This window comes from Lepidochelys kempii, chromosome 3, assembly GCF_965140285.1.
Source record: "Lepidochelys kempii isolate rLepKem1 chromosome 3, rLepKem1.hap1, whole genome shotgun sequence".
NCBI classification, from domain to species: domain Eukaryota; kingdom Metazoa; phylum Chordata; order Testudines; family Cheloniidae; genus Lepidochelys; species Lepidochelys kempii.
Genome location: NC_136382.1, coordinates 127,729,387 through 128,017,744, shown reverse-complemented (window position 1 = coordinate 128,017,744; position 288,358 = coordinate 127,729,387). Strand labels below are relative to the sequence as shown.

Below are 288,358 nucleotides of genomic sequence, written 5' to 3'. Positions count from 1 at the left end.
AGATGGGGAAATTATGCTTCCTCATATTTCTAGCTGCCTTCCTGTTCTGGCAAGGTAACTTCTCTTTTGTAGTTACCCTTAATATGTCTGTCAAGGACACATTTGTTCTGAAACTTTAAAAGGCAAGTGGCTCTTTGCTTCAGACAGGTTTTTTTCCTTCTTTTTCTTTTCATGAATTAATCTCCAATACAGGCAGACTTTCCCATTGTGTGTGTGTGTCCCAGTGCCATTGCAAATGATTGCTTTTTAGGCTATGTTTGTTTTTCAATTTGTGCTGCCACATATCAATCCTGACAGAAGAAGCTTTTGTACAGATAAAAACTTTTTTCCCCCAAAGCCCAGGATTAATTGTAAAATAATACACATTTGAGACATATGGCGTGTGGCGTGTAAAGCATCTCGCATATAGAATAGAAAATGCCAAGTCCTTCAGATTGCTTCCCTTTCTAAAAGAACTGAGGAAATTAGGGTGGTAATGAGCATAGGGTCTTGATTTTCCCTTCCACTGTGTCAGCCCTCCATCTTCCCACATAGAAACCTCACATGCATGCACTGTATAGTCACTCCCAGATATACCCAGCAATTATGAAGATCACTCCCTAGAATACACTGACACTGAAAGGACATATTTGGGCATTTATTTTTCCTCTCTCCTTTCCTCCCTCTCTTCTGTTTAAAGCCGCTTCTCGTCCCACTCCCCAACAAAAGCAATAAAGAGTCACTCCTCCTAGACTCCCTTTGACAGCAACCCTGGGTGGGCGTAAATTAAGTGATTACACTGCTAGAGAAGTCTCCTGAGGAGGGGATTAAGGCAGCTTTGAGATCCAGGCAAGGTCAGGAAAAGGTGGCCACGTGTGAACTAAAAACGCAAGCTGCCCTTTCAAATGCCTAGAATTATCAGTCAAGCAGCACTTACATTTCATGGCAGCATGCACTTGTGCTCAGCCACCATTCAGGGAAAGGCAAGGACATTTTCCTCCTCTTTGTCCAATTTTCCCCCTCTGAAGTCTGCAGTTCATGCTATATCAATGACCAACAGGGTAAAATCACTACAATCCTGTACATTATTACTGTATGCACCTACATGCAGCAGCATTAGAGACGAACCCCAGGTTTGAATGCTCATACAGGACCAAATCCATAGACTAATGGACAGGCCAGATCATTTGGATCTAAACTTTCCAACTTAGAGCTCTCTCTATAAGCAGGCTGAGCAAGACCCAGAATTCAAACAACCCCTTGGGGGAGCATTCAGATTTGGATCCAGTTTCACATCTGATTATTACCATTCCCCTCCCTAATTAGTATCTTTGGCCCGGATCCACAAAGGCATTTAGGCACGTAAGTCCCATTTTTAGGCTCTATTGTGATCCACAAAACTCTCACTTGGCAGCTGCCTAACCCTGTAGGTGCCTAAACTCACTTGATGCCTACGTTTTCAGTAAAAATTCCCTAAGCGCCTCTGTTTCTGCTCCCCGCTAGGAGTCCGGATGCCTGTCTCTGACCTAACCCCCACTGCAATCCACACACTGGGAGAAGATGGGCGTTCCTCCACCTAACCTGCTCATGGGGACTGATCTGGTAGGTTTTCTCAGGGGCCACCTAGATGTGCACAAAACAGCTGTGGGGGAGGGGAGGAAAGGAGAAGGAAGAGAACGATGACTGTAGAGTCACTGGTGCTCTTTCTCTGGCCCAATTAACATTTAATTATTTAATTAAAGTGGAACAACTTCAATAGGAGAGATTGAGGGAATCCAGCGTGAGAATATCCTATAGTCCAGTGTACTCACCCGAGAGATGGTAGATCTCTATTCTAAACCCTTCTCATCAGGCAGAAAGTAGACTTGAACCAGGGGTCTCCCACATCCCAGATGAGTATCTTAACCACTGGGCTAAAGGTTATAAGGGAGGTGTGCCTCCTTGGCTGTTTTATGTAGATCTAAACAGTCTCTGCACAAGCCTACCTGTTCAGGCCCCACAGAGTGCTCATCTTCCCCAGGGTCTGTGGATTGCAAGCAAGATAGGTGTCTCCTTGCAGCCGAGATTTAGGCACTTATCTTCATAAGAGGGGTGATTATTTGGGTACATCCCTCTCATTGAAATTTCCCATTGTCTAGTGTAGGTAGCTCCTCCTTCCAGGGCTGGCTTTCTGGATCCCATTCTAAGGCATCTCTGTCTCTCTATTCCTTGCATAGGGAGCTTAACTCATAGACTTTAAGGCCAGAAGGGACCATCATGATCATCTAGTCTGACCTTCTGAAGATTGCAGGCCACAGAACCTCACCCACCCACTCTTGTAATAGACCCCTAACCTCTGGCTGAGTTACTGACATCCTCAAATTATGGTTTAAAGACTTAAGTTACAGAGAATCCACCATTTATATTCATTTTAAACCTGCAAGTGATTCGTATTTCATGCTGCAGAGGAAGGCAAAACCCTCACCCCCTCACAGTCTCTACCAGTCTGACCCAGGGAAAATTCCTTCCCAACCCCAAATATGGTGATCAGTTGGACCCTGAGCATTCTGGCATGACCTGATAGCTAGACACCTGGGAAAGAATCCTCTGTAGTAACTCAGAGCTCTCCCCATATCATGTCCCATCACTGGCCATTGGGGGTATCTGCTGCTAGCAGTTGCAGATTGGCTACACGCCATTGTAGGCAGTCACATCATACCATTCCCGCCATAAACTTGTCAAGCTCAGTCTTGAAGCCAGTTAGGTTTTTTGCTCCCACTGCTCCCCTTGGAAGGTCTATTCCAGAACTTCACCCCTCTGATGGTTAGAAACCTTCCTCTAATTTCAAGCCTAAACTTGTTGATGGCCAGTTTATATCCATTTGTTCTTGTATCAACTTTAGCACTTAACTTAAATAACTCCTCTCCCTCCCTGGTATTTATACCTCTGATGTATTTATAGAGAGCAATCTTATCTCCCCTCAGCCTTCATCTGGTTAGGCTAAACAAATGTTTGAGTCTCTTCTCATAAGTTAGGTTTTCCATTCCTCAGATCATCCTAGTAGCCCTTCTGTGCACCTGTGTGAGTTTGAATTCATCTTTCTTAAACACGGGAGACCAGAACTGCACACAGTATTCCAGATGAAGTCTCACCAGTGCCTTGGATAATAGTACTAACACTAACTTGTCTCTACTGGAAATACCTCACCCGATGCATCCTAGCACTACATTAGCCTTTTTCACAGCCACATCACATTGACGACTCATAGTCATCCTGTGATCTACCAATACACCCAGGTCTTTCTCCTCTGTTGCTTCCAACTGATAAGTCCCCAGCTTATAGCAAAAATTTGTGTTGTTAGTCCCTAAGTGCATGACCTTGCACTTTGCACTATTAAATTTCATCCCACTTCTATTACTCCAGATTTCAAGGTCATCCAGATCTTCTTGTAGGATATTCCAGTCCTCTTCCGTATTGGCAATACCTCCTAACTTTGTGTCATCCACAAATTTTATTAGCATACTCCCACTTTTTGTGTCAAGATCATTAATAAAAACATTTAAGACTGATCCCTGAGGAACTCCACCAGGAACCTCCCTCCAGCCTGAGAGTTCACCTTTCCTCATGACCCATTTTAGTTTCTCCTGTAACCAGTTCCTTCTCCACCTTTCAATTCTCATATTAATCCCCATCTTCTTCAGTGTAACTAATAATTTCCCATGTGGAACTCTATCAAATGCCTTAATGACATCCAACTGCATTTCCTTTGTCTAAACAAATCAGTTATCTTCTCAAAAAAGGCCAGATTGGTCTGGCAGAATCTACCTTTTGTAACATCATGTTGTATTTTATCCCAAATACAGTTTACCGCCGTCTCCTTAACTACTTTCTCTTTCAAAGTTTGTTCCAAGACCTTGCATGCAATTGAGATCAAACTAACAGGCTTGTAGTTTCCCCAGTCCCATTTTTCCCCTTCTTCAATTAGCTACTATTTTTGCAATTCTCCAGACACAGGGTATGACCTCCCCGAGTTTATAGATTCATTCGAAATTCTTGCTACTGGGATTTCAATTTCATGTGCCAGTGCCTTTAATATTCTTGGATGGAGATTATCTGGGCCCTTTAATTTAGTCCCATGAAGCTGTTTGAGTTTGACTTCAACCTTGTTGATCATGTCACTGTTCCTGTGATTTTCTAGGTGATTTTCAGCGTCGTCAACGCCTAAGTCCCCTTGTGGATGCTGTGCTTTCTATTTATTTCCCTCATGTTTCAGTACAGGGAGAAAGGTGACAGAGATCCTGGTAGCTTCAATGCATTCAAGTTAATTACAGATGCAATAAACATTCACCATATTTTGCAGAGGTGTCTTTTAAAGTGCAGCTATTTGACACAGGCACATAAAGGAACATGGGTAATAGGGAAAGTAGGGATTCAGGCATTGTGAGTTTTATTCCTCATTCTGTTAATGACTTCCTGTGCATCTTGGACAAGTTACTTAATGTCTCTGGGCTAATCCTGACTGCCTTGTACCTTGTGTAGACACTTACATAGGCGCTAGCGTAAAAGAACCCACAACCATTCTGACTGGATACCATTTTACATCCACTTTGTGCTGGTGTAAGTGACAACACATTGGAAAATCAGGCCCAGCCATTCTGATTCAGTGGTGTTTTGACCTCAATTCACACAGCTGAAAAGGCTACACGAATTGCAAGATATTGGTGTATAGAGCCTTCTGTGCTTCATTTCGAGGGAAGCACAGATCGGGGGAAGAGAGTATTCCCCTCTATTCGGCACTGGTGAGGCCACATCTGGAGTACTGCATTCAGTTTTGGGGCCGCCACGACAGAAAGGATGTGGACAAATTGGAGAGAGTCCAACGGAGGTCAATGAAAATTATCAGGGGGCTGGGGCACATGACTTACGAGGAGAGGCTGAGGGAATTGGGCTTGTTTAGTCTGCAGAAGAGAAGAGTGAGGGGGGCTTTGATAGCAGTCTTCAACTACCTGAAGGGGGGCTCCAAAGAGGATGGAGCTTGGCTGTTCTCAGTGGTGGCAGACGACAGAACAAGGAGCAATGGTCTCAAGTTGCAGTGGGGGATGTCTAGGTTGGATATTAGGAAACACTATTTCACTAGGAGGGTGGTGAAGCACTAGAATGGGTTACCTAGGGAGGTGGTGGAATCTCCATCCTTAGAGGTTTTTAAGGTCAGGCTTGACAAAGCCCTGGCTGGGATGATTTACTTGGTGTTCGTCCTGCCTTGAGCAGGGGGTTGGACTAGATCAGTGGTTCCCAAACTTAAAATCCCCTGAACCGCTTTCATTAAAATGTGAAATCTCATGAACCCCCTCCTAAAAATGAATATTTCCAGGAATTTAAGTTTAAATCTCCTCAGTGTGATGCTAACAACCAACAAACTAGAAAATGAGAAGATTAACTCACCTCTCACTGAAGCAAAACAGCATTCCAGAGAAAATGACTTAGTATCGAATTACTGAGGCACCTTAACACTGCTACATTGACTACAACGTGGTTCTGGCTGGTTTGGCACGCAAACACCTTTTCTTCCGCCACCAGGGCCAACCCTAGGGGGTGCCCTGAGAGGGAAAAATTAGCCTGGACCAACCCCAATGTACAGCGTGGCCCCCCCGCTCATTCTGCCCCTCATGCCACCCAACTTCCCCTGTCTGCCAAGGACAGCGGTCCAAGCTGCCGCCTGCGCACCTGGGGTCCCAGCTGCCTCCCTGCCAGCCCCTGCTGAGGCTCGGGCTGCCGGCCCCAACTGCCCGGCCCCACTCTCCATGGGGCTCGGGCTGCCAGCCCAACTGCCGTGGGCTCAGGCTGCTGGCCCCTCTGCCAAATGGGGCTCGGCTGCACGTTCCACAGCGCTCGGGCTGCCGGCCCCAACTGCCCGGCTCTGCGCTGCTCGGGCTGCTGGCACCTCCGCTGACCAGGGCTCAGCTGCCCGCTCAGCACTCCACAGGGCTCGGGCTGTCTGCTCCGCAACCAGGTCCCACCTGCTGCCTCCCCTGCCTGGGGTCCTCTGGCCGCCATTAAAGACATTTTTCTGGCGACCCCCCTGTAACATTGTGCGAACCCCTAGGGGTTCGCGAACCCCAGTTTGGGAACCACTGCACTAGATGACCTCCTGAGGTCTCTTCCAACCCTAATCTTCTATGATTATATGATTTTCCTCATTGGTTAAAAAGAAAGGAAATGCTACCTATCCTTATCTTCTTGTTTTACCAGGACACTATCAGTGTAGAAGTTAACCCTTTATGAACAGCATTTTCTTCCTACTCAAAATAGAATTAACCAGGATTATACTAGATTAATATATGAGCACTCAGATCCAACTGCACAACTCAAACTTACTTTGTACCCTTCTCCATGTTAATAAAAAAGAGAGAGAGAGAGAAGTTAATTTCATAAAAGAAAAGCATAGCTCTGGGAATTAGTAAGGGGTAGGCAATTGACTTTAAACAGAAAATAAAATTTTTAAAAAGGGGATGGGTGGGAAAGGGTTGTCTTATCTGTGACATCTTGAATTGGTTCTGATCTTCTAGGTGAAAGACTTTTTTTTATTTTAAAAACAGGTAATTCTGCTTATTCCAGTGAAGTGAAGATGTATTATTTTCACTTGTGGGTTATCATCTATCATTTTACAGCTGGCCTCAGGTGAAATTTGTAAGGCCCTTGTGCCAAAACAATTCACGTTCTCCTTGACCATAAATAGGAGTAATTTATGTCTTTAGCAGAGTTTGAAGCAGACCTAGTCTTTACTGTCACGAAAGTGTTTGTAGAAAATCATATTCCCTATAGGGGAATTGTTTAAAAAAACCCATCATACTGAAGCCCATAAAATTAACAGTGTAAATATAAATTTTGAAGAAAGATTTTTCTTCTTCTACTCAACTGTATAGAAATTACATATGCTGTATAAACTAGGTATGTGTGTTAGACATGGGCTTCAGCTGCCTAGGTCTGATCCATATTTGAATCTGAACAATCCAAAGTTCAGGGGTATTTGAAACTGTATTTTGATTTGAACCCAACTCAAAATATTTTCCGCAGAATCTGAAATCACTCACATCATCTCTTATGCTGGAATGGTTAGCACAGGCCTCCTCAAATTTATCCACCTAAAGGTAGCATTTAGTTGCACCTTGTGGTCCATGTGTAATTTCAGAACGTAGCTGAATTTTACTGCCTGCACCATCTGACACTTGGCGTTACATGTCTGTCTTTCTAGGTGCTTCTAAGCTGCTTTTTATCCCTTCCAGAAAGGCTGCCTCTGTCTACCTTTCCTGTAGTAATACACTGGCTGTTTGTATATAAGCAAGCCATATTACCCTATAGTGCCTGATCACAGAGAAGATCAGAGACTTACTACTAGTGTGTGCTTTATGATTTCTCCTTCAGTTTACCTGGTAGAGATCCGCAGCTTTTTGGAGCTGAAGGCTCAGGGTTTCAGTTTCAGTCCCAGTTTCCTCTGTACATGTGTAAGTTGCATAATAATTTCATCTGTCTGCATCATATGGTTACACCATTGACTGTAAGCACGTAGTCATGTTCCAAATATCTAGCATGACAACCTGGCCAAGCTAGGACAGGTGAAAAAAATAGCAACTCCTATTCATCTTTGTGAAACAGTGCCACACCTTTTGAATAACTTGTATGGCGACACTGTTTCTTTGCCATCAGCAGATTACCTTCCATTGTGGGACATCAGTTTATTATCGTAGTTCCAAATCTTCATGTGATGGGTTTGGGAGGTGCTATAGCTGCATGATCTCTCTCTATTGTTGCTACATTTAACAAAACGATAAGGCTGTATTTGCTCCTAAGCTAATTTAGGGGGCAAGTTATTATCAACTGTGATCTAGGCTACATTTAATGAGTGCAAGTCTCGTGCATTAGTCTGTGTAACTGGGGAGAAAGGCATCAAACAACGCTCAGTAGCCAAGGAGCTTTGAAAAAGTGCTGCTGTCTCTATGTCCTTGCAAGTGTGAGGGACTCGCCCCTGGGGCTCCTCCTGCTGGTGTCCTGGGAATTAGCTCTACTTCCAGCCTTGGAGCGCCCTCTGCAGGCCGGTGTCCCGCTTATGCCAGGCCCCCGTGTCCCTTCCGGATCCGGTGCCCCTTGTACACCGGGGTGCTGCCCCCCCATAGTAACCCCTCACTTGCAAGGTCTCCCCACCCAGGGTTCCCCCACCCCCTAGCCCCACCTCACCTCACCTCAGTCTTTGGCTACTGCCCAGTCACTATCTAGCCCCCGTTCACTGGGGCTGACTGCAGTATATAAGCCACTCATCACAGGCAAGGGGGGTTTGGACCGGCTGCCTCTACCTACCCGCAGGCTGCCCCCTACAACCCCAGTACCTAACTGGCCTTTGACTAGGCCGCAGCCTAGGGGGTTTCCATGCTGGAGCTCCCTAGCTCCCTTGGCCTTCCCCCAACCCTGCTCCACTCTAGGCACTTGGTTAGGCTCCCCAGCAGCCAGGACCTACTCTCTCTACAGGCAGAGAGAGTCTGTTTGGACTCCTGGCTCGCAGCCTCTTATAGGGGCCAGCTGGGCCTGATTGGGGTGTGGCCCCAGCTGTTGCTGCCTTTCCCAAATCAGCCCAGGCTTCTTGTCCCCAGCCACAGCCCTCTCCGGGGCTGTTCTAAGCCCCTCAGGGCAGGAACGGTGTCTACCCCACTACAGTCCCTTATACAGGTGATACAAGGATAAACCTTACAGAGAGATAGAGAAAATAAGGCTGAGATAGGTGACTTGCCCAAGGTCACAAATTTAGTCTGGGGCAGAGCTGACGCTAGAATGCAGAGCCCCAATCCCTAGTGCCATGGTCTGGATATACTGGGTCACATTCTGCTCTCCGTTACACCAGGGTAAATCTCGAATAACTTCACTGTCTTCTGCTTTGCATTGTGTTGGCCTCCATGACCAACATAGGTTTTTTAATGAGGTTTTCCACTGGTAGCAGGTTCCTGTAAGCTTCCTGGATGTACACGTACTGTCAGATATTGACTCAGTTGACTCTGGGACAAAAAAACCAAACCAAACAAACAAAAAACTGTTGCAAGCCAAGCCCTCACTTACTACAGGCTGTTCCACCCAGGCAGGCCCAGGGTGTCATCTTTATTTTATGCCCTGGTAGTGGAGTATGTTGGTGCTGCTTTTCAGATAGAGAGCTGGGTCACAATGATAGGGAAGTGAGCTATCGAGTCTTTACTGGCAGTGTTAGAAGTATGCTATATAAAACTCACTGATAGCTTTGCCATTCATGAGTAATGCAGCCATCCTTAACTCATGCTAAGAAAGCCATTGTACAACACCATCACCTAACGCATGTATAAAAATTCTAACAATGGCTGGATCTGTACTTCTCCAAAGTTCCAGGAAAGAGGTTGAATGTGGTACTCATATCGAGGCCCATCTCTGGTACATACAAATTATGCCCCCACAGCAATTCTTTCCTTCCTAACCCATTCCACCTGTGCAGTTCCATATCCTCGTTCACTCCCACCAATATCTGCTCCATTCATTTTACTGAGATTCCCCTCCCACGTGCACCTGCAAATCCCTTGGATCGCCTCTCCCAATTGTCTCCATGCCTTTCAGTTGTTTTCTTTTACTTACCATGACTTTTAAAGAGCTTCCCATCTAGCCTCACCATAGGCAGAGAATTCACCAGCAAGACTCTCCTGCTCTGTCAGCATTCTGTGAGGTAAGAATTCAATTGACTCGGGGCCAGAAACCATATGTGAGCCCAGCCCTTGCTTGTGTGCTTCCACCCACACTGTCATCGCTGCTGTTTCATGCTCTGCTACGAGTTGCCTTAGTGTTGATCACCAGAAAATACACCAGGCCTTCATTTAATATCTATTCTTATCTGATCTAGATGATGTTGGACTGTGCAGATATAGGTCTCTTTTTGTCATCCCCTCGGAATTAGATTCTATTCATGCCAATGAAAGAGATGGTTAGCTACACAAGTCACTGACAACAGTGGGGATATGATGAGGATACACCTGGCTTTGAGACCCTTTTTCCTGGGCCCTCACAGCATGTGGATCCTCAGTCCATCACTAGGAGACTCTCTCCTCCTTTAGTGATCCATCAGGTAGCTCTCCTTCAGCCAACTCTCCTTAAATGGCTCCTTTTTTCTGTGAAGTCTCCCCCAGACATGGGGGATGCCGCCCATTTGACTCTAAGCCGAGGTGCCATACTTTCAGCACACCACCAGCAGGACAGACTCAAGGTGGCAGTATCCATTCAAAGACATTCAACCCTTTTGGTAGCAGAATTTCCTCCATTCTGTCCCAACAGCACATTCTTCCTTCTTGTTCTTCACCCCCATTTCCCATTCTCCATTGACAGGGTTTCCCCATGAGTTCATGCACTTTCACAGGCTGCATTAGCTGGTTGAACACATGGCCAACCAAGGTTGGGTGGACACCATTTGAATATATCCTCCTCTGCCAAATCCTTAACACAACCACCACCACCCTTTTTACAAGAAAGACTAATAAACTAAACTGCTTTATTTTATGGGGAAGGAGAGAGGAACTTTGCTCCTCTTCCTTGTGGGAACTGAGGTACTGTAAGTTTAAATTCAGAAAAATGAATGCAGGCACAAATACCTTAGAAGTATTATTAATACATACTTATTATACAAACACATGGCAAGAGGACATGAGGAAGGACTTGGGTGTGTTTGCAGGCAACTCTATAAAAATAAAACAAAATTATCATTGTTTGACAATGTTCCTGTTAGTGACAGGTGAACTTACAAAGCAAAGGTTCGTATAAACATGAAAAGGTTGATCTAGAAAGTCTACAAAACTCTGATGGAAGATTCTTGACACCTGACTTTCTTAACAAAATTTCAGGCACTTCTTGCTTCCAGCTGTGTTGCAAACAGGAAATACCATCACCATGTAAAGAAAGGAAAAAGCAATGAAACAAAACTTTGAGACACTAGAGAAGCTTGAGAGTCTGGTTTTTGGATGAATGCTTAGGCCAGTCTCCTGAAGTTGCCCACTCATATTTAGTTTCTATAGCCATCACACTTACACAACACCATCAGCAAGTTCCAGTACTCCCATAGCCCAGCGTTAATTCTCTTTTTCATGGAGCACACAGTTATAAATCCCTTCCCTCTACTTAAACAAGCCTGTATATCTACCGAGTTGAGAATGGCCCTGTAGAATAGCTGAAGGACTCCTAACACACAGCACTCCCGTGGGAAATAATTGTTCACATTTACAATTTCTAGATGCTTTACACAAAGATTAACTAGTTGATCTTTTCAACACTTTTGGAAAGCAAGTAGATATTATGAACCCTGCTTACAGATTTGAGGAAGAATCAAAGTTATTTACTCAAGACTGTCGAGCAAGGATATGAATCCTGTGATCAGTCCACTAAGGTGCACCTTTCACATAGCCACATGTTACTTTTCCCCCAACTACATATCATTTTGAAATATTCATCACTATGGACAAAAAAAAAATTGTACTCCATACATCTGTGGTCCAAAATGACCAGAGCAGTTATCAGGGCCCTCTGGACTCTGAATATCACCAATGCTTCATTACTGATCTGGACACTGAATGAAATCAGTCATCCTAAGAAAGACACATTTTCAAACTGCATCTGTTTGCCTAGAAGAAAAAAAATATGAAATATTCTGTGTAATCATTCTCCTGAAAACACAGCTCCTGTCAGCTTATATTATATGTGAGTTACAAGCCAAACTTAGACCCACAGATTTTAAAAGAGACCAAAACCCCATGAAGCCTATAGAACGTTAGCAGAATGGAACCCAAAATACTAAGCAATCTAGCTAGGGGAAAAACAACGCTTGTCCTCAAGAGTTGCATTCTATACGAACAAGAAAGAAAATATAGATCACTTACAATGCTAAATGAAAGCAACACAATCCCCAATGCAGAAAGCAAAGAGCATATTAGAGTAAATCTCAAAGGAAAAACAGCAGACGTCAGTCAAGAAGTCACAGAAATATGAACAACAATTAGCATTTTCCCCACTTGTCACCATTCTTCACATATACTTGGTTTCTTTGATTGCATCCATGCTGAAAATGTTAGGCATTTCTAGCACCAGTGCAGCTCCACCACTGCTAACAATGGTAAGAGTGCTAACATAGGAAAACCATAGAACATAGCTCATCTAACCATGTTCAGAACAGATCTCGACAACGATAGTATAAAGTTGCCTGCAGCCAGTCTACACTAACAATCCCATTGTTGCTAGCCCTGGTTTTAGGACAAATGCCTAATTTTCTGGGGACTGGACTCTCCAATCTGTTCTGCCACTTTGAGCTGACCAGGTGGCACAGAATGGGTGGATTTTGGCTGTAGCTGGCCAGAGCAGAATTCCCTTTCACACAATCAAAATATCAGGGTTGGAAGGGACCTGAGGAGGTCATCTAGTCCAACCCCCTGCTCAAAGCAGGACCAATCCCCAACTAAATCATCCCAGCCAGGGCTTTGTCAAGCCTGACCTTAAAAACCTTTCCAACATAGGAACTTTCCACTGGCATAACTGGTGCCGGGTCCTGTGCCAGCTGCCCCTCCTCCCCATAACATAGGGGGAAAGAGGGGCAAATGGTATAGCAGAGCTCCCCTACATCTATCCTTCACCTGCATAAGGTCCCGTAGAGGCCTTTCACCAGTGGCACAAGTTACAGCAGCTAGGGGTGTGCTCTAAGTTTTGCCAGGCTTGGTTGGCACAGGATCAAGGGCTGCAATCGCTCCTTGTGGCCACCACTCTCCACTTTTCCTGAGCTCCCCTTGGATGCAGTTGTCCTCACCATTGAGGCCTCACCACAGACAATGCCATTCTTGCCTAAAACCAAAGTATGTTGGGCAGAAAGTTCTAAGTGTCTTGAATGGTCACTAAGAGGCTGGCTATTTTACTTCCACTCCTTCGCTTTGCTGGTTGGAATCAGACATACCCAGATGTTTGTGCCTTTGCCACCATTTAGTGGATGACCTAGAAAGTAGATAAGCACCTTTATGTGACTCCCAACTAATGGGAACACGTGTTAGCATAAAATGCAGAGACTTGTGGTTCTGGAGAGGAAGGGTCACATGTTTTGTTTCACATGCTACAAGTAAGCAATTTAACTGGTGACCATGGCATCTGTGTTTGTTATACAACTAAATAAAATGTGAATTCCATGCGCACCGATGTCATTTGTGTCTTCAGATTGAGCCATCATCAGTGTTAGCTAAGGGAGTGAAACTGGGTTCTAATCAGGTTTAGATAGGTGCTCTTGAAAATTTTACCCTCTAACTGAAAATCAGTGGAACGTAGCTGGCTCTGTGCCCGTTGCTCTTGAAAATGGGACAAAGGTACTTTTGAACGTTTTACCTAGAAAGATTTTCTTCAGCTTTGAAAAACAGACTCAGCTGCTCTACAGGCAAGTTTTAAAAAAAGCAACGGTTGTTGTCTTTCTTCACTGAAGAACGATTTGAGTAGAAGGATTATGTAGCTGGGGCTACTTAGATTGAAAGGGCAGAGACTTTGTTTTCATATAAGTCCCCAACATACGACATTTCCTTGTTTCCTGAGACTGGCATTTCAAGGATTAACAGTCACGCTTAAACTCTTGGATGACCCAGTGTAGCCAACCATGGAGCTTGCTTCTCTTTCCCTTCTCCCACCCCATCTCAAGGAAAGGATGGATTTTTACTTGTTTAATATTTAATGACGCCTCTCTAAAGAAGTTTCAGCCCAACAGAAATACAAGCCTTAAGCACAGAACAACACTGCAGTGTTTGGACTATTTCGTCTGACCAATTAATCTTATTTTGTGAGAGATTGGGCAGCTTCGGCAGGGTGTTGAGCATCATCAAGTCCCACTGAAGCCCAAGGGAATAGAGGATATTCAGCACCTTGCAGGAAACGCTGAGCAGCTTGCAAGATTAGACCCTAACGTAGTACAAAAAGAAGGGATGATCGAAGATAACGATTCTTGGTAATCAGTATCCCACAGCTGATCTATTTTACAAGAGTTCCCCCCCTCTACCCTCATTGTATTATGGACTTTTCTCTTTTAGGATAGAAGGCACCGTAGACATGTACAGTATTTTCCCGGGACGTCTGGAGTTGTTGATTCAGCATGGAAGGGATGGGTGGTAATGTGTCAGGAAGCTGTCTGGCAGACGCGTGTATAGACCTTTGTTTTGTAATTTAGACAAGCTGCCTGGTGGGTCTGCCATATGTAGCAGTCTCCCCGTCAGCCTGGAATGTGATGTGTTAATGTCTGACACTGACTTGTTCTTTGCTTTCACCAGAAGCAAGAAAGCTCTGGCCAGGCCAGAGCCCTTTAAAGGGAATTTTCCACTCCTCCAGTTCTTTCCTCAGCTGTGCCTTGGCCTACCATACAGCCACTAGAAGCCTCAGAGGAGAATAGAATTGTTCTTTATCAAACTCAAGTCTTCTCTTCTCCCTAGATTTGTTAGAAATATTTGGAATATGACAGGCTTTTCCACATTCAAAGTACTGAAGGTTTTCTTTCTATCACCAATGCTTCCATTGTAATAAACAAGCCAGCTGATGACTCTGCTAAAGAATCAGAACCCACATGCCATTTGTATATGTTAAATTAATGTTTGATTTACTAGTAATCATTTGAAAAGAAATAGAAAACACTACATATTTGCCTAAGCCAGCACATACATCTCATAATAGGTGTTGTAACCTTTATGCAGCATACACACATTACAGAACCTAGTCTATATTTCTTCATCTGTCTCACCCAGCATTGTACAACAGTTAACTTTCATGATGATCAAAATCTTTTTTCCCCCCAATAAAGCATTCCAGATTAAAATTGGCAGGGAAACCCCCATTCTCCCAAACCTACAAATCAAAACAACCTCAGTGGTCTTAAATTTGTGATGTTCTAAATTGATTAAGATCTCATGGGTTTGAATCAGTTTTTCAGGACTCGCCACACAGATCTGTGCTCCCTCAGATCTGTCTGCTATAAAATGTATCATTATTATTTGTATTGCAGTATTGCAGCATCACCCCAGTCAAGGGTCAGGGCCTCAATTTGTTAGGCACCGTACACACATAACAAAAAGACGGTCCCTGCCCCAGAGAACTTACAGCCTTTGCATACTGGAGGGTGAAATGGATCACCTCTGATCAATCTTTCAGAAAGGTCCCCAGAAAACAGACTTCATAGCTGTCTCAAACCCTGAGAGCTTCCCGAATGGCAGATCTAGCCCATTTCTATAGAACAGGAGAAAGTACGTTGAGCAGGAGTGTGTATGTATGTATGTGCGGGGGGTGGTTACACAAATTTCACAAGAGCAATTCTGTGGCAGGGTGAGATTTGATTTATTCTTTGGCCTTCTGTACAGTACAGGATAAGAGTGTGTTTAAACATGCATGTGAACAACCAAGTTAGATGTTACAATGTTGACCACAAGTTAATGGTCAGGGTAGACCAGGACAAATCATGTTCAGCATCATGTTAATTAATTGTAATCAAAGCCTGTTGGAACCAAGGTTTATTCCTGATTGGCTGACCTGATGCTGACTGTTATGGGGTCTACCCTGACGATGTATGGCTTCCTACGTTACATGACCCTTCCCCAGAAGGAATGATTCACAAGAGGATATATGGTATGTATGGTAGGAGAAAGGACCGACCTTATTTGCTCTTTGCAATTTCCTCTCTCAGAAGTGGTTCTGTTGGCGGCGCTTATCAGTGGAGATGCTGTCAGAGGCTGTGAGGCTTTATTAGAACATCAGAGTGATCATTATTTTTACTCCTTCTTCAAAGACCTCTTTACAATGAAACCCTGTGAAGTTTTCCCCTTTTGAAGATCTTTCCTGTCAGGAGGTTCACATCCAATGTTCTCTCAAACCACAAAACCCTTTCCCCATGACACAATGTTAGGCTGCATAGACTCCATGTGATAAACATGTTGCATATTGCAGAACTATGAGTCAAATGGATGCAGTGGAAGAGAGGAGAAATGTGGGGGTAAGAGATCTACTCTTCTCTCCTTTGTTTCTTGGGGGTGGAGGTGGGGACTCCCTGTAAACATTCACAAAGCTGCCTCATTATCCTCCTTCAAATCCCTCCTTAAAACTCTCCTTTGACATGCTGCCTAAAAAAAACTCGACAATGGTTAGGCTGCTGGTGTGCCAGCCATGTTGGCCAAAATTATCTCATTATTCCCTCGCACGTCCCTGTCTGTCTGTATCCATCTCTTGTCTCTTATCTTCTTCTTCAATTGTAAGCTCTTTGGGGGCAGGGACAATCTTTTGTTCTGTTTTTGTACAGCACCTAGCACAATGGGTCCTGGTCCTCGACTGGGGCTCATAGGCCCTATGGTAATACAATTAATTAATAATACAGTACAATCCACAGATCAATCAGATGCTCCCAATTTGGTTTTAACTCATAGAATCATAGAAATGTAGGACTGGAAGGGACCTTGAGAGGTCATCTAGTCCAGTCTCTGCACTAAGCCAGGACTAAGTATTAACTAGACCATCCCTGACAGTCTAACCTGTTCTTAAAAGCCTCCAATGATGAAGATTGCACAACCTCTCTAGGTAATTTGTTCCAGTGCTTAACAACCCTGACAGTTAGGCAGTTTTTCCTAATGCCCAACCTAAACCTCCCTTGCTGCAATTTAAACCCATTACTTCTTGTCCTGTCCTCAGTGATTAAGGAGAATATTTTATCACCCTCCTCTTTATAACATTTCTCCAGTTTGTCAAGAACATTTTGAATTCTAACTCTGACCTCCAAAGTGCTGGCAAACTGAATATTGTCCACAAACTTTATAACCATACTTTCCATGCCAATATCCAAATCATTTATGAAGATATTAAATAGAACTGGACCCACGACAGATTCCTGTGGGAATACACTTGATATGCCTGCCAGCTTGTGAACCATTGATAAACGCCCTTTGAATATTATTTTCCAATCAGATGTGCACTCATCTTATAGTAGGTTCGTCTAGGCTATTTTCCCTAGTTTGCTTCTGAGAAGGTCATGTGAGACAGTATCAAAAGCCCTACTAGAGTTGAGATATTTCACATCTACTACTTCTCCCCACCCACAACACTTGTTACCCTATCAAACAAGGATGTTAAGTTGGATTGACATGATTTGTTCTTGACAAAGCCATGTTCACTGTTACATCTCACCTTATTTTCTAGGCAGGTGCTTGCACATTGGTTGCTTATTTGCTCCAATATCTTTCCAGGTACCGAAGTTAAGCTTACTGGTCTATAGTTCCCTGGGTTGTGCTTATTTCCCTTTTAATAGATAGGTACTATATTTGCCCCTCTCCAGTCCTCTGGGATTTTTTCTGTCCTCCTCAAGTTCTCAAAGATAATTGGTAATGGCTCAAAGCTCTCTTCAACCAGTTCCTTAAGTACTCTAGGATGGATTTTATCAGGCCCTGTGCCTTGAAGATATCTAATTTGTCTAGTTGTCTAGAAGATATCTAACTTGTTTTTTCCCTGTTTTAGTCCCAGGTCCTACCCCATTTACACTGATGTTCACTATGTTAGTCATCCAATCACTGCTAACCTTTTTGGTGAAAACTGGGGGATAAACAAACAAACAAACAAAACATTAACACTGGCCATTGCTGCATTTTCTGTTATTGTCTTTCCCTCCTCATTGAGTAATGGGCCTACTCGGTCCTTGGTTTTTCTCTTGCTTATGTATTTGTAAAATGTTTTCTTGTTACTCTTTATGTCCCTAACTAGTTTAATCTCATTTTGTATGTTGGCCTTTCTAACTTTGTCCCTACATGCTTGTGTTGGTTTTTTATATTCATCCTTCATAATTTGACAAGTTTCTATTTTTATATGACTCCGTTTTGAGTTTCAGGTTGTTTAACATCTCCTGGCTAAGCTGGGGTGGCCTCTTACCATACTTTCTATCTTTCCTGCATATTGGGATAGTTTGCTCTTGTGCCCTTAATAATGTCTCTTTAAAAAACTGCCAACTCTCCTGGACTCTTTTTTGTCCTCTTAGGCTTGATTCCCATAGGATCCTACAGACCAATTCTTTGAGTTTGCTAAAGTCTGCCTTCATGAAGTCCATTGTCTTTATTCTTCCTTTTTCCCTCCTACCATTCTGTAGTCCTGAATGCTATCATTTCATGATCACTTACACCCAAGTTGCTTCCTACCTTCAAATCTCAACCAGTTCCTCCCTGTTCGTCAGAATCAAAGCTAGAATAGTCTCCCCCTTAGTTGCTTTTCCATCTTCTGTAATAAAAAGTTGTCTCCAATGCATTCCAAGAACTTGTTGGATAATCCGTGCCCCACTGTAATTTTCCCAATAGATGTCTGGGTAGTTGAAATCCCCCCCACCAAGTCTTTTGTGCTTTGGATGAGTTTGTTAGATGTTTCAAAAAAAGCCTGATCCAACTCTCCTTCCTGGTTTGGTGTTCTATAGTAAACCCCGCACCATGACATCACCTCTCCTCACCCCCCCCCCCTTTAACCCCTTTTATTCTTACCCAGAGACTTTGAATTTTTCCAATATCTTTCCAAGTATCAAAGTTAAGCTGACTGGTCTATAATTCCCTGGGTTGTACTTATTTCCCTTTTCATAGATAGGTACTATATTTTCCCTTTTCTAGTCCTCTGGATTGCCTCCCACTTCTACCTTGACTTCTGTGCAAGTGTATATATTTTTGATATACCAGGTAACACCTCCTCCCTTTTTCATTGCCTGTCCTTCCTGAACGAACTGTACCCTTCTTTACCAATATTTGCAGTCATCTGAATTATCCCACCAATCAGTGATGCCAGTTATGTCATAATTCACTAGTATTTCTAGTTCTTCCTGTTTGTTCCCTATAGTTCTTGTATAGTATACAGACATCTAAGATGTTCATTAGCCTTCCCTTCTATATTCCCCATTGTCTCTTCTTTGTCCTTGCTATGATTACACATGTTCCCCCCAGATTCTGACCCTTCACCCTGGTCTCCAGGTTCCGGACTTACCTGTGGGCTTTTGTCTCCTGTCCCTGTTGAACCTAGTTTAAAGCCCACCTCGCTAGTTTAGCAGTCTGAATCCAAAGATAGTGTTCCCCTTCCCTGATAGGTGGACCCCATCTCTGCTCAACAGCAACCCATGGTCGAGGAAGCTGAAGCCCTCCTAGCAACATTAGGATGCGCAGCCATGGAGTTACCTCCAGGATGTGTCTGTCTCTGCCTGGCCCCTTACCCTTCACTGGACGTGTAGACATTACAATTCACCATTGTATTACACCTTGTGTAGCCACTTACATCAGTACAAAATGAGTATAGAGTAGGTATAAAATGATCCCTGCATTTTGTTGCCAGTAAAGATGGTTTAGCAACAAAACCTGATTCCAAACACCTCCAAAGTTCAAGAAAGATCAAATTCAAACTTCATGGTTGGCCCATATTTCAATAGTGAGACAAACAAATGTGCCAGCTCCATACAGCCCTGAAGTCTGAGGCATCTTGGATCCAGATCTGAACCCAAATTCTGCTGCTTAGGGTGTGTGTGTGTATCTCCAAGGTTTTCCACATCTGTAAGCCAATGGTTATGTTATTTCTACTGGGTGTTAGCTATAGATTTATGATGCAAACTATGCGTTTTGGTTTCCAAATTTATCTGGAGTAGACATATTTACAGTACATTTTATATGGCAACATTTAAGGATATATCCAATGCTATTCTGGGAAAAAGTCCTTAAGACTGACTCTAGCTGGCTGTGCTAGGGTGTAGAATGGTAAACAGAGAAGGAGACAGAAAAGGGAGCACCATTACTCAGACTCAGGCTGTAAACTGAGATCAACAGCAAGGGCATGCAAGGTTGGTCAGATTTGCACACAGCAGGAGGTGCTGCTGCTGATGTCAGTAAGAATTAGGATAGAGGCTTCAGCCAAGGGACAGAAAGATACCATAGATATTAAACACAAAATAGATAGTGTAAACAAAGCCTCAAGGAAAACACTCAGAGAAGTAGATTTTTCAGTTACTCAGTGCACAGGCAATGCATTGGGGTGAGGGTGGGGGGGGAAGAATAGGGGGTCACGTGCCAGATTTCTGCCTTCCCTTTAGTACAGAGTTTCCCAAAGTGTTTGAAAACCAACACCTCCTGCCAGAAGCCAGCTGATCGGAAGCTGGTGGGAGCCACTTGCCCCCCTCGGGCCCCTGGCTCTCCATGCTGTGGGAGCCAGGGTGCTGGCTGGCTGCCTGGCAGCCCTCCTTGCCAGGCTGCCTCTGCGCGACCAGATGCTCCTCAGCTGGGTGGGCAGTACAGCTCCGAACTGCACCCCTGATGCGCTCTTGCCTCTCTGCCCAAGAAGCCCGGCTGCCATGAGCTGCTCCCCAAGGCGCTCACTCACTACTGCCCTGGCACTCCTGGCTCTGCTGCTGCTCCTCACGAGGGAAATGCACTTCAAGTTAAGATGTTTCAATTCTTGAGCTAAAATTAATTCTTTAAGCAAAAAATATTTGCAAGTGATTCATACTGTGGAAAGTTACAGTATTGAAACTGGAAAATCTATTTCACAGTGAAAAATAATTGTCTATTTAAACAGATATCATTATTTCAGTGTTATAATGAAAGCCGTAGATGCTTACAGTCATTAATATGTCTTGATCAAACATAAACGTCTTGATTTTTCAGCTCAAATGACCCGTGATGAGCTATTAATGTGAAGTTCTATAATGAGCATTGAGCTTCTCCTCAAGGTAATTGCTATTTCTTGTTTAATTGCTGAGTGTAAGGTCATACAAGTCACCTCATAATCAGAAGTGGTCATGTGTCCCGTCCCCACATTTAGATTGTGCTCCCTCCCACTAGCAAGAGTTAACCATTGCTTCTGATTCAGTGTAAAGGTGGGGGGACACCACTGACTTCAAACAAGTTACTCCAAATTTACACCAGTGTAACTAAGAATAGAATTTGGCCCTTTGCTTCCACTCTCCCAGTTAATGCACTAGGATTTGGATTGGCGTTTCCTGTTAAGAGTAAAAGGAGTCACCCCAATAAATTACCCTCATCTGCACATCGGTAGGAGACTGAGAGCCCCTTGTCAACTAACAAAGTGCGCCATATACAAAATAAATGTAGCATGCTAATTATTCTCTACAATTGTCATTGATTTTTGTGTTCGTTTTGCACATTCTGTAACTAGGAAAGCTAATTTACTAATTTTTATAGTAAACATTAAAGCCTAAAATGGCTATTCAGGTCTATGCCCAAATGACATATTTGTCAATTCTGCAGGCAGATTCTACAGCATTCAAAGCTGGTTGCAACCTGGATGCTGTTTATTTCAGGCAATGTACAAATTTGTCTCCATAAACTGTATCCAAATGTGAGCTCTCTGGGTTACTGTAGCTGATAGAATTGTAAGCTTAGTGAATGCTCATGGAAATCTGATGGGTTATTTATAAGGACCTCCAATATAAATATTGATGAGCCACCTGCTCATCAAATTTGGACAGCATAGACACACTGTACCTGTGAACCAGAAATGTAAGAAGCTTAGCCAACAATTAAGCTCTTTGTATAATGAAAGGCAGTCTTTGGGACCTGCAAAGTCTGAAATCCTGGTTCCCTGATAAGTATAAGTGCCAAGGGGGGATGTAAAAGCTCAGCATGCTCTTCTTTTGCTCATTTACAAGTTTATTTCTGGCCTGTTTCCTGACAAAGACAGTTTACATTTGCAAGGCTGATTGCTAGGCTTGATTCCCCTGCCCCCCCAAATAAGTCATTGATTTTGGATGGTTTTCACCTACGGCCACCTAGGGATGGTCTTTGGAGTCTAAAAACCACAGGTCTCTAGCTGGATCAGTTAGCCTGCAGTCATATGAGACTGTGCCATCCAGACTGCTGGTGGTGGTGGCGGCATTAGAACCACTGGCAAGCTACCTCCCAGCCATCTGCATGTAGGCTCCAGTTTTCACCTTTTGAAGAGCAAAGAGATCATAGCAGAGGAATTTGGATTGTGCAGCTCTTGAAGCTGGAAGGCGGGAACTTGAAGCTGAGAAAAGTGTTAATTGTGCAAATAAACAAGTGAGAAATGAAGGCCCAAATGAGATCTCCCTTACAGCAATATACTCCTATTGGCTTTGACTGTGTTTCTTCTGATTTACACCAGCATGAGATAGTTCAGAATCCACCTGCTATTGAGTTGGAAGAAATACATTAGCCCTCACAGGTAGGTGTTTGTAAAAACCCTTCGTAGCTGCAGTTTGCTAGCACGAAATGAAGAACTCTGGAGCAAAATGTTGTGCATTCTTTTTATCTGTATAAAAGATAAAGATACTAGATATAGTAACTATCTATATTCAGAAGGGACTGTTAATCCTAGATTTCGATGCCAGACCCAATCTTGCACCCGTAATCCCATTGATTTCCATCAATGGGAGATTGTTCTGAGTAGGGCTTGCAGGATTTTAAGAAGAGAGTAGCTTTACATTCCCAAGAGCCTGATTCTATTCTCTGTTGTACCAAGTTCTACCAAAAGTAACTACAGTGAAGTTGATGGAATTACACTGATATTAGCGAGAGGTGAACAGCTTAATTGTGGGGCCCAATTGTCTAGGAAGAAATACTGGTTTAAAATGTAATACTAGAGCTAGCTGGAAAAAATCCAATGAAAAAATATTTCATTGGTATTTGCCAGGTCATCAAAACTGAAATGTTCTGCGGAGATGGTTCGAGTTGAATGAAGTTCTGATGGAACCCAGGGCAGGGATTTGATAGAACTCTGCATATCAGGCACGTTTGGAAATCTGCCTGGCTCCAGTCTGGTCCATTCGCTGGACTGCCTTAGAATCTGGGATCTCAGGGCTTCCAGAGACCAGAGCTCTGGGGCAGCCAGCCAGATCGACTGCCCTGGAACTGGGGCTCCCTTCCCTTTTGCAGGGAATTTCAAAAATTTTGGAATCAGAACAAAAGCAATTTTTGACATATCGAAATCCTTTTCAAAGCTGTTACCTCTCTCCACATGGCTCTATTTAATGCACATTACGGACTCAGTTTTCATCTGTGTTGTATCCAGTGCAGTCATTTACCCCTGTGTAATGTGTGTATAAGGTGCTACCCAGTCAGGTTTCTCAAATTCCTTAGCTATAATTTCTCTCCCTAAAAGCCCTCAGTCAGGCTGGGTTTACGAGCAGAGGGATATAAAAATGTATACCGTCCTGGCTACATTTGTTTTAAAATTCAAAACTATTATTAAAATTATCCCCCCTCCTTCCTCACCACATCTGTGGCATGTCACTAAACAAACAGATATTGGGGGCTATGACTTCTTATTGGTATGAATTTGGGACGGTCTACTTGATACTAATGTGGTTATCCCAAACACATGCCAATTAAACATCCATCTTTCCCACACACAGACTACTTTTTCTTCCTCCTTGCCCTCCTCATGTTCCCTCACCACTAGTTTATCCTCATACTTGGGCCCGTAGTGGCCTACTTGTAAGCTGTATCTGTGTTTTCTCTATGAGGCACCTTTTTGTTACTGATTCAGCAGAGGATGTTGAGGATCTACCATTTACATAGTCTTTTTGGTAGGGCACAGGATTTCATATACCAGCTATGTGACAGTCCGCTGGAATGTTACCCATTGGAACAAGGTACCAAGGGTTGTGGTAGATTTTCCAGCACTGGCCATTTTAACATCAAGATTAGATGTTTTTCTGAGAGGCTCTAATTCAAACAGGAATTATTTCAGAGAAGTTCCAGGCCTGTGCAGGAGGTCATAGTAGATAATCACAGAGATCCCTTTTGGATTTAGATGCATAGATTTTATTCCTAATTGCATTACTTGAATAAACCTCTTTTGTAAAGCTTCACTAAGCTGTTATGTTCAGTTTTACTCAAAAACTTAGGTCTGGTCTACACTACAGAGGTAGGCTGATGCAAGACAGCTTCCATCGATCTAACTACAGAAGTGTCTACACTTAAATTTTGCTCCCGCCAATGCAACCGCCCTGCTTCACCAGTTTAAGAATCACCTCCACGAGTGGCAGGTTGACACAGTGTCAGTATAGTAACTATGTTGCTGACATCGACTGCTACTGAGTTGCAGGAGCCATTTCATAATGCCCTACACCGACAGTACAATCGATTCAAGTGCTCCTGGTGGGGAAACGCACTGCCGACACCAGGAGCAAAACAATGCAATTACTGCGGTGGCTGTATGCTGACATAAGTTAGGGCAACATGATTTGGTAGGGTAGACATTCCCTGCAGTGAAGGCGTTGGCTTATCACAACAAAGACAACTCTTCTGGGTCTCATTGCATTAGACCTGCTAGCTAGAGCTAAGAACTAAAATCCCAAACAGTTTAATACATTGCAGGCTGGCATTGCCACGTTCTGAAAGGCTAACCATTTTGTAACTCTATTACTGAGACAGAGATTTTCTCTCTTCCTTACAACTTAATTCTGAGGACCTTTCCATAAAAATCACATTAAGTGTAGAGAGCAACTGGCAGTGGTTTTAGCCCTAAAGATGAGACTGTCAAAAGACTTAATAGTGGTTTTAATCTTTTTTATCTGCCCTAGGATTCAAAGGAAGAAAGTCATTTATCAAAAAATACATGTGAAAGGCCTACAGTCTGTATATTTTAGATCAGCTTAGTCTCACTGATCCTTGCTTAACTCTTTTTTTTCTGATTATAAATCCAATTCTCCACTTGTTCTCCCTTGTCTGACATTTTCTATTGAGAAGTATAATATTTACCTTTATATGTCAGAGCAATCTCAGCAAAATATCTGTAAGACTCTATCCAAATAAACACAAGACCAGTGGGATCAAAACCTCAGACCTGAAGTACCAGCCAATACCATTACAGCTAAAGTAGTAACTCCATCAGCTGCCAATAAGTAGCAGACACTTACCTTTGCTAGGATTGGCCACTGGAGAGACCAAGACTTTGTCTTCACTGGAAAAAAAAAGTGCATTTTTTTAACCATGAAATAATTAACATGCAGTAATTAGCATGCTGTGAAATCCTAGTGGAGACAAAGTACCTATAGTTTTTACCATGAGATTGCTAACTGAGGTCAACACTCAGTCCACTTCCACCCATGGCTGACCTCTCCTAGTTTACGTTATGGTAATACTAGTCAGTGTCCTTTATGCACTAGGATATTACCGTGGGATAGATAACACACAGTAGTTATCCTGCAGTGAAAACATACCTTTTTGTCAGTGACGACAAGACCTAAGTAAAAAAATGACAATAGCATAGAAAATTCGAGCTAAATTCTGTCTCATTACACTGATACCATCTCTTTGATTTCACCTCACAGACACTGATTGGTTTATATGGATTGCAGACTCCAAGCAGAGTTTTGCCCATTATCTGTAGATTTTATTCCAGTGCTGTACTCCCTTCTTTATTCGCCCCATGTTTACCAACTGCCAGAGCAGAGTTCTCCTGGTACCCTAGATATATGCAGTAAAATTCTAGTTTCCTATGTCTAGGGCATAGGATATTGTCCCATGGTTTCATGATGCTACTACATAAATGGCAAGGCAAAGCCAAACTGTTTATTTTCAAAAGTAGCGTGGAAGACCTTTCAGAAACAGCGATCTGTTGCATGGATTTCATCCCTCTTATGCCAAATTTCAGAGTAGCCGCTGCATTCTGATTTGCTTGGGGAACAAAGCTAGTGTGTGCTTTAGCCAACCAAAGCCGAGAATTCCTGGGTTTTTAAAATCCAGAATCTTGCATTATTATGAACAAACAGGTTTCTGAATGGCTGAGTTAGAAGCTGGTTTTAAATACATATACCACTAAGTTTTACAAGTCAGCTAATAAAAAAAAGCTGATTGTCTGGGACAGACTCCTGTTGCTATAATGCAGTACTTATTCAAGTGGTCACTGATGTAAGTGAGATTCAGTCAAACCCTAAGGGAGCAGCCTCTGTTTCCTTGCAACTCTGGCAGTGGAATCTCTCTACAGAGAAAGTTGCTTGTAAAGAGCAAAACAGCTTCCCTGCATACACTCCCCTCCCCCGTCTACTTTTTATTCCTTCTGTGGTCCCACTCTCCCTCCTCCTGCTGCACACACAGCTAACTCCCAGATCAGAAGCAGCTCTCCACTAAAGACAGGAAGCAATTCATTTGTCTTGAACCTCAACACCACACTAATCCGAAACATGCTGGAATCATTCTTCTTTGAAATAGTTTTCTAGCCCATTAGCTGTAGTTATGGAGCATGGAGCAGTGCTACTTATGTTACAACACAGGGATCCAGAGCTGGAAATGAGGATCATTGTCTCAAACCAACAGCAGAGAGGTAGGACAAAAGATTCTCTCAGTCAGCCTGCAGCCGCCTGTCCTAGGGGGAGCATAGAAGTAGTGTATACCTCCTTCTTGAAACCCCTATACATTTCAGCAGGCTGTTGGCTAGCTTTGAAATTCACAGAGGGGAAGGAATACCGAATCCCTTCCAATCTCCACCATGCCAGAAATTCCCCTGGAAGCTTAAGATTTCATGTCAGATGAGAAGTTTCACATCCAAAACATTTTTTTAAAATGAAATGATAAATACAAGGAACCCAGGTAGAGTGAAAGTGGGTTCAGTGCAACTCCTTTAGTGAAGTAGATTCAAATGGTCCCACATTTTTGCAGCATATTGTGATGCCAATGAGCCTATTCTTTAACTGAAAGGGGGTTTTTTTGGTTTGTTTTTGTAAGGGAGAGAAATGAGTTCATAATCAAAGGGCATGATTATAAAATATCAGTCTGGGCCATTCCAGTCCATCCTAATACTCTACATTTTGAAAGTAACTTTCTTTCTTCATGAGAGGGCATAGGTGAGAGAGAGAGAATAGTCACATCTTGAAAATAAGAAGTAGAGAAAGTCAGTGACTTGTGTCTGACAGAAATTCCTTCAGCAACATGGAGAGACTCATTAGAATTTTCCCATGACACACCACAAAAGATAGCTGGGGAAAACAAAGTAAGGTGCTGGAGCTCAGTATATTCCTTTGTCCTTGAGAATCCTGGCCTTGCTGAATCTCACGGGCTGGTGCATGCATAATTTGGGGCAGCTAATTAAGTGCTCTTGCCAAAATAAAGGGGGTTGAAAGGGGTGGGGGAAAGATATAAAGTTGGCTTTAATTAAAACCATGTGATTGTCTTTAATATTTACATAACGTGCTATCATAATTGCCCCTGATTGGAGACTTAAAACTGGGAGGAGGAAATGGCAGGCTGGAATTTCCCAGCTGTGAAAACCAAACACAAGCCCCTTCAACCAAACTGACCCAAAAAGCCACAGCAGAGGAAATGCATTTGAGCAATTTTAAACCCAAGAGTTACGAGCTGGGCTCAGATCAGCATATTTGTTATCATGCATTAATATGCTTTCAACAAATTGCAACACTCATGCAGGTGGTCCTATGAGCACCATTATTCTGGTTTATGGCTGCACACTTCATTAGTGCAGACAGGTTGCACGATATCAGATGGCAGTGGATTGGGGGGGGGGGGGCTGTTAAGTAAAGCGTGTCTTGTTTGGTGCTGGTCTCCTGCCTCTCAGATTTGAGAGTCAGCAACTTGTTATACCAATAAAATAAAAACCAGCAGGATCTTATTAAAGAGGAAAAGGCAAAATGCCACATTTATTGTGAATACAGAAAGAATCATAGTAAGCAGTTAGTTATAGCTATAACATTCCATTCAATTTCATATTTATTCACACACACACACACACAGGTTCTGCAAGGTTATCATAGTTATCAGCCTTAGAGTTGCTCATGGCAAGCCTCTGGCCAGGTGGCCTGGACATGAGGAGGGAGCAGGGCCTCGTCTGATGCTCCTGGAAGTTGGTTTGCAGAATCAGACCCCAAAGTTCTCACTTTCTAGAGTCCATTTTTATAGGAATTTCTTCCTATGCCAGTCTACGGGAATTGCTTCATCATGCTGTTGCTGATGGCACATTCCTGACGGCTCCGTGCTGCCAGATGTTATCTTGTTCTTTGGTTCTCCCATTCTTGAGGCTGTTGGGTGGATTCCAGTCTGCCCGTGTGTGTGTGCGCGCGCGTGTGTGTGTGTGTCCGTCCCTCTGGTTATTTCCACTTGACACCTTCTTCAGCCGATGGACACTGCATTCTTAAGCTGACACCTCCTTGATCATTCAGTTATTATCCACACCAAGCATCCATCCACATACATCCTCTATCTCTATTTTAATCACAATTGTTAACAAAGTGAGATGAATACAACAAAAGGGCGGGGAGTCTCTGGGTGCTGTTTCTGTTGTTACAGAGTATTGCTTTGAGAGTCTCTGTGTGTGAGTAGTTGTTGTTACAAAGAATTGCTTTGAGAACAGACTCTGTCTTAGAATGTACTAGCACAATTAGCAGCTTGCAAGTTTCACACAGAGGGAGAGAAACAGTACCAAAAACCAAGAGACCTCTTAATTAGTAATACCCTGGAATTTAAACTCTGGGGAATCAAACTCATTTGTGATTTTATACAGAACTTCTTTAATATGATCCAACAAACTAACTGCTAGGGAAGGAGGAGAGTCTGATAAGAGTCTACATAAAAGAAAGCGCAATACTTTCTTTTGGTCTTCATTGTATTAATGTAATGTTAATCATGATGACCTTTTTAGATGCAGATTGAATGTATAATTTTGTATGAATTTAATATGGCTATAACTCAATACATAACAGGAAACAGATGGGCCCTGTACCTGAACCCTCTGAAAATTGACATCTGGATCCAAATATTGCAGTTCAGAACCATCTCTATAAAAGGCCTTAACCTGAACCCAAGCATGCTTGAACTTAATCACTTGTGGAGATAGCTATAAAACTGATGCCGTGTGTGTGTGTGTGTGTAGGGTATTTTTAAGTTTAAAGACAGCAACCATTTTGGCTGCTATGATGTGCAAAAGCAGAAACCATTTTGTGCTCAGAGATCCTGTTATGGAGGAGAGACAGTCACTGTGCTCTCCCTCATGGAAACTTTATTTTGTTATCTCATTGGTAACCTTGATCTACAAAAATGTATAGAGTTGCTCTTTGTGTATGGAAAGACATGAGAATTGTGGTGATCTGGAACTATTAGAACAAAAATAAAATTTCCATGAGAGAACGCCCAGTGTGTGTTTGTGCAACCCGCACTGTGTACGGCTGCAGCATCTCTGATGAAAATATGGCAGCTGTCTCTACATACATTCAAAGTTCTTGGAAATTTAAAGGTGCGGTATTCAGAAAACAAAGGCATACTGTTTCATAGCTACTTACAACAAGGGATTATAGGTAATGAGAACCAAGTACAAAGAGAAACGCAATTGTATTGCTCTGTGAAACATTCTCTAGGCTCATATAATGAGAAATTGTTAAATTTCTATCCTTTTCCTTGCAAAGATACCCTTAAAAATGCATGCTAACGTACTGCTAGGATTGAAAGTTTGGCACTGATTTTTCCTAAAAGTCATGGAATAATTGCTATTTCTCACACTTACAACTCCTACAGCCCAACTTTAAGGAACTTGAAAACCAGGGACACGAGTCCTTTCTATTTTTGAGAGGACCCCAGATCATTTCACAGCTATTGAGTGTAATTCCACACAACTTGCCATGAGTAGCACCACTGAAGGTTCTCTCCTAGCCAGTTCCTTCCAAATGAGCTGGCTCTGCTCAGCAACCAGCACAACCTCTGACCACAGGAAGATGCACCTGAGTAGTATGAGGCACCATGTGGACTAACCATGGAGTGAAAAGGGGACTCCTGGGCTCTAATGACAGCTCCACCACCGGCTCTCTTTGTAACCTTATTCAAGACACTTAGGCCATGACCATCAGGCATATCTATTAATTCAGGGTCCGTAGGGGCGCTGAGCACCCACATTGACTTCAACTGGAATTATGGGTGCTCAGCATCTGTGAACATCAGGCACGAAGGCTCAGATGGCAGTTAGGAGCCTAAATACTTTTGTGGTTCTCGGCTAACTGTCAGACCTTGAGCACTCAAAGACCAAAATTTATGGACGCAGGAAACTGTTGCTCTTAACTTCACTGCCTTAGTTTTTCCTAATATAAAATGGAGATAATTATAGCCTTTTTGATGGATGGGTGGTTTGATTACTGGTTAATCTCTCAGACTGCATTGGTTCAAGATTCTGTCTTCCGAGGGCTACAGCACCACTTGCCCCCAGCACGTGGGCCGGGCAATATACTGGTACTTCCCTACCTCACAGGGATGCTACAGCCATTAGTGTGTGTAAAGTGCTAAGAGTCACTGGAACACACACACAAAACCCTCCAGTGGCTGAGGGCTTAGTGGCCCTCACATTCCCTTATACACTGACACCATTGCAAGCAGCTGGTCTCCATTTCTCCTGAACAGCTGAGAGGGACCAGAAGGTTTGTTGTTTTAGTGCTACAGCCATAATGCTAATTGCCTATACGTTATATCTAGCTTCACATGTTGTGTTAGTGAGCATACTGAGAGCAATGCTCTTTACCGTAGACGGGCCACGCAAGACCCTCTGCATGGTGGGTTGTCTGCCGGGAGCCCCTGGCAGAGTGGATGGCAATGGGGATGGACCAGAGTAGTGGTGTCACAAATTCCACCGATCTCATGGCTCACGTGCAACGGATGCAGAAGAGCTACAGCTTCTATTCTGACCCAGTGTTGGACTAGTGGCCACAATGGGGCAGTATGTACTGCAGCCCTACATCCTCTACGCCCATTTTATTGATTAATACCACTCAGCATCAAGGTTTTGACTGTGAAATGCTGCTGTTCACTCGCCATCTTTGTACAAGCAAACTTCAGAAAGTTTCAGTGATGAACTTAGTTTCTGTCCCTTCCATCAGAGAGAAGCTAGTGACCTGATGAATCTACAAAGACATTTGGAAATGCACTTTGGTATTGCTGTGTCATTTGATCATTTCACAGCAACGACAATAAGAAGAAACTACTCTGCCACAGTCAGGTCCCCAATAACCACATTTGCCAGCTGTACCCAGATACAGTAGATTTAGTCGCATACACATTGCTGCTCTGACTAGTTTCTGGCCACTTCCAAAAGATAACCTGATAGTGGTGCTCAAAACGTTCTAACAAACTCTTTAAAGGCATACTACCTCATTGCTATACACTACACATGCCTCTCCCCTTAATGTAAAAAGAACAAAGTCACAACTGCATTACTATCATTAAATATCAACATGCTACAGATTAAGTCTGAGAAGTGGTTTACAACCTCTCTCCGGATAACATTTCGTAAGCATCGCAAAAACAGCTAGAACAGTGTTTGTACATTACCAGCAACATCTTCCTGCTCTATATTGGTAAGGTTTCAGAGTAACAGCCGGGTTAGTCTGTATTCGCAAAAAGAAAAGGAGTACTTGTGGCACCTTAGAGACTAACCAATTTATTTGAGCATGAGCTTTCGTGAGCTACAGCTCACTTCATCGGATGCATACCGTGGAGTAAGGTAATTTGTGGTATACTACTCTGTTCCTATTGGTACATCACAAGTGCCAAATATTCCTTTTCAGTACTCGAAAGAATCAACCTCAATGAGAGAAATCCATCTGTGTGACCTAACTCTCTTGGTTAAGGAAATCATCTGCACAAGAAACTACATTTCAGTGCCGTCAGTGAGCTCGCAACAGAAAAGTCAAGAAGCCTATATTCCATCCCATAAAACTCACTGAATAAAGAGGCATGACGTATGTGCAACCTTGGACATAGCTCAAACTCGTTGTTGAACTTTGGGCTCACAACATATGTGGCCTCTCAGACTCTGGGCTTGTCCATACAAACACTTAGTTCACAGCAAATTGGGGTGTAAATCTACCCTGCGCTAGCCAACTGCACACTAATCGTCCATGTGGACCTTGCTGCTGTGCAGTGAAAGTTCCCTAGTGCACTTTGCTCTACTCCAGCACCACTCTAGCAGGTGAGGGAATTTACAGTACTAAGCAGCGGAATCCACACGGACAGCGAGAGTGGAGCAGGCTAATGCTGGGTAGATTTACACTACAGCTTGCCATGAATAAGTAAGTGCTTGTATAGACAAGCCCTTACTTTACCCATCTACAAAATGGATACATTAGAATGGGGAAACACAATGGATACACACTAGACTGAAAGTTATGAGACCTGGGTTCCCTTCCCACTCCTTCCATTGATTCCCTACTAAACTGCAAAGTCTCTTAACCTCTGTGCCTCAGTTTCCCCCTCCCCCAGACCTGTAAGAATGGGGAGAAACAATGCTTACTAACTTTTGTAAAGCATTTGGAGAAATACATAGGCAAGTCACTATCCAACTGCAAAGCAATTTCCTTTTTAATACTTAACAAAGGAATGTTCTAAGGGTTAATACTGGAAAGGGACTCCGTCATGGTAGGTGTAAATTATTATTTCTGTGAAGTTGATTTTTGTCAGAGTAAAGGCATCTGAATGTTTGTCTTTGCCAGGAGAAAGCAAAAATGTGACCAGTTCAATAGCACTGTTGTGGAAAATTCAGACAACCTTCAGACAGGAGAGTGCTCCCCACAGCAATATTAATCGCATAGTTTACAGTTGTAAACAACTAGACAAGAAGCTATTTAGAATATAATAGGCTCTCAAACATATGTTTTGAATGTCATGCATTTCTAAACACCGCTTCAATACCTTGCTTTTCTGGACATTTCAGTCACGGACTAGGTGTTAAACGGGTCATAATGTATTGTAACTGCTCCAGATTAACAAATCATATTAGCAAATAGCTTGGGTAGCACAGAGCTACAATATTTTCTGCATTCCTGCTATCCCCTTCATGCATTTCTACTAGGGTTACCCTTACTGGCCCGTATTTGACTGGCCTGGTCAGTTTTTCTATGGATTTGCCAGTTACCATAAAAATAAATTAATCTGCTGGGGTTTCTTTTACATGGGTCTAAAGATTTCTATTATCACCACAATACACTGGGATATCTAATGTTAAACGTTTCTGTGCCCAGCTAAAGATGCTGCAGTGTTCCCACTGCTGCAGTTTAAGCAATAACTAGGGCCCTACCAAATTTACAGCCATGAAAAACACGTCACAGACTGTGAAATCTGGTCTCCACCCGTGAAATCTGTATAGCATAAGGTAAAAGCATACAAAAGACCAGATTTCACGGGGGAGACCAGCGTTTCTCAAATTGGGGGTCCTGACCCAAATGGGAGATGCGGGGGGGGGGGTCACAAGGTTATTTTAGTGGGGTTACAGTATTGCTACCCTTACTTCTGCACTGCTGCTGGTGGGACACTGCCTTCAGAGCTGGGTGGCCAGAGAATAGAATCATAGAATCTCATGATTCAGAGCTGGGCAAGCAGAGAGTGGCGGCTGCTGACCGAGGACCCAGCTCTGCAGGCAGCAGCGCAGAAGTAGGGGTGGCAATGTCATACCAGGCCAACCTTACTTTTGCACTGCTGCTGGCGCTTCAGAGCTGGGCTCCCAGCCAGCAGCCGCCGCTCTCCAGCTGCCCAGCTCTGAAAGCAGCACGGCCACCAGCAGCTGCACAGAAGTAAGGGTAGCAGTACCGCAACCCCCCCTACAATAACCTTATGACCTCCCCACAACTCCTTTTTGGGTCAGGACCCCTACAATTACAACACCATGAAATTTCAGTTTTAAATAGCTGAAATCATGAAATTTACAATTTTTTAAATCCTATGACCATGAAATTGACCAAAATGGACCCTGAATGTGTGTGAGAGAGGGTTTGAGTCACATGAGAGTGAGGAGACATGCTATGTTATCAATCTTATCTATGTGTGTTATCTCTCTAGATCAGGGGTCAGCAACCTATGGCACGAGTGCCAAAGATGGCACGCAAGCCAATTTTAGATGGCACGCAAGCCAATTTTTAATGGCACGCTTCTGTCTGCCGGACCCCGGCAGACAGCAGCATGCCATTAAAAATCCTACCCGGCCCGCTCTTTTCTGCCCCCCACCCACCGCTCTCTCCTTGCAGGGCAGGCAAGCTTCCCCCTCCCCCGGCCTCTTCCCCCAGCGTGCTGGGTTCCTGCCCCTCCTTCTCTCCCTCCCTATGGCCGATCAGCTGACAGCCCTTGCTACAGAGCGGGAGGGGGAGAGGGAAAAGCGGAGCCACAGAGCGCTCTGTGCTCCGGGGACCTTGGGGAAGGGGGTGGAATCAGGGCATATCCCCTCCAACCCCCTTCCCTGAGCTGCTCAGGGCAGGGGGCTGGGAGAACCCCCACAGCCCCAGCCCTCACTTCCAGCCCTCTGCCCTTACCCCTGAACCCCCCCCACCCCAGCCCCATGCCCTGACCTCGGAGCCCCCCAGCCCCGTACCCTGACTCCGGCACCCCCCACACATACCCAGCCGCCCCACACCCCATGCCCTGACTCTTGCACCCCCCACACATACCCAGCCGCCCCACACCCCATGCCCTGACTCTTGCACCCCCCACATCTCCACCCCCACCCTGAGCACTGAACAGGAGCTCCTGCACCCCCCCCCCACATTCCCACCTGCACCCCTCATACCAAATGGGAGCTGACCAGGAAAGCGCTCCACACCCATACCTCCTGCCCCAACCTGAGCCCCCTCAGTCATTTTAGTTCCTGGCCAGACCCTGCACCCCAATCCCCAGCCTGCTCCTTCACCCCCAGCCCTGTTCTCAGCGCACTCCCACCCTCATCTCAGTGCAGAGAGAGGAAGAGAATGGCTAGAACCAGGGAGAAGGTAGGTACCCACTCTATGTGGACAGGGCCGGGACCCCAGACCAGCAGTGGGCTGAATGGGGCCGGCAGCCGGGACCCTGGCTGGCAGGAGCCGGCAGACAGAACCCCAGACCGGCAGCGGGCTGAGCTGCTCAGCCCATTGCTGGTCTGGGGTCCCAGCCGCCGGCCCGCTCAGCCCACTGCCGGTCTGGGGTTCTGGCTGCCGGCCCCTTGCCAGCCAGGGTCCCGGCCGCAGGCCCCGCTCAGCCCGCTGCTGGCCTAGGTGAATGGAACCCTCAGGCTGGCAATGGGCTGAGCGGGCCGGCAGTGTAAGATCAGCATTTTAATTTAATATGAAGCTTCTTAAACATTTTGAAAACCTTGTTTACATATGACAATAGTTCAGTTATAATAATATATAGACTTATCGAGCGAGACCTTCTAAAAAACGTTAAAATGTATTACTGGCACACGAAACCTTAAAGTGAATAAATGAAGACTCAGCCCACCACTTCTAAAAGGTTGCCGACCCCTGCTCTAGATACTGTAAGTGGCTGTTAAAGGGGGGGGAGGTTCAGAGTTGCCTTGTAGTTGTGGGATGGAGTTGAGGTGGGCTTGCCTGCCTTGTGTGTGGGGGGCGTGCTGGTTTTTTTGCATTTCAAAGGTGGTAACCCCCTAGTTTCTACAATGAGAGTAGAATAGAACCTCAGTTACAAAAACTTCGGGAATGGAGGTGGTTCATAACTCTGAAATGTTCGTAACTCTGAATAAAACTTTATGGTTGTTTTCAAAAGCTTACAACTGAACATTGACTTAATACAGCTTTGAAACTTTACTATACAGAAGGAAAATGCTGCTTTTAACCATCTTAACCAGCTACCCTGGGAAACTACATGAACCTTAAGAGCCCCCAAACAGTCATAGGCCAGAACTGCTCACACCTGGACTCTGTAGGCAAGAAATAGGTAGAATGCTTTCCTTCCCACTTTAACAAGCACACCTCCTCTCTTTAAAAGTCTAGTCATTGATCTTCCACTGGTGTAGTCATAGCTCCATTGACTTCAAAGGATTTATGACAGTTTACAGCAGATGAGATTTGGCTTCTCATCTTTGAGGCCCAGCTGTCAGCCTCTCCCTCCAGGACTAACAGGCTGTACTAGTTTTTCAGGGTGTGGCAGGTACTTTCCTCCCTCTAAGGAATCTGATTAACCTCAACCTCCCTTTGCTATGGCCAATGAGTACAGGCACTCTAAGACATGCAGCAAAGACCATATTTTAGAGACTAATTAAGATTCTAAAATTGACAGGAGCCCTGTTCACAGATGTTACGTAACACGAGTCCTTTGCTCACTCTAGGATGCCTGGAGTATGGAGCTGCATTCTATTCTGTACTTGCACATTTTAATACCATCTCTTCTCCACCTGTATTCTCTGAAATGCCTCCAAAGATTTATTGTTTTATCCTCTCAGCTTTGAACTGGATACAGGCAACAAAACCTACATTTTATTAAACTGATTTACACAGGCATATAAGGTCAAGCTTAATCCCTGTGTTTTGTGTTACATAATGAAACCTATCACAGCAGGCTTTCAAGTTATTAAGCTTTTTTATGTTACTCAATTTTTTTGTTTATTGCTGCATTCCTCCCCAAGGATTTGTTGCTTTATTGTTTTTGGTTATGTGGCAATAGTGAAACTCATTTTAATTCATTTGCTTTTGCATACCATGCCCCAGCACTTATGGATGAGTAGCTTTGCATATGTGAGTAGTCCCATTGACCTCTCAAAGAAGTAAAGTTACTTGTGAGTGAAAGTCTTTGCAGTACCAGGGCCCATGCTTTTAACAACCACTGTATACTGTTCTTAAATATTTTGGGTCTGCCCCCGGGTAATGCCACTGAAATAAATGGAATTACACCAATGCGAAGGTGGTGTCAGGATTAGAATCAAGTCTACTGACTGGAGTAAATAATTAACAAAGCTATTTCTCCAGCTAGCCTAAGAAATCTAACTCTTTGTAGGTTAGTAGTAGTATCTGTTTTTATTAGTTTTGAAAAGTAATTTTCTAATATAGAAGTTCCCTCTTCCTGGTGATAAACAGCTTCAGGCTCCCCCCTGCTTTTCTCCCAATCCTTGCTGTCTCTAATTATAATATATTTTTCACTTCTACAGTGTCTCATCTGAAGATCTCAAATTACTTTCCAAACCTTAATTCATTAATCTTCAAATCATCCCTTTGACGTAGGTGCTTATTAATAGACCCATGTTATGGGTGGGCAAATTCAGGCAGAGTGAAATTAAGCCGTTTGCCCAAAGTCACAAAGCAAGTCAGCAGAAGGATAAGAATGGATTCCTATGAGAAGCCATTGGAAACACTCCTGCTCAATGAGGATTCCACATTTACAGTTAAATTTTGAGACCCATCAGCTAGCCAGTTTTCAATCCATTTAAAGGTGCCATGATAATTTTATATCATTCTAGTTTTTTAATCAAAATGTCATGCTCAGTACCTCTGAAGATCAGATCCAAATTGGCTGCTACCCATTTCTGCAGTAGCTTATCCACTCTAATGAGACTCACAGTACTTTCATGGCTGCATTAATTCTTTTCCTTTTTACTGAATGCTCTTCTGAATTAAAATAATCTATCCCCCAACCCACCCGCTCCAGCCCCCCTTTTTCTTATTTTCCTCCTAAATGCTACAGAAATTGCTTTCCTGGGACTCAGAAACTAATTTATGCAAATTGTTACAGAGCATCACCACTGCCATGGTGCCACTACATTGGTGAGATGGTTAATTATCAGGATAATACAATTTGTCTGCTCTCAATACCCTTGTGCTGCTCTTAAAAGGAAACAAATGAAGCAGCATCAGTGAGACCAAAAAAAGAGGGATACTTCAGTACTCTATTAATAACAGCCATAAAGGAAATAAAAGATTAAAGGCCATTCCCAGTACAAATGGCATGCAGCTTTATGCAGCACAAAAGCTGAGGGGCTAGGACCTCAGTGGCATACCTGGCCTCGTCATTCATGAGGAGATAAATCCAAAGGTCCTTTCTTAATTGTTATTTAATTACTTTTACCTCACTAGGAATTTCAGAGAAGAAAGAACTGAGTAAAGCTGAGGACCTGTGGTGAGAGATTGGACTTGGATTCAGAAGACATACATTTTCTTCTCAGCTTTGCCACTGACGTGCTGTTTGACCTTGGGCAAGTCATATAAATTCTCTGTACCTCAATTTCCCTATCCATAAAATGGGGATAACTATGATTATTCATGGTTGTGTTGGGAAAAGTGACAGTAAAATTTATATCAGCTTACTCAACCTTTATGCTCTGTGGGTGTCTTCAAGTTATAGCTGCTTACTTTCATAACAGAAACAAGAGTGTCTTCTGTTAGGGCCAGTACAGCTATAGGAGAGCAAGCTGGGAACTGTTTTGGCTCCCACATGAACAGATTTGTCAGCTAAGTCCTGCCACCAGTTCTTTACTACTGGTGATGCTGTAAGATGCAGAAAGAACCAGCTTGACTTTCAGATCCCAGGCTGCATCTGCAGAGCTGCAGCTCTGAAGAAAACAACTTTTGCTAACTGAATAAATTTGATGAGAAGCCCATGAGAGAATAATAATGAGCGGGGATAGCACACAGTGAGCCTGATCCCATACTCACAGGGACCAATCACGGAACTCTTCCTTATGCAGCGGGAGCAGGAACAGACCGGATACCATTTTCCAGTCACTTTCCTGACTGCATCTGCAGCTTAAACTGGATTAACTGCCCTTTATGCTTGCGCATTACTATCCAGATAATTGCCCTTGGCTGAACATTTTTAAGTGCTTATTTTTCCGCTAGAAAAACTCTCTCTCCCTTCAATCAAGCGCAGTTACCTCAACCTCCATTTCTAATTGTTGATTTTCCACACATGCACAAAATTCCCTTGGGGGTTTTCTGCCACTGTCAGTAGATACTTTATTAGCAGAATCCACTGAAGCTATTGGAGCTGGCAGCCATCTTTCATCTGTGGCTGGCAGGTACTAAACCACCATGTATGGGGATGCCCTGAGTGGCTAGTGGCATGAAGGGGAGGAGGGAGAGATAGAGACCTAGAAATACACATGTGAATAACAGTTGTGTGTCTTGAATTAGAGCCAAAACTCCACAGATGCCCAGCTGGCAGAGCCCATATGGAGCCTCTGAGGCCAGGAACTATGGAGACGCAATATATTTCCTAGATGTCTTCCCATTTTAATTGCTGAAGTAGTCTCTTTTCTTTATCTCAACAGGAGCTGCAGTAGGAGAACAGAGATACATATCTTGGCTGCTCTTCTATTGTAAAACCATCCTGACAAGGGCAGTGGGAAATTAAAATCAGCTGCCAGACACTTTACGCAACTCTCGGCTTCAGGCCAATCAAGAAGAAACAAAAGAGGCAACAGGAACACATTCCCTATTCCCAGTGTCTCTGAGTCAGACCAGTCCCAGGCATGTGCCGTTACTGCAGACTGTACACTGAAAACAGTCCGGTGGGATGAATAGAGCCAATATAGATTTTAAAAGAAAATCTATTGTTGGGGTCGGTCTGTCCCCTCTGTTTAAGGGGCGAAGACATGTTGGCTTTGTACAGCACTATAAGTGGGGCAGGGAGGGCGGCAGAGACCTCAAATGCAGGAGACAAGAGCTTTATACAGGATAAAAGAAAAATTACTTCTGTTCCATTACCCTTGAAAAATGATTTAGAACCTCCCTCCCCTAGCTTTTATTGAATCTAAATTATAGCAGGGTTTTCATCATCTGTGTCATCTCTGCCTTTTCTGTAGCAGGCTTGATTAAATAAGTCATCATTGGACAGTTTTTCCCCCACTCAAAAAAAAAAAAAAGGCAATTTGGACAGGTTTTTTCCTGTTAGTCTTTTGCAAAATGGTGCAAACGTGGCATTTGGGATGTAATCGTAGCATTTATCCTACCACTTCTTCACTGGGTAATGCTGTAGGGATGTGCACAAATATGAACAGGATGCTTTTCGGAACTTTTTTGGGATCTAACTATCAGAGAGTACAAATCTGTAACATATTTGTCCATCCACTTCCGGTGGCCATGATGAGACAGGCGCAACTCAGGACGGAGTGGCAAAAATGGAATCACACCAGTTTTGCATCTGCAGGATTCTGGGGCTTCCAGGGACAGGTTCAGGGGGCTCCTCAAACAAGTCTGAGGCGCAATGGTCTGTGAGAAACCACCAGTTAGGTCAGAACAGCTGCCGTGCAGAGCAGAGTAGAAACATCCTCTTCTCCCCCTAATATGCTCCCTGCTTCCCCCATCCTTACACCAGGTGTGGATTCTCTCTCCTGTGGGTAGATCAGCTGCTTGTCAGCCCACTCAAGCTGCAGAAGCAGCATAAGAGAGTCAGAACAGAACCCCAAACTGGGGCCTAAAAATCAGCCTCCTGTGATTTCAGGCATGTTTCCAATCCCTACACTGTGACCAAACCACAGGCCTCTGGTGACCTCTTTTCTTCTCTGTGACCCTGGCTTCCAGGTCTCTTCCTCCCAGTAACCCCTTTATCTCCCTGAAACTTCCATTTTCTTTCCATCCAGGACACTACTTGCAAGGACCCCCTATCTTTGATCCCATGGAGGCAGCTTTCTTCTCTGATACATCTACTCTCTCAGCCAGGCCAGCTCCTCCTTCTTGCTTCCAACTGATTTAAAGAAAATGGGCCTAAACAGGAGAATTTGGATATCCGTTCAAATTCTGAACCCTTCCCATGTTCTGGGATTTTGGATCTGAGGAGTTGGTTCACCTCATTATGGAGATAAGGCCAGACACTACATTTTGATCCAGACTTACATTCAGATTTTAAGTCCTACCCAAAATGCCAGGATATTCAGATTTACAATTCTGGTTTGGGCCCGTGTCTAATTTACATCTTGCAGCTCAAGAGCGTTCCCTGACCTGGAGAGCTCCTAAGAAACTGAAATAGAGACGCCCAAATTCTTGTGCGTGGAGCACTTGCTGGTGATCTACAGAATGTTCAAGCACATAGTGATGGAGTTTGTTGTTTTTTCCCCCTGTCCAGCTGCTTCTACAGGTGCCCAAGTTCCTCACTGCAAAAATGCTGTAAAAGCTGCTAGGGGCTGCTTCTACAAGAAGAGGAAGAGAAAAAACAGAAGTCTGGAACCACCAGGTTCCGGGGGAGCAGGGAACAGTACAGCTAGGCAGGATGTTCAAAGGAGTGGGAGGGGTCAGGAGAGGAGAAGAGATTCAGATGTCCGGCAGAAGGAAATCGTGTGGCAGGGATTTACAAGCAAGGCAAAAGAAGCATGTGCAGGGAGAGAGGAGGAGATGGGAACCGGGCCTGACTAAGCCGAGGAAAGAGGAACGGTGGCGGGTACAGAGAAAATGGGGGGGACAATGGGCCGATTCTCAAAGGTATTTAGGCACCTAACTCCCATTGAAATCAATGGGAATTAGGTGCCTAAATACCTTTGAGGATTTGAGCCAATGTGATTAACTTTCTGAAAGAAAAACACTTAGGCACAGATTTTAAGTGACAAATGATTTTGTTTGCCTCAATTTCTGGGCAACCGACTCGAGATACCTTAAAGAAACCAGATTTTCAAAAGTGCTGAGCACTCCCCTTCTGAAAATCCAGGTCCCTTTAAAGGTGTCTCAGGCTGGGAACTAAAAATGGAGGCACCCAGAATCGCTAGTCACTGTTGAAAGTCTGGGCCTCATTGTATTAAAAGAGTTATCATGCATAAATAATGCCCTCACTACTTCTGCCTGGGAGCAACAGCTCTTCTTGCCACTGAAAATGGGAAGGCAGGGGAGTCCACAAGACAGGCTCTCAAACCGGGAGCACTGTTATGAAAGAGCTTCAGGACACCTGAAAAAAAGATCCTATGTAATACCAGGGCAAGAGGCTCGTGCAGAGCCGTGAGCATTTCCAGAGATGGGCCTTCCCCAGTGGGATCAACAAATGTAGGGAGGCGTCATGAGTCTTCTCGGGTGGGAAGAAGGAAGACTGAAATCTCTGCTGTTTGTAAGAAGGGAGTATAGAATAAAGCCACAGACAAGGAAAGCGGCTGAAGAGTCATAGCAGGGGCGATGAGCCAACACAGCCTGGACAAAAATCCAGATCCCAGGTTCTATGGCACCTCTGTAATATCCATAATTTTTCATGGATGACATTAAGACACAGGACAATTCAAACATTTAAGCTTTCTAGCTGTATCTCACGAAAGCTTATGCTCAAATAAATTGGTTAGTCTCTAAGGTGCCACAAGTCCTCCTTTTCTTTTAGCTAGAGTAGTTTTCCCTCATTTAATAGGACTTCTTTTGCTACCCAAGTGCATATTTTATCTCTCTCCACCCCTGCCTGCCCCAGCTTCCAAGTGCTGATTTAAATGCAACTCTTCAGAATCGGCTCATTAATGTTAAGCTCCATATCTCCATTTTCCTTGGCAAAATAATCTAACTACTGGTATCCTTTGCTCTGCCACTGCAGAGATGATTCCTGCATCCTTGAAAGACAGGGAGAGAAAGCTAAAAGAAAAGTTAACAAGCAGTCAGGGGAATGTAGGTTACTACAAACAAACAGAAACTGGAGGGCTGTAATGAGATACAAATTGAAAATGAGACAAAGCATTGCCATGCTATCCTTCTACGCACAGAGACAACATCATTCACCTTGACTAATGAGAGCTGTGGAACAAAATGGGCAAAGAGGGGGACTTGGCTGCACTGAATAATATTCTAGTGCAAGTTGAACTAATAGGTAAATTTCATCTGGTGATGAATGAACACGTTTGGCATGCATGGCAGAAAGAGCCCATGATTATGTCATGAGGGGGAAATGCATTTATCGAAGGGGATACTGGCAAGGTATTTAAAAAAAATTGTAATAGTTTTTTCCACTCACTGTGTTTATAATGAATCACCTCTTGGAATCTTGAGACTGAAATTGGTTTTCCTAAGGAATCCCTGTAGCAGGGCGAGCACCCCGGTCTGGAAAGAAAAGGGTTAATACCAGCTCTGGGAAAGGACTGCCCTGAGGAGCCGATCAGGTGAAGGCAGGTAGCAGCCAGCCAGGCCTGGTAGGGCTGGTATAAAAAGGGCTGTGAGCTAGGAGGCAGGCAGTCTCACTCTAGCCTTGGGGTGGGAAGGACTGGGCTGCCTGGGAGCACAGGGTACCTTCAACAGAGCAGTGGAGTGGGAGGGCAGGCTGAGCTGGGAAGCTCAGGCCTGGTGACCTCCCAGGCTGAGGCCTGACAGGAAGGCGTAAAGAGGTACTGGGGCTGCAGGGAAAGGCAACAGGTCCAACGCTCTAGCCAATGATGAGTGGCCACTTCAGACTGCAGTTTGCCTCTGAGGGACAGGGCTAGATGAAGACTGGCAGTGGGTCACTGAGGCGAGGTGGGCTCAGTGGAGTGGGGTTCCCTGCGTGAGGGGCAGCACCCCAAGGTAAGGGGCACTGTGGTCTGGGAGGAATGTGGGGCCTATACGGGGTGGAAACAAAGAGACTGCAGAGGGGTAGGTAAGGGCAGGAAGAAACTGGCCAGAGGAGGGCACTCCTGAGCTGAATAAGCTAATTCCCAGACTGACCAGCAGGAGGTGCTGCTCTGGTGAGTCAGCACCTTGCCACAATCCCCTTCCCCCACTTTGTGTTGTATGACTGAACTCACATTGATTATTTTAATGATGTATCAATATTTTGTAATTAGTACTAAAAGGGAATACTTTTTCCACATAAAATACAATTAGCTGGTGGAACTCATGGCCACTAGATATCACTGAGGCCAAGAGGTTTGGTCACTTCTGCATATTCCTCTGATTTGTATTATTAGAATAGTAAATATTTTACAAGTAAACAAGAGTTTTGGAAGGAATATAAACCCTTATGCTTCAGAGTAGTAGTAGGGTTTCTTGCACTTTCTTTTGAAGCACCTGGTGCTGGCCACTGTTGGATACAGGATACTGGACTAGATGGACATTGGTCTCATGCAGTGTGATTATTCCTAGGTTCCTACTTATATACCATCAAGAGGTGCATCTAGAGCACCTATAATTCCAGAATCTCAAAGTGCTTTACAGGCACTAAGGGTATGTCTACACTGCAATTAAAAACCTGCAGGTAGCTTGTGCCAACTGACCCACCTTGCAGGGTCCTAGAGCTTGGGCTCCAGCCAAGGGCTGTCTCTAGCTATTCTGGGGTCCTATACAACACCCAATTTGGTGCCCCAAATTTCCTGGTGCCCTACGCAGCTGCATTCTTTGCGTATGGGTAGGGACGGCCCTGGTCCAGCCCAATCCCGAACACCTACACTGTAATTAAACAGCCCCTTAAAGCCCCAGACACCAGAGCAATGCTAAGGAGTAGCCAAACTGGGGGGAAGCTCCCTGAGCTTAAGGTTCACTTGGACAGTTTCGAAGGACAAGGTGGAGGGAAGAGAACGGTTAGAAGACAGTAGGAATGGTTTCAAGATCCAGAATGAATTCCTAACTACATTTAAACTCAAACAGGTTTCTCCTCATTTATACTGTCAGACCATTAGTGAGTTTTAAGGTATGTTTATCAGTCTGAGGTAATGCGAAAAGAGGACCCTTTTAATTCTTCTGGCCCTCTCCATGAGGTACTTATGTTTCCTTCCCCCTCCTACTTCCATCTTTGTGGCCATCAGCACATTCCTTCAGACTAGAAGAGAAATGTCCCCAAACCCCACAGTTGCACTGTCTGGGATATGCTAAAAGGAGGCTCCTGATGGCTTCAGGAAGTCCCTTGCTAAAATTCTCTCACCCCTTTGAAGGCAGGGAGTTGAGGTGATTTCCCACAGCAGGATGGGCCCCTCTCAGAGAAATACCCACAGAAGTCAAACCTCAGGGAAGAGTTTGCTGGGATCGCTAAGAGTGGGGGCAGAGCTTTTGCTTCCCTGCAGAACAGGCAGCAGAAATTGCCAGAGGTTTACCACAAACACCCAAGTAGGCTGAGTAGTACATGCACAATGCCTTGCAACTGTTCCCTCCCGTGGCCCATGCATGCACCTCTGGGGTCCCTGGATGTGTAGGACTCCAATAGCTTGCCATAATGAATGTTGCTCAGACTGGCTGGTAATTGTAAAGAATCCCTTTGTGTTTTTAGGGTTAAATACGAGAATAATATTCCCAAATCCAATGTCAAAACTACGGTTAATCATTGGCGGCGGCGGGGTGGTAGTAGGGGTGCAAGTGTCCTATGCAGACATCTGCACTTTTATGTGGGCAGCCTCCTGACAATGCTGTCCAGTCAGAAAGCCATTAGTTTAATTTTTTTCCTAACATCTAGCTCACAGCCAGCTTGCAAGTAAAAGGTTTTCAAATGGCCATCAAACAAAGGAGCTGCCTGAGCCCTTTCTGCTGCCAAAGTCCCTCTACCTCATGTGGTATAGAAATCTTGTTTACGAAGTTGGAGTGTGACTGTCACGGTTCCTCCCCCACTCTGAACTCTAGGGTACAGATGTGGGGACCTGCATGAAAAACCTCCTAAGCTTATCTTTACCAGCTTAGGTCAAACTTCCCCAAGGTACAAAATATTACCCCCGTTATCCTTGGACTGGCCGCTACCACCACCAAACTAATACTGGTTACTGGGGAAGAGCTGTTTGGACGCGTCCTTCCCCCCAAAATACTTCCCAAAACCTTGCACCCCACTTCCTGGACAAGGTTTGGTAAAAAGCCTCACCAATTTGCATAGGTGACCACAGACCCAGACCCTTGGATCTGAGAACAATGAAAAAGCATTCAGTGTTTTACAAGAAGACTTTTAATAAAAAATAGAAGTAAATAGAAATAAAGAAATCCCCCCTGTAAAATCAGGATGGTAGATATCTTATAGGGTAATTAGATTCAAAAACATAGAGAACCCCTCTAGGCAAAACCTTAAGTTACAAAAAAGATACACAGACAGAAATAGTTATTCTATTCAGCACAATTCTTTTCTCAGCCATTTAAAGAAATCATAATCTAACACATACCTAGCTAGATTACTTACTAAAAGTTCTAGGACTCCATTCCTGTTCTGTCCCTGGCCAAGACGACTACAGACAGACACAGACCCTTTGTTTCTCTCCCTCCTCCCAGCTTTTGAAAGTATCTTGTCTCCTCATTGGTCATTTTGGTCAGGTGCCAGCGAGGTTACCTTTAGCTTCTTAACCCTTTACAGGTGAGAGGAGCTTTCCCCTGGCCAGGAGGGATTTCAAAGGGGTTTACCCTTCCCTTTATATTTATGACACGCCCCTCAAATCTCAGCTAGGGTGAAACACTGGCTGGGATTTCTTCCTGGAGCTCTAGGAAAACAGAGTTAATAAGACACATGCATCTCTAAATATACTACCAAGTACATAAAGACTAACAATATTTTCCACATCTCAAGGACGATTTTAACCAGTTGATTCTGGGAAACTTTCACGGGAGAGTGCATCAGCCACTTTGTTAGAAGCTCCTGAGATGTGTTGGATGTCGAAATTAAAATCTTGGAGAGCTAAACTCCACCGAAGAAGTTTTTTGTTAGTTTCTTTGACGGTGTGAAGCCACTTTAGTGCAGCATGGTCGGGTTGCAGGTGGAAACGCCGTCCCCAAACATATGGGCGTAGCTTTTCCAGAGCGTAGACAATGGCATAACATTCTTTTTCAGTGACTGACCAGTTGCTTTCCCTCTCAGACAGTTTTTTGCTGAGAAACACTACAGGGTGGAATTCTTGATCAGGTCCTTTCTGCATTAAAACTGCTCCCACACCACGCTCGGATGCATCTGTGGTTACTAGGAACGGTTTGTCAAAGTCTGGGGCCCTTAGTACAGGGTCAGACATGAGTGTCGCTTTAAGCTTGTTAAAGGCCTTCTGACACTTTCCGGTCCACTGAACAGCATTTGGCTGTTTCTTTTTGGTTAGGTCTGTCAGTGGGGCAGCGATTTGGCTGTAGTGCGGTACAAATCGTCTGTAATAACCGGCCAAGCCTAAGAAGGATTGAACCTGTTTCTTTGACTTTGGGACAGGCCACTTTTGGATAGCATCCACTTTGGCCTGTAGGGGGCTGATAGTTCCTTGACCCACCTGGTGTCCAAGGTAAGTCACTCTGTTTAGGCCTATTTGACACTTCTTAGCCTTAACAGTTAGTCCTGCCTCCCTTATGCGCTCAAGGACTTTTTGTAGATGTTCCAGGTGGTCTGCCCAGGAATCCGAAAATATGGCCACATCGTCAAGGTAGGCAACTGCATATTCTCCTAATCCCGCTAGGAGACCATCTACAAGTCTTTGGAAAGTGGCGGGTGCATTTCGCAGCCCGAAAGGGAGTACATTAAATTCATACAGCCCGAGATGTGTGATGAAGGCTGACCTTTCCTTGGCAGATTCATCTAGCGGTACCTGCCAGTACCCCTTGGTTAAGTCCAAGGTAGAGATGAACTGGGCCCGTCCCAGTTTCTCTAATAGTTCATCAGTGCGTGGCATTGGATAGTTGTCTGGGCGAGTTACAGCATTTAGCTTACGGTAGTCCACGCAAAAACGTATTTCCCCATCTGGTTTGGGAACTAGAACCACTGGAGATGCCCATGCACTTTCAGAGGGGCGGATTACACCCATCTGTAACATATCCTGGATCTCCCGTTCTATAGCAGTTTTAGCTTGAGGAGACACCCGGTAAGGGTGGACCCTAATTGGGTGAGCTTTACCTGTGTCAATGGAGTGGTATGCCCGTTCAGTCAGTCCTGGGGTGGCTGAGAACGTTGGCGCGTAGCTAGTGCACAGCTCCTGGATCTGCTGTCGCTGCATACGCCCAAGGGTCATGGAGAGGTTCACCTCTTCCACACCACCAGCACATTTCCCTTCGTAATAGACACCTTCAGGCCACTCAGCGTCGTCTCCTCCCTGGGCTGTAAACTGACAAACCTTTAATTCTCTGGAATAAAAGGGCTTTAGAGAATTAATATGATACACCTTAGGCTTTCGGTTGGAGGTGGGGAATGCTATGAGATAATTAACAGCTCCCAGGCGCTCCTGGACCACGAATGGCCCTTCCCACGATGCTTCCATTTTATGGGCCTGGAGCGCCTTTAAGACCATGACCTGGTCTCCTACTTTGAAGGAACGCTCTCTGGCATGTTTATCATACCAGGCTTTTTGCTCTTTTTGAGCATCCTGTAAGTTTTCTCTAGCAAGGGCTAAAGAGGTTCGGAGGGTGTTTTGTAGGTTGGTTACAAAGTCCAGAATGTTAGTTCCTGGAGAAGGTGTAAATCCCTCCCATTGCTGCTTCACCAACTGCAATGGCCCCTTAACCTCACGGCCATATACAAGTTCAAATGGGGAAAACCCTAAACTGGGATGTGGTACAGCTCTGTAGGCAAAGAGCAACTGCTGCAATACTAGGTCCCAATCATTGGAGTGCTCATTTACGAATTTACGTATCATGGCCCCCAAAGTTCCATTAAACTTCTCCACCATGCCATTTGTTTGATGTTGGTAAGGAGTGGCAACCAAGTGATTTACCCCATGAGCTTCCCAAAGGTTTTTCATAGTTCCTGCCAGGAAATTAGTCCCTGCATCTGTGAGGATGTCGGAGGGCCAACCTACCCTGGCAAAAATGTCTGCTAGTGCCTGGCACACACTTTTAGCCCTGGTGTTGCTTAGAGCTACTGCTTCCGGCCATCGGGTGGCAAAATCCATGAAAGTCAGTATGTACTGCTTTCCTCTGGGTGTCTTTTTCGGAAAAGGACCCAGAATATCCACAGCTACTCGCTGAAATGGAACTTCAATGATGGGGAGTGGCTGGAGAGGAGCTTTGACCTGGTCTTGGGGTTTTCCCACTCCTTGGCACACCTCACAAGACTGGACATAGGTAGAAACATCCTTGCCCATTCCCTCCCAGTGGAATGACCCCCCCAAACGGTCTTTGGTCCTGTTCACCCCAGCATGGCTACTAGGGTGATCATGGGCTAAGCTCAAGAGCTTGGCCCGGTATTTAGTTGGAACTACCAACTGTCTCTGAGGATGCCAGTCTTCCTGGTGTCCCCCAGAAAGAGTTTCCTTGTATAAAAGTCCTCTTTCTACAACAAACCTGGATCGATTAGAAGAGCTGAGAGGCGGTGGGTTGCTCCGTGCCGCCGTCCAAGCTCTCTGGAGGCTTTCATCTGCTTCCTGTTCGGTCTGGAACTGTTCCCTTGATGCTGGAGACATCAGTTCCTCATGGGATTGTGGACCTAGGCTTGGGCCCTCTGGAAGCGATATAGGGGATGGAGCTGTTTCTGTTGACTGTGAACCGCTCTCCGCTGGTGCACTATGTTGGGATTCAGGCTCCGGCTGAGCCTCTTGTGTAGGGTTATCGGCTGCTGCCAGTTCAGGTTCGGTGGGGCCCTCTGGTGTTGAGGTTGCAAGTACTGGATTCAGTGCTGGCACGGGGTCTGGTGTTGGTTGTTTGGCTGGTTCCGGTTCTGGGACTGGTTCCGTCTGGGTCTCTGGGACTGGATCCACTACTGCTGTTGCAGACATTGGCCTGGGGTCCGGGTCCATCACCTCTGACCGGGTCCTGATAGAAGTTTCCGGAACAGAGCTAGGCCTCACGGCTTGTTTAGCCTGGCTGCGGGTGACCGTTCCCACCCTCTTGGCCTGCTTCACGTGATTGGCCAAGTCTTCCCCCAACAGCATGGGGATGGGATAATCATCATAGACTGCAAAAGTCCACATTCCTGACCAGCCCTTGTACTGGACAGGCAACTTGGCTGTAGGCAAATTGAAAGAGTTGGACTTGAAGGGTTGAATCGTCACTTGGATCTCTGGGTTGATTAAATTGGGGTCCACTAAGGAAGCATGGATAGCTGACACTTGTGCTCCGGTGTCCCTCCACGCGGTGACCTTCTTCCCGCCCACACTCACAGTTTCCCTCCGCTCCAAGGGTATCTGGGAGGTATCTGGGCCTGTGGACCTCTGGTGTGATTCCGGTGCAATGAACTGTAATCTGTTGGGGTTCTTGGGGCAGTTGGCCTTTACATGCCCCAGCTCGTTACATTTAAAACATCGTCCAGCTGATGGGTCACCGGGGCGAGGTGGGTTGCTGGAGAACGGGGTGGTGGGACGGTAAGGGGTCTGGAGGGTTCTTTGGGAGGTAGGTGGGGCTTTGGGCGGCCCCCGGTAATAGGGTGTGGTCTGGGGTGGTCCCTTCTGGTCTCCGCTCCAACTGCGACCAGTTTTCTTCTTCTCTGCCACCTCCACCCATCTGGCTCCAATCTCTCCTGCCTCGATTACAGTTTTGGGTTTCCCATCTAGGATGTATCTTTCTATTTCCTCAGGAACACCCTCTAAGAATTGTTCCATTTGCATTAGGAAGGGCAAATTTACTGGAGATTCAACACTTGCTCCTGATATCCAGGCATCCCAATGTTTCACAATGTGGTAGGCATGTCGGGTAAATGACATGTCTGGTTTCCACCTTAGGGCTCGGAACCTCCGACGAGACTGCTCGGGTGTTATCCCCATTCTGACTCTCGCCTTGGATTTAAACAGTTCATACTTGTTCATATGTTCTTTAGGCATTTCAGCTGCCACCTCAGCTAAGGGTCCACTGAGCTGCGGCCTCAGCTCTACCATGTATTGGTCAGTAGAGATGTTGTACCCAAGGCAGGCCCTTTCGAAGTTTTCTAAGAAGGCCTCAGTATCATCACCTGCCTTGTAGGTGGGGAACTTTCTGGGATGGGAAGTGGTACCTGGAGAAGGATTGCTAGGGTTTGTTGGTATATTCTGCTGGGCCTTTATCCTCTCCATCTCCTCCACATGCTTCCTTGCCTCCATTTCCCTTTTGTGGGCAGCCTCCTGTACCTCCTTCTCCAGCCGCATGAGTTCTATCTGTCTTTCATGTTCCCTTTGTTTTTCCTCAGCCTGAAATTTGGCTAATTCCAGCTGTAGTCGAGCCGAGGATTTGGCCATTCTAACCTCTCTGTTTTTAACTAACTTTACACCCGAGGTTTAGAAATAAACAAACAAAACTTGGCTGTAAAATTTTGCTGTGCTGGAATAGAATACCTATTCTCTGATAGTGATTGTCAGCCTACAGAAAAAGACAATTCCCTTGTCTCTGCTCTGGGCCCAAATTAAAGCAAAAAACCTCCAACTACTTGGAAACCTGCTTACCCAGCCCAAAGGAAAAAAAAAATTCTTTTCAAACCTGTGCTCCTTGTAAAACAAAAAAAAATCAAAATCCTAAAAAAAACCCTGCCACTTTTGTCTCCAGGCAAATGGGTAGAGCACACACCCCCTATTTACTTTTAGGAAGAAAAGAAAAAAAAACCTCTGGGTTGGAAGACTGTGAATTTCCCTGCAGGAGTTAAGTACCCTGCCTCCAGGCAAAGAAAACCTGCAATTCACAAGATAATCCCCTTTTGTCTCTGCTTGGCCACAAAGTAGAGAGAAACCAAGCTGCTTTCAGCTTCAAAGCTGCTTTCTGGACTTCCTAAAAATTCCTTTTTAAAATCTGTATTTCTAGTTCAAAAAATCTCAACTGGATCTCAAAATGATTTCAGGTTAATCCCACCTCTGTGCCACCATGTCACGGTTCCTCCCCCACTCTGAACTCTAGGGTACAGATGTGGGGACCTGCATGAAAAACCTCCTAAGCTTATCTTTACCAGCTTAGGTCAAACTTCCCCAAGGTACAAAATATTACCCCCGTTATCCTTGGACTGGCCGCTACCACCACCAAACTAATACTGGTTACTGGGGAAGAGCTGTTTGGACGCGTCCTTCCCCCCAAAATACTTCCCAAAACCTTGCACCCCACTTCCTGGACAAGGTTTGGTAAAAAGCCTCACCAATTTGCATAGGTGACCACAGACCCAGACCCTTGGATCTTAAGAACAATGAACAATCCTCCCAACACTTGCACCCCCCCTTTCCTGGGAAATGTTGGATAAAAAGCCTCACCAATTTGCATAGGTGACCACAGACCCAAACCCTTGGATCTGAGAACAATGAAAAAGCATTCAGTGTTTTACAAGAAGACTTTTAATAAAAAATAGAAGTAAATAGAAATAAAGAAATCCCCCCTGTAAAATCAGGATGGTAGATATTTTATAGGGTAATTAGATTCAAAAACATAGAGAACCCCTCTAGGCAAAACCTTAAGTTACAAAAAAGATACACAGACAGAAATAGTTATTCTATTCAGCACAATTCTTTTCTCAGCCATTTAAAGAAATCATAATCTAACACATACCTAGCTAGATTACTTACTAAAAGTTCTAGGACTCCATTCCTGTTCTGTCCCTGGCCAAGACGACTACAGACAGACACAGACCCTTTGTTTCTCTCCCTCCTCCCAGCTTTTGAAAGTATCTTGTCTCCTCATTGGTCATTTTGGTCAGGTGCCAGCGAGGTTACCTTTAGCTTCTTAACCCTTTACAGGTGAGAGGAGCTTTCCCCTGGCCAGGAGGGATTTCAAAGGGGTTTACCCTTCCCTTTATATTTATGACAGTGACGAAAGCAGCATTCCAGCATGGTCATAGTCAATGCCACTGATGATGCATGCCAGCTCTTTACGCGTTAGAAATGCACCTTAATTGTCGTTTGTTAGCTCCTTGAAGAAGTTACAAACTTCTACAGAAAGTCATTAACTTTGACATGAAACCTAGGTGGAAAACCCCACCCAGTTTTTATTCTGATAGTAGGATTTTACTATTACTTGATTTCACCTTTAAGAAAAACACCTCAAATTAAACAAAATATAAAATCTGAAACTCAGGCTGGCCCACCTTTGTTCCATTTCATCTGAATCTGGAATGTTCTTTGGCAGCTCCTCTAACTGGTACTCAAAAGCAAGGTACAATAGTGTGACAAGTTCAGTTTTAATAACCTAAAATTCTACAGGCACATATTTCTGCCAGCCAGAGCCATACATAGTCGCACCTTTGTGAGCGACAGGGCGTTAGAGGGAGGTCGATGTGGATTCTGTGCGCTGATAGTGCAATGTAATATAAATGACCAGCTAGGTAATATGCTGTCAGTCATTTGCAGACCCCAACCACTTTGTAATTGCATGTGGGTTCATGTTGTGTACAGATACTGCAGTGATATCACCAAAATACCAACCAGATTACCTGTCAGAGAATAGATTTCAATTGAAATCCCTGTTTACACACCACTGGGACACTGAACTACCTATAATGGAAATTTAGGTTTTTCCTAAATACCACTGTCTACTTGCACCCACCCAAGTGATGTAACTTGCACAGACTAGTCAGACTGATACCAGTGCTTTTGACTCTGGCTCTTTAACTGTTGTGCTGCACTGCTCTTGTTTTGTTGAGCTTGAGCCAATGCCTAGTGAACTCAATGGGTCTTTCCATTGGGGTGCTGGATTGGACCCAAAATGCAGTGAATGCTTAAAGTACAAAACAATAGAATCACAGAAGAAAAGAAATATTTCTTGAAAAACATATTTGAATGGGAAATACAACTTGGAATTCCCCTAACCGTATGACAATCATAGAATCAGAGCAGTATAGGGCTGGAAGGGACCTTGAGAAGCATAGGCACCGAGTTTCTAATCTGCCTGGGGATGCTCCCCCCGGCTCCGCCCAGGCCCTGTCCCCACTCCACCCCTTCCCCAATGCCTCACCCCCACCCACCTCTTCCCACCCCTGCTCCGGCCTGCCTCTTCCCTGCCCAGTTCCGCCAAGCATGCTGCACCCTCCCTCCTCCCCCACCCCAATGCCTCCAGATGCTGCAAAACAGCTGATCCACAGGAGGCAGTAGGTGCTGGGAGGGAGGGGGAGGCACTGATCAGCAGGCAGGAGGCACTGGGGGGAGGGAGAGGCATTGATAAAGGGGCTGCTGGTGGGTGATGAGCATCCGCCATTTTTTACCCATGGGTGCTCCAGAGGTCATCAAGTCCAGCCCCTTGTGCTGTGGCAGGACCAAGTAAACCTAGACCAATCAGAGCAACAGAAACTGACCATCACCAGAAAGCTTTGCAATGTAATACCCCAGCATCTCCTGGCCTCAGTCTTGGGGCTGCTCCAGAATTTAGTCTTACCCACATGATACTGGACAACTCAGTCAGGAACTTATTCAACAGCAGAGGAAAGCAGAGACTCATGCCTGACTGTGTGCGCCCTGTAGTACTACTTTATATCATTTTTAGGTAGAGAGAGTGGCTCCTGCTTGTTTCATAGCCATTAACAAACACATGGCTTGTGACTCTTGGGGAAAATAACATCAAAAGAATAAATAGGATTCCATTTTCCAGGTACATTTTTCTCAGCCCGACAAGAACAATAAAGGTCTGGCTGCGTTGCGTTCCTTGAAAGCTGTGAGCCATGGAATAAGGCCACTGCAGCGGGAGTGCTCTTTCACTGCTCTGCTGTGTGACCTCAAGCAAAGCACTGCACCTCTCTGTACCTCTTTCCCCCTCCATCTGTTACATGGGGATGATACTTACCTGCCTTCGTAAAGCACTTTGAAAGCAAAGGATGAAAAGTGCTATATAAAAACTAAGTATGAATAAATACATTTTTCAAAAAAAAGAAAAATCAACATGAACAGAAGAAAAAGAAAAAGAAAAAGAGCCAGTACAGAGTGTAGTCATGATGAATAAAGTTGTTATATAAAGTTATTTAATAAAAAATAACCTGTACAAAAAGAAAAGAAAGAAAGAAAAGTAGGATTATAGCCTGCTATTGTTCCCAGAATGTAACTGGCTCTGTAACACTGTACAAAAATCTGCTACAATTTGTTATTTCCCTGTGCCTAGGTTCCAGAGGATAATGTAACAACCATTTCCTCTGCACAAATTCCTTAGCCATAATAAACTCAGAACAAATACAAGTAAATAAACATTTGTCTGCAGGTCTCGTCTGTTACGATCACTATTTATTATTTGTATGGCTGTTTAACCTACAAAGTTCTAGGTGTTTTCCAAGCAGAGAGGAAGATAGTGCTTTTGCCAAAGAGGTCAAAGTCTCAGGTCCTGCTGGTCTGATACCCATCAAAGCCAATGGGTAGGGCCTGATCCTTAAGTAAACAAGGCAGAAAAACAATAGGGGCCTGATACAAAGTCTCAATGAAGTCAATGGAAATACTCCCACCGATTACAAAAGGCTTTGAATGAGGCCCTGTATGAATAACAAAGCAGCAAAGTGTGAAGGAGGATGGTATGTATTGTGTTTGTTTTTTTCCTTTTCAGGACCTTCATCCCCAACCACTACACATCTGGCCATCAAGCCCCTCCCTCAGCCATATTCCTACCCTTTTCTTTCATCCAGATTACTCTCCCATGCCAAAGCACCAGCCTACCCATGACTCCCCTGTAATATTCCCCAAGACATTGAGTCCCCCAGCCTTTCCCAAGCCTCCCTGTCAAGCAGTCCACAGAAATGAGGAGCCCCCAGAATGGCGAAAGGTGTACTCTCTCCCCCTCCTCCCACACCATTGTAACTGCTCCAACCACTGCCAGAAAATCTCTGGCCTCCACAGAGACTGATGATGAGATTTCCTGCCCCATGTAGGTGTCTCCTTTTAATTTTTTGTCCAAACATTGGGTTTGCAGCCCAGATTTATGATAACACTTGGTATTCAGCCATAGATCTGAAACATTTTACAAAGGTGGCTAAAATATTATTGTCTCCATTTTACAGGAGAAGAATTCAGATCTTTTTAATCCCAGGCCAGTTCCTTAACTGCAAGGCCAGACCATCCTTCCTCTCTTCACAGCCCTTATTGGGTTAGAACCTGACTAACGCAGAAACTGCTCCACTCTTCATAAAAAGAAAAGGAGTACTTGTGGCCACAAGTACTCCTTTTCTTTTTGCGAATACAGACTAACACGGCTGCTACTCTGAATCCACTCTTCATGACTCTCACCTACCACACAGCTACAGAGTTCAGGAATATAGGAGATTACTATGTTTAGGGTGAAACTCTAATGGCTGGGTGTTTTCTCGCCTTCCCAGTTGCAGGACCATGGTAATGGAGTTCCCTTCCAGCAGATACCAGAAGATCCCAAATCCCACTATCTTTGGAAAATAATGTAGGTGCTCTCTCTCTCAAATTTCTGGAAGATGCCAAATAATAGCAATGAAAAGAAACCACAAATTCATCCTTGGTGCCTCATAAATTCAACAGGGAAAGTAGTCTGTCAGACTGATTGGTTTTTGCAACTTTGGTTGTGCTGATTGGCCAGGAGAGGTCCATGTGCTAGATTAGATAAAATACTTAGACTTTCAGGGCAAGGAGTGTCCATATTTTGGAGAAAGGATGGTTTTGTGTTTAAGGCACTTGACTATAACTCAGGATCTCTGGGTTTCAAATCCCAGCTCTGCCAGAGGCTTCCTGTATGACCTCAGCAACTCATTTAATCTCTGAATCTCTAAAATGGGTGTAATACGAGGGTCTGCGGGAAGAGGGCAGTGTTAGGCTAAATCAATACATGCTCAAAAGGAGATTAGAATCCACACTGTTCCTATTGGGATCCAGAAAGTGGGCAGGCGGAAGCCCGCCCACTGCTAAAGGGTCCTCTCCCAGCCTAAGGGGGGATCCACAGGACCTGGAAGACAAGTGATTTCAGGGGACAACTAATAAAAGAACAGGAGTGTGGTCAAAGGGTCAAACAAAGGGAACTTGATGGGGACACTGAGCAGAGAACCCCGAACAGCGCCCACTGCTCCTCAAAGGCATTAAGAGAGTCAGTGGGCACCGCCCAGAGGAATTCTGCCCAGATGCGTGAACAGACAGAGGATTGGAAATAGGCCCCACAGTCACAGGAGTCTCCATCGGCCAACCTCTTCTCCCTGGTTTTATAGATGGCCATTTTAGACAGGGCCAGGAGGAGGTTGACCAGGAGGTCCTGTGGCTTTGTGGGGCCATGGATAGGGAGTGCATAGATAAGGCAGTGAGGGGAAAAGTGTAGCCAGAAACGTAACAAAATATTTGTGAGAAGCCGGAATAGGGGATGCAACCTGGTGCACTCCAAGTAAATGTGTGCCAGGGTCTCCCTCACGCCACAGAAAGGGCAGGTGTCCAGGCTATATAAATAGACACATCGTGGGTTGGATCCTGGTCTTTCTTCTGACAGTGCAAAGGGACCATGAAGTTGTCTGGGCAATTGGGAATTTCCCTGGTGTGGGGAAACTCCTAGATGGTGTTAGTAAGGAGAAAGTGTCACCACCTCTTGGCCCTCTTGCACAGGGTACATGCCAGGGTGCCATGGGGCACGGCCACAGCATGCTACACTCCAGCCATCCTAGAACAGTAGAATGGCCCCTGGGAGACTGATCCAAACCAGCAGGAAGCGAGACTGCACAGAGTTATGATAGAAACCAAACTGACCACCTTTGCCCACCCCAACCTCTGTTTTACTGTGCAGAAGTCTGGGATAGCTGAGGATCTGGCCCCCTGTACCTTAGTCAATGCTGAGCACCATGTTGCTGCTTAACAAATATAAAACAACAACAACAACAGACAAAGTATCTATCATAACTGTTCTCTGCTACAATGTAAGAGTTGAGCTAAAGGAGACTTGTTCCAGAACAAACAATGTAATCTTTTATTTCAGGAATTACTGTGCTATGACTCATTATATGTCAGATCACACAGACTAGAGCCACTTGTATAGCCCAGTAACTGTTATCGATACTCATGCTAATGTAATTAATGTACACTACCTGTATATCTCTTTTAAAAACAGCGTAACTCTGTGTGTGTGTGTACGCGCATGTGTATACCTGCGCCAGGATTTCAAGGGATTATGTACCAGCTGTTTCAGCATGTGGCATATGATGCTGAGCAAATGATAACAAAACTTGTAACATGAAGGGCAGAATCTCTGACTGGAAGCTATCTCAAAGGACTGGAGAATCCAAGAAATTCCAGGTTTTTCTAAAGCACTTTGAATGCTCAGAGCTCTGTAAACAAAACGGTGGCTTGGAAAAGGCACTCCCTTCGTTAGCATAAAATTAGTGCAGTGTTGATGGCAGGTGCCCGAATGACAGGCTTGAGGACCAAAGTCCTCTCTTTACACAGCAATGCTGCAAACCTCATTACAGTCCCTTGCCAAACTACTTGACCCTTGCCCTGAAGGAAATTATAGGTGTGAACTATCCTGCAGTCTCCAAGCCTGTTTGCTGGAGCATGAACAAAGCGGCTTTACTAGTTGTAATGTGGGTTTCTGTTAAATAAATAGGATTGTCCATTAGGAACTGTACTGAAACCCCCAACCCATTTCAGATATGGATCTAACGGTCTTTGATTTTTCTATAGCACCTATCAACCTGGCATCTGGATAACCACCATACTCTGCTATATCCTCTATCAGCCTGGACCACACTGGAACCTGTGACCTGGATCACATTTTCAACCAATGTGCAAAATGTTCCCTATCCTGCTAGTAATTTTCTTAGCCATCAAGAATGTTAATAACAAATTATTCTCTCTCTAGTCACATTTATTTACTGAGCTCATTAAACCAACTAAAGCAGTGCAGATTAAATGTCGTTTCCAGGCACATGGCGGGTAGGGTACCAGAGCTGGGTTACAATGGCCTCCCACCAAATACAGTCACTAAAAACTGATAAAATAATCTTAATACACAAGTGAATTTCCTTAGCATAAACCTACATATTGTTCAGTAAAGGAATGGATTTCTTTTTTAAAAAATAGTAAAACTTATATTCTTTTTAGTAAAAAGAAAAGGAGGACTTGTGGCACCTTAGAGACTAACCAATTTATTAGTTAATAAACCAATAAATAAATAAATTGGTTAGTCTCTAAGGTGCCACAAGTCCTCCTTTTCTTTTTGCGAATACAGACTAACACGGCTGTTACTCTGAAACCATTCTTTTTAGTATCACTCGGAATCCTGTTCATGTTCATTTGTTCTTTATCGGCAGATCTTCAGCTGATTTAAATTGGCATAGCTCCACTGAAGTCAATCCATAGACCTATGCCAATGTACACAAGCTGAGGATACGGCCCTTATTTTCCATCACCTTTGGATGGCAGTGTATCAGAGGATCTGAATCCACATTCAGAAAGATATTGCTAAAGTATCTTTCCCAGAGTAAAACTTTAGCTATCTATACATGCACTTCATAAAGTCACTTTGGCTCAAGGGGTAAATCCATCTGATTTTGATCAAATGATTATGGTGATGTGAGGTGATAAAGAATGCCAAACAGCAAATCTAATTAAGCAGGGGTGTAATATGTATAATTTGTGCAAAGTTGTGGCTGAGCAGCTATAAATTATATCACCATATTCAATTACAGGAAACAATATTTCCTGTGCCAAACAACCTTTAAAGTCTGCAAGGAGATTTCCCCATTTCATATGTACATTTTTAATCACTGCTTCAATTTTTCACTTGAAAGAAAAGAATAGAATCAACACACACCAGGAAGGTCAAAAAGTTCTTACATTCTAGACTTCTAAAAGCATCTTAGTTTGAGAACTTTGGGTTCATAACAACAGATACACACACAGTATATAAACAAAAAATCTTAAAGGGACAGATACCTGACACATGAGATCCTTCACACCTTCATTTTGTGGTGCATCTATAGCAGAAACTAATAGTATGAGACACAAACACACCACAGGGAGGGGGCTGTGAGCAGGGATGGGGGAAGAGGGGTGCCAAATCTTGCCTTCATCTGGGGTATCTAGGCATCCAGGGGCCAATTTTGGAGTGTCCAAGGGTCAATACATTGCATCAGGCCACCTAGTCACCTGGCACTGAGAGGACACTATTTGCTGACATGAAAGCCCCTATTATCTGCCTAGCTTTATTACATGGGATGACCCTGTTTGGAATCCACCTCCCTCAACTCAAACAAAGCTACAGTTCCCATTTTGTCTCCTTGCACTTACTTGGCATCCAAGGTGGTAAAAGTGGTAAGAAGCCAATGGCCAAGGAGTTAGAGCAAAGGGCTTGTGAGCTTGGAAGTCCTGGTCCTGATTCTCCTCTGACTTGCACTGTGTTTGCAGCACTGTAGCCCCATTGAGTTAAATGGTGTTACTCTGAAACGATGCCAGTGTAACAGCAGAGGGAAATTGGAACCTCTGAGTTTAAACCCCAGCTGAGTCACTTGTCTTCACTAGATTTATTTTCCTAAAACTTCCCAGCATTGCAGCTCCACCAGCAGTAGCAGTAGTGTAGAAAAGGCACTGACCTGCTGCAGGTGTTTTAACCACGGTTAAAGTAGCCGAGACGAAACAATGGTTAAAATGCTGTTGTTGGTCTTCACTTGGGCTTCCATCACTGCTAACACTGGAGGAGTATTAAATCCACTGCTCTGGGATCACTGGGATTCCACTTCACACCTGCAAACGCTGAAGGAAACTGCTGCTAATGCACCACCAAGGCTTAAAGAGAGTGTCCAGGGACTGGAAGGGGCAGCAGAGGTAGATTGCTGTTTCCTGTAGATTTTCTCTCTTGTAGATTTTGCAACCTTTCAACTGGTATCTGGCTCATTATGCACATAAGCATCCCAGACCTTAAGAACATATCTTTTCACTTTAGATACATAATTCCTTAAATATTATCCATACATATATTTCACAATGATTATGATGACCCCAGTTGGCTCACGGTTCTTGGTAGAGACCTCACATACCAGCCTTTGGAGAACTATTATGCATATATCTGACCCAGGGGATCCACGTAAAACCCTACACATCCCTTGTGTCTGCCAGTTGACACTGACAGGTCCCTGGGTCACAAACCCCACATCAGAATATCTCATAGCTCAGTGGTTAGGGCTCTCTCCTGATTGAGGAAGGCACTTAGCTCATGGTTGCACGAAACAGTTTAGGCACTTAAGCTGCCTGACTCCCTGAGAGGGGTTCCTGACTGGGGATCAGAAGGAGAGATAGGGGCCTTTCTCCAGCTCGGAGTTAGGTGCCTAAATCTGTGAGGGGGTGGGGCCTAGGACACACCCCTCTCACTGGCATCTCCCAGTAGCTAGTTTAGGCAGTTCCCTTCCTAATTTGCTGGCTTTTGGGGCTCCCATTCATAGGTGCCTTTCTCTCCCCATTCATTGTATAGGAAACCGAGGCACCTAATTCAATTTTGTGGATCCTGCTGATGTTCCAGTGATTTCCAAGGTGCCTAAAGGTAGGCATTGCAATACATAAGTCCCTTTGTGGATCCAGGCCATTGTGCTTTAGAAGCACTGAGTAGGTATACTGACTTTTTGGAGTCATGGTGAAAAGCATGAGAGCAGAATCAGGCACTAATGCCAAAATGTTTAAAGTTGAGTTCCAAATTAGAGACTTAATAAAACTGGCCTCTGGTGCTGAGCACCCACAGTCCCCTGGGAGTCAGTAGAAGCTGCCGGTGCTCCACAGACAACTAATTTGCAGGGATAGTGAATAGTGGAAGCTCCTACTGACCCTTCCATCTACCAGCATTTTTCAGGCATTTATGACACTGGTGTCTGAGCACTCTGGGTCCCAATCTCACTCGTCTTTCTTCCACGCCATTTCAAGACTCCATCTTTATTCTACCCCTTCAGCTAACCTCTCATTCAGGTTCTCAACATATCCCATCTTAACTACTATCACTTCTTCCCCCCTGGACTCCCTGACATCCACACTGACCTCCTTGTGCATACAAAAACCAGCTGCTCAGATCTTCATCCTTGCCTGTTGTTTTGACCATTTCATCTCTCTCTGAAACCCACAGCTGGTTCCCTCTTTCTCCACCAACCTTCTTGTCCTGCTCTTCAAAGCCCTGCAAGGCTTTCCCCCTCTCTCCTTTACTTACCTCATTTCCCCCCTCCTCCAGCCCATCAAATGGTGTTGCCCTTGATATCCCGTTTGTTCACTTCTCCCATCATCATCTCCATGTTGTCTTTCACACTGCTTCCTAGGCATAGATATCCTTCCTTAGCTGCCTCTGAGAGACTTACTTCTGATGGTGTGTCTACAAGAAACTAGCCAACTAATAATGACTAGATAGAGGAACACTTCGGAATCCTATATAAAATGTCTGTATGCTTTAGCTGTTCCCAGACCTAACCCCATTTCTTTTCTTCATAGAACATAGGCTTTTGGACTGTGCATTTCCATGTCTGTCCAGCATTTAGCACACTGTGGATGCTGTAATTCATAATAACAGACATAGTTCTCTAGTGTGAACACCTGTCGTAAGTGTGTAGAAAGTAGTTCCCATGTTGATTTTTCATTAACGATATATATTGTCGAGTTTGCCAAAGCTGTAAAGCTTTGGAGAACGGCATAATAATGGAAACCAGTATTGTGGCCAATGCACATACTTTAAGCCAGACATGTACATCCATAATTGAGCACTAACGTAAATAAGTGACCTGATTTTCAGAGGCGTCAGTGGGCATTTGTGGCTTCTCAGCCACTGTGAAAATAAACCAGGCCACTTTTGTTTATGTTCCTAACACCCAAGTTTGAAAATGTCAGCTTATGATTCATGATTTAAAGAGAGAGAAAGAGATTAAACTGTGTGTGGTGGACTTGCAGGGAGTTTTGCACAAATTGGAATGTTGCCATGACAGACAGTTGATCAATGTAGGATTTCATCATATCATACAATTGCTTTACAATGATTTTCCCTGTACAGAGTATTGGCACTGTCCTTTTCAGTCCATTTGGAGTGTGGTGGAAGGTTAATGGGAGGTTTCCATAAGGTATCCAGATGGCTGAGGCTGCCTCTGAGATACACGGGGGGTTTAAAGAAACTTTTGACCAATAATGAAAAACAGAAGCCATGACTGGTGTTGGCTTCCAAGTTACTCATTTTCCTGTGAAATCCTTGACTGACACGCAAGCTGATTGGGGAGTCGGATTTGTAACAACCTGCTGCCATTAGAGCTACGCTGTTGCGCTAAGGCTGTGAGAAGTCAGGTGCGTCAGCCATTAGCCATAGATGTACAGTAGAAGGTTATAGCAGTTGTCCTGAAAACTGGGACGGGCTCATTCTTGTGAGCGAGTTAAAGAACTGAGAGTTAACAAATCAAATACCCTTGAAGGCCAGCACTTGTCCCTGAGCATTACCTTTGTACTAGTAGCTAAGGATTCTCTTGTATTCATAGCCTGTCTAGCATATTTTTTTCCAAACCCACATGCTAGTTTCTAACTCACTCTCTTTCCTTTGAGCTTAGCTGTTCTTTATTTAAGGCTCCCCTCCCGGGACTCAGTAAAGATTTTTACATCCACTAGGTTATTTTACAGCAGGTTTAACCCATTTTCCAAGTATGGCTTCAAACACTTGGCCCAAAGAATTAACCATAAGGGCCAGATCCTCAGCTGGCATAAAGCTCCATAAAGACCTTTAAAGGAAAATTGTCCATAAAAAGGCTACAAAGTGAGAACTCTTCTGAAGGGGAGAGGAGAGTCCAGAGAGTGAAGTTCTGTACAGCTACAGGACTCTTTTCCTGATAACTCTGCCATTTATCCTGTCAGAAACAGACCCATGGCTCTGGCTGATGGAGTCAAGTCTGAAATTAAGCCTCTTGCTGAACAAAGGAGTAATTGACAATAACTGATCCCTCAGGCTGTGAGCATGCACAGTGTTATTTGGGGCTCTCCAGCCACAGTTCAGAAACTTCAAACCATCCTCTCCCCATTTAGATTTCATTAGTCTTGTCTTCAAATGGCACTCTTGGAGTCAACCCTTTGGAAGCTGCAGGCATCCTTCTGAGCATTTGGCTGGTTGGCAGTCTGCAAAATGCCATCGTACAATTTCAATTTCTGAGGGCCAATATATGTTAGCACCTAACAAGGCCTCTGAGTAACATGCTGGCTGGATAATGTGCGGCTTGCTGTACCCGCAGCATTGGTGGTCACATGAAACCAAATTGTTCCCTCCCACAAATGGATGATACACAGAGATCATGAACCTGAGGGTTACCTTCAAATCTTGCCCTCCTGGGGATGGCTTGGGTGGTACCTTCTCTCAGAAACAGGGGATCTTATGGAAAGGAGACATGGAGGATTGGAATCCAATGGGATGTCACACCCAATGCAGCTACACTGCACCGGCACAAAAAGCCGTCCATTTATTGTGTACATTGGCCAAACTGGACAGTCTCTACGTAAAAGAATAAATGGACACAAATCAGTTGTCAAGAATTGTAACATTCAAAAACCAGTAGGAGAACACTTCAATCTCTTTGGTCACTCGACTACAGACCTAAAAGTGACAATTCAACAAAAAACTTCAAAAACAGACTCCAACAAGTGACTGCTGAATTGGAATTAATTTGCAAACTGGATACAATTAACTTAGGCTTGAATACAGACTGGGAGTGGATGGGTCATTACACAAAGTACAACTATTTCCCCATGTTTATTTCCCCTCCTACTGTTCTTCAACTGCTGGAAATGGCCCACCTTGATTATCACTACAAAAGGTTCCAATCCCGCCCCCCCGCCCGGTTCTCCTGCTGGTAATACCTCACCTTTCCTGATCACTCGTTACAGTGTGTATGGTAACACCCATTGGTTTATGTTCTCTGTGTATATAAAATCTCCTCACTGTATTTTCCACTGAATGCATCCAATGAAGTGAGCTGTAGCTCACGAAAGCTTATGCTCTAATTAATGTGTTAGTCTTTAAGGTGCCACAAGTACTCCTTTTCTTTATACTTTACTTTGGACACAAAAAGAGAGCTCAGGTTAGGAAAATCTGGTCCTAAAACTCTATCCCTTAAGGACTCCAGCAATAGACATATTTCCAAACCAACCTTTGCTACAGCATTAAATTAAAAAAACCCACACAACTAAAAAACTCCCCATGGGCCAGATTCTGATACCCTTATGCATACTGAGTATCACCTTACTCCTTGAGCAGTCCCATCAAAATCACAGTATCTTACATCTAAGCAAACTCATGTATGCACCCTATCTGCTTTCACTGCACACATGCAGGAATTTGGAACACATAGCAAGCTGTGGGAGTGAGTTGATTTTTTTTTTAGTAAACTCTGCAAAATAATACTAATTTTAAAATGTTCACAGCTACAATCCTTAAGGTGAGTTCCATGATATGGGACATTTGTTGAGTCACATTGATTTGAAGTCCTACCACAACATTGACAGTGTTCCTCAGAATCCATTATGAATTCACCTTATTACCCTTATTACAATGCTTATCTCAAAGAACAGCCCTATATGAAGGGAGTTCTATACCCATAAAACTAATAGAGCTTTCTGGACATTTGCCCTTCCCGGTTGTGATATTTGTGTTTAGTGCTGCCTGCAGTACACCCAACTGGGTGTTGAGAGGTATGCCAGAAAGCCTCTGAATATGTGAACATTATCAGCTGGGACAGCACCATCAAATGCTGCACAATAAATGCCTGTATCTAGCTGTCCTGCTAAAGCTCTCTCTCTCTTTCTGTTTCTGGTTGAGTCTCACTTGTTTGCAGTCATTTACCTTTCAGGCTGATTTTGCATATCCTCCACACCGCTCCCCCACTGCCCCCCCCACCCCCCCAGATATTTTGGAATGTACGGCTGATCACAGGCAGCTGTAATTGGTCATGAATGGCAATGTGCTCTGGAGAAGAGGAAATACAGTATCTGTCACTCATCTATACTCCAGGCAAATTGTCTGCTTCAAGAGAAAAGATCGCCTTTAAAAAACAGGGGGAAATAAAATTGAAGAGGAAGAGTCAGAAGACATTTTGAATGAAGTCAACTGGCTTTAGAAAACAGCAAACTTCTCACCTACAAGGACATAACAGGCTGAGAAACTAGTTATTCCAGATGTACTGTATATCCTGCGCACACATGAAATACTACACAGAAATGTACAGTGCACTTCAGTTCCTATCTGCGTGGGCCTGCTTCTGATAAACATACAATAAATAAAAAGAAAAGGAGTACTTGTGGCACCTTAGAGACTAACCAATTTATTTGAGCATAAGCTTTTGTGAGCTACAGCTCACTTCATCGGATGCATTCTGTGGAAAATACAGAAGGTGTTCTTATACATACAAACCATGAAAAAAAATGGGTGTTTACCACTACAAAAGGTTTTCTCTCCCAGCAGGAGAGTGGGGTGGGGGGAGAGAAAACCTTTTGTAGTGGTAAACACCCATTTTTTTCATGGTTTGTATGTATAAGAACACCTTCTGTATTTTCCACAGAATGCATCCGATGAAGTGAGCTGTAGCTCACAAAAGCTTATGCTCAAATAAATTGGTTAGTCTCTAAGGTGCCACAAGTACTCCTTTTCTTTTTGCAAATACAGACTAACACAGCTATTACTCTGAAACCTATACAATAAATAGCATCTTACTTCCCATCGACTTAGGTGGTTACCTCTTGTGGAGGAAGGTGCCGCTCAAGGTGAGTAAAGGGTATCAGAATCTGGGAGAAGTCTTTTTGCATGCGACACAACTGTTTCTCTGCACCACGTTTTCCATCTCCTCTTTTGCTGGTGTCCATCATGTTGATTCATTTAAGTCTCATACTGTAGCTTTAAAAGGTTATGAGTTACATGCACAATCAATGGGCCAAGTCTCCATTCAGCTTCTATTGTTGCTCATGCCCATGGCTGTCAGTCCCCTAGCAATGACTCCTATGACACTGCTGCTATGGTTCATACATATCATCCTTTATGCCTTTCAGTCTTCCGTATGATAGTTCAGATGACACACACCTCCCAGAATTCTATGCAGAAGCAGGTCACACTCTCAACCTGTCACTATTTTGGATCATATTAAAGAAGTTCTGTATTAAAATCACAAATGAGTTTGATTCCCCATAGTTTAAATTCCAGGGTATTACTAATTAAGAGGTCTCTTGGTTTTTGGTACTGTTTCTCTCCCTCTATGTGTGAAACTTGCAAGCTGCTAATTGTGCTAGTACATTCTAAGACAGAGTCTGTTCTCAAAGCAATTCTTTGTAACAACAACTACTCACACAGAGAGAGACTCAAAGCAATACTCTGTAACAACAGAAACAGCATCCAGAGACCCCCCCGCCCTTTTGTCGTATTCATCTCGCTTTGTTAACAATTGTTATTAAAATAGAGATAGAGGAGGTATGTGGATGGATGCTTGATGTGGATAATTGAATGATCAGGGAGGTGCCAGACTAAGAATCCAGTGTCCATCAGCTGAAGAAGGCGTCAAGTGGAAATAACCAGAGGACCTCCGGTGGGCAGACTGGAATCCACCCAACAGCCTCAAGAATGGGAGAACCAAAGAACAAGATAACATCTGGCAGCACGGAGCCGTCAGGAATGTGCCATCAGCAACAGCATGATGAAGCAATTCCCGTAGACTGGCATAGGAAGAAATTCCTATAAAAATGGACTCTAGAAAGTGAGAACTTTGGGGTCTGATTCTGCAAACCAACTTCCAGGAGCATCAGATGAGCATCTGACAAGGCCCTGCTCCCTCCTCATGTCCAGGCCACCTGGCCAGTGGCTTGCCATGAGCAACTCTAAGGCTGATAACTATGATAACAACCTTGCAGAACCTGTGTGTGTGTGTGTGTATGAATGAATGTGTGAATAAATATGAGATTGAATGGAATGTTATAGCTATAACTAACTGCTTACTATGATTCTTTCTGTATTCACAATAAATGTGGCATTTTGCCTTTTCCCCTTTAATAAGATCCTGCTGGTTTTTATTTTATTGGTATAACTATGTTTATTTGTGCAGCATTTAGTATTGTTAATAAAGGGCAATTATGGTTAAAATGCATCATTCTGCTCCCTCACTTAGGCTAGTGTAAAACTCAAATAACCCAAGGAATTATTCCAGATTTCCATTGATGTAACAAAAATCAAAATCTGGCCCAGAAGCTCTATGTTAGAAACAACACTTCCTTACTCAGACTGTGTGTACACCAACTTTTCTGACAATAATATATTTTATTCCAATCCTGATAGCTTTGCAGAGCCCAACAGAGAGAGATTGAACTGGATTTTTCTGACTCATGCACCTTACAATGCCTGTAATAGTTATCAGCTTCTTCATAATTAACATTATTGTTAAAGATTCTGCAACAGGAACTTAGCAACTAGTGGCGTGAGAGCAAGAAACACTCCACCTGGACTTTTAGATCTGAGGTGGAGTTTGTGGGCTGGCAGTTAGAAAAAGGCCATCTTTTCACTTGTAGCCAGAGCAAAATTGTTATTGAGCCACTAGCCATGGTAACCCACAATGCCGTTTGTAAAGCCAGGTCATGAAGTATAATTGCATTTTTATCATCATTCTTGTGTTCAGGACTTTACAGAACATAAGGGAAGATCTGGTCCCTGCTTCCAGAAGCTTGCACATCCTCAGAGAGACAATTCAGTTCAAACACATAGCACTTCAATCCTGATTAAATCCCCTTTGCACCACTCTAGCAATATGGAAGGAATTTAAAGCATCCACAGACATCCACAGTTCAGATATATTGTGATGTGGGGAAGGAGGCAGAGCCAGTGTGTGATGCACTCCAGCAGCCCTGGGCCACCACTAGGGGGCCATTGCAGTTGGCATAATTCAGAGCAGCTCCACCGATGCTCTTACTTGCAACCAGTTTGGCTCCCAGGAAGGAGAGAGAAATGAAGGTGGCTGACCCTTTGCCTCCCTCCTCAGCTGTGCTGACTGTAAATTTACAGATGATGGTTGAAACTCAAAGCAGTGCAGATACTTTCTCTTTTAAATTCTGAATCTGTATTCCTGTGATTCATGTTGCAACAGCGGATGGTCTAATGCAGCTGCAGTTGTGGGTGGGCTGGTAGCATTTCCATGGAAGATTGGCTCTGCAACAGAAGCAGAACAGGCAGTTGCCCAGGGCAGCAAAACATTAGGAACAGCAAAGTGACAGTTTGTTGAGTGAGTGACTGCAGGTCCCGAAAGCCTGGATGTTTTCCAACAGAGCAGCAGACCTCAGTGCTGGCTGCTGTATCTCCATGCATCACTGCTCAGACCAAAGGAACAGTGCTGACCATTAGTGATCACAGAAGAGATAAGAACAATAAATATGGGGAAGGGTCTGATTCACTGTCCTTTATAATGTTTAAGGCAGTGCTAGGGTAACAGAAGCATCAACAACGTAGAGAGCTAATCTTATTTTTTCAGCTGCTTAAAAACTAGATCACCCTTCTCCTCCAGCCCCACCATACTCTTTTCTTCCGAATAGCCGCACATATAAGCCTCGGGTGCTATTTAAATAAAGTTACTTTATTTCAGAGAGGTTTCCAAACCTCAAAGTTCAGACCCGGATTTAGATCCAGACTTCTCCTGAGTTCAGATGCAGTTCATTCCGCTCATTAGAGATAGAAGACAAGCAGGGGATTCTGATGTAAACGTTCCCAAAGTTCAGGTATGTTTAGAACTGGATTATTTTATTTAGGCCCATCTCCACTTTATTTATAATGCTGCTGGTGGTTCAGTAGGTGGCACTCTTCCTTCTGAGTCACTGGCTCAGCATAGAGCTAGAGGTTATTAGGCTACAGAAAGTGATGTCTTTGAGATGAGAAACAAAAATCAAGGACCGGACAATTAAGAAGCGTGTTTTAAAGTCTAGGTGAAACTCCAATTTAGCTAATGTAGATGTCCTCTCTGCAGTTCCAAATGGACAGGGTAACCTTGACTTCTCCAAAGCAATTTTGTATTTTTTGGGAGGGGTGGGCTGTATTAAAAAAATGCTTGTCAAAGCCTTATCCAGGGTCCATTGAAGTCAGTGAAAAGACTCCAATTGACTTCAAAGGGCATTGGATTAGGGCCAGACTCCTCCTTATATTCACTGGTAAGAGAGGAGAATCAGGCCCTGAGAGTTTACCTATCTGGCCCAAAAGCAGTGAGATGTGTAATGTTGTAGGGGCGTCTCCTCTGCACTCCCAGACAGGTCTTTGTAACAATTAACAAAGCAACTGCCTCCAGAGAATCCGCTGCAGAGCCCAATGCATGTTAAGAATCATTTTAAGAGATTTTTTCTTCAAGTAACCATAAAATCTGCTTATCTGCACAGGGAGGTTTCCAAAGCAGAGTGCATGCCCCTTGTTACAATCTACCACAGGAGTTAGTGGCGTAAGGGATGCTGTGTCCTTTGGTGCTACAATTTGGAGTAGCAACTGCTATCTGTATTTATTGAGCCTCATTCTCCCCCATCTTGCATCTTGTGTATTCATTTGCATTGGTGCAAAGTGGGTGTAAAATGCTGTCAGAGCAGAATAGTAGCATTTTACCCCACTTTGGACAGGGGTAAATAACTACACAAGGTGCAAGACTAGAGAATCAGGACTCCAGTGTTTATTCATGGAGATATATGAATAAATTGTCTGCAAAGTAAAATCCTTCAGAAAGAGAATATCAATGTAATTGGCTTCTGAGTTTCATGTGTGTAGTGATGCCCGGTGAATTGCGATGGTACTCAAATCAATTGCTGATTTGAAAGGGGTTTTACTGATTATATAACAGTGGAGGAACAGACAACAGCAACAAATGTTGCTCCCAAGGGCAGACATGCTGAATAGCATTCTGGTTATGGTAGAAAAGCTTTGTCAAATAAGGAAGATTGTGCAGCATTTCCTAGAGGTGGTTAGACTCTGCATTTGTATAACCTCCTTGGAAATTCATTCTGCAGCTAGATACCCTCAACTGGCAATACACTGTCCCCAATTCCTCTGGCACTTGGCCATCCAACCAGCTCCACGCATTGTTAGAGGTGCCTCAAGCTGAGGTTTGGGGCACACTAATGGGAGCAGAGTGGTTAATCAATCGCCATGATCCCTTACATATCTGTGCCATGGATAAACTGATGACTTTAAGTCTCAAAGGATGACAAGGCTGCTTCTTTCCTAGCATCAGATTAACTAAGTAAAAACCAAACCAAGTAAATTTAGTGAAATCTGCTTTCTGAAGAGGTCAGCAATTCATATCCTCTTGAGGTACCATACCAAAGTCTGTCACTCACCCGTCTAATTTTAGTTGCTTGGATTTTGTGGCTGCACTAGTGATGCTTCCTGGCTCTAAATACTGCTTAGCCTGCCTCGGGTCTTAGATTTACACTGGAAAGAGACCAGCAAAAATAATTTGCAACTTGCTTCAGAGCCAATAAACACAGTTGGCATTGTTTTGCTGTGCCACTCTGGTTGTAAAACACAGATGGGCTTCCCTTTATTCCTTGGATTCTTTTTTTATTATGACTATTTCAGAAATGTCCAAGAATGTCAGCTAACTTCTCTCAAACTGATACTTCAATGACATCTGGTGGTCTGGTCAATAAATTGTTTTCAGATGCTCTGAACAATCATAGTGGGGAATTGTCTTTTCAAGGGTAGGGTGTATTTCCATTGCAAAAACCTTTTATTGCTTGTAGGTGCTTTATTGATTGACGTTTTCATTAATCCCAACATAAAAAATGTGCTAGATTTTACTTTGAGCAGCAGCGTCAAAGCATATGAGTCAGCACTTGGCTTCCCTCCACCACCATGAACATCTGGGGAAACAGATGTCACCCCATAAAACTGCCAAAGTAATTCATCTCTGTCACCAAGGGGAGTAAGTGGGTTACTTGGGATAGTTGCTGAGTGGTTTCCCATTAGAATTACTGACTTGTTCTGCTGTACCAGGGCAGTCAAGGCTTTAGGGCTATTGTGGACAAAAATTCTGAGTAGTATTACGGAAGGATTCCCAAATTGGCTCTGATGTTGATATATCCTGGAGTAGAATCCAGATCAGCATTCTGATTGTTACTGGAGTGCAGACCTTTTCCCAATTTCCTCTAACATAAAATACAATAAATGTACAACTTTCCTGTTAATAATCTTACCTATAATAATAATAATAAAAAAAACAGTCTAACCTGTGTGTGTGTGCTTCATACTCTGAGTTGTAAGCCTGGCCAGTGAACTGTTGCAAATACCAGCTCAAGAAAGTGAATCAAATGCTGATGAATACACATATTACATACATAAAAGCAATCAAGTTTAAGGCAAAAGCCCAGACTGGGTTAGGCATTAAAGAATAAAAACATTTCATATTTACTGTAAGTGGAAGAATAATGGTTACTGCTGGGAGAGAGAAATGAAATACATTGGAAAACATGTAGTAAGTGCTGAGTCACTTTCCAAAAGCAAAGTTATGCATGAGTGAGATGCATCTGTTAACACGGTAAATGAAAATAGGGAATGCTACACTGGGCTGCTGCGTTCAGATAACTGTTGACATATAACTGGAGATACTGATAAAATATAATTAAGGAAGGTTCAGAACAGACACAGGAAAACAGACTAATGCAATTTCCAGAGGAAAATGCAATAGAAATAAAAAAGAATACACAAGCCACCTGGAGAAAAATAATGACTGTTACTGTCTTTACCAACTGTCCTTGTTCTCAAGGGGCAGTTCCTGTTAGCAGCTTTAAACCCATGCTGCAAAGTGTGGAGTATGAGACCAATGCAAAAGTTAATTTGTAAGGCCAGCCATTTTCAGGAGTTGCGAGAGAACAGTGTGCTGCCCTCAGCCAAAGAGTGGTTTTTCAGGGAAGTTGTCCTTATATGTTAGTTTGCGTTTCACTGGTTGAGTTCACTTAATATCTTGCTGCCAGAGTTGTGAGGCTACTTTCTGGAATAAACCGTCCTTGGTGCAAGTCAGAGCAGAACCTAGCTGAAGGAGCAAAGCATTGGAAAACTGCAGAGTTCTCTATTACTTGTTCTGCTTCATCCCTCCACTTTCCTGCCCAGTTTTGAGAGGTCAAGAGGTCCTTTGAAATGTTGTGTTTGACTAATTGACCACATAACTTTATGTTCAACTTCCTCAATTGTTTAGATATGGGCAGGAGGGGAGATTGACTCTTGTTAACTGGAACATGATGTCTTGAACAGGGAAGCTTCCCACAGGGCTACCTTTAGAGAGACAAGTAGCTTGGAAGTGTCAGACTGGGCTAGCAGCTCTTGAATAACATGACTTTTGAGACACAGCATTACAAGAAAAGACCTGTATAGCACACACGTTTCTTTCATATCACCACAGGGTTGTTTTTCTGTTTTGGTTTGGCTTTGGGGGGGAAAGTGTGTTTATTTTTTAAGCTGTAAAAAGCAGACAAACAATGATAGGGGAGTCTTTTTTGCTAACTCCATGATATTTGGTGTTTTTCTTATGGTTCCAGTTCCTGGAGTCACATGTGACTATGTGAGCATAAGCTTTCGTGAGCTACAGCTCACTTCATCGGATGCATGTAGTTGAAAATACAGTGGGGAGATTTATATACACAGAGAACATGAAACAATGGATGTTACCATACACACTGTAACAAGAGTGATCAGGTAAGGTGAGCTATTACCAGCAGGAGAGCGGGGTGGGGGGGACCTTTTGTAGTGATAATCAAGGTGGGCCATTTCCAGCAGTTGACAAGAACATCTGAGGAACAATGGCAGGGGGGAGGGATAAACATGGGGAAATAGTTTTACTTTGTGTAATGACCCATCCACTCCCAGTCTTTATTCAAGCCTAAATTAATTGTATCCAGTTTGCAAATTAATTCCAATTCAGCAGTCTCTCGTTGGAGTCTGTTTTTGAAGGTTTTTTTGTTGAAGAATTGCCACTTTTAGGTCTGTAATCGAGTGACCAAAGAGATTGAAGTGTTCTCCGACTGGTTTTTGAATGTTACAATTATTGACGTCTGATTTGTGTCCATTTATTCTTTTACGTAGAGACTGTCCAGTTTGGCCAATACATGGCAGAGGGGCATTGTGACCTCATAATTGTGAGGAAAAAGTGAACCACAAAGTTTCAAAAGCCAGAAGGCAAATAAATCCCAGCAATTATTAATGTTAAAAATCTCCATGCTCTGACACAGACTTCTTGTGTGACCTTGGGCAAGTCTCTCTCTTGGGCAAGCTTCTCTGTGCCTCAGTTCCCCATCTATCTCACAGGGGTGTTGTGACGATAAATATAGGAAGACTGTGAAGTGCTTTGAGATCTATGAATGAAAAATGCTATACAAGAGCTAGGTGTGACTATTATTATTTATTGAACCAATCTCATTATTTTTGAATGCTTAGGATTGGTAATACTGTCCGTGTTTTCATGAAGGTGGGTCTAAGCAACTAAAATGCTCGAAGATAGCTTTCATCAGCCAAGGGAATGAAACCACACAAATCTTTGTTCTTTCTGATTAATCGTTAGAAGGGTGCCACCAACTCAGCCAATATTACCACGAACATCTCTGCACTAAACATCCATTAAACCCAAATGGTCTGATTTTTATTTGCACCCAAGGCAAGATAATTCATTATGAAGAATGTTTTTACATGGGCAGCTCAAACCCATTTCTGTGCGAGAAGAAAATAAGTCTACCAGAAAATTTAAAACCTTCAGGTGTGAGGTAAACAGGACGGAGCTAAGATTCCTTAGGGAAAAAACAACAAAGCAACCCAACAGTTAACTACCTTTTAGCAGGAGACTTCAATTTCAAGTAGGCAAAGAAAGCTGGAGATAAGAAGTTATCTGCTTAAGATTTCTAAGTATCCAGCCTTATGAAAGTCAAGAACAAGTTCCACACACTATCTGGTGAAGATTATGCCTGACTAGGCACAGAGTGTGTAAACAAGAACAGCATTGGATTATATATAGTGCCTTTCAAACTCTGGGAGTCTTAAAAGCATTGTTGGTAGTATCACTTTCCAAATGAGCTGCATTTAGTGGATCAGACCTATACTAAGAAAGGACATGAGTTGTGAGAGGTTCCAACTTGCACACACACCAGCAGGATACATTAAGTATGTGGAGCCTACCTGACCTTTCCTATCATATTCCATTGTGAGAGTGGGCAAATCACAATCTCTTTTTGCCTCAGTTTAATGTGAATAAAATGGGGATAATATTTCTTTTCTCCTATCCTTTGTCTGTCTTGTTTATTTAGATTGTAAATTCTTCAGAGCAGATAACGTCTCTTACAATGTGTTTGTTCAGAGTCTATCTCAACATGATCTTGATCTTGGCTAGGGCACCTAACTGCTATCATAACACCCATAAGAAATAGTAACATAGGCTAGAAAGAATGCATATGGCAAAGGATTGTGGGCTCCACTGATGGCACCACAGGCTGAAACTCCATTAAGCAGGGCAATTGGGCACATGAACAGACTGGGGTTTGACATGAGGGGAATTGCAGTTTCAATCCTTCCTCCAGACTCAACTTGTTCAACCTATTTTAGTCAACCTCGCTCTGTGCCCTAGAGTCCATCCCAAAGAAGGGGCAGAGAAGACAGTGGTCCTCCTTTCTCACAGACGGGCAGAGGTACATTGCAGGATGCAGACAGCACCATCCCAAAGAAGGTTGTTGCTCGCACATTCTCTCTGAGACACTGTCCCTCCCAGAGCTTCCCCAGGGGCAGGGCAGCTCCCCAGTGCATGCAACGCAGGCCTGTGGTTAAATACCACAATCTATGCCTACATAAATTACTCCCTCCGTCACAGAACCTTACAGGAGAGTTTAATCTACTGGGCAGCTCCACCATGAGCAGTTAAGTCTCCTTTGTCTTTGACTAACACACATACTGCAAGAGCGGGGGATCATTTACACTGTAAGTAATTCTGGATTGGCTATGACTGCAATTAATGGAAAGGGGGAAAGGCTCTGAAAAAAACAGTAACCCGTTGGACTTACAATATATGCAATCCCACTGACTACATTTGGCTTCTAGGAGGTGTAAATCAGACAGGAAAATTGGAGTACATGTTTATATAGTATGGGCCTGATCCTCAGCTGGTGTCAATCAGCCTTGCCCCATTGACTTCATTGAAACTGTACTAATTGACACCTGGGGGGGATCTGCCCTGTATAGGAAAATAATCCTGAACTTTCCCACTCACAACAGCAAACTTGCCACATCAGTTAAGACTCTCTCAGTCCAGCCAGCAATACAGCTTTCCCCCCCCCCCCCCCGATTACTATTAAAGGGAGTTAGGAACATGCATCAAGTAGAGAATGCAACCTACTGTGTTCAGTGACCTTCATCTCATTTAATCAGAGTACTAACTCACTGGCTCTACCAGACACTGCCTTGCACAGTTTCCCTTGGTGCTTGTGTGTGTTATAGGTAATTCATAACAACACATGACAGGGTGTGCATTGGAGTCTCAAGCACTAGAGATGTATTACACAACATAACGCAATGCGTGACCTGGAGTGCTTGAATGCGTTTACTTGTGCAGTGAGGAGATAACTTGTATTCCAGTTCCCTGCAATCTAGCCTGAAATGTCTGCTTTATGGGAGATTTAGGTCAAGGAAAAAAATATATGGATTTATGTGTGTTTCAATTATTTCTAAAGCAGCGCTGAAGTACTTTGAGTTACCAAGGATTGGCAGAGGTGATGTAATGCATCATCGCCATGAGCACTGTGATTAGGCAAGTAGGTGGTGGTAGAGGATTCTGTTGCCTTGTCTTACCTTTTTTTTTTTAAAAAAAAAGGTATTTTCAGTGTTCCACGGTGACTTTCCCATTAAACAGACGGATTCGAATTCTGGCCAGACGCACACCCAGTACAATCTGCTTTTAGCTGAGAGGGTTGCAGGGGGCCTATTCTTGTCATAAATAAATGATTTCCTGCCTGCCTCACTGACAAACCAATGCTACCCAGGTAAATTCTGCACATCATTAGAGGAGGTAGAACAACCGCGCTGCATAACGATCCCATTTCTCTAGCACAAGATCCCCCTTTTTCCCCAGACCTGAGTTATGCCCAGGAAACTTGGAGTAATAATATTGTACCAATACATAGCACCTTTCATGTAATGTATCTACTTATAGCTCCTCTGAAATGCAGCCACCTCTGGGTGGGAAACCAGCGGACAGTCAACTGTGGCTTTGTGGGGAGTAATGGATGATTCTTTGGTCAAAGTCATGGAGCCTGCTCTTGTCAAAAGTATATCAGGATCTTTCATGTCCATAAAGGACTGACAGGTTTTTAAGAGTTCACCTGAAAGCCCATGACACAGTAAGATGTGTGGTACTGACCAGAGCTCACTGAAAAAATCTGAATTTTGTTTTTTTGATGAAAAAAAGGGATGATTTTTTTCACAATACATTTCCCCATTTTTTCCATTTGTTCTAGTATTGACTTTTATCATCTGACAGGCTTTAACACCATTGGATTCCTGACCCAGGTCAGGTGACTGGAGCCAAGAAACAAACTCATTCTGTCTTTCCAGCACTCATGTGTGTCAGAAGTATGTTATATCACCCTGTCAGGATCTGAGCCTGTTGTTCTAGGGAACCTAAGTATTCCAAATCTCCCTCTGATACTACGAAGTCAGGTTCTTCTAGTGGGCTGTCAACTCTCCTTTCCAGCACAGGGGATCATTTACCAAAAAATGAATTGTTCCACACACATTTTCACCTTTATCTTTCTGACATACAGTTTTCCACTCCCCATCTATATCCCGCTGTTGAAGAGACAGAAAAAGATTTTTAAAACTTCCAAAACTGTTATTCTCTGTTTTGTGCTTTCATCTGACAGCTCATTCCTCACCACTAAATTCTGTTTTTTGAAACTGGGCAAAGTGATATTTTGTGTGACTGAGTAAGCTAATTCCAACACTTGCTGCTGACCTCGCAATAGCCTAGTCAGTGGCCAATCAGATCACTGGATTTATATGGTCCATTTTATAAATGGAGTTGCTGTATTAAAGGATAAGCGTAGGAAGTGTTATTTTGGCTCCAAATATGGAACACTGAGACACAGTAACCACCTGTTACCTTGAGCCATCTTTTGAAGTTTCATGGAACCATATGGATCATCATACTGCTTTTGTAGCTCCTAAGTAACATCTGGCTTTCATTTTCCTTAGCCCTCTTCTGATGCACTTCTAAATCTAAGACTTCTGAGTCTTGGAAAGGAAGCTTTTACATTTTATATGCTTCAGAACACTAAATAGATTTTCACAGAAAGTTTTTAGAGAAAAGGACAAGGTCATATGGACCAGAGATCTCTTTGATAATTCGCCTTGCCTAGTCTTTACTTAAACTGACCCAGATGCTGAATGAGCAGATTTCCAGGTTCCAGTTTGCTTCCTTACCTTGCTGACAAGTTCACTAACCCTGCTATTTGTTATGTTCAGTTTCTATGTTTATCAGCTCTTCACTCAAAGTTTATGAAAAAGATGTTCTGATGAGGGGGATTAAAAAGAAGTAAAAATCCAAGGCCAGATTATCCACACTATTATGCCAGTATTATGCTGGTGTGACTCCTCAAGAATCACCTGTGTAAAACTGATGGAACTTGGATGAGAATCTGGCTTTCAGAATAAGTAGGGAGGAGCCACTTCTCACAAAGGATAATATATGGAATAAATTACCAGGGACATGATTGAAGCAAAGAGCCTAAATGAGTTCAAGAAATACCAAGATCTTTTCTGAAGGAAGGAATCTGTGAGGATAGAGAAAAAGACTTACAACTAAAAATAAATAAATAATAATTAAAAAGGGCTAGTGTGCTAAATGGCATTTTGTATTCCTAAAATCCCTTTACGTTGGACCTTCTTGTAAATGCATTAAAGTGACCCACTGGAAAATTATGCTCGCTTCAACTTTTTGTAATGGAAAGGTTTCTTGGGGAAAAAATACTAGAAATGGGCCTGAATCATACCCCAGATACTAATTTGACATCTGGATCTGAATACAGAATTTGTCAAAGAACTGGATATTCAGATCCAGTGTTTAGATTCAGCCCATTAAATAAGTACAAGCTGTGAACTCAGATCTGAGGTCCAGATCAAGATTTGGGGTCATAACGTGGGTTTTAATATACGTTCATCTCTAAAGCATACTCACTCAATTATTTTTCAACATTTTCAAGATGGATTTCAGAAAACAAGCACTAATCTCTCTATGATGACATCTCTTGCTTTGTAAAATGTCATATTGTGACAGAGTAGTCGATATATATTGTCACTATACAAGCCTCTCCATGTCACACAGCCACTCCATGATTGGAAACCTTGGTAGTCCATGCCCAGGAAAAAAATCACAATAATAGGGTCTCCTGGGTTAGGACGGAGGCTTGTTAGCAGAGCTGTATGGAGGAAGCTTCCACAATGTCCACTATCATTTGGCTCAAACTAAGTGCTATCACTCCCTCAGATACATGAACATTATAATTCACTCCATTCTAAATAATACCATGCCGCTACCTGTTTATCTTACATTTTTATAATACACCAAGCCCTGTGCAATCTAAGTATTGCACAAAACTAAAGCGCACAAATGCCCCCAATTTGATATATTTATTTATGCTGGGAACCACCTTCCTTCAAAAATAGTCACATTGACATGAATGCTACACTACATGAATAAGAGTAGCAGAATCTGACCCAGGGTGTTTTCCTTTTTTGTTCCTCTAGTGCAAAGAAGCATGAGTTAGTCCGCAAAGGATATTTTAAGAGCATTGACAAATATGTTTACAAAACACTTTGAAACAAATAGAGGTTAGCAATAATGAATTATTTCTGTCCCACAAGGTTCTTTTCTTTGTTCTCAGGTCTGCAGCAAATATACAGAATACTGCCGTCTGATTTTTCTTTACTTCCTCCCCCAAAGATCTACAGATTTTCAGTGGTCTCTAAATTGTTCGAGTCAATTTTACAGCCAGAAACCATTTCACGTATTGATTGTCATCTGTTGAGTACAAGCAACTCCACACTGGACTTTCTGCAGGTGACATTCCAAGAGGAGACAATAATGACTCACATTTACAAGAAGGAAATGGGAGAAAGCTACAATCACAGTATTTCTAACCCAATCGGAATGTAGTCTCTGATGCACCCAGCTTTTAGATCAGATTTTCAGAAGAGCTCTGCTCTAATTTAAACACCAAAACCAGATAGATGTCTTTGTCCATTTTTAAACCATAAATTAAATGATCTTTTCCTATTGCAACCTGTGACAGCCGTCGGTCGGTCCTCCGAGCCCCTAGGGGTGATGGAGAGCAATGGTCTCCGTGGCAGGCCTCGGCCCCACCTCCCGGGCGTTGGGGAATTAGCGGGAAGGGGTGCCGGCCAGCGTCAGTCGTGCGCCCCTCGGGCAGGGGAGCGCCGGCCAGCGTCAGTCGCGCGCCCCTCGGGCAGGGGAGCGCCGGGGTAGGGGAACGCAGGCCCACCCAACTCCACTGCGTTCCAGCCCAGGGCCCTGACAGTGGCGGGAGGCAAAGGTCCCACCGCTGGGTCAGCGGGACAATCCGCACCCGCTGACCAAACACACCCACCCCACGGTGTAGTTGGGCCCCTGGGCTACTTCCTACCCGGTCTCTCTCAGGCGGGCCGCTCCGGTCCCTCCACCTCCTCCGGGTAATCCACTGAAGGCAGCTCCGGTTCCTCCGGGTATTCCGCTGCGGGCCACCCCCGCTCTCCCTCGGTATCGGACTCACGCTGGTCCGGGCTGCAGTCAGGCCTCTCCAAGTCCTCTGGGTATTCAGCGCCCGGCAGCCCTGGTTCCCACAGGCCTTCCCCCCGGTCAGGCTCCTCCTTGCTTCGCCTGGGTCAGCAGCAGGATCGCGAGGGAGCAGCCTGTGTCTCCCTCCCTCCCTGGTGCTCTCCTCACTGGGCAGAGGGCCCCGCCCTTTGTACTTCCTGTCCCACCCTTCCCCTTCTGGGGATTGGCGGAAGCTTGGCCTGGCCCCGCTCAGGCTCAGAGGGTGGCTCTTTACCCTCTGGTTCGGAGGGGAGCCACTCTGGCTCCCTACACAACCCATTGCCCCAAGTTGAACTCTGTTTCTCGGTCTTAGGATATATGTGTACTGCCAAAAAACTTATCTTAATAAAAGTCAATCTCCACAGGAATGTTGAACCTAAAATTTGAACTTTTAAAAAATGGAAAAGAACTGAAAAAAAAATAGTTAAAGCTCAGGATCAAGGCCCTGATTCAGCAAAGCTCTTAAATATGTGTTTAACTTAAATACATGCTTAAGTCCCATTGATTTCAATCCCAAACACGGGGTATTTCATACCCTCTGAGTTCAATCCTGAGCTCCACTCCAGGTCCTTTGTGCTGCTCCAACAGCAGTCAAAGGGGCAAGAAAGTCAGTGGTTCTTCCTAAATGGGGATTCTCCTGGTGTGGGGGCATCCTTGGGTGGCACAGAGCTGGTATCTAGTCTACTCCTTTCCAGCTCCCAGCACCCATTGCAGAGGGACATTCTGAGGGTGTGGCCTGAGGATACTGCCCTCCAGCGATCCCCAGTTGGTAGAGCAATCCCTTTTTGCATAGCCAGATAGGAATTGTTTAAAGCAGCCTGAGCTGAGCTTTGAGACCCAGGACTGGTGGATCTCCCAACTCCCACGGGCTGGCCCTGGCATTTACAGAACATGTGGATTTAGGCTTCTATATGCAAATGAGGAGACACTCAGCTGGTGAGTCTGCATGCAAACTGAGCAGTTCCCTTTCAAAACCTCTTTTCAGTTAATGCTGTGGTTTTTTTCTCCTTCAAGTTCCATAGAAGACACTCTCTGTTACACTTATGCTTAAATTATACATGCTTTTAAACAGAGGGAGAGAGAACTAAAATCCAAGCCACTTTAGGTTAACATAGCCATATAAAATAGTTATATCACAAATTTAAAACCACCATATATCAGTTACATTATCCCTAAACCAAAGCAAAACTTCTCTAGCAAGATTATATGTGATATCTAGCCACAGTGAGTGATCTACATTAGACCCCAGCTCCCACAATAATTCTTCTGCAGCTTGTCCATTTCATCATGTGGCCATCAAGTATAGAGCAATTGAATCCCTTGCCCCTTTATTTAAAATGTGGAGGGCTTTGATCAGTTTTGTCCCATGTGATTTGAATCTGTGCACATGTAAGCCCTGCTTGGAAAATGTGGAGCCATTTTCCTTTCTAGTGACTGGTTCATATAAGAGATTAGCGAGCCTGCTACTAAGTGCTTTAGCTCAAGCAGTTGAGGGTCATATTTTAGTTTTGCAGGTTCTGGTTTCAAACCCTCAGTGTTCAAACTTTCTGGAAATTATCAGAACTATTGCTAGAGAAATTTTTAACTAATCTATTGAAATCACATCATGATTTTGCTTGCTGGGAAATATGACCACTTTAAATCTGAAGGGCTAAGAGAATCATGCTTGTATGAAGTGTAAACAATGCTAGTGACTGAAAGAAAGTGTCTCATGCCCACATGGGTTGGCCCATACCCTCTTTCATCTAATATGTGGGCAGAATTCCTATTGAAGACCTTGGTTTATAAGAAGTATCATTGCAAAAGAATGGACAAACAAGTACATACTTGTGGTCTCTGCTTTGGAGATCACTCCCTCAAAGTTACTTGTGTTGGAATTATGGATGACTTCATCTACTGTACAGACTTAGCCTCCCAACATTTTGAAATGCTGCTGTTCTCATATCCACCCACTTAATGATGAATAATAGCACAGAGCTATTTTGATGACTTCAGTACACGTCAGAAGCTATGTTTATATGCAAATTACATCATTTTTGAAAATTCATAACAAAATTTCTTCTTCAAGTAGCCACAACCAAATGTAGCTCTGCTCTGGCTCACTGGCTTTAGAGAATCCAGTAAACATCTCTCTTTTACCAAACAGTGACTGTGAAGGTTAATGAAAGTGGTTTAACTGGGAACTGGCTGCTATTTCATGGTTTCCCTCATGCTGCTGTGACAGTCTTTCCTAGCTGGTTCATGGACTGTTCCCTCCAGAAGTGCTTGGAGGGTCTCTAACCATGTGCCTCTGACACTGCCCCACCACTCGTCCAACGGGGCCTTAATGCTGCTCCAACAATGTTTAGAGTACCACAGGCATTTGTCAGCATAGCAGTCTACTCACTGCAAGATGAGAAAGGAGGCCCTGAGTCAGTTTAAATTCAGGCTATTTATCCAAGTCCTCTCATTGTCTGTTAGTCTCTGAAAAACCCAATTTGAACTATATTATATGCAAGCCTCTCCCATGATACTTCTCCGGAGGTGTTACATCCTGAGTGAATTTGCCTAATTATCCCCCACTGTTCTTAATTCCTGGAGGGCTGTGATTACCCTGCCCCATGGAATTACATGCAATCCCGGGCCTACAATGACACATAAACTTAATACAGTAAGTTCTCCCAAAGAGATTGCATAAAATTGCCATATCTGTCACAGCCTGAGCTTCCAGAAACGCGACATAGTGTTAAAACATGTATACATGGAGTGTTTCAGAGGTGTCATTGAATGAATGAGGGACTGGGAATGGAATGTAGAGTGTTTCATCTTTTAAAAACTCAGTTTATTAGGCTGAGGGTTACTGAAAATCATTACCATCCTGAAATTATTTGGTGACTTATGTGAGGTGTGTTGTAGGCCTTAGACCCTTTCTGACTAGACAAGTGACTATGTCACACATACACAATTGGGTTTCCTACTGACAAACTCACCATTACAACTGGCAGACACCAAGAAAAGAACAGGCATGGAGAACTAATTACCCATTAACCCTCGAGTTGGGTCATCCAGGGTCAGTGCACATGCTCTTCTACTTGGGCATGAAAATTGGGATGTACTTGTATGTCCCCTGGGTCCATTATTTGAGTTTAAGCCCTTAGAATGCTTCCTAATCGCCAAATGTATACCATCTGGAAACATATTTTGAGAGCTGGAAATAAGACTGCAATGGGCACATGCCCAAAGGCAGCAGGAAAGCTCAGCAGTGGAGAAACTGGTCTCCAGTCACCCAGTACTGTTTCCTGGGGATGGGTAAACTGCATTGCAGTGTTTTGACCATTCATAAGAACTAGATAGGCAAGAAAGAATCAATTTTAAAATTGATCTCAAGATTATGCTTTCTTTGGGAAATAAGGATTGCTATTATTTGTCATGATTAGCAAGGGATGAGGTTATGTGGGGGTGACTCCATAAATATTATTTTGTTTTACTAGCTCAGGGCATACACCAGGAACTGACATGACTACAGGAAGGTTTCAAACAGAGAAGGAACAGGAAACAGTTTTGCAATTCTAATGAGCACACTGGGACTGTTTGCTTTTAGATCTGGGTAAGATTAGAACTACACACGTGTGCTAAATGTGTCCATGACAGAATCAAATGAGCTTTCCTGACTGAGGAGCCGAAGATTGTTGTGAAAGTGCTGAAGGCACAAGCGCAGAGTCAGAAATCTCAGTGAATCTCTTTGTATTGTCTGCCTAATAAATGAACATTCAACTTTACAAACAAACAAACAAACACCACGTTTGCCAGCCTCACAGCGCAGAGGGGGAAATCAGGACTGATTCAGATGAACAGGCTGTAAATTGCTGCCACTGCAGTGACAGACTCCAGTGACTGCTTTTGAGAGGTCCCTCATCGATATTGAAATTGCAATTCACAGCAAGCCTCCTGAAAGGTAATTCAATTGAACAAATGGCTAAGGGTTAAAGTCTGACCAGCTTGTGAACATAGCAGGTGTGTGTGTGGACCAGCAAGGAGCTTCCTCCCATTATGCAGCATGTGGAAGGCCAGCCACCACTACAGTCCCTGCACTTAGGTGCTTTGCACCTTGCAGTTATTTATGCCTCTGCAAGATGGGTATAATGATTTTGTTGAACTCTTCCATGGGGGAAAAAAACAAAAACAAAACATTTTTTGACCAGCGCCAATCATCACTCTTTTTTTCTGCAATGTACAATTTACCCTGCAGGAGACCTTTCATTGCACCTCAGGCATATATCAAACTTTTTTTTTCCCCTTTTTTTGCTGTTTTTGTTTCACCAGTTTGCATTCTAAGAGCCCGATTCTGCAACCCTCTCTCACATTCAGTAGTACCTGCTCCCACTGAACTCAGTGAGCCTGTTCACATGAGCAACTGCTACAGAGCATAAACTAGGCTTGTAGCAGAAGGGGCGGAGTCTTGACCGCCTCACACTTTGCATAGTCATTTACACCCGTCAAAGTGGGTATGAAGTGCTTCCCGAATAGCACTCCCTTTGCACTGGTGTAAATGATCACACTAGGTACAAGGCAGGGGAGAATCGGAACCAAAAGCATTTAACAGGTTTCAGAGTAGCAGCCGTGTTAGTCTGTATCCGCAAAAAGAACAGGAGGACTTGTGGCACCTTAAAGACTAACAAATTTGTTAGACCATAAGCTTTCATGGGCTACAGCCCACTTCATCGGATGCATAGAATGGAACATATAGTAAGATTATATATATACGTACAGGTAAGTTGGAAGTTACCATACAAACTGTGAGAGGCTAATTAGTTAAGATGAGCTATTATCAGGCACTCGTCACCAAGAACACTGGGAGACCAAGAGGTTTCTGCACATTACAGCAGTGGTTCTTGGCCTTTTCCATCCCATGAGCCCAATAGAAAATGTTTCAGGCTCCCCCCCTCCTATCTAGCTATAAAGACAGGGAGGAGAAGAGTTGTGACCCCTTAAGGCCTGTTTGTGGGTCTTCTGGGGATCACAAAACCCAGTTTGAAAATCTGTGTGTTACAGCATCTTTTGGGTTAGTTTGGTAATGGGCATTGCTGACATGGGTATATGCCTGGCAAACTATCTATGGCATTTATATGATCCCCCATCACTGTTGTGCCTGAGTGTCTCACAATTTTTAATCCTGTGAAGTAGAGAAATTCCCATTTTACAGATAGGGAACTCAGTCACGGATAGGCAAAGCGACTTGCCCTCAGGTGCAGTGGAATTCTGTGATGTAGTAGTGAATTGAACTCAGAGGTGCTAAACTAGAACCTTAACTGCTGGACCATACTTCCAGTCCAACTGGAATCGGCAAGATGTTGCAAGTTTAGGGACAGCATGGAAGGTGGCTTAGAGATGAGTGCAGGAGGAGTAGTCAGGCTGGTTTCATTAGCACAGAGAGGGGAGGAGTGGTAAGAAATGATGGCAGAGATGTAGGCATGGTGGAGTCGTACATGGCCCTGCAGATAAGAGAAGAAAATTAAGCTTCAGAGCAAAGATGACAGGATGCCACTAGAGGGATTGAAGAGGAGAGTGAGTCATGAGTGCACCAGTAATTTTGAGGCGTGATCATATGAGATGTTAACAAGCAGTTGAGTGAATTTCCTGAGCTGCCAACAAGTGGCGACTGAGTTTTGCAGAGCAGCCGTGGTACAAGCCTCTGTTGTTCACAAACAGGATCTGGCTGCCCCTTTCGTTAGAAAGGGTCCATATCACAACAGGGGCATGTACTTTTTCTTAGCAGTACTCAGTCCTGCTGAGTCAGAGTCACCTTGTACGCAGCCAAGCACAAGCCAGTAAAATGGGCATTAATCAAGTTGTTCTGAGCCATGCAAAAGAGCAGAGGTAAATGCAGATGTGAACTGCTTAGAGGCAGGATATTTTCAGAAGGTAAGACGTGGATGGGCTGAAGCAGAGGAGAGATACTGCAGGTAGAGAAGTGAATGCAATATGCATACTAGAGAAACAGACTACTTCATGTGTGGGGAGCTCCCAGCTGAGTTTAACGTCCTACTGGATCTGTGACACAAAGATTAAGTCTGGCACCCTGACTGAGCAAGCAGGAAATGCTTCTTTGTCCTGGCAATTTGGGATTCAGGGGAGGAGCCCTACTGTGCTGAGAGCACCCTGCCCCAAGCCAGTCCCAGCCTCTACTACAGGACCAGCACAGGTTACCTGAACAACTGGACTCAGCAGAGGTGGCAGCTGCTGTAAGCCTCCTGCAAGTAAGGACCACAGAGCCCCACAGATGTGCAGGTAAGAAGCCACAGCTGAGACTCCCGTCTGCATTCACTCTGCTCTCTTTCTAGCTGGGCACCTCTCCCCACCCTAGCTGCAGAGCAGGGGAAGTTTCTCTTCTTCCCACCTTAGGGGATAGGTAAAGGGAGTAGAGGGGTGTGGACAGTGTGGGAGGGGAGGCGGACGGGGACTGTGGGGAGGACAAGGTGGAACATCAAGGATTGAAGAAAGAAGAGCGTGGCAGGATGTGCAAGGGGTTTGCAGGAGGGGAGCCTGAGAGGGAGAAACTGGGTTGGGGACGTGGGGAAGAGGAGCTGGGGAGGAGAAAGCAGAGAGATGAAGGATGAAGACAAGGAGGAATGGAGAGATGAGACTGGGGAAAAGCAGAGCAAGGAGGGATGATAGGATACATCAAGGGGCAAAGAAAAGCAAGCGGGTGTCACAGAAGGAAGATAGAAAGGGGGACATCACAGGATAAGATTTAGACATACCTAGGGGCAGAGGGATACTGGATGTAGCAAAGGGACTGTAGACACCTTGGAAGAGTGAACAGAAGTGGGATATCTATGAGTAGGTTGCGGAGAGGAGAATGGGTGGTGTTTGAAGGGACAGGATGTAGAGACTGGATCTGTGGGTAGAGGAGAGAGGGATGGAAAGTTGGGTAGAGGCCAGGGAAACGTTTAGAGCTTTAGGTGGAGGTAGGAGAGAACTAATACTGCTGGGAGCTTTGGGCACAGCGTGGCTCCTGGTTCTGTGAGTGTCTTTGTCCTCCCTTCACTTTGTTGACAGAATTACTCCACTGATTGGCAGCTGTCTGCTAGGCCTGATTGATTCCCAGGAGAAAACAGCCTTTGCTACTTGGGGTATTCCACTTAGCCACCCCTCAGCATTTAATAGGTTGTATTCTCCATGGCCACCAGCAGTATGCAGCTGCCCACCTGCATGATGGGTCATCTTTAGTCCTACTTATCAGTCACATCTGAGTGAGGAGGGAACTGACAGTTGAGGGAGGCTGGAGTCAGTGCTAACCTGAACTCCTGCAAATTTGGGAAAGGAGAAGCTATATACCTGCTAGGAAATGAGCAAGTTCAACCTACCCTACCTCCACCCACAGAGAAAGTGGAGACCCTCCAAAAAGCCCATTCCCTAAAACCAAGAAGCAGGTATGCTCCTTCTTGGAGGTGGCCAGCTATTGCATGGGATTCCTGACACATTTCGCCACACTTGCTTGAGCTTAAAAAACAGTGAGGCACCACAGCAGGTGTATGAGGCAGAACCATGCAACCAGGCTTTCACAGTGATAAAAGAACATATTTTTTAAACAGCCTGGGCTAAGCAACCTAGATTTTAACTGGACGCTTACTCTACTGAGCAGATAAATTGGATATTGAATTGGGGGCTGTATGATTCCAGAAATTTCAGGGTGAAGACCACAATATATTATACTGGAGATGTAGACTCATTCCCATTGGGGTGGGGAGTGGGGAAGATCTTTAAGGAGAGAGTGGTTGCTTTAAGACAGTACTGGCTTGGGTACCCTTTTATTTTGTTTACAGGCCATGCTGCCCTGTGTTGGTTACATACTCTGAAAGAGTCTAATCTCCAGATCATCCATTACTACCTGAGGCTCCAGCCTTATGTTTTCCATGTGCAACACCGACCTGCGAGGCAGCATGGGAAGGGTTAACTTCCCATGCACCCTACCCCCAACTTGGTCGCTGGCAAAAACCCCAGTATCCATGCCTCTAATATAATGAGGCCAGTATGGGTTATACATGGGGAGTTTGTTAGACAAGTGGGCCTTGTTAACTTGCCAATATGGGGCATGTAACTTGCTGACTTTGCCTGTGGGGGAAACTCAGAGAACAGTCAGCCCACAAGAAAGGGCTCTAACCCAAGTAACTTGGAAGGGGGTCTCCTTACACAGTGAGCTATTTAAGTTTCTTTTTTTTAAAATTGCTGCTGTTAAAGACAATCCTGGGCCTGCATTCTAGTCCATCGGTGACACTCCAGCTGTGCAAAGGGGCTGCAAAAGAGCCAATGTCTCCAGCTGGTGTGAAACGTTGGCATAGCTACCTTCTGTCATTCCGCCCCCTGTTGTAGCCTGATTCCAGGGTTGGGAACATTCTGGGGGGAAAGCATGGCCAGATGACTTGTGTGCTCTGGCAACCCCCAGGAAGTGGTCACCCCTTGGGGTCCAGCAGCAGCCAGGGATAGTTTAGAGCAGCTTTTGGGCTGCTGTAAACTATGCTGGTGCCAGAAGCAGGGAGTGGATCACTCAATGGCTGCCTGTTCTGCTCATTTCCTCTGAAGTGCCTGGTATTGGTCACTGTTGGAAAACAGGATAGATAGCTGGACCATTGGTCTGACCCAGTATGGCTATTCTTACGTTCTTATGACCCAGGATCTGGGAGCCACAAAATGCTACTCATCCCTCCTTCAGCTGCATCCATTGGCTAGTGGGCATAGCCAGAGATCAAAGCCAATAAAGTAACAGCCAGCCTGTGGCCTGAGATAGAGGGATCTAGGGTGGGTCTTCTGTTTTTATTGGGTTTGTTCAATGAAAGCCTAAAATGAACAGATACCCCAGTAAAAGGTGGATGGCTAGAGGGAGGGGTGAACACTTGAGAAAAAAAAAGTCAACCAGAAGGTCTGTTGTGATTTAAGAGAAGCCAGGGCTCAGTTATAGTCACCTCAGAGAACAAACGTTCTTGACTGTGGGATGGAGTCATTAATTTAATTGGTCCATTCCATTTCCAGTTTCAGTGATCCCTCCATGTGAGAGCTTTTAGCTAGGAGTGTGTCGATCCCCTGCTTGAGACCTGAGATTGCACACATGTTCGGCTCAGATCTTGAGACTCACTTAATCTTAGGTAAACTGACAGAAGGAATGAAAGGGGTGTCGGGTTGATACACAGCAGGCTCACTGGAGACGCTCACAGCTTGGTACAAAATGAAGAACATCTCAACCTTATCAGATTTCATTGGTAAAGAGTCTGCACATTCCTTTGGAGAGACTCATTAGAAGGCAGATAAGCCAAAGGTCTGGATAGGGACATACAGCAGGCCAAAATGTCTCTCAGATCAATCAAAAAACCAAAGAGCCCAAAAATGCTTTCCAGGAACAGGTGTTGCTGGTGGGAAAGACTGTGTGTTGGCTCTCAACTGACAGTCTCTCCAATTGTGCCTTTAAAAAAGAGTGTCATGTTAAAAACTATTTTAAAAAAGCTTCCCTTTCTAAGTGACTACCAACACAGTGAAGTATTACAAAACAAAGGATTTTGAAAATGTAAAGTGCCTTTCACTGTTGCATGTGTGCACTGTTTATTCTTGCATCAGAGTGGGAAGTGAGGTGTTTCAATTTTGTTTAAAGTCAGTATCACTGTCATGTTCTTATGTATTAGTTCAGTTCAGCACTGGTTTGGGTTACAACCACTACAGGAGAAGGCTGGGTATGTAACTATCAATACTTGCGCCTCCAAAACAAAGGCTGGGTTGAGGCTCAGCTGAAAATTAGACTCTATGTATGTGTGCCAAGTGTGATAGTCCTTAACATAAAGAGACAGTATTTCACTGTCTATTTAGAAAGTCTTGCATTTATTTATAAATATCCTATTCTCAAAGGGATAGTAATAACTTCTTCACTCTCACTTGGGGTTGGAAGAATATTTTTCTTCTGCATTTACTTGAATTATAAAACAAGAACTAAAAATATCAGAAAGTGGATGTTCCTCAAAAACAGGAGCTAGCTTTGACTTCTTGGTATGTTAAAATATATTCAGCCTTTTTCTTGTTTTCTTTGTTTTGGTCTTGATTGAATGTGTGTATGGGAAGCAACACTGTGCCATCTAGTACAATCCTGTGAATGATTCCCAGCCATGTATTCCCAAATTCCACTTGGTTTTGCTGGGGGTAGGGTATCTTCCATTAGACAAACAGGCAACACCCTTGCTTTTGTGTGCTGTATCTATGTCAAGATTGAGAAACCCTCCAAGTAACAGTCTCACATTACCCAGTCACATAAACAGGCTGGTTTGTTTGTGTGGTTTGCAACCTTAGTTAAGGAACAGACCTGATATAGATTTCCAAGCAACCTTTTCATCTTTGCCCTGTAAGGTTTAGCTCTAATTGTATTCAAGCCATGCACTTAACTATCTGCATTCTTCTGTTCCAGGAACAGGAGGAAGCCACATACTATACAGATGAAATATGAAATTTTGCCTCATTCTTACAAGCGATTTGTGAACTTGAATATAAAGTACAGAGATCTAATGCAAGCTGATAAGTCCTAATTGTTATTGCTTCACAGCAACTGAATGAGTAACCGGTTCATATGGAGTTTTCAGTATCAGAGAAAGTAAAGTTCACCGGCTGACACACAACTGGCTAACAATTCTTTCTACTATAGATGCAGTGAGAAGTTGATCCTTACCAACAAGCAGATCCTGTTTTTCCCTCCCTAAGTACCAGCTGGGCCACTTTGATCAATACCTTTAACTGTCAGGCCTTTATCTTCTATGAACCAACATGGAAAGCAATCTTAAGAATGTCCTTGTCATTTCTTTTGGATTTTTACTTCTATTTACTGCTTACGGAGGGCTTCAGAGTCTGCAGGTAAATGTAACTAGTTTCATTAGTTGCTATGATATCCGTTCCTGTAGTTTTCAGAGTAACAGCCGTGTTAGTCTGTATTTGCCAAAAGAAAAGGAATATTTGTGGCACCTTAGAGACTAACCAATTTATTTGAGCATAAGCTTTCGTGAGCTACAGCTCACTTCATCGGATGAAGTGAGCTGTAGCTCACGAAAGCTCATGCTCAAATAAATTGGTTAGTCTCTAAGGTGCCACAAGTACTTCTTTTCTTGTTCCTATAGTTGCATCAGTCCAGTCAAGGGGTGTGAAACATAATCTTTTCTTGGTATCTTTGAACAAAAATGTGATTTTCTGGTGTGGGCTGAGATATGGCCTGGCAACAGATGATGTGTTTTACCCAAGTTCCAGAGCTTCTGTTAAGAATTTTATACCTGGAATGCAATGGAAGGGCTCAGAAATAGAGGGGATTTTTAGGAGTAGAAATAGTTCTAGAAATGCCTAGATCTGTAAAAAAATGCCTAAGACGTACGTTGGCCATGAAAAGGTGACACGGTATCTTGTTTGCAGACTTGTGCAATGCCAAACGCAGGATGTACCCTTCCTGCCATATGATCTTAAACTGTGATCTTTTCAGATCTCAATAACATTTTGGAATAAAAGGCTGTCTCGAAAAACCCAGAATGCTGCAGCTAGGGATGTTGGTAATTCAGGAAATGGTTCTCTTCCTTCTGTGGCCCCCTCTTGATGAAGAAAAAAGGTGCATTTTTCAATCATGTAAACGTAACATGATTGGAAAGTCCTGGTAAATATGCAGTCTAATACATCTGAAGCCTGGTTAACTGGTTGCATTGCAGCCTAGCAGGAACCCTTAAAGAATTTCTTTTTAAACTCATGATGTTTAAACCGATCTCATGGTTTTTTGTGTTCTGACTAATAATATTTAAATGCTTGGAGCTGGCAATACTTTAGATATGGATTTTTAAATAAGAATCCCCCGCTGATCTGCAAGCCAAATTTGAATGTCTATTGAACAATGAGTTCCTTACACCTGCACAATGGCAGCCATGGAAGGGAAGTAGCAGAAGCTAATATGGCTTCAGGCAGCATTACTCCCACTGGGATTTCCAAACAGCTCTCAGAGCCAACCAGGGATTATGGGCAGCTGGTCTTCAGCTCCACCTCTGCGGCCCGAACCCTGCAGAGCCAGTTCCCCATGAAACACTGGTGGAGAAGCTGCTGGAGGCTCAGGTGAAGGATGAGATGAGGCCATGCAGGTGGTACCCTGCACCCACTCCCCCAGATCCGAAAGATCTTAACTAGAGCAGGTCAAAAAAATGGCAACACACTAGTTTTAAATCAAAATGCAATTTCATCTAAATCAAAACTTTTTGCAGAAAAGCGTTGATTTCAACAATGTTTTTCAGTGGAAAAAAGCTGAAACCAATCATTTTGACTCTCATTTCAACTTTGTATTATAGTTTAATATTAAAAATATAAAAGTTAAAACAAATCAAAATGAGAAAGTAGAAACAACACATTTTTACCTTATTGAAATGACACATTTTGATGCACCCAAATCAAACTTTTTAGGAATTTTTGTTGTGTGGGAAACTTCAAAATTTTGACTTTTCATTCGGATTGGGAACTTCTTTTGTGTGGGTATGTGAAATGTCAGAATTTCCCATTGGAAAATGGAAATTCCAGTTGCTGACCAGCTCTGATTTTTACCCCTTGTGCTCATGGAAGTGGAGAGCATGATCTGACCCAAGGTTCTTATTTATTAATATGACTGTAGCACGTAGGAGCCCTCATCATGGACCAGGACCCCATTGGTTTAGGTGCTGTGTTTAGCTAGTAAACAGGAAGCACATTTTTGCACTCTTCTAATTACTCTATATACATCCAAGAACTGTAGCCAGCCACTGAAAAGCACCCATCTCTAGAGTGGAAGACAGCAGACAACCAGTTACACACCATGCAATGTGTCATAATAGTGATGGGTAGGGAGGAAATAATTTTGGCCGAGGACCCTGGTGACCGCATGCTCCTACAAAAAAAATGCCCCGGGGCTTACATGGGCACACACAACTTCAATTTTTAAGGTATCCTTTGAAATAACCTTCCCACACAGGGTAAACTGCATGGAACTCAGATCTACCTAGGAAGGGCCAACTAGACCATGCTGGAATTTGAACCTTTGGTTCTGAGATGTATAAGAAGTTTTCAGACCTTGTGCTTAAAGTACTACGGCATTGCCTCGGGCAAAAATCCCCTTGGGATTATGAATCAAGAGACTTTCTTTTCAAAGTAAACAAGAAAGAAAAAGAGAGAAGGAAAACAGATTTTCCTTAAGTCTCATTGGTCTAAAAACCAAACTGTGTTTGTTGCAAACCAAAATCCTGGATCTGAACCCCACTCTGCATCCCAAATGTTTAGACAATTCACAATCCAAACCTGAATCTGGATCAGAATTTTGAAAGTGGCCCCTATCTTTGATGGCTTAAACCAAAATCCTGGAACTTGGACGGGTAGGGGATGTTAAAATACAGAGCCAACTTCTGGCTTCATCCTATCTCTGGCCAAAGCCAGTTTTGAGTATCCTCTTCCCCACTCTCCCTTTTCCATCCTTACCCTTGTGGCTTTGGAAGCACTGATATTTCAGCTACCATATCTCCCCTTCTCACATGGTAAATTCTGGGTCAACTTGTTTTTGTCTCCACAGAGCAGTCTCCACTCTGAAGAAGGTCTTGGTGTTGCCTCACTAAGTGTTATCTATGCAGCTCTCATCCTCTCTTCCATGTTTCTCCCTCCAATCCTCATTAAGAAGCTGGGCTGCAAGTGGACCATTGCAGGCTCCATGTGCTGCTACATCGCATTCTCCCTGGGCAACTTCTATGCCAGCTGGTACTGATGGCCTTTTATACTGTTCTGCCAGAGTTAAACTAGTGAAACGCCATTTATTACATCTGGGTTAGATATGCAAAGGGGCAATTTTTTCTCCTTAGAGGGTTATCCGTGTTTGGAATTTCCTGCCCCCCAGTGGTACTCCCAGAACCAACCAAATGGACAACAACTTGGGCAGAGTCGTCCCTTTGATAGGGCGAATCGAGGTGACTGCCCCGGGCCTTGCGCTTTGCATAAAATCGTGAGGAAGCAATCTTGTCCAATGCTTCTGGGGGTGCTGGGGTATTGTGGAACTGGGCAGCCTCTGCTAGACCTTTTTTCAAGCTGTAGTGTCCTTCATGCCAAACCCAGGTCCACTCTTCATTGGGTAGGGGATGTGAGGCTAGAGGGGAAGGCTACTTGTTTTGTCCCCCTCCACCTCTCTTTACATCCATCCAGGGTAGGCACAATCTAGTCCTTAGATTACAGAAGGAAAGGGTTCGTGAACTCAGACTAGGTGTATGAACTGTACAAGTCCCCCCATGCCCCAAATATAGTTGGCATCATTCTCAAACTTCACAGTGTTCAGTCATTCCTTGTTTAAATTCATTGGGGCAGATTTGACCCTGGAGTAACTCCACTGATTTAAACAAAAGTTGAATATGTTTGGGTTATGGGCGGCGGGTAATGGAGTCTGGGGGAGGCTAAACCTCCCCAAACCTCCACTAATGCTCCCTGTCACAGGCCCAGGGTCAGGCCGCGGCAGAACTCAGAGCTCCTCTGGGTGGCTCAGACTCAGGGCTCGGCCCCAGCTGGCTGGCTGGGGCTCAGGGCTTCTCCGGACTGCTCTGGGGCTGCTCCGGGCGGCAGCAGGCTGGTGGGGGTAGGGCAGCAGGCCAGCCGGGGTTCCGGGCTGCTCCAGGTGCCAGCCAGGGTTCGGGTCTGTGCTGGTGGGCCAGCTGGTGGGGGGGCGGTGGGGGTGGAAGAGCAGGAGTGGGGTCGAGGCCTCGACTGGAAGAGGCAGGGCAAGGAGCTAGCCTCTCCAAATGGGGATGCACAAACTGCCCATGGTTTCAGTGTATTGTGATGTCTGTTATGCATCTGAGACTCTGGGAATAATTTGGCTTATGTATTTTATTTATGGAATGCAGTGTTCAGTGATCTGCCTTGGAGGGGGAATAGATGGACAAACAGATAAAATCTATGCTAAATAAAGTATTCTTTGGCAGGTACACGCTAATCCCTACCTCCATAATCCTGGGATTTGGGGGAGCCCCTCTCTGGTCTGCTAAATGCACCTATCTCACAATAGCTGGCAATTTGTACGCCCAAAAGGCAGGGAAAATTGGAAGAGATGTCATCAATCAGTATTTTGGGCTCTTCTTTCTCATATTCCAGTCTTCTGGAGTCTGGGGAAATCTTATTTCATCTTTGATATTTGGCCAAACTATCACCACAGGTAATATATTATATGTATATGTATATTTAAAGATCTAAAGTATAATATTTCTTTCTTGCACCCTTCCATCATGCCGTGTTTCTGAAAGAAAAGATTTATTGCTTTAAAGTTTATTTTTTAAAACCTTGGTTAAAAAAGGCAGGCAGAATAATGCAGAAGCAATTTCATGGATGTTTTGAGGTGAAAAGTCAAATGTGTTTTACATTTTTAAAAATGCAAGTTTAATCACTGATGATAATTGAACTGATTTTGAGGTTACTTGGATTTAGTGCTTAATCCAGTTGCCAGAGAGAGGCAGAACTGTCTACTGGCTAGAACATGGGACTGGAAGCCAGGACTCTTGTGTTCCAATCCACACTCTGATAGTGAATTGCCATATAGTTTGGACAAGTCAGTTAACTTCTCTGCCTCCATTTCCCATTTATAAAATGGGGATAACAAGAGCTAACAAGGATGTTGTATTTGGTCAATATCTTGAAGAGGGGAAGTATTATAATGTATCATTATTACAATCATCTTGCTGCTTCATTCAAAGGTCAGGATATAATGGAAATGGGAGATTCTTGAGTGGAAAGAAGTTACAGATCACTGGATCAAGCAGGAAAAATGGCTTCTTTTAAAGGAGGTTTTGTCTCCAAGAGTTCAGAGTTCAACTAGAAATTGGGTTTAACCTTATATATTCAGGAAGCTCACATCAGGTTTTATTAACAGTGTAAGTCTAAAAATATTGTCCAATCTGTTGCACCCTGTTTTATGCCAGCGCAGCTTTTGAAGTCAGTGAAGTTACCCTGAGACAGACTTGTATAACAGAGTGGAGAATTTGGTCCCCTGGGTATGAATCTCTACTCCAGTCCTTTGCCCCTGAGCAAGGTGGATATAACACACCACCATATCAGAATAGTGAGTGGAAGCACAAGGTGCAAGGCAATGGATAATCAGGTGCATTCTCGCTAATATTGAACTGTATTGTGGCTCACAGAGATACAGAAGATCCACTTTGAGGGGGTTCCCTCACTCTTACATTTGGGTTTGCACGTCTCCCTTAAAATGCTGAGGCCATCTCTGTGGGCCTCCACTTTTATTTCATTGATTGGCTCCTTTTGATTTTAGTGAATGCTGTACTTGTGAAAGGGGCTAACTTAGCAGCTCTCAAGTCTGAAGCTTTGTTTATCTAAACAGTGACAACATGGGCAGAGCCAGTGTAAGCTTCCCCCCATTGCCTGACCACTGAGCCTCAGCCTTGATGTGGAGGGATCTTCTATGAAGGCAAGACTAAACTCCAGTCTCCAGCTCATTCAGTTCTTAGCCTCTCTTTGGACACTACCAACAAGGGTGTGCTCATGTATTTTTCAGCACCAACAATGTTTGTTTTTGTTGTAGCAAAATGGAAAAAAAGTAAAATATGCTCATTTGGAAGAAAACCTTTACAAAATGTAGACCTGCTTCCCACACTCACGCTTATAAACTCGGCCAAACCCATTACCACAGCTAGCCATCCCCATGAAGGCAGGACGTCCCTGATTTTAATGGGAGACCTTGTAAGAATGAGATGCTTCCGAAATATCTAGGGGCTGGCATGACATGCTGCTTGGCTGCATCACGAGGGAACAACACAGGAGATAAATTTGTAAAGGCAATAGCCACATATAAAATGCAACATTCATTTTCCTCACCCCTTCCTACTAGCACCACTTTGGGCTTGATTTTCAGAGATGCTGAGCACCTATTGACCCCAGTTAGAGCTGTGGGTCCTCTGCACTCCTGGAAACCAGGCCCCATACTACTTAAGTGCCCTGTGTCACCACCAGGATATTGCACGTGAGAAGAAAAAGCACCAGGTTTTGCTTTACATTGTTGAAAACTTAATCAAGTTCTAGATTTATTTTTCACTCCCGAGCCTCAGGACTGCTCTACATTATAGTTTGCTCCCCAGGGGTCTTTGCAGCAGCTGAGAATAGCCAGAATGCAGTGTCAGGCCGTGATGTAAAACTGCTGAGGCAGGTCTCTGTCATCTGGAGAATCCTTTTATACCAGGGTTATTCCCCAGGGGCCATTTACACTCTGTTTAAGCTTCCAGTATGACACAAAGACTGGGACAAAATGAAGAGTTCACCCTTGTTTATTTAACACACTTCCAGAATATAATCACTTTCCTGAAGTTCCACTGGTCTGAAGCTATGCAAATGTGGCCACTGGCCACAGCAAGGCGATCACTTTATCCGCCTTGTTAATTTTTACCTCAGGGCATGTCTACACTGCTGCCTAAGTCGATATAAATTACGACACTGAGGGATGTGAAAAAGTCCCCCCACCCCCTGAGCAACATAAGTTTTGTGCTCTCCACACCAGCGCTATGTTGGCCAGAGATGCTCTACCGCTGACATAGCTTCTGCTTCTTGCATCGGTGCAGCTGTGCCAATGTAGCGCTGTAGTGTAGACTTGCCCTCACGGTAAACTTGAATTGTCTTTGTGGTCAATAAACAGCTTGTGCACGTGGCTGTTGTTTAAAGCTAAAAGCTGTGATGAAAACAAACCAACTGCAACTAATGTTTAAAATAACCATACAATAGACCTAATTAAGTAAGGAATCAACCTAGATAAACTTTATTCCCACTTATTCAAGAACTGACATGCTTTGCAATGAAAGCTGGTGAATTAATTTTAAAGCTCTCTCTTTTCCTCCTGGTACGCCCCGGCCTATTCAGGTTCACAATTTTGATGACTATTTTGAATTCTTACAATGAGTAATGAGTACAGGAGGGAATTAGCATGGTGTGATCACGCTACAGAGGAACTCTGTGTGGTGTGTGTGTGTGGGGGGGGAATATTGTCATATGCTCAGCATAGGATTTAAGGATTAAACAAAGCAAAGCCATGTAGAGTTGCTTTAGTTTCAAATATATTTGCAAATAACAATAAAACCAGGAAGAACTGGTTCTTTTCAGGGATGGATTATGGCTAAATGTCACCTAGATCAATCAAAAATGAGCGTCTCAGAACTGTCCTCCCAGACAGAGTGCTACTGGAATGTGAAATTCCATTACAGAGCAGAGCAAAGAAGGCTGCTGCTCAGAAAAACAAAACAACCGGGGCCTGTGTTTCCTCTTCTGAAGTGTTAGGAGCAAGCAGAAATGTTAGACCATTCTTTAATATTATTTCTTCAGTGTCATTTATCCAGAAGGTTCCCAAAGTTGTTTTTTTTTTTTACAAACTAATTAATAAATACTTTGATCTTTTTCATCCATAGATGTCAAAGTACTCTGTAATGAATGGTAAGCATCATTAACTCCATTTTACCAATTGGAAAACTAAGAGAAGTGACTAAATCAAGGTTACATAGCTAGTGAGCTTCACTGGTGGGACCAGAACTCAAGTAGCCTGTGTTCTAGTTTGGTAACCTTGTCCACTGTCCTCCCTACTACAACAAACATGAATAGAAACTAACCCGCAATGGATCCCAACTGAAGAATTCAGATCTAGATCTGGATTTTGTACACTCCCAAGTTAGGGATATTCCAAACAAGGGGTTTTGGTATGACCTAGGATAACAAATTGGGCCCATTTGAAAAATCTGAGATCCAGATACTTATTTGAACTTCAAACACTCACAAAGTGAGGATGAGCTCAGATCTGGGATTACTGTTTTGGGACCATTTCTACAGATAACCACTTATTTAGTAAGCTAACTGGAGCTCCTGTTGCACTGGAAATACACACTAGGAGGTGGGAGGACCAGTTTGGACAAACTAAGAACCTTACCTATCCAACCTATCACCCAGAACTTGCACTGATTTTTTTGTTGTTGTTGAGGTTCAGGAAAGCTCATTTAACTTGTATTTCATTTTCATGGATGTGCTAAAGTGCAATATTTCAAGGAAAGCAATTCCTGTGGTTTCTGTGTCCCAGATGTTAATCTCCTAGGGAAGGGTCTTCTTCAGATTTCCAGCCCAGTTTTGCAGACCCAAGTAATTCAAATGAGGCTTCAGTAAAAAGTAAAAAAACCTTTTTGAGTGCTGAACTGAACCATCAACCTTTTTGAAGTTTACACAGGGTGACTTCAGGCCTTGGAAAGCATGCCCCTCCCCCACAGGGCTTACTGATAAAGAGTGGCGTGAATCAAAGCCCCAGCTAAAAACAGTTCCAAATTTTGGAGCATCACAACTCAGGATTCAAACTCTGTAGCTGGTGCCTTCTTTATAAATGGCTAAACTAGAATATTGCTGAATTTTGGGGAAGTTTGGATCTATGATCAACCTTTGTTACTTGGATCCATTTCTACTTATTACCTTGAACTCTGCTTATCTGACTTCCCTCATGTTCTGCCTTTGTTTTCATTGTTACTGAAGTAGTGGAAGTCTCAGCAGAAGATCTGATGTGCTGTGGAGCATATGACTGCATGACAAATGCTACAGCTAACACCACTGCATCGAGTGGGCCAACCAAGACCTTAATCTATATCCTGTTGGGTGTCTACACTGGTATGTGCTTCCAGCGGTCTCAACCAAACATCACTTACAGGGAAATTAGATGCAAATGAAATCAAAGATGATCTTGCAGAGTATGTTTCCAGAGTCCTCCAATTTGAGCTGACAAAAAGGAAAGCCCTTTTCTCCTGAGCTGCAACCAGTTCCCTTCTGAGAAGCCCTAGCTGCTTTGTGCAACTCTGTATTTCTTTACTCCTTAAAGGAGCAGGACACCCTTTATATTTACATTTTTACTTAGAATGAAAATTACAATTAAGGTAGAGTTTAGACATTTAGGCAAACACAATCCTCTCCTGCTTGGACCAGTCTTTACTTCAGCTAAGGAAAGCCCCATACAATATGGCTTTCTTCAACGAGTGTCCAAAAGAGGGGTCTAAAATGTGGCTCACTTCAGACAACTCCCACAGAGGAATCCCCAGCCTCTTCCTAGAGATTCTGTCAGAAACTGAGTAGTGGATGGTCTGGTATAGTGGTTGGAACAGCAGCAGTCAAACCTAGTGATTGGGCTGGGGACAGGAGCCAGAATCAAGAACAGGGTTGAAACAAGGCTAAAGCAGAAACGGAACAAGGACAGGCTGGGGCTGGGGCTGGGACTGTAACAGAACAAGAGCAAGCAGAGGCTGGTGCAGGAGCAGTCTGTCAGGGCCACCAAGCGGCAGGTGATACTCCTGGTGGGGGTAGCAATGTTGAGCAGACTGAAGTAGCTGCTCTCAGTGGGACCCTGTATCCCTGGATTTGGGATCACCTGGTGAGACCTGCACCTGTGGATTGGCTGAGCCCTGGTTGAGTGACATGGAAGCTCTGAGAGCAATCATCAGGTTCAAAGATGACTCATTACAGATCCTACCTCCCTGAATCTTAGTGCCAGATTCAGCCTTAACTCCGGACAGAACATCTGTCTTCTTGGATGTGCCTTAACTAGGATAAAAGGAGTTTTCTTAAGTGTTCACTCACTTATTTTAAAACCTAGGGATGTGGTAGACTCTTCATCCCTTGAAGTCTTTAAATTAAGACTGGATGGCTTCCTAAAAGATAAGCTCTAGCTCAGCCACAAGCTATGGGCTTGATGCAGAAGTTATTGCATGGAGTTCATTGGCCTATCTTCTGCAGGAGGTCAGAGTACTTCAATAATACAAATAAATAATAGTAAATAATAATGGTTCCTTTTGGAAAATCTATTAAAACTCTAGTGTAGACAGGACAAGTTGTATCTCTAACACATTTTAGCTGGTTGAAGTGAATCCTAGGAGAGAACCTATAAAATACACTTTGTCCTGTCTACGCTAGTTAAAACATGTTAACTAATACTTTAAATAAATCCTTTTAACATAGTCTAGATACACCCCAGCTGTGCTTAGAGGACATAATTCCTTATAGCTGGTCGAGCCCCACAATACTCAGGGATAGGCATAAATTATTCTTCTTCTAGGCAGAGAATTAACAGCTTCCATTCTACCCTCTGGAACAGACCCCATGGCAGCACCACTATGATACCAGTATATTGGTACCATATGTACGACCCCCTCTTGCACCCCCGCACTGGATGTAGTATGTGAAAACTGCTCATAGGTTCCTTCCTCTGGCCACGCTAGTGGAGTAGAGTTGGGCCCAGAGCTAGTACAGTTGTCCAGTGACTATTTTGTCTGTCTACATGCGGCCAAAAGCCCATTATAAGGAATAAAGAGTGTATTACAATCTGCCCACCTTAGTGTGGCTGGATTTTGCCAATGTAGTGTTTTCCTAGATCTGAAGACAGGATCTAGCTGCTGAGAAGGGGGAAAAAATAATGCAGCACAACATCCTCTGTTCTGAGGTAACACATGAACAGAGTTAGGTATCTCTTTTCACACCCTCTTTTCCCCTCAATGTGCACTTGTAAATTAGAACTAATGTAGCCAATGAAACAACTTTAATTGGAATCCAGTGCTCAAGACAAAGAACACTCATGTCACTCAGTGACATTTTACAGCAGTGAGTAAAGCTTAGAATGCAGCTGACTGCAAACCGCGTAGATAAAATCTTCCCTTCTGGGTAAAGGGGAGAGGTTTTTGACAGCCACATATGTCACCTTTCACCTTTTGACATGGTTTTATGTTTTCTACCGATATATGTAATCTCTGTGTGGAGATATAACACTAAATGTGTAATACACCAATGGAAGGGAGTGTGTCATCTGGCAAAACACCTCAAAGCTGCCATGCTTAATTAATGGGTAAAAGGAGGAAGTAAAAAGCCCCCTCGCACATCCTCCACCTCATCTGGAGTGCATTGGAGCTGCTACCTTTCTGCAGAGTGTGGGTTTGGGTTGTGAGTTTTAGCTCTAAATCTGATTACTAACATGTGCTCCCCTAAGCTTTGCTCATACAAAATGAAAGTAACCCTGCCTTCCACTGACCTCACTCCAACAGTCTCAATTTCTCTTTCACTCTTAATAAGAGATATTACTTTCCTACCTTGAGGGAAACCAAATATCTGAATATTTCATTCAGAGACATTTTTTAAATGTCTCCTCAGTTTTGTGGATGACTATATACTTGGCAGTTCTTGGCTGGAGAGGAGGATAAATAGCTAGGCTATCTTGTAGAGTCTTTTGGGTTATTTTGAAAACCAGAGTGTGGACTTCTCTGTTTAGATTTATAAGCCTCACAACTGTTAATCTCCTGTAATTGCTCTCAGTTCACTACAGGAATTTATAGACTATTCATCCTGCAAGCTTCCCTTGATTTTCCTTGCACTCCTCACTTCCCTGCAATAAGTCCATAACACTGCTATAAACCCTAACAGAATTAAAAATAACTCACATCACTAACGGCTACACTCCAGTGGTAACAGAACACGTGTAATCACTTTATGAGAACATTAATATTAACACTGTCTTAAGGAGACATACCTAAGAAGCAAGTTTAGTGTTTTTGTGCAATTTATTGTAAGTCTGCCCCTGCAATGGGAGGCGATATGAAAAGCACAAAGCACCTGGCTCTGAGTTAATGGATAGGCAGATGCACACCTAAAACTACAGTGTCACAGTGATGAATGGATGGACAGCATGTAAAACATGCAGTGGGCCTGGTTCTCCTCTCACTTTATAACTCCATTTACTTCAATGGAGTGATGCCTGATTTACACCAGTGTAGCAAAAAGATAAAGCAGGCCCTGAGTTTTTAATTAAGGAAACGATCACCTGTTGCTGCTTCAGACCTCTTGGCCCAAAATTCTGTTCTAATTTATACTAATGCGGTCCTATTGACTTCAATGGAATGACACTACAGAGACAGGAGAATTTGACCCTATATGTATATGATCATCTGCACTGACTATCAGTGTACACCGTTATTTGTCATTTTTATATTAGGTGTACAGCCACAGAGTTGATCTATCAAGCTATACACAGTTGCCTCCTAGCATTTTTCATGTCCCATACATTCATTACTGTTCTAAGCACGTCAGCAACCAGCAGTGTTTTGAGATGACAATCAAAATCTCTAGTGGGATCCAGGAAAATAAAAGTTAAAATTCTATCCGTAGCCTGATATTTATTTTTTTCAAGTATTTTGAGAAAGACTATTACTAACCATGAATATCTTGTCATTGAACGTGGATGTTCCCTAGTTGAGCTAGGAACTGTTGATAGGTGCAAAGGGAACTCTTTCATGCCAGCCTCCCTATGACCTCTGACATGACTTGGAAGAGTGAGAGATTGTTCTGATGTAATGGTGCAGCTGACTTTGCGACTGTCATAACATGTATGTCACACCTCAGCAGAGGGAATTTTGTGAGGTGCACAGCGGCATACAGCGGTCTGGAACTTAGATCAGGCATTTTTAATTAGACAGTAATGGCCACTAGGCTGTATTTAAACCAGTCTTTCAGCCACCAAAACATGTGACCCAGAACTAAGCACTAGATCTGAATAATAATAAACCAACTGTCTGTCATTCTCTTGGCTTCCCTCCTGGTTTCATGCATTTGTTTTGTTTTTGCAGGTAGTGGTGTGATAGCGGTGTTGCTGATTGCTCTATTTCTGGATCAAATCAAAGCCAACCAAGCAGAGAGTGAGACAGAAAAGATGCAGACACAGTCCTTTTGGTCCACATTCCTAGCAACTTTCCAGCATCTTAAAGATAAGCGACAGTGTCTCCTAATCCCTCTGACAATGTACAGCGGGTTTGAACAGGCATTCCTTGCTGGTGACTATACAAAGGTGGGACTGAATGTTCCTAGTTATGCTCAATCTTTCTATAATTTACCTCTGCTTAATACTATTTCCTCTACCAGATAATTACTCAGAGTAAAATGATGTATATTCAATGGCAGGGGACAGTCTTGGCAATGCTAAATTACTGCCTAATACTATTTGAATTAACTCCGACTGAGCTGTTCAAATACAAGAGGCTGGCAGTAACCAAATCAAAGCAAAAAAAAAAAATCTGGGAAGAAATTATTTTGAGTTTACAGCAAAAGGTTTTTTAAAAATTTCCTTAGAATTCGGTATAATATTTGTATTTGTTCGGTAATGAATCAATATATTATTGGTTTCAGAGTAGCAGCCGTGGTAGTCTGTATTCGCAAAAAGAAAAGGAGTACTAGTGGCACTTGTGGCATCGGATGCATCCGATGAAGTGAGCTGTAGCTCACGAAAGCTTATGCTCAAATAAATTGGTTAGTCTCTAAGGTGCCACAAGTCCTCCTTTTCTTTTTGCGAATATATTATTGATAATTAAAATGTTATTGACTTCTTTTTAAGTATTGCATGGACATTTTGGTTCCATTTTTGTTTAAGACTATTAAACTATTAGTTGTATTAAGTTGTCTAAAATTATATCGAACATTTCTTTTCCATGTCTATAAATCAATGGCAGTTTTAAAAAGGCAGAAGTCAGAAGGCAGCATAAGATTGGAACAAAAATTAGAAACTTCTAACATGAGATTTGCAAATACAGGACACTCAGCAATTGCTGATTAGCTCATCCTGAGTTCTGGAACAGGTCCAAAAATATCACTAGTTCAAATACAAGTTTTTTCTTCTTTAACACTATGATGCCCTCTTGTCATTCTTCAGGCTTCCTTTTCTCTTGGCACATGCTTTTCACATTTTTGTCATAGTCACTAGTACAGTAAGTTTCAGAAAACTCCAGACCTTCTCAGGGTATATCACGCCACCCTTACTTCTGAGCTGCTGCTGGCATCAGTACTGCCTTCAGAGCTGGGTGCCCAGCCAGCAGCCACTGCTCTCCAGCCGCCCAGCTCTGAAGGCAGAGTGGAGGCTGCTGGCCAGCCGCCCATCTCTGAAGGCAGTGTTGCCATCAGCAGCAGAGCAGAAGTAAGGGTGGCATGGGTTGGTATTTCCTATATGCTTAAATGGCTCTGTTTGAATCAATGCCTTACTGTTTTTAATATTTAGTGAGAGTTGCATGTTGATTTTTTTATCGGTATATGTACTTGTGTGGCAGGCAGGGGGCATAAACTGCTAGACACAAAGAAGGAGGGCGTGAACAAATAATTTGAGAACCACTGGTATAGGGAGCCTAAGTTAGGGCTGTGAAGTGAAGTTGAATCCTGTTGAATCCTACTGAGTGGCTTGATGGCTGATCTATAAGCTGGCTGGCTACAAAACATTATTTTGCACATGTTCAAAAGCCAGAAGTGATAAGGAAGAGTCAGAACCACCCCACCGCACATGCATTCTCAAAAAACAGCACAAAACAGACTTATTCGTCAGCTGTACATTCAGAAAGTCCTCAAGTAATCTGAAATAGGGAAGGAGCTAAACATCTTCTTAGACTGCTCATTTGAAACTTTAGCTTTCAGGCACCATGCACAACCAGAGAGGGAGGATGCACCCATTACTAATCTTGAATGGATCAAGTGACATCCCATAACCATTTAGGAGAATGTTTTTATAGGTAAGATCCATTCCCTTTCTGGGGGTGCACCATGCTCTTTTATGGAGATTAGAGTTCAAATCCCAATCCCAGCCAAGGAAGGGTAGAGAGTTCTTTGTGCCACTATGTAGCAAGAAAGTCTAGTGACCAGATGGCCTAGTGGTTAGCTCATGGCCTTACAGTTTCTACTGGTCTAGTCATCCTGGCTGTGGACTCTGCTATAGACCACCAGACCAGGGGGATGAGGTGGACGGGGCTTTCTTCCGGAAACGAACAGAAGTTACTAGGTCACAGGGCCTGGTTCTCATGAGGGACTTCAATCACCCCAATATCTTTGGGAGAGCAATACAGCAGTGCACAGACAATCCAGGAAGTTTTTGGAAAGTGTAGGGGACAATTTCCTGGTGCAAGTGCTGGAGGAACCAACTAGGGGCAGAGCTCTTCTTGACCAGCTGCTCACAAACAGAGAAGAATTAGCAGGGGAAGCAAAAGTGGATGGGAACCTGGGAGGCAGTGACCATGAGAGGGTCGAGTTCAGGATCCTGACACAAGGAAGATAGGAGCAGCAGAATACGGACCCTGGACTTCAGAAAAGCAGATTTTGACTCCCTCAGGGAACTGATGGGCAGGATCCCCTGGGAGAATAACATGAGAGGGAAAGGAGTCCAGGAGAGCTGGCTGTATTTTAAAGAATCCTTATTGAGGTTACAGGAACAAACAATCCCAATGTGTAGAAAGAATAGTAAATATGGCAGGTGACCAGCTTGGCTTAACAGTGAAATCCTTCCTGATCTTAAACACAAAAAAGCAGCTTACAAGAAGTGGAAGATTGGACAAATGACCAGGGAGGAGTATAAAAATATTGCTCAGGCATGGAGGAGCGAAATCAGGAAGGCCAAATCACACCTGGAGTTGCAGCTAGCAAGAGATGTTAAGAGTAACAAGAAGGGTTTCTTCAGGTATGTTAGCAACAAGAAGAAAGTCAAGGAAAGTGTGGGCCCCTCACTGAATGAGGGAGGCAACCTAGTGAACAGACGATGTGGAAAAAGCTAATGTACTCAATGCTTTTTTTGCCTCTGTCTTCACGAACAAGGTCAGCTCCCAGATTACTGCATTGGGTAACACAGTATGGGGAGAAGGTGACCAGCTCTCTGTGGAGATAGAAGTGGTTCAGGACTATTTAGAAAAGCTGGACATTCACAAGTCCATGGGGCCGGATGCACTGCATCCGAGGGTGCTAAAGGAGTTGGCGGATGTGATTGCAGAGCCATTGGCCATTATCTTTGAAAACTCATGGCGATCGGGGGAGGTCTAGGATGACTGGAAAAAGGCTAATGTAGTGCCCATCTTTAAAAAAGGAAAGGAGGAGGACCTCAGTCCCTGGAAAAACCATGGAGCAGGTCCTCAAGGAATCAATTCTGAAGCACTTAGAGGAGAGGAAAGTGATCAGGAACAGTCAGCGTGGACTCACCAAGGGCAAGTCATGCCTGACTAACCTAATTGCCTTCTATGACGAGATAACTGGCTCTGTGGATGAGGGGAAAGCAGTGGACGTGTTATTCCTTGACTTTAGCAAAGCTTTTGATATGGTCTCCCACAGTATTCTTCCCAGAAAGTTAAATAAGTATGGGCTGGATGAATGGACTATAAGGTGGATAGAAAGTTGGCTAGATTGTCGGGCTCAACAGGTAGTGATCAATGGCTCCATGTCTAGATGGCAGCCGGTATCAAGTGGAGTGCCCCAAGGGTCGGTCCTGGGGCCGGTTTTGTTCAATATCTTCATAAATGATCTGGAGGATGGTGTGGATTGCACTCTCAGCAAATTTGCGGATGATACTAAACTGGGAGGAGAGGTAGATACGCTGAAGGGTAGGGATAGGATACAGAAGGACCTCGACAAATTAGAGGATTGGGCCAAAAGAAATCTGATGAGGTTCAACAAGGACAAGTGCAGAGTCCTGCACTTAGGACGGAAGAATCCCATGCACCGCTACAGACTAGGGACCGAGTGGCTAGGCTGCAGTTCTGCAGAAAAGGAGCTAGGGGTTCCAGTTGATGAGAAGCTGGATATGAGTCAGCAGTTTGCCCTTGTTGCCAAGAAGGCTAACAGAATTTTGGGCTGTATAAGTAGGAGCATTGCCAGTGGATCGAAGGACATCATCATTCCCCTCTATTCGACACTGGTGAGGCCTCATCTGGAGTACTGTGTCCAGTTTTGGGCCCCACACTACAAGAAGAATGTGGAAAAATTGGAAAGAGTCCAGCGGAGGGCAACAAAAATTATTAGGGGGCTGGAGCACATGATTTATGAGGAGAGGCTGAGGGAACTGGGATTATTTAGTCTGCAGAAGAGAAGAATGAGGGGGGGATTTGATAGCTGCTTTCAACTAACCGAAAGGGGGTTCCAAAGAGGATGGAGCTAGGCTGTTCTCAGTGGTGGCAGATAACAGAACGAGGAGTAATGGTCTCAAGTTGCAGTGGGGGAGGTTTAGGTTGGATATTAGGAAAAACTTTTTCACCAGGAGGGTGGTGAAGCACTGGAATGGGTTACCTCAGGGGGTGGTGGAATCTCCTTCCTTAGAGGTTTTTAAGGTCAGGCTTGAGAAAGCTCTGGCTGGGAAGATTTAGTTGGAGATTGGTCCTGCTTTGAGCAGGGGGTCGGACTAGATGACCTCCTGAGGTCCCTTCTAACCCTGATATTCTATGATTATATGATTCAATCACCTCATCATGCTCCAATTGCTCCCCCCAAAGCTCAGTCACTACAAAGGAGGGGGGGCAAGTTAGGGGGACCTGGGCCCACCCACTCCATCAGGTACTAACACAGAGCACTAGGGGTTCTCTCAGTTTCCAGCCCAATTACTGAGCTACCCCAAATTATGTTACCCCCAGGTCACTTTCTACCAGTCTGGAGTTCCTCCGTTTGGAACAGGGTCACTGGTTTAGCAGACTCTCCTCAGTCTCTCAGTGTCCTGTTCAGTCAGTCAATCTCTCACACTTGTGGCTTTCAACTCCCAAGGAGGGTGGGGGAGCCTAAGTCCCTGCTGCTAGCGCAGCTGTCACAAAGCTGTTGTCATTCCTTGCACAGCTCTCAGCATCAACCTTGCTTCCTGGTGCCAGCTCATTCCCCCCTTTTCCTGGGCTACCAGTGTCCTTCTAAACTGTTCCTCCACTGAGAACATGCTCTGCACCTGTTGAGGGGGAGCACCAGTATTGACTACTCGCTGCCCTGGTTCAGCATGGGGCCTGTAGACCCCATCACACGCTACCGTGGGGGCTGATCTGAAGGGGAAATAGGGCTCCAAATGCAGCCCTTGTTCCTTTAAGAGAAACGCTGGTGCTGTGGTGCAGGTCTCACTGGGAACTGGGATGGGAATGTTGCTGGAGGCCAGATACAGCAGCATTCCAGAGACTTGACAGTGGAGATACCGAACTGTGCTTTATTGATCATGTCTACACGGTATGAATATTCACCAGCTCCGAGAATCAGACCCTCTGACTTTAGCCACAAAGATGAGTCGTAGTCTGTGAATAATAATGCCGTGTGTCTGTTCTCTTCTCTTTAGTCATATGTGACCTGTGCCCTGGGGATACATTTTGTTGGTTATGTGATGATCTCCTTTTCAGCTACAAATTCGCTCTGCTCTCTGTTCTTTGGAAAGATTTCCCAGTTAACTGGCAGAAAAGCCCTATTTGCATTAGGTATGTAAAGACTGCTTGGAGGACCAATGATCTCATCTGGTAAGACAAATCCTGTGCTCCCTTCCCACAGCATGGGGCAGGGGGAATCATTACATAGGTTACCAGTTAGAAGAGATATACCTGGAGGCAAACTCTTCATTCATTAGAGGAGCTGGGGAAGAGAGGAGTCGCAATTAAGCTGCATATTCAAGTCATTCCATTGACTCCGTCCAGCAGCTCTCCATTGTTGACAAGCTCAGCTCACCCTGGTTTTGGTGATACTATATACTCAGGTTGAGCTGTTAGTTCTTTGGAACGAATGTGACTGATGCCAGATTGTCTCTCATTATTGGGCCAAATCCTGATCCTGTTGAAGTCCATTGCAGTATTGCTATTTGCTTCAATGAGTTCTGAATTTACCAATAGCTCTGTCAGGACCAAACTCCTGGCCTACTTTTGGTTAAAAACCACAGTGAGTGATGAGCTAACATATTAGCGTGGTCCTTGGGGGAAATGTGAACTTGGGGCTACTAGCCATCAGTCTAATAACTGCAGGATATGTTTTGAACATTAGTCCTGTGTCCTAATTGCCATGTGTTTTGTAGTGCAGAAAAATGAAAATGAAAGCAAGAGAGAGAACTATCTCAGTGCGCCAGTTTAGACTAAATGAAGTGCTGCATATGGACGAGAAGTGTGTAGGGTACTGTGAGGAGAAAAGACTTATGGGATGGATATATTTTAAGGGCTCCTTTCAGTGGACATTGAAAAAAGGCTGTCCCAATAAATAATTTACCAAGGCAGAAAAATATCAAGGAAAGTGTTTCATTTGAAGCCCAGTATCTGAAATGAGATTTCTGTGCCATTTGAAGAAAGTTTAATACAATGAGTTGTCCTGAATTCCATAGCATGGTTCCCTTTATTAATAGAAATTGCATTGCTTGATTCCACGTGCATTGCCCTAGAAATTTTCCCTAAGATAGCTTTAAAGCTAGAGACAAGAGATTCAGAGTTCTTAATATAGAACCGTAGAACTTTGCAGGTTCTAGTTGTTCAGTTTTCCCATACATATTTTTGCTCTTTGTGTATTCCTCCCTCTTGGTGACTCATTTTATCTTAAGGAAAACAAAGAAATTACAGTCTTTATAAGGGTCTGATTCAAAGCCACTGTCCACCCACCCCTCATTCCACTGGGCTTTGAGTCAGGACCTTGGAGTGTGAGATCAAAATGCAGTGATTCACTAACATTCTCCATCTAAGCAGAAAGATAAAATGTCAGCCACCGCTTCAACAGGCAACCTAGATGATCTTAAGGCCAGCTTTCAGAGTAGCAGCCGTGTTAGTCTGTATTCGCAAAAAGAAAAGGAGGACTAGTGGCACCTTACAGACTAACCAAATTATTTGAACATAAGCTTTCGTGAGCTACATTCCACTGAATGCATCCAATGAAGTGAGCTGTAGCTCACGAAAACTTTTGCTCAAATAAATTGGTTAGTCTCTACGGTGCCACTAGTACTCCTTTTCTTTTTAGATTATCTTAATGGTCCCTTAAAAAAAACAAAAATCTCTCTCTAAAGGACAGTATATGGAAAACAGAATGAAACATCCTTTCAGTTATCTACCAGTAGACACCTACATCACATTAGGATTCAAAGTCTTCTGGGGTCCCCTATGCCTACTCAGTGGTACATTGGCTTGGCTATTCCCATTGGTAGGTCTTAACCTCTGGGTTAATATCTCCATTAGCTCAGAATTCCTCTCTATTTAGGACATGGCCTGGGATGACTATATAAAAACAGGCTCTTCCCAATGTTTCATTGTACAATATTAACTGATGATCAAGAGAGGATTGCAGTGTCTTTGTGTAACTTTAAACGGATGAGTACAGATGATGGAACCTTCCTGGTTCACTGACCTTATTTTATTCAATAGCGTTTGAAGAAATCTTGCAGTAGACTCTGAAACACTGTATATCTAATATGAAATTTCCAGTTTATAACAGTAATTATGTTTTCTCCTTCTCTCTCCTAAACATACAGCTGCAATTACAAACCTTGCCTGTATAATAGCACTATTGCTGTGGAAACCTCACCCAAACCAGCTTGCTGTATTCTTCATATTCTCTGCTCTTTGGGGCCTAGCTGATGCCATTTGGCAGACACAAACCAATGGTAAGTCCCAGCGACAGCTAACTGAACCTCACTGAGATATAGTATTCTGTATGTTTTTTATTTATATGCAGTCTGTTTTACTCTACATGGGCATAAAACATGGTGATGGGTTTAAGATGGGCTTCAGGAAATATGCTTACCCTCCTTTCAGTCAGAAAAATGAGAACAAATGCTCAGGAAGGAGAAACTAATTTAAATGCTTATTAGCCTGGCTTTAGCCAAGATGGAGGGAGGGGACATCCTTGAACAAGGTAATGGATGATCAAAATAAATCTTTGAAATGCTCACAAAATTCCAGAAGGAAAGTCAAAATTTGGAGGTAATTAAGTTAATACCCAGGTTGTAATATAGAGCTATCATTGTAGACATGGCCTGCATATATACTGACATCTGAGATAAACAGTTAATGCAAATGTTCTCAAAACTCTAAATATTAATATCTTTCGATACCTCACTCTGCTGAGAATAAAGGAGGCTCTTCTTTTTAGAGACGGGGGCACACACAACCTAAAGATTAAAAACAGGACAAATCAAGAAAGAGTCATGCACTCTGGTGGCCTGCGGGACTGCCTTTGAACACGTAAAGTCTAACAACCACCAATCTTAGCCTTGCTAACTGAATATCCCAGCCTGTGCTGGCAAGATTTTCCATAGCCTGCCACAAGCAAGACACAGTTTAAGTGCTGTAACGAGGCACACCCACCTCTCACGAGCACCCCCTTGGCTGAGTGCATTGCCAGTGACTGCAAAGTCTCTCTCTCAGGGCTAGTCTACACTGCTGCAGCGCTTTAACATGGCTTGTGTAACTTGGCTTGTGTAGTCAAGAGCTCTCTCAGCGCTCTACAAAACCCACCTCCACAAGGGACATAGCTACTGGTGCTGGGAGCCTGGCTCCCAGCGCTGGGGCACTGTCTACACTGGCACTTTACAGCGCTGAAACTTGCTGCGCTCGGGGGGTGGTGTGTTTTTTCACACCCCTAAGCAAGAAAGTTGCAGCGCTGTAAAGTGCCCGTGTAGACAAGCCCTTAGCTTGTCCCTGCTCCAGGATAGTGCCCCAGGGCTCCCTCCCTGGTGACAATGTCTTCGCGCTCTTCTTGGGCCTTCTGGCTGCAGCTGTCCAGCTGGGCCACTATAGGTCAGTTGCCTCTTTAGGGTGCCTCAATGTCCAGGCCGCTTCCCCCCAGTGGCTAATGGAGGGGACCTGAGCCCACCCACTACTCCAGGTCGCAGCCCAGGGACCCTGTAGATAACAGCCCGTCCGCTGTATCCCTTTATCTATGTCACAGGGCTTTTCTAATTCCTCTGGGCCACTTCCCCACAGCCCCCACCATCTTCACCCTTACCTCAGGGCCTTGTCCTAATGGAGTCCAAGCAACCAGCTCAGAGCTCCTTCTCGCGCTCCCTGGCTTCTGTCCACACTGCCCTGTCCAGGGTTCTGTAGGTCAGTCAGTCCATCTGCCAGCCAGCCAGCCAGCCACACTCCTACAGCTCCAGCAAGGAACTGAACTTCATCTGGCCCTGCAGCTCTTCTTATACTAGGCTGCTAGCCCTGATTGGTGGTGTCCCACACAGCTGCTCTAGGCAGCGTGGAGGACCCTCTCCACTGCCCTTTTCTGGGGTGGGGTGTGACAGGGCCTTAGAGGGTCTGGTATACCCCATCACAAGTGCTCTCCTATCTTATCATGTGTTTCTTTTCTCTCCATTTCTTAATTTTTTTCAACTGCAACTATAATTCAGATCTGGCTATTAACATAGTGTTACAGGTGCTGGCTGACCTTCCCGAAGGTGAGATGGGGGAGTATGACATGGCTGGCCTACCAGGTTCTATGTCAGATTGTGTAGCTGGGCCTCCCTTCCCCTGTAGTGCTTCAGCTTCCCTCTGGTTGGTTGGGTAGTTTGGATGAGTTGACCCTCTGGCTAAATACATGCTCTACCCTTTCACGGTTCCAAATAGGCCAAAGGAAACAAAACACAGTTCCTTTGCCCTGCTCAGGCCATAATCCTCTTCCCAAGATCCACAGTCTTCCCCTTAGATACAGGGGAATGAAAGGTGGGGCTTCCTCTCACCCACTCTGGAACATCCCCCCCTGGGGAGCCCTAAATGAGAGCAGGTGCACACAGCAGGATACACACCCACACCTCTTCTCTCATGCCAGGCCACATCCTTCTTCTGCATCCAACATAAGTCTAAATCACCACCTCTCGTATCCAGGTTCACACCTGCTGAGTTAAGGTTGATATCAATAGTTATTTGCCCTCCCTGGTTTAAACAGTTCATTCATAGAATCATAGAATATCAGGGTTGGAAGGGACCCCTGAAGGTCATCTAGTCCAACCCCCTGCTCGAAGCAGGACCAATTCCCAGTTAAATCATCCCAGCCAGGGCTTTGTCAAGCCTGACCTTAAAAACCTCTAAGGAAGGAGATTCTACCACCTCCCTAGGTAACGCATTCCAGTGTTTCACCACCCTCTTAGTGAAAAAGTTTTTCCTAATATCCAATCTAAACCTCCCCCACTGCAACTTGAGACCATTACTCCTCGTTCTGTCATCTGCTACCATTGAGAAAAGTCTAGAGCCATCGTCCATCATCTCCTGCCTTGAACAATATACGGATCCATGGGGGTCCTGCCTCTTCAGCTCACCTTTCCCAGGCTTCTTCCCCAGCTTTCTTAACCATGCAGCAGGTCTTGTTTCATCCCCAGGCTCTCCTTTTACTGAGGAACAGGTTTTGTCTTTTATCCTGCTTCCCTCTTTCCCAGCAAGCCTTGCACGCCGCGACTTGCTCCTTCTGGATAGCACATCCTTCAGAATGCCTGGCCCTAAAGGGGCCATGGCCCAAAAACAGGAGGCTTGGGCTGCATCTCCCTTAAAAGTGGCTGCACGTCCTTACAGCAGAGAGAAAGAAAAAAACAGGAGGGAAGTGCCCACGGTCATAGAAGGAGGTTGAGGAGGGTTGGCAGTTCCTAACCACAGAGTAGACACTGACAACGGATGGTGCTTCATATTGGTGTAGAATGAGCGACTGTGACTAATGAGCCTTGTGGTGCAGCGGCATGGTTCCCCACTGTTATGTACTGTCCGCTAGTACAGGTGCCACCTTCTTTCCTAAGTTCCTGGAAGGTCATCAACCAAGTCCACATTTAGTGTTTGACCAGGAAGCACAATAAGTGTTCTTTATGCATGTACAAACCCCCTATATCTTTTCTTATTATTATTATTATCTTTAGCTATGCTGCAGGACAAAATAATATCACAACAGGACAATAATTTGCATCTTCACATGGTCACATGGCATCACTGATGATAACATTACCCCTTCATGGAGAGATGCAATGTTATTACATCATAATGCTGCATCACACCATGGGATCTCCAGTATTATATGAATCTGTTCAGGAGTCCTATATTGGCCTGATTCTCCTCTCACCTACATCAGTTTTGCACAGGTGTAACACCACTGCCTTCACCAGAATTACTCCTGATTTACAGCAGTCTGAGTCGAGATTCATGCCTTTTACAATAATAGTTTAAAGGACAAATCTTGCATTTCTTACTCTGGCAAACCCCCATTGAAGTCCATTGGGATCTTAAAGGCTGAGTAAAAACTGAGTAAAACTACCAGGTTGTGCTGCACAATTAGGGCTTATGAGATCATCAGAGATTTACTTTGACCTTGTATGGAGATGTACTCTAATACGGATCAAGGGTTCCCCCTACAGGATATTAATTAGAACGGAATGAATCCTTTCACCTATATCCTTATATATATTTTTTAATATTTCTGAGTGGCTGGGTGGTTGTGGTTGTGTGTGTCCCTAGTTATTCTGAATGGAATCTGTTCCATTTTAGAGTATGCAGCACCCTCTCTTATCTAAACTGAACACAGTCCCTTCCTGCTAATAATTGCAGTTCTTCAACAACAATTGTGTAGCACAGGACAACCAAGTAGAGGGTAGCAAAATAAAATTCTTTCCAGCCTCGCCTGCCTCTTTAGAAACGATGTGAATCAGTCTGGAACGCTGACAGCACTGGTGCTCACACTAGGTTCAGCAGCCCCAGTTTGTGCCCATTCCTAGTTGTAAACAGGGGGAAAGGAGGTAAGGGAACTACTGGAAAAATGAGGTCGGGGCTTGTGCTGCTAAAAGCAAGGGGCTGTTCCTGCCCAGTGGAATCAGGCATTTCACCAAGGAAGCACAGCGCTGCCGGGGCACCTCAGACTGACCTGCCAATTTGTGCCAAACTGTGTGCAACAGTTTTATGCTATGGACAACCATTTGTTAGGGCCTAGGATGAGACACCAGCCTCAGGTTCCTGTGTGACCTATGCCCAGCTCTTAGCACATGTTCAACCGAGAAGTTAGAGTTACAGGTCCAGATTTACAAAGGGACATAGTCCCAGACCCTCAGACCTATTCAGGCAGCTCACATCCATTAATCTCTCACAGTAAGGTGCCTAATTACCTTTAAGGATCTGGCCTTAGGCATCGCCATGCTGAGTGTTGCAACACTTAACTTTTAGGCGCCTAGAAAATCATTGGAATCCACAAATTCTGGGTTAGGCATTGTCAAGGTTCCTTCCCCACTCTGAACTCTAGGGTACAGATGTGGGGACCTGCATGAAAAACCCCCTAAGCTTATTTTTACCAGCTTAGGTTAAAACTTCCCCAAGATACAAACTATTTTATCTTTTGCCCTTGGACTTTATTGCTGCAACCACCAAGCGTCTAACAAATATATAATAGGGAAAGAGCCTGCTTGGAAACATCTTTCCCCTCCCAAACCCTACACCCCCTTTCCTGGGGAAGGCTTGATAAAAATCCTCACCAATTTGCATAGGTGAACACAGACCCAAACCCTTGGATCTTAAGAACAATAAAAAAGCAATCAGATTCTTAAAAGAAGAGTTTTAATTAAAGAAAAAGTAAAAGAATCACCTCTGTAAAATCAGGATGGTAAATACCTTACAGGGTAATCAGATTCAAAACATAGAGAATCCCTCTAGGCAAAACCTTAAGTTACAAAAAGACACAAAAACAGGAATATACATTCCATTCAGCACAACTGATTTTATCAGCCATTTAAACAAAACAGAATCTAACGCATATCTAACTAGATTGCTCATTAACTCTTTATAGGAGTTCTGATCTGCATTCCTGCTCTGGTCCCAGCAAAAGCAACACACAGACAGAGAGAACCCTTTGTTTTCTCCCCCCCCCCCCCCAGCTTTGAAAGTATCTTGTCTCCTCACTGGTCATTTTGGTCAGGTGCCAGCAAGGTTATCTTAGCTTCTTAACCCTTTACAGGTGAAAGGGTTTTTCCTCTGGCCAGGAGGGATTTAAAGGTGTTTACCCTTCCCTTTATATGTATGACAGGCATCTAGGCTCCCTATACAATGAATAGGGAGAGATAGGCACCTGAGAATGGGATCTACAAAAGCCAGCATGCTAGGAGGGGCCTACACTAGCCAATGGAAGATGCCAATGAGAGGATTGTGTCCTAAATCCTGCCCCTCTGATGGAGTTAGGCACCTAGCTCTGCTTGCAACAAAACCCACAACCCCCTCCTGCACAAACAAGAAAAAACCCTTCTAAAATCCAAACTTTTTACACTCAGAAATACTATTATATTAGCAAATATTGTTTATACTAATTCTCACTTCCTTAATCCAAGAATCTGATAATTTTCACCCCTTTTCAGAATTAATTACAAAGCATTGTAGCAAGGTCCCTTGTTACTAAAACATCATGACTTTTACAAAATGTAGTTCAGGGCATTTACTTGTATCCTGTGAAGGAAGATCATTAATACTAACCTACACTGATCCAGGTTAATGAAATATACATTTGGTGATGCACTAGCCTTGATTTCTTACCACCCGTGTTCGCTTACTCACTAATTTGTAAAATCCAATAAGTGTCCCCTTGCAATTGGCATGAATTAGCAAGGTTCTACTGCCCAGATGATGAGATGATACCCTTTGGGAGGTTAAACATCTCTCACAGCTCACCCTGACTTTTTGAGAGCAACTTCAGCAGGAAGAGATTTTTGTGACTCTAACACAAGCCAGAAATGCAAATTTACACTGAATGTTCTAACACCCATCAAGACAAAACTGCCCTCTTTGTTGTATGAGACTCTATGGACTGGGCTCAGCCCACGTCATTGATCTTACACTGAAACACTATAGGCCATATAAGTACCTAGATCAAGCTTCTCATTCTACTCCTCATCCTACCTCCTCACTGCATCTAGCACTGTCCTCCTCTCCCTTCTTATGTTCTCATCACTTTATGTAAGAGCCTTCTGCTTCATGGCTCTTGGTGTCTAGAATAAGCTTCCTGCCACCTCATTTCAAACTTCAACAGAAAACATCCTTTCTTCCTTGCCTATAGCTGTCTCCCCCGACCCCCCGCTAGGATATATTCACCAAGTTACCTGTATTATTTAACTTCTTATAACACTATGGGATACAGTTTGCATGACAGAGAAGACTAAATTACAAGCTTGTATTTTCCTGTGATTTGACCACAGGGAAGGAAATATAGCTCATGTTGTAGGAAATATAGAATGTGTTCAGACTTACCATCACAAAGATCATCTCTCTTTCTTTGCAGCACTCTATGGAGTTTTATTTGAGAAACACAAAGAGGCAGCCTTCGCTAATTATCGACTATGGGAGTCATTGGGATTTGTCATCGCTTTTGGATACAGCACCTTCTTTCATGTTTACGTCAAACTGTACATCGTAATGGCTGTGCTGGTGGTGGCCATAGCGACGTATGGGACAGTTGAATACCTGGAAGCAAAGGACTTGCCTGGAAAACCTACCACTGTGAAGGAGGAAATAACAGGATCTGTAGTCCAGCAAACACGTCTTTAAACCCAACAGGATCAGAGCGGTAGAAACAAAGAATTCTGGGCAGCTCAGCACAACTGATTTCTTTAAGGGAGATTCAAAGTGTTCAATCAGATTTTAGAAGAATATAAAGGAACTGTTTTCCTGGTCAGTCTAATATAAAGAAATAGGAATAAATCTCCTTTCATACCTCTGTTTTTTAAAAGGTTATCTGACTTTGTCATTTCACTCAAACTCTTACTAATAATGAAAAATTATTTTTTTAAAAATTGTATTGGATTTTTTTTTCACAAATAACATTTTATTAAACATGATGAAAGACCTTTTTATTAGATAGGATACAAAAGGTTCTGATCCAGTGGTGCAAAATGAATGAGCTACACCTTTCAGTTCCCACTGACATCAATGGGCATAGAGTGTGCTCAGCATTTTTCAAGGGTCACTCATGTGAGTGGACCCCTATTTATAACTACCTCATCATAACAACATCGACTCTCATGAACACAAACCTAAATTATTGCAGTTCCTTCCCACCTAGTTTTGATGAAAGGCTGCTCCATTGCTTGTAGCTTGTGCAGAATGCAGCACTGTGTGCCTAAGAGTATCTGTGATCATACTATTCTCATCCTCTATTTGAATTTTTTTTTTTACACTTGCTGTCTGTAACCACAGAGAACTTGTAGTTGGCCTGGTTGGTCTTTAAAACCTTAATGGTGTAGGCCCTGGCTCTACAATATTTAAGAATTCTATCTGAGCTGTCTTCATGTGTATTTGCACTCCGCAATATCTACTCCATTATGCCTTAGGACAGCAGACAATTGTGTCTGTGCCACTGTGGTCCTTGCATCCTGGTACTCATGCCTTCATCCCTTCTTAGGGGCTAAGATTCGCGATGTGACGGAGAGAATGCCGAGACTCATCAAGCCCTCGGATCGCTACCCCTTCCCGCTTCTCCACGTGGGCACCAATGATACTGCCAAGAATGACCTTGAGCGGATCACTGTGAACTACGTGGCTCTGGGAAGAAGGATAAAGGAGTTTGAGGCGCAGGGGGTGTTCTCGTCCATCCTCCCCGTGGAAGGAAAAGGCCTGGGTAGGGACCGTCGAATCGTGGAAGTCAATGAATGGCTACGCAGGTGGTGTCAGAGAGAAGGCTTTGGATTCTTTGACCATGGGATGGTGTTGCATGAAGGAGAAGTGCTGGGCAGAGACGAAGAGAGAGAAGAGCATCTTTGCGAACAGGCTGGCTAACCTAGTGAGGAGGGCTTTAAACTAGGTTCACCGGGGGAAGGAGACCAAAGCCCTGAGGTAAGTGGGAAAGCGGGATACCGGGAGGAAGCACAGGCAGGAACGTCTGTGAGGGGAGGGCTCCTACCTCATACTAGAATGAGGGGCGATCAGCAGGTTATCTCAAGTACCTATATACAAATGCACAAAGCCTTGGAAACAAGCAGGGAGAACTGGAGGTCCTGGTGATGTCAAGGAATTATGACGTGATTGGAATAACAGAGACTTGGTGGGATAACTCACATGACTGGAGTACTGTCATGGATGGTTATAAACTGTTTAGGAAGGACAGGCAGGGCAGAAAAGGTGGGGGAGTAGCACTGTATGTAAGGGAGCAGTATGACTGCTCAGAGCTCCGGTATGAAACTGCAGAAAAACCTGAGTGCCTCTGGCTTAAGTTTAGAAGTGTGAGCAAGAAGAGTGATGTAGTGGTGGGAGTCTGCTATAGATCACCGGACCAGGGGGATGAGGTGGATGAGGCTTTCTTCCGGCAACTCGCAGAAGCTACTAGATCAAAAGGCCCTGGTTCTCATGGGCGACTTTAATCTTCCTGATATCTGCTGGGAGAGCACTACAGCGGTGCATAGACAATCCAGGAAGTTTTTGGAAAATGTAGGGGACAATTTCCTGGTGCAAGTGCTAGAGGAGCCAACTGCGGGGAGCTTTTCTTGACCTGCTGCTCACAAACCGGGAAGAATTAGTGGGGGAAGCAAAAATGGATGGGAATCTGGGAGGCAGTGACCATGAGTTGGTTGAGTTCAGGACCCTGGCACAGGGAAGAAAGGTAAGCAGCAGAATACGGACCCTGGACTTCAGGAAAGCAGACTTGGACTCCCTCAGGGAACTGATGGGTAGGATCCCCTGGGGGAATAACATGAAGGAGAAAGGAGTCCAGGAGAGCAGGCTGTATTTCAAGGAATCCCTATTGAGGTTACAGGGACAAACCATCCCGATGTGTCAAAAGAATAGTAAATATGGCAGGCGACCAGCTTGCCTTAACGGTGAAATCCTTGCAGATCTTAAACAAAAATAGAAGCTTACAAGAAGTGGAAGATTGGACAAATGACCAGGGAAGAGTATAAAAATATTGCTCGGGCATGCAAGAGTGAAATCAGGAAGGCCAAATCACACCTGGAGCTGCAGCTAGCAAGAGATGTTAAGAGTAACAAAAAGGGTTTCTTCAGGTATGTTGGCAAGAAGAAGAAAGCCAAGGATAGTGTGGGCCCCTTACTGAATGAGGGAGGCAACCTAGTGACAGAGGATGTGGAAAAAGCTAATGTACTCAATGCTTTTTTTGCCTCTGTCTTCACGAACAAGGTCAGCTCCCAGACTGCTGCGCTGGGCATCACAGCATGGGGAGTAGGTGGCCAGCCCTCTGTGGAGAAAGAGGTGGTTAGGGACTATTTAGAAAAGCTGGATGTGCACAAGTCCATGGGGCCGGATGCGTTGCATCAGAGAGTGCTAAAGGAATTGGCGGCTGTGATTGCAGAGCCATTGGCCATTATCTTTGAAAACTCGTGCCGAACGGGGGAAGTCCTGGATGACTGGAAAAAGGCTAATGTAGTGCCAATCTTTAAAAAAGGGAAGAAGGAGGATCCTGGGAACTACAGGCCAGTCAGCCTCACCTCAGTCCCCGGAAAAATCATGGAGCAGGTCCTCAAGGAATCAATCCTGAAGCACTTACACGAGAGGAAAGTGATCAGGAACAGTCAGCATGGATTCACCAAGGGAAGGTCATGCCTGACTAATCTAGTCGCCTTCTACGATGAGATTACTGGTTCTGTGGATGAAGGGAAAGCAGTGGATGTACTGTTTCTTGACTTTAGCAAAGCTTTTGACACGGTCTCCTACAGTATTCTTGTCAGCAAGTTAAAGAAGTATGGGCTGGATGAATGCACTATAAGGTGGGTAGAAAGTTGGCTAGATTGTTGGGCTCAACAGGTAGTGATCAATGGCTCCATGTCTAGATGGCAGCCGGTATCAAGTGGAGTGCCCCAAGGGTCGGTCCTGGGGCCGGTTTTGTTCAATATCTTCATAAATGATCTGGAGGATGGTGTGGATTGCACTCTCAGCAAATTTGCGGATGATACTAAACTAGGAGGAGTGGTAGATACGCTGGAGGGTAGGGATAAGATACAGAGGGACCTAGACAAATTGGAGGATTGGGCCAAAAGAAATCTGATGAGGTTCAACAAGGATAAGTGCAGGGTCCTGCACTTAGGACGGAAGAATCCAATGCACCGCTACAGACTAGGGACCAAATGGCTAGGCAGCAGTTCTGCGGAAAAGGACCTAGGGGTGACAGTGGACGAGAAGCTGGATATGAGTCAACAGTGTGCCCTTGTTGCCAAGAAGGCCAATGGCATTTTGAGATGTATAAGTAGGGGCATAGCCAGCAGATCGAGGGACGTGATCGTTCCCCTCTGTTGGACATTGGTGAGGCCTCATCTGGAGTACTGTGTCCAGTTTTGGGCCCCGCACTATAGGTAGGATGTGGATAAATTGGAGAGAGTCCAGCGAAGGGCAACAAAAATGATTAGGGGTCTGGAACACATGACTTATGAGGAGAGGCTGAGGGAACTGGGATTGTTTAGTCTGCAGAAGAGAAGAATGAGGGGGGATTTGATATCTGCTTTCAAGTACCTGAGAGGTGGTTCCAAAGAGGATGGATCTAGACTATTCTCAGTGGTAGAAGAGGACAGGACAAGGAGTAATGGTCTCAAGTTGCAGTGGGGGAGGTTTAGGTTGGATATTAGGAAAAACTTTTTCACTAAGAGGGTGGTGAAACACTGGAATGCGTTACCTAGGGAGGTGGTAGAATCTCCTTCCTTAGAAGTTTTTAAGGTCAGGCTTGACAAAGCTCTGGCTGGGATGATTTAATTGGGGATTGGTCCTGCTTTGAGCAGGGGGTTGGACTAGATGACCTCCTGAGGTCCCTTCCAACCCTGATATTCTATGATTCTATTGTTCCTTTCTTCACCTCCTCCCTTGCCACTTTAAAACAACCCCCACTCAAAATGTCGGTCATCAACATTTCTAAAAAAAATCATAACCACAGTCACCTTGTCCCTCCTGCTAAGTACCATGCAGGGTTTCCCCAACCCCATTTTATTTTTGTTTGGAATTTTATTACATTGTTGGGATTATTTTGTGCTATCATTAAATTATTGAACAGTGTCCCCAGCACCTTGGCAGGTGGGTATTGTCCAAAATCAATGATTATTATTAGTCGTGTAACAGCAGAAATAATCCTTTTTGTAAAGCAAACAAAATGTAAGAGAAGAAAAATTGAAGACACTGACTACCAATCATCAGGATTAGCACACACCTGGAAACAAATGACATTGTAAGATAAACTGTGTAATACCATGAAATCTAACATTTGAGACTAATAGGTTCAATTATTAACTGCACCATGAGAGTGAGGCATTAATGAAATAAAAACAAATGTGGATGTAACAAGAAGATAGAAAGAAATAATCAGATTAATGTGGGAAACCCCCCCGAAGTATTCCTTTTTACAATTTTTTTCTCACACCACTTTCCTTCCTCAAATAGTATTTTCTAGTACCAGGATTCCTGTCCAGATTTCACTCATGTTCTGTCTAGCGTTCCATATTATACCTTTATTTACCTTCTAGTTTATAATTAAGTATAATTCATTATGTCTAGCAAAAAAACAACAAACAAACAAACAAAAACAGGCGAGCTCCTTTACAGCTCTGCCTCCCTGATGGCTCTGTCAATTCTGAAAAAAGGCTTGTAATTAATCACTTTGTTCATTATATTTGTGACTAAACTATTATAGCAGTGGAATCCTCAGGAATGTTCACCAAACATTCAGTGATTACAGATGGACTTTCAATAACATCTAGTTTACCTCCTGACTCCTTTACCGTTCTGTTGCATATTCTTAACAGGTGTTGCTTCCCCAGAATGCAGAATCTTTATTTCATCTTCAACTTGCCCTTTACGTATCAAACACACTCACTGCAAATACACAGGTGATAACACACTACCCCATTTTGCATGCACAGAGCTTGCATGCTGTCTTAGTGTCCTTCAGCCCAATGTCCATTTGTGTGCATGCAACTTTGCATCTGTTGATACAGCAGGTTTTTTCTATCACCATACTATCGAAATACTTTCAGTTACCTCCTCTCCTTCCTTCCAAAACTATCTGGATATTTTTCATGCTGTGGACATGTCAAGCAATGACACCACAATGGCCTGCCACAGACAACATAGATTCCAACTGAAGTTACAATGAATGAAGCAGGCAGTAAGCAACTGGATGGTGCTGGTATCTGGGAATCTCAGCACAGGTGAGGCAGAGTCAGAACTGGAAGGATGGTCTTGTGGGTCAGGCACTGGACTGGAGATTTGTGTTTAGTTAGTGGCTCTGTCACAGACTTCCAGTGTGACATAGGCAAGTCACATATCTCGGTGCCTCAGCTCCAACTCTGTAAAATGGGGATAATTACACCTCTCCCTCACAGGGGTATTGCGAGAATAAGTTCAGATAGTATGGCAATGGGAGCCATAAACATACCCAGCTTGACAGTTAATTTGAGAAGCCTTAGTCAGGGCAGAGTGAGGTGAAGCATATGATAGCCTCATATGCGAATAACACGGCTGAGCTGTCTGGCAGAGGCAACTATCAGACTTGATCTATGCAGCCTGAACTTTTCAATTAGGCCATAGATGAGCAAACCCCATAAGTGAGTTAGAACTGTGGTGATTTAATATAAAGTTAATAAACCGAGCCTGTGCTGTAGCACGACTCAAGACATCAAAATATTGGTAGGGGGCTGAGCCAGGGAGGCCTCTGTGCTCCAGTGGGAAAACAAAGTGACAGTTGGTATCACTGTGGCACGAAGCTTCTGGCCTTCCAGAGGAACATTCCACAAGCCTTGCTTTGGTTGACCGGGTAGTAAGCAGGCGAATCATGTTTGGATGGAATGAACTGAACCAGAGGCAGGACTCACTTGGAATCACCATCCCCTCTCAACTCACGCTTAGCTGATGGCCAATCTATTATAATGCCACCAGCAATAACTGCGTTCACCCCAGTAGGCTTCTATCACTGACTCCACCTGTATGAGGTTAATGAGTGCCCATTCTGGTCGCATGCTGAGCAACCCCAATATGTACAAGCTGCAGGCTTGAAGGTACTGGAAAGATAACCACTAGTCACCTGGACAGCAAACCGTCTATAAGCAGACTGCCACTAAATGCTGTGCATGATAAATGTTTATACCAGACAAATATTATGCAGGCTCACAGCTTTGCAAGGTGGAGAGCACCCCCTGCAAGCTGCTGAGTGCCTCCTGACAGATGCTGAGTTCCCAGGCTGAGGAGACACTGAAATGGGGAGCAAGGGAGCAGAACTGAATTAGCTGGAGGAGGGAAGCAGAGAATAGATGATGGGGACAAGGGAAGTCACCAGTTTTTCTCCCTCTGGGACCTGGTCTCACACTTTGTGATCCTGTTTTCCCAGTTCAGCGCAGCTGAGATAGAAGTTTGATATGGAGTTGGGGGCAGTGATGAGAGCCCTGGCCCAAGCAGCAGCAGTCACCGGGGGCTAGGGGTGCGGAGGGAGGAGAGGAGGCAGAAGGTGGGGCATCCTAATTTACCAGCTGACTTTCTAAATTAAACTGAATACCATTAATATTAATCATTATCTACATACGTCCAGTGACTGCAGTGAGAGTCCTACACATAAAAACCAAAGCCCATCACAGCGCCGCATGAAACCACAGAGGAGAATGAATTAAAAGCAACATAAGCTAAAGTTTGATATTACTAAGCCAAGGCTTTCATGGACTCCTGTGGGAGTTTTGCCTGAGCAAGGCTGGCTGGCTTTGGCTTATGGAGATTAAAGAAGAGAAAGGAACTTATGGGCTGGTGACAGAAGTTGAAAGGACTCAATAAACCACTTTGCCCACTTCCATGATGCTGTCACTCTTTGCCTTTGTGTACAGGATTGCTACTTTGTGTTGCTAGGCAACAATACTTCAACCCTCTTGGCCTGCCCTTGGAGACATCCAGGCAAGAAAAACCAATCAGACAGCTGTAGCTGCTGAATCAGGCAGCCTGCAAATCCTACTTTGGCATTTGCAAGCATAAAGAGGGGGTTTCCTTCTGTTCGTATTTGAAAATTCAAGTGTATGTTGATGTTTTCTGATTCTCTACCTAGAGCTGGGAGTGTCCCGGCCAGCATGCATTGTTGATGAGGACAATTACCATACAGAGAATGCACCTGTCCAGAAGTGTAGATGTACCAGCGGGAGAGGTATGTGCCCATTTTGAATTGGTGAGTACATTCGTGTGTGTGTTAAGCACTTTCTAGTCCTTGGCCTTTCTTGGGAAAGAAGGAATTTATCCTGGGGGGCGGGGAGGGAAAATCCTGTGAAAAGGATTTCATTCCCAGCTGATGATGGAGGACACACAACAGGGGTTGAGAGCATAAGGGTTGGAAGCCTTCTTTGTTTCATACCAGATTCATAGAGATGTCATGATTTGTAAGATGCTGAATTCAACTGCATTTCAACTGGCAGAGTAAGAAAAGGGAGGGGTTTTTGGTAAGTCTCTCTCTACTATCGTCCTTATGCCAATACATAAATATTTAGTATGCACCTGTCCAATACATCGTTTGTCCATTGTACAATGGCTTTTACAATATTAATTCCAACATAATGCAGCTATTGCTAGATTTGATGTCACAAAAAAGTCTTTTGTTCAAAGAAAATCAGTTATCTGAGCTAGCTTGGATGCATCCTTGGAAGATATGCTTTAGTCAAACACAAGTTGTTGGGACCAATATGGGGTAACAGGGTCAAATTTGATAGCCTCTGATATACAGGATGTCAGACTACTAGATGATCTGATGGTCCCTTATGGTCTTGAAATCAATTAGCCAGGAAAGCTGGGTGAATAATGGATTTTTTGATTCAGTGGCAATTTCAAAAAGTTTAAAAAATTCATTTTGGGTCTCACCAAAATAAAAAAAAATAATAAAAAAATTGGACAAATTGAGAAGTAAAAAGAAAAAAAATTGTTTGGGTCAAATGAAACATTTCATTTGGACCAAACCAAAATATGCTATTTCAATTTTGACCATTTTAAAATGTTTTAGAATTTTAAAAACAACATTAAAGAACTTTTTGAAACAAAACCATTTCCAATTGAAACGTTCAATTTCAAAAATGAAATTTTAAAGCTGGACACCTGCGCAGCGGTGGCCATTGCAATATCATCAGCATCCAGTTATTCGTTACGGCAGCATGAGTACTTTTATTTAAAATACAAGGAAATACATTAGCCTCTCAGAGACCACTGTGTGAGAGCTGTGGGCAGTTGTTAACTTTGAATGGAAACTACTACCAGTGCACTGGGCAACAATGATTGCAAGTAGATGGAGCTTAAAATTATGATGTTTTCATAACTTGCAAAAGAAAATTGGGCAACTCAGGCAAATTCATCTGAATGAAAGGACATTTGTATAGTGATTCACACAGCCATAGGAAAAAAAGTAGTCAAATTTGTGTTCACGCATTTAGGTGATCACTCGATGATAGTTCTCCTCCAGTTGTGCTTAAATTGTGTTCCTTGTATTTGAAATCTTTTTATTGTTTTTGCGCTCCATATACACTAGGTACTGAGTTTCCAAGGTATTTGGTGTTGATATTTATGTTTAGGCTTGCAAAGCACTTGTCTTTCCAGTCAACTTCCCTCTGAGTGTAAATGGCACGAAAGGTTTTCCATTGACGCAACCTGACATGAGCAAGCCACTGTCAACAGCTTTATTGTTTAGGTAGTGTTAGCAGCCAGTAATGAGTAATTTACAATGTGTTAGTTCAGACTCCATTGTGGCAGCATTTACTGTACTCAGTAGTCATATAATACAGTGCCTTTCAATGAAGGGTTGCTAGTTGCACTACTGATCAGTGCATCACACACACACACGCAACTTACTGCAACATTTAAACTATGACTCAGAGATGTCAAGCTTGGTCAATTTAGTTAAATGTTATTTGGAATTTAGTATTCCTTGTCAGGGAAGCTGAGTCAGAGCCTAGAAAATTTGCAGCACAAATGTTTCTTTCCAGGGCTTTTAAAATGGATGATTAATAGGTATCTACCAAGGCGATTTTATAAGAGAGAATGGAACTTTAGGGAAGAAGATGGAGGCAAAGACAATAACTAACATGTACTTACATTACTGGAGGCTGCCATGGCAATGTGTGTTCTGCCTCAGCAGTGTCCACCACACTCCTGGGACCTTAAAGAGAATAGAAAATAGTCACTGGTGGGCTGCTTTTCCATATGCCCAAGTAAATCTACTTACATCACTAGGGTGCTTTAGTACCCACATGGTTCCCCTCAAACCCACCTCCCAAGAGTGGTACATCCCCTGAGGACTCTGCCTTATGTGTGGGAGAGAGATGGGGAGGAGTTACCTGAATCCTCAATCCAAAACTGGACCTGGACCTGGCTGACTTCCATCTCTGGCTCAAACACAAGAGAGAAAGAAGTTATAAGTTCAGCTGCAAAACAACAGAAAAAATATTCATTTATTTATTAACTACTTTGTTTTACTATAAATAGTATTGAGTAATGGATTAGAAATCATGAAATGAAGAAATTCAGCCCTAGTTCATGGGTGCTCAATAGTCTCTGCTCCTGCTGGACAGTGATTCTCCTTGTCCTCTTTCAACAGGGATCACACTATTCTTCACCTTCCCGCCACTTCCCCCAAGTCCCTCCCGCGTGTACACAGCCATTTCCCTCTATGCAGGGTCCAGCCCTTGGGCCCTCCCATGACACACCTGGCTGTCTCAAAGCAGTAAAGTGCTGCTTCGCTGCTTCCCAGGGCCACTTCCTATGATGTCTGTCTCTTGTTAGGCCCTTCTCCTCAGCCTTTTGCCATCAATCCTCTGCTGAAACCCTCCTGGGTTTTGTTCCCAGTTCCCTGTCAGGGGCACCACCTCCAGCCTCGGTTCAGATACCTGGTCACTGGAGAGCACCACTGCTGTCCCCAGATCTCTCCCAGCCACTGCCCTGCCTGTCAGCTTTCTCCCTTGTCTGAACAGCACAATCTGCCTTTTAACCTGGCTCCTTCTTCCCAGCAGGCCTGGCTCCAGTCCCACGGTTTGGGCGGCACGTCAAACCTAGATGGGAACTGGTCCTGAGTTCTTCCTAAAGTCCTAACTTGTCCTGTGCATGTGGCTCATGACTCATGCACCACTGCAGATAGCACCAGACCATTCATACCTGTTTCAAGTGGCAACAATGAAATTTCTCTAAGGTAGATAAGGGTTAAAGCTCACAAAAGAAAGATACTTAGTGTGTTGAGCTGACAGTGCCAGCTGACCACAGCACAAGGCTCAGGGAACCAATACATATACATCAGGCAAGAATGTCACTGAATGCTGGAGTAGGGTGGGAAATGATTTTCCCATCCTGCAGAATTTTTTGAGGTTTTGAAATTTTTTTCCATCCTGAATCAGGACAAAAAGTCAAAATCTTGAATATGTTGGTCGACTGAAAAATCTGAAAAAAATTTCAAATCAGGTCAATTGAAACATTTCATTTCAACTGTGCCTTTTCTTTTCAATTGAAAAAGATAGAACTTTTCAACAATTTAATTTTTTTGTTCAAAAATATTTCAAAAAAGGACATTTGTGAAGCCAACCATTTTCGGTGAAAAGTTTCAGTTTTGACAAATTGCCATGTCCCCATAAATATTCTATCACAGGAAAGGGGGGTGAGGGAATGCTGTGAGGTATACACACATCCTAGGTTTCTATGGAGATTTAGAATGTATGGCATTTACATTCTGGGGATTGTTTCAAAAGTTGGGAGTTTAAACCTCAGGAGGAGAGATTCTCAACCTCAAAAAATATACCAAGATGTCAGTCTGAAAACAGGTTGAGCAGAGGATTGACTGCTGTATCGCGGATGTGCATGTCTTGGGCAATGTCAGACCTGTGCAGATACTAAGGCTTTGTCTACACTGGCAAGTGAACGACGAAACTTTTGTCATTCAAAGGTGTTAAAAAAACCCCACACACCGAAAGACAAAAGTTTTGTCGAAGAAAAGCGCCGGTGTGAACGGTACTTTGTTGGCAGGAGTGCTTTCCTGCCGACAAAGCTACCGCCGCTCTTTGCGGGTGGAAGTTTTTTGTCGGTAGGAGAGAGCTCTCCTGCCAACAAACAGCGGCTATGCGGCACACCTTTTAGTGGCACAGCTGTAGCGGCACAGCTCTGTCACTAAAAGCGGCATAGCGTAGACAAAGCCTAAGGGTTGTGATTAGGAAAATTCCTTTCTTCTTTTATTTTCTAATGTTGTTACATTCCAAGGGTAAAATTTAATGTCCGTCCCTGGAGACCCCATCCTGGGGGATTTCAGAGTGTGGAGTGGTAAAATAGGCAAGTTCATGCTGATCTTAAGGGCATGGATTTCAATGGCAGAGATGATGCCTTGTGGAACTATTCTCCCCCTAACTGCAGTCTTGTCCCCTTTCTAGACATAGAGGAACTTCTGCAGCAGGTTTTGGGGAAGGGCAGAGCACTGACACAGAAGCAGCAATACCCCCCCCTAAGGCAGATATCCGCTGGGATTTTGTGTCCTCCACAGACAGCAGGGGCAACAGAGCCTTCAAGTTGTACCCCATTTCTTTAGATTGAGAATTAATTGGTATGTGTGGGTGTGGTGGGAGGGTGGGAAGTCTTATTTAAAAGTTAATAATTCTGTGTTAAAGCTGCTACTTTCCCCAGGAAACTAGAAGAATTAAAATGCATTTCCAACTCAGAGGAGCTGACATGCACCATCTGCGGTACATATTCTGAAATGGTGCATCATTTAGAGATTACATGAATTCCTATTGGAGATTATTTACAAACCTCAGGGAGTATTAACTCCTCTGCCGGAGGGAAATGGAGAGAAGGAACAGTGTATGGAGCTCTTCAGGAAGGAGGAAAAGTTTCACTGGTAACAGCAAAGTATTAGGTAGACCAGCCAGGTGATACCAGGACTTTAGGCTGAGATCCAAAGCCCACTGAAGCCAATGGAGTCTTTCCAGTGACTTCACTGGGCTTTGGATCAGGTCCTAAGATCTTGTCTACAATGGGGTTTTTCTCAGACAAGGGTTAGATAACATGGTTGTAAAATGTCTGGTCCTTGTCTAAATGGCAACTGTTGGGAATTATGGGTCATAAATTACTAGTGTAGACAAGGTCTAATAGGAGAAGTTATTATCATTGGACTGAACAAAGGCATTGTAAAATAATAGATATCTGTGCATTACAAAAGCATTAGTCTACTACGCCAGCCCAATACCTCTAAGATTGGCCAAGTTAAATTAAAAAGCAAAGCAAAAGAAAATATATGGACATTCAATTTTATAGAGACAGCCATGTGTCATGCTGCCTTAAAGTTTTCTGAAACTAAGATCATTGTACCTGAGGCTCATACAATTGCTCCTTCAGCAGTAAATAAATCTTTGGACTCCATTTTTCAATTGCAATTTGCTCATTCATGGTAGAAAGAACCATGGGAAAGAGAGGAGGCTTTGGGTGTGCCAAGACATATGTGATGCATTTCAGCTCAATTCATGACAGTCATTTATTTACCTTCTGATCATTCTTTTTCAGAAAATAAGGCCCACACAATGGCATATGACCATGATGCAGAAGACATCCTGAAGCCTCTGGTCTTCCGTCTCCATGAGAGCGTTCCTGAAGCAGTCCGTGAGGTCTTACTGGAACGTGGTTGGAGTGAATTTGATGAACAAGAGCAAGATGAAGCAGACTGGAATCTGTACTGGCAGAACTCCTCTTTCCGTATGACTGACCACCGTAGCATTAAACCATGGCAGAGGCTCAATCACTATCCAGAAACAGTCAGGATCACAAGGAAAGACTATCTGGCAAGGCATCTGAAACGCATGAAGGGAATTTATGGACCATCTCTTTACGAGTTTAGTCCAATGGCATTCATCATGCCTAACGACTATGTCAAGTTTATAGCAGAATACACTAAGGAGAGACAGTCACAGGGCAGAAAGCCAAGCTACTGGATTTGCAAGCCTGTGGGTCTATCTCGTGGAAGGGGCATTCTCATTTTCCAGGACATTAAAAACTTTGTATATGATTGCATGGTCATTGTGCAGAAGTACATTAGTAACCCTTTGCTTATTTCTGGGTACAAATGGGATCTCCGCCTCTATGTCTGTGTCACCAGTTTTTGCCCCCTTACCATTTACACTTATGAAGAAGGGCTAGTGAGGTTTGCCACTGAAAAGTTTGACCTTAGTTCTCTGGACAACGTCTATGCCCATCTGACAAACACCAGCATCAATAAATTTGGCGCCTCGTACAAAAAAAATAAAGAAGGGATCGGCCGTGGCTGCAAATGGACATTCAGCAAATTCCGTTCTTACCTACGCAGCCATGAGGTGGACGACCTGCTTCTGTGGCGGAGAATACACAACATTGTAATGCTGACCCTGCTCGCTATAACCCCTTCTGTTCCACTGACGTCCAATTGCTTTGAGCTCTTTGGGTTCGACATTCTGATCGATGACACATTCAAACCATGGCTTTTAGAAGTAAACTACAGCCCAGCCTTGCGCCTAGACTGTTCCATCGACAGAACAGTGAAAAAAAGACTTCTCCATGACATCATTGAATTGCTAAATTATAAGCAAACTGACACCTTGAGAGAAAACAAAGGGGCTAGCACCAAAGCTTCCTATGCTGGTAGAACACACATCCCCTTGACAGCACAGGGTGAAAATGCAACAGATGGTGCTCCTGATTTCCTTGCTTCTAGGCAAGAAAGTGAATGCACTGCCACTTCTGCAGTGCAGTCTCTCTTGGCGGTTACAGGAGGTGCGTTTAAGAAGGAGGCCATAGTGATGGAGAGAATGGCCAGAACACATCCAAGGAAAACACTAACCTCACAGCTCCGGGAAAGGATGAACAGGCCGAAAACATCTTCGCAATCAAAGGCGGTGTCTAAAAGCAACCAGCTCTCAGGAGCTAGACACCCTGCACATGCATCTGTCCAAGTCACCCATCGGTTGCCTACCACTGAGTTATGTAACTACAAATTAACTATTCCTCCATATTTTCTCTCCACTAAAGACAAAAGGCCCTTCCCTCGAGTAGGTGATTTTGTCCTTATATTTCCTTTCAACGATGCTGCACTTGAAGCCTCCAAAAATGGAATAGATGTAAAAAGCATCATACAAGAAATACACAAGTTAATGAACAAACAGTTGCCCCCAGGACAGCAGAGAGTAAAGAAGAGAAAAGATTATTTAACTTTTAGATAACTCAGTAGATGTTAGGATATAAGCTGCCACACAATGAAAGAGGAAGACAATAACCAGATATGAATGGTGCTGGGCTATTGACCCATCTTAGCTGGTGGTTTAGTTTGAAGATGGTGGGTATGTGCGGAAGTCATCTCAGAAATAGGGATCTTGCAAAACCACACACAATTTGAAAATGTCTCTTGTAATTTAACAATGACCCTGGGAAATTATTTTTTTAAATTAAATACTGAATTGCATAATTAATTTATACAGTATTCTTCTGCCTCTGAAATAGTCTCAAAATGAAAATATAAAATTGCATATTCTTTCAAAAGCTTTAACAATGTCAATCTTTGCTTTTGTTTATGAGTCATTTATTAATTCCTACCCTTCATTGTCAATGGCTTTTCTTTTCCTGCCTGGGAGGCTTTATAACTATAAAATGTTGGTTAGTTTACCCCTTGCAGCATGCAACTTGGATATCCATGTCCCATAGTTTACAGTGTTATTAATAGTCATAAAACTATCAAGTCTCTTTAAGAATTCAGTACATGATCTCATACACTGAGCTTCTGGGCAGTCACTGTTGCAACCTGATTACATGCTGCGTGAAGAAATACCATCCAAATAGAATTACATTCATTTGATTGAAAACTGGGTTTCTGCAGAAATTCTTATGAAATGTAATTTCAAAAATATCCTACATGCTGTTCCAGACTGGTTTTCAAACCCACTGCTCAAACACTAAACAAAGAATCCTGAACAGTCTTGGTGAGGTAGAAAATATTATAATTACCAGAGCAACAGAGGAATTTAATATTGGAGCTGCGTTGAGACCTCGAACTGCCATTTTTGAATCACCAGATAAAACCTCTCCCACCGACACAGTACATTATCTGCCTGTTGGGGCCTTACTAATGTTAAACAGTTACTCAGCTTTGTTATGCCATAATTATGGGGCCTTACATCAGATTGCTGGTTTAACACTTTTTGCACAATAAAGTGAGTAGGGAGAAACCCCACCACCAACACTGAATTGAAATATTTGTCTGACTCCCTGTCCAAACCATCTGAGCTCCTCGTGCATCTCTACTGCCACCAATTGTCCGTCTGGCAAAAACTGCATCTGCTATGGTCTACAGAAGTACATTCTCATTTTGTTCCAAACATGAGGCAAAATTCTAATTGCCATGGGCTTAGTCTGATGCCAGAAAATCTGTGGGTAACAAAGAATTGAGGTGTTGCAACTGTATTCTATCTCCCTGCAAAGTCACCCCTTACAGCTTCTATAATAAGAAACACAGAGGGATGTTTTGGGGCCGGCATGGTCTGTGTGTTTAGGGAGGGTAAGACTCTGATCCTGCAGAAGGGAGTATGCAGCCACTCATATATAGGTTATCTGTGTTCTTAGAAAGAATCATCTGTGGCTGGGAAAGGCCATTGTCAGTCAGAATAAAGGGCAGAGGGGTTTTGCAGCATGAAGGATTAGAGAAGAGAGGAGTGTGAGGAAGAGGTAGGGAGCTGTCTTTTTGTATTAAGAATAACCAGATCAGGGCTCATTTTTACTATGTTTTTATTTCCATTGAAGGGGTTCTGGTTACGGCATGAGCTAAATAGCTCTTGTGATTTATGCCATCACCTTCTCCCTCTCTCTGAGAGCAAACTAGTCTTGTGCTATTTGTTTTGATGGCTCCTTTGCTTTTATACTATTCAGCATCTCCTGAGGTTTGCTTTCTAGCATGCCAGGTCCGACAAGGCAACAAAATTACCATTAAATACTCATTACTAATCTCATCTCAAATGGTTATACTATGGGCAAGTGCAGCTGCAAAGGGTTCTACTAGCTAGGCTCTGGTTTGCCACTACCCCAGGCAGTAAGGTGCCAGGCTCCTGGGGGAGCTAGCAAAATGATCTGGGCCGTGGTATCACTAACATGCACAGGGCAGGCCGCTCTAAATCTCATTTTCGTCAGAACCAGATGGTGCAGTGTTCACGTTCCTAGTGCCTGGCCAGGACAGGGACTTAGAGCGAGTTGCCCGAGACTCAATCTAGACGAGACATAGGTGATACTAGTGGGTTGGAACCTAGGGGATACAACAGAAGTAGTTCCTGCCCCTGTGCCTGAAAGAGATTTTGCTCATCTTTTCTCCAAGATGTTTGCAATTTGGGGGTGCTACTGGTGAAGTTGTTGGCCCAGAGAACCTTTTTTACCTGCATATGGTAAGTAGTGCTTAAATTATGTGGAAAAATAGGGGGTGGCTTTAATGTAAACATTAGTGAGAAGTAAGGGGGGGCGGGTCATAAGACAGAAGGGAGGTAACCACTAAAAGTAGTATATGGGGGCCTGCCCCTCCCTCCCCAGCCCCGCCATAATTCAAGCACAGCTGGTAAGACATTTGTGACATTTTACTTTGGATCAAGAGCCTGCCAAGGAAATCCATACTTTTGTAACTTTTAGTTGGGATTACTGCACTGTATTTTGCATCTACATGAACCTATACATGAAGGTCATGTGGAAGGTAATGGACAAGGCAACTATATCACTGTTAGATGGGTATTACTCACAGGAAATATTTTACACCAGTTCTTTGATGACTTTACTGTTCGCACTTTTACTTCTGGGTTCAATTCAAGCTCCCGACTTTGATGTGTAAAGCCCTACAGTACATAGTTTACATTAGAGCCTGGTTACTTGAGAAGTTGCCTCTCCTCCTATACCACAGTGCAAATGTATTTATTTCACTTACAGAATGCACTATCACCCTAGGCACATTTAAACAAGAACAATCTTATAACAGTACAATGCCTCCAGCATCTAATAGTAGCCAACACAAACAATCCCAAAAAACACCCTCAGAGAAAGCCTCGGCAAGCAGCTCTTACAATGTTCCCTGAAAGGCAACTGATTCAGGCTGTCAGACCTCTCCACTGGGAATGCTCTGCAACGCTTCTTATATGGGCCTGCCCAGCCCTGATTGGCTGCTCCTCACAGCCCTTCTCTGATTGGCTGCCTCCTGCACAGCCTCCCTGGGGCTCTATTAACCCCTTAGAGCCCAGTGTGGGGCAGGCACCCCATCACAGGATTATAATTAATGATGTAAACAAGCAGATTTATAGATACTTAATCATGATTTAAGAGTAAAAGTGGCAAACAAAAACCACCAAACATTTCCTGAATACCTGTAAATGAGCACAAACAAGCTGCTTCATTGACAAATAAACTTTTTTAAAAACAGGATGCTTAGGAATTAACTTGATGTTTCTCATTGGCAGATGCAAACACGATGTCTATTTTTTCCTAACCTGATTGAATGCAGTTTTCAATGACAGCTTTGCTGCGATGGTTATTTGGGACAAACCATGTAGCCTTGTTTCAGCCTTTATGTAGCAGCAAGAAGTATTACCCTGTAACAAAGGACATGGAATAGAATGGTCTCTTTCAAAGATCTTTTTGGACTTCTTTAATAAGCTGCCTTTCACAATCTATGTAGAAATAGATTAAAGATTACAATAGTGAAAAGCACACCATTCTAAATAGTTTATTTTACACATAGGGAGTAAAAGGAATAAAAATACAACTATGTTATCACACCCGAATTACATTAAAATGTATTCATCATCAAATGCTTCGAAAAGAGTAATTACATTTATACACACTGTAGTTTGTGATCAATATTAATGGGAAATAACTAGTTTCATACACTTTCTGTCTAGTCAGAATACGTCTCCCAGACTGCACAGTAATTTGTTTCTATTCTGAGTTGCAAGAAACAAAACAGAAAAATGAACAATTGCATAATCTTGCAATTATTTTATACTTGCATGTGAGGAAAGAATAAAGGTAGATTGCTAGGAGAGTCTGCAGGAGTTTACACATGTATTTTGGGTGCTGGAGTCAAAAGAAATTACATAATGCTAGAGAGAGAGAGAGAGAATCAACAAGAAATATTTGTAAAATTAAAGACATCGGTCCGATCTTCATGGAGTGTAAATCAATATGTCTCTATTGAAGACTGAAGAGCTGGACCTGGTCTTTAGATTTTTACTTAATAAACTGCATTCACGTTAATGATTTTGTTTAAGGCAGCATGTCTGAGTGGATCTACCATGCTGAATAATAAAAACAATATTTTTTACATTTATATGGTGTCGTTCCAAAGGATCTCAAAGTGCCTTACAGCTGTGGGGCATACATACAACACCACTGAAGTGCAGCCACTTCTGGGATAGACAGAGGAGCCAACTAGCACCCGAGTAAAGGGAAGGGAAATTTTGGGCAAAGTCACCAGGCAAACACTTGGTGGAAAGGAAAGTACCATGGGTTGGTTAATGTATATTCAGGGCAGACATGAGTGCAGTTTTAGAAGCCTTCTTCAAGAAGCACCCACCCAGAAAGCTGTAGTTTAACTAAAATTCAGTGAATGCAAGTAAAATTCAATCCCACATATCTACTTGGAATGTGAACTTATGGTCCACGGGAACCTAGGCATATCATATCATATGCTTAGTCTCCTAGTCCATCCCCTTCTTCCTTACACCTGGTGTGAAGAAATGAAATGTTCTCCACACAGCAATTTCTGTTTTTTCTGGAGATGCATGGCATTCATTTATGATTTTAGAGAACACAACTCTTTATGAGCCTGATCCTTAATTGACTTTGAGAGGAGTTGTAGGTGCTCAGCACCACTCACAGTCAGGCCCTAATTCTTTCAAGGAACAGAAAGGCAGGCAAAGGGACAAGGAAGAAAACAAATCAGACTTGTGCACTTCCAGGGGATACATATCTACACTGTAAAATAATAACCAATCTCAACCAGAAACTGGCTTGAATGACCTACATACAACATTGCATCTAGAGCAGATGAATCACTTCTTATTGAGGATGATGTTGCCCTCTTCGTCTTTGATTCGAACCCGGCCAGAGGAATACTTTGTTTCCTGTTGGCCACTGGAGTACACAGTCTTTACAGTGCCATCGGGGTACTCCCTTCTCTTGAACTGTGACGTGTGAGTTTCCTTCTGCCCATTACTGAACATCACCATTTTATCGCCATTCCTGAAAAAAAAGACAATTGATAAAGTATTCAACCATGTACAAAAGCCCAGATTCCCCATGGGTGTATAGTATATCCTGACCAGGAGCGGTGGGAGCTCCCTAAAATTGGGCGGGGGGGGCCACTGGCACCTGAACCGTGCCCTGCCCCTCTGTGCCACCCCTCCCCCCCGAGGCCCTGCCCCCATGCCACCCCTTTTCCCTGAGCCTTCACCCTCGCATGGCCCCTTCCCCAAGGCCCTGCTCCTGCACCGCCTCTTCCCACCAAGACACCCCCACCCGTGCTCGCTCCTCTCCACCCCTCCCCCTGTTGCTTGCTCTTACGGTTGGTAAAAAGTGATAGGGCCATGACCCCTTGGTCCCCCATGTTCTGGTGCCCCTGATCCTGACAGACTCCAGCAATGGATAATACACCGTGGGGAGATATACAGTATAATAGATAGCTTCAGAAACCAATGCTGAGGGCCAGGGCTGCCTCCAAAGTGGCCAGCACTCGACAGGGAAGGGGCGTGGATATACTCAATCAACTCACTCCAAGAGCTGCTTCTAACAGTGGAGCTTTGATGGAGTCCCAGCCATAACTTAAAACTGCTCCCTGCAGGGGAAAGCTATGAGGGAGGTGAAGCTACAATTATGCTGCCTGAAATGAATCCTCCCTATGGTGGATGGGCCCAGGCTGGTGCAAGGACACACAAATGACATCTCCTTGTGTCCACATGGGTGAAAGCAGCCCTAATGTTATATACACTGCTGCAGGAGATGGACAGGGTGCACAGAAATGCATCACTGAGACTAAACGTTCTTATGAATATATCTGATTTGCAGCAGTGGGAGTGGAATATAACACATCAGATGGAAGCTTTCCCCTCCAAGTTTCAGCACAGCTCTGATCTTCAACCACCCAAATGTAACAGCGTTTACAGAAGGACTGCAGTTTTCAGCAGTTCTCACAATGTGGCCTTCATCACAGAGATGCATCAGTACATAAAATTAACTCAAATAGTAATGAACAACATAATCTGCACTTACAGTGCACTCTCCATCCAAGGATCTTAAAGCACTTTACAAACAGTGGTTCTCACAATACCTCTGTGAAGTATGCGGTGATAAGTATTATTATTACTCATTTTTTGCTGAGGCACAGGGAGGTGTTACTTGCAGTGACTTGCCCCAGGAGAGAGAGTCGGCAACAGAGGTAAGTATAGAGGCCAGGAGTCCAGATCTTCAGTCCCCTGCTCTATGCACTAACCCAATGCACCTGACCCTCTGGTGCCTTGCCCCTTGCGTAATAAGTTATTACAGCTGAACAAAGTGAGTGTAAAGTGCTACTAAATCAAATCACACCTACTGTATCCAGCTGCAAATGACTACACAAGATGCAAGGCAGTGAAGAATCATCCCCAATGCCTCGCTCTGGTAAAAACTTTCCTCCATTCGTACTCCAAATCCTTTCTCTTTTCAATTCTTCTGAAACCTCTGAACAAACTGGTATGTACTGAAAACAAAACAACCCTCTCGTTTGTAAAAATGAACCTTGTAAGACACAAACTAAAGCTTTAACCTTCTGCCCTCCCACCAGGAGAACCGGTATAGATCTGCTCAGTGCCCCAGCCATGTCACCTCACAGGATACTTACTTTTCTACTTTTACTACTGTGCCATCTGGAAAAACAGTTTCCTCAAGCCCACCATCATAGAAGCGTTTCACTGTCTGATCTGGGAACACAATTTCTTTGGTGCCACCCGGGTGGTGTTTTTCTGTAGAAAACAATATTTTTAAAGTTTATTTAGAAACTCCGTCATGTTGGTTTATATGAAACTACAGCATGTTCTTTCACAAGACATGGGGGTGAGGAACGGACTTGATAGATGGTAACCTACTAAAAATTGTAAAGAATAAATAATGATAAGCATCTAAATGGTGCTTTTACATCTGTAGATCTCAAAGCAAATATCAATTATCCACATTTTATAGATGAGGAATCCAAGGGACAGAGAGGTGAAGTGAAAAGTCCCAGTCTCCCAGAGTTAGAGTCAGGCAATTTTTTATGAGAAGATACTCCTGCAAAAGTAGTTCAAAGTTATGAGCTACCACATACCTATCTGATTGTTAGGGAACTGCAGTAACTCCAAGCCATTTGGATAAGTGGTATGGGTTGTCTGTGCATCTGCATAATAATAAATCTGCAAGGACAGTGAAGAGTTTGTATTTTGTTCCTAACATTTTAATAAAGGGATACAGTTATAACAATGTTTTAAAAAAATCTCTCATAGAAAAATGATTTTGAATTAACTTAAGGTATTTGGATTACAAGTAATTATATTTATATTTCAACTCTCCTCTTTCCCTCACATATAGGATGTGTCCAGATTTTGCTGCTTTCTCCTCTACAACATACAAATAATCAATGCAGTTGCTAAAATTATCTTCCTTGCCCACTGGATCCTTCCTCTTGCTCCCCTTTGCACGCTTAATAAAGTGTAACATTCTCATCCTACCTTCAAGAACCTGCTCATTTCCACCCCAGCTCACATTACATTATTATTTCCTATTTGAAGGAAATAGTACTACACCTAGAGGAAAGGACCCAATTGCATTGGCACCCTGCAAATGTATAATAAAGAGACACTCCCTGCCCCAAGGAGCCATGTCTCACACTTTGCTTTGTATCATGGTTTCCATTTCCACCTGCTCCACCAAAGATGCCAGCATCAGTGCTCCATTTGTTCCATCTTCTACTGCTATCTTGGCTTCTTTTCACTTTTCCACTTGTCTGTGGGGTAGACTCTCTAGCCCAGTTCACCAAGCCACCCTGCTTCTCTTTCAAACCTCAACTAAAGACACTCTTCTTCTACCACGTCCACAAGACGTAGGACCTTGTAGTACTAGTCAATCTGCATAAAATATTGACGTGCTTTTTTTAAACAAAAAGAAAAGACAAGTGTTTACACACCACTCTCTGATCCGGCATGATCTTCTTTACATCTCCATTGAAAAAAGTAACCACTGTCATCCTTTTATCAGCACTGATCTCTTTCTTGGTACCATTGCGGAAAATAATGATTCGACGGCCATCAGTAAGCACCTCTTCTACCTTTAAACACACAAAATACACCTCACAAGAGAACCAAAAATGGGCCAAACACCCCTCTCAGCTCCACCAGTGCAGCCTCAGTGCAGTCAGTAATGTTGCAGTGGTGTAACTGAAATGAGAGTTTGCTGCTAAATATTTCATTAACACAGGGACTTCAGGCTATGCCACAGCCCTTCAAAGCTTATTTCTATAGCATGGGTAAGTAATGCCTACATCACTTGTGTGCCAACAGAGGCCTAAAGATTATTTATCTCTCCCCCTCTCCGCCAAATGCGGGTTTTGGCAGGCTGGCCAGATTGCTATTTCTTCTCATTCAGTCTGAGTTTCAGAGCGCTGGCAAGCACAGTATTTCAATGAAGGACAACAATTCTGCAGCTACACAGTTGGAGTGAGCTAAGACTCCTGATTAAGACAATCTAGTTAGTTTGCACATATGTCCACACAAGTCAGAGCAAACTGAGTTCCCCACCCAAGAAACCTAGGATCTGGGTGGAGGGGACCAAAATGATCTGATCTGATAAGCTGGCATATGGTGGTGACATATGCAGATGGCAATTTTACTTCCAGACAACATGACCCCATTAGAAGCACTTCAGCTCTATGGAGGCTAAATTTGCTGCATGCAGAGAGCCCCTGGGAAATCACCCAAGACCACTTGACAAGCAGACAGTGAACACATCACCAGTGTACTCTTTTGCAGCTGATGTGTTTGTCAGAGGAGACCTGCGGTCTAGCAGAACCTCTAATTAACCCAAGCAGACTTTGCTGGAGTCACTAGGGCAGCTACTTCTGGTCATCAGGTTGCATTGATTTACATAACACAATCCATTTAGTGAAATCCCAGTGGAGGAGGCAGTCAGAAGAGCTGTGCCTTAACTCTACCGTATGGCGCCAGTGTCATAAGCCATTCCTCATGGGAAAGGAAAGTCATGAACAGGAGAGAGGAGGAATACAAAAAATTTTGCAGGGAGGAAGAGAGGAAAGTAGGGCTTCCCAAAACAGGCATCGTAATGGATACTTGGGACAATATTTTTATTTAAATGTAATTGTATTCAAAGATGCCTGGGTAATAACTCAAAATTGTTATGAAGAACACTTTAACACGAAGTATTGTTATTCAGAGGTCCAAGTGCATTAGGGTGGCTGTTAATGTCTTGCTCCACCTTTAATGCCATCACATCCCTCTATCCCATTTCTCTAGCCCTCCCCATCCCCCACAAAAAACAAGCCCAGAACTCTTGACTTTATGAGCTGAAAGAAGTGGTGAAAATGCTTAATCTTTTCATGATTCTTTTCCTTTCCAGATGCAGAACTACAGGTCCTGCATTTGCTACTTCTGTGAGAAGGAACTGTGACAGGTATAGGCTGCCAGAGCCCATCTTAATAATAACTGTGAAGAGTTGGTGGTCTCTGGCCAGTCCCCACCAGCCAGGCAGTATCTACATCACGGAAACTCCCATTAAAACACAACTGGCATTAATTGACACCCTCATTGGTAGCTTTTGCAGAGAGGCCTAGGACTGAATGGACATGAGGAATGAACTAATGTCTCATGCCTTAAGCCCTGGTGTGTGCCAGAAAACTGACCCATACCTGACAATGGATCCCCCCTAAATTAGTGTTGAAAACAGTTTAATAGGACAAGACTGTTTGTAGCAATGTTACACAGGAGTTGGCGGGAGCCTGGGTGCAAGTCTCAACCACACTTCCTGTAATGGCATTGGAAAGAGGGCTGCCCAATCCATGCAAGCAGTTAAACACCACACCTAGGTAGCACTTTTTCATCAGTAGATGGTAGCTGTCATTATCTGCAGTTTACAAATGGGGTATCTGAGGCAGACAGGATAAGTGACTTGCCAAAGGTCACATGGTGAATCAGTGGCGGAGCTGGGAACAAAATCCAGGTGTCTGGATTCCGAGCCCATTAGTTAATCAAATTTCCCATAACATATGGTGTGATCTTTACATTTTTGCTTTCCTGTGGAAAAGGGAAACTTCTCTTACAAAACGTTCTCTAGAGCCTGTGTAACGGTAATTCATAGCCATAGCAGGGATCCTACTGGTCACCTCTTTTCTATCCTGACATCGGTGTAAGGTCCCTTACCTTGCCATCTGCATACTCTATTTTTTCTCGCACCTCCTCATCACTCTTTTTGCTTTCTTCATATAGTGAAGATCTTCTGGATAATGTTGATTTTGGACGAAAATTCTACGGAAACATTACAGTCCCTGTTATATTGTTACATGAACATAGAGTTTTGCTAATATTTTTGCTAATCTTAATCAACTCTGCCAAAAATATGGTAATCAGGAGAGCATTACTATGGGAGACAAGCACGGCACAGAAGGGTAAGACACAGGGCCCTGTTCTCATTTACATGGAGGCCCCTTCAGGCTGCTCTGGCTGCATAAAATGGCCTTAAGTTATATTTACACCCACGGTGTAAAGGGCCCTCAGTGTAAGTGAGAATCAGGCCCACAGTGTCCAGACCCATGCTGAACCAATATTAGCTACAATCAGGGAGTGTGCGTGCTTTGTTTTGGAGGCAGAAATCCAATGGAACAAAAAGTCTTTCTCCTGGCAGGGTAGTAACCCATTCAGGTGAGCAACACAAGAGGGAAACAGTCAACTGAAGACAGTTTAGGGTGTGAGAGTGAGCTAGCACCCAAAATCACAGAGCCTCTCAGTTCCAGCTAGCAAGGGGGTCACAAGAATATCCTGATCTGGTGTGTTCTGGTTCACCAAAGAATGTCACATGAGGTCTTAAATGAAAGCGAGGGTCACATTGGCCATTGATACCTCTGTGAAATGGATGTGAAGATACTACGTAAGGAGTTACATATCTATGCTAAAAATATGTTCTTAGATTCTGTATTACAGCAGAGGTGGAGAAACAGGTGTCCTGTCAGAAAAAAAGATATTTATTCATCTGTTTCTCTGTTGCAGATAAATTAAGCATCATAAGCTAACACAATGGAAGCACATTTACATATGAAATCAACAGGGAGACATGAAATCAACAGGAAAGAGCATACAGAAAAAGCAAGTGATGGGTTATCCCATCTCAGAGTATAGACAATCAACTTTGGAGATATAGGTAGAAGGCAAAAGGTAGCAACCTGCACCTAGGAAGTAAACAGGTAGTGTGTTTACATTCATGAAAATGGGACCTTAATAAGCCTTGACTGAAGACGCTGAAAAAGGCTTTGGGTGAGATAAACTAGACAGGAAGTTAACCCAATAGTTAAGTTTAGTCTCTAGAAAGCATGTCATGATTTTGTTTTATATATCACCCTTTTGTTCCATTATCCTTACTCACTATCTCTTGAACCTTTGTTAATAAACTTCTTGTTCTCACTATACATAAAACTCAGTGATGAGGTATTAAACAAGGTGCTGATTCTGAGTTGAATCATACAAATTGGTGTGTACACTGTTCCCCTGGGGACTGCAGCCCTGATATTTTCGAGAGTGTTCAGTGGAGAAGGGGCTGGATGCTACAGGGCAAATGCTTCAAAGGAGTTCAGGGACTGGGGTGCACCTACTGTTAAGCTGCAAGGCAAAGGAAGGGCTGGCACAGCCCAGAGGAGAGGGCTTGGGTGGCTAACAGGCTGGAGGTATCAGGTTGCTAATACCCAGTTAAGCACAAGGAAGTCTCCCTCTCACTGGAGGCGGGGTGGGGGGTAACAAGGTGACCCACAATCCTGGAGACCCCGAGAACTGTCACAGCATTCCAGAAGCTGTGCACCCTCTCTGCAGCTCCTTAGCAATGCCTCTGCCCTCCCTGCCAAGATAAGGACTTCCCTCACCTTTTGTATTATTCATGCTTCTTCGATGGCATTTTCACCAGTGGTTCCCCTTCTCTCTGAATTTAACTGTCTTCCAAATCCAGATTTCCTAACTGTGGCCCAGAACACTTTGGGGTTTTCTCTGCTGCCTGCCAATGTATGCCAAGATATCTTCAAAGGGCCAGAGTGCTGCTTTTGCAGCAAAGCCTTCTGGGGCACATTAGCAATGTCAGGCAATGACAGAAAACACGTACTCTGAAGACAGCTGTGGCAACAAAACCGTAGGTAAAAAAATATTTAGTTTTGCTTAAGCTTTGCACTGCAGCTATGAGCAGTCCCAAGCCTTGCAGAGAGAACAATCCGGCTTCCTACCCCAACAAGGTCATATGCATTTTCATCAGGCAACAGAAGGCAAGGCCTGAACTAACATTAACCCTGGAAAGAAATGTGATGGTAGGAAAGGAGGCTGCAATGGAGGGTTCTGTTGCCCCAGGTGTATTTTATTTTGCTTGGATTGATGAAACAACATTTCAGCGCACGGTTGCATGGCTGGAGCTACGGGTGTCGAAGATCAGTACGTGAGCCAGTATCTAGAATTAGCTCAAACCTTTGCTTCAGCATCCAGTAAAGCACAAAAACCTTCTGCTGCTGGTTTGCTGCCACTTGGGATTATGCTGTTTCTCCTGGAGAGTGTCACAGAGGCTGTTTGATCCCAAGGTTTAAGTGATTTTTCAGTCCTTTTAAGGCACAGATTTTCTTTCTCCTGTGTCAAGATCAAAATATTAAATTGCAACGTAAACCTCCTTAAGACAAATCGTTATAAAGGGTTATTTTCACAGAGAAACATACCATGGGATTTGTAAGATGTCGCTATATTGTTTTAAGTACAATCAGCACCAACAGACGGGAGGAAAAATGAAGCAGGCTGAATACTTGGCCCCATGAAGACAATGGTAATTTTGCCAATGATTTAAATGGGACTAGGATTTAGCTCAGTGTCTGTGAAAGCTGAAGTATAAATCTTGCTGGATGATTAAATATATCTATATGGATAAATATACCTGTGTTTCCTCATTGTTACTGCAGGATGCAGAGCTACAAACTTCATCGCTCTGGTTGCGAAAGAGGACTGTGTCCTCTGAACTACCTGAGGTGGATGAAAATCTGCCTACAGGGTGTGGAAAGAAAAACAGATTCAAAAGGTCAGTGCAGGCCTAGGAAAGTGCCCAGTCATACAACTGCCCCGGTGTTGTTTCAGAGTCCATTTAAAAAATACTGACTTTCAGATTCATGCAACGCGTTGTTTATTGCCGCAATAATATCATTCTTGTTGACAGCAACACTTGGTGCTGCCTCCTCCTGGAGCAAAAGAAAGAAGCTGTACACTCACCTGCAGACCACTGCTGACAGGTGGAAAGTTCCCACAAATCATAGCCATAAAAACGTAGGGCTTGCGGGAAATCTTACCTTTTATGTAAGAAGATGAGTTGGTTTCCTTAGACACAGTCAAGTGTGAGACGGGAAGTATAGGTGACTTCCTGCCATAGGTTCTTTGTTCATTATGAAATGATTGACGCATAACCTAAAACAAAATTTTAGACAAATATACAGTCCTACCATCTCTGTAACTTGGCAATTCTCAGTGTATGAATGGTCATGTGTGAACTTCTCCTGGGCTGTCAAGAAATGAAGCTTGTACCATAAATAACCAATATGGTATCTACAATTTGTTTCTATTCAACTGTCTACCTCTCCCCAAACATAAGCATATTGCTTGTTATCTTAGATTGTAAACTCTTTGGGGCAGCACGTGTCATAATGGATCCATGATCCCAACCAGCGCCTCTGAGCAATATCATAATATAAACAGTAAATAATCATAACAATCAGAATAGTTGCACTATTAACTAGTTACCTTCTCTGGCTCAAATGGTGTTAATCTTCCTTGATGGGATGTTCTCCTGCCAGTGGGTGTTGTACTTCTGCTATGAAAGTGATTAGATGGTGTCTTTTCTCTGGGTTCCCTGGTTACTGATTTCAAAGACTCGGTCCTTTGCACTCGGTCCTTCATTGCCTGAAATGCATTCAATACTTTTGCATTAAATATACACCGTCATGTTAAAAAAATCACACTGAAGTCATTCTGTAAAAGTAGCAAAAATAATTTGCTTATTTCAAAAATGTTAGATTTTTTTTTAAATTTACTTTTCACTATTTTTGCTGTTTGTTTACTTTTTACGTTTCTCTCTCTGCTTGGAAAATGGAAGTGGACAAGCCACTTTCACTTTTGTTTCTAAGCAGTTTCATTTTCTGGTTCTTGTGAAGCTGGAAAAACCCTGTGAAAGGTTGCAATCACAGCAGCAGGATGTTCACATATTAAGCACTTATAGATTCATAGGGTGAAATCTGGCCCTACTGAAGTGAATGGCAAAACTCCCATTGACATCACTGGGGCCAAGATTTAACTCACAGTTTTTAAGGCCAGACGGAGCCATAACAATTGCCTTGGGTAAAATTTTTCAAAAGCCCTTATGTGACTTTGGAGCCGAAGCCTCATTTTCAAAAATGCCATAGGCATCCAGGAGCTAAAGTCCCACTGACTTTCAGTGTGACTCAGAAGCAGTGCTAGCCCATTGGAGGCCCTAAGCAGGAATATTTTGCCCGCCCCCAACACATAATAAAAAGCGAAAGGGGGCACCCTTGAGCTGCTCGGGCCCTAAACAATTGCTTAGTCTGCTTATGCCTAGCACCAGCTCTGATGTGACTTAGTCTCTTTTGAAAATGGGGATTTAGGATCCCAAGTCTCTTAGGTGCTTCTGAAAATTGAATCCCGACTCTGACCTCATACGTAACACAGACCATAGAATTTCACCCAGTAATTCCTGCATCAGCTCATAGCTTCTAGTTGAACTAGAGCATATTGTTTAGAAAGACACCAAGTCTTGAGGATAAACATCCAATCTAGGCCACCCCATTCAAAAGTGGGAAAATGACAAGCTAATAGTTCACACACGATATAAATGCTGCCCCTCTGTGTCTGTGCACATTACACAATACAGTCGTTATTCACCTGATCACATTTTACTTCACAAATAACATAATACAGAATTTTAAGGGTTTTTTCCTAAAATCTTCCTGACATCTCTATTCACGTTGCACAGTAACCTCATTTCACAAGTAACTGCCTTTTACATGTTTTTAAATTCCAAGTTAGTTCAGTGACTGGGCAGGCAAATGCGGTAATTGCTGCAGCTACTGTGGGAAGTAGCTTCCAGTCCGTCCGTGGATGTTAGAACGTATTTGTGTCTTGAGATCATTAACTGCAGAGACAGGAGGAATCTCAGTTCATCTGACTGACAAGGCACAGATTTAGACTAGATATAAAAAGAAAGGCAGGGGAAGGATTATTATTGGGATGTTCAAATGGAGACAAAACAAAAAAGTTACAACTTGAAGCCAGGAGGAGGAAAATTCTAACTAGATATTTAGGAAAAAGTTCTTAAAAGTGAGACGCATCAGACAATGGTGTAATCCAGCCACAGAAGAGCAGTCAAAGGGCTATCACTATGAGCCCAGTGCTGCACTCATTATGGTCAAATGGGAGTTTTGCCATTGATTTGACGGGAAGTAGGATTAGGTCTGATGTGCACTAAAGAGAAATTGGGTTTCACGCTTCGGGCCAAATTCTGTGTGGTCTCTTTTGTAATTATGCAATGCCTGAAACAGTGAAAATACTGGATTTCAGCTTTAGAGACAAGGCTGCAGAGAGCTCATGAAAGGAGACCTCACAGCCTCCCGTATGCCATGGTGCAATTCTTTAGTCTCTCTCTCTTCAGGGCCAAAGAGTCAGGGAGGGTTTGGGGAAGGGGAAGCTGGAAGAGTGGGTGGGGCAAGACTACTAGATCCTCACACTGTGCAAATTCAAGGGCCAAAACCATGCATTGGGGCAGGGGCACAGTACGCTGTGATAACTACAAAGAGGCAATTCAGTTATGCTTAAAATAGGAGACAGATGATTGTCTCACACCAGTATGGAGTTAGGAAGAGTGCAAGGAAAACTTTACTACTGAGTCATAACAGGGGGCCATGTAGAAAAGGTGACCCCACATATCTGGACACTTTGATTTACATACATTTTGGTCCCAGAAATCATTTTCTAAAATAAGTCTCATGTTAAACTGTGGAAATGTGCCTGTTTGCAATAAGGACCCGAGTTTTGTCCATACTTTCATATTCACATCTCTGGGGGCGTGTTTCTCCACTGGCGTTTTCCTCCCCACCGGAGTGGTGCTGCGACTCTTCTGGCTACCTCGCAATGGCCTTTCTTCTAGGTTAGCCAGAGATGATGTCCCTCTCAAAATAGCTTCTGAAACCTAATGGAGAATTTATGATAAACAAAGCAATGGTTTAGCCGTCACATCTAACACAACCAGTCACTTCATCTTGTACCTGGTGAAAAAACTCAAATCAAACCTTCACATTGGCTGAGGTAACAAGGCAATATGACATAAATACACAGCTAGCGACTATTCAGTCAGCTAGACCACAGGAGGGTGGGCAGGAGTAGGTGGCACCTGTTTCCCCCCAAGCAAAGAGATCAATACGGCATGGAAATCCCTCACTAGGTGCCTGGAGTTGGAAAACTTAATGGCTCTGATAGGAGATAAAACAGAATCACCCTAAGTTTACACTCAAAGGACTAGATCCCCAATCTGGTCAAGTTATGCTTCTCTGAGCCTGGGGCTAGCCAGGGACAGGATGGTCCCCAGCATAAGTTACAGCAGCCTCAGGGTCATGTCCCATATACAGCACCCTTATGCCGCCTGAGGATTCTCCAGCCCAGAGGGAATCTTCAGAGGCTGAAAGCCCAGGCTTTATGGTTTTTTTGCACCACCAGAGCAGGCCAACGCAGGTGGAGTGGGGGCCAGAATCTAGACCAAAATGTCCAGTGTATTTTGCCTTCCCTAGCTCTTGCTTTGTTTGGGATTGTTATACAGTTTTGCTCCGTACCGGTGTCCTTTATGTTGCATACAGCACAGCTGGAATCATCTTTGTGTGTGACCTTCACTATGCATAAGAAGAAGCGTCCTCAGAAGTAACAGGCAGATTTCAGTCAAGTTAAAAATCAAAATTAAATTTGAATATGGGATTACATTTTCTGAAGTAGCCTAAGGGAGTTAGGGGCTTAATTTTCATTAATGCTATATTAAAATTACATTAAAATATATAAAGATTATTTACCATTTCCCTTACTTTTTCAAGTGAAATTGGTGGTTCCAGGCACCTTGTAAAGAAGAATAGAGTTACTGTCATTTACAAACGGAAGGATGGCCCAGTGGTTAGGGTACTAGCCTACGACTGGTTATGTCCCTGAGAATAATTGGCTAAGAGGGAGAGAGGAGTATGCACATGCACTCCTGAATCTGAAGAAATCTCAAAGCTTTGAATTGCTCTGACATTGGTATACCAGACACTTCCACTGCTCAGACAACCACCCACAGACAACAGATCCTTCAGTACCGGGGTTTCTGATTTTCTGCTTATGAAATCCACAGCTCCAGATTTCTTTTCTGCTTCCAGCCTCTGATGCTCTGAAACTCTGAGCTCATCTCGAAGCTCCAGGTTCTGTTTGGTCAGCATCTCAATCTGATTTTTTAGCTTGCCATGGGCAGCCTGCCAGCGGGACTCATTTCTCCTGAACTCCTCCTGGAGCCCTGCAATCTGCTGTTTTAACATCTGTTATTAGAGAAAGGCATATAACATTAGTGCACCAGTCCAGACGAGGAAAGCGCATCTCATGCATTTGGAAAGATGCATGAAATCTATTGTTTTGCTTAAAGCTTTATTGAAAATTTTTATTATGACATAAACGCACACAAAACAAAATCACACAAGATCTACCAAAATACACAGCAATAAACAAAACAGACAACAACAAAAAATCCATGCTGCAGAAGAGCCAGAGAAAAGGAGCCTAAGAAAAAGGAGTAGCTATTAGCCCCCTACAGTATTTAAGGTGTACTGACAAGCATCTACAGCAGTGAGATATTCAGCCAACAACGGATGATTTTAGAAATGCTGAACACCCACTGTAAATGATGTCAGTTGAAGTTGCAGGAGATCAATGCCTTTCAAAATCAGGTCCTAACATTCCAACCATCAAGGAGCATCTCGCTGTGTTTACATAAAAAAAAAAAAAAGAAAGATTTTCTTTAAGTGGCTTGGACTGATGGAACAATCTGACTGATTCAGGTTCTGATCCTAAAGAGTCTAGAACATCCACAACTCTTGCTGACGTCAATGACAACTCAAGCCTGGATGTCTTTCTAAAACACATGCTGAGCTCAAACAGAAGTTATGGGCTTGATGCAGAGATTAGTAGATGACATGAGGTTCTTGGGCCTGTGTTATGCAGGAGGTCAGCCTAAATGATCATAATGGTTCCTTCTGATCCTAAAATAAAAATCTATGAATCTATGACCAAGCCATTTTAGAAATACATTTAAGCATATGTCTCCTTAGACATGCACTGCCCCTTTATTAACCCTGCACCTTTAAATGTAAAGGAGTGGATGAGCAAAGATCTCAAGCCTTTCCTTTGCTCAGGGAGAAGTACACCTAAGGCTTAATTGTAATCTGTCATTTTGACAAATAGGGAGGAACTGATTGAGAATTTGAAAGTGGAAGGCAGCTTGGGTGAAAGTGATCATGAAATGATAGAGTTCATGATTCTAAGGAATGGTAGGAGGGAGAACAGCAAAATAAAGACAATGGATTTCAAGAAGGCAGACTTCAGCAAAATCAGGGAGTTGGTAGGTAAGATCCCATGGGAAGCAAGTCTAAGGGGAAAAACACTAAAAGACAGTTCACAGTTTTTCAAAGAGACATTATTAAGGGCACAAGAGAAAACGATCCCACTGCGTAGGAAAGATAGGAAGTATGGCAATAGATCACCCTGGCTTAACCAGGAGATCTTCAATGTTCTTAAAATAAATAAAGAGCCCTACAAAAATTGGAAACTAGGTCAAATTACAAATGATGAATGTAAAGAAATAACACAAGTATGCAGGGACAAAATTAGAAAGGCCAAAGCACAAAACAAGATCAAACTAGCTGGAGACATAAAGGGTAACAAGAAAATATTCTGCAAATACACTAGAAGGAAGAGGAAGACCAAGGACAGGGTAGGCCTGTTACTCGATTCAGGGTGTGGGGGGGAAATAATAACAGAAAATATGGAAATGGCAGAGGTGCTTAATGTCTTATTTGTTTCAGTTTTCACCAAGAAGGTTGGTGGTGATTGGACATCCAACATAGTGAATGCCAGTGAAAATGAGGTAGGATCAGAAAAGGCTAAAATAGGGAAAGAACAAGTTAAAAATTATTTGGACAAATTAGATGTCCTCAAGTCACCAGGCCCTAATGAAATGCATCCTAAAATACTCAAGGAGCTGACTGAGGAGATATCTGAGCCATTAGCGATTATTTTTGAAAAGTCGTGGAAGACGGGAGAGATTCCAGAAGAATGGAAAAGGGCAAATATAGTGCCAATCTAAAAAAAGGGAAATAAGAACAACCCAGGGAATTACAGACCAGTCATCTTAACTTCTGTACTCAGAAAGATAATGGATCAAATAATTAAGCAAACATCTAGAAGATAATAAGGTGGTAAGTAACGATCAGCATGGATCTGTTAAAAACAAATCATGTCAAACCAACCAGATAGCTTTCTTTGACAGGGTAACAAGCCTTGTGGATGGGGGGAAGCGGTACACATGGTATATCTTGACTTTAGTAAAGCTTTTGATACTGTCTCGCATGACCCTCTCATAAACAAACTAGGGAAATGCAACTTAGATGGAGCTACTATAAGGTGGGTGCAAAACTTGTTGGAAAACTGTTCCCAAAGATTTCAGAGTAACAGCCGTGTTAGTCTGTACTCGCGAAAAGAAAAGGAGTACTTGTGGCACCTTAGAGACTAACCAATTTATTTGAGCATGAGCTTTCGTGAGCTACAGCTCACTTCACCGATGAAGTGAGCTGTAGCTCACGAAAGCTCATGCTCAAATAAATTGGTTAGTCTCTAAGGTGCCACAAGTCCTCCTTTTCTTTTTGTTCCCAAAGAGTAGTTACCCGTGGTTCATAGTCATGCTGGAAGGGTACAATGAGAGGGGACCCACAGGGATCAGTTCTGGGTCCGGTTCTGTTCAATATCTTCATCAATGATTTAGATAATGGCATCCAGAATACACTTATAAAGTTTGTGCACGATAACAAGCTGAGAGGGGTTGCAAGTGCTTTGGAGGCTAGAATTATAATCAGGGGTGAAAGTAAGTCGAGTGATTTACCGTTATGCTGGGGCCAGCTCTGGCCCCCGGAAGGGGCGGGGCCTAGGGCAGAAGGGGTGGGGCCGATGGGGTCAGAGCCAGCCCCAGCCCACCCTGTAAGGTAAGTGCCGCCCGTCCTTCTCCTCCTCCTCCTACACCCCTCCCCCACCAGGGTAGCAGCGGCAGCTTCTGGGGCTATTTAAAGGGCCCGGGGCTCCTCTGCTTCTACCACCCCTTCCTTTAATTAGCCGCCAGACCCCTGGGGAAGCGGTGGGGCTCCAGCGGCTATTTAAAGGACCGGGGCGGCAGAGGCAGCTGGGGCCCTGGCCCTTTAAATAGCCCCTGGACCCCTGGGCTCTGGGGGCTATTTAAAGGGCCTGCGGCTCCCCTGCTTCTACTGCCCCGGTCCTTTAAATAGCCCCTGGAGCCCTGGAGTAGTGGTGGCAGGGCTCCGGTGGCTATTTAAAGGACTGGGGCGGTAGAAGCAGGGGAGCTGCGGGCCCTTTAAATAGCCATCAGAGCCCCGCAGCCGCTACCCCAGGGCTCCGGCAGCGGGGCTCTGGAGGCCATTTAAAGGGCCTGGGGCTCCGGCCACTGCTGGGAGCCCCAGGCCCTTTAAATTGCCCTCTGGGGAAGCTGGGCTGCCCCAGTACGGTGCACCGGCTCTTGCCGGTACACCGTACCGGGGCATTATAGTAGGGGGTTATAGTGTACCACTATAATCTGGGGTTATAGTGGACCACAAACTAAACATGAGTCGACAGTGTCACGCTGTTGCAAAAAAAGCAAACATTGTTCTGGGATGTATTAGCAGGAGTGTTGTAAGCAAGACACGAGAAGTAATTCTTCCCCTCTACTCTGCGCTGATTAGGCCTCAACTGGAGTACTGTGTCCAGTTCTGGGCGCCACATTTCAGGAAGGATGTGCACAAATTGGAGAGAGTCCACAGCTGAGAGGGGTTGCAAGTGCTTTGGAGGCTAGGATTATAATCAGGGGTGAAAGTAGCAACAAAAATGATTAAAGGTCTAGAAAACATGACCTATGAGGGAAGACTGAAAAAAATGGGTTTGTTTAGTCTGGAAAAGAAAAGACTGAGAGGGGACAGTCTTGATAACAGTTTTCAAGTATGTAAAAGGTTGTTACAAGGAGGAAGAAGAAAAATTGTTCTTCTTAACCTCTGAGGATAGGACAAGAAGCAATGGGCTAACAGTGCACCAAGGGAGGTTTAAGTTGGACATTGGGAAAAACTTCCTAACTGTCAGGGTGCTTAAGAAGTGGAATAAATTGCCTAGGCAGGTTGTGGAGTCTCCATCATTGGAGATTTTTAAGAGCAGGTTAGACAAGCTCCTGCCGGGGATGGTCTAGATAATATTTAGTCCTGCCACGAGTGCAGAGGACTGGATTAGATGACCTCTCGAGGACCCTTCCAGTTCTATGATCCTATGATTTTTGCTTGCACGAAGTGGTTTTGCATTCATTCTTCGTGTATTTCCAGACAAACTGAACTGTATATTTTAAATCCTTGACCCTTTAGAACAAAACCCTGCAAACCCCAACCCCCAACATTAGCAAAAGCAATGAGAAAAAGCAGCAGTTTTCCCATCCTCCCTCTCCTGTCTGTTCATCCTCTGCCTCCTTTCTTCCTTCAAGCACATAATTCTTTCTTCTTCTGCAACTTCACCATGAATAGCACATTGTCGGGTAGTGAAATTGTGATTTACCGCTTAATCTGCCAAATGTGGGACACTACTCCAAACTGAGGTGGACATAAGAAAACTATTTATTTATATATTTATGCACCCACCATTATGGCACTGGGGCACTTGATGTACATTGACAGGCTTGATCCTGCCCAAGGGCAGGTGTGTATTGTTGCTTGTATAAAAGCAGAAGGTGAAAAGTGATGAGCAGGCAAAGACAGCAGGGGTACCTGATCTTGCAAGAATGAGTGATGTTGTGTGTCCGCTACGTTACTAATGTAAGGCATTTGACTTAATCTTGCATGCAGTGTTGTTGTGGCCATGCTGGTCCCAGGACAGTGGCGAGACGAGATGGGTGAGGTAATATCTTTAGTAGAGAAGTTGGTCCAATAAAATATATTACCTCAACCACCTTGTGTCTCTTAATCCTGCAGGATCTTGTAATTGAAAAGATAGCACTATATAAAATCAATCTGTAGTCAGTGAGGAAGTGGGTGGGTGTGTGGGTGGGTGGGAGAGATGGGAACAGGGAATGGGGGTAAGAAAATTGGAATCATGTTTTGCTAAAGGGGGAAATGGGAACAGGGAATGGGAGTAAGGAAGTTGGAATCATGTTTGGCTAAGGGTAGGAATGGGAACAGGGACACAGGTGTAAGGCTCTGTGGTGTCAGAGCTGGGAAGGAGGATACTAAGGAAGGAAACTGGAATCATGCTTGCTGGAAGTTCACCCCAATAAACATTGAATTGTTTGCACCTTTGGACTTCGGGTATTGTTGCTCTCTGTTCATGCGAGAAGGACCAGGGAAGTAAGTGGGTGAACGAATAAGCCCCCTAACATCTTGGTGCCGGTGACTCGGATGCATCGCATTGGATAGGTGAGTGGCAGCCTCTAAGTCCCCCTCCCCAACAGTCCGCGCAGCTGCTTGGAGGGGGTATCGCGAACTCTCGTGATGGTAGTTGCGGGTTCTGGCAAGCCAGGGTAAAGGATTTTTTGGATAAATGGATAAGGGAGAACCAGGGCCCATACCAGGTACAGGGGTCAACCTGGGATGGGATTAAAAAGGAAATGGAGGAAGTGATAGGGGACCCAGGGGGATGGGGGGTGGCTGAGGAGCCCACCCTCCTTGGTACATGGGTAGTGGAAGAAGGTCTCTGCCCATGGGGACTGAATGCCTTCCAGGGAAAGGAGGCACTTCAGTCTGCTTGTGAGAGGTTTGAAGTAAGGGCAGCATTATGGGAAGCTGCCAGTCATCTTTCAAGTTTGGTGCTGCTTCAGCAAGGGCTGCTGAAGGGTTGTAAATTAGTTAGGTGTAGTTAAAGATGATTTGGCACAAAAGGGTTTAAAGTCAAAAGCAGAGTTAACAGACTACCTTTAGAGACTGGATCTGAGACTTGGTTCTGGGGGAGTGGAGAAAAAAAAAAGTTTCAAAGTGCAATCTGCATTTCCACACTCTTGTTTTTCTGAAGTTTTATTGGAGGGTACTTTGGATACTTATGTGAGATGTCAAGAAAGAAGTTTTTGTTTAATGATAAAACCCAGTCATATACATGTAACTGTATGTGCAACTCTGTGCAGTCACATTGGATGGAAGCTTGGTAATTAAATTTTCCAAGGGGGTCAGGTAGAGTGGCTACTACCACCACTACGCTTCTGTCCCCAGAAGCCTTTACAGCTATTCTGAGGGAAAATGGGCCCTTTTCCCACAGAAATGGTCTATAAGGGACTGCTGCAGGCAGCAGGCAGAGAGAGAATCTGATCAAAATTATCTGACTTTTGGGTAATGTAATCAAAATCACTAAAGGATGGAAGGGGTTTCTATTGGAACTTAACTTGGCTGCCCCTGGTTGTGTCTAGTTGTACAAGATGGAAGTGTAATCGGGGTACAGTTGTGTAAAAAGAGTAATCACAGTGCAAGGGATGTTAGGCAAAACAGAATTTTGTGTGTGTGCGCACAGGTAAAAGAAAAGGAAAAGGGGAGGAATGATGGGAACACTGAGCCTTGGGATGGCTCTGGGGGATTAGATTGTTGCTTTGGTGGGTGTGCATGAAAACTCTGTAGGCATGGGGGAGGCAATTACACCTAGTGTAAAATTAATATGGCTAATATAATGTATGGAGGTTAAACTATACGGAAGGAATGTGCATTTTCCCAGGACGTGTGCAGTGTATATTGGAGAAGGAGTAAAAGAAATGCAAATAAAACATGGTACTTAATTAAAATCCTAATTGGGCTCCAAAAGGAGCCACAATAGGTTGTGCTTTCTTTTTCAGATCTCTGTGTGTTTTGGAGCAGGAGATGAAAGTAATCAGAACTCTGGTGGAAGTAAAATGCTTCCCTTTTAAGACAGTGTCTGAGCTGCTAACAGCTTTGGATTCAGAAGCAAGCTAGTAAGCCTCTGTGTGTAAATGCAAATTACCTAGCTGATGGGCACAAAGGAGCTGCAAATAACGAATACATCTGGTCAGCAAACAAGCTACTAGAAGACTCAGATTATGGCCCTCCAGTAAAGGGAGGTGAAAAAAACAAGTCAAGCCTGAAAATAAGGGGGACAGGTTAACCTTAAGGTGTGTGTGTACAGTGCTAAAATCTGAAGCTGTGTCTCAGCTATTACCTGAGAATAAACTTAAAGCTTGGTACAGCAGAGAAACTATTGCAGACTTGGTCTGTTGTACAAGAGGGGAAACTGAGGTACACCATCTCATGAATTTCATAAATGACCAGTGAGTGAGGTAATTCACTAGCCTGACTATAGAACAAACTAAGGACAGCCTGGAGGTAATTCTTCTGTTTTTCCTGCAATTAGCAAGGAAATTTGTAAAAGAAAGTGGTATTATTATTAAGCAATAATCTGTCCCCACAGGGGGGTGGAAATTGTTTCTTTTGTTTTTCAGACACTCTACAAGCAAGCTGGCGCCAGCGGAAGAATAACTCAGAATACCATGGATCTATGTTTTGTGTTGTTTGTCTGTGGTGTTTGTCTTGTTGCTAGCATTCTTGGATTTCAATAAACACAAAACCTCATGATGTGGGTGGGGGATGGCTTCAAAAGGCTGACCTTCGGGGGGGGGGGGGGGAAGATGTGTATGGGAATGCGAAATGCTCAACTAGGAGGCCAGCATCTGTGTAATAGCTACCGTGGTACCTGGAAATGGAATGGCAACTAAGGTGGCCCCCACAAGCCCTATGAAAATAATGAAAAGGGGAGGAGCTCACTGGGAATTAATGGAGGGGTGTGTAAAATAGTGTAAATCAATAGAAGATGTTTGGATGTGCCCCTCTCCTATGACTATAGAGGAGCAGGATCAATGGCCTATGCAAGGGGTGGACAATTGGGTGTACTGTGTATAAGGTGTTTTGCTGGGAATGTACATATTACTGGGGGCACAATTACACCAGCATAACTAAACTACACACATTTACATGCTGCTATCTGGACTTTGGTGCACAAATAGATCTGTGAATCTTATTGCTGTGAATAATCAAACCAGGGCATACTGCCTGATTCCATACCAAGTGGTCAAGCTGGTTTGGACAATATCCCATTTCTCTGTGAACATTCAATGGACTTATGATATGGACAAAAGCATGCAAAACTTGCAGGAGCAGCTTGTTGCAACTACCAGCAACTGGACACATAAGATCGTGACCTCGTCGAAGGAGGAGAGGCAGTGTTTTGGTGGTGTCTTGGATGTTGGATCATACTGCAGTGGTCAGGACTTGGTGTTGCTGTGGATTTTGAATTGTTAACGGTACTTGTGTTACGTTGCATAGGGAGATAACCTATAAGTAATGTAATAAGCCCTCCAAACCCTGCAGTGTACTAGACAACCTGGACCTAACCTTCTCGGGCCCACTATAATGGGAAGTCTGGAACACTAATTGGAATAGGTGTGGTATGCCCGTATGAGAGAAGGTGCAGGGCACTATACTACACAAGGGGCAGTGGCACAAATGGAATATCGACACCTTCCACCTTGATGCCTGGCCCTATCAGGAAATGTGTCGCCGTATGTCTTATGCTTTTCCAGGGATACCTGGGCAGGAGGATCCCAAAAGAAAAAAAAGGGGTGGAGTGTGAGGATAAAGATATTCAGGCCTGTCTGCAAAGGCCTGTACTTTAAGAATTTAGGTGTATTCTTATCACTTGGCTAGTTCTAGAGGTATAAAAGAAAGAATCAAAATCACTGTCTGCTGGTGTAAGGGCCTTCTCTTACTGTGACAGTCTGAGGCCCTGTTCTTAGGCTCAGGCCTTTGGCTAAGCAGAAGAGGCAGCCATAAGCTAGGAAGCGAACAGTCACATCCTCACATTCCAAACTAGTCACATTGAAATAAGGTGCTATTGGGCTGTTAGGCACTATCAGGACAGGATTGTATTCCTATCACCTCCAGAGAAAGGGAAGTGCCTAGAAAATGTAAAAGGAAACTTAGTTTGATAGCATCCTGTCTGGCAAGAACTCACTTATCAATAGCTGGGATGTGAAATCCTCACTTCTGTATTGTCTTGTCATTATAGTTCCCACTTTGCTATTGTTTGTCTGTATAATCTCTGTCTGGTTCTGTGATTGTTCCTGTCTGCTGTATAATTAATTTTGCTGGGTGTAAACTAATTAAGGTGGTGGGATATAATTGGGTACATAATCATGTTACAATATGTTAGGATTGGTTAGTTAAATTTCAGGAAAATTATTGGTTAAGGTATAGCTAAGCAGAACTCAAGTTTTCCTATATAATCTGTAGTCAATGAGGAAGTGGGTGGGTGTGGGTGGGAGGGGGTGGGTGTGTGAGTGGGTGGGGGAGATGGGAACAGGGAATGGGGGTAAGAAAATTGGAATCATGTTTTGCTAAAGGGGGAAATGGGAACAGGGAATGGGAGTAAGGAAGTTGGAATCATGTTTGGCTAAGGGTAGGAATGGGAACAGGGACACAGGTGTAAGGCTCTGTGGTGTCAGAGCTGGGAAGGAGGATACTAAGGAAGAAAACTGGAATCATGCTTGCTGGAAGTTCACCCAATAAACATCGAATTGTTTGCACCTTTGGACTTCGGGTATTGTTGCTCTCTGTTCATGCGAGAAGGACCAGGGAAGTAAGTGGGTGAAGGAATAAGCCCCCTAACAGTAGCCCCTATTAAATGGATTAAAAACTGAATTTTTGAGAGGTTTCAGAGGAACAGCCGTGTTAGTCTGTATTCGCAAAAAGAAAAGGAGTACTTGTGGCACCTTAGAGACTAACCAATTTATTTGAGCATGAGCTTTCGTGAGCTACAGCTCACTTCATCAGATGTTTACCGTGGAAACTGCAGCAGACTTTATTGTAAATGGGGAATCACCATCCAGTGAGGTGTTTGTAGTGGATTCCCAGTGGAATTTGTTCTTGGCCCAGTGCTATTCAATATTTTTATAAAAGCATTGCTGGTAAAATTTACAGATGACACCAAAATTGGTGGTGTGGTAAATAATTATAGGAACACGTCAGTTATAGAGAGTGATCTTAGCAAGCTGAACTCATTTGAACAACAAGTATTTTAACTGAGCCAAATGCAAAATCATGCGTTTAGGAACAAAGAATGTAGGTCATACTTCCAAGATAATGGACTGTATCCTGGAATGCACTGGCAAAGAAAAGGACTTGGTAGATAACCAATTAAACATTAGATCCCAGTGCAGTGCTCTAGCTAAAAGGGAAAACGTGATTCTTGGATGTATAAGCAGGGGAATATCAAGTAGGAATAGGCAGCTGGTATTACCTCTGTGTATGGGATTGATGAGACCATTACTGAAATGCTCTGTCAGTTCTGGAGTCCACATTTCAAAAAGGATATTGAAAAATTGAAAAGGATTCAGAAAAGATCCCCAAGAATGATTTGAGGTCTGGAAATCATGTTTTATTGGGAGAGACTTAACTCAGTCTAGTTAGTATATCTAAGAGGAGTTTAAGAGGTGAATTGATTATGGTCTACAAACACTTACGTAGGGAAGTGATTTCTAAATCTAGCAGAAAAAGGCATAATGCTATCCAATAGCTGGAAACAGAAGCTAGACAAATTCAGACTGGAAATAAGTTGTAGGTTTTTAACAGTGAGGGTAATTCACCAGTGGAACAATTTATCTCAAAGCACGGTAGATTCTCCATGATTTGAGCAGCAATTCTCATATCCATTCTACGAGGGACTACAAACTGATCTGTAAAATCACATTTTCTTTTTCCCCTTCTTTATACACTGCTTACTTGTATTTCTTCTGATTTTACTTCCTCTTTAGTGACTCTAGCTGCTGTTGAGTACTTCTTAAATTCAACCTTTTCTTTCTGCGATGTGTGAATGTGGTCTGTCTTATATTCTTCTAAGCGATTAAGTTCTTGAGCCTTGCTGGTCTCAAGCTGATCCATTCGTGTTCTGTTCAAAAGGTAAATTGGGGATTATGAAGCTGATGTAACGAATGTAGGTTGAATCCTGTCTTTGGATGTGTATCCAGGATTCCCAGATTTAGGGCTTGATTTTCAGAGGTCTCGGGCATTCACAGCAGACACTGAAGTCCAGGGGAGCTATAGGTACTCAGCACCTCTGAAAAAATCAGGTCCTTAATCACTGAGAGTCTCAGGTGCGCACAGTTTCAGCTGTAGCCCTCTATGCAGCATGAGGTCACACTGTGCAGAGGACACCAGACAGAATCGTCCTACAGGCCAGATCTGGCCCATGGGCCACCAGTTGGGCCACGTTTTTTAATTCTGGGCCATGCAATGCATGCGTTGCATACTTAGACGGCACACCATCGATCGCAACCTGGAGCAGTTGTGCTTGAGAGGAGAGAGAGGGCACAGGTGTCTTCTTCCTCACACATACCCATGCAGGGTGCACGGTTGGAGACTGAGCTTCCGGAAGCCCTAGCTGCCCCAGAGTGAGAACAGCCGTAGACCTTATGTGCCAGTCAGTGGGCGGGGAGCTGTTGGGAATGCTTGCTACAGGTATGGGAAGTTCAAGTGCCCAGTGTACAATCTTAGCACCTAGGAGACATGTTGCTATTCCATTCCTAAAGCCTCTAGATGCTAGCACTGGTACAGGGCACGTTTTCCCTCACTGGAGCTCCAGGCTCTAAGTCCTTAACTGAGCCCAGAATGTAGCATATTTGTATGAATTGAAATCAGTGTTTGGCACAAACGCTGACCCCATTTTTGGAATATATTATCATATCATTTGTTAGCCTCATGGGCAGGCACATGAGGCAGCCGTGAGGTGGTTAGGAGCATTCACCTCACTAGCTGGGCCTGTCACTGCAGAGGGTTCTCTAATGGGCAAAATGGAAACTAACACTGACATTAAGAGACCCACGGGCCCCCTCCTCCTGCTGCCCGAAGGAAGGTGCCACTGCAGGAGAGATCTTTACGGTTGAGTCATTTGGAGTTAATTCATTGGTTCCTTTTTTAAAATATGAGCCCTTACAGTATTCTGGCTTCATGAACATTAAAAGTAATTCATCACCCCAGTAACCAATTAACACCTCACCCCAACATCTAGTAGGAGTAATAAATTCAACACCCCTGCTTATGCCCGTCCTATCCCTGCCCCTTGTGAGAACAGAAGCGTTACCCAGAAAGTCAACAAAGTTGGACCACAACAGGAAGCAATTTCTAAAGTGGAGGGTCTTTCACTGCAAATGCCCTACTTTCTTGGCTAGACCAGGGAGCAATTAGTTCCAGCATCTCAACTGATTTCATCTGCTGCAGAATCGTCCAAAGAGAACAGAGGTGTTTCAGTTAGGGTTGACCCCAACCTTTTAGAGGCCTTATACAATAGATTAAAACCAAAGGCTTGAATTGCACATGGAAGTGAATTGGCAGCCAGTGCACATCACAGATGTAAAGTGCTCCCTGTAGAATACACTGCCTACAAAGCAGACCTCCATGTTTCAGGCAAACTGAAGTTCTCACAAGGTCTTCAGCTGTAGCCCCATGTAAAGCACATTGCAATGACCCAATTGTGAACTGATAAAGACCCTAGTGTTGGAAGCAAAATCCACAGCCAGGCGAAAACCTCTAAGCTAAACAGAGGGAAAAAGCACTCATGATTGCTGTTGCTACCTGGACATCCAGAAGCTGCTGTAGATCCAACAAGAACTGCAGGTTATATGTCACAAATGGCAGGCAAACTCCCCAGAAATAATTTTCCCTAATCTCCTTATGGCTTCCCATAGCCAACAGGAATTACCTCAGTTCTGTCTGGGTGGAGTCTGAGCCTACTAACTCCCATCTCTGCCCCAGTCTCCCATTAGGCACTGTGTACATGCCAAAGTCTAAACTCAGAGAATTTTCACCCTCCAGTCTGCACTTCTCATGCCTGCAGAGGCCTAAAGTAAAAAATGTGTTTGGAAACCAGAGAATGCACAGAAGCCTGGACAGGTCCAGGCATGCCAGCTGACTCTCTCAACAGGGCTCTTATTGCTTCCACCAGGCAAAAAAGTCAACATGGTATAACGGAAGAGCTATATCACTGTGGTTACCAGCCAGAGCTCCTGATGTGCTCACTAGTTTAAAAATACAGAGCCAGATCCTGAGCTAGTGTAAATCATTGTGAGATCATTGACATCAATGGAGCTAAGCAAGTTTACCCCAGCTGAGGATCTGGCCCACAAACTGGAAAGAAGAAATGAAAAGGTCTACACTACACAGCATGCCATCTATGGATTTGTAGATAAACACCTTTGTGAAAATGGTAGAGTCAACTACAACTAACTCCACGAAAACGCTGTCAACAACACTCTTTTTAGGGCCAACGCTGTTATTAGATGCCAAAGCACTATACTCAGTAAGACAAACCCACCAGAGGGCACTATCTATCTACAGGAGCAGAGTACAGTGCTGTCTGGGAAAGTATTGCATTAACTCTGCATGGAAACATCACTTAGCAACCGAAGGTAACACCAGTACATAACTCTGGAAAAACTGGAGCCTAATTTCTTTGACTGATTTTTTAGATGTTAAACATAAACAGCCCAAATCCACACACAGAACTCCTATTGCAGTCCATTGGAGATCAGCCTGCAGGATGCTTTGGGGATCATACCCAGAAAAAGATCTTTATTGAAGCAATTTTTAATAAATGCAAAGTATTTTGAGCAAGGCTAGCTAAGGAAAAATATAGCACACTGTAATTCTGAAAGGACTTGATCCTAAGCTCTTTGAAATCAATGGGAGTGAAAATACAAAAGTGTAAACTTTTGGTTTGGGGGCGCGTTCAGTTTGCAACATGTATTTTTTTAAAGGAATGCAAAAAAAAAAATCTAAATCAAGAAATTACTCTTACTTTACATAAGAAAAAAAAAATTCTCATACCGAGTAAGAAATAGAAAGAACACAGTAATATAAAAAAAAAGGAGTTTGTATTACAATAGATATACGCAAAAAGAAAAGGAGGACTTGTGGCACCTTAGAGACTAACAAATTTATTTGAGCATAAGCTTTCGTAAGCTACAGCTCACTTCATCGGATGCATATAGATATACGGTAAGTGTAGGTTCTAACAGATTTCAGACATGTTTTAAAAAAATTCACACTGGGTTTGAATTTAACCATGCTATGATTTTATTACAGGCATGCCAATGGCTACCGGGTGCCTACATTTGAGATGGTGCCCTTATTCCAAACCCCTGTTTTCAAACATAATTTTCTTCAAAATATTACATTTTTGACTGAAATTTTTCCTGCTTGATCTCAACCAAGTAGAAAATTGTTTGAATTATGCAAACAAACATTTTATAGCTATGCAATTTTACAGCTGCTTTACTGCACTTTGATTATTTACAAATCAGCTCTTTTGAAACTTTAAGCTTGGCACATCCATAGTTACAAATACATCCTTTGCCTGGTTTGGATAACTACCACGATATAAAGGTGGGTAAATCTAAATGTGACATAGGGATGATAACTAGGTTGGGCCTGATCTTCTGAGCTGGGAAGTGCCCCCAGCTCACAGTGACTTCAGGATGCTCAGCAACTTGTACAGAGTATTCAGCATTTCACAAGATCCAAGCCCTAAAACTCGTCATCTGGCCATAGGTTTCAAATCTGTGTGCCCTCTCGTTAGTCAGCTACATCCATATTTGGACACCCACATAAATGGCCTGATTTTCAGACCACCCACAGATCCCACTGAAATGAGGCCACTTCGGTAGGATTGAACAACCTAGCTTTCGGAATCCAAGGTTGAAAATATTGGCCGTAATGCATGGTCAGCTAGATTCGTTCTGCATGCCATGGGATGGTTTACTTACCTGAGCAAATGACTTGCTTTCTCTTGTTCTTCTTTCATCCTCACTAGAGGAGGGGTTTCTCCATGATATACACCAACCTCCTTTTCCAATTCCTCCAACTTGTCAGTAAGCCTTCTCTGAGCTGCTTCTATGAAGACAATCATATTAGTACATATAACTTACTGTGTGTTCATAAAAATAGTCCACGTATTTAACTACAGTAGAATTGCACAGACCAGGAAAATGTAAATTTCTCTGCTATATCCATCATTAGACATTAACATCTTGGGCCCCAATCCTGAAACTATTCACTATACAGCATAATGCTTACTAGTGCAAATCAAGCACTACACCTGGCAGTAAGTGTGATGGATTGGGGGCTCTCTCTGGGCCAAGGTATAAATTCTATTTTGGTTTTTGTTAATGTCACGCTGTATTTCAACCTCCATTTTGAATGTAACTTTTGAAGTGGCTTTGAGCATCCATTTTGAAGCAGGAACTTGGCAGCTAGTGAAGAGTCTGTGTGATAGAGCAATCAAGGGCCATCAACACTGAATGGCTCTACTCCAGTGGAACAATTAATTATTATTAATTATTTGTATTACTGTAGTTTCTCTACCAGCAGGATCACTGACATTGAACGACTCTCTGCCCAGACATTCCTTATATAAGAAATTCTTTCTCTAAGCCTGTGTTTCCTTGCTTTCCTGCCATGTTGTCCCCAAAGTGTGTAACTAGAAAAACCACAGCTCCTACATCCAAGAATGGAACCAAGTGGGGGAACGTGTATAAGCAACAAGGAGCTCAGGCACTAGTTCCTGGGTCTAGGCAATCAGACTGAGGTTCCACTGCCCAAGAAGAGGGTTAGACACAGGATCTGCAACTGGGAATGTGCCTGAGCTAGGAACAGTGACTATCCACTCCTCATATCCAGATCCCGGGAGCGTATTAGTATGTGGGATTCAGTGATTGGATCCAATCACAACAGACAAGAGTCCATCCAGAGAGTGGGACTGGACCAGGTTGTGACGGTAGGATCAGGCTCTTGGTTACTGTAAATCCAGTTGGAATTCACCCCAGTTAAGTAAAAGGTGCGGCACCAAAAACTTTCTAATTCAGAACAGAGGAGACTCTCAGAACTTTCACTTGGACAGCAAACCGACCCAGAGGGGAAAGGAGACTGAACATGGTGGAAGCACAGTAATAAATAAATAGATAATTAACTTCCACTCAACCTCAGAAAATAAGGAACTAAATTGCATGGGCATGTGGTATTTTTATAATTTTAGGAATTGCAGCCCTCGGCTTCCAAGGGTCCAATGAACCAGAAACCACAGGGCAGGCTCTTTTTCTGCCACTGGAGTTCCACGTATTGTCGTTATCGCTCAAACGGAAATAGAAAAATCCCTCCTGAAAACCCACTTCCTCTGCAAGGCTCTCCCCACATTAAGAAGAAATGTAAGAGGATCAAATAAATTATAAGATTAAATCGAGTTTGTAAGGTAACTCTCCCCTCTGCTTCTTCCAGTGCATCCTGCTTTTTCTTGTGGGGTGAATGTCTCCTATAGTGAAAACTCTTCAGGGCAGAGGCTGTCTTCCTGTCTATGTCTTGCACAGTGCCAAGCACATTTGCCTGTGCTTAATAGCAACACGAATTAATTACAAAATGAGAGATGTGATGTTGGCATCTGAGCACGTGACCAGGAACCAGGATATAACAGGCCATAACTTCACTGATGATTCACCAGGGATGAATTTGACCCCCCCCAGCTTTAATCCCAGATCTCACACCATCTGCCATTCTGGCCTTGCATGTGTCACTTAAACTCTCTCTCAGTTTCTCCATCCCTAAAATGGCAGCAACTCAACTTTGGTGCCAACTTTGAGTGCGGTGAGGATGAATTGACAATTTGTAAAGTGCTGTGAAGATGTGAAGCATTATGCAGGCTAAGCAACCACACCTACACACCCACACCGAAACAGTGTTAAATTATATTCAGTTAGTAGTGGGTGGGCTCAGTCCAGCTCCTAGTGCACAGTTGCCCTCGTCATGAAACCAGTTACAAGTGGCACTGATAGACATCCTTGTTGGCAGTCTCTGCAAAGAGGCCAAGACTAGAATAGGCATATAGATTGAACTATCCCCTCAGCCCCAGTGGGAGCCTGTTTTTTCTAGGTCAGGGCTGAGGAATGTTGGCATGGTGGTTGGCATGGCATGGGATGGGACATGCACTAATGGAACATGTGGTGCAAGTATGGCGGTACGGTCTGGTACGCCGTACCAGTAAGATATTTATAGCCGGTACTCTGTACCAGAAAGACATAGGAGCAGAACATGGAGCTGCTGGGTGGCCCTACACCCACAGCTCCTCCGGCATGGCTGTACCACCTCCATCCTCACCCCCAGCCCTTCCACGCAGCTGCATCTCCTTTCTGAGGACAGGGCTGGGGGCAGTACAGCCGTGCTGGAGGAGCTGCCAGGTGGCCCCACATTCTGCTCCTTTCGCTTGTGGTTCCGGAGAGCCCTGTGGTTCAGAAGTCTCCGGCGCAGCGGGAGGAGGACAGAGGCCCGCCCCCCCCAGGTAACATGGGTTGGATCATGGGGAGGGGAGAGCGCCGGGAAAGCGCAGAGCCCTGGGCTGGGGTGGGACAGGGAGGAGTCACATGGGGGGTCACGTGCCCCCCCTTTAGCTGGTGCCCCTCTTTGTGTCCCTCCCATGAGTGCAGCGTACAGGTAAGAGATGAATTCTACTTGCACCCCTTGTGTAGAATCATTATAAACCAAGAAAAATTCAACTGCTGCTGACATCGGGACAGAAGTTTTGCTTAGCCCTTACCTAGCATACCCAGAACCGGTTTTCTTTGTGTCTTCTCCTCTGCAAAGGTGTCTTTAATTTTGAACGCAGGGAACAGGCTGGCCACCAGATCACATGTTGAGGGTGATGACTGCAGATCTACATTTTTAACATCCCCGACATTACTCTCACTCCTTGTCTCAGGCTCTCTTCCACCTCTCGCAGATCTTGGGGGCCAAAAGGGAAACTTTCGAAGAGAAGAGCAAGACTTGTTTCCTCTCAACCTAGCAACCCCATTACCAGACTCACTGCTGCTTGTGCTGAGAGAGAGACCCTGCTTGCCTTTTATCGCTTGAGCACCCAGTTTCTTTGGAGGTGGCTTGGTGTGCTTTTTCAGGGCCAGCTCTTCTGCTCCACTGGGCTCATCACTAGCATAATCAGCATCAGAGAGATCCAAATTTTTGTCTGTGCAACCTACTTTCTGAGGCACGTGCGTTGTGGGAGTCCGAGAGCAGTAAGATTTGGGGTCATCCTCACTGTCAGTGGACATGCAGCCTGACCCACTGGACAAAGGTTGAGCATTCCACTTGTTGGTAGCACTTCTACTGCTTTGCCACTCTAGCTGGTGGCTGACAGATGTGATGTTCTTTTTCCTGGCCATGCCTTGAGTTGATTTGTGGGTAACTTTCATTATTCTGTCATTAACCATCTTAAACCTAGTGCTGGGTCCTCTTTGGCTCTCTGCGCTTTTGCTCACAGTGTACTCTTCATTGTGGCAACTGCTAATTCCTTTCACACCTGGTGTGAATTTGAGGCCTGTGCTCCAATCCATCTGCTTGGTTTGGCTTCCTTCAAAATTCTGAAGCTTAGAAGCATCTTGAAGGATTTCCAAGGGATTTTCTGCTATCTGAGTTAGATTGCCCTTCCCACACTGATCCACAATATCTAGGTCCTTTTGAACTGTAGACTCCGTGGAATGTTTGTCTGCTTTGTCTGAATGTCCTAGAGAATCAGTACTTTGAGCTTTATTTTTCTCACCTATTTGTAACTTCATTTCAGTAATTTGTTCCTGACACGGCTGCAGGAGTTCAGCCCAGTTCATCTGCAGTGGTACAACAGGATCCTCCTTTGCACACTCTTCTTCACTACCTCCTTCTCCTCTTTCGTCTGGGCATTGCTCAGGATCTCTTGCCTTACTGTCAACCTGAGCCTTTATTTCACTCATGGAGATAGTGCAATCTGTATTCTTTTCATTAGAGACCAACACCGTGGGGCTGCTGACCTGTCGATGTGAACGATTTAAATGTTTCCCCAACTGTAATTTTCCTGCATCCTGTTGGTGAGGCAAAGAGAAGAGATTCTGGCAATCAAAACTAACTCTTTTGGCATGTTTGGCTTGTTCTTTCGCAAGGTTCTCTTTATTTTTTTCAAGTCTTGCAATGCCTTCTCCATGTTTCAGGAAAGATTTCCGAGGGGTCATTTTAGCCTCACAGAAGTTCTGCAAATACCAAAAATTATGTTTAAATTATGAGACATTCTTCAAAAATGGAAAGAGAAATCAGATCCCATTAGGCGGAAGCCATAATAATAAAAACAGTTTCTTTGTTGTATGCCACATTTTTCTATTTTCCTTTATATCAAAACTTTTTAAACACGCACAATGTTAGTTTTCCAGCATTTATACTGCTCAAGTCATACAGCGCAAAATAAATTCTCACAAGGAGCAATATTATATTGAGATAATGTTCAGACAGTGTTATTAATCATTTTTTAGGAAATCTAAAAAACCCTTCCAGAGCGTTTGGTTAACATAGGTTAAAACTCACTTCTGGAATGCCCAGACATTCTTTGTAACCCTGTTAATTCAGTCCTTGTGCACAGCTATCTTAGAATTTTTATTTCCATGTGATCGAAGTGTTTTCCTATTCTGCTTTCGTAACAGTGAAATAGTTTCAATATCTCAGATGAAAGATATAAAAAATGTTCAAAAGTCATTCAGTGACCACTTTGTGGCTAAGGCCCTCCATTTCTTTTCTTTTTTTAAAATAAAAATTACAGACAGATATATAAATTAATCTGCAAATATCGGACTTCATGGTTTTGTGCTCTCTGCAACAGGTGATGACATCAAAGCTAGCACAAAATCATGGCCTCTTTTTCTAAGATCAGGTATATGGACAAACTAACAAACTGCCAACAGAATCTGACCCACAGTCACTGCACTGAAGAGTTTAGTGATGACATCAGATATTGCCAATAAATTCAGATTCCGGCAAGCAAATTATTCTCACTGTTTCTCATAGTTTAACAACTGCAAGGAAATATATTTTGAGTCTGCGCTTAAACCTGAATCCTGCTCAGATTATTCACAAAAGCAGTCCCATTGATTTAGTCCATGTTCTGTTAGGGCAACATGCATCCCTGTGTAGATGGACAGGACCTGGCCTTTCTGTATCCCTTAAATCCCACTAAAACCCTATTTTGAGGCCTCTGGTGGTGCTTAGGCCAAGTGATGGCCCTTTTGCACTGGGGGGAAAAGGACCTTAAACAGGATTTTGTGCTGTATTTTTTTTAAAGGTTTATGGTTTACTTTTAAAGTACATATTGAATTACTATACTCTGGGGAAAACAGACATACAGAGAGATAATGGGTGGAATTTTCAAAAGTGCCTAAATCACTTACGAGCACAGGTACCACTGAAAGTCAATGGGACTTGTGTTCCTAAGTAATTTTGGAACTTTTGAAAATCCCTCTCAATGTGCACAGAATTGAAAGACAGGAAACAAATAAAGGACATCACAGAAGGCAGAATGATAGACAAATGTAATGAATATAACTGTGCATTACATAGCAAATAATTCACTACTTCATTTTATTATTACATTTCCATGTAGAAAGAAATACTGAGATTTCCCAGAATTTCAGATTAAAGTGAACCACGGATGCCTGCTATTGTGCTGATGTGATCTGGCAAAAGCCTCCCAAAAATTCTGATAGGAGTTAGAACTCTCCTTTATTTATTTTCAGGCCAGTGAAGTTTATTAACATAAACACCTTTGCTTTTATGTCACATGGACAGCACTACACGAAGTAGTGAAAAGGTTTATGGTAATAAGTAATTTGAGTTCTGTAAATCCAGATAATCTTTAAAAAAAGTGTTTTCTTAAGTTACTTGTATTTTTATAGTAGTACCTGAATTGATTGCTGTATATTGTATCACCTTGAAGTTTCAAAATGTTATACATTGTACTCTATATCACTAAACCAGAATAGAATGTTCTGGTTTGTGGTGATTATTTTGTCAATTTTAGAGTGCTTACTGATAGATAGATAAATTAATGGATAATATTTAAGAAGAGAAAATTGTTGTTTTAATAATCTGTTTATAAAGATAATTTTCCTTGAATTATATTAAAGTTGACCTTTTTCTGAACTCTCACACACCCAGGTATGAACTCCCGGCAAGTGGTCTCAGATTTTTTCTTCACTTGAGTTTTAATTGTATTTATTTGAACTGGAAAACCTAGCTGTAAACAATAGGTCAGCACTTGACAGTTTGCATAGTTGAAAGTTACCAGGCTCAGGAGCCTTCTGATTAGAGCAGGTCAGGAATTTGGGGTGGGGAGGGATATGGGGCTTTTTGTTGAAAAAAATGCCAATTTGTTGAAACCAAAACTTTAAATGGGAAGTGGTTAGATTCAATGCATTTTTCAATTAAAATTTTTTTTTTTTTAAAAAAAAAGATGTTTCTATTTTGAAAATAAAATATTTCTTGTTTTCTGGTTCAAAACAATTTTTGCATAGAAATTTATGCTAAGTAAAAAAAAAAAAAAAAAGAAATGGTCAAAATCAAAATGACAGGTTTTGATTGACCCAAATAGAATTTGGGTTTTTTTTTGGATTTTCAATTCATAAACATTTTTTGAGTCCAACTTTTTGTCCTGATTCAGACTTGGGAAAAAATGTTGTAATCCTGAAAACTTGAAAAATCATGTCCTGCCCAGCTCTTCTTCTGATGCTCAACCAACCTGAGAGATTTATATGAACCTTCTAGATTCTGTGTTATGCTTACCACTGAACTAAGATAGTTACTCTTTCTGTTTACCTCATGTCACATCTGTTCCAATGTGCATGTGTACCCCATTATTGTTCAGATATCTGAACTGAACAAGAACTACACAACACCATAAAAACTTTCAAACCCAAAACATGTCCTTTATTCTCTAAAAAGGCCAAATACCCTCCATGCCACAGAAGACCCAAAGCTTGGCAGAAACAACACGTTATGATGGGAAGCAAGAAGCAGAAAGCAGAAGCCTCCACATCCCTGTGTGCTGAGGAAGCAAGACTAGAGTTGTTTGTGGGTAGACAGCAGAATGGTAGCATGGACAATAGATCTTCAGACTGCACTGATCCACTGGACCACAAAACTGTGTGTGTACAGAGGAAAAGGGATGCTGTACAGCAAGCTACAGCTGCTACTAGGGCCCATACATTGTACCAGCAGCTATGGCCTGGGTGCAAAGGTGACTCAGACCCATCTCCAGCTCAGAGGACGGAGGAATTCATCCTCCTTTACCTGTGCTTTGCACCCCAAGAGAGATGAGTGAGGTCCAGTGGACTGAGTCTTGGACTAAGAGCCAGAAACTTCTGCGTTCTGGCTGTGATATTGATTCCCGCAGTGACCTTGGGCAGCCGCTTACCTTCTCTATCTGATTGTCCCAATTTGTAAAACACTTAACTCACAAGAGTACTATAGGGATCAATTAATATTTTAGACGTTATCTGGGGGTGGAAACTACCACACAAAAGCTAGAGATACAAGGCAATTGAGGTAATATTCTTTACTGGACCAACTTCTGTTGGTGAGAGAGACAAGCTTTTGAGCTACCTGAAAAAGAGCTCCATGTAGCCCAAAAGCTTGTCTCTCTCATCAACAGAAGTTGGTCCAATAAAAGATATTACCTCATCCACCTTGTCTCTCTAATACCCTGGGACTGACATGGCTACAACTACACTGCAAATGTAAAGACTAAGTATTTTTATTTTTAGGAGTCCTCAGTGCCTGCAGGGAAGTCTTATTCACGTCATTCCTATGAGTGGGAGTGTCATGTGGTTCCAGACAGGATATGGCCCTAAGTGTTCTATTATTCAGAAAGAGCACGTGGCTCCATTGAGTGCAAAGGTTCACATCCAGTAATACAAGCAAAGGGTTCAATAAGAAACGTAACTGGGCCACCAGAAGCCTAGTCTACGGTACTGGCTTTGGGTGATTGAGCAAATGAATCACAACTAGCCCCCAGAGAGGATATGAGAACTACCAGCAGCAGCTACAGAGCTGCTCCTTTAGCTCAAGTGGTAGAGGCCCGTGGGTTCGGAGCTAAAAGAAAGTGGTCTGGTTCAGGCTCCATAGATCTATGTGTTTTCTGTAACAAGTTTTTCTGATGTCCACACTTTTTAATCATATCATGGTAGGCCAACAGTTTCAAACTTGAACGCCTAAAGGTAAAGCACTTAAATCCATTATGAGGCACCTATATTAGTAGTCTGATTTCAGTTGCTGAGGCCTTGGGCTTCTGACTGACTTTGGATTTTTCAGCATCTCTGAAAATCAGCCACTAATTTAGGTGCCTATATATGGATTTAAGCGCCTAATTTTAGGCACCCAAGTTGGAAAATTTTGGCTCTAATTTCAACTACTATTTAACATTTTATTCAGTAGCACCTACATACTAGCTATCCCTTATGCAAATATAAGTACTAAATGACACGCAACAACTTATTTCCTTCTGTGTTATCGCTAGTGTTACTAAATATGATACTAGAAAAAAGAACAGCCCCTAAAGATGAGAAGTTTGCCTGCAGCTAAGGCAAGTATGAGTGTTTTGTGTAATATCATATAGAAAGGAAGATAATGCATCAGTTTGAGTTTGTGCGTTTCTTTGTTGGTGGACAAAGAGGAAACAGGAATCTATTGCTCTGGGTTTCCAAACGTTTGATACTGAACTGTACGTCTTCCAGGTCAGTAAATATAGCAAGGTGGCAGAGCTGGTAGACAGGATTGAAGATAAAATACAGGTCTCAGAACCCCCAATTTCAAGTGGACAAAAGCCACTGCTACATTTGACACTAAGGGCCAGATTTTCAAGAGTGCTCAGCACCCAGTAGCTCCCACTGTGACACTCATCCAGTGTACTGAGCACTGTTGAAAATCTGTCTCTGTCAACATTGTACCCTTGCTCTCAGTCTCAGCAGAAAGGACTTAATGAGCCTTGGAAAATGATATATCTTCTCACCCCCATTCCCACATAGCCCATCCAGATCAGGTTTGGAGTACAACATCAATAAGGCATGTGAGAAGTCTGGACTGTTAGTGTCCAAAATATACCCAGTGGTGAGCTGGAGCCGGTTCGCTAGAACCGGTTGTTAAAATTTAGAAGCCCTTTTAAAACCGGTTGTTCCGCGAGGGAGAACTGGTTCTAAAAGGGCTTCTAAATTTAACCAGCCAAAAGTGGTGCCTTAGGCGCCGACTCCACGGGTGCTCTAGCCCTGGAGCACCAAAGGGGAAAATTTGGTGGGTGCAGAGCACCCACAGGCAGCTCTCCGCCCCACCCCCAGCTCACCTCACCTCCGCCTCCTCCCCTGAACTTGCCGCCCTGCTCTGCTTCCCTCTCCCCCCCTCCCCCTGGCTTCCCACGAATCAGCTGTTTGCGCGGGAAGCTGGGGCGGGCTGAGAAGCAGGCCGCGGCTTCCCGCTCAGGCCCAGGGAGGCAGAGGTGAGCTGGGGGGGGGGGCGCAAGGAGGGCCTCCTGCGCCACAGCAGGTAACCTGGGGGGGGTGCGCAGGGGAACCGCTCCCCGCCCCAGCTCACCTCTGCCACCCTCAGTCTGAGTGGGAAGCCACCACCTGCTTCTCAGCCCTCCCCGGCTTTCCGCTGAACAGCTGATTTACGGGAAGCCAGGGGGGCACGGAGAAGCAGAGCGGGGCGGTGCATTCAGCAGAGGAGGCGGAGCAGAGGTGAGCTGGGACCGGGCGCGGGACAGGAAGCTGCCGGTGGGGGCTCTGCACCCACCAATTTTCCCCATGGGTGCTCCAGCCCCGGAGCACCCAGGGAGTCGGCGCCTAAGGCACCACTTTTGATGTGATCAGTGGGGGGAGCAGCTGCTCCCCCTGCTCCCCCCCAGCTATGCTCCCCCACCCCTAGGAGCCAGAGGGACCTGCCGGATGCTTCCTGGGAGCTGCCCTAGGTAAGCACTGCTGGGACTCCCCACCTCGCCCCCTGGCAGGTGCCTCTGACTCTTAGGGGTGGGGTGGGCACCCACTACGGTGGCCCACGAGACCCTCCTGCCCGGTCCTGGGGGGGACATCAAGGAACGCGGGAGGGTTGGATGGGGCTGCAGTCCCGGGGGGCGGGAGTGGGCAACGACCCCCTCGTGGGGTGAGGAGGGAACCCGTTTAAGATTTTGGCAGCTCATCACTGGCTATACCGGTTCTGTGAATTATTTGAAGATCTGTCTTCAGGGCAGCCAGATCAGAACATGTCACCAGGATTAAGGGTTTGATGCTGCCCAAGGTGCTGAGCACTCTGGCTCCAGTTCAGCAAAGGAGATTCACTTACGCACATGCTGATCTTTAAGCATGTGAGCAATCTCACTGAATAAGCACATGGGATTACTCATGTGCTTAATTTGCAGGATTGGGATGAGCATGCTCAGCACCAGGCAGAATGAAGCACTAAATTCACATTAGAAAAGACAAAAAGAAGAGGGACATGATTATCAAACACCAACAGTTTTAGGATAGGGAATGGTGACAAATGGAATAACAGAGTCATCCTGAGATCTAATTTAGTTTAAATAAACTGGAGGAGGCTAGAATATAGGCCATGAAGTACCTAGATGAGGAGGATACTGTGAACACTAAACAGCTCACAAAATGTCAGCAATATCATAGGCAAACAGCATTTCACAGTGCATTTATGGGGACACAGCTTTAATTTGTGGAAGCTAGTCTAGGCCTCTCTAGCATTAACAACAGGTGAGGGGAGAAATTCACCCTTGTGCAAAGAACCAGAACAAGTCCCATGTACCACTTAAGCCCATAGGGACTTGTAGAAACAAGCTGAACAGTTTCATCAATACAGCCAATAATACAGTACCTGCTCGTGGCTGTCTGTTATTTGAGAATCCACTTTAAGTTGTTCTTCAACAAATTCTTCAAAAGTCTTCTGTCTTACACCAATTCTTGGTCTGATTGGTCAAGGCAAAGAATAAGATGGCATCAAATGTAATAACTTCCCAGCTATTTTTCTTTATAATTATAGTACAGCTGACCTCTAGTTCCAATTTCAAAGGTAATCTGCATTTTTTAAAAGGGGGAAGTGGCCGAGCAATGAATCAAACATAACCTGGCACCTATTAGGGCCAGGACATAGGAACCCATGCTTAGTGCATGGAGCCAGGGCCAAAAGCCAGGAGCCAGAGCCAAGGGTTAGAGCTGGAATCAGGAAAGGGAGCAGGACAGGACTGGAGTAAGGTGTGTCATAATAGTCAACCAGTGATCCACCTACTAGCAGAGACAGCTTCCTGGAATTCTTAAATAGTGCTCCTCCTGGACCAATCAGAGGTCACAGGGATACTGCTAATTGAGGCTTCCATGGATGGCACTTCCTGTGATGCATAGTCTCCCAGGTTTACAGTGCACTGATCATGTCTCTACCATAGCTGCCAGAGAGTGGCAGGGCAGCATTGGTCAGCTGGAGCCCTACAGACCTGGGTTCTGGATCCTTACAGGATCCACTTTTCACCTTGAAAATATCCTGTGTGAGCCTGAATATATGTTTTGCAGACAGACAGACAGCAATTTCTTCTAAAACATTGGAAAATGCCTGAAGGACAAATAAATCTGAGAAGCTGGACTATTTTCCAATCCTGCACAGCCTGCTTATTCCAGGCACTTGTCCCAGACCCGCACCAGCTCCAGCAGAAAATAATGCAGTGAGAGGGAGAAGTCTGCAATATTTGGTGAAAAAAGCGACATATCACAGCATGCCCTTACTTTGGCAAGGGAGAGAAAGAATGTCTGTAATGTATTGGAAGGCCAAATGGAAGTCTCTGAATAACAGACCAGGGTAGTGAAGCAGAGGTAAACCTTTCAGTAGTTTATTCGGGATGTATCTACAAGCTTACTTAAAAGGTCTCTGAAGTCTCAGGGAAAGCAAATCTTGAAAACAATGTAAGATGTGAAAATACTAGCGTGCTGAGGACACATATGGAAATGTTTCTTAATTTGCTTTAGAAAAGCATCTCAGTATTTATCATTACTTCCTCCTTCCAGGTGGATGATCCTTGCTTGCTGATGACATTATTGCCTGATCTGGAGCTCGCTGAAGCTCAATGAAGAGTAAAATTATGACTATAATTGTAGCTAATGCTTAAGAGACGTCTTGAGGCACCAGGTGATTTTTTTATGCATAGGCTTAATCACTTGAGGAAACTAGGGGCTGCATTTTCAAAGGGCCTCAAACTGGCCTTCACTTGTTCGCAGGAAACTTTGCACTTGCAGACACCATTTCAAGCACTAATTCCCACGTGTGAAAGTTGATACCTTCAAAGGCAAGAATGGGTTTTGCCCTTGTACATGCTACCACCTGTGCGTGCAAGTGTTCGCGCTCGAAAAGTGTGTGCGCAGGTGTTTATATATGCAAAAATGGAGGGTGCTTTTCCAAAAATGAGCCCTAGTCTTCTTGCCCACAGGGGTCAGCCTTTTCTTCCTTGTTTTCTGCTGCCCTGCTGCTTTTTAAACTATGCATAGTTGCTAATATTTAAAAGATGTTTCTGGAATAATTAGGGTTGCCCCAGGGAAGAAGGAGTGAGTGAAAGAAAGTGTGTGTGAGAAGTATGTATGTATGTAGTGTGCATCTCAGTGTTGCCAGTATTGGTGTTTTTTCTTAAAGCTTCAGCTCCAGGAGTCCTCTGATTTTGTGAGAATCTCAGCTTTCATTTAAAAAAACAAAACTGTTTTCTAGCCCTCAAGACTGTGGAGAAGAGCTGGAACATTTGAACCTGAAATGCAGAAGGCAAATACAAGAACCACAAAATTATCATTTTAAAAATCTCAATCTGCGGTGTGCAAGGCTGACTCATTATTATTATTTTTAAACACTTGTGGTTGGCAATCCTGAATCTTGGGAAATTCTAGGTTATTTTATTAGGAATGTCTTCCTGTGACAAAGTGTAAGGGTGCTTTGACGTGAAAGGAGTTATGTGGCTCCTCACTATCACATGGCTGATCTAGGCAAGATTATGCAAGAAAAGAGGAAGCTACTGCAAAGGAGGCTGTTTTGTGGGAAGGGTGCATCCTGTTCCCTTTCTCTTTAGTTACAGAAAATCTTATATAGGCAAAACCCATGTGTAACAGTCTTTTAGATGGCATTAACTATGGTCTTAGCGGTCCTTTTTGGGGAGGAAAAGAGAAAAAGTTAGTTGAGATGATCTTGAGCAGTTATTGTAGTTGAAGTCTGGTCCAGTCTCCTTTAAGGCAAACGCACATGAAAGGGGTGGGAAAGGAACAGTAAAGATAGGAAAGGCAGCTTCTGCCTGTGGGGCTGATTTTCACTTACAACCTTGCTGCTAGACGAAACACAGGCGCAGCGCAGTCTGATCAGCCACTTGAATACCTGGCTAACTTTTACCAGCACCAGGCTGTTTAAGGGATTGCTTTTAGCTGCCCTTCCAGTCACAGGATCACAGCAGTGTAGCAAAAGGTGGAGCTGTCCTGGCTGGCCAGTCTTATTAGGTAGAAGGCAAAAGGAGAGAGATAGGAAAGAGGAGAAATGGGGGCTGGGCGGGGGGGGGGAGAGAAAGTAAGACATTCGGGAGGGGTTGACAGCAGGTTCACATCCCAAGTGTTGGTCAGGATTTAGCCAAAGCCAGTGGAAGTGGAAATGCCATCTGGTTCCCTCTCTTTAACTGGGTCTGGCGAGGATGCCTGTGCAGATGAGACTGACAAAGGCCCAGCAGTGTTGTGGTGGACCCCAGGATCCCTAAACCTGACAGGGCGGCAACCCCTGATGGTAGAGCTTGCTTCTTGCAGTCCATGCATCCCGTTGTTCCTTTCAGTGATGCTCAGATGGGCAATATCAGACCATGGATGGCAATGAACATTAACCAATTAAAACACATGTTGGTGATTTCAACTGCAAACATTTCCTTCCATTTCTAGAATCATTCAGCTCAGTGATGCCAGCCAGTGACTTTAGCAGGAGCTTTAAAGACCCTTTATTCCAGTTATTTTAACGTAAACAGTCCAGTTTGTACCAGTCTTGGTCTCCATCTTTTACTTTTACAATCAATTGTATATAACATGCTGAATTGGACTTCGGTTACCTGGGCAACTTAGAATACAGAGCTCTGTACAACATTCTTCTCCCCTCCAAGCTGCCTTAAACTGAAAAGGCCTGGGCCGGGGGTGGTATTAACCAGTAGTTTGAGCTGATCTATTCTGGTGTGTTTGGAAACCCTGTGAAAGGGATGTGAAGAGGCCCGTCACTGGGACTTTATTTCCTTTCTCTGGCTGGTTAGCCTGCATATCCACTTACACTGGTGTGCTCAGGGCGTCTGGCCCCCTCCAACCATACCTCCTCCATTTGGCTTTTTTTCTAGGAGGTGATTGAATGTTGTCATTGGTGTTTCTGCTCTGGAGCTGGCAGTCCTATCAAGGAGCCATGGATCTGTCCCAACTTTGCCCATGCACACAAACTAATCTCATAATCTGTGATACCCCACTGATATGCTAGCATTTGCAATTTACTGTATACAGGGGTGCGGGAACAATTTTTATAGTCGGGGTGCTGAGAGCCATTGAACCAAACTGTAAACCCTGGATATAGAAACTACTTCAAGCCAGGGGGTGTGGCAGTACCCCCAGCACCCCTAGTTCCAGCACCTAGGACTGTATATGTATAAAAGTGAGGAAAAGTAGTGACTGTTCACCGACAGCTTTATTTGTATCATTGTAAATGACAAACTAAACCCTTTCCTCACCTGTCTTCCAGGTTTCTAGTCCTTGCATCCATCTTTATGCCAAAAGAGGAAAGGGGAATCTGTTCATCAGTTTGCTCTCCCTCTTCTTCTTTAATGGCAGGCAAAGTATTCGGACAAGCCTCTACCATTAGTGGGCTTTCATCTAAACAGCAGTAAGGAGGGACATAAGAAGAAAGCCTTGACATTTTTCAAGTTTTCTATAACTTCTAAGATTTTTTTAATATTTGAAAATGCTTCCTGGAATATTTTAAACTTAACGAGATGGAAGAATGAGACTCACAAAAGACCATAAGAATCTCTAATCCCTAAATCTAATGATTACAAAGAGTGAAAAGTGAAAATGAATTGATTTATGCCCATTCAATGTATAAAACTGAAATTAACTGGCTAGTCAGTGTCTAGCAGTCTATCCAGCATTGCTATCTGCAGGATAGAATTAAACCTGCTCAAGTGTGTGCATTTATGTCACCTCCTAGTGGCTAGCCTACTAAATGGTCACAAGAAGAGCTGCATATCGTTTTTGTAATAGGAGGTTTTGTCACAGAAATGTGCCAGTCCCCCCACACTCTACAAACTGAACCGACCGGCAAGACTCCCTACAACTGGCAGGTTGTCACTTTGATAAAAGCCTAATACTAGTGTCAACCAATGGAGAATTACTTCTTTAGTTCAAATCACAGAATTCTGTGGTCTGGGAACAGAAGAGCCTATGTTTGATCCTTCATGTTTCACACACATGACATCGCTGGCAACTTGTGTCCACTCTTTACAGCACAAATACAGCAAGTGCTACTGAAGCCCTGTGAAGACATCTTCGTTTTCCTCTCCAACAGCCATCCCAACCCGCCATGCCAAGCCAAGCTACTCCTGCTTTGTGCAGGGGAGAGTATTTTGCTCCTAGAGAAAAAGCATCTGCAAGTGTTTCATGGAGGTTAAGAACTAGCTCAATTTAGCTTGAATGACTTAATGTAGGTGATTTACCAAGAATGCAGGGAGATGTAAGTTACTCCTCCTTGTGGTCAGCTGTAGTTTAGTTTATGGCTGGCTCTCCAGAGGAAGTAAACAGAGCAGTGCTAATGTACGCCAGATGGAGATACAGCCCAAAGAGTTCAAGTGGCATGTTCAAGGTCCCACAGCAAGTTAAGTAGCAGAACTGGAACTGGAACCAAGCTCTCCTGGCTTCCAAGCCTGCGCCAAATGCACTGGGCCATGCTGTCTCCCTTGCCTTACTACAGTGCCTGCCTAACTTTACAAACAGCTCCGAGATGAGCACTCTAATAACAGGCTGCTCTAGCTCGACAGGTTTCAAAAGGAAAGGAGGAAAAACAATATGCATAATGCGCAGCGTATTGGAGAAAGAAAATACTCTTCATAAACCCTCCCAAAACACACTTAGCATGTTTCATCTTTCTCTTACAGCAATTCAATATATTGCTCAGATCTGTTCCTGTAATTCACCTTTGCTGGATGTGATTTCCTCTTCTTGAGCAACTTGTCTGAAAAGTTTTTTTGTGGGGCTTCCATCACTTCGAGATAATGGCTCGATCTCTTTCCCTATAGTCAGAGAAACACCTTTTTTTTTAGTTTATATACATTTTGATACTTGTTGTTAGTTTTCAACTCTAGGGCCTAACAAAACACACCCATCGTAATTTCCACTAGGCCCCAGTTCAGTGAAGTATTTAAGAATATGCCTAATCAGTCGTGTTTAAAGTCAGGCACCGGCTTAAATACCCTGCTGAATGGGTCCCTTGGTGTCTCCCACTGTAACAGGAAACCATACCATTGTGCTGTAGCTGGTCTTGATATAAAGTAAACTTAAAGGAAGCTAGGACAAAGGTCTGATTTATATTTTCTCCCCTTGGCATCTAATTGCCTTCACCCTTTGCACTTTTTTCATCCCCTCCATAATAAATTCTCCCTGCTTTACCCTAGTTTCTCATTTCTTTTTCTTGCTATCATTTTCTTTGGCCACTTTGGTTTTGCTTCCTTCTCACTCCTCAACGTTTTCTTATAAAGCAGTTTGTCAACTACCAGTCTGTGGACTGGCGCCAGTCCCTGAGATTTCCCTGACACAGTGTCAGAAGGCAGCAAGCCAGTCCCTGTTATCAAAAAGGTTGAGAAATACTGTTAAAGAGGATGAGTACAGCACAGTGTGTTACTGAAAAAAAGCCAGACCAGAGCTTCCATCCCTGCCCTTTTAAGGCAGGACCATGTGCCTCTGTGAAAACAGAGATTGCTAACACAGAGACTTCCTCCTCGGCTAAGCAGACGCATCTATCACCTTCGGAAGCCATATCACTCAGTTCCTTCTTACCGTCCCTCTCCTGGAAACCACCATGTTCCCTACACTCTGTAACTCAACTTTTTTATTTTAATCTAACATTTACTTTCTGTTCCCCCCACATCAACAAGCCTCTGATTACTTGTTTAGCACTGGAAATAGCATGGCCATCATCTCAAACTAGTAGGGAAATGAGTTTAAAACTTTATTTCTAAGCTTTTAAAACAAAAAAACACATCAAAAATCATACGGATTTTAGCTTTCATGATTTGCACAATGTCCTTGGGTGCAAATTTCCAGTGCCTGGGTTAATTCCCCACCTGGACTTGGAGGTTGTGGGTGCTCCCCTAAGGTTTCTGAGCAGCTGTTGTTGGGTGAGGACGCTGGGGAATGTTTCTGAAGGGAAGTCTGCGTTATTGATGGACTGGTTTGTAAATGTCCGCTGTTCTGGACTGGTGAAGAGTTTTCGAAAGGGAGCTGGACAGGAAATAAAGTGGCAGGAAATCTTGGAAGTGTTGGCACCATGGCAACGAGCTGGGAAGGGGTGCCGGGATAGACTGAAAAGCCTGCAATAACAAACAAAGGAGAAAAGTCAGTCTGGTATAGGACGGCAAGCCAGTTCTGACCCAGAATACTCCTGCTAAACAGGCACTGTACTAAAATACTCATTTTTTCATGTTTACTGGTGTTTTCATGTTCAGCCAAAATGCTAAAATATTGAATCTTGTTACAAGATTTATTTGTAATGTTTAAACCAGGCCGACCACAACCAACAGTTATATGCCCATAATTATTAAACATAGATCAAAGCATAACTCAGCAGACACACTGTCATTTAAAGGGTCCTCACAAAGTACCCCCAGGCAAACAAAATCAGGTGCCCTCCATCCCTTCGAGGCCAGCTCATCAGGCAAAAAGGTGACTAAACAGAAAAGCCTTGCAATGGCTCCCAAAGGGGGGAACGAAGCATTCTCAGTGCAGTGCTGGAAGTGAGGAGGCCTTCCCAAAGAGCACCGAGACACGAGAAATACAGAATAGGGACAGTCAGTATGAGCACTTCTAGTGTCAGGGTAGAGCACCTGGAGAGAAGAGGTTTCTAGACCTTCTAGATATAACTTTAATACTGCTCTGAAATATTTAATTTTGAAGCGACTATGCCTCCTAATGAGATACATCAAATAATAAATTAAATCTATTCCATACTGGCTAGCAGCTCCAACTAGGTGACCAGGCCAATCTCATCTTTCCTCACTGAATACTGAATACTGGACTTGAACTCAAGGTTCTGAATTGTTAGACAGTTTTACCTGCAATGCTGTCCTCTGTCACCAGAGAATATAGCTCTGACTACGAGACAGATTCCCCCTGCCAGGAACCTAGCTCCCTGTTCTTTGCCTCTCTGGTTGCACAGCAGGGAAACAAAGGAGCAACAGCTGATAAGGGAGGCAGAGAAAGCAAGCAAGCAGAGGCACCAGGTCACACCTGACTTGTTTTGTAAATCTCTTGGAGATTTAAAATTCATGCCCAGTATGAAGACAGCATATGACAGGCCATCACTAGGGGGATGCGGGGCCCGGGCTGGAAGTGACGAATCTATCACTTCCAGGACCAGCTGCGCCGGCCAATCGCTCTGGCCCGTGGGGCCCCCCAAAGCGTGAGGCCCGGAGCAGTCGCCCCGATTTGCTGTACCCAAGGGACGGCTCTGACTGCAGAATTAGGGTTGCCAACTTTCTAATAGCACAAAACCAAACACCCGTACCCTGCCCCCTTCCCCACCCCTGCCCTGAGGCCCTGACTCTGCCCTGCCCCTTCTCTGAGGCCCCATCCCCACTTGCTCCATCCCCCCCTCTCCATTGCTTGCTCTCCCCCACACTCATCACTTTCACCAGGCTGGGGCAGGGGTTTGGGATCCAGGAGGGGGGTGAGGACTCCAGTTGGGGGTGCAGGCTCTGGGATGGGGCCAGGGATGAGGGGTTTGGGGTATGGGAGAGGACTCCAGGATGGGGTAGGGGGTTGGGGGGGGTATGGGCTCTGGGCTGGGAGTGCGGGCTCCAGGTGAGGCTAGAAATGAGGGGTTCAGGGTGTGGGAGACGGCTCCAGGCTGTGGCACGGGGTTGGGGTGCAGAGTTTGAGGTCCCATTGGCGCTTACCACGGCTCCCGAGAAGCAGCTGCCAGGTCCCTGAAGCCCCTAGACGCATGGGTGGCCAGGGAGGCTCCATGCGCTGCCCTTGCGTCTGCAGGTGCTGCGCCACAGACCGGACTTTTAATGGCCCAGTCAGCAATGTTAACTGGAGCCACCAGGGTCCCTTTTTGACCACGTTTTCTGGTCAAAAACCAGACGCCTGGCAAATCTATGCAGAATGTAGCTGATCTATAGGGTAAAAGGCCTGTCGTGCTGTCCCAATTGTGTCATTTTATACTAACGCGTTAATGGAATCATTCAGAAGATCAATAATTGGTCATGAGACTGAAAATAAAAATGTATTTTAGTATAAAGATAATATATAACATTATGTTAGCTAAGGAGAGGGGTTAAGGACCTTCATCTTACAAGCTATGGCTAGAACTGCCTGTTACCCTCAGAGTCTGGTCCTGCCCCATCTGATTCAGCACACTAGTAATCCCCCTGGATTTAACTGTATTTCACATACAATATAAAGCCAAGTTCCAACCACCCTGAGATTTTTGTCTCACATACACCGATTTCCATATGGAAACTGTTCTTAACAGATGGCTTGGCCTGGCCACACAGACAGCTGCATGCTCTTTGCTCAGACCGTGCTCTGAAAGTCATGACTTAGAATCATAGAAGATTAGGATTGGAAGAGACCTCAGGAGGTCATCTAGTCCAACCCCCTGCTCAAAGCAGGACCAACACCAACTAAATCATCCCAGCCAGGGCTTTGTCAAGCCTGACCTTAAAAACCTCTTACGGATGGAGATTCCACCACCTACCTAGGTAACCCATTCCAGTGCTTCACCACCCTCTTAATGAAATCGTGTTTCCTAATATCCAACCTAGACCTCCCCCACTGCAACTTGAGACCATTGTTCCTTGCCTTGCCATCTGCCACCAATGAAAATAGCCTAGCTCCATCCTCTTTGGAACCCCCCTTCAGGTAGTTGAAGGCTGCTATCAAACCCCCCTCATTCTTCTCTTCTGCAGACTAAACAAGCCCAGTTCCCTCAGCCTCTCCTCATAAGTCGTGTGCCCCAGGCCCCTGATCATTTTTGTTGTTCTCTGCTGGACTCTCTCTAATTTGTCCACATCCTTTCTGTAGTGGGGGACCCAAAACTGGGCGCAATACTCCAGGTCTGGCCTCACCAGTGCCAAATAGAGGGGAATAATTACTTCCCTCGATCTGCTGGCAATGCTCCTACTAATGCAGCCCAATATTCCGTTAGCCTTCTTGGCAACAAGAACACACTGCTGACTCATATCCATCTTTTCATCCACTGTAATCCCCAGGTCCTTTTCTGCAGAACTGCTGCTTAGCCAGTTGGTCCCCAGTCTGTAGCAGTGCATGGGATTCTTCTGTCCTAAGTGCAGGACTCTACACTTGTCCTGCATCAGATTTCTTTTAACCCAACCCTCCAAGCTGAGCAATTCTAGGTCACTCTGGACTGTATCCCTACCCTCCAGTGTATCTACCTCTCCCCCCAGCTTAGTGTCATCCGCAAACTTGCCTAGGGTGCAATCTTTCCCATTGTCCAGATCATTAATAAAGATGTTGAACAAAACCGGCCCCTAGACCGATCCCTGAGGCACTCCGCTTGATGCTGGCTGCCAACTAGACATGGAGCCATTGATCACTACCCATTGAGCCTGACAATCTAGCCAGCTTTCTATCCACCTTATAGTCCATTCATCCAATCCATACTTCTTTAACTTGCTGGCAAGAATACTGAAGACTTGCCTTCCTCTTAGACAGATATAGTGCATCTTTCTGTAAACTGTAACTTCGCAGATTCATTGTCTCTTCTCTGTCATTACCGAAACCTCAGCTAGTTGCCTACTGCAGCCACTGGCACTTAGAATCGTAGAAGACCAGGGTTGGAAGAGACCTCAGGAGGTCATCTAGTCCAACCCCCTGCTCAAAACAGGACCAGCCCCGACTAAATTCTTCCTCTCCTCACCCATCTGTCTCTTCTATCCTGTCACGCCCCTCACAAACTGTCCCTGACAGCTCCACTTAATTCCTGTGCACACTCCCAGCTTGCAGCCTTCTTCTTCAACACTTGGAGCAGACTCTCGGAAGAGGGACACTGCTCACCTACAGCACCTCAAGTGGGTATTGTGAGGCGTGGGGACAGATTCTGCCCTTTTAAGCAACTGCAACAGCATGAAATGTCTGCAATACCCCTCTAAGAAATTATCCCAGCACAGGGCCAAGAGCCCTTCACCACCCTCACACACAGTCCCTGGCGCAGGGACATGGCTAGGAGCAGATCAGGAAGGGGGATGGCTAGAGGACATTGTGCTCCAGATACTCTAGACTGCAGCAAAGCCCACAGCATAGGCCACTCTGGGGCTGCTCTAACTTGTACCTGGGGCTGCACCAGCCTCTGGAGCACCCCAGAATTAAGGAAGACACCTCAGCATCTCCCCACCTGTTCTACATTTTCCAGGAACTCATAGCTTTTCCCTTGGATTTCTGGGTGGCTCCTGGATTCCTAGATAGGAGCTCGCCAATTACAGACTCCTGCTGCACACAGCAGGGGAAAAGAGAGCAGCTGGCATTTGGCTGACTCTCTCCCTCTGAAGCACCAATCAAGTGTGCTTCCCACTGCTACCCTCTGAAAGGCTTGGAGAAAGCAGTCAGTCCTGTGGAGAAAGCTGAGCAATTCTAGGAGAAGCATAGCTTCCAACTTTCCCTGGGGTGCTCAACCCCCACTCAGTCCTAGGCCGCAGCCTGACTCCACCCTTTCCCTCAAGCCTGCACCCCACCTCTTCCCACCCCAGGCCCTGCCCCCACCCTACCCCTTCCCCCAACCTCCCAACCCCACCCCTGCCCTGCCTCTTCCCACCCAGTCCCATCCCTCTCCTGAGCAAGCACCATTCCTGCTCCTCCCCATCCCTCCCAGCGCCTCCTGCACGCCGCAGAACAGCTGATCCATGGTGGGCAGGAGGCGCTGGGAGGGAAAGGAAGGAGTTGATTGGCGGGGCTGCTGGCAGGGAGGAGGCTCTGGGGGAGGGGAGCTTGGCCCTGGAGTTCCCACAGAGTCAGTGCCTATGAGGAGAAGGGTACTGAAGAAGAAAACAAAACAGATAGTGTGTGTATACACACAGAAAAAGTAAAAGGGTCAGAGAGAGAGAGAGAGAGAGAGAAGTGTCATTTGGGTTTTTTTAAAAAAAATGTTCAATGACTTTCAGTTTCAGAAACTGGAGTCATTTTAAGCACACTGGGGAAGAAATCATGTGACATTATGTTACTGCACTTCCAGTATATTCTCTGGGAACGGCAGTATAATTAGTGTCACTTAATCCAGTGCTAATGACTCATTAGTAATGAGACTTGAAGTACCGTTGTTCAGACACACAGAAACGTGCCATCCCCCCCTTTTTTTAGCTGCATAAAAGTGGTAGACATTAAAATGGAATCATCTCTCTTATTGGCATACTGATTTGCTCAGTAAGTCACCGTCTTTTCTTTTCCCTAAAAAAGATGGCAACATAATAGTGACATGTGTGTACCATGGCAGGCTAAATAACACAACACTTTTCTGGGGTTTTACATCTATAAAGCATAAATAGAGCCAGATCATTCAAGGGGCTGAGCACCCTCAACTCACATTGTTTCACTGGGAGTTGTGTGCTCAGTGCTTCACCGGAGGTGCAGGTTCAGGCCAAGATTTCATGTTCAGGAAACTATTCTGTGTGTGGTTTTGTGTACACACATCTATATGTATATATAAATATACACACATATGTAGTACACAGTACATTTTATTTGCTGATGCTTAATAGTAGTTTGCTTTTGACCTCCTGATGTTGATGGTATTGTCAAAGTCAGATTCAGGACTCACATAATTTGTCAGAAGAAAGAAAAGGAGTACTTGTGGCACCTTAGAGACTAACCAATTTATTTGAGCATAAGCTTTCGTAAGCTACAGCTCACTTCACCGGATGCATCCGATGAAGTGAGCTGTAGCTCACGAACGCTTATGCTCAAATAAATTGGTTAGTCTCTAAGGTGCCACAAGTACTCCTTTTCTTTTTGCGAATACAGACTAACACGGCTGTTACTCTGAAACCTATAATTTGTCAGACCACTCTGTTTATTAGCAAAGCGCTTTGCTAATGCACCCAGATGTGAGCCCCTCTCTGAGGCTAAAGATAACTTATTTATACAGCTAAGCCAAAGCCAACTTAACATAAGAAACAAAAGGAAGCAGAAACTGACAAATATACATACATATCTTATTTGCATACTAACGTTTACCATCTCCTAGCTCAGTAGGAGCTCTAAGTTAATTAGTTTGAGGACCCATTGTCTCACACGCCTTAATGTTTCTCTTCCTGACAACTATATTTCCACAAACCCTTCAAGTAGCATTTCTTTAATGAATTATAATTTCATTATAATTCATTCTACTTTCACAGTATACTTCCTTCTCTGAGAAATGCAGAAGTAATTACAGTATTAGGAGGAAAAGAAATCCTTTTTTGGGGGGAGGGGGAGGGGCGCTTTGAAGTGTAACATGATCCTTTTCCGTTTTTCAGTCCTTTTGAGAAGCCAGCAGAAAATGACACGTTCTAACTGCTCTGTTTACAATGAGTCTGTGGAAATAGCCATGAACATCCTTCTAATTTTGGAATTTGGGCTGGGACTCACCAGCAATGCTATTGCTCTGTGGACGTTCTACTTCCGTTTGAAAATTTGGAAGCCACATGCCATCTACTTGCTCAACCTGGTTATTGCAGACGTCTTGCTGAACATTTGCCTGCCGTTTCGACTACTGCTTGCTCTCAGGTTTAGCATTCTAGAGACATGGGATTATAGAGAGCTATTCTGCTCGGTAATACTCTTCATGCTGTCTCTTTCCCAAGCTGTCTCCATCGCATTCCTCACGGCTGTAGCTCTGGATCGCTATTTTCGAGTGGTCCACCCTAACAATAAAACCAGCTCTCTCATAGCCAGGAATGCTAGAGTCACTGCTTGCTTGGTTTGGCTTTTAGCAATCGGATTGACTGTTGAGATCCTGGTTGCTCCTCAACCCAAAACCTTCACTGAGTGCCGCAGTTTCAGCCCACAAGGAGATGCCAACTTCTACAGCATCTGGCATGTCATCGTATTCTTTTTGGAGTTTCTCGTTCCCTTTGGCCTCATTTTGTTTTGCACAGTTGGCATCATCAGGAAGCTGAAGAAGAGCCCCCGGGATTTGAGCAGTCAACCTAAGCTGCAGAAAGCCATGTTGTTAGTGATTGCAGTGGTAGTGGTGTTCGGAGTTTGCTTCCTGCCCAGTGTGTTGGGCAGAGTTCTTGTGTATATTCTCCAAAACTTTGAAAGCTGTGCAGCTTTTCATTTTGCTGTGAATGTATTTGATGTTACTGTCTGCTGGACCTATCTCAACAGTGCTATGGACCCCATCGTGTACTGCTTCTCAAGCCCGACTTTTCGAAGTTCCTATAGAAAGGTCTTGAATTCTCTCAGGGTGAGAAGAAATGAAGTGGAACCCCAGAGCTTAGACATTTCCAAAGATTCTGAAACTTGAAGCAATTGGAAAGATTTTGATAATCTCTAATGTATATGCCAGGTTGGAAAGGAAACTTTTTTCCCTCCATTACCATGTCTTATCCTGAAAATGAAGGGTCTGTCAGAACTCAGCCGTTCTAACCCCTTTCATTCCATTGGGCTGGAATTCTAGTTAAACAAGTCAAAAACCTAGATGTAACGTTAGCTGATGTACATGACTGTAGCTCCATTGACTTAAGTGGAGATATGCCAATTTATGCCAGCAGGGGATCTGACTCTATTTTTTTTTTTTTTTTACAAAATCTACAGTCTAAGGGCCCCGTGCTCCCACTAAAGTCAATAGTAAAACTCCTATTGACTCCAGTGGCAGTAGGGAATGCCATCTTAAATCAGTTTAAAATTGTGATATATACAAAAGCCAAATAGATTCTCCAAAACTTATTATTTTCTTATGTTTAGCTGTACCTAATATAAAGATTAACATTTTAAAAATGAAGCTTTACAAGCAGTTGTTCCTTATATGTTGATTGAAACTTGAATTTAGATTGTAAATAATTCTGTCCAAACTAGCCATGTTCTGTTCCTTCATGTACATGTGAGGCACTATCATTTTATTTTTATAGGGATAGAGCAGGGGTGGGCAAACTATGGCCCGTGGGCCAGATCCGACCCACAAGCCATTTTAAGCCAGCCCTCAAGCTCCCACTGGGGAGCGGGGTCTGGGGCTTGCCTGGCTCTGGCAGTCCGGCCAGGGCGCTGGGTCAGGGGCCGCACCACGTGGCTTGGCCTGGCTCCAGCACTCCAGCTGGGGTGCAGGGTCGCGGGCCATACCACGCAGCTCCTGGAAGCAGCCGCATGGCCCCGCTCCAGCTGCTACGTGCTCAAATTGGAGCTGCAGGGGCGGTGCCTGAGGATGGGGCAGTGAGCAGAGCTGCCTGGCCGCGCCTACGCGTAGGAGCTGGAGAAGGGACATGCCACTGCTTCCGGGAGCCACTTGAGGTAAGCGCCGCTCAGAGCCTGCAGCCCTGAGCCTCTCCCCATGCCCCAACCCCCTGCCCCAGCCCTGATTCCCCTCCCACCCTCCGAACCCCTCAGTCCCAGCCCGGGGCACCCTCCTGCACCCCAAACTCCTCATTCCCAGCCCCACCCCAGAGCCTGCAACCCCTCCCGCACCCCAACCCCAATTTTGTGAGCATTCATGGCCTGCCATACAATTTCTATTCCCCAGTGTGGCCCTCAGGCCAAAAGGTTTGCCCACCCCTTGGATAGAGGGACTTAATTGTCTTTGTCAAGAATGTTTCCTATACATAGTACAGCAGGAGTGGGGGAAGTGAAACTACAAAAGATTTACATCTTTGATTGCAAAATGCTACCTCTGTGAACCCATGAAGCTTTGCAATTCACTCATTCTATCATCTGGTGGAACAATATCTTGGGTCTAGTGAGAAATGCAGAGGTGTGGACAATATTATACCAAGAATCATGAATTGCACGTATTATTTCTTGACGGTCGAATTTTTAAATCAAGTTTTTATTTCTTTACCAATCATTATTTCTGCATTATAGAATTATAAAAAGATAGCAGCATGAAGGTCCATTTAACATCCACTCCCCTACAATCACAGAAGATGGACCATGCAAGAGACATCCACAACATCCTTGAGGATTATTGGTTGCTGCTGAATGCCCTAACCAAGACCTATGCAGTGTAGTTGTAGTTGTTTCGGTCCCAGGATATTTGAGAGACAGGGTGGGTGAGGTAATATCTTTTATTGGACCATTCAAGAGCTCTGCTGAGTCTATGATTTTTAGTGATTAGCAGAGTTATGACCCTGGATGTATGCCTAATTACAAGTCTATAATCCACTAACCCCCTTTTTTTCCCATGACTGCAAAGGTGTTAACAGGCCACTCTACCTTGAATGGTCCCTTAGAATATGAGCTAGCTACTTATGCTAACCACTCTGTTCCACCTTGTATTGAGCTGTAATGCTCTCAGCATCTTTCCCAGAGCTGAAGAAGAGCTCTGTGTGGATTGAAAGCTTGTCTCTCTCACCAACAGAAGTTGGTCTGTAGCAAGGCGATGACTCACAAGCATGGCGCCTCCTGCTGGTCAGCCAGGGAATTAGCTCTTCACCAGCACTGAAGCGCCCTCTGCAGGCCGGTGTCTCACCTGCCACTGGCCCCGTGTCCCTCCCAGACCCCAGTGCCTTATTCCCTAGGGTTCTGCACCAGCAGGATCCCCACTCTGGGTCTCCCCTCCCAGGGAATCCCCAACCCTCTAGGCCCACCTTGCCTCAGTGGCTACTGCCAGTCATCAGCTAGCCACTGTTCACTGGGGCAGACTGCAGTGTAATGGCCACTCATCACTGGCAAGGGGGTAGGACCTGCTGCCTTTGCCTGTCCTCAGGCTGCCCCTCTGCAGCCTCAGTGCCTCTGGAGGCCTTCACCAAAGCCTGCAACCTGGGGGTTTATCAGGCTGGAGCTCCCCAGCTCCCTTTGCCCTTCCCCAGCAGTATTCTGCTCAGGCACCCTGTTCCCAGGCACCTAGTCCTTCCCACTCCAGGGCTAAAGTGGGACTTCTTTAGCTCCTGGGCCCCAGCCCTCTTATAGGGCCAGCTGGACCCTGATTGAGCTGGCCACAGCTGTGGTCAGCAACTCAGTCAGCTTCCCACAGATGTTCTTAATCCCTTTCCCTGCTGAAGCCCTCTCCAGGGCTGCTTTTAACCCCTTTTCTGCAGGAGTGGGGCAGCCACCCCACTACATGGCCCAATAAAAGATATTACCTCACCCTACCCAAGACCTGCCAGTCTGAGTCAGGGCTGCAGGTTGTCCACCGGAATCCAGGTTTCCCTCCATCCCTTACACACACACACACAAATAGTGTGAAAAACCAGTTCTGAGCGATACAAGAGTTAAAAAGTATCAAATGTTGAGTTATATTTCCCCCCTCCATGCACAGAGAGTTTTACAAAACCCTTTTACAATCAAACTCTATCATCATAAGTATGGACTAGTATATTTATAACATTGCCCTGGACAGACAGCAAGAACTAAGGGTTTTAAAGAGTCAAAACCTGTTTGTTCCAGCACTTCCCCACTACCAAAACCACCCTCCCACACCACATTTGAGTCTGAAGCTAGTCCCGTAATTTTACACCCTGACACTCCTACTCAAACACACACCATGGTAACCCACAGTTGCAAAAAAAATTCTGTACTGCTTCACACTATACTATATACGAGGGACACAAATGGAACATGATTTTCTTTACAATGACTCCATGCCCTGTATTTTTTGCAAAGAGAAGGAGGTGGGGGAAGATGGAAGGATAGGCATGCTTGGTGTTGGAAAAAGTCTGTGTCACTAAAAGCATGGAGAAATCATTTAACAACCATTTAACCACATAAAATATGACCCTGTCCTACAACCAAAATTAGTGAAATTCGCATTGTAAGTGCTGGTTGAACAGTTTAAAACTACTTGTGAGCTCTGCCATCCTAAGCATTTTGCCAGACCTATCCAGATTTTGTTTATGGAAAAGCACTGGACCAAATTCCAATCTCATTTGCACCAGTGTAATTCCAGAGTAACTCCACTGCTTCCAAAAGACTTCCTACTGTCTCTGAGCTTGTCAGGCACTGAGGATGCTAAACTGAAACTGTAGAGAATTGTGATAGAAGACGTTTTCTAAGGAATGCAGGTGATCCATGATTACAACATTGCTGGAATCATCGTTCATAGGTTCTTGATGAACTAGAGTTTAGCCTAGCATATGTGATGGCATGTTCTAGAGCTGCAGACCACCAGCAGTAGAAAGTCTGTCCTCAAGGCATCTCAGCAGCACAAGATACTTGCAATCCCCAAATTGGGTAATGTAGCCCAGAAAGTGGAGAGGGGAGGCCAGGATGCCAGAGCAATGTGCAGATGTACATACCGCAGGCAACATCTGCCAGTGGGGCACTGTGGAACCCTGTCCAAAAGGACAAAAACTGTTCCCTCTGGTGAAACACCTCCAGGAGAGCACCAATTCAAAGATCCTCTGGCTTTTCCGTGCCTCGTTCTCTACTTCCCCCTGCTTGCACTCATGCAGAGGGCCCCTGCAAAACCAGATTCTGTGCAGTGGGTGGAGATCCCAGCTGGTCCCTCACATTGCATTGTGGAACTACACCCATTCCAAAGTTGTGGGGTGGGTGGAAAGGGAAATCCCTGCAGAGGGTGGATTCTCCTTTTCTTATTTGCTATGCTGATGGCATTTTCTGGTACTGCTACCATTAAGGAGGAAGCTGTTCCGGAAGTTATATTGTGTTGTGGGGAAGAGACTGAATTACCAGCACGGAAAGTCTATTTCTAGAAGCCCTGTCTGCTGAATTCCTTCCCTTCCCCTTCTCATCTAGTTTTTATAAAGCGAGAAAGATGATATTTTAGGTTTTAGCAGTGCCTCCCACTACACTAAAATTTATTACAACACAAATGAATTTTAATCTAGACTTTAGTCGACACATGTACATGAATGTCTGTTAGTATTAAACAGAAATGCACTTTTACACATGAAATGTCTGTAGGAAATACTTAAGAGTCAAAGAAAAGTTTTCTGGAGTTATCATTTTTGTGGTGTGAATAAAATATTTTAGTACAACTCTCAGGTGAAGAGCCTTCTACTTCCTCCGACCAACCCCACATCATGGCTTGAATTTATTTTGGGAACTACAGTATTTTATTGTAGGAATGTGAACAGCTGCCATTTACAGTACTGAGTTCTTAGGAGGAAATCCTGGTAGTACCTGGGTTATAGTAGGTGATGATTTTCTGTTGTTCAGTTACCAGCCTTTGCAGCTGCTCCATCTGTTCCATCATCACCTGTTCCTGCTGCCCTGGGCTCTGTAAATAGTACCAACGAAATGAATTAAAATATGCTCATCTCTCCCTTTTAACAGGAAGGAGGTTTTAGTTTTGTGGTTTGTTTGTTTTTAAAAGGTGATTCCATTGTTTTATTCCAATAAAAAAAAGAGTGTATTTGTATTTAAACATTCTTTTGCAGAGATAACACTCAAAGAAAACAGCAGTGTGCTAAATAAGAGCCTTGCAGTGGGATTGGGATCTCATGGGTCCTGCAGGACCCACTGCCATAATAGTGGGAGCGGATAAACTGTACTTCATTGCAGGAGGGATTAGGTGGCAAAAAAAAGCAACAAACAAAAAAACACCAAATCTCTCCTAAGTTTGTCATAAATAGAATTTCAGCAATATAAAGCAAGTTTTCCTTTTTTTAAAATAAAGCTTTTAATTCTTAAATTTAAATGGGGGATAGAAAGAGATTTCATGTCCATTATAACAGGAGTTAAAGTATTTTTACATGGTTTAAGCAAGACTTTTTTATTCTTTGAATGGTAAAAATTTTGTCTGAATTCCGCATATATATATATATATAATGTCGACATTATATATAGTATATATATAAACTGACCATTTTATTTTTAGTGGCAAGGGGAAATCTGTCTTTCCTGCGGGATTTGTGGGATCTAAGGGTTTTGTGCGTGAGAGTGGGATAAAAATGCAAGAAACCATGCAGGATCCGGTGGGAGTTGGTACTGCGGAGCTGGAGGAGCAGGATTTTAAAAATAGTCCAGCACAAGGCTCTATGCTTGGGCATGAGAATCAGGAAGTGAAACTGACAATTTTTTCACTGTCCAACTTGAGTGAAATGTAAATTAACCACATAAATGATGAAAAGTAGAGTTTTCAAATTCTTTCACATACAATAGTCTATGATACTGTTAGTAACATATATGGAAAAAAATTAAACACAATTTTAATCCTGACAGTATTCCCACTCTCCCAATCTTTGATGTTTTATGGCAGTTTTTACAGTCAAACCACACATACTTAAAAACATATTCAAGAGTGAATTATTTCATAGTGTTATTCAGTATTATGGCTGATAGGAAAATGCACACATCTTAAAAAAAACAAAAAAATGAAATTTTTCCTGAACATTTTTCTTTGAAAATTTGAAAAATTTAGACCACTCTATAAGCCAGACAAAAAACAATAAAACATTTCTGCAAAACAATTTCCTTGAAATTTCAAGTGTTTTAAACATTTCACCCAGCGCTATTAGAATAAGCTATATCAGTAGAGTGAAACACATTTGCTGGCAGATTTGTGAGCGGCTATGTTAATAATTCATGACCTGATTTGCAGAGGTGCTGAGCACATAGATCTCTCACAAAAGCCAATAGGATTTGCAGGTGTCTCCGTAAACCTGGGTTCTATTCTCCTCAGCTGACCTGCTGAGTGACACTGGCCAAGTCACTTCACTTCTCTGTCCCATTTGCCCTTCTAGTTAGACTCTGAGCTGGTCAGGGCAGAGACTGTCTCTTACTACATATATGCATAATGCTTAGCACAATTAGGCTGTGATTTCACTTAGGGCATCTAAGTGCCACTGTAATATAGATAAATAAATAAATAGCCATGTTCCACTCTTTCCACATGCTGAAAATGCCTTACCTGCTTGGCACTCTGTGAATTTGGGCTGGGTGGGGGTCAAAGAAGAAGAGAGAAGATGGGTAGAAAGGAGAGATTTAAGAGTGCCCCTAAAATTTCAGGACCTACGGCACTCTACAGCTGTTAATGCCACAATCATAGGCACCTCAAGCATTAAACTATTATGGAATAGAACAGGTCAGGTACTATCCTTCTATCTCCAACACAAGCGGGTTAGCTCCCTACCTCCATAGAACTCCTGGTCCAGAGAAACAGAGACCCAAATCTGCCCCAAATTAAAATGCTGCTACTAACCTGCCCACTGCTCCTTCTAGTCAGTCTATCCTTCTTTCTCTCTCCTTCACTCGTGCACTCCCCATTCACCTTGTTTGTCTCCTTCCCATCTCTCCCCTTCTGCTTTTTGGCTGTTCCCCCCCACTGGCCTGCTTCATCTGTCCTCTCTGTTGATCAAAACTTCTAGCCCCTAGCAGTGCAGGAATGAGTTAACACTTGCGGGGTGGAGAGGGAATAGCTCATAACCAAGTAGAGAAAAAGCAACATTCTAGTCTTTGTGCATATCCTCCCTCCATTACTCCGCTCCTGCAATTTGTCTTCCTTGCCTTTCATCTTTGCTTAGGCTGCAAACTCTTTGGGGTAGGGGCCATGTCTTCTTTATGTTCTGTGAAGGCCTATCTCATTTCAGGAATTAAACAAACAGTAATTATGTGACTATATTATTTCTGCATCTTGTATTTCTCCAGCAGCCTGCCTGAGAGCATTATCTTCATTCTCCTGCTGCCCCTTCTGGCCTCACTGGGGAAGCACCATACACAGAAGCCACCCAAACATGTTCTTTCTTTGTAGGAGTCTCTAGGAAAAGCATTTCAAAAAGACAGAGGCAAGGGCCTACAGGAAAATCTAGGATCTCCAGGACCCTATGCCAGATTTTAACTGCCTGACAATAAACTGAAGACAAGTTTACACCTCACAGAAAATGTTGCCGACCCTCTACACGGCAACCTAATCTTAAATAACTAAGCCCCAGCAAACTCCATTTGCCTGCTAGACATGATCTTCAAGTAGGGCCCTGTCTACACTTGCACTTTTACCAACATTGGTCTATTACCAGGCATCTCCCTGGGGTAGCAGTAGTAAAATAAAGTCTGTGCCTCATCAACACTACTGCTTCTGCCATTGCTCTCTCTAGTGGTGCTGCACAACGATGGGAAAAGTGCTGAAGAGTCCCAGTGTAATCGTACCCTACATTTCAGATAAGCTGTTGCCTATTATAGGTGGTGTCCATAGTGCAGTTTTATTTGGTAGTTAGAAACCCAGTGCAGCAGGCTGCTTTGGTGCAGGAGACAGTGCAGAGCTACTCTTGTCCAGCTGTCTGTCTGCCCCTAAAAGAAGAAAAAAGAGAAAAGGGACAGTCAAAAGGGAAGAGAAGGAGGAAAAGGACATAAAAGTTGAGAAAAGAAAAAGAAAAGGGAAAAGGCATAGGAAGAAGACAGACAATAGTGATCATTGAAAAAAAAAATCCCCAACTTTGGTTTCCCATGTCATTGTCACACACATGATGATGTACTACCAAAGTCTGGAATTCTTCCTAAAGGAGGGAAGTGGAGAGGAATAAACATCAAAACGACAGGAACAAGGGGTGAACAAACTGATTTGTTCTTGGAAAAAGGAATTTGTTACTACAGATTATCATAACAAGCAGCATTTTATTGTCTTTAAAACAGCATAATCAGACACAGGGTCACACTCCACATCCTGACATTGCCACTAAAGCCTCTCCGTTGCAGACACAAAAGTTAGCAGACCTGTTCCTTCTTAGGGCAATGCATTAGACGCTATTTGTGCAGTCTTCAAAAACCAGACATGCTCATACTCCACTGAAATGCAATGAACGCTTAAAGCAAACTCACCTGCTCCATGTTTCTGTAGTGTATGGGTTCCTGACTTATCTGAGGATCAGGAGCAGCAGCAGAGGAAGGACTGAGTGTTTCCGAGTCACTACATTTACTGGCCTGGACAATTCCAGTCTGAGTTACGCTGGATGCCAACAAATGAGGAAAAAGAGCAGAGTTGGCCAAATAATTGAATTGCTTTGCATCCTGAAAAGCTTGGCCATGAAACCTGTTATCTGATGAGCTGCCATTACTGCCCATCATACTGCTTTGTGCCGAGTAGCAGAAGGGTGTAAACTGTTCATTGAATGAGCCATTTGTGCTGTTTATCTGGCCCAGGGGCAAAAAGGACATGGCCTTCCCAGCAATTTTGCTAGGAGATGGCACCAGTCTTGCTGGATCATTGGCAGTCCACTCAGCCATATGGTCTTCATCTTTGAGAGTATCTGCTTCCATATCCCGCTTTCTGAACTCCAGCCTATGGACATACAGTGAATGCAGTTGAAAATAAGCATGCAGTGCTAAAGCGATGGTCCGAGTGGATCCTACCAAGTGCCTCCATTTTTTTTTTCAATCCCAGAGCTTTTTTTTCAGGCTGAAGGCAAAGGATCTTCCATCCATAATAGCTGTCAAAAAATAATATTATTCAGTCAGGAAACATGCAATAAAACAAGAAACAAAACCCCACATTTCTACCACTTGGAGTATCCTGCCTGCCAACTGCTCACTATTAAATTCCAAAGTGTCACACAAATGGGAAGCAAATATAAAGGTATGTTGCAAAAAATATACTTTTCAGCACCAAAAACATCCTTCAGAAGTGAGCTGCCTTGTCCCTTAGCTTCACTGTAAGCCTTTAGGATTAGAGAAATCTGCTTTGTGGCCAAACACCACAGAAGAAACATGGAGAACAGAAGATGATTATGCAGAGAATGCACTACTGAAAAACTATCTGATAGGTTTAGGTAACTCAGAAGAAAGCTTAGTTATAAAAAGGAAGGGGAAAATACACTCATAACTTACAGCCCATTCTCTTTGACTCAGGTGATTAAGAAGATTAGGGCATCTGAAAGCTGTGGGACAAAAAAAGCACATTTCCCTGTTTTAAACTTTCTTAACCTCTCAGTCCTCCTCTCTGAGAGAATGGCTGGCTGCTCCATTTTCTACACAGGTGATTTTAAAAATTATTTAATCAGTTGAACTTAGTGGGTCTTCCAGGTTAATTTGATTCATAGGCAGTTTCCCTGCCTTCTATGAAATGCAATATAGGCTCTTCAGTAGATTAAGCTTCGAGATAATTAATGACTTTTTCTCCCCACTTCAATTTAAGTGGTTTGAATATGATATACAGACCCATTTTATCTTGATCACTTATTATTATTAGTTAAGCACTGAAGATGTGCGTGGTGCTGGTACAATACCTAAAATACAGTCTCTGCTTCTAACAGCTTGCAATTGGTGTCTCACTGCTGTTTGCATTACATGTGTAATTTTATTCATGTGAGTAGCCCCACTGAGTTCAATGGGACATGTAATTTGAGTAAAGTTGAGTAAAGTCTAAGTGCTTGCAGGTTAGAGGAGAAGACAGGGAGAAAACAAGATATCCTGGGAAATGAAAGGTGGGAATAATGAACAATTTGAAAAAAATTAAACTAAGATATTAATCAGTCAAAGTTTAACACCTTCTTCCTTGTTTGAAATGCAGGCTTCCAGTTTCAGAAGGTGTCTGGAATACAAAAATTTAAATTACAATAGAAACTCAAAAATCTTAGTCCATCAGAGTACCCATAACATTTCATATATCAGTATGATATGTGAACGTACAGGTGTAGTGCATACGGTTTGCTAGTGCTAGCCGTTCATCTCTGGAGAGCTGGGTTCCAATCCTGGATAAGACCAGAAGTAAATGTGAGTTTGGTGGTCTCATCTTAGTGCCTAGAGCACAAGCGTTTACATTGCATGACTGGCAATTTCTATTTAAATACAGCATGGCAGGGTGGCTTGTGCAGAGTCTGTCAGCACCAAGGAGCCCATCCTCCTCTGAGTGCACGCACATAATTCCAATTTATGTTTCTGGGAGTCAGTTGCACCCCAAGGGAGGCAACTTCAGCTACTAGAGTCATTTAAAAATCAAGTTGAAAGGTTACGTTGGTTAAAAGATATGGATAGTGAATATCGGGCTAAGAATCCAGAAGCCAACACTGCAGAATGAAGAGACAGGAGAAGAAGACAGCCAAGACAGAAATAAAACCTGATTATTAAAATTATCTGGCAGGCATGAAAGTGAAAACATTAGCATAGTAAATAATATTTTATCTTAATTTTCAAGCAGAGTAGACTTCTCTTATTTGAATAATTGCAAGAATATAATATACAGCATTCAACTACTAAATCTACATATTGTATGTTAAAAGACTAGCACTAACAAACTTTATAAATTAGAATACATTAAAATCTATTAGTTATGAGCCCTAAAGAAGATACATTTTGTAGATTACGTTGTACTACTTTTACTTTGAGTGTGGTTTTATTGTAAGAGTTTTCTTTTAATATCCCCTCCTGGCCTCCTTTAAGCTTTCCTTGTGAGCTAGTGCAGTTGACAAGCATGGAGTTGTAGTAATAAAATTACTGTACATGCCAAACACCAAACAATTCATCACTCTGATGTGATTAGTGATTTGGGCTGCTGAGAATGAAGCAAAATGAATATTTTCAGACACTTTGGACATGATATTACATGCTGTTGCTTCCACTCAGTCAGCCAGATTTTATCATGCATGTGCTTAATTCCTTGAATGCCATATATTAATCTCACTCAAGGCCCCAGCCAATTCTATTGCCTGTCACTGATTAGAAATGGAAGAGCCTTGCATCAGCATTGACCTTCTCTCTTCTTCCTCTCCTGAGATCCTCAGTGTTGGGAGAATTCATGATCGCTGATCCAGTGTTTCCAGATCCGCTTATTATGATTAACATCACTTGCCCTGCTCTGTGGTGATCCGGATGCCAAAGTCAGAGTGAGGATAAAAGTATCAGTTATAAGTAGGCTTAGCAGAATTTTATTTTTATTTTTTTATAATTTTGACCAATAATATTGACTTTTATTGTTAAATATTTTCTATTTTTATCTATTTAAATAGTCACAGTTGCACAAAATTACGGGTTTTAAGCTTATTTTTATCTATTTAAATTTTCATTGTTGTGGGAAGTTATGGAGGAGTCAGAGGCTATGGGAAGGTCAGACAATAATTTTTAATGAAGTAGATGTTGAGATTCAAAAACTTGCACTTTATAATGGTTAAACACAAATTGTCAACATCATGTGTTTAAATATACAAAGTAAATATCTTTACATCAAACCCTAATAAGTTCTCAAGCAGCCTTTTTCTTACTTTTCCCATCTGTATTTTTGATTACTGTCAATGGAAATGTTTTTTCAACAGTATGTGTGTGCATTGTGAAATCGATGTTTATTGACATTTGCCCAATAAAAATCTAATCCTTCCAAGTCTAGTTATAAGACGGGGGTGAACTGGCATGAAGATATGCAGGGCTGGTATACACTAAAAGTTAGTTTGACTCAGCTCGGGGATGTGAAAAATCCACCCCCCTGAGCAACGCAGTTAAGCCGATCCAAACCCTGGAGGAGACAATGCTAGGTCAACGGAAAAATTCGTGGGGAGGTAGATTAACTACAGCAATTGGAGAATCCCTCCTGGTCGCGTAGGTAGTGTCTGCACTGAAGTAATACAGCAGCACAGCTGCAGCCGTCAACTACAAAACCCTCAGCTACAAACGCGCTGACTGGAGGAGATATCCACTATAAGCAGGCACTTAATTAAAAAGCTTAAGTAACAACAAGAAGACTCACATTTGCCTCTTTAGAAATCCAAGACCAATAAGATAGATGTCTGTCAATGTGGGGGTTTTCTATAGTACCCATCACTGTATTATCTAGGTCAGGGGTAGGCAACCTATGGCATGTGTGCCAAAGGCGACATGCAAGCTGATTTTCAGTGGCACTCTGCTGCCAGCCTGGGGTTCTATCTGCCGGCCCCCTGCCAGCCGGGGTCCCGGCCGCCAGCCCCACTCAGCCCACTGTTGTCCTGGATGGACTGAAGCCCAGGCCGGCAGCGGGCTGAGCGGGGCCGGCGGCCGGGACCCCAGCTGGCAGAGGCAACCTCAGATCGGAACCTCAGATCGGCAGCAGGCTGTGCTCAGCTCGTTGCCGGTCTGGGGTTCATGCTGCCAGCCCCTTGCCAGCCGGGGTCCCAGCCGCCGGCCCCGCTTAGCCCGCTGTCGGCCTGGGGACATTGGAAAACTCAGCAAGGAAAAGAAAGGGCAAGGATCACACTAAACTGATAAGATCTGCATTTTAATTTAAATGAAGCTTCTTAAACATTTTAAAAACCTTATTTACTTTACATACAACAATAGTTTAGTTATATAATATAGACTTATAGAGAGAGACCTTCTAAAAATGTTAAAACGTACTGGCACACGAAACATTAAATTACAGTGAATAAATGAAGACTTGGCATACCACTTCTGAAAGGCTGCTGATCTCTGATCCAGGTGCTCCCCAGGTAAATTAAATGTGCCTGGTGAAATAGTCTGCTCTTCTCCTTTCTCTCAGATAAAAAAAGCATTGTTTGGGGAATAATATAGGTGGGGCTGGTAGCACCACCGGTTACTAAGTTAGCCTGATATTTCCATTATAAGCAGCTGAAAACAGGTTCTCATAATGTTGCCAAACTTGAAATGTTTGGGTTGAAATGTCCCATGCTGGATGTTTGCTTCTGCTTGAATTTTTTTGGAAATGTTCAGCCAAAACAGTTCAGCCATTTCCAAGAATGAGACTAGGAAATAATCTGTTGTTTTGCCCATGTTAAAACATTTTTGACAACCTTTTCTTTGAAAAGCGTTGGTCTGTCCACGCGTTGAAGTGGGGGCTTGAAATTTGGAGGAAGGTGGCCTTTGTGTTAGAGATGCATCTTTTGCTATTCCTGTGAAAATCCACCCAAATTTGGCCAAGTTATAAGCCTTTGAAAACTCTCAGTTTGCACATGCTCAGTAGAGACTTCTTAGATTTAGAAGTTAAAATCTCCAACACGTCCGTAAGCAGTGAGCATGTTCTATCCCCTCACAGCTCCTAGTGCTGACCAGACCGTGCATGCACCATTCTCACAGGGCAACTGAGCATGTTCCAGCCCCTCACGGTTCTTATATTAGACCAGACTACACATGTGCCATCCCCACAGAATGAACACGCTCCCTCCATAGTAGGGATACAGGGACTAGTGTGCAACTGGGCACCAGAACTGAGAGCAAAAGCTTGTCTCTCCAGTGCTCCCAATTACCCCCCAGCTGGCACCCAGGCAGCCTAGACGGGTACTTGAACACAGAGGAAACAAGAACCAGAGTTTGGAATTTAGAGAAGGAGGCTGAGAGGAGTAGATTGGGGCAAGAAGATGGTGAAGGCAGAGACACAGATTGGATGAGAAGCCTGTGGAGGGATACTGGGACCCAATGGGGATAGGACACAGGAGACATAGAGAGGATGACTGGAAACCAGGGGAAGAGAGAGAGACAGATTGGGGCATAGGGAGGAAACTGGGACTGGCTGAGCAAGGAGACTGGAGACAAGGAACCAGGAGTAGTGGTAGTGGGACTGGGAATGGCTGGGCAAGACGAGAAAAAGTACCTGCTGGGAGACTGGGACTGAAAGGGGATAAAATATGGTCAGCACTAGGAGCTGTGAGGGGATAGAGCACGCTCACTGCTCACGGACATGTTGGACAGTTTGACATATTCGGGTGGGAGGTTATATTTAGAAGTTAATCTGGCACCTCCAGCACCCACACAATTGTGGGCCCGATCCTTTTTTCCTTTTCCTAGTCTTACATCTCAGGACTATCTGTTCCAGTATGCCCTTTCAGTCTCGGAGCTAAAGGCCCTTCCCCTCAGTTGAGGGGGAGAGGGCCAGCGAACCTAGGCCACAGGTAACAGTGAGGGACAACAAATGAAAATGTAGTGGAGGATACTAACAGTAGGATAAGCAGTCCGAGGAGCAGAGACTGGAAATAGGACAAAGAGCCAGGGTGGGCAAGAGACATGACTGAGGCAGGGATAGGGTGGAGGGCTTGAGATAGAAAGGGTCCAGTGTGGGCAGAAATGGACAGAAGACTCTGTGTCCACTAGAGAACACACCCTTACAGAGCTTGGAATGGAACTGAAGATTCCTGAGTCTCATCATTTGTCTGCTGCCTGCCAATATCTTGAAATACACTGGCAAAGTGATCCATTCTCCTCTAGTGCTGCTCTACCTAGAGGATGACAACATACGACTTCTACCAGTTACTCCATTAACTCAAGTGACAGAGGTCTGTGTGGTGGATTTCAAGGTTCCAGTGCTGCTGCTGACCCATGTGGTGGTCAATATAATGCCAGATTAGGAATTTATGGTTTTTTCAGTTTGCTTTTTTAAAAAACTAAGGAATTATACCCTAAAAAAAAAGTGAAAAAAACATTATTAAGTTGCAAAAACTAGTAAATGCCAGGTTGCTTGTGAAATCTTAATTTGGCCCCCTTGTGTGTATGCGTTATAATACTGCCTTTATCCATCCAAGTGACCATCACATACTATTTTTCCCACAGGACCCTGTCTCATTCAGTACACAAGCTAGATGGCGCTCTGGAGGTGAATCAGTGTTGTGTAGTGGAGGAGGCTGTTGTCTGCACAACACTGCTTCACTTGTTGCAGAAGTGGGAAGGTGCATACCTAATGTAGTTCTGGGAGATGGCAAGCCTAAACCCACTCAGCGCTAAAGGCCCTCCCCTCAGTTGAGGGGGAGAGGGCCAGCAAACCCAGGCCACAAGTAACAGTGAGGGACAACAAATGAAAAACCCAGGGATGGGAGTGAAGGTCATAAGGTGAAAATTAGGTAACCAGAAGGGGACACCAAGCAAAGAACCCCCGACAGCGTCCACTGCTCCTCACAGGCATCTAAGGAGTCACTGGATACTGCCCAGAGGAACTCTACTCAGAGGCACGACCGAACAAAAGAACAGAAATAGGCCCTGCAGTCGCCTAGCACCACTCTCATCCAGCTTCCTCTTCTCGGTGTGATGGATGGCTACTGGTCAGGCTCAGACTACAACCCCCTTGCCTAGCACGTCTGGGAATGACTCTCAAAAATAATAATACAATTCTGCTTGGATACCAGTGGAGTAGAGAGATGACATACCCATGTGTGTACAGGTCCCTCTGTGTTCAGATACACCTGAAGTCTCGAGAACTTGGTAACAAATTTCTTTACAGTATTTTTTAAATAATTAAAACAGATTAAAACTGTAATCAGAATTTTAAATCAGTTCCTTGATTTCCAGTCCCAGTAAAAGCAACGCTCGTTAAAATGTAGGGCAATATGTTGCCTTTCTTTTCCCCTGTGAGAAAACAACAAAACCTTTGCAGTCAAAAAATTTTTTTTCTTGCCTCTCTCCTAGGATTACTGGGATATATACATTTTCAGAAAATAGTTACTTATGCAAACTAATTGAGAGAAAGATCCTGATACACCAATTCACTGTAGGCTAGTTACGCTTTGATATGAAAATTAGGGATTGGAGAGATGGGGAGCATTTATGCCCAATCCTACAATTAGCTCCATGTGGATGGACACCTACTGAAGTAAATGGGACTCTGTACATGCAAGGAGCCAACTACATGGACTTGATTGCAGGCTCGGGGCTATATATTGTAGCAGATGCTTCCTTAACTGCTTTTATGGATTTTAAATTAGCAATTGTTTTCTGTACATTATTTATTTATTTCATGGAACTCCTGTTGTGCAGTATGTTTGTTCCAATGGTCTGCTGATTTTATAGGAATTAATATGCTTATTTCAGCAAAGGAATGTCTGACCAGGTAGTCTCATTAAATTGCCCATCACCAGCCTGGCTGCTCTGCCTGAGTGCTCCCATGCAGAGTTGGTGGAACTCACTGCTGTAAATTAATCTGAGAGCAAACATTCATTTACAAAAAATATTTCCAGCCCTGGGGCCCAATCCTGTAATCCCTTACTGGATATTATTGTTTACACTGGGAGCAGTCCCACTGAAGTCAATAGAGTCGATATCAGTGGACTTGGGCCCCTTCTTCTGTATGTTTTGAAATGGAGCAAACCCCTTTCTGCAAGTGGCAGCAAGGAAGGCTTCCCCTGCAGCTCTGGCTCTCCCCACATCACCCATGGAGCTCTTGATGCTAATGAGAAGGGGTGAACCCAGCAGTTTGCATGCATCCCACAGGAATTTAGGTGGGAGCCTCTTGGTGGGGCATGACCCCCTCCCTCCCCGAAATGGGGCCGGGCAGCAGAGAATAGAGCTCCCCATTCAACGCACTTGGACTTTGCTCCTATTCTTCTGTTCAGAGCAATGCGTGGGGTGGGGGGCAGATGGGGTCATGTGCCCCCCTGATTTCTGCCAGGGTTAATATCCACTGGAGACACCTGACTCACCCCAGAGTAGAGGCTGGGGGCGGGCTGCTGTATGAGACACCCCAACTTCTCCCCTCCTCACAGACACCTGGGCTCACCGAAACCGCGGCAGAGCTTCCCCTGGGCGGGCAGGCAGGGCACTTATCAGTGGGGCGCCGGGCTCCCTCGCCAGGCTGCAGGGCTCGCACCTGCTCTGGGCAGCATCCACAGTGCCTCCCCCCGCACCCCCCCCCCCCAGCTGGCTTCTGCCCCCTCCCCCAGTACCAGCGGGCTCTAGTCCTCAGCGTCTGCCGCCCCACCCGCCCCTGCACAGCGGCCCCGCCCCCCGGGACCACAGCTGGCTCCGAGCGTTCGCTCCCAGCGTCCACAGCTCCTCCCCCGCCGCTGCCGGGCTCTCCACGTGGCGCCGCAGCCCCGCCCGGCCTGCCTACCCCCAGAGAGCCGAGCGGGAGCGGGAGCGGGAGCAGCTCTCTCCCTCCACTCGTCTCCCCCAGGCACTGGCTTCCTTACCTGCCCTGAGCTCTCCCGGACCCTGGCTGCCGCAGCCTTTCCCTGGGGTCCTAAAGCCCGACGAGTCTCCTGCTGCCAAGGAGGGAGTTTCCAAGCTTGCGGGCCCGGTGGGCTGTCAGCCTCAGCAGTGGCCCTTTCAGAGCAGCCTCCATCGGCTACTACATGGTGTCGTAAACCGGGCCCTCAGCAGCCGCTCTACCAACCGAGCCTCCCCGGCTCTCTCTGGAGGACGCTGCGTTGTACAGCCAGCCCCTTGAGACTGTGCCCGCCCCGCTCCCTGCAGTCCCGGGTCCCCGCGGGGAGCCGGAGCCCCTCGCCCCGCTGGGGAGCTGCCAAGCCCTGCAGCAGCCCGGCGCCGTTGAGCTGCGGCGGTAGCTACAGCAACTGTAAACAGCAAGTGCGGCCCCAGGCAAGGGAAGCGCCGTCCCGTCTCTCTGTCCCTGCCTCCCGCGGCCCTTCAGTGAGAGCCCGCCCTGCGGCAGGAACTCGCCAGCCGGGCGGGAGCGGGGGAGCTGCCCAGGGGAGCACCCCAGCAGCCGCCTCCAGTGGCGAGAGCCGCCTCGCACAGCGACCCCACATGTCTCCAGAGGCGCTGCCCAGAGTCCCTGGGGGAGGCTGCACAGCGCAGGGCAACGATCCCCGCTAGCGCCACCAGGCAAACACCGAGGTGGAGCATCTCACTGCCCTTGGTAACAGCTCTTCAGCCCTGCAGCCCTGTCACCTCCCCACCCAAGTGAGTGCGTGGAGTGGGCTGCGGGACAGGGGATGCTGCACATGGGAACGTAGTGCTTGATGCAGTTTGACAGGCTAACAACCGAAGGCCGGTCTGCTCAGGGCGCACATTGAAGATCCATGGAAATACTCATAAGGGGCAGGGGGCCTGGTGTCAGCTACATTTTCCCTTCTTGTCGTGCACTGTGAGCTTTATGAACCACTTTGAACCAGAGTGCCTGATGATTAAGGATACCATTTAGTCATGGCAGGCATGGACTCCCTGACTTTACCAGACCTCTGTGATGTTTTCAGCTTCAGCTGTCAGCCGCTGGAGCCAGGTCCCACTCCCCACACTGCAGCCTGCTGCCCTGGCCTGTTAGAAGTCAGAGCACACTGAGAAGCGCTTCTCTGGCATGCATGGGGCAGGGAGTAATGGAGGGGGGGCAGTAACAGGCGACCTATCTAGTCCCTTCCTGTGATCCACTGGTAGGTCCGGACTCACTGTTTGAGAATTACTACTCTATAGAATAAAAAGAAAAGGAGTACTTGTGGCACCTTAGAGACTAACCAATTTATTAGAGCATAAGCTTTCGTGAGCTACAGCTCACTTCCTCAGATGCATATCGTGGAAACTTCAGCAGGCTTTATATATACACAGAGAATATGAAACAATATCTCCTCCCACCCCACTGTCCTGCTGGTAATAGCTTATCTAAAGTGATCATCAGGTGGGCCATTTCCAGCACAAATCCAGGTTTTCTCACCCTCCACCCCCCCACACAAATTCACTCTCCTGCTGGTGATAGCCCATCCAAAGTGACAACTCTTTACACAATGTGCATGACATTAAATAAATAAATTGGTTAGTCTCCAAGGTGCCACAAGTACTCCTTTTCTTTTTGCGAATACAGACTAACACGGCTGTTACTCTGAAACCTACTCTATAGAATGTTTACCTAAAATAATTATATCATTCGCAGTAAGGTATAGTACTCCACTAGCAAAATACTGATTAATCATTTGAATATTATACATTTTAAAAATTTAAATTGAATGTAAACCAATGCCAAAATTGTCTTTGTACTTTCAGGAAGTATTTATCTCGCCTATCCAATAAAGGTTTTAAAGCAGATTCATAGTGAATGTTATTTGCTGGCAATCTGAATTGTAATTGTTGCTAAATCGCCCACTCATAATGATTATACAAAATTCACTTAGAAGCAGTGAAAATTATTTTGGCATTTGTTAAAACATTCAGTCTGCATCAAATGCAAGTACACATATTCTGGGTCAAATCCTCAGCCAGTGTAAATCAGGGTAGCTCCATTGACTTCAGTGGAATCACACTGATTTACACTAGCTGAAGATATGGTCCTTATTCTTGTTATTTATCATTACAAGTGCATTTTAAAGTCTCTAAACATCTCTGGTCTGAATACATATCCTCAGCAATCATGGAGAGCCTCAGTGACGCTCTTAGAAATTAGACTGTAATAGCAGCAAGAACTGAAAGATGAAGAATATTGTATCTCCACCCATCCAACAGGGTCATGATAAAAACATACATGGTCAGACACAAAAAATCCTAGTTCTGTATGCACAGTAAGTTGATGCCACTGGAGACTGTGGTTCATCTAAAATGTTGTCCTAACACTTCCACAGATTTGTACTGTCCATATGTGATTTCTTAACAGGTGTTTGTGTTGTACTTTTTTTTTCTTGCTGTTACAGATTCTGGTACTTTTTTTAGCATGATTTGTTCAATGGTTTCTAACACAATAAGAACTACCAAATTTGGTGCAATAGTCTAGGTGTCATAAATTATTTTAATTTCAGCACGTTTCTTTAGTGCCTGCTGTTTAGTATACACTGGAGTGCTTGAACTGCATGTGGTTTATCCTGGCAGTTGTAATGAAGCCTGATGCCCCAATGCCATGGGAGATTTTTGTTTTACAAATTACTCACTCGGGTTGATCTAAAGCTAAATTATTGTCACAGTGAAAAACCTCCACATCAAGTTTCCCCTTTCCTCACTCATAACCTTCTGCATAGAAAAAGTACTTCTCTATGAAATGCAGTGCAAGATAACTATCTTTGAATACTGCTAGTTAAATCATTGTTCTCAGTTGCATACCACGTGGCAAATGCTGTGGTGGTCACCAAAGATCACATTTATCAAGTGAATATTCATTGTTCATGGTTTTGTGAGGAATAATATTTAACCAAATGCTAAACATTTTTGAAAAGTATACACAATTTAGAGGCATTTTACTGCAAAGAAAACTTCCCCTTTGGACATGCTGGACCATTACACTGATGGAAATCGAGAGTAACTCCATCAATGTATTAATATTTCTCAGCTACAGCGGTGGTATTTCAGGGTTGTACCAGATGCTGTGTTTTAAAATGGACTGGAATCTGCCAATAGCACCTGACCTGCAGTGCTGGTGGCTAGATTTCCCCCAAAAAGCTTCTAAATTCTGATTCCAGGTCTCTAATTGGTCCAGAGAATTTAAGAGTGAATGAGCATAAGGCAGGAGCAGAGAGGGAATTAGGAGCATCGGGGAGAGCGGGGGGAGGTAGATAGAAGAGTTGCAGTGACAGAGATGCTCCAATCTGTCTTGCTTCATATAGCTCCTCATAGCTGGGGCTGATGCTGAGCCACTGAAGTGGGGACCACAGCCTGGTGGGCTCCCTTTAAGCAACTGGACTGTCAATCTACAGATTTCTATGCTCCTTTTGCAGCCAGCTATTGGACCCACTCAGGGAGCAATAACAGGGAGGAAAAGTGAGGAACAACGGGAAAGGGAAGATCAACAAATGAGGAAAAATCATTATGAGACAAGTGGGGGCTGTGAATAGGGAACAGGGGTAAGTTGTACCCAGTTTTGTCCCTAAAATGAAGGGAATGCATATTTCTTTTGTAGTTTTCCAATCTTAGGGAGGCAGTTGATTTCTCCTGCATTGTTTCTAAAATACAACGATACTAGAATCTTGTCTGTAAGCAAAAGGAGCCACTATAGTGATCGGAAAAAATTTCTCTCCTATGTGCAGTTTTTATCTCCCCACTATACTTATCTTTCTGTGTGCCTTGCTGCTTACTTGTTTCTTCTCCCTTGCCTACTGTCATTTCCTCATGTCCAGCTGCATTACCTTGCTTATTACTCTTCCCATTTCATTTGTCTGAGATGCTGATCAGTCGCATTGAAACAACTCAGCTTGAGGCAGCAGAAACTACAGTGGAGGAGAAAGTGCTATTTCATTTGGATTACACAAAACTTCTCTCTAACAAAGAATGCTAAATTCAGTTTAATAGACTCGAGAGGAGCAGGAACAGAATGCAAAAGCAGATCACAGATAAGAACATCCTACTAAAGCGAAACAGGGGTCCCAATCCACAAAGATACTTGAACACCTAAACCCATGACTTAGGCACCACTGCACTCCACAAAACTCCTGCTGAAACTTGTAGGTGCCTAAATTCATGCAGTGCCTACATTTTCAGATTAAGAGTTCCCTCAGCACTTAAGTTTCTGCCTCTGGGCAGGAGAAAGGGAATGCCAGTAAATGAAGATAAAGAGAAAAGTCATCATGAGACAAGTGGGGTCTGTGAATGGGGAACAAATGAGGTGTACCCAATTCTGTCCTGAAAATGGAGAATATGTAGGGAATGCATATTTGTTTTGTGGTTTTCCCATCTTAGGGCAGTTGATTTCTCCTGCATTGTTCTTAAAACAGTCTGATACTGGATTCTTGTGGATTCCAGCACTGCAGGATCACTGCAGAGATAGGTGCACAAATTCAGGCAGTGGGGAGGCACCTATCTCTGTGAGGGCAGCAGGATTTAGGATACAGACCTCTCCTGGGCATCTCCCATTGGCTAGTTTAGGCAGCTCCCCACCTAATAGAGTGGCTTTTTCAGATTGCATTCTAAGGCACCCTTCTCTCTGCATTCATTGTATAGGGGGCCTAGGCACGTAAAAAATGGTTACCTTTCTTTCTGTAACTGTTGTTCTTTGAGGTGTATTGTATATGTCCATTCCACTGTAGATGCATGCACACCTCAGCAGTTGTTGAAGACCTCTTTCTCTCAGCAGTACCATCAGGGCCAGCTTGAGTGCCCTCTGTCGCCACACATCACTGCATGCCAGGTTAGGGGCAGAGGTACCCCGACCTCTCTCAGTTCCTTCTTGCCGGACAGACTCCAATAGAGAAGGTAAGGAGGGAGGGTGATGGAACTGACTGAGGAAATGACTCACATGCAACAAATCTCAAAAAACAACAGTTACAGAAAGGTAGGTAACCGTTTTTTCTTCTTCAAGTGATTGCACATGTCCATTCCACTGTAGTGATGCATAAACAGATTAATATGGAGGTGGGATCGGAGTCCACCTGAACATGATTGAAGAACAATCTGTCGAAAAGTGGCATAATTTCTGAACTGTTGGGAAATGGTATAATAAGCAGCAAAATTGTGAACTAATCATCAGGTTCCTGCCTTACAAATGTCTTGAAAAGGAGAACTTGTGCTCAGAAAGCTGCTGACGCTGCTTGAGTTCTAGTCGAATGCGCCAGTACTGTTGGGAGTGGCATGACATTAGCTAATTGGTAGCAAAACCGAATGCAAAAGCAAATCTAGGAGGAAATCCTCTGCATGAAAAACAGTTTGCCCTTCATTCTGTCTGCAATTGTGGCAAATAACTGCACTGAGGATCAAAATAGTCTGATGTGATCCAAATAGAAGGTCAATACCCACCTCACATACAACAAATGCAGCCTTTGCTTATCTACATGCATAAGTCTTTTGGAAGACCATTGGCAAATACATTGCTTGGGTCACATGGAAATTGGAAACCACCTTTGTCAAGAATTTTGGGTGAGGGTACAGGTAAACTTTAACCTTATGGAAAACCATGTAAGGAGGTTCTGAGACCAAGGCTCTCAGTTTGCCCACTCTCCTTGCTAAGGTTATTGCAACGATAAAGAAGATGGAATAAGGAGCAAATCAGAAAAGGTTCAAAGGGAGCCCCCATTAACTTCATTAGCATGAGGCTGAGATCCCATGGGGGAACAGGCTGTTGAACCTGAAGGTATAATTGCTGCATCCCTTTTAGAAATCTGATTGTTTTTTTCCACCCTTATAACTATCTATTACATCCAGTGGAGGGTGGAATGCTGACATAGCTACCAAATGTACTTTATTGGAACTAACTGTTAGAACCTGCAGATCTGGAACCTTGGGAGTGCTTGGCCACTCACACCTCACATCACTCCAGAAGTCTTAGGCTGGGCTCCCATGAGAGGACCCTGTGAGGCTGGGCTCAGCAGAAAGTAGCGCCCAGTGGGACCTGAGTGGTAGCCCCTCATAGCCCACTGATTGGCCAGTATCAGTACTTAAATCAGGAAGCCATGAAGGGGAGCCGTCTGAGCAACAACAACACAGACTGCCTGCCTGTCTCTGCTCCAGATCCTGCTTGCGATAGACTCTAGTTTGTCCTCAACTTCACTATTTGATTGTTGTCTGTAACCTGATGCCTGACCCCAGTCTCCTGGTAACCTGACACTGCCTGCCTCCTGATTCCAGGTCTGTCCACTGGCCTGTCTTGGGTCTGATCGCCTACGTCCCTGTCATGACACTGTCATGCCTTGATGTTTTAGGTGCAACAGATAAGATCTGCTGAGACCAGATATAAAAGTGTTACTCTTTGGCAAGGTAAGTATACCTAGTTGAAGGCTTTCTGCTATTCAGAATCAACTCCTGAATGTTTTTCAAGAAAGACATTTCAAGCTGAAGCCTGAGCCCTGCCATGGTAAGTTGAAGCCCGAGCCCCACCGCAGGGGGATGATGTCTGAGCCCTGCTTCCCGGGGATGAAGGATGTAACTTAGCTTTGTGGGGCCCCCTATGGAGTGGGGCCCCAGGCAATTGCCCTGCTTGCTACCCCCTAATGCTGGTCCTGCACTTGCAACCCCCCAAAACCCATCTTGTGACCCCCAGGTTTAGAAACACTGGTCTAGACTATGTCAACAGGGGGCATACACCAACGCTAGCCATTCTTGAAGCCTCCTTAGGTGGAGCCTGGCACGTTCCACCACATAAGTATATGCTGCTATGTGTCACAGAAGTCTGAAGTAAGTGTACACTGTAGTAATGGGATGTGGCTTTAGGAGCAATACTAGGTCTTGCAGCATTTGGAATCATGACTGGGACAGAAAAGCTTTGGCTTATGAAGATCCAGGAATACTCCAATAAACTCTGTTCTTTGCAAAGGTTTTAGAATTGATTTGTCTCAATTGAGTAATAACCCTGGTGCATTGCAGGTGGACTGAATGATGGCCACATTTGACAGAACTTGAGTCTGGGACCGGCCCATTACTAGTCAGTCATCCAGATAGGGAAAGAGGTGGATTCCCAATCTCCTTAAATACGCAGCTGCTGGTACCATGCATTTCATGAAAATGTGAGGGGGCTACTGATAGCCCAAATGGAAGTACTATGAATGGATAATATGTTCCGTGCACTATAATCTCAGAAATTTGCAGTGGTCTGGATGGATCGCTATATGGGAGTAAGTGTCCGGTAAGTTGAGGGCAGCATACCAGTTACCCTGTTCTGGCGAAGTAATGCTGGAAGCTAGAGTAACCATTCAGACCTTTATTTTTTTCAGGTACTTGTTTAACTCTCTTAGATATAAAATAGGTCTGAGATGGCCTTCTGCTTTGGAAATACAAAATAGTGGGAACTAAAATATTTCCCTCTGAGGAACAGAAGACCTTCTCCCTATTGCTCTCACTAGGAGAGATCGGATCTCCTGCTGAGGAATGGTCTTGTGACAGTGGTCCCCAAAGAGGGATGGGGAAGTGTGTAGAAAAGCTGGACATGCACAAGTCCATGGGTCTGGATTTAATGCATCCGAGGGTGCTGAGGGAGTTGCCTGATGTGATTGCAGAGCCACTGGCCATTATCTTTGAAAACTCATGGTGATCGGGGGAGGTCCTGGACGACTGGAAAAAGGCAAATATAGTGCCCAGCTTTAAAAAAGGGAAGAAGGAACCTCACCTCAGTCCCTGGAAAAATCATGGAGCAGGTCCTCAAGGAATCCATTTTGAAGCACTTGGAGGAAAGGAAGGTGATCAGGAACAGTCAACATGGATTCACCAAGGGCAAGTCATGCCTGACCAACCTGATTGCCTTCTATGATGAGATAACTGGCTCTGTGGATATGGGGAAAGCAGTGGATGTGATATACCTTGACTTTAGCTAAGCCTTTGATATGGTCTCCCACAGTATTCTTGCCAGCAAGTTAAAAAAGTATAGAGTGGATGAATGGACTATAAGGTGGATACAAAGCTGGCTAGATTGTCGGGCTCAACAGGTAGTGATCAATGGCTTGATGTCTAGTTGGCAACCAGTATTAAGCAGAGTGCCCCAGGGGTCGGTCCTGGGGCTGGTTTTGTTCAACATCTTCATTAATTATATGGATGATGGGATGGATTGCACCCTCAGCAAGTTTGTGGATGACACTAAGCTGGGAGGAAAGGCAGATACGCTGAAGGGTAGGGATAGGGTCCAGAGTGACCTAGACAAATTGGAGAATTGGGACAAAAGAAATCTAATGAGGTTCAACAAGGGCAAGTGTAGAGTCCTGCACTTAGGACGGAAGAATCCCATGCACTGCTACAGACTGGGGACCGACTGGCTAAGCGGCAGTTCTGCAGAAAAGGACCTAAGGATTAGAGTGGATGAGAAGCTGGATATGAGTCAACCATGTGCCCTTGTTGCCAAGAAGGCTAATGGAATATTGGGCTGCATTAGTAGGAGCATTGCCAGCAGATCGAGGGAAGTAATTATTCCCCTCTATTTGGCATTGGTGAGGCCACATCTGGAGTATTGCATCCAGTTTTGGGGCCCCACTACAGAAAGGATGTGGACAAATTGGAGAGGGTCTAGTGGAGGGCAATGAAAATGATTAGGCGGCTAGAGCATATGATTTACGAGGAGGCTGAGGGAACTGGGTTAATTTAGTCTGCAGAAGAGAAGAGTGAAGGGGGATTTGATAGCAGCCTTCAACTATCCGAAGGGGGGGTCCAAAGAAGATGGAGCTAGGCTGTTCTCACTGGTGGCAGATTACAGAACAAGGACCAATGGTCTCAAGTTGCAGTGCGGGAGGTTTAGGTTGGCTATTAGGAAAAGCTATTTCACTAAGAGGGTGGTGAAGCACTGGAATGGGTTACCTGTGGAGGTGGTGGAATCTCCATCCGTAAGAGGTTTTTAAGGCCTGGTTTGACAAAACCCTGGCTGGGATGATTTAGTTGGTGTTGGTCCTGCTTTGAGCAGGGTGGTGGGCTAGATGATCTCCTGAAGTCTCTTCCAACCCTAATCTTCTATGATTCTATGATTAGTGGGGTGGAAAGTGGGTAGAAACAAATTGAAGGGAATATCCCAAATCCACCTTGCTTATGACCTAAGCATGGAGGATGTGGGATAGACAACAGGCAAAGATATGGATAGGAAAAGACTTGTCTACAAATATTGGTATGCTGCCCTCAACAAGCCCATCAAACTGTATGTTTAGACTGGCTGTTGGTCGAGAAGACCTTGCTGCTACAGATGATGAGGGGGGCAGTGATCAACTCCAGTAACTCCTGTCTCTTTTTTTCAGTGGCTCCTGGGGCCAAAGTATAAAGCTCTGATATCTGTGAGCCTGCTAGAGTTGGAATTGCTTCCTCTTCATTGCCAGTGTGTAGCTTCCAAGCAACTTCAATGCTGCCCTGAAATCTTTTAAGCTATGCAGCCTTTTGTCCATCTTTAAACAAAAAACGATGGACACTCAAATGGTAAATCCTGGAAGGTCTGCTGTACTTCAGAAGGAAAACCAGAACACTGCAGCCATGAACATCCCCTCATAGATATGGCAGATGCCAGGAAACAAGCTGCTGAGTCCACTACATTCAAACTGTCCTGAAGTGCTGTCCCGGCTACCAGCTTACCTTCTTCTACCATGAGAGTGAACTCCTACCTGGAGTCCTCCAGTAGCCTGTCCTTAGACTTCGTAATGTTTTCCCAGACTATGAAGTTATAGTGACTTAGGAGGGCCACTTATATGGTGGTGGTAGGCCCCATGGTTGTGCAGGCCATTGCCCCTGGTAATGTGCCCACAGCTGGGACTGTTGAGACATCCATGGACTCCACAGCTTACATGAAGGATATGCTTCCCATCTGATATGGGACACAAAAGACCCTCTTCGGAATCTGATGATGAGACTGAGTTCTGTGACAACAGTGGAGTAAAACCTGTGTGGACAGGAGACAGGTAAGCCAAACCTGGAGATGACGATACCCAGGGATATTAACGATGGCTTGCCCCTGGAATGTCCCAATCTCCTAGGCACCAGAAGTGGCATTGGTACCACATGCTCCTGCAGGTCTGATGTAGGAATTACAGTTGCCAGTACTGCCTGAAATCTTTCTGCACCACCAGGGACACTGGTACAAAGACAAGTAGATCTCTGGCAGCATCGTAAGCTTCTGGCATTGTTGGTACTGGAACTGGTTCCTGGGTTTGACTAATAGAAACTTCAGGGGTTAGCATCAATGGACCTGGCACAGGTTCTAGAGTCAACAAACTCCCTTTTGCGACAGAGGATCGCTCTGGAGAATGCTTTCCCTCAGAGTCCCTTGCAGGGTCCTTATTTTAGCAGACCTCGGTACCAAAGGTGCGGTACTGTGTCTTTGGCAAATTGTGTCTACTGCAGTACCAGGAATACCAAAGCTGGAGTCAAAGACATTTTGAGAGGCACACTCTGCACTGATTGTGCCCCACTCAGAGAATGCTCTGAACCTGAAAGATCTGATGCAGGGCAAAGTGCCACCTCCATAAGAAGACACTAAAGCCTTACTGCTCTATCTTTTTTTTTAGCATGGCTTGAACCCTCTACAAATGTGACACTTGTCACTGATGTGGGACTCCCCAAAATATTTTTGGCAGCTGGGGTGTGGATCACGGACCGTTAAAGGTCTGGCACACAACTGGCAGGACCTGAACCCAGAAAGCAAGGCACAGTTCTGATCCTCATCCCAAAAAGTCAAATTTGGTCCAAAACGGACCTAAAAACTAAAAACTTAACACTAACTATATACTATATCTGACTAACTACTAAGTACTAAATAAGAAACAGATTATATATAAAGAGTGAGGAAAATAAACTTGCAATAGCAAGAGCAGAAGCACTCCAACAACTGTCACTGGTGGTAAGAAGGAACAGAGGGAGGTTGGGAGTGGCTTTGTCTTCTTATACTGGTATGCACTGGTGCACAGTGACAGAGGGTGTTCAAGCCACCCTGAGGGATAACGCTGAGGGAAAACATTCTCTGACAACTATGCATGCAGCATGCATACCCCTACAATGGAATGGACATGTGCAATCACTCAAAGAAGAATGCAGGCTTTGTGGATCACATTGATGTTCCTATTATTTTCTGGGCACCTAAAAGTTAGGTGCTGTGACACTGAGCATTGTGATGCCTCAGTGCCTTTGTGGATCTGGGCCAAGATCCTTTACAAATAATAAAGATTCTGTTGGAAGTCTGAACATATCCTATGGCTTTTATTAAGCTTTAATTTTATACATGTTACATTTCTCCTGCTGCTTCCTTCACTCCAAGTCTTCAGATCATTATCAGACCTTGCTTTTGGTTTATCTGATGGTTCTTGCACTCTCAACATCCATGAGTCTACTTGATGAGACTATTGGCAGCCCCCTCCTCCCTTGAAGTAGCTGTGATATTCAGGAAAAGGCCACTGGCTACCCACCTCCCTCAACCAACTGCAGAAAATATTTAGGTCACAGACAGCCTGCACAACCTTTTTACCTTGGATATGTTTTGTGAACTCCCAACCATATCTCTCATATGTCCTTGTTTTTTTCACCCACGGAGCTCCAGTGTATGTATGATTCCCTGCCTTGCTCCTATCTCCTGAAGCTGCTTCCTGAACAGAACTGGTGCCCCCCATAAATTCTGGTGTCTAGATGTTGCATTGTGGCAGCTGTGCCTCAGTTTCCCTCTTGGGTTTTTGGCCTATTCCAGCTATAGGCATAACCTGACCCTCCAACCAAGACACATTCAAGAATCTGACTCCTTCTATGAAGTGAGCTGTAGCTCACGAAAGCTTATGCTCAAATAAATTTGTTAGTCTCTAAGATGCCACAAGTACTCCTTTTCTTTTTGCGAATACAGACTAACATGGCTGTTACTCTGAAACAGAGTCTTTTAACACATCCAACAAAAATATAAAGACAATTAAATCTTCAGCTCCAATAGGGCACACCTTGCCACCCCTCTTCCTCACAGGCAAGCTTTAGATACAATGCAATGTCCTCACACTTCTGTACCTCACTCCAGCCCAAAGGCTAGGGCTGGCACAGTTCTCTACCTTCTAGGATCTCAAGCAGGCCATCATCCTTCAACAGCTCCTCATCTGCCCTCAGACTACAGGTTCACCTGAGGAGACTGTCTGGTTCTCTCCCCTCCTAGCCTTCTATCACTCCCTTTCCCAGAAAGAGGACACTCACTACATTCTCTCCCTGGTCTCTGTCCCCAAATGAGCTTTCCTTTAAGTCCTTTCCCTTCACCTGACCACACCCTCCCCAGATGCAATCAGTGAGATTCCTAGTACTCTCAGGCACTTTATGGTGCCTATGCGTGATTTACACCCCATCACAGTTCCCCATTAATGTTCATAAGCAACAGAGATAACAGCATTATCTAGAGGTTACAGGCCAAGGGTATGTCTTCGTTTTGAGCTGGGGGTGTGATTCAAAGTGTGGATGTACCCTCAGAGACAGGACTCCTGGGTTTAAGTCCCATTCCTAATATGATCTCATAGGATTTTGGTCTAGTCACAAACTGAGGTACAGAGAAGATATCTATCTGTAAAGCGAATAAAATCATATAATCTATCACTAGAGATATCGTGAGATTTAGTAGAGTGTTTTCAGATCCTTGGATGAAAGACTATGGGCCAGATCCTTAGCTTGTATAAATTGATCCTTAGCTTCACATACTTCAGTGGAACATGTGTGGATCTGGCCCACTGTGTTAGTGAAAAGTATTATTACCTTCAAAAGAATAGCTAACCAGTCCATCCACTCCCCCACACCAAAGGAGCTCATCAGAACTAAAATAAGTAATTTGCTAACAAAATTAAATATATTTAGTGTTTGTTTAAAAACATGTAACATATTAAAAATGTTCTAATCCCACTACGGTTTATATTTTAAAATACTTAAATATTACAATTTTACATACAATATTAAACAAACTGACCTGAGATATGAATTACGAAACAGAAGTATAATTAAAACAAGAATGATCTAACAAATGTTAGTCAACTTAGAATATAGCATAACAGAGTAAATTATTACTGACATGTTGAATAGCTTTACTAAATTTAAGATCCACTGTTTTCATGCCACTGATTTAACTACTGCTGGTGATATTTGAATCATTTTTGTTCATCATCATGTAGGTCTTCATCTTCGTGTTGCTCAGCATCTACGAAAGCCACATGTGCTGCTTTTTTTGAACCTGAAGCATCACCTTCTTCAAAAGGTATTTCTTCTACCTTTGCTATGCCTTCATCATGTAGGTCCTCATCTTCATGATGTTCAACATCTACAAAAGTCACATGTGTTTCTTTTTTTGAACCTGAAGTCTCACCTTTTTCAAGAGGTACTTCTGTCTTTGCTGTGCCTTCATCACGTAGGTCTTCATCTTCACTATGTTCAGCATCTACAAAAGTCACATGTGTTTCTTTTTTTGAACCTGAAGCCTCACCTTCCTCAAGGGGTATTTCTTCTACCTTTGCTGCGTCTTCATCACTTAGGTCTTCATCTTCATGATGTTCAACATCTACGAAAGTCACATGTGTTTCTTTTTTTGTACCTGAAGTCTCACCTTTTTCAAGGGGTATTTCTTCTATCTTTGCTGTGTCTTCATCTTCACGATGTTCGACATCTACGAAAGTCACATGTGTTTCTTTTTTTGAACCTGAAGTCTCACCTTTTTCAAGGGGTATTTCTTCTATCTTTGCTGTGTCTTCATCTTCACGATGTTCGACATCTACGAAAGTCACATGTGTTTCTTTTTTTGAACCTGAAGCCTCACCTTCTTCAAAAGGTACTTCCTCTACCTTTGCTGTGCCTTCATCAAGTAGGTCTTTATGTTCATGTTGTTCAACATCTATGAAAGCCACACATGCTGCTTTTTTGGAATCTGAAACCTCATCTTCTTCAAAAGGTACTTTTTCTACCTTCGTTGTGCCTTCATCATGTAGCTCTTCATCTTCACGATGTTCAACATCTACAAAAACCACATATGCTTCTTTTTTTGAATCTGAAGCCTCACCTTCTTCAAGAAGCACTTGTTCTACCTTTGCTGTGCTTTCTATTGGAGATGCTATAGTAGTATCCTCAACTTTAGGTAAGTCTGCTCTGGAAGTCCAAACAGAACTGTACTTTGTACATGAATCATTTAGACTCTAAGAAAATACATTAAAAATGAAAACATAAATATGGACATGATACATTTAAATATCTAAATTATATCAAAAGTTCTAACAAAACGGGATGTTCGTAGATCAAATAGGTTTTAAGGACAGAAGGGACTATTACGATCATCTAGTCTGACCTGTATAACACAGCCAAATAGACTTCTACCCAGTAATTCCTGCACTGAGCCTATAACTTCTGATTGAACTAGAACATACATTTTAAAAAGACAACCAATCTTGATTTAAAGACTTCAAGGTGATGGAGAATTCACCATATCCCTTGGTAACTGGTTCCAATGGTTAATGGTTCTGTTAAAAATTTACATCTTATTTCTAGTTTGAATTTATCTAGCTTCATCTTCTAGCCACTGGATCTTGTTATGGCTCTCCCTGCCAAATTAACGAGCCTTCTGGTATCCAATAATTTGTCTCTGTGTAGATACTTATGGACTGTGGTCAAATAATCTTTTAACCTTCTCTTTTAATAAACTAAATAGAATAATCTTCTTACATCTCTCACTGTAAGGCAGGATTTCCAGGCCTCAACTCATTCTGGTAGCTACTTTCTCCAATTAGTCAACAAAACCCGATGTTGCAGGAACTATACATAGAAGCAACTAACTATACATTTTTAGAATATCTATTTCCACTTTATCTTTGAACTGGGCTCTGATAAATGGCTCATCCAGAAAAGGATAGAAATGGATCTCTTCCCACCGTAGGGCTGCTACTAATACCACAAGGACTTTCATAAATAATCTAAGCACTGTGACCTGTCCAAAAGGCAATGATTAATATTGAAATACTGATGCCCACAGGCTAAATGGAAAAAAATTGAGAAGGAAAATTGGAACATAGAGGTAAGCTTTCTTCAAGTCTGTGGATGACTGGTTGTCTCCCCTACTGATGGTTGGGAGGGTAGGCTTGAAGGTTTCTATCTTGAAAGATAGGTTACTTACCTTGTACAGTAACTGGAGTTCTTTGAGATGTAGAGTCCCTATCCATATTCCATGTAGGTGCTCATGAGTTCCTTGCATCTGAGAACAGAAGATTTTTGCTAGTAGCATCTGTTGGTTCACACCAATGCTCTTCGCCTCCTCATGCTCTGTGCCAAGGGTATAAGTGATCACACAGACCAACCACCTCTCCAGTTCCTTTTCTACCACAAATTTCATGTCAAGATCTGCAGCACTGGGGAAAGAGGAAGGGTAGTGGAATATACATAGGGATCATACATCTCAAAAACTCTAGTTTCTGCACAAGACAAGTAACTGCTCCTTCTTTGAATGATGGTCCCTATCTCTATTCCATTGTGGGTGACTGACAAGCAGTACTCATTATGAATAAGGGTGCGAGGACCTCTGTGAAGTCAGCAATTGCAGGACTGATGTGATTGAAGCCTCAGCAGCAGATGCTTGCATTAAAATGTCATGCTTTGCAAAGGCGTACACAGAACCCCATGTTGCTGCTCTGTAGATATCAATTAGAGAAACATCACTGAAGGAGGCTTTGCTCAAACTGAGCTCCTGTTAATGCTGAGAGGACTAAGTTGAGGTCCTATGACAGAATAGGTCTTGTTCTGATTAGTCCTTTTAGGAAACATATTGTCACTGGATGTTTGAAGATGGAGTGGTTGTCAATCAGAGGGTGACAAGCAGTGATACCTACCAGATGGACCCATACAGATCTAAGGGAAAGACCCTTAGTCTTCAGAAAAAGTAGATAGTCCAAAATACTGAGAATGTCAAAGGGGTTAGTTGATGTGGTTGACACCAGACTGAAAACCACCTTCACTTAGCTATGCAACATTTCTAGTGGATTCTCTTCTCCTAATGTTAAGGATGGCTTGAACAGCTTCTGAATATGTGTTTCTAGGTTCAACGCTGATTAAAAAACCAGGCTTTGAGGTGGAGATAGGTAGGTTGAGTTGGGGTGTTTTATCTTGCCCTCCTTCTGTATCAAACAGTCTGGGAAGGGTTGGATTGTCATATGCGGTGGAGCTGACATTTATAGAATACTGAGGTACCAGAACTGTCTGGGCCACCTGGGAGCAACCAGTATGCTCATTATTTTTTCTACTTGGTTTTTTGCAACACTGAAGTAAGTGGGATGGGTGAAAAGACATACATCAGCTCTTCTGACAAAGGTACTAGAAGTACGTTCCCCCTCTGGATCCTGATCTTGACCCCCTCTGGAGCAATAGGTCCTACATTTTCTTTTCTCCTGAGTCACAAACAGGTCCCAAGATGCACCTACAGACCCCCCCTTTTGGTGGAATATGGTTTGAACTACTGAGTCATGTAGTTCCTATATGTGATTCCTGGACAAGAACCTGGTGAGGCTGTTTGCCAGAGTATTGTGTATTCCTGGACTTATGTGATGGTGAAGACACCAATTCCACAGATTAACAGCTTCAATACATAGCAGGGTAGATCTCACACCTCATTGCTTGTTGATGTACAATACTGCAACATGTTGTCTAACATCACTTGAACATGCTTGCTTTGTGTGTATGATAGAAACTGGTTGCAAGTCTTAAGGACTGCTTGCAGTTCTAGGAGGTTTATGTGCATCAGAGCTTCTGTGGAGTCCATATGACTTATGCTGTAGGTTTGTCTAGATGGACACCCTTCCTAACTGGGAGGCATCCATAATCAGTGTTATCTTGGGAGGAGGAGGGATGAACAGAACCCACACACACATCTGTTTTCTGTTCTTCCACTTGCATACTCAAACTTAGGGCTTGGGACATATGCTGTCCTGAGCCAAGCTTGTAGGCAATGAAGTCAAAGCCTCGCGAAGGGTGTCATGTATGTGCAGGCAGCCATGTGACCTGAAAGTGTGAGACACAAACAAACAGATGTTTGTGGGCTGATCTGGAGCTGGGCAGCAAGTGTCTTCATGGTCTGGAACATGTCCAAAAGGAAGGTATGCTGTGGCTCTGATAGAATCCAGTGTTTTCCCAATAAATTCTATGTTTTGTGTAGGAACTAAAACAGATTTTTCTGTGTCTACACAGATTCCCAGTGATCATAACAGCTTGAGTAGGAATGATGTTGCTGAGAGAATCATTTGATAAGAGCTCCCCATCAAAAGCTAGTAATAGAGGTAGGGAAAAATTAATGACCTGCTGTGGCAGAAGTGAGCTGCCACTACTGATACTACTTTTGTGAACACTCCAGGGGCTGTTGAAAGATTGAAGGGAAGCACCTTGTACTGGTAACGGTTCATATCTACAGTGAACCTGAGAAATCTTTCTGTGTGCTAGATAGATGTTTATGTGAAAACTGTCATTTTTTACGTCGAGAGCTGCGAACTAATCTCCCTTGTTTGACAAGGGAATTATTGCTGCCAAAGTTACTATTCTGAAGTGTACCACACACATGAAGACATTGAACTGATGCAGATCCAAGATGGGTCTCCATCCTCCCTTCTCCTTGAGAGTATGGAAGTATTTTGAATAAAACCCTTTTCCCACAGTACTGGTGAGTTGCCAGTTCTATGACTCCTAGATGAAGAAGTCATTTTCCTGAACAAATATCATCACAGGAAAGCGGTCCCTGAAGAGGGAAAGGGATAGAGGTTGTGGGGAGAGGAACTCTATAGTGTAACTGGTATGAAAGATGTTGAGGATCCATCTCTCCAATGTTATACTCTGCCAGGTGTGGACGAAACAGGCTAGACAAACACCAAATTGGGTATGACAGTCTTGGTTAGATGACACTGGCAGTTGAGTTGGTTTGCAGTTCTTTACAGTCCCATTAAAAGTGTTTCTGTACAGATGGCTGGAATTGGAAGGTAGAAGCAGGAGTGTTATGTTTGCTTTGTTGCATTTCTTTGGTGGTTCATAACCCCACTGGTAGAAAAAAAGGTTGAGATGTTTGTCTTTGTCTATATGACTGTGGCCTACGGAACTTCCTCTTGGGTGCTGGTGTGAAAATTCTCAGGGAGCAGAGGGTTGTCGTTGGGTCCTTCAATGAAAGTGGTGACTCGTTTGTCCTCTAGTTAAAATGGCTGTTTACTTCAAAGGGCAAGTCCTCCACTGTAGACTGAACTATCGGGAATCTGGAGGAGTGAAGCCATAATGCTCTATTCATGACAACAGCCATCGCCATTGAGTGAGAGGTTGTATCAGCTGCACCGAGTGTGGTCTGCAGTGATGATCTTGCAATCAATTTACCTTCCTCAATGAATACCTCAAACTGACCTCTAAGCTCCTGTGGAAGATTATCTGTGAATTCCATGAATTTGGTATAGTTGACAAAAATTATATTTAGATATTAATGCCTGACAGTTTGCTATACAAAATTGCAGGCTGGTGGAAGAAAAAACCTTCCTGCTGAATAGATCAAAGCATTTAGCTTCATTATCAAGAGGTGGAGCTTGGATAATGTTGCCTGCTTTTTTCTGAGGTTGTCTCTACCTCCAATGAGTTTGGTACAAGGTGAATGAATAAATATTCTGCTCCTTTGGCTGTCACAAAATAATCGTTTTTTTCTGTTCTCTTAAGGGTGAGAGCACATATGGCCAGAGTGTGCCAGACCACTTTTACAGGTTCCAAGATTGCTTAATTGATCAGCAGTGCCACCTTGATGTGCCCCACACACTGCAGAATATCTAAGAGTTTATGAGTTGTGTCTTCCACTGGGATCTGTAGCATGTCTGCCACCTTCTTTAGCAAGTCTTGAAATTGCCTGAAATTGTCAGGTGGAGATGGGGAGACGGGAGCACTTACCTTGTCTGATGATGACAAAGAGAATCCTGTTGGATCAGTCAGCTCCAATTAATCTTCCTCAACTCTTTCCTGCGGGGGTTTTGTTTCCTTTCTGTGGGGAGAGGGGTCCTGTGATTCAAGGAGGGATCATGTAGACTTGGAACCATGAGTGTACAGGTCCCAGGATCGCCAAGTGTGGTCTGTACAATGGGTCTTCAGAACTGGGAACTCTGGGTAAGCCAATCCCATACCAGGATGACAAGGCATCAAGAACATAAGTTGGAAAGGAAGTTTTCCTCTTTGAAGAAAGGCTAGTGGGAGATTTCTCTCTCCTATTGTGGGAGTATTTTCCGTTGTCCTCTATTTACAGGAGGAGGAAGTCTTACACCTAAGTGTCTTGGTGGCAATATTAGAGGTGACCAAACTTGAAGGCACGCTCCTAGACTCTTCAGCCCTATGTAAAGGGGGGGTCTACTGAGCCCAGATCAGACTGGGCCCACATGCCTGGCAGGTTCTTATAGGAAAGAATCAGCAAACTGTGCACTTGGAAGAAATGTGTGCTTCTCCAAAGCAGTAGAGGTACCTTATGTGGTTGCCACTGACTGGGAAGACCTGAGGACAGGAGGCACACTTCTTAAAGCCCAGGATCTTGGGCATACTATTTGCCTTAGACAAGACATATGAGAGGGAGGGAAATCCCCATCCCTAACCACAGTAGGACTAAGAACTTACTTACTAAACTAATATTTATAATTTTTTACAGAAAGAATCGTGAAGGAAGCAAATGCTATGGACACTGGAATGTTCCAACTCACACCAACAGCTGTAGAAAGGAACTAGAGAGGAAATGGGTCTGCACGGCCATTTATACCCTTGGTCCAGAGCACTAGGCATGAAGTGCGCAAGCACAAACTATTGGACCCTGCCAGCAAAAATCTACTAGTTTCAGATGTATGGAGAACAAGCACACCCACAGTGGACTACAGATAGGAACTATCACTCAAAAAAAACCCTGGACTTTTTCAGGAATCTGTTCAAGTGTTTCATATCAAGTATGGCTCACAGTTGTCCTGAACTTTTGAGATCAGAAACAGCATGGAGCATAGCCCTAGTGCTCTCTCTTAATGAGGGACTACTTCCAGTGGATAAATTAGATCCCTACAGATCCCAAACTGGAGTATGTGGGCCCAACTCTCAAGTCTGTTCAAGCTGCAGTCAGTGCAGGACATAAGTATGAGAGCAAAGGTTGCTTTATGCCACCTTTATGATCCTATAACTGTTGGATTTTCAGGGGGACAATATGACTCCTAGCATACATTCAGGGAAGTTGCAAGGCTGCTCTAGTTTACGCCTGGCTGCAATGCTATCAAGAGGTCATTGTGGCAGCTAGAAATTAGCAGGGATCCTACTACACACCCATCCTCTTGACATGTCCCTGACATGTGCCTTATGCCAGAGGCTGTGATACAGGATAGCACAGGACAGACTATGCCAGAACCATGGAGCTCAAGGATTCCTCTTATGCTAGAAGAATTGTCTTCTGGCCACTTTTAAGTATGCCGTGCAATTCCAGAGCAGCACAAAGTAGACTTCAGGCTAGTCTGTGGAACCTTCACGTATGTCAAGGAGCATTTACTCACACATGAAGTCCCATTAACTTCAGTGAGATTATTTCTGTGAGTACAGCTCATTAGCTCAAGGGCTAAACAAAGTAAGCCTTGGCGGAGACATGATCTGCCCTGTTGTTCTTCTTTACCACTTATACTTATTTTCTGGCCAATTTACCATACATTTAACTACCATTTTATGTTTCTGTGTCACTGCTTAATTTGATCATATTATATCTTAACTTAAATATCTGCCTTCGATACACTCATTTTATATAGTAAATCAAAGGTTCTCAACCTTTTTTCTCTCATGAACACTTTTCTACCCTTCCATGCTGCTTGGAGGAACAAAAGACTCAAGAGATGAAAAAGAAATGTCTATGCAAGATGGTTCCCTTTTGTACATTTACTAGAGTATTGGCCTGTGTTGCTTTTAGTTGTGTAAAGTGATAGGAATTCTATCAACTGCCTTGGAAGAGTGTTCTACAACATGGGCAGTCTATGACTCCAGTATTTTGGGGAGGCTGGGAGTGGGTGCCGGAAGCTCCGTACAAGTGTGTGTGTGGGGTGGGGCACCGGTGCCCAGACCATAGTCCTGCCCCCTGCTTTACCCTGAGGCCCACCCCAACTTAGCCTCTTTCCCCCCAAGGTCCCATCCATGCTCCACCCCACTCTGCCCCAGGCCCCATTGGGCCGCCTCCCCCGAGATCATCCCTCGCACCCGCTCCTCCCTGCCCTGAGGCCCCCCCCCTGCTGTTCATGCCTCTTTACCCCCTCCTTCTGAGGACCCCCTGCTCATCACTAGCGTCTCTCCATCCCCTCCCATGAGGACCCTCCCTCCTGTTGCTCCTTGGCGAGGGGGCCTCAGAGGACAGTGCAAGTGGTGGGCAGGGGGGATCCTTGGAGGGGAAGAGGCAGAGCAGGGGTGGGAAGAGGAGTAGCGTGGGCAGGGCCATGGAGAAAGAGGACAAGCAGGAGGGGACCTTGGGATGGAGCACAGGCAGGGCTCCAGCATGGGTGGCCCTTTCCGTTGCGATGCTCCAAAGGCAGTGGGCCAGCGTGCCTCCAGGGGAGGTGTGCCGCATCCTGTTCAGGGAGACTTAGTCTCCCCTGGCCTCTTATACCAGCTGCCCATGTTCTACAACTTATTACATCTTCTTGTCAAAAATTTCTTCTAACATTTGGCCTAAATTTTCCCTTCCAGTTTCATCCAATTGCTCCTAGCTAAAATACCTACTTTTACGTTGCTAAGATAAATAGCACCTCTCCCTTCTTAGCATTTATACCCTTCATAAGTTTACAGAATTTTATCATGTCTCGTCTCCTTCCAGTTGTTGCTTAGTCAAGCAACATAGGTGCAACTCTTTTAATCCTTTCTTGCAAGAAAATCCTCCCATGAATTCTGATGCTCTTTTCTGATTTCACTCCATTTATCAATATCTTTCTGGTGGCTAATTGCTTGTTCAAAGGCTGGAGTGCTTAAGGAGCTTCTTCCCACTTATATCCTGGACAAAGGCCCAACACAACTGCAGTTATTGGACTCCCTTGAGCTCAAGGACTGCTCTTGGCTAGCTGTGTTGTCTGTAAAAGGGAAACAGATGGGAGGGAGAAGGCAGGGATATGAGTCCACTAGCTGTGCTTCCCAGGAGCACTGACAGGATTGTGCCTGGTATAGGTATAATATCTTCAGGAGCTCCTTCAGGTGGAGGGCAGCTTCATACCACCCTAAAGGTAGGGCACTACTTATACATCACAAAGAGATGGGAAGAGCATCTTCGCAAGCAGGCTGGCTAACCTAGTGAGGAGGACTTTAAACGAGGTTCACTAGGGGAAGGAGACCACAGCCCTGAGATAAGTGGGGAAGTTGGATACCGGGAGGAAGCACGAGCAGGAAAGCGCGAGAGGGGAGGGCTCCTGCCTCATCCTGAGAAAGCCGGACGATCAGTGAGTTATCTCAAGTGCCTATACAGAAATGCAAGAAGCCTGGGAAACAAGCAGGGAGAACTGGAAGTCCTGGCACAGTCAAGGAATTATGATGTGACTGGAATAACAGAGACTTGGTGGGATAACTCACATGACTGGAGTACTGTCATGGATGGATACAAACTGTTCAGGAAGGACAGGCAGGGCAGAAAGGTGGAGGAGTTGCATTGTATGTAAGAAAGCAGTATGACTGCTCAGAGCTCCGGTATGAAACTGCAGAAAAACCTGAGAGTCTCTGGATTAAGTTTAGAAGTGTGAGCAACAAGGGTGATGTCATGGTGGGAGTCTGCTATAGACCACCAGACCAGGGGGATGAGGTGGACGGGGCTTTCTTCCGGCAACTAACGAAAGTTACTAGATCGCAGGCCCTGGTTCTCATGGGAGACTTCAATCACCCTCATATCTGCTGGGAGAGCTATACAGCGGTGCACAGACAATTCAGGAAGTTTTTGGAAAGGGTAGAACAATTTCCTGGTGCAAGTGCTGGAGGAACCAACTAGGGGCAGAGTTCTTCTTGACTTCTTGCTCACAAACCAGGAAGAATTAGTAGGGGAAGCAAAAGTGGATGGGAACCTGGGAGGCAATAACCATGAGATAGTTGAGTTCAGGATCCTGACACAAGGAAGACAGGAGAGCAGCAGAATATGGACCCTGGACTTCAGAAAAGCAGATTTTGACTTCCTCAGGGAACTGATGGGCAGGATCCCCTGGGAGAATAACATGATGGGGAAAGGAGTCCAGGAGAGCTGGCTGTATTTTAAAGAATCCTTATTGAGGTTACAGGAACAAACCATCCCGATGTGTAGAAAGAATAGTAAATATGGCAGGTGACCAGTTTGGCTTAACATTGAAATCCTTCCTGATCTTAAACACAAAAAAGCAGCTTACAAGAAGTGGAAGATTGGATAAATGACCAGGGAGGAGTATAAAAATATTGCTCAGGCATGCAGGAGTGAAATCAGGAAGGCCAAATCACACTTGGAGTTGCAGCTAGTAAGAGATGTTAAGGGTAACAAAAAGGGTTTCTTCAGGTATGTTAGCAACAAGAAGAAAGTTAAGGAAAGTGTGGGTGCCTTACTGAATGATGGCGGCAACCTAGTGACGGAGAATGTGGAAAAAGCCAATGTACTCAATGCTTTTTTTGCCTCTGTCTTCACGAACGAGTTCAGCTCCCAGACTACTACACTGGGCAGCACAGTATGGGGAGGAGGTGACCAGCCCTCTGTGGAGAAAGAAGTGGTTCGGGACTATTTAGAAAAACTAGACGAGCACAAGTACATGGGGCCGGATGGGCTGCATCCGAGAGTGCTAAAGGAGTTGGCGGATGTGATTGCAGAGCTATTGGCCATTATCTTTGAAAACTCATGGCGATCGGAGAGGTCCTGGATGACTGGAAAAAGGCTAATGTAGTGCCCATCTTTTAAAAAAGGGAAGAAGGAGGATTCGGGGAACGACAGGCCAGTCAGCCTGACCTGGAAAAATCATGGAGCAGGTCCTCAAGGAATCAGTTCTGAACCACTTTGAGGAGAGGAAAGTGATCAGGAACAATCAACATGGATTCACCAAGGGCAAGTCATGCATGACTAACCTAATTGCCTGCTACGATGAGATAACTGGCTCTGTGGATGAGGGGAAAGCAGTGGACGTCTTATTCCTTGACTTTAGCAGAGCTTTTGACACTGTCTCTGACAGTATTCTTGCCAACAAGTTAAAGAAGTATGGGCTGGATGAATGGACTAAAAGGTGAATAGAAAGCTGGCTAGATCGTCGGGCTCAATGGGTAGTGATCAATGGCTCCATGTCTAGTTGGCAGCCGGTATCAAGCGGAGTGCCCCAAGGGTCGGTCCTGGGGCTGGTTTGTTCAATATCTTCATTAATGATCTGGAGGATGGCATGGATTGCACCATCAGCAAGTTTGCAGATGACACTAAACTGGGAGGAGTGGTAGATACACTGGAGGGTAGGGATAGAATACAGAGGGACCTCGACAAATTAGAGGATTGGGCCAAAAAAAATCGGATGAGGTTCAACAAGGACAAGTGCAGAGTCTTGCACTTAGGATGGAAGAATTCCATACATTACTACAGACTAGTGACCGAATGGCTCGGCAGCAGTTCTGCAGAAAAGGACCTAGGGGTTACAGTGGACGAGAAGCTGGATATGAGTCAACAATGTGCCCTTGTTCCCAAGAAGGCCAATGGCATTTTGGGCTGTATAAGTAGGGGCATTGCCAGCAGATGATCGTTCCCCTCTATTCGACATTGGTGAGGCCTCATCTGGAGTACTGTGTCCAGTTTTGGGCCCCACACTACAAGAAGGATGTGAAAAAATTGGAGAGAGTCCAGCGAAGGGCAACAAAAATGATTAGGGGACTGGAATACATGACTTATAAGGAGAGGCTGAGGGAACTGGGATTGTTTAGTCTGCGGAAAAGAAGAATGAGGGGGGATTTGACAGCTGCTTTCAACTACCTGAAAGGGGGTTCCAAAGAGGATGGATCTAGACTGTTCTCAGTGGTAGCAGATGACAGAACGAGGAGTAATGGTCTCAAGTTGCAGTGCGGGAGGTTTAGGTTGGATATTAGGAAAACTTTTTTCACTAGGAGAGTGGTGAAGCACTGGAATGGTGGTGGAATCTCCAGGGAGGTGGTGGAATCTCTAGGGAGGTGGTGGAATCTCCATCCTTTGAAGTTTTTAAGGTCAGGCTTGACAAAGCCCTGGCTGGGATGATTTAGTTGGGGATTGGTCCTGCTTTGAGCAGGGGGTTGGACTAGATGACCTCCTGAGGTCCCTTCCAACCCTAATATTCTATGATTTTATGATCACAGATGAGCCCCATAAACTAGATTCTCAGGTCCACTAAGTCTCCTTTGCACTGTGGACTTAAACTGACTGAAGATGGCCAGTGGATAACTCCACCTGTGCAACGCATGCTCCTCTGGTGGAAAGATAGTGGAAGTGGCTCTGCTACCTACTGTGCTAGCTGCACACATTCCTAGTATAGAGGGGAGAAAGGTGTATTGGAAGCATTCCAGGACTAGGATGGGGAGGACCAGCAGTATATGTTAAGAGTTGCTCTCCTCAGCTGTAAATTGCTCTTGGCCTGATGGCCCCTCCTCTCCACTGCACCAGCTCAGGTGGAGAATCTGCCCCTAAATATTTAAGGCCAGATTTTGAACCCCTTACTCACTCTGGTGAGCATTTACTCTCATGAGTAATCCCATGGACCTAAATGGGATTCTTTGTGAGAGTAACTGTCATTAGTAAAGGGTTCACAATCTGGCCAATAGTGATTTAGTGATCTGGATGGATTGCATGGTAAGCTGGGAACAAGCAAACAATATACATTTAAAGATGGCGAAATGTAAATTTATACATCTTGGAACATACAGGCCATACTTACAGGATGGGGGACTCTATTCTAGGAAGCAGTGACTTTGAAAATGATTTGGGGGTAGTGGTGCATAATCAGCTGAACATGAGGTCTCAGGGCAATGCTGGAGCCAAAAGGGCTACTGTAAACAGTGGGATCTCACATAGGAGTAGAGAGCTTATTTTATCTCTGTATTTGCCCCTGTTGCAACCTCTGCTGGAATATTTTGTCTAGTTCTGGTGTCCGCAATTCAAGAAGTTGATAAATTGGAGAGGGTTCAGAAAAGAGCCACGAGAATGATTAAAGAATTAGAAAACATGCCTTATAGTGATAGACTCAAGGAACTTAATCTATTCATCTTAACAAAGAGAAGGTTAAGGGTTAAGATTTGATTATAGTCTGTCTGTATGTACATACATTAATATTTAATAATGGGCTCTTCAATCTAGCAGAAAAAGTATAACAAGATCCAATCTCTGGAAGTTGAAGGTAGGCAAATTCGTACTGGAAATAAGGTGTACATTTTTACTAGAGAGGGTAATTAACCATTGGAAAAATTTACCAAATATTATGGATGATTCTCCAATATTGGCAATTTTAAAATCAAGATTGGACGTTTGTGTAAGAAGCTATACTCTAGCTCAACACAGATTTATTTTGGGGAAGTTCTATGGCCTGCGTTATACAGGAGGTCAGACTAGATGATCATAATGGTCCCTTCTGGCCTTAGAATCTATTAATTTATTCTCTATATTGCATCCATTATTTTATTAGTAATAGAAGCTAAACTATGGGATACTAATTGTAATTATCACTTTTTTTTTTAAGACAGGTATTTCATTCACTTTATTGTTTTTATTATATATAATGATGCCTGTCAATTATTTTAGGTTTACAAAACAACTTTTAAAAAACACATAATAATGTGAATTAGCATGTCAAAAATATATTAATAAAGGCTTCCATAGCCACTAACGAAGAAAAATTGCCCAGTTCAACCAGATCGTCCAGCTCAACCAACTCATCTGCCTGGAAAATACCTAATTATATGTGTTTTTCACCAATCTTCTGGTACCTCCCTGTTTGTTTTTTGTGGGTTTTTTTGGTCTTTTCAGACAGAATATTTGGAGTATAGGCAATGGAAAGATCTGATGAGTAAAGGTTATAGTCAAGCTTTTTTAACCAGAATATTTTAATCTAAGTGCCACAAAACTCCATAATACAGCCTTCATTATTCCAATAGAGGACTTGATGGAAATTTATTGACTGGAGAGGCTGGTGTTGTTTGATCCCATGCAGTATTCTTAAGGTGACTAGATGTCCCAGTTTTATAGGGCCAGACCCGATTTTTGGGTCTTTTTCTTGTATAAGCTATTACCCCTCACCCCTTGTCCCGATTTTTTAAATTGGCTGTCTGGTCACCCTAAGTATTTTCCACTTCACTGGCCAGGGAACTGGAAATATAACCAATTTCCCAACATTCCAGCCCTATTTCATTTTCAAAGACAAAATAAAATCTTCCTTATATATGGTAGTAGTGATGTGGTCTACCCTGGTGCCAGCTCTGGACAGGGCTGCAGGCTAATTCAATCATATGCTAATAAAAATCAAAGGAGTTTCAAAAGGTATTGTAGTGTAATCAGGCCAATTCAACTAGCATGTTAATTTAGTTCAAAGGAAATGTTAATGGTACTGTTTTCACTTATCTAACCTGTTGATCGCTATGGCATTACCTTCTGTATATCCCTGTAACTAGTTAACCCTAGATCAAAACTGTGTGTTAGTGTTAAAATGAGACTATACTTGACGTGTAAACTTAATGAAAACTAATGAAGGATTGTTGTTTGCTATTACATTAGGTTTTACATTGTGTATATCCCTGTAATTAAATTACCCATCAAATGCAATTGGAGCCTTGGAAATATAAATGAAGAAGAATGCTAACTTCAAAGCAACGGCCATTCTGTTCAACAATGGAAATTCACACACACAGTCTGCATTTCCTACTCATCCAACCCACACAGGTGAAGACACTGTTCAGACTGCTTTCTGGAGAAGAAGCTATAAATACTGATTCAAGGAATGGTCCTGTATCTCTGACTGTTTGGACTTTTACAGGGAAGATACCAAATGCAAAGTGGAGATCCCCAGAAACATTTGGGTTCCCTGAAAAGACTTCTGGGAAACTGAGAGATTACGACATCTCTGCTATCATGTTGGTCTTAAAATACATTAACAGGTGAGTCAAAGTTTATACCTGCTTTAACCTCTCAAAAACTCTCATTTCTTTTTCTTAGCTAATAAATCTTTAGTTTACTATAGAATAAGCTGTCAGCATTGTCTTTGCTGTGAGATCCAAAGTACCAACTGATCTGGGGTAAGTGACTGATCCTTTGGGATTGGGAGTAACTTGATGTGGTGTGATTTTTGGTTTATATGACCATTTTTACTAACTCCAGTTTGTCTGAGTGGCAGGATAGGCTAGAGGGCCTAAGGGAACTGTCTGTGACTCCATGGTAAGACTCCATGATATAGTGATCCAGGAGTGCACAATTGTTACTGGCTTGGTGAAATCTAATTATAGAATATACCACCAGTTTGGGCGTCTGCCCTGTTTTCTGACAGTCTGAACTGAAATTGGCAGACACAGTTGTGAGCCACTCTAGACAGCATGACAGCAGTATCTTCCTTAATCTTTAAAATTTACTGTACAGTGGTGGAAATTAAGGGAACAAATGATCTGCTAGCATAATTTCACTGACTTCAATGGGAAATTTACCCCACAATGTTTCCAACAGTTCGAAAATTATCAGTTTGAGAAATATTTTCTATATATAGAAATGGGGAATACCAGGAGAACCCATAAAAACTTTCAAATAGGCAGAAACTTTTAAAGTTGGCCTACTGCACTAGTATTACATTATTAGTAAGATTGAGAGAATATATCAATATAAGAACATTAATAAATTATAAGATTGTGCTAATCTTTTAATGAAGGTTAGAAATATCTATCTATCTATCACTCCTGAGGGAATTTTGTACCACTACACAATGCAGAATTTGTGTAGAAATTAATGCTCTGTGCAGAATTTCCTTCACCCCTACCCCCAGAAATAGGCTGAAGAGCTGCCGGCCACCAGTAGGAGCCAATGGACCTGGCAGAGCTAAGCTCATGAACAGAATACACTGGGGGATGGAGCAGGAGAGTTCTGGGCAGCTGAAGTTCCCGGCATGCCCTGAAGGAAGGAGGTGGCATACAGGAAATTCCACACAAACCAGAGACCCAGCATCAAGCTGTTTCTCACTCTGGATCCCTGGGCTCTGGGAGGGTAGGGGGTCTGTGCGAGTTTTGGGGGGGGGTGCAACTGGGGTCTGGGAAGGACAGGGTGCGAGTATCTGGGCTGTGGGGGATAGGGAATGCAGGTGTCTGGGCTGGGGAGGGCCTGCAGCTGGGCTCTGTGGGGTAGAGGGTGTGGGTGTCTGGGCTGAGCGGGGCCTGCAGCTGGCCTTTGGGGATAGGGGATGCGGGTGTCTGGGGGGGGAGCACCCCATGGCTGGGCTCTGAGGGTAAAGGGTGCAAGTGTCTAGGCTGGGAGGCACCCTGCAACTGGGCTCTGGGGGGGTATGGAGTGCGACTGTCTGGGTTGGGGGGGTGCCCTATAGCTGGGCTCTGGGAGGTGGGTGTCTGGCCCCCTGGCTGGGCTCTGAGGGGGAGAGGAAGGGGACAGAGAAACAGGAACTGGATTGTCATAGGAGTTTCTTTAACTGTCTACTCCTAGGGGAATTTTTTTGTGTCTGTATTGTTACAGACATAGTTGCTGACAGGTATTTTGAAATAAATTACCAAAATAATTGAAACTGGCATAATTATATAATGTTATTTTGACAAATAAAATATGCAGAATTTTAAAATATTGTACGCACAATTTTAAAATTTTTGGTGCAGAATTCCCCCATGAGTAATATATAGCTGCTTTAGCGTCATGTAAAATTTAGAAAGCCAGTTCCTACATGCTTAGAATAAAGAAGTTTTAGCATAGAAAGACCATTTTAGCATAGCTGCATTCAATCTTTTGTTTACCTGCATTGAATGAACTGGTGACCCCCAAGGTATTATACTGTTTGTTATCTCACAAACAGAAGCATGAATAATGTTTTTCTTCTGTTGTACTGCTGTATTTTTAAGCCGTGGAATGAAAGCAAGAATACCTGCTGCTCCAACAGAGCAAAGTCCAGGCACTACAAATCCAATGTTGTAACTTCCTAAGAAGTCATATATCCAGCCTGTAACAAATAATATTCCAATTGCATGTAATCATATTCTCTCTGCATCAAAGCACATCTTTATCTCCACATTGTTCTTTATTATCCTACAATACGATGAGTGCCTTAGAAAACATAGAAAAGTCGATAAGCTAAATAAATTAAACTCCTTTTGAAACCCTTTATTTTACTCAATCCAATACCTTTAGACACATTATGTACTCAAGTGTGAGAGAGCATTTTCAATTTATGTAGTATATATGGAATCACCAAGCTTTATGGAGAAACAACCCACATCTCTTAGAAAGGTTCCATGGTGGGTCCAGTAGTCAGGTGATGCAGATCCTGGTGGACTGAAAGCCCATTACATCAAGATTTGTGTCTATGGCGCATGTGAGGAGTAGAACTGGGTGAATTTTTTTTATTAATAGTGTATTTGCTGAAAAATGCAGTTTCAGGTCGACAAACTATTTGTGAACACATGTTGAGTTTCGACTGAACCGAAAAAGTCAAAACGTTTTGGTGATGACAAATGAAACGTTGTTTAGTCCTGAAAAATTTGTTTTGCTTTTCAGGCATTTTGACAAAGAAAAAGACTCACAAAATAGCCAGAGGATGAGGTGCTGCCTCCTTTGTAAGATTTAGTGAACTGGTTAGAACACTCACCTAGGATGCTGGAGATCCAGATTCAATTCCCTACTCTACCTGATGTGGGGAAGGGATTTGAACTTTGGTCTCCTACATGTTTGGTCTCCCATCCTGACCAGGGGGTTTAGGCTGCAGTTCCCCTACAATCCACTGTGATTGTCCCAAGCAGGTCTAACTAATGTCTAGCTCCTGCTTTTTACTTTCTCTCCAAGGACAACAACAGTGATTTATCAGGAACAAAACTGCTCTTTCAAAGCATAGTACATTTATTTAAGGACAAAAGCATACAGAGAAAACATATAAAACAATAAAAAGGTCTTAATCTAAATGCACACTAAAGGTATCAGAAGTCACCAATTTTTAGCATGGTGGAATCTGACAGGTTCAAGTCTTCCAACTTCCCAGCAGGGTGGGATCCCCACTTGGACCAAAAGTCAGGTCTGTTTGTTGAATAAAAAAAGAAGACTCTGAGTCTATTTAAACTCAGTCTTTAAACCCTAAAGCCTTAGGCTATGTCTACACTACAGCCTATGTCGGCAAAATTTATTTCGCTCAGGGGTATGAACATTCTCCACACCGAGTGACATACGTTACACCGACATAAGCGTTCGTATGCACAGGGCTATGTTGGTGTGAGAGCTTCTCCCGCTGACATTGCTTATGCCGCTTGTGGAGGTGAGTTTTTTATGCTGACTGGAAAGCTCTCTCCTGTCGGCATAGAGCATCTTCACCAGACATGCTGCAGTGGCACAGCTGTATCAGTACAGCTGTGCCACTGCAGTGCTGTACATACAGTCATGCCCTTAGTCTCTCAGCCTCTTGAAAACAGGTAAAACCAATCACTGTCTCTATCTCCGGGGGCCCAAGCCATAAAGATGGGCATTTATATAACTGGCTTTGGGATTTTGCATTAATCACCCGATAGTGATTTCGGATTCCACAGAGAACATCCCCAGTCAGTTAAGAACAAATACATAAAGCTTATTGATACAAAGATCTCTGAATATTCCAATGAGCCCCTCTCGTCTCACTCATCTCCATATCATGGTCTTTGGAGTTTTCAGGCTTTCAAGAGCTGGCTCATATATACAGGTAATATTCATAAAATTAAACATAATGGTCTCAAGATAGCTCTGTGTTTGTGTATCTGTCACAGTCACAACAGAAAAAAGAACAGAAAAATCATTCATCTTGAGAGAGGAAAAGTTTGTATGGCAGCATCAGCTTGAAGGAGGGGAGGTTTAAAATTTCTCTCCCTACTATTCATTTCTCCAATTTCATCCCTTGGCCTATGGGGAGGGGGCTGTCTCAAGAACTATAGACAGTGAAAATCACTAAAAGGACACTTTAATATGGCTAGCAATGCTATTAATAGATATAGGGCTAAACATTGTTCTTCATATGGATAAAACATTTAAATACCAGCATATGCAAAGCATCATTATTTAGAAACACATTCAAATATAACTTCTCTGTATTAGATAACTCACCTGCAAATGGCGGACCAAAACAACTAATTGTGTGGACAGCCATCATAAATCCCCAGGCCACAGGCATTTTCTCTGCTCCCATCAAGTCTAGAGTTAGAACAGGTAAAAGAACATAGTTTCCTGCATCAAAAAATCCCAACAGCGAGCCAAAAACAACTAGGGAGGGGAAAGTTGTGCATAGAGGAATTGTCAAGTACAACAGCCCTGGAAAACAAAACAAAACAAAAACAAAAAACGTTAAGGTGGTTTTGGTAGGGCATTTGCTTAGACTTCTTATGGATGAGACACCTGTGTTGAATGGAACCAGATGAAGGCCATGTTTTCTATAAGTAGTTAGTTGTGTAGTCTATCTGATTATGGAATGACTCTTGGATTTCTTGCTAATGTTAAATTCTCACATAGCAGCATATATAAGTAATGTTTTTTTACCACCTCCAGTTGGCTAGGAGACTCCATACCATCCTGGCAAATGCTGATCTAGCCTTGGTTATACATGCCTTAGTTACCGCTCTACGGGACAACAGTGCAATATACCTGAGCATGAAGTCATCAGTGCTTAGGAATGTTGCACCATGTCTTCTCAGCAACACAGGCCATCACAAGCAGATCACACCTGTCCTTTAGTCTCTACATTGGCTTACCATAAAATATAAAATCAAGTTCAAGGTCTAGTGCTTACCTTACTTTCAAGGCACTCAATGGCCTGGGCCCAGAATATCTAAAAGATCACCCACAGCTTTGACACTGCTCCATACAGAACTTACCACCATAATGGTAAAGCTCATCTGTGCGGGTGACAGAACTTTCTCGGGGGCTGGTCCAAGATTGTGGAATGAAATCCCACAGGAAGTAAGGCCTATCACAAACCTCACCATCTTCCCACTCCAAGTGCAAGAGGCGCTTCTGTGATCTTGCCTTTTCCAATATAAATACAGAACATAACACAGACACACACAAAAATAAACCCCTACCACAACAAAACACTCCACTATATACACAATTCTCCCCATGGCAAGAGAATGAGAAAAAGAACAAACCACATGTAGTAGATGTAAGTCATGTCACTCAATGCACTACTGGAAGAGGCTCATATACTATAGTGATGAAGGCAGTAAACAAACCTGTATAATTTAATGTTCAGATTGGTGGTGGTTGTAGTTGAGCAATGTAGGATTTTTTGTGTTAGAACATGAACCATATTTTGATATGTATGGTTTGCTTTATTTATTCAGTTGTGAGTTGTAATGTGGTGGTAAGTTTGTTTGCTGTTATTAAATAGCTTGAATAAACGTATTTCTCTGTAACGCTATATACTATCTGATAAGAAAAGTAGATTTGAACTAGTATAGCGCTTATATTACTTATCTGAACTTAAAAGCTTTGCTAGTCCTTCTTTAATGATCTATTTGATACCTGTGGCAAAGTGACTTACCAGTCGGAACATCCCCTTACGGCTAGGTGTGACATTGAAGGAATTTTCTCCACTATAGTACTGCAGACCAGCCATCCAAGCCTGCTAGTGGTCCCATTTGCCTTGTGAGTTGGCCCTCTGGCCAAGTCATTCTTGAGACATGCCCCTTGCAAGGTAATTCAGAGTCCAGGTCATAAGACAGGAAAAACCTAAAGTCTAGTAGCCTCAATGCCAGGGCCTCGGCCCCCATCTGGCATATGTAATTCCTGATCTCATTCAATCTGGAAGCCTGCCCTTCTCCTCTTGATCTAGGGGAGAGATAGGGGAACATAGGCTCATCCTCTCCTCTAGGTGTCAGGAATCGGGGTCTGCAGTTGATCCTGAGACCACCTAGCTGCCCCACAGCTGAACACCGTGATCGAACAAATCACCAGATTGACTGAGAAGCATCACCAGACCTGCTCTGAAGCCCAGCAGCAGCACTAAGCAAGTAACTGCTCAACGCTTCTGCCGCAGTTGTAATCATTCCTGTGCAAGCCTTGTTCCCAAGCCTTGCTCCAGCTCAGCTTCTGCCTTGCTCCTGCTGCCCTGCTCCAGTCCACGCCAGCCTTCCTACTGTGCTTGGTTCCTGACTCCAGCTCTGCCCTTCAGCACTGTTCCTGGTCTCTGACTCCAGCTCCAATCACTAGGCCTGACCACCACAGCTCTGACCACTAAGCCTGATCAACCATGCTCCTGTCTGTGACACAGATTTCCAGCCCAAGGACTATGTTTAGGTGGCTAAGGATTGTTCCTTCAATTCCCCCTCTGCTTCCATGCTCTGTTTCTACCTTTCCCTGCTTGTCAGTGTCTTCCCCAGGCCTGTGAATGTTGCAATTCCCACCATAGAATTGTGGCTCCTTGCCGCTTTTTTCCAGCTGGCTAAAGTGAGGGGCTTCTGCCCAACCTCTCCAGCAGTAACTGGGCTATATTCCAAAGAGTTCTTCTGGTCTGCCCCAGTATTCCTCCTGGAGCTGGAACTGTGGTTCAGGCAGTCCCGTGGTCACCCTTCTCGAGGCAGGAGTTCTCCAGGTCTCCTTCGTGGAGCTGGACTTCTGACTTGGACCACCTATAGGACCTCAGTTGACTGCTCTTTCAACTGGCTCCTTTCCCCACAATTCGTCCCCAGGTTCAGCAGAGTCAGTAAGCCAGCTTCTTCTTTTTCATGTCTCCCACCTAGCAGCTAGGGGAGAAAACTGTCCACCTCCCAGGGTTTGGCCTTTCTGAACTTGGCTTCTTCATTTCAAAGTTCCTCCTCCATGACTGGCATGCCTTGCAGATGCAGCAGGATAGAGCTGCCTGAGGCCACAGCTGCTCCTTAACCTCTCCCTGACTGGTATAGCGTTTGTACCCCATGTCACATACACAGATAAAGAGTATGTGGGGAATGGTCTGCCTTGCTTGAGAGCTTAATTTGTGATGGAGTAGAATTTAAACAGACGTAGGTGCTCTAAGAAAAAAGTGGGCTGTACAATTAAACATGGTATACTGGTGATCTTTAAAGAACAAAGACAAATATTCCATAGTGCTAGAGAACTTTCATGTATTTGCACACTCATAATTCACATTAAAGATCTGACATTCTAGTCTTTTCTTTTCAGTTTTAATACCAAATTATTGATATACTATGAGTATTATGGAATACTATGATTGTTGATCAACCTTAATTTACTTTGACTTTCCAAAGTGGCCAGATTAAGCAAGTGCCCTTCTTATGAAGATTTCCTTCTAATAATTTTCTTATAAAGAAGTTGTATTTTTATACAAAAATTGTGTATTGTATAAATTGTGTATTGTATTTTTATATAAAAAGTGCTTGAGGGACCTGACTTTGGAAAGTGTTTAAAAGACTATTATAAAGAAGCTATTTTAATTCATCCACTTTGTGCTCACTTTTCCCATGGCCAGATTACCAGTATTGCAAAAACCTGGAGTAATTACAGGCTCAAAACTGGAGTAGAATATTAGATTGCTTCAGACACAAGATTATATTTCCACAAATTTGTCATAAATGATCTCCAATAGAGGGCAATTGTGCACTACTCTGAGCGAGTAAAACAGGATGTATGAAAAAAGCAAACCAAAGTACCTTAGAAAAAAGGATAACCAGGAAAATAGCCTCTCAGTTAAGAAACTTAAGATCACAAATAACTGAGTGGATCAAAAGCAGCTTTCATAATCTTATCTGGACTATATTGTCTCATGACAGATGAGGCTTTTAAATGTGAAGATTCAAACCATACAATTACGGGCTGCAGACACACTGTCTTACCTAAAATTGACTTAGAGAGACAAGGTGGGTGAAATATTGTCTTTTATTGGACCAAGTTCTGTTGGCGGGAGAGATAAGCTTTCGAGCTACACAGAGCTTGTCTCTTTCACCAACAGAAGTTGATCCATTAAAAGATACTACCTCACCTACCTTGTCTCTCTAATATCCTGGGACCAACATGGCTATAACAACACTGCATAAAACTGACTAAGGCACTTAGAAGCCTAAGTCTCATTGAAAAGCTACAGGACACAGAATCCTAAATTACTTACTCAAACTATTTTGAACATTTTACCCTGAATTCCTTTAGTGTGTAATCCCTCTGCATGGGTTTCCCATTCCAGACTGGATGCACCTGTGTCACTATGATTTGGACTGGAGGCATCCAGGAACCCATCTCTAAATAAAGATTGTACCTGGAATGCCACCAGGTCAGAGAGGCTCTGAAGTTGTCTGTTATCTGAAGCAACGTGAAAGTCCCTGGGATGCTTGCTTTCACTGAGGTCACTAAAGTTGTCTCTTATGAACATATGCCATGGCTACTACTGAATATGTTTGCAGCCATCAGATTCAATGTTCACAGTATTGTCCTAGCTGTCACCTGTTGGCTTTTGCTTAATATTTCTGCTCATCCAGTGATGTCTTGGATGCTGTCTGGGCAGGAATGCTTGAGCTGTGTCTAACAGGGCTTCTATGTACTCCAATCATCTACTGGAGACAAGGTGGGACTTAATTTATCATAAACACTAGGGTATCCAATATCCCTGTTGTGTTGGCTTTTTGAATGCTCAGGAGTTTCCTTGATAACCTAATTGTCTAAGTGGGGCAACACATGCACCCTCAGTTTGTGCAGATAGGTTACAACTGTGATGGGTTCGGTTACAGAGATCCCCTTGGGACTGTCACCTGATGTGCTGAAATTACCTCTAAGCCCGTTTTCCCTGCCAGCTTGGGACTTCCAGAACCCTATCTTGTTGAGCCAGACATACTAGCCTGCTGCAATATAGACCCAGGGTCTGGTCCATGCCCCCAAAGCTGCAGACTTAACTGAAAACAGCTCAGCAGGTTACCTGTCTCCAGCACCCAGACACTGAGCTCCCAATGGGATCCAAACCCCAAATAAATCTGTTTTACTCTGTATAAAGCTTACACAAGGTAAATTTATAAATTGTTCACCCCCTATATCATTGATAGAGAGATATGCACAGCTGTTTGCTCCCCAGGTATTAATCACTTACTCTGGGTTTATTAATAAATAAAAGTGATTTTATTAAGTATAAAAACTATGATTTAAGTGATTTCAAGTAATAACAGCCAGAACAAAGTAAGTCACAAAGCAAAATAAAACAAAACACGCAAGTCTAAGCCTAATACATTAAGAATCTGATTACAGGAATATCTCACCCTCAAAGATGATCCAATAAAATTCTTTCACAGACTAGGCTCCTTCCTAGTCTGTGCCCAATCCTTTCCCTTGTACAGTCTTTGTTAGATCCACCAGACATCTCAGGTGGTAAGCAGGGGTTTTCTCATGACTGGCAGCGCCGTTTGTGCTGCTCCACCCCCTTTTATAGCTTTGGCACAAGGCGGGAATCTTTTGTCTGTGCTTGTCCCCACCCCCACCTAATCAATGGAAAAGTACAAGGATTAAGAGGGATTCCAGTACCATGTAACATGGTCACATGTCACTGTAAAACCCCTAATCTCCATTCTTCCTGGGTTGGCATACACAGGAAAGTTTGCAGGTAAATAAACCATTTAAAACCTATTGTCCTAGTCAATGGGAGCCATCAAGATTCTAAAACACCATTAATGGCCCACACTTTGCATAATTACAATAGGACCTCAGAGTTATACTTCATATGTTTAGCTTCAGATACAAAAATGATACATGCATACAAATAGGAGGAATATATTCAGTAGGTTATAACCTTTGTTATGATACCTTACAAGAGACCTTTTGCATAAAGCATGTTCCAGTTACATCATATTCACACTAATAAGCATATTTCCATAAAACATATGGAGTGCAACATCACAACAACTACTGCCAAACATTTTGTGAAAATGTGGTGTCAATGCTATTCCGAAAAGCTAAACATTAGTAATGCTTGTCCCCTACAACAAAAGAGACTTGTAAGGTAAGGTAAGGTAAGAGCTTGTAAGGTATCCCTATGTCCACATAAGTATCCATAATGTCCAGATCTCATAGCCAGTTGCCTTTCTCTAGAAATGATATAATTGTTCCTAAGATGACCACATTGCATTTTTTCTTTACCTAATACTGGTTTAGGTTCTCAAGAACTGGAGTGGGCTGGAGCTCTCGTGTCTTTTTGACCATCAGAAAATTATCTGTTATCAAAATTCGTTCCTCTTTAGCACGTTGACATAGGCTTGATGGCTCTCTTTTGAAGAAGAAATGGATATCCTGGAGTATTTATTTTTTACAATAAGGTGCCCAAGAGACTTATGAGGTGGGAGTAAGGACAAGCAATCTAGAACGGGGTGGGCAAACTTTTTGGCCCGAGGGCCACATCTGGGTATGGAAATTGTATGGCGGGCCATGAATGCTCATAAAATTGGGGGTTGGAGTATGGGAGGGCTCCAGCTGGGGGTGTGGGCTCTGGGGTGGGGCTAGGGATGAGGGGTTGGGAGTGCAGGAGGATGCTCCAGGCTGGGACGGAAGGGTTCAGAGGGCAGGAGGGGGATCAGGGCTGGGGCAGGGGTTTGGGGCATGGGAGGGAGTCAGGATGGTAGGCTCCAGGTGGTGCTTACCTCAAGCAGCTCCCAGAAACAGCAGCATGTCCCCCCTCCAGCTCCTACGTGGAGGCGCAGCCAGGCAGTTCTGCACGCTGACCTGTCCGCAGGGGCCGCCCCTGAAGCTCCCATTGACTGCGGTTCCTGGCCAATGGGAGCTGCGGGGGGTGGCGCTTGGGGTGGGGGCAGTGTGCGGAGCCCCCTGGCTGCCCCTACGCATAGGAGCCGGAGTGGGGACATGCCACTGCTTCTGGGAGCCGTGCGGAGTGGAGTAAGACCCTGACCCCACTCCCTGGCTGGAGTGCCGGAGCAGGGCAAGCTCCACACCCCACTTCCCGGCGGGAGCTCAAGGGCCAGATTAAAACATCTGGAGGGCCAGATGCGGCCCTCAGGCCATAGTTTGCCCACCTCTCATCTAGAAGGTTTTCTGAGAATCTAATTTTGTCACCTTACCAATCAATACTCATCTGTTTGAGGTAACCAAAGGCTATCAGGGATAGCTCACAGTCTGCCTCTGACAGGGAGGTCCTGGCAGGGATTGAAAGTAATCATTTGGCTATATGCTCTGGAATCTTTCAAAAAAGCCTTTGGGTTTTAGAATTTGCTGAAAGGACCCATAGAACCCTCCCAGAATTCCTTTTAAAAGACTGCTTACCTGGATATTATGCAGCGGTCAGGATTTGGCCCTTAACTTGCCTTTTTCTTTTAAAAAAACATGACTGAGATGGCATAGAGTGCAGTTTTCTGTTTTGTGTGCATGCGTGTAAAGCAGTTGTGAAGTAAACTGCATTAAATCAGTACTTGATAAACCATTTTAATATCAACGTATGTATTTTTCATAAAATCTCATCACATCAAAAATAATATTTTAATTCTCTATATTTCCAAGCAACCATTACCTGTTTGTCTTATCAGTGTCAACTTCAGCAGAAAAACAGAACCTGTTTCATTATGCAAATAATATTGTTCTTCCACCTATGCTGTAAAGTAATACCAGACCTCAAAAGTCTTTAACCTATTTTCCCTGTTTCTTCAGACTCAGTTGTCCATTTACAGCATATGCTGGCTGCCACTGACTGACAAAGGCAGAAGTGAAATAGTTCACCAGGTATTCTCGCATAATGCAAACCACTGGAAGGACAGCAGAATTTTTCAGACAAGAGAAATGTTATTCAACGTGGGATTATATCTATTTATTTGTTCTCTTTTTGGGATTGCAGCATAATGCTGAACCAAACAAAATGTGAACTGAAAACATACCTATTTAGACCTGGATTCCGTTACTCTTACTCATGTTAAGTAGTAATTTACTACATACGTAGTCCCACTGATTTCAATGAGACTATTTGCCAAATAAGTTAATTACTCAGTGTGAATAAGTGCAACAGAATCAGGGTCTAAAAACCTGAATTCTATAGGAACTAATAAATTATTGCAAAATACATATAACAAAAACAATAAAAGGACAAACATACATGCAAAGACCAATAGCCTATTTGAAAAGTAAACAGATTTTGCAAAGCTACCATCACATTAGCTACTGAGCAGGAATACAGTAACACTGATAGAGAAGTATTATGTAACTCCATTCCATTAATTATAATTCTCCATTCCATTATATCAGCTTTATGCCAGTTCAACTCCATTTCAGGAGTTGTACTAATGTGAAACTGGTGTAACAAACAAGAGAATCAGGCTGTGTGCATCTAAATACAGTGGAAAGATAAATGGTAGAGACATTCAAATACTCAAAGGCAGTTTTAAAAACATTTCTTATTTTTATTTGGAAAGAGTAAGACTTACCAACAGACAGTACAGATGCCTGGTTAACATAAAGGCGGTTGATATTTTCTAAATCACAGATCTTCCCAAATAGAAGACAACTAAGCAGGCTGCTCATTCCAATTCCTACCATAATATATGATGCATCATCCAAAGAAATACCTAAGTCACCTGCAAGTTTCATCTGTAAACAGAATATCAATTAAATCTATCTATCACAAATGATACAATGCACATTTGTTAGCTTGTGCAAGTATAGAGTTTGGCCATTATTCCAAACAATTTGAGTTAAAACTCTGCTTAGAAGGAGGTTGTCAAAATACTGCATGTTTCATAGTTTTTAAAATATTTTTTGTCCTTGTTGTTTAAACCTCTTGGAAGCTTGACATTTAACTGTTCCCTTGCTAGCAGTTTTATTTTTTTATTCTGTGAGCACACAGGTAAGCATACCCATGACATAATGTTTGTTTTCACTCCAGTTTTGAGAGAGGACTGGCATAATATTTTACATTTATCTCGTGCCTTTCATCCCAAATAATCCCTAAATGTTTCAGATGCTGCAATTTATGTTGAGAAGGGTAGCAACCACCTGGTGTACAGCAGTGGGAGGAGAGAGGTCTAGCTAATGACATCAGAGATTAACCCTTTCTTTTATGAAGAATGAGATGCTCTTATTTGCCCCACAATGTCCACAGCATAGATTATTCCTAAAAAGGGGGAAGTGGAAAATCGCAACTGTTCCTTGACAACCTTCTGTCAAGGGGCAGGGTTTCCATCATTGCTCCACCTTGAAGAGTCTAGAAGTTCTACCTCCTAAACCAGCAGATCTCAGGTGATCTGCTTGAGATAAGAGGCTTCCATATGGAGGACCCAAGCCTCTGCAGTGCTCTTTAGCCCACCAAACCAATTACAGGACATGCTCCCCAGCACTGGATGGATTTTTATGGCACTAAGAGGTAGAAGCTGCACAAGTTACTGTTGTGATCAATGAGGCCTTGATCTCAGCTGAGGCCTGTAGGTGCTACCGTAATACGAACAATAATAATAATGAGTCTAATATTTTCTTCTGAGGTGGAGAAGAAGGGCCTCTGTGAAAACTCTTTAAGACAGGACTCCAGACAAGGGGAAGCAGACTAGAGAACCCAACATTGGGCCTTTTATATAGTGCTCCCTGTCCCTTAACTGACAAGTGACATACTGCTATTTTAGATGAAAATGCCATTAAACAGCAACTACTGAAGAAGTCTGTTTTATTGAAGTTAGGGTGACTGATACACATCTTTACTAATTAGTATTCAGTCTCTATTCTTTTGAAGACAGACAACAACTTGTTGCTCTTCTAAACTACAGGTAAACTGTAGAAATTTCAGAAATTTATTTTAAAAAAATCACAAATAGATATGTCCATTAATCAAAATACAGAAATTACATTCTTACCATATGCACAAAGGGTATGAAAAATCCAAATTTTGCTAATCCAAGAGCACAAACCCATAACTCAAAGATACTATCCTTCCATAAACTCAGATCTACAATAAAACCTCTTAATGGTGATGTCTGGAAGTTTTCAACAACACTTGGATGTCTTCCTTTAAGAAAAGAATAAATAATTAAAATAAAATTATATTTAACATTTACACATATTTTATATAATTTAGATATTTTAAGTAGAGCTCTCACTACTAGGTAGCTTGCTACAACTGTGGATGTTTCTTTCAGACTTAAGTTTCTACTTGAATGTCTAATTTAATTTTTAAAATAAAAATGTATCCTGGTATTTTCAGAGGAGCCTAAGGGGTTTAGATGCCAAAATCCTACTGAATTTCAATGGGATTGAGATACCTAACTCTATTAGGCTGCTTTGAAAAAATCTAAGTTTAAAATGTTAAAGAAAACCAACCACAAAAGGTATTGCAAATGCAACATGAAATTTTGTTCAGAACAGCTTCCTACCGCAGCAGTCAAAGAAAAGACTGGACAGGGAAACTGGATTCTTCTTACTGAAAAGAAATCAGGCAGAGTGATAGAAGGAAGTACTGTAGTTTTGACTCTCCAAGCTCCCTAGCCACCTTATAATGTAGTTTATTCTAAAAGGAAAGTATGCAAATCACAAAAGTTTACTTAAAAGGTCTTAAGTAAAAAAGGTAAGGGGGCCAGATTCACCAGTATGCACCAGCTACTCTATACCAGCCCATCATCATAAAACACCTGTAAATCCAGTTTCACTGATTTACACCTGCTTTATGTTGCTAGAGTACAATAAATCATCCAGAGCCTACTGATGAATCTTATGCAATATATTTAAGTGAAGCCCTTATACACGTTATTTTTAACATAAAACCTGGTATTAATTTAAGGCCATTTAATAAATATTAATTTTATTAATAATTAAATGTAACATTGCTAAGGAATCTGGTATTTCAGACCAGATTAAACTTTCTGAACTGAGAACATATTTACTCATTTATGAACAAATGATAGACCCAATATGAAAGGCATTTATACTTAGGTCACAGAAAATCTTCATGGGTCCACTTGTGAGATGGAGAACAAGAGCAACAGACCATGATTTGAAAGCCTCTTTTTTAACCACCTGAATAGTCTGAAGAGTCAGTAAAATTCAAATATTTAATCCAAACAACACCCAACAATCAAGAAATTAATCATAAAAGTTAAGCAAGTTTTGACATTATGGATCCTAGAGTGAAAATACTTGTGTTAGGATATAGATATTCAGGCCTGTCTGTAAAGGCCTATACTCTATGAATTTAGGTGTATTCTTAACACTTAGCTAGTTATAGAGGTATAAAAGAAAAGAATCAAAATCTGACTGTATAAGGCCTTTTCTCACTGTGACAGTTTGAGGCCCTGTTCTTAGGCTAAGATCTCTGGCTAAGCAGCAGAGGCAGCCATAAACTGGGAAGCGAATTGTCACATCCTTACATTCCAAACTAGTCTCATTGAAATAAGGTGCTATTGGGCTGTTAGGAATACAGTCCTGTCCTGATAATGTCTATCACCTCCAGAGAAAGGGAAGTGCCTAGAAAATGTAAAAGGAAACTTAGTTTGATAACATCCTGTCAGGCAAGAACTCACTTATCAATAGACACAGCTGGAAAACCCTTATGTCTTTATAGATGTAGTTGTAAAATCCTCATTTCTGTGTTGTTCTATCATTGTAGTCCCCATTTCCCTATTTTTTGTCTGTATAATCTCTGTCTGGTTCTGTGATTGTTTCTGTCTGCTGTATAATTAATTTTGCCGGATGTAAACTAATTAAGGTGGTGGGATATAATTGGTTACATAATCATGTTACAATATGTTAGGATTGGATTAGTTAAATTTCAGGAAAATGATTGGCTAAGGTATAGCTAAGCAGAACTCAAGTTTTACTATATAGTCTGCAGTCAATCAGGAAGTAAGGCGGGAAATGGGAACAGGAAATGGGGGTGGGGAATTGGAATCATGTTTTGCTAAGGGGAGGAAATGGGAACAGGGAATGGGGGTGGGGAAATTGGAATCATGTTTTGCTAAGGGGGGGAATGGGAACAGGGACACAGGTAAGGCTCTGTGGTGTCAGAGCTGGGAAGGGGGACACTAAGGAAGGAAACTGGAATCATGCTTCCTGGAAGTTCACCCCAATAAACATTGAATTGTTTGCACCTTTGGACTTCGGGTATTGTTGCTCTCTGTTCATGCGAGAAGGACCAGGGAAGTAAGTGGGTGAAGGAATAAGCCCCCTAACATCTTGTATAAAGCAACCCAAACTGAAAGCATAACTGCCCTCATAGACTGCTGATCTCCAAAACATAAGTTGTTGGCATCCTTTCGTCTGCGAGAGAAAGCTGGAACTCCAGCCTATGCTGTAGATGGTTTGCAATGTCTCATGTGACTGAATAGGCCAATCCGAGATTTGCATGAGCTTTGGCAGTTATTGCAAATGTATGTTTCTTGGTTGGGAGCTGCTTGCTTGAAGAGAAAACATAAGAGGAATCTCACATTTCCTACGGTATCACAATTAAATGAAGAGACTTTCCATGAAAAAATGTGAAGCTCCCAAATATTTTAGTTCTGACCATTGTATTGTTACTATCCAGTTTTTAAAATCTGGACACCAAAATTATGACTTCTGTTGGAGTCAACCTAAGTAGAGAGTGGGTGAAAAATGAGCAAGGATCTCAAGATTTGCCTCATGTTAGTACTTTTTTCTCTTTCACAAGATTATATCCAGAATTACCTTAGTTAGAAAGCCTATCAGTCGATGAAGAATTTTGTGGATTTATAACAGAAACACAGGAATAACAAAAACTAATCTAACGTTTAACAAAATTTCAAAAAGAAAGACATACGTTTTTCAAGTGGTCTGTATGCAAACCCAGCAAAAATACATATTGTTAGAATTCCACAATACACACGCAGACTAGTTCTCCATCCAAATGCATTGATTAGGTAGCGATGCACCTGATTCTGTACCAGAGTTCCTGCTGCCCCTCCAGCCATCACAATCCCAGTTGCAAATGAACGCTTTGTCGTGAAGTAAAGGCTCACCATTATCAAGCCTATCAAAAACAAATAAAAATGTGAAAAGTTGAAAAGGAAAAAATTGTTTTATATTAAAAAAAGTAAAGTTCAGCTATTCCCTATCCCCTTCACTCTCATCAAAGGCAATAGAAGCAACAACTCTCTCAGGAGGAGAGGGCAGGGTGGGATGGGGCACCTTGGCTGAAACAGCCAGGGGGAACCTCACACAGAATGCTCTATTTCAGTCACAAGTTGGGATCAATACAGGAATTACTGGTTGAAGCCTGTTACGCAGAGATCAGACTAACTGATTGTATTGGTCCCTTTGGGCTTAAAATATGTGAACGGAAGAGGCCCAAGCGCAGTTTGTGGAGAGAAATACAATGACATCTGATGCAAGGCTCCATATGCCCAGATAAGCATTAGAACATTCACATCAATGTGAACTGTTACAACATCATGATACAATATATATGGTCGACAATGTGGGATTGAGTGGATTTTTTAATTTAGTCCTCTAGGGCAGTGGTTCTCAACCGGGGTACATGTACCCCTGGGGGTACACAGAGGTCTTCCAAGGGGTACATCAACTCATCTAGATATTTGATAGCTTTACAACAGGCTACATAAAAGGCCCTAGCTAAGTCAGTACAAACTAAAATTTCATAAAGACAAAACGAAAAAGTCAGAAATTGTTCAATAATAGTATTCTGTGACACTTTTGTATTTCTAGGTCTGATTTTGTAAATAAATAGTTAAGCGAAATGTAACTTGCAGGTACACAAGACAAATCAAACTACTGAAAGGGGTACAGTGGGGTACTGGAAAGGTTGAGAACTACTGCTACCTAAAAATTCAACAAAATACACACAAAACACTCTACTGCCTAGAGGGTTGGCAACCTCATTTTATACAGAGCATCATCAATTAGAATATGTTTTGCATGCTGGCAACTATATGCAACCTAATTAAGTCTAGAACAGGAAACAATATTGAAAATTCAACAGGACAGTATATTTGTTTCCTGAATAGATTTATTTCCATTTAAAAATACTAATGCTCTCTGAGAAAAGTCCATGACGTTTGTAATCTTTTTCACTTGTAAAACAAAATTAGTGCTTATGCTTAATTAACATTACTAAGGAAATCCTCTATCCACAGAGCTGGTACACCAGGAATAATATTTTCACCATACTGCCCAATCAATGTGCTTCAACCCTGCTTTTGATAGACCATCTCCATAGGTGAGTGGGGTCATTCAGCTTGTAATCCAATTCCATTATTTGCCTCTCTGATGAGACTACCAAAAAGCATGCCAATCAGTGGCAGTGTTTGTGAAGTGGACACCTGGGATATATACTGTCAAAGCTAATTACACACGCTGGCACTTTGAGTGCAGAAGCCCACACAGATTCTAAAAATTAATACTGGCCACTTCAGGCTTGTATTAAACTCCTAAGGTTACAGCTTTTTTCTGACTTTGGATAGGTAGATGCTGCCACCACCCAAGTGAAGAACTCCTCTGAGAGCCCAGGAAGGTGCACTTGGGAATTCCTTCCTGTGGGATACCCTCAAGCCCTTTCACCTCCCCCTCCCCCTCCTCCCGGGAAGAGCTGAGAAAGAAAGAAAAAAAAGGAAGTAAGCTGTTGCGACCAGCTAATTAAACAACGTGCACAAACCTCTTAAGACACAAAAATCCAATTCTGTTCTTAAAAAAGGTAAATTTTATTTTTAAAAGAATACATCTGGGAACTCAGGCTATTGCTAGATTTTAAAAGAGAAACTACAAGGATTAAGCACCAAAAATAGCTTTCTTGAGGTCCAGCTTAAAGGTTACAAGCAAAACAAAAGCACTTGGGGTTAGCACAGAGGACTCCACAAGCCAAAGAAATAAAAGGGATAAACCTAATCGCATCTTCCTAGACATTTCCTGAACTACTTACATATCTGGGGTTTTAAATGAGTAGTTTCTAGGTATGATACTGATGATTTTTTCATATCTGGCACAAACTGCTTATAGCATAGCTGCTGCCCTGTCCACCTCTCTCCGGGAGAACAACCACAGACAGACAAAAGGGGAGTTTTTTCTTAATTTTAAAAAGTTCTAGCCTTCCCACTGGCTCTGTTGGCCAGGTGCCCACTCACTTCCTTTTACCTATACATAGCAGTGAGACTTTTTAACCCTTTACAGGTAAAGCAATTAGAGAACAGCTACTAAGAGGGATTTTATAGCTACTGGCTGGCTGGTGTACGTAAAAGGGAGCTACCCCCACCCCCTTCATTTATCACACATACCCACTAGTAAATGGTCTGAGAATATCAATACATTTCACATAAACCAGCACAAAACTGTAAAATGTTAATAGTTTTTATCAATACCAATATGGATCAAATTTGAAATAGCAAAATAGATAGGAAAGACTTTATATTTCATTATTAATCCCATAAATCATCTAGTTCCCAAGGCTTTTTTAAAAAGTCTTTGTTTATTATCATTTTTCTTGCACACATTTAATGATCATTAGTATTTTAGTATGGAAAAAAAGAATATCTTAAGAAGTGTACTGCCCATCACAAATGCAAGATGCATGCATCCAATTCATATTTTTGAATGAAGAATGTGTTTTCTTCATTAGGTCACACTACTTTATCCTCTACTTTTTATTTAAGCAATGGAAGGTGGAACTTAAAAACAAATAAAACACTGACAGTCATTAATTTTTTAAAATTATTTTGTGTGTAGCTAGCTGCATTTTTACCTAACATCCTGGTCTACTGGTAAATAAATAAAATCAAGTTACCTGGAGTAGAAGCAAAACTTGATCCTACACCTACTAGGATTCCATGGGTTAAAAATAGAACACGTATATCACCAGCATAAGATGAACAAACAACACCCAACATGACAACTAGAGCTCCAAATATGGCTACTTTGATGGCTCCATATTTCTGCAAAAGTTTTCCAGAAATGGGACCAAAAATCATAATGAAACCATAACTGACTGATCCAATCCAGGCTGAAAAAGAAAAATATACTTTTGCAATTAAATGCATTAAATAAAACCGTAACAATGACACCAAATTAAGTGCCAGATATTCCACCTCTGTCAACTGCCATAGTCAGTGGATGTATGCTGACATTTTTATCAGCTGAGGATGTACATACTTACTACTTCCAAGATATACTTGTACTTCTATCATCAAATACTGGATACTGTGGGAGGTACTAAGTGCCCTCTATTTTCAATGCAGCCTCAGCACCTCACAAGGTTCTGTTTAAAATTTCTAATTATTATACCAGTGCATATTATTAACATTTAAAAGCAATTTCAGAAATAATAGTGGAAGTAGATCAAGGTGTCTTAAATCACACCTTTTAAAATCTAAAAGGGAAAATGTATTAAATTACATTGTGTTAAACTAACTTTACAAATATAGCAAATTAATAATTCAGTATTTGCTTTGCACTTCTAGTAAAAAAAAATCATACACATTACACCAGAGGCATGAAACTCATTCAAGGCAGAGAAACAAATTTTACTTGCAGTTATAGGCAGTAGGAGCCAGGATATAAATGTAGACTACATTCTACCCTCAATCCCACCACTGAGAAAATATGTTCCCTTTTCAGGTCACCACTACTTCTGCCCTTTGTTTTTCTTCCTTCCCCATTTTCCTTTCTTCCCCTCTCCTCTCTTTGTGCATTTTTCATGTTCTTCCCTCTGCATTTCCTGTCAGCAACTCCCAAATACCACTTCGTCTTTTGTGCACACCTGTTTTGGGCTGAGTGACCCAAGGTAAGAAGTTGTAAACTATCAGGAACCCAGAATATTAACTACTTAGCACTTATGTAAATGTAATTTTAAAAACCCTGTATTTATAATGCAGTATATTGATCACAAATTTCTCTTTATTTCTGTAATAAGATCAAAATTTAATACCATAATGTGAATGTTATTAGACTTTCAATCATTTAAATTTTAAAGTCACCAAAAAGTTCTAAAGAAGTTATATCATTCATTTTTACAGGTTTCAGAGTAACAGCCGTGTTAGTCTGTATTCGCAAAAAGAAAAGGAGTACTTGTGGCACCTTAGAGACTAACCAATTTATTTGAGCATAAGCTTTTGTGAGCTACAGCTCACTTCATCGGATGCATACTGTGGAAACTGCAGAAGACATTATATACACAGAGACCATGAAACAATACCTCCTCCCACCCCACTCTCCTGCTGGTAATAGCTTATCTAAAGTGATCACTCTCCTTACAATGTGTATGATAATCAAGTTGGGCCATTTCCAGCACAAATCCAGGTTTTCTCACCCTCCGCCCCCCCCCCCCACACACACAAACTCACTCTCCTGCTGGTAATAGCCCATCCAAAGTGACCACTCTCTTTACAATGTGTATGATAATCAAGGTTGGCCATTTCCGTCATTATGCAAGGCAGCCTATTTCCCCTTGTTTTTTCCTACCCCCCCCCCCCCAAGACGTTCTGGTTAAACTTGAATTTGTGCTGAAAATGGCCCAATTGTGGATAAATTGGAGAGTCCAGCGAAGGGCCACAAAAATGATTAGGGGTCTGGAACACATGAGTTATGAGGAGAGGCTGAGGGAGCTGGGATTGTTTAGCCTGCAGAAGAGAAGAATGAGGGGGGATTTGATAGCTGCTTTCAACTACCTGAAAGGGGGTTCCAAAGAGGATGGCTCTAGACTGTTCTCAATGGTAGCAGATGACAGAACGAGGAGTAATGGTCTCAAGTTGCAGTGGGGGAGGTTTAGATTGGATATTAGGAAAAACTTTTTCACTAAGAGGGTGGTGAAACACTGGAATGCGTTACCTAGGGAGGTGGTAGAATCTCCTTCCTTAGAGGTTTTTAACGTCAGGCTTGACAAAGCCCTGGCTGGGATGATTTAACTGGGAATTGGTCCTGCTTTGAGCAGGGGGTTGGACTAGATGACCTTCTGGGGTCCCTTCCAACCCTGATATTCTATGATTCTATGATCTCTCCCCAGCTCCAGTCACTTTATGCTACCCTTTATGATCAGAATCTAATCACAGCTGCCCAGCACAGAATTCTCCCTAGGCTACTCTAACTTGCATTGGGGGCCACAGAAACTGACGCTTGAGAATAAAGAGCTGCAATCAGATCCTTAATGACTGCCCAATCCTGTGATAAAACGATCTAAGCTTAGGACAGAATCTGGTTCATAGGCTGGTAATCGTCTGAAGCACTCTGAACAGATCAAAAGGTAATATAGCAATGTATCCATTTAGGGAGGCAGGTGTCTAGTTGGCTGCTGCCAGGGTTGACATTAGAGTCAGACTTAATTGATATCTTCATTAATGATATAGAAGTGAGTGTAAATAACACCTTAACGAAATGTGTAGATGGTACTACATTAGGACGTGTTCCAAATACCAATGTGGACAGAGAAACGATACAGTGGGGGACCAAAAGTGGTTATCAAAGATTAACAGAAAATAGCAAAATAAAATTCAGCTTGCAAAATGTAACACATTTGGGAAAAATAATTTGAAACATACATATTCAATGAAGAAGAAGAAGAAGAAAAGAAGAGATTTCTCTTCAATTTCAGAAGATTCAATTTCAGATTGAATCAGAGATTTCAGATTCAATGAAGAGAAGAAGAAAACTGGAAAGCAGTAAGTTCATAGGAGACTTAAAGTGGTATTCAATGAAAAAAAAGTCTTCATGTGTCACTGTATTTAACCTTCCAGTCGTTCTCATTCTAAGCATAGTAATATATTAAATACAACAAATATCATGGTAAATTCAAACACCACAACATGACAAAAGGTGATTTTTTTTAAAAGGTGACCACTTTAGTGGTAACAGCAGACAGTAAATTAGGTGAGTTTTCAACATGATATGGTATCAAAAAAGATTGATTTAGTTTTGAGCTACCTGCACAGAAACATCAAGCCTTGGTTTCACATTATAAATGGATGACCTACCTGTTCGTGACCTACTTGACTGGAAAGTCTCAAGTAAGGAAATCATGTACACACCAAAAGCGTTGTGGAATCCGCTGACAAGCAAAGCATGAGTACATGCAGCCAGCACCACAACCCAGCCCCAACCCCCATCTGGGGGAGGATAGAAAAATGACGACTCTTTCCGGAGATTATCAGCTTTACCCAATCTGTGTATGGCATGATGCAGCACAGTACGTATCCTTCTCCCTTTAATCATGACAGGAAATTACGACCTGTATACAAATACATTATTTTAGTCTTTAAAAATAGTTTAATTAAAAATGTACAACATAAAAGAAAATTAAATATACTTATAATACTGTACAAAAATAAAATGTCTGTTACTATAGAAATGTTTTGTCATGATGAGACATAATGAAAAACAGAAAAAATCTACTGTCTAAAAATCACACACTAAAATCTCTTAATCATAATATGATTATTTCATGACATCACTATAGAGCAGAGTCAAGGTTTGTTGGGTGCTCTCGTACATTTCCATACCTTGACATAAGTTTAACCTTAAGTCTGAATTTCCTGGTGTCATAAATATAAAGGGAAGGGTAACCACCTTTCTGTATACAGTGCTATAAAATCCCTCCTGACCAGAGGCAACATCCTGTTACCTGTAAAGGGTGAAGAAGCTAAGGTAACCTGGCTGGCACCTGACCCAAAATGACCAAATGAGGGGACAAGATACTTTCAAATCTGGTGGGAGGGGAGGAAGGCTTTTGTCTATCCGTGTAATACCTTTGCTGGGAACAGATCAAAGATGCAAGCCCTCCAACTCCTGTAAAGTAATCTAGCTAGAAAATGTGTTAGGTTTTCTTTGTTTTGGCTTGTGAAATTCGCTGTGCTGGAGGAAATGTGTATTCCTGTTTTTGTGTCTTTTTGTAACTTAAGATTTTGCCTAGAGGGATTATCTATGTTTTGAATCTGACTGCCTGTAAGATTATCTTCCATTCTGATCTTATAGAGTTGTTCTCTTATTTTGTTTGTTCTTCTAATAAAGTTGTGTTTAAGAATCTGATTGGGTTTTTTGGGTCTTAAAAATCCAAGGCTGGTCTGTGCTCACCTTGTTTATTCTGAAGCCTCCCTAGGAAAGGGGGTGTAAGGGCTTGGGGGGACATTTTGGGGAAGTGGTCCTTTCCCTGATTGTTTGTTAAATCACTTGGTGGTGGCAGCATACTGTTCAAGGACAAGGTGAAATTTGTGCCTTGGGAAAGTTTTTAACCTAAGCTGGTAAAAATAAGCTTAGGGGGTCTTTAATGCGGGTCCCCACATCTGTACCCTTGAGTTCAGAGTGGGGAGGGAACCCTGACACCTGGGTTTATATAATTACAACTGCTGCAACTTCTATAACACCTTCTCCTAAACTACTGGTGCTCTCGCTGAGTTAGTGTAGGGCTAAACTCTGCTACTGCTGCATCAATCGAAAGGAACCAAATTGCACTTTGAAGAAGAGCAGGGAGTTTTTTGAGGCTAGACCCACAAAGGGACTGAGGCATTGCCCAATGCAATTCACAGCCCCAAGTGAGGCATGTTGGCTCTCTGTATTATGCATGGGAAGAGTTAAGTGCCCATGTTAGACAGTGGGAAATGTTGAGGAAAGGAGTAGGGGCTAAACCTCCACCCCTCACAGGTAGTTAGGTGCTTAACTTTAGGGTGTAGGTAGGTACTTCCCTCTGCTTAGGTTTCAAAGCCATGAACGCTCTCTGGGTGTTAGGCACCTAAGCCAGCTCAATTTTTCCCCACAAAGATTAAAAATAAAAATGAGAGCACCCCCACATTCCAGCCAATTGGTTAAGGCACTCCACTGGGATATAACAGACCTATTTTCAAATCCCCATTCTGCCTGATTTGAAGCAAAGACTTGAACCAGAGTGATTCTCACTCTGTAGAGAGACATTCTCACTCTCTCTGGGGCCCAATGCTTAATTTATTTTACGAAGTGGCACAGCTCCAACAGGCGGGATTGAGAGAGACCCACCCTGGAATACCCATTAGGTTGGTGATTAAAGCACTCAGTTGGGAGTGGAGATCTCAGTTCAATTCCCTGCTCCAAATCAGGCAGAGTCTCTCACACTGCAGGTCAGCGTGGGCTACAGCACTCATACATCAGCTAGCCCCAAAAATTCCTGATCTACTTGCCCCCAGCTGTCTCTTGTGCAGGTTAGGCATGCTCAGAGCATCCCGATAAATTGGAAGGGGGGAACAGCCTAATTTGAGAATCTGCCAGAGTTTAGGTGTGAGCAGCTCAGCAGCATCAGGAATTAGGCAGTTTTGCACATTCCCACCAGCAGAAAGTTAGGGAAACCTAGGGAATTTAGGTGGCAGTTGAGCAGTGGTTCTGAGGAGCTCAGTAGCAGCTAAATGTTGAATTTAAGCATGTACAGTGGGAGTTAAACACCTAAGTCCTTTTGTGGATTTAGCTGCAGGTGCCTTCTTTATTGCTCCTCTGACTAAACTGAATGCCACAAGGAATACAAAGGAGGCAGAAGAAACTCTCCAAGTGTGATTCTATCCTGAAAATAACTGTAAAAACTCTACTCTCTTTGGCCTAATCCTGAACCTCTCAAATCAATGGATGTAGCTTCAGGTCCTTACTTAACAGATCTGATCCTTGTGAATATTCAGTCACATCCACGTCTATTGTTGAAAAAAGTAATTTTTATTACTCTTTACCACTCTGAGCCCTGCAAATCCAACACAGCTCTAAGAAACTGAAGTGGATTCATGCATCAGCAACAGAACTGCTAATTAGACTCCATTTTCAAGGCTGCTTGTGCAATCCAAATGCCTTCAAATTATGTATTCAGGTTGAACTCCAGTTCAGTAGCTCCTAGGCTAGGGGAAGGGCCCATAGACATGGGCAGGCTTGCTCCCACCCACACCAGGTACACTTGGGCAACTAGGCTGTACACGTGTAAGAGCAGCATTTGGCCTGCCAGAATTTGTATTAATAGTGATGATTCAAAAAGCAGAAGGAATACAGCTTGATTTTCAGATCATGTGCTGAGTTGGCATAGTTGAGAGTTAAAAAAAACTCAAATTGTAAACTGAGAAAATTTGATTTGAAAATATTGATACGATATATGTGAAACCTCATGGTGCCATTTTTACAAAGTCACTTTTAAGAGTACAAACCACTTTTAGAACCACAGCTGAAGAGGTTGGAAATTAAAGCAAAGTCTCCAAAGACTTCTCTCCACATCACTCCAGACTGGGGGAAGCCAAGAGAAGATACCCCAGCAGTTCCAGGGACTTCAGAGGTAACATTTTTGCTTCTTACCTAACCTGCAGGAAGCAGCAGTTAAAATGCAGTAATTGCTTATTAAACACCTGATTCCGATACAAGGGTTGATTCAAAGTCTGCTGAAGTCAATAGGATTCTTTCCATTCACTTCAATGGAATTTGAATCAGGCCATATTTGGGGTACATTTTAAATACACAGTAGTAGCTAATTTTACAAGATATGCAGCAGGATATCACTGCAGGACAGTGTTTTTGTACCAAAGCTGGATGGGAAAACAAAGGAAAGAAAGAAAAATTAAAGAAGGGAAGGAGGGAAAAACAGAATAAGAGGATAAAGTGGGGACAGAAACAGAGTAAAAGAATCAGGCTGGTAGCGTAAGACCTGTTGAAATTAACCTACCCTTATAATGTAGGTGGTCTTCCCATTTGAAAGACTGATGAGGTAGTTGAAAAAGACCTGACTTCCACAGACAGATCTTGAGAACTAAGAAAATTGCGAACAAGTGCTCCTTGTGAAGTCTCTTGCAAGAGGAAGCACGTCCTTTAGATTCCCATAAATGTTTACCTTTATTTCCTCTATATTTGATATACCAATGGCTTAAGTCTCTTCAGTATTTTGCTTTTACTTTTATGAGGTAATACTATTCACAAGTCATACTTTCATATTGTAGCTATCAGTAATATTCAAGATAAAAACCATAAACCTGAAATTAACTAAAGAAAGCTGCCTATTCAGGAAGCAGATTGAATTAATTTCATAACTCATTTGAGTGGATATGCCTTAGCAGCTTTTTCTACCTTTCCCTCACTTTAGTCCTTCTAGAGGCACATAAGTCACACCTCTGAGATAACTGTACCTCCAAGGGATTTGTAAAGGGATCTTTGCACCTGAACAGTCAGTAAATCAAGCCACCTACCTAATGTAATTTGCTCACAGAAAATTCATGTATCTTTGGTTTATATGAGAACACTCTTCATCGGAAAAATATGGAGAATATGAGACTCTTGTATACGATTTGTTCTTTTCTCCTGTTTGCTAAATGGTCGATTTGTTTCTTTTCCTAGGGGAGGAGTAGGTAGATTTCAGTCTGAATCGGAAGCTTATTTTATTTCTCCTTACTCTCTTCACTCCAGATGCCCCTTACCTCTGTTAATTATTAAAATTCATGTGCTTTGCAGTGTAATTATTACTTTGTATTATCTACACTGCAGCTGCCTGGAACAGCCCAAACCATGGAGGAAGAGGCAGCAACTGTGAAAAAAGAGTGACTGTCAGCCTCCCTCTGGACCTGTCTAGCTGACGATGAGCACTCCCTGCATCCTATAATCCCTTACGCCCCTCACCCCTCCTCCACGTTTCTCTTCCTCCACTGCCCCCTCTTCCCCCCCATCACGCATCACCCCTCCCCACCCCTTACCCAGAGTCCTGCCCCGCATCACCCCCTCCCCCCATACACCGCTCTGCGGCCGCTCCCCTGGAGGAAATGGAGGTGACGCTGCCGCTGCCGCTGCCGTTATTCCCCAGCGCGCCGGGGGCGGGGCCGAGCCAGGCGCGCGGGCGTGGCTGGGCTGGGCGGGGCGGGGCGGGGCGGGGGTGGAACAAGCTGGGCAGAGGCCGACACCACCCACTCCTGAGGCGCACGCGACCCCCGCTCCAAGGCGGGAGGGGGCAAGTGGGAAACAGGCTGGGGGTGTGGCCGCGAGCTGATTCCCTGAGGGGCGGGGCCGAGTCAGTGGGGGGCGGGGCCGGGCACTCGGACCGCCCCCGGCCTACTCGTGTGCTGGACACGTGTCTGGGCTGGGGGCGCTGCTGCCCTGGGCAGCTGGGTAGATGCCACTTGCCCACAGGGGTCGCTCTTCCCAGGTCCCTGCGTGACCAGAGAGATTGATGTGTTCTCCGACTTGAGAACATTCATAACATTTATAACATTCATAAACCAGTCGGAGAACACTTCAGTCTCTCTGGTCACGCGATTACAGACATGAAAGTTGCGATATTACAACAAAAAAACTTCAAAACCAGACTCCAGCGAGAGACTGCGGAATTGGAATTCATTTGCAAATTGGATACAATTAACTTAGGCTTAAATAGAGACTGGGAGTGGCTAAGTCATTATGCAAGGTAACCTATTTCCCCTTGTTTTTTCCTACCTCCCCCCAGACGTTCTTGTTAAACCCTGGATTTGTGCTGGAAATGGCCCACCTTGATTATCATACACATTGTAAGGAGAGTGATCACTTTAGATAAGCTATTACCAGCAGGAGAGTGGGGTGGGGGGAGAGAAAACCTTTTGTAGTGGTAAACACCCATTTTTTCATGCTTTGTGTGTATAAAAAGATCTTCTATACTTTCCACAGTATGCATCCGATGAAGTGAGCTGTAGCTCACGAAAGCTTATGCTCAAATAAATTGGTTAGTCTCTAAGGTGCCACAAGTACTCCTTTTCTTTTTCCAGAAGACAGACGGTGTTGTCCGCTTTGTCAGCGGCCCTCACATTTCACTCACTACATGTCAGAAATTGAGCAAGGAATTGCACCTTGATAATGAGGGCAACTGTGAGTAAGAGTGTAAGGAGGACATGGAAAATGTCATTCTTGAGGTGCTATCAACAGCCCGATCAAGCACAGCAGAAGGTATTTTTTTGCATGGGACTTCTACTTTAAGTGTGAGTAGTGTAGCAGGCGCTAGCAAGATTGCTAAGAAATCTCCAATTAATCTCTCTTTCCATATATTTTGAGACAAAGGCCAACCTGGGATCCTAAAGGCACGTTTGTAAACTTAAAAGCAGCTTGATTTTCAGTAGTTTGAGTCATCCACTTCAATGGAAGTTGAGACTCCTTTTTTTCCCCTGATGCCTAAATTATAGATTTGGGAGTTTAATTTAAGGCACCCAGGTTTGAAAATTTTGGCCACAGTTCCACTTCTGCTTTTATTTAAACTCAGATTGGCTTCAAAGATAGCAGGATTGGGTCCCACAGGAGTTTATCAAGTCACTATGTTGATAGGGAGTGTTTCATTCACTTTTATTTCTTTATTATGGCTGAGTCAACAAAGTGATAAGTATAATGATTAAATCCTGGAATTTGTAATTTCTGTGGCTTTTATTTTTCCTTTTGATTAATAGTGGGTTTTTTTAAAAAATACAAAAAATAACAGTACAGGAAATTATACAACAAAAAATTGTTAGCAAAGGAAAGCATGAATGATGCCTCACCAATCTATTAGAATTCTTTGAAGGTGTCAGCAAGCATGTGAACAAGCATGATTTAGTTGCTATAGTGTACTTGGACTTTCCGAAAGCCTTTGACAAGGTCCACACCAAAGGCTCTTAAGCAGAGTAAGCAGTCATGAGTAAGACTGCGAGTTTGTCACGGAGGTCACAGAAGTCATGAATTCCGTGTCTTTCTGGGACCTCCATGACTTCTGCAGAAGCCAGTGTGGCTGGCCCGGAGGCTGCCTGAGGAGTTCGGGCAGCTCCCAGGCCAGCCACACTGGCCGCTGCTGGGGAAGTCTTGGGCCATCGCTCTCTTTGCCTCCCCACCCAGCAGCAGGATTTTGAGTGCATCAGGTGCTCAGGGCTGGGAGTTGGGGTGCAGCTGGGGATGAGGGGGGCTCTGAACAACGCTTACCTTGGGAGGCTCCCCTGAAGCAGTGACATCCCTCTCCCTCAGCTCCTAGCAAACAGCTTTGCGCACTGCCTCTGCCCACAGGCTCCGCCCCCGCAGCTCCCATTAGCTGTAGTTCCCGGCCAATGGGAGCTGCAGAGCCGGTGCTTGGGCAGAGCGCAGAGCTAGGAGCTGAGGGAGGGACACGTTGCCACTTCCAGAGAGCCATGAGGAACCGAGTAGGGAGCATGCCAGGCCCACCAACCCCTTCGCCCCCCCCAGCATCACTGGCGGCCCCCCACACACACACATTAGTTAGGTCCCAGGCCATCCACCCCCTGAGCACCCATGGCACCCCCCAGGCTGCCGCCCTGCCCTCCCCAAGATTTAGTCAGGGGTATATAGTATAAGTCATGGACAGGCGGTCATGGGCTGTGAATTTTTGCTTACTGCCCGTGACCTGAACACGACTTTTACTAAAAATACCCATCACTAAAACTTAGCTTTAATCATGAGCTAAGAGGGAAGGACCTCTCTTGTATCTGATTAAAAGGTAGGAAACAAAATATAGGAATAAATGGTCAGTTTTCAGCATGGAAAGTGGGCAGTAGTGGAGTTCCCCCAGGATATGTACTAGGACCAGTGCTATTCAATATATTCATAAATGATCTGGAAAAGGGGTAAACAGTGAGGTGATGAAGTTTGCAGATGATACTAAATTACTCAACATAGTTAAGTCCAAAGCTGACTGAAGAGGTACAAAGGTATCTCACAAAACTGGGTGACTGAGCAACAAAATGGCAGATAAAATTCAATGTTGATAAGTGCAAAGTAATGCACCTTGGACAAAAAAATCCTAACAATACATACAAAATGATGAGTTCTAAATTCACTGTTACCATTACTGTTACCAAGAAAGGGACCTTGGAGTCATCATGAATAATTTTCTGGAAACATCTGCTCAATGTGCAGCAGGAGTCAAAAAAGCTAACGGGACTTTAGGAACCATTAAGAAAGGGATAGCTAATGAGACAGAAAATATTATAATGCCACTATATAAATCCATGGTATGGCCACACCTTCAATACTAAGTGCTGTTCTGGTTTCCCCATCTTAGAAATGATGTGTTAGAATTAGAAAAGGTACAGAGAAAGACGACAAATCTGATTAGGGGTGTTGGACTCGTGACAAGGAGTGATTAAAAAGACTGGGACTGTTCATCTTAGAAAAGAGAGAACTGGGGGGGGGATAGGATAGAGGTCTATAAAATCATGAATGATGTGCAAAAATGAGTAGGGAAGTGTTATATACCCCTTTATATAACACAAGAATCAGGGGTCACCTCATGAAATTATTAGGCAGCAGGTTTAAAATAAACATAAGGCAACATTTTTTCACACAACACACAGACTACCTTTCAGAGTAGCAGCTGTGTTAGTCTGTATCCGCAAAAAGAAAAGGAGTACTTGTGGCACCTTAGAGACTAACAAATTCATTAGAGCATAAGCTTTCGTGAGCTACAGCTCACTTCATCGGATGCATAGAATGGAACATACAATTATATATACATATACACACACATACAGATAAGTTGGAAGTTACCATACAAACTGTGAGAGGCTAATTAGCTAAGATGAGCTATTGTCAGCAGGAGAAAAAAACTTTTGTAGCGCTAATCAAGATGGCCCATTTAGACAGTTGACAAGAAGGTGTGAGGCTACTTAACACAGGGAAATAGATTCAATATGTGTAATGACCCAGCCACTCCGAGTCTCTATTCAAACCCAAGTTAATGGTATCTAGTTTGCATATTAATTCAAGCTCAGCAGTTTCTTGTTGGAGTCTGTTTTTGAAGCTTTTCTGTTGCAAAATTGCCACCCTTAAATCTTTTACTGAGTGGCCAGAGAGGTTGAAGTGTTCTCCTACCCGTTTTTGAATGTTATGATTCCTGAGGTCAGATTTGTGTCCATTTATGTCTACCTTTGGAAGTCATTGCCATGTTCTGAAGGCCAAAAGTATAACTGGGTTCAAAAAAAGAATTAGGTAAGTTCATGGAGGATAGGACCATCAATGGCTGTTAGCCAAGATGGTCAGGGACACAACCCTATGCTCCAGGTGTCCCAAAACCTCTGACTGCCAGAAGCAGGGACCGGAGGACCGATGGATCGCTCCACAATTTCCCAGTTCTGTTCATTCCCTCTGAAAGACAGGATAGGGGGCTAGAGGGACCTCTGCACTGACTCAGTATTGGCATTCTTATGTTTTTATAATGATGAAGATACATCCATGATAATGGCACTGGGACTTCTGGGTGGCTTGCAGTTTGTATGCTGCTTATCAAGCACCTAAGTATGTATTTTTGTTACTTCCCCATGACCACTGTGTAAAGACGTCTTTGAAACAACCTATGATCCATTTATTTAGCTGTCTGGCAAGGAATATTGAGTTCTATAGATTTTGTGTACTCTGTTTAGTGATGCCTTCAGCTTCTAATATGCTAATCACTAGGCTCCAGATCATTCCCACAGGCAGGAAACCCCAAAAAAGTTTCTTCCAAATTTTTCTGTTGAGTTTAAACACACTCACACAGGATAAGCACACAAACCCTGCAGGATCCCTTGAGATCTGTGCAGATTTTGGTGATCCTGTGGAGCTCAGCTTCATCTGCATGGAGGTTCTGTCTCTACACACCTGTTCCAGGATCCTTGCCATTCACTCAGATTCGCTGGCAGCAAAGTTTCTCCTCTGTGGTCAGGGGACAGTGTCAAAGTTGTCCACCCCTCATTCCCACCCCACCTCACCTCCATACTGACTGGAGCAGATCCAAATGTGGAGATTCTCCTCTGCACATGGGTCACAGAGATAAAACGTGGTGCCAGGATTGTGAGTGTTTCCTCAGGTCCTCTACCATTTCAAAATCATCACTCACGTGCCACAATTTAATAATATGCAAACCATCATGGGATTTGTGTGAAGAAAAGCACACACAATTCAGTAAAGGGCAAAGTTCCCTCTAAGCTGCTCAGGTGTACAGCAGGCTATCAAGGGCCGCACAGGCGGGAGAGGCACTTCTTCCTCAGCCCCGGAGCTGCTGCGGTCAGGACGAGATGCCTCTCCCCCGGCCCCGGAGCTGCTGCAGCGAGAGAGGGTTCGGGGAGTCCTTTCCCCCCGCCGCAGCCCCGGGGCAGCCTGCACCCCAAACCCCTCATCCCTGGCCCCACCCCAGAGCTTGCATCCCCAGCCAGAGCCCTCATTCCTTCCCCACACCCCAACCCTCTGGCCCTGAGCCGCCTCGTGCACCCCAAGCCCCTCGGCTCCACCCCCACCACATATCACCTCCATATTGGTGCACTTAACAAAATTCATTCCACAGGTGGATATAAAAAATTAGAGGGAACATTGATAAGGAGTTTATCTTTTTTAATATACACAGAATATAAACTATAATAAGCATATCTTATTTATACAGGTTTTTCAAATGTTACCTAGGAAATCTGTTACAGTTGCAGGTTCATTTGCAAAAATCATAGAAGTAATATTATACACATTTTAAATACTATTTTCTACTATAAAACAGCAAAACACATTTCAAAGTCTTGTATCTAATCATAAGGGAAGGAGAAAACATTGAATAGGCTCTATAATAGAGTTTTTAAGATGAATAAGGAATTTTCAATGTAATCAAGTGACCCTGTTTCAGCTATTTAACGTTAGGATAATGAAGACAGAACTGTATTATTTTTCTGCCAATCAGTTATCAAAGTTTTATTTGCTGGAATGTCTACTAGTAAGAATGCTTTGCTATATATGAGTAAATATATGTATTAATATATACATATTTTTGTATCATGTTTGTATAATTTACAGTTAATTAACAATAAAAGCCATATCTAATTTCCAAATTTGAAGAGAGTGTCAGAAAAATCAGACTGGTGTCTGTAAAATCATGACTGGTATAGAGAAAGTAGATAAGGAAGTGTTGTTTACTACTTCTCATAACACAAGAACTAGGGGTCACCAAATGAAATTAATAGGCAGCAGGTTTAAAACAAATAAAAGGAAGTATTTTTTCACACAGTGCACGGTCAACCTGTGGAACTCCTTGCCAGAGGATGATGTGAAGGCCAAGACCATAACAGGGTTAAAAAAAAAAGAACTAGGTAAGTTCATGGAGGACAGGTCCATCAATGGCTATTAGCCAGAATGGGCAGGAATGGTGTCCCTACCCTCTGTTTGCCAGAAGCTGGAAATGAGCAACAGGGGATGAATCACTTGATTACCTGTTCTGTTCATTCTCTCTGGGGCACCTGGCACTGGCCACTGTCGGAAGACAGGATACTGGGCTAGATGGACCTTTGGTCTGACCCAGTATGGCTGTTCTTATGAAAAAAATAGATCTAACATTTATATCTGAATATCTCAAATTAGTTTACAAACATCGATATATGTTTGTATAATTTACAGTTAATCAACAAAAAAAGCCATGTCTAATTTCCAAATTTGAAGTCAGAAAAAAATAGACAACATTTATATCTGAAAATCTCAAACTACTTTACAAACGTCGATAAATTGCTCCAACGTGAACAGTCCCCGTGTAGCATGTCCCATCTGTGCTCTCCCTCAGTACTCCATCAGCACCAGCAGCACAGCTCTTGGCCCTGTCATGCTGCCACTGGCAGGCACTTTGCTGGCTCCAGTCTGCTTCCCCCTTCTGCAGCCAGTTAGAATCATGCAAGGGTAGTTACTCTGCCAAAGCCAGAACTTATATTGATCTGAGAAGGGAACAGTCCACATGCAGGAACTATTCCCCAGACACCTTTCGGGATCTAGCTAGCCACTTCCCCACATTTCAGCTGTTCTGCAAAGGAGCTGTGCTTGTAGAGATTGAAGCAAAGCAGCTGCTTTTGCTCCTTTCTACACTTTGCCCCCCACCCTCCATTTCAGACTGAAATTGCTTGCTTGCTACACTTCAGAACCAAAATCATTTCCTCCAAGATTCCAAGCTCCTGTCTAGAATATTCTCCTACCAATCCCATTTATGAAGGGGTGGGACTTCTTCTCTAATTCTCTTCTGACCGCTGTTACAATTTTATGAGCTCCCATAACAAACAGAACTTTTAATTAACTACTCAGAAGTATTAAAGAGACTGTAACAACCATTTTAAGTAGCTGTGTTATTAACATATTTTCCTGAGTGTTGTGCATAACTTAAAAAATCCGTTAAGTTTCATCCTGAATCTTTATTGCTGAAAACTTGTGTAAATATAAAATGTGAGAAATATCTAAATTGCATAACAGATTATCCCCGTTTTGTGCTGGATCATGATTAGGTTGTACTGTATGTCTCCCGCACTGACTAATAATTTTACAGTTTATTGTTTAAGTATTGAAGGTTTATTCATAACGGGTCAAATACTGAAGTCCTTACTCAGTATTAACTCTGGCAGACTTTACGTTGCAGTCAATGAATCAAATTCTGCTCTCAATCATATCAGAGTAATTTCTGAAGTTTGTGGAGTTAGTCCAGATTTGCATCAGTTTAGCAGGTAGCACAATTGAGCCCAACAGGAATTTTAATGACTAATAAGGACTGAGAAACAACTTCAAGATTTTTCTCTATGTCATTTGTCCAATAAAATAAAATAAAATACCAGAGTATCAAGTGAGCCAAATACTGCCCTGTTAGGCCATCTTCATTGAAAAACGGAAATCACTCATGTGAATTTAAAATTTCATTTAATAAAGCAAACAGAAAAATATTCAGAGTGGTGTTTTGGCCATTCGCAAGGAGAAATTTACAAAATGGTCAGTTTCGGAGGAGTCGAAAACCTGAAGTTCCACTGCCAAATCAGGAAAATATCTCTTCTCAAATAAACCTTATTTTCTGTTCCACAGATGATAAAAACTGAGGAGATGTTCCCAAACCTTTCAGTGTGTAGTTTTAGAAAAACAAACTATTCCCTTCAGTAGTCATGCTAGTATTGGTCTGGACAATTCAGTGCTGACATAAGAAGGCACAACTATATAGGGAGGCAGCAGTCAGTAGTTAGGGCACTGCACTGCACGGGGACTCAGGAGACCATTCTTCCACAGCCCTACTATGTGAGCTTGATCATGTCCCTTCTCATTCTCTGGCTTGGCTATTCAGAATGCAAGGTCGTTGGTACGGGGACTGCCTCTTACTATGTGTACGTACAATGCTAGCACAAAGGGGTCCCAGTCTTAGTCAGGACCTTGAGACATTACTGCAATATAAATAATTAATAATAACATAAGTATAAATGGAGTTGGGTTGGTGGTGAATTTGCCTCTCTGATTCTTTTAAAACTGTTGTTATTCTATTAAAATTGTTGTTATGATATGAGATAGCTGAGTTGAGCCCTGTTTTAAAACCAAAATACAAAGGCAATGTTCAAAACAAATTTGCAATTTTTCATTAGAATCAAGGAAGTTGCTTGATAAATTTAGCTCCCTGGAGAATTTTAAGTGCCTGTATTTGAAAACAGCATAAACATTAGCTACACAGTGATTAATATGAGTTTTCCATAGTCGTGTCATTCTTCTGTTTATGTTAATTGTTTTGATGGAGGGAGCTGCAGATCATAGAAACTACTATTTAGGGTGTCAGAAAGTCAAAATCACTGGCTGTGACATGAATAATGAGATTGGTTTGGATTGTTGGATGAATATAATCAAAGCTCCTTCGTAATAATGTTGAAGTCATATTACATAGTAAAGGATGACACATTGTCACTCATAATTTCACTTGTCTGTCTTGAGTGATAGGTATCAGAACTTATCCTTGAACTCTTGGTCTTGTATTTCTTGTATCTCAGGCACCACAGATCCTTCATCATATTCACAAAGTAACTTCTAAATTTCACCCCAATAAATGCGTAGAGCACTGGGTTCAAACAACAATGGAAGAAGGCCAGGGTTTCTGTAATGTACTTTGCAAAGGCTATTTGCTTTTCACTATCACACTTTTTATTTAATTTACCCATATTTATGGCAGTCACAAGAAGAACCATGTTATATGGTACTTGACAAACCAGGAAAACAATGACAATTAATATAATCAGACATATTGCTTTGTTTCTTTTGGAATTCTGAGCTTTCACCAAGGTTTTGACAATGAATGCATAGCAAAATACCATAAACAGCAGAGGGATAAAAAATCCAAATGCAAGTTGCATACCCAGCAGCAATAATTTCAACACAGTGCCTTTGGTCTCTGAATTGGATCTGTGTTCACAAATCTTTTCTGTTTCATTGACGGAGTGGCTGTAGCTTTGACTGAATATGAAAGTGGAACTGGAAATTAAAATTGACGATACCCATACAACCAAACTGATCAGTCTACTGTATGCTAGCGTTCTAGCCCGAAGTTTAAATGACTTTGTTGCCTGTACAATAGCAATGTATCGGTCCATACTGATAAAGGCCAAGAGCAGCATACCACAATTGAAGTTGATTGCATAAATACCTCTGGTAATTTTGCATATGAAGTCACCAAAGATCCATTTTTCAGCAGCATAATTTACTGCCCAGAATGGAAGAGTGAGAACAAACAATATATCTGCTATGGCCATGTTGAAGAGGTATATATCGGTCATAGACTTGGTTTTTTTATATAAAGCAAAGGTCATCACTACAAAGATGTTACCCACTAAGCCCAAGACACATATAATTGAGTATGCAATTGGCAAAAATACTTTTGTGAAGTTTCTGACTTCCCCCTTGTCACATGGTGATGTAATTTTATCATAATCAAATGTATAGTCTGGATATTCTGTGTAGTTGGGTTCTACCTGCAAAAACAATACAGCCAGTTAGCGTAAACATTAGTGCTCATTTCTGCAAGTTCTCTCTATTGCGTAAACAATGGAGAATTGATGGTATGAGACATAAAGGATTCAAGTCTGCTTTTAGATACATCCACCCACTCCTGTAATAGACTCCTAACTACTGGCTGAGTTACTGAAGTCCTCAAATCATGGTTTAAAGACTTCAAGTTAAAAAGACTCCACCATTTACATAACACGGTCCCTAACCTTGAATGATGTTTTCCCATATTTACAAGTCTTTCTTCTAGCATAGTGTATTTGTTGTTTTTCTTGCACTTTAGCAATATTACTAAGAGCCAACGAAATGTCAGCATTCTTTCGAGCATTCAAATTAGTGCTGTGCTCCTTGGAGTATTGTTCATTGAGTTCCTGGAAATATGGTGGCTAATGAGCTTAATAAAATTATAACTGAACTATAAGAGGTGGTGATAATCTTCTGGAATAGTCCACAGAACTCCGTACAAAAACTTCAGCAGGATATCCAGTGACAACACAGTCTATGAAACATCACATCATCACAAATAACTCTTATTAGCCAATCAGTCCCAAGGTCATGACAATTTGTCCAGCACGTCATAGAACTCCCACTTCCAAATCAATTGTTTCATTGGTATATTAATACACTTCACCAATACACTGCTTACCCCATTCATTTTCGTGATGGGCTTCCTCTGATGAGAAAAGAAATGGTGAGGACAGTTCTGGTGTCCTCAGAGTCCCTGTGCAGGAGGGAAGTGGATTGGATCAGGAGAGCAAAACAGGAAGTGTCAAGAGAGCAAAACAAGAAATATGCAGCAACAGAGAAAACCAAGACTAACAAAATTCATCAAAACATTGGTTTCACTGAGATGTTCCAGTTTTGATGAAGTCTTCTTTGAAAAGGTGGGAAGTTTTTTGAGGCAGGGGAAAGTGAGTCTGATACAGTATTCTGGAGTCTGGTGGTTAGGGCCTTGGCCTGTGGTGTAGGAGACGCAGGTTCAAGTTCCTGTTCTGCCAGATTCAGAGTGATCTGGGAGGAGAAAACTCTGCTGTGAATCAGGGGGAGCAGAGACTTGAAGCTGGCGTCTCCCCCACCACAGGCCAGTGCCCGACCCATGCACTCTCCCTTGATGTCTGAAAGATTTTGCTTTCATGCCAATGCAGAACAAAAACTAATTTCAACATCTCAGCAAGCTGCCGCGAAACAGAATTGTTCTCTGGTCAACTGTAGTTGAAGGTGATGGTGCCTTTGAACTGAAATTGAGTGTGTTTGTGTTGGTGAGGAAGGGCGGTAGTGGACTAACACTTGGAGACTGGTATTAGTTGTGTGAATTCTGCCTTAACTTACGATTTCTTTGCTTTTCAGTATTTGCATTGTTGTGAGGAAACACACACACTCAACCTTAACTCTAATTTAACAAACTTTTTTCTATAGGAATTGTTTGGGTTTAAAAAATTTTGCATATGGAGCTGTGGGGACTGCAGACGCATTTGTGAAGGGGCTGGAGAGAGAGCCTAGTCTGTGTGTGGGACTGAGGAGATGGTCTTCTCTGTTTCAGACTTGGCACGCCCATTAGAGAAAGCTTTAACCAGTGCTCCAACTTCCTTTGCCTGCTTCTCAAAGTTTTAGTTGTGAAGCTGCAGTAGCCTGGAAGCCTGAAGAGATTTGAGCACCTGGTGGAGGAAGCTTGAATACTATTTAAAGCTCTTTCTTGGAAGTATAAAGTTTCAAACCAAGCGGATGTGATTGTTTAACAGGCTCCACTGTTTCCCCAACTCTGCTTCCTGGCCAGCTCCACTCTCAAGACCCTCGGACAGTCTCTATCTGCTCCTTTAAGTCTTGAGTAGGCACTTCCTGTCTCCATCCAGCTATTGTCATTTGTCCACTGTCCAATCTCCATTGTCCCAGCTGATTTTCTTGTTTGTTGTAAGCTATCAGCACTCGCATGCAGGACAGCTGCTCCTTCCTATGGTTTTACCAAGATGCAGGAGACAGGCTGTACCTGAGTCCTTGCTTATAGTTCAGCCAATGAAGCCTTGAATTAACTAGATGTAAGACAATGCTATCTCTGTCAGTTTCTCCCGAGGTGATTTACCTTGCAATTATATATTAAAACCACACACTCTGTCACAATGAATCATTGTGAAATCAATTATTTGCCACAATAGTTGTTGTAAAATGCATTTAACAACAAATAAATTGAAAAATTGCATGCAGTGTAAATAGAAATAGTTATGGCTCAAAGTATTTACAGACCATACACATCAATTTAAAAAAATAACCCATGCCTTAGATTTTGGAATAATCTGCAAGTGAGTCTGTTCTCAATTCTCAAACTCCAAGGCCCTAAAGATTAGATTCAGCCCTCCCTCCGCAGCAAAAAATCAGAAGTGGTGATATAAAAAAGTTCATAACTCAAATGAATTAACAGATTTACTTGAAAAACTCTCAAATTATAAAAAGTAAATTCTGTCAGTTTGGTGAGGATACAGAATTTAAGCCCCATTTTAAATGGGGTGAATAAGGACTGCAGTATTTAATCCTGAGTCCGAAGGCTTGCCACACTTCATGCTGACTACAATAGGAGCTAATTCAGACCAAAAATTTGTTACTAATAATAGTAATTGGTTAGCATGCCTGCTTCTGGCTCTATTTTTCTATACTGTATTAAGTAATTATCAGGGGTACATTTTCATATTGATCCACAAAAAACATAAGTTCTTTAATAGTGCTTCTATATATATATATATATATATATACACACACACACAGTCTATACGCTATATGTAATACAAACCCAGCAACATGCCATTTTTCCAGTGCATGTACCTCAGTTTATTTCATTTCACTATCAACGAATACATGAGTTGTCAAAAGTACTAATGTGATGCAAAGGTAAACAAGTGAATAACCTGGAATTATAACAATATAGACAGAAGAGTCTTATGGGGTGAATAAATGATAAGCATGGGTAAGGAAGATAGATTTCTGAAAGATAAGAAGATTTCAGATACTTCAATTAAATCAGAAAGTAACCTCCAAATATTACTAAAAATCATCATAGCTCCACTTCTTACACTTTGCAGATGCATGGATTAAACAGATTTGGTCAGACTCCCTTTCAAATATTTGCACAGCCTTGTTTTATTTTATTACTCACCAATACAGAAAACTTCGCCAGGCAAAGAGGAAGTACGTATTCTGTTCTGATGGGTTCACTCTCAACTTCAGTAAAAATGCACTTGAATATTAGGAACTCGAGAAACAAGAAATAGCAGCATTATTATAAGTACGGGTTAAATTCAAATGATCACCACTTCCTCCTAACATGCAACAACAATAATCTGTTGTGCATGTAAGGGCAGAGATTCAACCGTAGGTGTATTGTAGATGACAGAACTGGATGTTACTCGTTCAGGCATTAGACACTATTAAAATTTTGATAGTTTTGATTAAATGGTCCTATTAGCATTGGAACTATGGAGAATAGGCTTGTATCTAATTAAATGATTTCATTGTGCTTGGAACATGTCATGAATTATGGCCTCTATCCTGCAAAAAATTAAGGAAATAAGCGCTTAACTTTATGCATCAGAGAGGCCAACTGAAGTCAATGGAGTTACTGGCAGTGGCTATAAAGTTAAACACATCGAAGTGTTTGTAGGATCAGGGCCCACCTTAGTTACTTAACTGAGCAGTAATTATGTTCTGAAGTACACAAGATCTTACTATATATTGGGTTCTAAATTTTCCAAATGATGTACCTGAATTGTACTCAAGCAAAATGTGCACTTGCACAGACAAAACAGGAAAATCTTTGTCGCCTATTCTTGCGCACACTTTTGGTAGTTATATAGTCATAGCTCAGGCACAATGTTAACATTTGTTCTAATTAGCCTTGGAAGGATTTGATTTTATGTTGTATGAATTCTGGATAATATCCGTGTTTATTTCCATGCATTTTATTATTCATTTATGTTCATTCAAATGTTTGCAGTAACACGAAATTAAACAAAAAATAAATCACTCAAATATGAATGATTTACTCAATGTCCTGAGTGTAAAGTTGTCATAGTTTGTAATATTATTGGATGTCACCAGATGACGCTGTTTCAGTGGGCCTTACAAATTTTGTTTAAATCAATCGGAGGCTAGATCTTGGAGAAATGCTAGATATTGGGTGTGACAGTTCTTTTTGGAAGTTGAACATATAGCAATAAAGTTGGTTCCCTACCTGATTTTCTTTGACTGGAATAATTTTATAGATGCCAGGCTGCTCTCTACAGGACATACCCACAGAATCAAACACATTGCATGGTTTCAAACATTAAATAACTGGTCAAACTATTATGTCAAAAGTCAATAATAATTTACAGTTACTATCTTAGATCTGTTTCTAAGGTCCCTTTCTCCATATATCAGCATGAAAGGCCCTGAATGGAATTATGTGATAGAATCCAATCCTTTGCTAACATTACTGACACAAGGACAAATACTCTCTTATTAGCCTTCAAGTGAAATAGAGTTTTTCCCCTATATATGCACACACACATTTTCATTATTACTGATAAAAAATAGGGCTGTCAAGCACTTAAAAAAATTAATGGCGATTAATATGCTGTTAAACAATAGAATACCATTTATTTTAAATATTTTTGGATGTTTACTACATTTTCAAATATATTAATTTCAATTACAACACAGAATACAAAGTATACAGTACTGACTTTATTTTTTATTATAAATACACTAAAAATAAAAAATAGTATTTTTCAGTTCACCTAACACAAGTACAGCAGTGCAATCTATCATGAAAGTTGAACTTACAAATGTAGAATTACGTACAAAAAATAACTACATTCAAAACCAAAACAATGTAAAACTTTAGAGCCTACAAGTCCTCTCAGTCCTACTTTTTGTTCAGCCAATTGCTCAGACAAGCAAATTTGTTTACGTTTGCAGGAGATAATGCTGCCCGCTTTTTGTTTACAATGTCACCTGAAAACGAGAACAAGCATTTACATGGCATTGTTGTAGCCGATGTCGCAAGATATTTATGTGCCAGATGCAATAAAGTTTCATATGTTCCTTAATGCTTCAACCACCATTCCAGAGGACACATGAATGTTTAACATATTTGGCATGTAAATACCTTGCAACACTGGCTACAAAAGTGCCATGCAAACGCTTGTTCTCACTTTTAGGTGACACTGTAAATAAGAAGCAAGCAGCAGTATGTCCCCTAAATGTAAACAAACTTGTTTGTCTTAGCAATTGGCAGAATAATAAGTAGGACTGAGTGGACTTGTAAGCTCTAAAATTTACCCTGTTTTGTTTCTGAGTGCAGTTATGTAACCAAAAAAAAAAATTTGCATTTGTAAGTTACACTTTCACGATAAAGAGATTGCACTTCATAGAATCATAGAATATCAGGGTTGGAAGGGACCCCAGAAGGTCGTCTAGTCCAACCCCCTGCTCGAAGCAGGACCAATTCCCAGTTAAATCATCCCAGCCAGGGCTATGTCAAGCCTGACCTTAAAAACCTCTAAGGAAGGAGATTCTACCACCTCCCTAGGTAACGCATTCCAGTGTTTCACCACCCTCTTAGTGAAAAAGTTTTTCCTAATATCCAATCTAAACCTCCCCCACTGCAACTTGAGACCATTACTCCTCGTTCTGTCATCTGCTACCATTGAGAACAGTCTAGAGCCATCCTCTTTGGAACCCCCTTTCAGGTAGTTGAAAGCAGCTATTAAATCCCCCCTCATTCTTCTCTTCTGCAGGCTAAACAATCCCAGCTCCCTCAGCCTCTCCTCATAAGTCATGTGTTCTAGACCCCTAATCATTTTTGTGGCCCTTCGCTGGACTCTCTCCAATTTATCCACATCCTTCTTGTAGTGTGGGGCCCAAAACTGGACACAGTACTCCAGATGAGGCCTCACCAATGTCGAATAGAGGGGAACGATCACATCCCTCGATCTGCTCGCTATGCCCCTACTTATACATCCCAAAATGCCATTGGCCTTCTTGGCAACAAGGGCACGCTGCTGACTCATATCCAGCTTCTCGTCCACTGTCACCCCTAGGTCCTTTTCCGCAGAACTGCTGCCTAGCCATTCGGTCCCTAGTCTGTAGCGGTGCATTGGATTCTTCCATCCTAAGTGCAGGACCCTGCACTTATCCTTATTGAACCTCATCAGATTTCTTTTGGCCCAATCCTCCAATTTGTCTAGGTCCTTCTGTATCCTATCCCTCCCCTCCAGCGTATCTACCACTCCTCCCAGTTTAGTATCATCCGCAAATTTGCTGAGAGTGCAATCCACATCATCCTCCAGATCATTTATGAAGATATTGAACAAAACCGGCCCCAGGACCGACCCTTGGGGCACTCCACTTGATACCGGCTGCCAACTAGACATGGAGCCATTGATCACTACCCGTTGAGCCCGACAATCTAGCCAGCTTTCTACCCACCTTATAGTGCATTCATCCAGCCCATACTTCCTTAACTTGCTGACAAGAATACTGTGGGAGACCGTGCCAAAAGCTTTGCTAAAGTCAAGAAACAATACATCCACTGCTTTCCCTTCATCCACAGAACCAGTAATCTCATCATAAAAGGCGATTAGATTAGTCAGGCATGACCTTCCCTTGGTGAATCCATGCTGGCTGTTCCTGATCACTTTCCTCTCATGCAAGTGCTTCAGGATTGATTCTTTGAGGACCTGCTCCATGATTTTTCCAGGGACTGAGGTGAGGCTGACTGGCCTGTAGTTCCCAGGATCCCCCTTCCCTTTTTTAAAGATTGGCACTACATTAGCCTTTTTCCAGTCATCTGGGACTTCCCCGGTTCGCCACGAGTTTTCAAAGATAATGGCCAATGGCTCTGCAATCACAGCCGCCAATTCCTTCAGCACTCTCGGATGCAACTCGTCCGGCCCCATGGACTTGTGCACGTCCAGCTTTTCTAAATAGTCCCTAACCACCTCTATCTCCACAGAGGGCTGGCCATCTCTTCCGCATTTTGTGATGCCCAGCGCAGCAGTCTGGGAGCTGACCTTGTGAGTGAAAACAGAGGCAAAAAAAGCATTGAGTACATTAGCTTTTTCCACATCCTCCGTCACTAGGTTGCCTCTCTCATTCAGTAAGGGGCCCACACTTTCCTTGGCTTTCTTCTTGTTGCCAACATACCTGAAGAAACCCTTCTTGTTACTCTTGACATCTCTTGCTAGCTGCAGCTCCAGGTGCGATTTGGCCCTCCTGATATGATTCCTACATGCCCGAGCAATATTTTTATACTCTTCCCTGGTCATATGTCCAACCTTCCACTTCTTGTAAGCTTCTTTTTTATGTTTAAGATCCACTAGGATTTCACCATTAAGCTAAGCTGGTCACCTGCCATATTTACTATTCTTTCGACTCATGGGGATGGTTTGTCCCTGTAACCTCAACAGGGATTCCTTGAAATACAGCCAGCTCTCCTGGACTCCTTTCCCTTTCAAGTTAGTCCCCCAGGGGATCCTGGCCATCCGTTCCCTGAGGGAGTTGAAGTCTGCTTTCCTGAAGTCCAGGGTCCGTATCCTGCTGCTTACCTTTCTTCCCTGCGTCAGGATCCTGAACTCAACCAACTCATGGTCACTGCCTCCCAGATTCCCGTCCACTTTTGCTTCCCCCACTAATTCTACCCGGTTTGTAAGCAGCAGGTCAAGAAAAGCGCCCCCCCCTAGTTGGCTCCTCTAGCACTTGCACCAGGAAATTGTCCCCTACGCTTTCCAAAAACTTCCTGGATTGTCTATGCACTGCTGTAGTGCTCTCCCAGCAGATATCAGGAAAATTAAAGTCACCCATGAGAATCAGGGCATGCGATCTAGTAGCTTCCGTGAGCTGCCGGAAGAAAGCCTCATCTACCTCATCCCCCTGGTCCGGTGGTCTATAGCAGACTCCCACCACTACATCACTCTTGTTGCACACACTTCTAAACTTAATCCAGAGACACTCAGGTTTTTCTACAGTTTCGTACCGGAGCTCTGAGCAGTCATACTGCTCCCTTACATACAGTGCTACTCCCCCACCTTTTCTGCCCTGCCTGTCCTTCCTGAACAGTTTATAACCATCCATGACAGTACTCCAGTCATGTGAGTTATCCCACCAAGTCTCTGTTATTCCGATCACGTCATAGTTCCTTGACATCACCAGGACCTCCAGTTCTCCCTGCTTGTTTCCAAGGCTTTGTGCATTTGTATATAAGCACTTGAGATAACCTGTTGATCGCCCCTCATTCCCAGTATGAGGCAGGAGCCCTCCCCTCACAGACATTCCTGCCTATGCTTCCTCCCGGTATCCCGCTTTCCCACTTACCTCAGGGCTTTGGTCTCCTTCCCCCGGTGAACCTAGTTTAAAGCCCTCCTCACTAGGTTAGCCAGCCTGCTGGCAAAGATGCTCTTCCCTCTCTTCGTAAGATGGAGCCCGTCTCTGCCCAGCACTCCTCCTTTATGGAACACCATCCCATGGTCAAAGAATCCAAAGCCTTCTCTCCGACACCACCTGCGTAGCCATTCGTTGACTTCCACGATTCGACGGTCCCTACCCAGGCCTTTTCCTTCCACGGGGAGGATGGACGAGAACACCACTTGCGCCTCCAACTCCTTTATCCTTCTTCCCAGAGCCACGTAGTCCGCAGTGATCCGCTCAAGGTCATTCTTGGCAGTATCATTGGTGCCCACGTGGAGAAGCAGGAAGGGGTAGCGATCCGAGGGCTTGATGAGTCTCGGCAGTCTCTCCGTCACATCGCGAATCTTAGCCCCTGGCAAGCAGCAGACTTCTCAGTTTTCCCAGTACTTTTCAGTACTTGTATGAGGTGAATTGAAAAATACTATTTCTTTTGTTTATTATTTTTGCAGTGCATATATTTGTAATCAAAATAATAATATAAAGTGAGCACTGTGCACTTTGTGTTCTGTGATGTAATTGAAATCAATATTGAAAATGTAGAAGAACATTCAAAAATATTTAATAAATTTCAATTGGTATTCTATTGTTATAAGTGCGATTAATCGCGATTAATTTTTTAATCACAATTAATTTGAGTTAATTGTGTGAGTTAACTGTGATTAATTGACAGACCTAATAAAAAATTTCCTTCAGTTTTTGGTGTGTGAATATGCATGTTGAACAAAAAAGGGGTGAAATTAGTTTGTGATTTGACTCTATTGACTTCAATGGAATCATTTTGGGGATGAATTTAGATGCTTGTCACTGTATTGCCTAACCCAAAGTTCCATTTGGATAGGCCTGTGGCAGATTATTAAAGTCATAAAACAGTTGAGAGACTGACCCAGTGTCTAGTGGAGATTGAGGCATGGAAGAGAGAAAGATGTCTGGATTGAGGCTCAGCCAAGACAGAGGTGATGTTGGTAGGCTGGGAGAAACAACTGCAAAAAATGGCAGAGATAATATCTGCTTCTAAGTTCAATTGCCTTTAGTCACCTGAGCTTATAACATAGGGCTTTGTTAGGCCAACAGCTGCAGTTAGAAAATCGGGTGGGAGCAGCGGTTCCAAAGGTATTTTACCATCTATGCCTGGCTTGACAGCTGTGACTGTATGGAAGCGTGCTCCCACTATCCATGCCTTTGTCACTTCCAGGTTAGATCACTGCAGTGCACTTCACATGAGACTACATCTTAAAACCGTTTGTAAGCTGCAACCTGGTGCAGAAGATGGCTGCTTGGTTTGTAAGTACAGTGTCCTTCAGAAAGCACATAACGCCTGTGTAATGGTATCTGCACTGGTTACTTGTGAGCTCACAGATAGGTTTAACAATGCTGGTTTTAAATGATATAGCCCTAAATGATCGAGAGCCAGTCCAGCTGAGTGACGGTCTCTCTTGCTTTGAAACACTGCCACAGTTGTGGTCGGTATAGGTACTGATGTGAGTTCACCCTTGCTATAACAGAGAAGGTGGCTAACAGGCGAACAGAATTCAGAAGGGCTCCAGGGCTCTGAAATAGCCTGATTTAGTGACTTTCATGGCATGCGTCAGGGCCCATTTGTTTCATCTGGCTTTTGAAGAGGGGTGGATGGAGTGAGATACTGTCCAGTGTCTGACGAGGAATAGTACTTAAGCACGTGTTAATGGTGTGGTAGATAGAACTCATGAGCTGAGCATATTTCATTTTTGTTTTGTATGTTTAGATAACTGGCAGGGCACCCAGAACTTGTGGATGGGTGCTTTCGATTTATTGCAAACAAAAATAAATTGTAGATACAATAATCTACTCTGTATAATGTATTTGTTTTATGATGTATAAAAATGCACTCATCATTAAAATCTCACAATCTTGTAAGTAAATTAGGTCCCCAAAAGCCCGTTTTAACAGCTGTTGAACTTGTTTTATTAAGAACAAATGAAACCTGCAGTTATTACAATCAAAAAATTATGCAGCTTGGTTAAAAAAAAGCTTTTCCTTAAGATCTTATTTGCTAATACTTTTTCTTTAGATTGTTTATTCTGTTTTGCTGTCTAGTGAATACTTGCATTTCCAAAGGGTCTGATCCAAAATTCACTGAAGTCAATAGAAGTCTTTCAGTAATTTCAGTGGACTTTGGATCAGGCTTATAATGCGGTTTCTGGACTGTTCTGGAGGTATAAATACTAGTTTTATTTCAAATTATTTTGCTTCTGAAGTATCAAACTATAGCATATAACCTCCTCACTCACTAACACTTTACATAAAAGGAGCATGTGCAAATGTTTTCATAATGCTGATAGAAATTATTTCTAATAAATTATTATAAAATATTTTAAAAATCCTGAATAAGAAATTCTGTTGCCTGTTACAAGGCATTTGTAAACGGAGTTACAGACAGTTATTTATACCATGTCTTTATTATGGGTGATAGCATGTCTTCAAGGAACTTACTAAAGAGAAAAGCAGTTTCTCTTAATAGCTAAAGCAGATCCCTAGATTCATAACAATCTTGCTTTCTACATTAAAATTTGGCCTCAGTCCTGCCATGAGCCACACCCAGGCAGACACCTGGCTCACAGAGTGCATTGCAGGATCAGGGCCTTTAACGTTTCTTTCTTGCCATGAGAAAACTTTTGACAGCTTTGGGAATGAAAAGGTGATTGTAATTCTTTCAGAGCTGACTTCATTACACAAAGCCAACTCCAGCTCACCTCACTGGTATGAGTAGTCTGATCAGCTTCAGTGGGATTACTCACATGAGTAAAGTAAGCAGGCTATGGTAATGATTTATATTCTTCTAAACTGGATACATAACTCAATAAATGTGCTAGTTTTCAGTCCAGATGCTCACTTCCAAATGAAGAATTCTGCTAGTAATGGGCTTAATCATCCCTTTGAGGTGCTGGCCGACATTCTAAGCATTTACAAAGCAATGATATAACTACCTTGAGAGGTAATTAAGTATTATCATCATCACTGTGCTACGAACAGAAAAACAGACCCACAGTAGTTCCATGACTTTCCCAAAGCCACACAAGGAATCGGTGGCAGTGGTGGAGATAAGAAGTCAGAAGAAGAAAAGTTTCAGAGTAGCAGCCGTGTTAGTCTGTATTCACAAAAAGAAAAGGAGGACTTGTGGCATCTTAGAGACTAACACATTTATTTGAGAAGATAACAGATTTACAATCTGAGCCCTAAACACATTTAGTTAAAATAAGAGGGATGGTTATTGCCCACTAATTAGACTGATCAGATGTTCAGCTTGGACACTATACAAAGCATTGCTCATTCTTTTCTGTATTCTAATATTCCCTAATTAAAAAGTGTAGCTTTTACTTTTAGTCTGTAATAGACACAATTAGCAGCAATAAAAGGAGACTTTGAAAATGAAGAATTAACTCAATTTTAACTGGCTAAGGTAGCTAGTCTGACTTACCACCACTGCACATCTTCTTTTGACCCATTTATTAAGTCCAGACAGCCATTTGAGCAGACACCAGACTTCTTCAAAGTGTTGTAAGGAGAGGGGTTTTTTTCTTTTTAAGACATCTTACTAAAAATCTGCATGCCATGCAAATGAAGCACCCACACAGTCTTATATTTCAGCTCAAAAGGAAACTTACTCTCATTTTGCTAATATGGTTATTGTGGTTTGTCAAATCTCACCACCGGTGAGCTGTCTGCCACCACGAACTGAACCAAGAGAAAATAAAAGGTAAGAAAAATACTGTCCATGTTATGCAGATGAAACCCACAGGCTTAATCTGGGATGATCCTGCGTTTTTTTTTTTTTGCAACTCTAGGAAAACTTCAGCACGTGTCATCCACTTTGTACCATCCCATGTTTTGAATTCATTTACACTTTGACATATATTGATTTATAAAATAGATATACACAAAATGGCACCCATCACAGGCTCTGGGCTCCCTGTCATTCCTTAAGAGCACAGAATTTAAATAATACACAGTCATATTTAGTTTATTATATGCAAGTTAACACATATTGTCACTGTACTTTCTCTCAGATATATTTACCTTTTTCCTTTGTCCATCTCCTTATTCTGTTTCCCTCTCAAACTTATTTTTCTATAGTGCATAGTTTTCCCATCTGTCTCTCTCCCTCCATCCCACTCCTTCCTCTTTCAGTCTTTTCCCTCCCTTTTCTCCATCAGTCACTCTCACATTTTTCTCATCACCCAAAATAGCCCTCCCACCACCTACTTGCTGCCTTTTATTCTCAGATTGCTCAAATTCTTTTTTTTTTTTTACTCCCAACCTTGACTCACTCACTTGCTCTCTCTCTCTCACTGTCATACACACACATTCTGCTCTTGCCCTTCCCATATCCATCCGTGGCTCTCACAGACACATACTTCTGGAAGGGTTGGGGGTTTGTCAAGGTTCCTTCCCCACTCTGAACTCTAGGGTACAGATGTGGGGACCTGCATGAAAGACCCCCTAAGCTTATTCTTACCAGCTTAGGTTAAAAACTTCCCCAAGGTACAAACTTTGCCTTGTCCTTGAATCCTATGCTGCCACCTCCAAGCGTTTTAAACAAAGAACAGGGAAAGAGACCACTTGGAGACGTCTTCCTCCAAAATATCCCTCCCCCCAAGCCCTACACTCCCTTTCCTGGGGAAGATTTGATAATAATCCTCACCAATTGGTACAGGTGAACACAGACCCAAACCCTTGCATCTTAAGAACAATGAAAAAGCAATCAGGTTCTTAAAAGAATTTTAATTAAAGAAAAGGTAAAAGAATCACCTCTGTAAAATCAGGATGGTAAATATCTTACAGGGTAATCAGATTCAAAACATAGAGAATCCCTCTAGGCAAAACCTTAAGTTACAAAAAGACACAAAAACAGGAATACACATTCCCTCCAGCACAGCTTATTTTACAAGCCATTAAACAAAAGAAAATCTAATGCATTTTCTAGCTAGATTACTTACTAACTTCACAGGAGTTGGAAGGCTTGCATTCCTGATCTGTTCCCGGCAAAAGCATTGCACAGACAGCCAAAAACCCTTTCTCCCCCCCCCCCCCACTCCAGATTTGAAAGTATCTTGTCCCCTTATTGGTCATTTTGGATCAGGTGCCAGCGAGGTTACCTTAGCTTCTTAACCCTTTACAGGTGAAAGGGTTTTGACTCTGGCCAGGAAGGATTTTATAGCACTGTATTTCAGAAAGGGGGTTACCCTTCCCTTTATTTTTATGACAGGGTTCTTCCTTCTTCAGGATAGGATCAGCAGAGAGTATTTCTAATTCCCATGCAAATGAGAGGGACAGAGCTAGGTTTTCAATGTTGGGGGTTAGCTCAGATTTTAGCTCAATCTACTTGATCTAGTCTCAAGCCAGGCAGAGAAAGCTGAGCCCTCATCAGCTATTCGGCAGGGGTTTTTCTGGGGATGGAGGAGAAACAGGAGGTGGATGGGGGTGTGATTGCACATGGGGCAAAAGTGAGACAGAGGGACTGCATGGTTGACCCCTGTGCTTAGCTCTTGTTCTTAGCTCATGAGATACTTGACATTTTACTCTGATTGCAAAATCTCATCACATTGGTGATATTCTGTTACCAATGCATGCACCATTTACCATGGAAGGTAACAAATAAGGCAAAAGCAAACACAGTCTGAGTGGGAAAATCGGAAGTGACCTGTGTGGCAATGATAAAGAATTACAGAAAGTCTCTCTTTCTTCTACATTGAACAAAGAAGTGTCAGAATGAGGAAAACATTATTTCTTAAGCTTTTCTCTCTCAATCTTCTTCACTGTAGAACTTCTGTTTAGAACCTTCTCCCATGCTGCCTGGCTTCCCAAAACAGATTTAAAGAAACAGTACATGTGTCCTCACACTTGTAGTTAACTTTTCAATGGAGTTAGTGAAAAAATATTTTATTTTCCCACAAATATTTTTTAGGAAAACAAAAAGTTTTATCTAACTTGCCAACAGAAAATTTTGATTTTTCGTCAGAAATTTGAATACCAAAACATTTCTGCAGAAAAGACAAACATGTTATGACAATGTATCAAAATAATTGTTATGGTCAGAACTAAACTGACTAAAGAAAGGAAAATCTGCTGAATTGTCTTCTTTAATTCACCTGAGCATGCCTAAATACAGGGGTAGCGGTGTGTCCATTGAATGAGTCTCCACATCATAAATGCTGCAAACTTCAGGCACTAGAGGAGAGTTACATGTGAAATAAATAAATAAAATAAATAATAATATCCACATTTTTGATGGTTTAGTCAGAGCATGAACCTTGTGTTAATTTTTTCTTCTTCTTCTTGTCTGTTTTTCATACCTCCTTGAAATAAGTACCCTGGTAGTTTCTCAAAGGTTCTCATCATTTAACTAAACCCCCAAATGGTGACATTTCTAGCCAAGCACATTGAATACACTGATCTGATTTCTGCTCAGAGTTATGCTTTCTTTGTATTACTCTGTTTCTACAAGAAATCTGGTTCTTGGAATGCCCCAGTGGAGCAGAGGCAGCTAACAGGAAGGTTTTGGAGGGACTTTAGACCAGGAGTGTGAGAGGCTTTCCTTCTAGGTGCAGCTCTGCATGCAATTTCAATATGGCTAATAATGGAACAGTTCTGGTGACTTGCAATGAATGTGCCATACTTCTTTTCCTGCCTGAAGCCAGAAGGGACTT

General features: G+C 43.4%; 6 protein-coding genes across 9 annotated transcripts; 3 read left to right on the top strand and 3 right to left on the bottom strand.

Annotated features, from left to right (window-relative positions):
• Positions 1-84,479: 84,479 nt before the first annotated feature.
• On the top strand, positions 84,480-120,905 carry UNC93A (unc-93 homolog A). 4 transcript variants are annotated; one of them, XR_013635577.1, is made up of 10 exons: positions 84,480-86,378; positions 90,769-90,974; positions 93,676-93,857; positions 95,066-95,295; positions 99,642-99,773; positions 103,763-103,980; positions 109,228-109,363; positions 111,379-111,510; positions 118,125-118,513; positions 119,244-120,905. XR_013635577.1 is itself a non-coding variant. In XM_073337922.2 (8 exons), the coding sequence occupies exons 1-8, from the start codon at positions 90,888-90,890 to the stop codon at positions 118,388-118,390; spliced, it is 1,383 nt and encodes a 460-aa protein (XP_073194023.1). In that variant the 5' UTR covers positions 90,178-90,887; the 3' UTR covers positions 118,391-118,548. The 4 variants fall into 4 exon arrangements, 1 of the variants encoding a protein (XP_073194023.1); XR_013635576.1 differs by having other exon boundaries at positions 90,535-90,974; XR_013635575.1 differs by lacking the exon at positions 84,480-86,378 and having other exon boundaries at positions 90,178-90,974.
• Positions 120,906-121,361: 456 nt separating this feature from the next.
• On the top strand, positions 121,362-133,258 carry TTLL2 (tubulin tyrosine ligase like 2). Its single transcript, XM_073337920.2, is given in 5 exon segments — positions 121,362-122,974; positions 122,977-122,999; positions 125,853-125,969; positions 126,156-126,237; positions 131,312-133,258. Coding segments are annotated over 5 exon segments (2,211 nt in total). The 5' UTR covers positions 121,362-122,670; the 3' UTR covers positions 132,997-133,258.
• A 3,300-nt stretch (positions 133,259-136,558) lies between these two features.
• On the bottom strand, positions 136,559-207,791 carry LOC140909195 (centrosomal P4.1-associated protein-like). Its single transcript, XM_073337918.2, is given in 22 exon segments — positions 136,559-138,034; positions 139,668-139,788; positions 140,130-140,214; positions 140,985-141,125; positions 143,230-143,334; positions 145,522-145,677; positions 145,976-146,082; positions 146,382-146,496; positions 146,830-146,988; positions 149,141-149,287; positions 150,435-150,650; positions 161,169-161,334; positions 165,206-165,332; positions 168,022-169,477; positions 176,139-176,229; positions 180,025-180,166; positions 181,483-181,578; positions 182,629-182,874; positions 194,792-194,888; positions 198,425-198,879; positions 198,882-199,032; positions 207,412-207,791. Coding segments are annotated over 21 exon segments (4,458 nt in total). The 5' UTR covers positions 198,922-199,032; positions 207,412-207,791; the 3' UTR covers positions 136,559-137,844.
• On the top strand, positions 189,057-190,025 carry GPR31 (G protein-coupled receptor 31). The gene has a single exon (XM_073335243.2). It carries the CDS (start codon positions 189,057-189,059, stop codon positions 190,023-190,025), a length of 969 nt encoding a protein of 322 aa, XP_073191344.2.
• Positions 207,792-239,294: 31,503 nt separating the features above from the next.
• On the bottom strand, positions 239,295-258,752 carry LOC140908284 (monocarboxylate transporter 10). The gene is made up of 7 exons (XM_073335242.2): positions 258,515-258,752; positions 255,337-255,552; positions 252,364-252,573; positions 249,452-249,603; positions 248,036-248,198; positions 239,754-239,957; positions 239,295-239,410 (listed from the first exon to the last, which is right to left on the bottom strand). Exons 1-7 carry the CDS (start codon positions 258,750-258,752, stop codon positions 239,295-239,297), a joined length of 1,299 nt encoding a protein of 432 aa, XP_073191343.1.
• A 12,779-nt stretch (positions 258,753-271,531) lies between these two features.
• Positions 271,532-273,966, bottom strand: CCR6 (C-C motif chemokine receptor 6). Its single transcript, XM_073335241.2, has 2 exons — positions 273,889-273,966; positions 271,532-273,208 (listed from the first exon to the last, which is right to left on the bottom strand). Exons 1-2 carry the CDS (start codon positions 273,895-273,897, stop codon positions 272,123-272,125), a joined length of 1,095 nt encoding a protein of 364 aa, XP_073191342.1. The 5' UTR covers positions 273,898-273,966; the 3' UTR covers positions 271,532-272,122.
• Between the last annotated feature and the right edge of the window lie 14,392 nt (positions 273,967-288,358).

Excerpts from the sequence above, each read along its gene's own strand:
- UNC93A (XM_073337922.2), top strand. The coding sequence starts at position 90,888 with ATGGAAAGCAATCTTAAGAATGTCCTTGTCATTTCTTTTGGATTTTTA. Across the intron at positions 109,364-111,378 it reads AAAAGCCCTATTTGCATTAG|CTGCAATTACAAACCTTGCC; the intron begins GTATGTAAAGAC and ends CTAAACATACAG. Across the intron at positions 111,511-118,124 it reads TTGGCAGACACAAACCAATG|CACTCTATGGAGTTTTATTT; the intron begins GTAAGTCCCAGC and ends CTTTCTTTGCAG.
- LOC140908284 (XM_073335242.2), bottom strand. The coding sequence starts at position 258,752 with ATGATTAAAGGGAGAAGGATACGTACTGTGCTGCATCATGCCATACAC. Across the intron at positions 249,604-252,363 it reads ATACAGACCACTTGAAAAAC|GAAGACATCCAAGTGTTGTT; the intron begins GTATGTCTTTCT and ends CTTTTCTTAAAG. Across the intron at positions 239,411-239,753 it reads TTTTGGTCCGCCATTTGCAG|ATACACAAACACAGAGCTAT; the intron begins GTGAGTTATCTA and ends TGACTGTGACAG.
- GPR31 (XM_073335243.2), top strand. The coding sequence starts at position 189,057 with ATGACACGTTCTAACTGCTCTGTTTACAATGAGTCTGTGGAAATAGCC.